This window comes from Girardinichthys multiradiatus, chromosome 24 (genome assembly GCF_021462225.1).
Source record: "Girardinichthys multiradiatus isolate DD_20200921_A chromosome 24, DD_fGirMul_XY1, whole genome shotgun sequence".
NCBI lineage: Eukaryota > Metazoa > Chordata > Actinopteri > Cyprinodontiformes > Goodeidae > Girardinichthys > Girardinichthys multiradiatus.
Window position 1 is genome coordinate 17,617,977 of NC_061816.1, and position 237,581 is coordinate 17,855,557.

A 237,581-nucleotide genomic window follows, 5' to 3' on the forward strand; every position below is an offset into this window, starting at 1 on the left:
GAATCAGAAAAGCTTTATTGCCAAGTACGTTTTTGGACATACAAGGAATTTGTTTTGGCGTAGTCGGTGCAATACAGTACAAATTAAACAGTATAAACATATCTACAATATAATATAAATATATGTGCACAGTTTTAAGTGAGTGAGAGTAAATATAGAGCACATATAGACACAAAGGAGGACTCCTTCATCCAGGTAAGGTTTGGTTAACAGTAAACAAATCTACCTTTACTGTAATTCAGGCATTCAAGCAAACGAGCCCACAGCTCCAGAAAGAAAACCTCCCCTGGAGCAAACACATTGTGTTTTTTTATTACTTAAATAATGTTGGACAGCCTGCTTTGCAAGGTAGGGGGTGAAATGAATTCATTGCACGATTTATTAGCTTTATGTTTCTAATTTCAATCTGTAAATACATTTTTAACTGCAACATTAGGCAAGAATGGGTGTCCAAGAAGCTGTGTTACAGTTACAGTTTGGACTGAGTGCTCTTAAGTGACGTGGAGGAGAACGATTCAGATCCTAGGCCTGCTGCTCTGCATTCTGGGCTGGGTCTTCGTGGGCTGCACTCTTGCTATGGACCACTGGAGGTAGGCAAGTGCTAAAGAAAATAAATCCTGGAACTAAGTGAGGATAGTATCTACTGGCAATAAATGGTAGTTGAATAAATATTACTAATAATGTCTTAGCTTAAAGCTTTCATTTTTACATTACATCCTCAAATTTTTATATTTTTATTTAATGTGACAGAACCACACTAAGCAGTGCTTAACTGGGAAGAACATTATGCAGGGCTTGCATTAGTAGTCAATTGCGTTTAATCCATCATCTAAAAACAGAAAGAGTAAGTCACAACTGTCCACTAAGACATGGCTGTCCATCTAAACTGACAGAGCATTAATTAGAAAGGAGGAGGAGCTGCAGAAATCCACTGCTCAGGTAGGAGAATCTCTGGACAGGAGAATCATTAGTCGACCACACTTTAAATCTGGCCTTTGTTGTGTAATTAGGATTCTTTAATTGTTTAATATTTCATTAAATAACCTTCAGCCTGACAAGTATTGTCCTGGGAATACCAGCCCAATATGGCAGTGCTATTGGAACAACTGATGAAAGAGTGACTTGAGCACTGGCATTCTTAAACATCTAACTCATACAAATGGAATAAATTCACAACAGCTTCTCTTCAACATTATAAGAAGTTATTAAGAGAAACCATTCAACCCCAAGTCAAACATTTTCCAGTCAATAAGCAAACCTGAAAGAATAAAGAAACTAAATGAACTATATACAACAAAGGAAATGTAGAAAACCATAACCAATAAAATGATGCGATTATATGACCATTCAGTGTTATTTATATTTAAGAACCAAGGCTTATTTTGAGGAATTTGGATGTGAGGTCAAATTAGTTTTAGAATGAATTAAGATCCATTGTTATGTGTTCAAACAACCAATCAGAATGCAAATCGGAGAAGTAGATAAAATATTTTAATAAAATAATATTTTAAAGGATGATTTGCTGAATTAGAAATCAACTTTTTTGTATAGTTAATGTTATACAAATGTTGCTTAACTAGGCATCCTTATTTTAGTAAAATAATATTTAGGGAAATATTATTTTCTAGATTAGAAACTGAATAATCTTTAGGACAATTAATCTTAATGTTTTAACTAGCCATCACATGGAGTAATGGACTACTGAAAAGCGAGAGAGGACATCTATGGACTCTAACAAGATGGCGGCGAGCCGGATGGAAATATTTGACCTGCTTGGCAGTAGCATTAGCGGTTTTAGCTAACAAAGGAAAGCTTTAAGCTTATTCACCACGCCTTTAAAGTCAAACATGTACCTTTAACTACCATTAATATACATATTAATGTGTATGAGCGCTGCCGGCGTGTTATGACCAATCTGTGTTTAAAATCACCCGTTAAAATAAAGTCATAACTTTTAACTCAACAGTTGAGCAGATAGCCTGCTAGAACTCAAACAGTTCCACATTTACAACCATGCACAAATTGGTGTGTGTTTCATCCTCAACTAATTTACTTTGCCCAGACACCACCTCTTACGTGAACAGGAGGAAGAACAGGAGGACAGGAAGTCCAAAGGGTGCTGGGTTGTGTAGCGAAGATGGCCCGGTCTGGCCACATGGTGGACAAAGAACAAAGAAGTTGTGGCAGCTGCTCTCACCAGCAACTAGGAGAGGGATAAGTGGAAGGCCCAGAAAGGCATACGATGCTGCAGTTCCTATGTTGTCTCCTCTGAGGCAGGGAGGAAGCCGCTTCACTCGATGTGATTAGAGACATCGTCTTTTCTGAGGCACATTTGGCTCAAATTCCTTTTCTGCAGAAACTCAGAAAGAAAGGTTTAAGACAGCCCGTCTTAATTACCCTTTTACCATGAATGCTGGCTTACTTGAAGAGCAGATCAGTACGGAAATTTGGTTGTCCTTCGATCGACGGATACGCCAACTTCAGATCGTCAGCAACTGTCATTTGCTGCAACTTTTCGAAGTTAAGAATCTTTATCGCCAGGAAGTTTCAGACTCTTGTGCGCTTTCTTCCCATTGTGACCAGCATTTGCTAGCACGGGCAATGAGAACCAGGTGGGGCTGGAAGAAGTTTTTGTCAGAGGCTGCATGAGATTCCAGCTGTGACTGCTCATTCCTAAACTGGCCTAACAGAATAGTTTAAAGCTGTGTAGTATGGATTGAAAGTTTTTACCAGTCTCTTTGTGTACGTTTTCATGTTTCATCCCATGGAGGAGGACAAAGATCAGTATGGAGTCATTATCTGCTTTGGTGTGACCCAGTTGAAGTTAATACAGTACTTAACGCCACAAAGGCATTGTTCAGAGTTCAACTGGGAGTGAACAATTATTCATAAAAAGCACTGTAAAAACACAGGATGCAATAACTACAATGGGCACATGGTTAGGGAATTTAGTAAACATGCTACTGATAAAAACTTTATTGTGGTTAGGAATTGTAACAATTTAGTTAGGTCAGAATGAAGTGCCTTGCAAAAATAGTCATACGACTTGAACTTTTTCAAGTTTGGCTGGGGCACAACACCTTTATACTGTATACTCACGGCCACTTTATTAGGTACACCTGTCCAACTGCTTGTTAACGCAAATTTCTAATCAGCCAATCACATGGCAGCAACTCAATGCATTTAGGCATGTAGACATGGTCAAGACGATCTGCTGCAGTTCAAACCGAGCATCAGGAGAATGGCCAGAGTGGATCGAGCTGATAGAAAGGCAACAGTAACTTAAATAACCACTCATTACAACCAAGGCATGCAGAAGAGCATCTCTGAATGCACAACAGAATGCAGATGGGCTACAGCTGCAGGAGACCACACCAGGTGCCACTCCTGTCAGCTAAGAACAGGAAACTGAGGCTACAATTCGCACAGGGTCACCAAAATTGGACAACAGAAGATTGGAAAAATTTTGCCTGGTCTGATGAGTCTCGACTTCTGCTGCTACATTTGGATGGTAGGGTCAGAATTTGGCGTCAACAACATGAAAGCATGGATCCATCCTGCCTTGTATCAACGGTTCAGGCTGGTGGTGGTGGTGTAATGGTGTGGAGGATATTTTCTTGGCACATTTTGGGCCCCTTAGAACCAATTGAGCATTGTGTCAACGCCACAGCCTACCTGAGTATTGTTGCTGACCATGTCCATCCCTTTATGACCACAGTGTACCCATCTTCTGATGGTTACTTCCAGTAGGATAACGCGCCATGTCATAAAGCACGAATCATCTCAGACTGGTTTCTTGAACATGACAATGAGTTCACTGGACTCAAATGACCTCCACAGTCACCAGATCTCAATCCAATAGAGCACCTTTGGGATGTGGTGGAACGGGAGATTCTCATCATGGATGTTCAGCCGACAAATCTGCAGCATCTGTGTGATGCTATCATGTCAATATGGACCAAACTCTCTGAGGAATTTTCCAGTACCTTCTTGAATCTATGCCACAAACGATTAAGGCAGTTCTGAAGGCAAAAGGGGGTCCAACCCGATACTAGAGGGTGCTCTGGTCCAAAGAGACCAAAATCAAAGTTTCTGGTCCTCATGCACTGAACATCACCTTCTCCACCATGAAATTTTAATGGATGCTGTTCTTTAGCAGATACAGGGAAGCTGGTCAGAGTTAACGGGAGGATGGATGAAGCTAAATACAGGAGAATCCTGAACTGCTAGAGGCTGCAACAGAAGGTTATAGAGACAATATCCTATTTGTTTGAGCTTGACTTACAGAGCAAAAACAAATGTCAGTCTCTAAGCAGGTAAAAATATACTTTAAGAGACTTGCTATCATAAACCAGATGTAACCGTTTGTTTCAGTGTTCCCTCTTTTATGTTCACACTGTGCAGTAGCTTAACCATGGACAGGTAAAAAAGACTGGACAAAAAAAAGAATCTGTAGATGTGCAAAGCTGTCTCAAAAACCTAGCAGTTATAATTCCAGTGAATGGTGGTTCAACTAGGTTTTGACTGAGGGGGGAATAAATATAATTACATGCACATTAAACGTCTGGTCTTTCTTTAAATATACAAAATGTTTTCTATCAAGCTATTTTAATCTGATGATTAGTTGAAGGAGTATTCCACCTACAGTACATGGTTCTAGGTCTTCTATCTCAAGTGTCTAGGGACCGGGAAATGACTAAAACTAAATCTCTGCATTAATTTCCTCACTTGAGAGTGGCCAGCTAGGCGATCAAGGTGGTGGTGACAGCATGATATTGGCCAGACCTGTGGAAACACTGCTATGAGGACTCCACCACTGTAGTAAACTGCGTAGGCTTTGGTTTGCTGTGGACAGTCAAACGTGGTTACATGACACATAAAAGCGATAACCGGCTTTATTCAGTTAAGAGTATTAATACTGTTGTTCTTCGCAATCTGCCAGCGTACATCCAGGCGGTCAGGAGTCTGCTGCTGAAAGGCTGTACCTCGTTTTTGTTAGGACCCTACAAGCTTTTTTTTGGGATGCAGTGCACATGGTTCGGTGGAGACCAAAGCAACATCTGCTTTCCAGCTGCTGGCTGTAAGCAGGATCTGTTCTAAAAAGCTTGAGCTTTTGTGAAAGCAGTTTCTCGGAACACCTACTCACTCGTTTGTCTGGTTTTTCCTTTCTGTGTCATCAGCCTCTCTTCGAGCAGGTTTCTCAGATGTGGCCAGTTAATGTTTATACATAAAGTGACTTCAGCTTTTTTACACAGCAAATCAGATCAATCAAAACTAAGGCAAGGCAACATGAGAATATGAAGAATATAAATAAAAATACTCTTTTCAATCACATCCTCTCAGCTATGAGATTGGACCACCCATATATCCATCCTTTCACCTGGCTGTACAGGCCATTGTGCAACTGCATGCAGTTATCCATCCAGAAAGGTTTGTTTACTTACCTTTAAAATAGATTTTATAAATGTCACATTTTCAGTATTTTGCCTAGATACTCTCTGTTGCAGACCTGCTATAGTTCCTTCCATCAGACAGAATAAAGAAAGCGAGGCGTTTCCATGAAAAATGCACATACACAACGCATACAATTTTATTTAGTGAAAGAAAAAAGTGATTCAAACCAAACGGCACAAGATGAAAAAGGCATGGCCCCCTTGTTACATCAAGAAATAGCCACATTGATCCATTCAATTGTACTAACAATGCCCCCCAAGCCTGATTACTGCAAAATCTCTAGTCAACAAATCTAAATAGAACCTGTCTGACAACATGAAGTAGGTTTTAGCTAAAGAAATCCAAGAGCTTATTAGAAAGAGCCATCAGCATCTATTAGACAGGATAGTTACAAAACCACTTCTTATGTTTTCTGACTCTGAAGAACCACAGTGAGAGGCATTATCCACTAATGGGCAAAACACAGAACAGTGGTGGACCTTGCCAGTAGTGGCCGTCCCACCAAAATTACTCCAACAGCGAACTGACAACCTGTTCAAGAGGTCACAAACGAGCCCAGAACAGCCTCTAAAGCACTGCAAACTGATTCAACAAAAATACATAGACTGGACAAAATGGCATCCATAGAAGAGATCAACTGTCAAAACCACTGCTGACCAAAAATCTTTGGGAAAATAGTCCACGGCCTGACTAGTGTGTGAACAAGAATACTTGTATTCTTTTACATCTGGCATAAAACTCTCAGTATTTCAGAAAAACAACAGTATAATGTCAGTCAAATATGGGGGTTGTAGTGTGATGGTTTTTGGGTTGGACCTGAAAGACCTGCTTTAACTGTAGGGATGCACTGATGTGAACATTTGGGCAGATATCACTATTAATATTGATATTTATCAATATTAGTTTCTCACTACCTTTTCGACACTGTGAAAAAACAACCTGACCACTGACATTGCTACTCTGCGCCCCACAATCCTGTGCTGCATCACTGTCACATGCCCGAACAAACGACACATACTAAACAACAACATGGAAATAAACCGATAATATTGGCCAGGTTTTACTTACAAGAATGATAATGATATGGTAGAAAATACAGATGTTGCCGCTAATATGTCATGCATTCCTATTTAATTGATAGAACCATTATTACTGGGTTATAGAGCATGAAAATTACCTGAAACACTCCAGCAACTTAAAAAAAGCAAAGTAATTGGAGTGGCCGAGTCAAATCGCTTTAAGATGCTGTGGTATGACCTTAAATATTGCAGCTTATGGTCCACAACCCTCCAATATGGAGGCAAACGAAAATACTCAGGCCATCTTCTTCTGATATTAAAATTTGTTTGTTGTCTGAAACGTTTGGCAAAAACAGCAGCTGTACTTGATTGGTTTTTATTTATCAGTTTTGCCAAATTATTTCTCTGCAACCTTTTGGTGTAACTTTTGTTTATAGGAAAAAGCCATATAAATAAAAATGACTGATACTGACAACTTACATTGGATTCCAATGAACACACTTAATTGCAGGTGGCATTTAAGGATATTTACTGTAAACAAGGTCAAATTTCACAGACGCAATATTCCAAACCGCAAAATGTGTTTTTATGATAACATCAAATCATGTTATTGTTTTTATGCTGCAACTTTACACTATTTCTTTTACAAGTACTATTGTACAAAACAATATGACCATATCAGCTATAATAAAACTATTGTTTTTATCTGAACACAAGCATGCAGGTTCCTCACTGGTGTTTGTAAAGGGGATTCTGAACAGATGAAGATTTTACCTCCCGGAATAATAAGAATGAAATCTAAAAATGTGAAGTCCAAAGCATTGATCATATAGATTAAAAAAAAAAAAAAAATCGACGTGTAAGGACTCATCTAGAGAGTAGTGTGTAATATAATCCCTTCACCCAGCTGGGAACATGAAGGATGCTTACTTGGCAAAACCATCTCAAAGATAAGATGAGATACAGCCCAAACCATTACGGGTCTATTACCCCACCACAGCGCAGTAAGGAACCTTCAGTCCCAGTTCCCACAGTAAGATGTTATTAATTCATTTCGGTTGTTAGTTGAGGACCCGCACCGAACATGGAGTATCGGATGGTGATTATGTATGTGGAGATTGGCTGCTTTGTAACCTGCCTGTGTGGCTGGATCCTGGTTTGCTCCACTCTTCCCACAGAGTACTGGACGTTCTCTGAGGTGGGCACCGTCGTCATGACCACCGGCAACTACTACTCCAACCTGTGGAGAGACTGTGTCTCGGACACCACGGGGGTGTCTGACTGCAAGGAGTACCCATCCATGCTGGCCCTGCCTGGTAAACGCTCTAAAACCTCCAGTTAAAGTTTAATTTTCCATTATCGCCACAACCTCACTCAGTATGAGGGATTGCTGACTGAATGCAATCAGCTGGGCTTCCTTCAACCGATAACTTTTACAAATTGGTATTAAAGCTAAATTTGACTGCACTGTATAAGAACTGGGATCAAATTAGAATACATGAAGCTAAATTTGAATCTGCATATGATTGGATTGTTTTTAATGTATATTTTTGTATGTAAACTGGATTTATTTGTCTTGTAAAGGGACTAGACATATCAGTTGTTGAGAATTGTAGCTAAATAATTACAAAAATGTATTAAATAATATTTCTGTGAGATAAAAGATGTTTCAGAGCCAGAACCTAGTGGCCAACTCTAAGCCACTTCTGTGTTGGCTTCACTTTTTATTATGAATGGCTTCTGCCTTGCGAAAATATTTGTACACCTTTATCATTTTGACCTTTTGTCACATTACAACCAGTAATGTATTGGAATTTTATGCGATAGACCAACACAAAACAGGGCATCCATCTTCCTATCAACCCTGACCAGCTGATGAAAAGCATCCCCAAGCATAATGCTGCCACTTTCAGATCATGATTTCTAAACATGATTTGACCACTTTTTGTCCATCTTTTGTTACTTTAGATTTATTACATCTCACTCAAGCTTTACATTTAGTCTACATCTAATCAGAGATTTTTTTTTTTTTTTTAGAAACAAATATAAATTTGTTTCTGTTCCTGCCATTTTTATTTTATTTCCTTTTAGTGTACCTGCATGCCCTCAGAGCACTTGCGATCTGCGCAGTGATCACAGGCTTCTTCGGAGGGGTCCTCACGCTTATTGGGATGAAATGCACTAAAATTGGTGGATCAGAGATCATAAACTCAAGGGTGGCGTTTTCTGGTGGTATAACCTACTTAGTTTCAGGTAAAAATAAGATGTTTTAGATTGTTTTCTATATCAAACATGAAGACCCGAGTTAATCAAATGAATGATTTTTCGGTAGGATTTTGTGGCATGATCACATACTCGTGGTGGGCAAACAGAGTCGTAACACAATTTGTGGATCCGAACTACATGGACCAGAAGTGAGTAATACTGCAGTACAAAGAGCCTCATTAGACTCAAATAAATATTTGAAGTTTGAACTAAATAAAAGGTGCATAAATATGAGTTGTTGCACTGTTCAGATTTGAACTGGGTGCTGCTGTTTTCATTGGCTGGGGAGGCTCCATCCTTCTCCTTAGTGGGGGAATGGTGCTCACTTACTTCTCTGGGAAGGAAGGTCTACCATCACGGTAAGGCTACCAACCATGACTGGGAGACTGTAGGACTTTGGGATAAGATTGTCATGTTTGTGTCTCTGTTTTCTATTACAGTTTATCTAAAGGGCCACGAAGGCCGGCTTCTTATGTGACTGCCCGTACCAGGCGGACATACATGCACCCGCCGCCCTCATCCAGAGTGACACTAGTGCCGCCACTGTATTATTCAGACGGGAGGAGTCAAACAACCAGAGGGACAACAAAGACTGCTCCCATTCAGAGTTGGGATACCTTCGTATGAGCTAAAAGCGTAAAACCCAGAGAGTGACTGAGCGGTTTCCACCTCAGGAAGTCATAGCTCCCCCAGCAGCCTTGAGTTTAGTATCCAGTATGGCTGCCACTTTAGAAACTCTACTTTCAGCAGCTCAGAAGGCATGTTTCTGTTCTATTTACGTGCATAAAATGAAGATAAACATGTTGTTCCTGTTTGTATTGCTAAGAGCAGTAAGTCCCACAACAATAAGCATCTCCAACTGGTTTTCTTCAGAGATATATCCAATGCCTTATATGGCCAACAGTTTCCCGCAGGAAAAAAACTCAGAGGCTTTATTTTACTTTGATGATTCTCTGTCAAAGATTTAATAATGCTAAATTCATCAAATGTGGCAAATTTTGAGTGGCTGAATGTTCTTCTCGTACTGTGATAAGACAGTACTTTCTTATCACACTTTATTTTCTTCCCCAGATATTTTCTAAAGGGAACGTTTGATATTTTGGGAAGTACTCAACAACATTTCATCAAACTGTTTCCCACTGAGAATACATGGTTCAGGATTTTAGACCAGCATTAAATTTTTATGGCACAATCTAATAAATACCACAATTATCTTTACTTCTTATTTATTAGCATATCATAAATGTATTTAATCTGTTTCATTTAGTAACAAATTAAATATGAAATAAAATAAGTTGAACAAACTTGTTTAATGCTATTTTTTAATCAAGTTTTTTATATGGAAAAATAAAACCTTAACATTCATCCCCTGTTGTCTTATTTTTATATATTGGTTGTGATGTGTGAACCAAATGCCTCCAGCTGTATTATTTTTAAAGAGAAGAAAACTTTATTTGGTTTACAATAATAAATCAAAGTTGAAACCAGGTTAAAATCAATCAATAAACAAAGACCGTTTTATTGCCCTTATTTCACCTGCCGGACATCAAACTACAATCTATGGAAATCTCTGTGCTTCTTAAAAACAATCCGTTTTGAAAATATGTGTAGTGCAGCGATCTGCCCTCTTAAAATAATTAAACTGAACATTTCTGGGAAGTACTTACAGCAAAGTAAAGTCGTAAACCTTGATGCCAGCTGAGCAAACTGGCTCGTTTGAACACATAACTGGTAAATGTGCTGATTTAGTACCTACTGAAATAATTAATAGCTCAAATTATTTAACAAACAATTTACCTCATTAAAAGTATGAATACATTTTAGCATTTAATAAATAATTACTTTGATTTAAAAACTTTAACAAAGGAAGTATGACATAAACAATACATTTCATGGTTCCTGTGCTGCAGAACATTGTCAAATAATTGTTTGCAGAGTTTTTAAACAATTTTTACTGATTTAATTTTTAATAATGTAGTTATTTCCCCCCCAATTGTATTACATTAAAGAAAGAATAATATTAAATAATAATCTGAAAATGGTAAAATAACTGCACTTATTTACTAATATTCAAATATTTTATTGCATAAACAATATAAGCCTCTGGACAAACTAAACAACAAATGATTCCAGCTGGACTGGCCAAGGTTAAATAAACTCATTTTAACTTGCTGATGTCCTGACTGTGTGCATCTTTATTGCTTGAATGAATATCACATGTAAATCCATACAAAATGTGATGTACAAAACCTGATAGAAATGTACAAAAAACAACATACTGTGGCTAAATGGGAGATTTGAAACATACAAAACAGAATGTATGAAAGTCTAAGAAAATCTAAGGCAAACACAAAATTGGCACAAGGCATTAATGAGTACCTTCTAGGCTCCCTATAAAATATTAATATAATCTTATTTTCTAATCAAAATCAGATTCTGGTCCTGAACAGACTCCTTGTAAGGTATTGTTTCTCTTCTTTTATTATAAAACCCATAGTAGAAATAGGTAGAATAACTGCTCTTTGGCATTAGAGATGTGAGAGGAGCTGGCTGAGGTCCTTGTGTCTGTTCCAAGTTACCTGATCTGCTGCAGTGCTAATGTTACTTATTGCTTATATCATCGGAGTCACTGATGTCACTGAGAGAGTACAGGCTGCTCTTCAGCGTGCTTCCTGTTCCAGTTTCAGTCAGACCTGCCAGGTACGAGAGCAAAACGCATGTACTTGAGAAGTGGAAGGGGAAAAAATGGCCTAAAAACATCCACACATCCCACTGACCTGATTTGGGTCCCTTTGCTGTAGAAGTGTCCCACACGCTGGTGCTGGATGAGTCCAGGCTCTTCCTCAGAGGTCCAGAACCACGGAGAGATGTTGGCTTAGATGCTTCCTGTTTATCCTCTAAGGAGGAGACCACCCAATCACTACTCTCCTCTAGATCTGTGAACTGTCACCACAAACATTATTCCTTTGGTCTGCTGGTGATCGTTATTGAGAGGAACTTGTAATGAACCCATAACAGTAGCTTGAAATCTCGTTTTCTTACCAAGAGCTCCTGAACCTCGTTCTTTCTTTCTGGTAGGATGCTTACGCCCCCTGCTGGTTTCTTCACTGCTCTCTCCGCTAACTGCATTTCAACTTTTCTGGCCAAATTGATGACCTTATCTGAGAAAGAAAAACAAAGCAGTAACAACAGGTGCTGCTAAAATGCTGCTAACAGAAAGGACAGAGTTAATTTACTTGATACATTGATGTATAACTACCTTTATTGTGGTTTCCTTTGTCAATATTGCCATTCTGGTCTTTGAAACCATGCAGCTGTCTGGGGTCAATTTCCACCATTTCACTGACATCTGACTCATCCTCGTCTTCATCGCTCTCCAGCTTTGAGACAGTGTGCCGGCTCATGCCGCCCACTGACGCCCAGGACTGCTGTGGTTTGAAGGAGGTGGGCTGGCTGACCGCAGTCTGCCTGACCAGGACCGGAGTCGGTTTGCCCGCTTTCATTTCAACTGCCATTGCCTGGTGTGATCTGAGATTTGATGACTTGACTCTCTGGTCCTGTACTGGCTCCTCCTCCGTGTCGGACTCTTTGTCTTCTGAGTCTTCGTCTGAGCTAAATGGTGGGGTCCTTATAATAGAAGAATTAGGAATAGAAACTGTAAACAATGAGGCTTGGAAAAATATTTATAACTTTTTTCAATTTTGTTCCTTTAAAACTACAACTTTTAATGTATTTCACTGGGATTTATGATATAGAGCAACACAAGGTAAAGTATAGTTGTGATATGGGAGAAAACTGAGCATAACAATTCAACCGTTTTTTTTCATCAAATAATAATGTTAAAAAACGCTGAAAATGAATATTTTCCTACTTGCTTGCACTAATCCTCACAGCACTCTTCATGTTAGGGGTAGATGTCTTGGGATGAATGAGGGCTTTGGCCCTTGGTGCTGGCTGCGGAGTCTTGGACTGTTTGACAGCTGCTGCAGATATCGCCTGACTGGTTCTGGAGGGGAGGCTGCTGGAGCGGGGACGCACCTGCAGCACTAAAACAAGACAGAAATCTGTTAAACATGAGCAACAGCAGAGAGGAGAGTTAGAAACAGTGTCAGAATAATCTCATGCATTAAGAGGCTTTTAAGATGACTCAACCCTGGAAAACACCTTGAACAGGCTGTTTGGATCTGGCCTGTGACTCTGAGGCAGCTTCGTTGCCTCTCTTCTGTCCTCCCAACTTCTGCTCCACAAAGCTTGCTATCTCCTCCCGACAGCGCCAGTATTCGGGCATCGCCTCTGCAGCGTCCTCCTGATTTGAATGCACCTTTGCCAGGAGAGAAGTGAGCTCCTGGTTCGTCAAACCTCTCTGGTCCTAAGAAGCATGAGACATAAAAATCTGTGCAAAAAACAGCTTCATTCACAGAAATATCCCCTTTTCGTACCGGCTTGACCCCCAGGCTCTCCAGCTTCTTGATAACAGAGCGTTCCAGCTCTGATCGCATCTCCTTCTTGATGCTGGGGTTCTTTTTCACAGCACTGGCGGTCACTTTCTGCCTCTTAGCCGGTTCCGTCACATGCTTACTCACCAGCGGTCTCTTTTCAGAGATGCTGGAATCTGGAAGGAAGAAATCTTATACAGTCAGAAACAAAAAAAGTTAAAAACTAAGCATGCATCAAACGAGATCCAGAGAAAGCCATGCCATGGGGTGAGTTAGATGGATGTGGCTAAAGGAGGACAAGCAGAGGACAGGAATGACTACATGTTTTTTTTTTTGTGTTCAGCCACCAAACAGGCCACAAACTAATAGACAGAACAATCTAAGAATTTATTCCAAATTAAATATCTTGATTTGAATTATTTTGGAACAAGATTATTTCACAGTCGAGCAACGTGCCGCTCAGAGGAGACTGATGCACTCATGCAGCATCATGCAGCCGACCGGCTCCATCGGTTTGACCCACTTTTACCTTTCTCCTCCTCTGACAACTCCTCTATAGGATCCAGCGTTAGAGCAGAGCCTGGCTCTTCTAAGCACATGAAGGTAATCAGGCATTGGAGGTCAGAACAAATGGGTGTTACAGAAGGGAACAGTAGAGTTGGAGAATGTGCTGCTTCAAAAGCATCAGGTAAATCATTCGTGGACAGATAAACATGCTCAGGTTCCAGTTCTTTTTACGACTAACTCACCCAGTACGACCCTCTTTTGTTTTGGCTCTGGCGCTGGTGGGCTGACAGCAACTAGAAAACAATATGCATTAGAAGATTCACTGTAAGGCTCTTGTTAAAAAAAAAACAGCTTACATTTGCATATGCTGTACAGGAAACAGGGATGACAACAGGCCCCACATATATGAGTTACAATATTGCTCCATGTTAACTGTGGAAACAAATTTCAATGCAGAACACTCTTAGGTACAAAGTGGGATCCATATGAGTTATAGTCATGTTGGGCAATTTGAACGAACTTTCTTAAATTTAATTTAAATAAGGTAGAATCCACACATTTTGTAGCTATCTAAAAGCTTCTGTCATTACTGGATATTTGACCAGTCTTGTTATGAGAAGAGACAGAGCTCATTTTCACTGGTTGGTTTCCTGGCACAGAGGTGACCTTTGAGCATGGTTCATACATTTCCTATGTGGGTGAGAACGGACCACTGTAGAAGGCTAATTTTAGCATACAACATCCACTATAAGAACAGTTTAGACACCGTATCACTGACCACAAAACAGACCCTCAGCATGATGTTGCCACCACCATGCTTGGCAGTTACACTGTTCATATGCTTGAAAGCCTGACCTTGACACAAACATTTTCTCTCAACGTCTCATATTATCATAAATATTTTATTCAGAAGGGATTTTTTTTTAATGAGCAAAACCGCTCATAATAGTCATACTAGAGGTGTCTATTTTCTTTAGTCCCCTCAGGTTGATGTTAATCTGGCTTCACTGTGGACAGTGAACTCCACATTTTCCAGTTCATAGCAGACTTGACCCTTGGTGGTTCATGGTATGTCCTGAACATCCTAACCATTTTCCTTTCACCTGAGGGTAAGACAGTTGGAACTTGGAGACAACTGAGTGTTCCAACAGGACAATGATCCCAAACACATATCACAATAGGTACTGAACTGGATAAAGGAGGCTAACATCAAGCATCTGGAATGACCTAGAACTTAACTATAATGGAAAAAAAAGCAGGGTTCGTTGCAGTAAAACAATCATTTAATAAAGTATCTTCCACAAAGAGGTTAAATATCCAGCCAGAATCTGGTCAAAGGCTTCTTGAGGACTACAAAATGTATGTATTTCTGTGCAACTTGCTAAGAAAAATCTCACAGTGGTGTATGTACATATTTCATGCTACAAAAATGTCAATTTCTGAACAAACATCAGATCAGTCAGAAGAAGAGGAATTCTTACCTGGTATTTCCACCACTTTGGCAGGTGGATTGGAGGAAATGGTCTTTATCTGTGGAATGATACATCACATAACCATGCTTAAAGAGAAGCTTTTTGGGAAGATTTTACTTTTTAAACTTTTGCTCTTGTAAAACCTTAATGCAAATAAATAAAAAAAATAACAATCCTGATTGAATCTCATTTACAGCAACTCCCCATTTTGTCACATAACAACAATAGAAATCAATCTATGTTGAAGGCTTTTATGTGACAGACTAACACAAATTAGAGTATAATATTAATTTGAGGAGGGACTGTGTGTGATTTTGTCTCAGTACAAATCCAGATGTTCTGTTAAGCCTAAGAAGCTGTGAACAAACAGCATCATGAAGGTCCTAGAGAGACTCCTGTTGGCCCACCTGAGTAAGCAAACAGTAAACCATCAGGACCCCCTTCAGTTTGCTTATTGCTGTGGAGTTGGAGTTGAAGATGCCATCAAACACCTGCTTCAACAAACCCACTGTCATCAGGACAAAGCCAGCAGCCCTGTGAGGATCATGTTCTTTGATTTCTCCAGTGCATTTAATACAATCCAACCTGATTTGCTTTGTCAGAAACTCCAGAAGACTCAGGTGGAGGCCTCAACAATCTCCTGGATCAAAGACTACCTGACAAACAGACCACAGTTTGTGAGACTGAAGGGTTGTGAGTCTAACCAGGTAGTCAGCAGCACAGGAGCACCACAGGGGACTGTACTCTCACCATTCCTTTTCACTCTGTACACCTCAGACTTCCAGTACAAGACAGACTCCTGTCATCTGCAGAAATACTCGGATGATTCTGCAGTCGTGGGGTGGATCAGAGATGGACAAGAAGCTGAGTACAGGAAGGTGGTGGACCGCTTTGTGGCATGGTGTGGAAACAATCATCTCATTTTGAACGTGACTAAAACAAAGGAGATGATTGTAGATTTTAAGAGAAACAGGAATAAGTCAAAAACTATTTCTATCATGGGAGAAGAGGTGGAGGTGGTGGAGGAGTATAAATACCTCGGTGTTCATCTGGACAACAGACTAGAGTGGAGATGCAACTGTGAAGCCATCTACAAGAAGGGACAGAGCAGACTGTACTTCTTGAGGAAGCTTAGGTCCTTTGGTGTTTGCAGCAAGATGCTGCATATCTTCTATAGGTCTGTTGTGGAGAGTGTGATCTCTTCTACCATCATCTGTTTGTTTAGCAGCATCAGAGCCAGGGACTTTAGAAAGCTCAACAAGCTGATAAAGAAGGCTGGCTCTGTTCTGGGGACTCCTCTGGAACCTCTGGAGATCATTGTGGAAACACAGATTCTTCATAAAATGAAGAACATTATGGAGAACCCTGAGCATCCTCTTCATGAGACTGTCCTACAGCAACAGAGTGTCTTCAGTCAGAGGCTTCTTCAGATCTGCTGTAAGACGGAGCGCTACAGGAGATCCTTCCTGCCCACAGCCATCAGCATCTACAACGGCTCTTTGAGGAAACCTTCATAATATGAGCTATAACAACATTTAATTTCCCTTTGGGATTAATAAAGTATTTTTGAATTGAATTTGTAATTAAAAAGAGTGTGATACAACTGCAAACCTACAAGAGATGGTGGTTCACCTGAGGTGACAGGCTGGATAATGAGATTATTAAACAGAGAAGCAGCCAAGTACATCCCTCCAAACAAACAATCCCTATGGTAAAACATAGCAGTGGAAGCATCATGCTGTGGGGATTCTTTTCTTCATCAAGGCCAGGAAAGCTGGTCAAAGAATACAGGAAAATCGTGGAGGAAAACCTGTTCCGAGGCTGCAAAACACATGAGATTGGGCCAGCAGCAATGTTGACCAGTAGAAATAAACTAGTCAGCTCTTCTAAGAGTGTTTTTAATAGGCTCACGGCAGTTGTAAACAACATACAGAAGCAGAGTCCTTTCCCAGGTACTTAGCTCGCATTTGGAGCTCTTCCAAGCAAGCACCACTTACTTCCCGTGTAATGTATTATGTGTCATCAACACCAGCCCGTGTAGCAAATACAGGATATCCTGAACAAGGGCCACTACTCCTCCCTGCTTCCCCTCTTTAGATAATCACAGTGTGCTGATTACAGTGAGTGTAAAACAGAACTGACCTGCTCCCTCTGAGCCTTGATGGTCTGCTCCTTCTCCTGCAGCCTCATGCCCATCTCCTGCTGCAGCTGCTGGCTGAGCTCCCGGTGCTCTGTCACGGAAGACTGCATTCTGCCCAGCTCGTTCAGCAACTAGACGACCATGGGATGGGGTTGGTGGGGATACAATCAAGCTGTTTCCATAAAGATTCCAGCTTTTGTCACATGAAGATGCTTTGAGTGATGGTGTACCTGATTCTTTTCAGACTCGTGTTGAGTTTTAATTCTTTGCAGCTTGTATTCCCACTTTTTATCCTAGGAGAAAGTGTTTTTAACACCATTAGCTTGCTTTCAAAAATTATTTTCCCAGCAGTGTCTCTCTCTGGTTGCTGACCTGTTTCTTCATCTGCTGCTCCAGCTTGTGGATGGCTTGTAGTTGCATCTCTTTGTACATGTCCAGATCTCTCTCTGGCTGAGAGCTGACAGGGCTCCCTGGTTTTTCCTGCTTTGCAGTTTGATTCTGATTTACTTCCTGGGAGAGAAAAACCAAAACACATTATTTTAAGAACATTTTAACTAATAGAATGTAGGAAAAAGAAGCACAGGTGAGAAGAGGGTTTCCTTCTCGTACAGTGAGAGCTTGAATGTTTCGGTTGTAAAGGAACTCCATCTCCCTGCGTATGCCGTCCCGGCTGTCCTCGATCTTCCTGTCCATGCGCGCCATCTCCTCCGCCTTAAAACGTTCCAGTTCTCTCAGCAGCTCTTTGTGCATCGACTGCTGTTCCTTTTCCTATATGAAACACACTTGTTAACGAAAAGATTGAGTCTACCAGTCGACCGATCTTCAACTCTGAGCGTTCGGGGTAACACAAACAAGGTGTACAAAGATCCTACCTGAGCAATTTTGACTTGAAGAGCCTGTTGCTGTTGAGTTATTTGCTCCTTCAGACTGTTGATCTCCATTTTGAGACTATCAATCTGAGATTTCTTCTCACTGTCGGACTGGAGCTCTGGAATGATGACCACAGTGTTCACATCACCCGTGAATAAAGTGGCAGAAGACTAATTTAGGATCTTTGCCTTGAAAAAGTATTAATACCCCAACACGCCATCCCCAGGTTGAAATAAAATGGCGGTAGGGATGCTCAGCAGGAGGGAAGATGGGTGAAACTAAACACAGGGCAACCCTGGAAGCAAACTTGTCAAAAAGCTACTATATCAACATATTTATTTGTTTAAGTGGCCCAGTCAGCCAAGTCAAAAATGTTTGAAATTGTTAAAAACTATGTAACCTTTTCATACCGCTTTACAATACTGGGCTACTTTGTGTTGGTCTACTGCAAAAACATTAAAAAATACATTGATGTTTGTGGTTGTATTGTGACAAACTGCTGACAAACCAAAGCGGTATAAATACTTTAGCAAGGCACTGCAAATTTCTGATCCGACCCGTGGGACTGGTGGACTTACGGATCTGGTACTCATCAGGATGCCGGCGCTGCATGTGGTTTTGGAGAAAGGAGGAGTTGAGGAAGGATTTATCGCAATGTAGACACTAAAAGAGAACAGAAACAGAACGTTTTGTTTACAACCCCCTTCACAGTGAGACTGACGACATTGTTTGCCATTTTCCAGTTGAACCAACTATTCAAATCAGGAATGAGTAGAAAAAAAAAAAAAAAAGTTATTTGAAACAGTCGGAAAATTTAAAAAAGGGGCCTTAAAATAAAATCCCAACAATCATAAAAATGATAGAAATCAAGATGTACTAAACGTAAGGATGAAGGAACAAAGTCTGGAACAGAAGATCTCGCATTTTGTTGTGTGGATTCAGTCAATTACTGGGGCTGCAGCTCCCCTTGTGGTGGCTAGAAGATGTAGCAACTAGCTCCAGACCAGAAGAAAAAAAAAAACTGTTAACTTTTTCACCTGAGATATGATAACAATATTATGATCTAAAGTCATACAGAACTGAAAGTAAAAACAAATAAAGCATCAAAAATTGATACTTTACATTAGTTTGATGTACAAGCTAATGTTAGCACTGCAGCACAGCCAGCTACTGGAGGAACATGGAAAAGTAGCTGTTTTAATCTACTGGGAGCATTTGCTTCAAGGGTTGTGGGAATTTTTAAGAGTTTTTTTTCTAAAAATTTGGCCACAAGGAAACTATTCAGCAAAAAAATAAAATTGGGATATTTTAGTTTTCAAAATGAATTTATTTATTGATAGTTAATATGTTCCCCACTATGGGAATTTCCTCAGCAATGAATGGTCATTACATGGCAAAACAAACTAATTGTGCAATCTGACAGATGTATAAAGAGTAGATGACGCTTGTATATACTGTATGCTAAAAGACGATGGGTATAACGAAACTAGAAAACTAAGCCAAGATCTGGCATTATAATATATTAAGTAATGAATGAATTACTTAATATAACCCTCTAAATTAGTGATAACATATTTGGCAGTAACTTTTTATTGAATCCCTCAAAATTTATAATACTATGCATGTTCTTATATATGCGATCAACTTTATCTTCCTTGAGCTTTCCAAAAGAAAAGTGTGCAGAATCAGTTTAAACCAAGCGTATTTTTCTTTAATACAAAACGGTGTGTTCTCTGGCATGTTTCATATTTTCCCTGATATTCTCTTAGTAAGAATAGTTTCCTCCTCAGATAACTTAAAAGGAGGTATGCATGAAGGAATGTTGGAGCCTTCTCTAATCCCCCAGCAGCCTGCATTTGAACCGACCTTGAGAGGACAGGCTGTTCAGCCAACCCAGAAGCCGTTTAAAACTGATTTTCACTTGTAGGTTTTATCCCAGCACTATGAAGAGCTGACTGTCAACCCGAAAAGACAAGACCAAACTAAAGTTTAAACGGTTAGTGGATGTTTAAACATTTAGTGGCCAAAAAATGATGCTTTTCAAAATCTTGTAAATTAAAAACTGATAGTAGACATGGACTGATTACTAGAACCAAGGTTTGAAGGTTTTAGAACTGCAGAAATTCTCCATCATACTTTTCAAGCCCTTCTAATGAGATACCAGAAGACATTTATTGCCTTTTCTGTCTCTCCCCCAACTGTTGTAGTGCACTGATGGTCAGCTGGCTGAAAGAAGGCTCCTAAGCTTACAAAAAAAAAACACGTTGGCTGTCTGGAAACACTTTCAGTAGCAGAAGACAGACACTAATGGGATGGAAACTAAATTAGTAGCAGCAATCATGCAAAACTTAAAACTATTGTTGGCGAGTGAAAAGAAGCCTGTCTTTTAGGCAGCCGACCGCAGACGGACTACCTGAGCAGATATCAGCTTGTTGTGCTTATAACATTTTCCACAATAAACATATTTACTAATAAAATTTCAACTTTTTTTTATAGAAATAATTTTTATTGATGAGAATAATGTGATATGATATTTTAGCTATGGGCCACTTTGTACTTCCCTTTTGTAGCGATGCAATTCCATTTTGACCCTGGCTGGTTCAGTTTTCCCCCCGAATCATTTCTTAGCTATTTCTAGAATTATTGCACATCGGTTTCTTCATCTTGGTACTGTTGATAAATTATGGAGATAATTTGTCCTAAAAATGCTTAAATTCTTCTGCATTTAGTTTATTATGTAAACTTAATGTATAAAATTAACTTATGTTTTTACTTTCATTGTGTTTTGAGAATTTATTATTACATCAGCCTTCCATTTATTTTGGATCTGATGCCTGTTTGGACCAACTCAGTATTATGGCCCATGATCTCACTAAAATGAGTGTGAGCAATCACCAGCTGCTAGCTATTAGTTATTGGAGACATAAAAGCACATTTGCTTACACAGACAATAAGTAGGTAAGTAAAAAAAAAAATCCCTTTAAATCATCGGTATAGACATTTTGTACCTTAGATGCTGAACGACCAAATCTACAAATGACCTGCGAACCTTATATTGTTTAAATATCGGAAAAAGTTCCAGATTATTTTCCCTTTTAAATGAAAACAATTAGATTATGCTACAGATTTTTGTTTAAAACGTTGTGTTAAAAACCGTGAAACTGTGTCGTTCTTTACCTAAAGGTGATCAGACTGTAAGAATCTCATACCAACACATGCCAAGTTGTCAATTCCACAGAGTGATGCAAATGAACCCACAACCATAATGAACAGGAGCATCCGCTGAGCTAGGATGTACATTTCCAAACAGCCAGGAAGAGCAAGTGATGCTGATATGGTCCCTGCTGCAGGCATCTCTCCTCTCTGAAACACAGAACAGCACCGATACTGCCTGTGTGTCCACACGCTGCATTTAACAAAGAAAAATTCCACGAAGGGCGCAAACACGTGGCTCCTCTATCAATTATTGAACCGGCTCTGTTAGCTGAGCTTTTAGCTTTCACCTAGCAACCACACGCTTCCATGAAATGCTATAGCTGTCGTCACGGCAACCTCCTGGTCAGGTCAAAGGCAACCATTCAGTCAAGGATCACAGAGATTTCTGATTACTGCCTCAAATGATCTGATAAGCTTTGCTCCAATTTCACAGTACCCACAACCAGATATGGTGCCTTGCAAAAGTATGCAAGAACTTTTCCATAGGTTAAAACTTTAAACTTTAATGTGTTTTATTTGAATTTCATTTTCAAAGTGGTGCATAAATGTAAAGTTGACATACAAATAATACAGTTTTCGTCTAAACCTTTGTAGTGTACCAAGCGTTCGTATTTAGTGTCCTTTACTTTGATACCCTTAAATAAATGGTCAGATGAGCCCAAAAATAGAGTTTACCAGAACTCCCTGCAGACCTCCAATGTGCATCCCAGATTTTTGTGGCCTTGCTGACTGTGCTCTAACAGTGACATTTTTCAAATTTTATTTGCAACACTTTATAAAATCAAGCATCATTTCTCTTCAACTTCACAATTATGTACCATTTTGTGTTTGTATATTGCATAAAATCCCCCCCAAAATAAAGTGACGTTTGAGGCTGTAATGTGACTAGTTCTAGTGGTATGAATAATTTTACAAGGAACTGTAGATCTGAGGAATTGAATCTCTTTGACATGGCAATCAAGAGATAAAACTTACACACAGGAGGTGGCTGGGGGAGGTGGGAGTGAGACAGTCACTCTGATTATTGTTTTTTTGTAAGTGGATTTCCCAAAACTACTTGGCACAAAAACACACCATCTGCTTGGCAGCTCTAAATCCTTTTTCAGGTCTGAAAGCGTTGTTCTAATCTTATCAAGACAACTCCAATAGATTTTATGGAAAAAAAAAAAACAAGCATCAGGGCTCCTATTTCTCAGCTGCAGCTGTGAATATATTTCAACAACAAAGACAGACAGGGGCCCAAAAGGATGAAATAAGGAGGTGGGGGTAGAGTTTAACCTGTCTGCAGTACCTTGTGACTGCTGATGATTCGTGGAGCAAGCAGTGATTGTTGGGTGCGTATGACCTTCTTCCGCTGCTTGAGCTCGGCCATCAGCGCCTTCGTCTTCTCCTCCTGTTTCTTGTGCTGAGCCACCAGCTGCTCACGCTCCTGGCCAGCCGCCACCAGCCGCTCCTCGGCCGCGCGTAGGTTAAGGCTGAGGAACTCCTGGCAGTGGAGGAGCCACTCCACCGTGAGCTGGGCCAGCCGCAGCAGCTTGATCAGGGCTGGGTCCACGGGGCTCTGGCACCGCTGGCAGCGCTCCCCATCCAAGCTGCAGAAGGTCACGGTGCTGATGTGCTCCTGCAGGGCGTCCACATCCAGCTGGCTCACCACCTGGTCCACGTCCACGGCGTTGATGCGCCGCCAGTCCACGCTTTCCCTGCGCGGACGGAACTTGAAGGGCAGGAAAGCGGCTGGAGTCATGCCTGGTTGAGCGGTCGGGGAGTGCAGGCTGAGCGGGGAGTTCAGGAGGGAGGGGATCCCTGCTGGCGAGTAGGTCCCCTGGGTGTCACTGCTGTAGGGGTAGTAGACTCCATCGTGAAATGGCTGAAACAAAGACCAAGGAGCTCATCTGAAGACACTCACTTATCAGTTCACGTTAGCATCAAAGACTCTACACACACCACACAGCTAGAAGAAGAGAAGGTGGAAACGATGTTTAGAGGTAAAACAGCAGCCGATTCAGCCTCTGTCCTGCCCTGCTTACCATCCTTCTCTCGGTGAGGTCTCCTCTCCGGTTCCTCCCACCCCCTTTCAGGCAGCTCAAAGCGTTAACGGCGCGTCACCATGGAGACAGAGACAAGCGTCCCTGGGGAGAGTAATGTTATCAAAACACCGCAGGCAGTCGGCAAATGCTCGTCCCTGTAGAGCATGTATGTGTCTGAACGTACCCAGCAGTTAAAACAGCTTGGCTACACTTTAAATAAATGTTTAAAAGTAAAAAGAATTTAGAAAATGAAAAAAGGCATTTAACTTACCTTCAAGTGTGTTAGGGAAAATGGTTTCTGTGCTAGCAGCAGCTAATCTGTCGGCATCATGTTTCTGAAATTCAAGTCTGAGCAGGCTTTTTTTCCATTTTAGCGTGGACCGCTACCCAAACAACCCACAACAAGCCCGAACCAGTCTTATCCGCAGTTCTAAACACTTTATCTACACTCATAACATAAATTATCCCACAAAACTTGCAGCTGTTTTTCTTTTCCCCCCCCCCACCCCCCCAAACAACCAGCTGTATCCCAAAGCCGTTACCTAGCTAACGGACAGTTTAGAGACATCGCTTAAAAACATTTAAAACAAACGCACCCATCATATACAACCGTAGACGTTAAATATCAAGATTTAAATTAGCCTTTCTATCAAATAAACTCGCGATAATAGCCGTATTATTGATCTAAAGCCTTTAGAAAAGTTTTTCATCGACGACACCCCAGGCGGTTTGTGGGTGACGTAGCTGCTGGTCTCCACATTCCTAAATCCCTGCTCTGCAAGACAAAAAAAAGGGGCCGCCATAAAGTTAACGCTAAAAAATATGTAACATCCGGTCAATACCTTCAAAGTAAAGTTCTGCGGAGAAATCTAAGCACGCCCAGCACATTTTGTACGAAAAAATTCTGGTCCGTAAAGAGTCAACCTCGCAATTAATATTTGCAGCCATATGAATTAAATTCGGCCTTTAAAGAACATTCCCTGAGGTTTCTCTGAAGTTGCTACCGGGTACTCTGGCTTCCTCCCACAGTCCAAAGACATGCCTGTTAGGTTAATTGGTCAATCTAAATTGCCCTTAGGTGTATGAATGAGTGTGTGCATGGTTGTTTGTGTGTTGCCCTGTGATGGACTGGCGACCTGTCCAGGGTGAACCCTCTCACCCATAGACTGCTGGAGATAGGCAGCAGCTTCCCCACAACCCACTATGGAATAAGTGGTAGAAAGTGACTGACTGACTATATAATATGTCATCTTCTTTTTGAAGGTTGTTTAAACCGTATTAGAAATACAGCTTTCAAAACTGGACATTCTTGAAAGTTTGTAAGATGAAAAACTTCTATAGTTATTCAGGGAACCTTCAGGTAATGTTCTCTTAAAGGTCCCTGAAGGTTCTCTGAGGGTTCCCTGAAGGTCACAATTGGAGGCTATAATTACCATTCATGGGATCTTGGAAAATGTTCCCTGAACGTTTTGTTAAGTTCTTAAGTAAAAATGTAGCCCTTAGAGAATGTCCAAGAAAATATTGTCAAAGGGTAAATGATGTAGATTTCTTAGGTAATGTAATGTTCTTCGAATATCAAACTTTTCATGGTACTTTCTTTAATGGTTAAACAAATGTTTCACCCTAGGTCACTAAAAAAGTTATCACTAAAAATTGCTTTAAAGTCACAACAGGAACACAGCAACTAATATTCTGGAACTCTACAGAAAGTCCATTGGAATTTCTAGCTTACAGAATGCTTCGTGAACTTTCTCTAAAAGGTTTCAAAATGTGTAATCTTTATGGAATTCTCTTTGAAGGTTCTCTGAAGGTCACACTTGAAAATTCTCCACCACCATTCAAAGAAACTTCAGATAATGTTCCCTTCATGTTTTTAATGTTTATTGAAATGGGAACGGACTGAGAATGTTCAGGCACCTTTCTCTAATGATACACATAATGTAACGTTTCGGAGACGTTCTGAACAGGCTCCTTAATGGTCACTCTGGAAAACGTACACAATAGTTTTTTCATGCAGCTTTTTACTGCTAAACCCTGGTTTACTCGACACAGGACCCAACTTTTACTTTGAAAGTAGAGCTTCTCATTTCCGGTATTGGTCTGTCTTTTATGTTGCAACTTCCAATGAGATGGGGGGAAGGGAGAAGGAGCTTCTTTGGAACCCTTTTTAAAGAGTTGGGAGAATGCAGACATTGATCACAATGATGGACGACTTTTTTTCTTTCTTTACTTTTTTTGTTTTTGTTTATGACGTTTCAGTGGCTAAACTCTAAGTTTGAATTTTAATTAAATAGCTGTACTTCTTGAACTACGGTATAATTAATATTAGTAATATTATTAAAAGTTTCATATCCATCCATCCTAGATCAGGTAGCTAAGGTAACAAGTCTGAGAGGAGAACCCAGTCATCTTTTCCCTGGCTCTTAATACAGAATACCCTGATTCATCTAATTCTTGTTCCATCAACCACCAGGGTACTTGAATTCCTCTAGTTCAGGCAGACACTCACCCACGATCCAGTAAAGAGCTATAGCCCAAGACTAAAGGAAATTTATGATGATTTCCTATATCAAGTCATGAATAACTCATATTATCACACTGAGCAAAACTGTTAAATAGACTACAGGTATATCTCAAAAAACAGAATATTATAAATGTTTTTTTCATGATATTCAATTTTAGAAAGTGAAACTCATATTATATAGATTGATTACAAATAGAGTGAAATATTGTCTTGTAATTTTGAATATTATGTTTTACAGATGATGAAAACCCAAAATGTAGTGTCTCAGAAAATCTGAAAATTACATAAAATGAATAAAAAAGGATATTTCAAACAGATATGTTGGGCTTCTGAAAAGTACAGTGTGTCCATTACTATGCACTCAATAATTGGTTGGGGCTCCTTTTGTATGAATTACTGCAGCAATGTAGTGTGGCATAGAGGCGATCAGTCTGTGGTTCTGCTGAGGTTTAACACCATGGTCATTGAACCAGCCCACACTGCCAAAGGTACTTTGGCAGTGTGGGGTGGTACCAAGTTCTGCTGGAAAATCAAATCAGCATCTCCATAAAACTTGTCAGCAGAGGGAAGTATGAAGTGCTCCAAAATTTGCTGGTAGATGGGTGTGTTGACTATGGACTTTGAAAACCCAGTGGACCAACACCAGCAGATGACATGGTACCCCAAATCATCACTGACTGTGGAAACGTCATATTGGACTTCAAGCAATGTGGATTCTTTTCCACTCCACTTTTTCTCTAGACTCTGGGTTCTTGATTTCCAAATGAAATGCAAAGTTTAGTTTGGAAAGGGAACTTTGGATCAGTGAGCAACAGTCCAGCTGCTTTTCTCCGTAGCCCAGGTAAGATGCTTCTAAAGTTGTCTCTGGTTCAGGGGTGGATTGACTTGAGGAATGTAACATTTGTAGCCCATGTTTAGGATTTTTCTGTGAGTAGCGGCTCATGATGTGCTGACTCCAGCCTGAATACACACATTGTGAAGCTACCCAAATTCTTAAATGAATTTTGCTTGACAATCCTCTTAAGGCTACAGCCATCCCTTTTTCTTTCCATTAAACTTTCTATGACGTTTTGTGTCTTCCCCTCCTTGTGTAGGGTGTCAAGGACTATCTTCTGGACATCTGTCCAGTCCGCAGTCTTCCCTATGATTGTGTAGCATACTGACCCAGAACGATAACCCATCTAGAGACTCAGGAAACTTCGCAGGTATTATGTGTTAATTATTTGATTAGACTGTGACACCATGAGTTTCCAATATTTCACAACATTCTACTTTCTGAAATTCAGTCTTTCTATCTGTAAGACTTAATCATCAAAATTACAAGAAATAAAGGCTTGAAATGTTTCACTCTATGTGTAATTAATCTATATAATCTGTGTTTCACTTTCTGAAATGAGTGAATCAAAAATATTGAACCTTTTCATGAAACAGTAATTTTCACCTGTATATATGCAAACGTTTTGAGACACAATTTATTATTCTATTTAAGAGGGCTCATTTCCATGGCAACAGGTGTATAAAACCAAGCAGTATAAACTATGAGAGTGATTCATTTTGACTGAGACTGATTAGTTTTTTTTACAATAACATAGCTTATCATTACTACCTAGTGCATCTCTCAGATAAATGCAGAGATCATAAGCTCAAACATGCAACATAAATAGAGAATCTGTTGTTAATTAACATGTTTTCTAAAGGATAGTAGCAAAAATGCATTTGTTTAGGAACAAACAGATCAACATCTGGGCCTCCTATACCCAGGACATGGTTTGAATTGATTCCCTAGACTGTCGCGGCCACACTAACATGCACAGTACATCAAATCACCAAAAGAGGCCAGTAGAGGTCTAGTCTGAATTCTCTCATGAGTTGGCATCTCATGGTTGAGGAGTGATGGTAGGAGGAGACTGAGCCTTTACAATATGAAGGAGAAGAACCGAAAAACACATGTTAGACATTTAGGGCGGGGCTGTGATCTCAAACTACTTGCACAGGCATGTTGGATTGTGTTAAATGCTTCATCAGAGTTCCAGTGCTGAGAGAGGCTGCGCCATCTCTGCGATCAGTCCTCAGAGATCTTCAGTCCGCTTCTGATGAATGGAGACCTTAATTTCTCTGGACAGGGCCTGTGACTGTCAGCATAACCTCAGGCTAGTAGAGAACATCTCCTCTCAGGCTGGGTGAGGGCGGGCCCCTCTCTCCACTGGCATCACAACAGAGAGGCGAAGTTCAGCTCTAGGACAAGATACGGATGCTGTGCTTGCTTCAGTTTCCTATCAAACTCAAATTTCTGTTAAGTTTTTATCTTCTAAACCTTCTTTACTCACTGTAGCTCTCAGGTCAGAGTTATGATGCAAAGTTGGAAATAAAATCCACACTTTTTGATAAGTTTTCCAAAGCGAGACACTCACACAGCAGAGGAGCTGCGCTGTTGCATTAGTCACACAGTAAAAAGGAGCAAAGCCAGAGCAGAGGTAAAGGAGCAGACCTCTTGAGATGAGTAAGCACAGCCCTACATTCAATTTACTGCTTGATTTATGAGTTCATTTCCTGTACGAAAGTTCTCAGCGGGGGTGAGGTGGTATATCTTCCTACTATAGCTAGCTGTGGCTCCACTTCCCAATCCCCAGGAGAGCCACTCTCACCACTGCGGGCTTTAGCAGGACTATAAATAATGGCTTCTGTAACAAGTGCACGTTGAACACAGAATGTAGAGGACGGCCCAACATCTTTATTCATGAAGGAGCTTTTTATCTTCCGATGCGGTGGAGCACTCTGCATACTGGGTACACCAGGTACAGTGAGGTTGTACAGTATCTCAACTCTCTTATAATAATAATAATAATAATCCAGACAGTTTTAATACTTTGATAGTAAGAAAATGCTTTTGAGGCAAGGGACTGTTTTAAATAGGTAAAGGAAATCCAGCTTAACATAAGGACTACAGAGGAGCCTCACCTAAATATCTGAGTGCTTTTGTCAAAAGAGTATTTGGAGGATTTAACATGTAAGAATTAAACTTTCGAAGAAAGGGATTAAAATACGCTTTCTCCTCTTGTATAATAGTAAAACTGTATAATAGAAAAAAGAGATAGAGCTTGGCCTGAAAGGCAAAAAAGATGAACAAAGTAGAAGAACATGTGGAAATGAATGGTGTCACCTTATTTTGTGAAATTACAAAGAACGAGTATGTGCTTTAATTAGTGAGGTGAAACTTTTTACACACAATTCTGAACAGTGTGGCTTGTGTTTATATTCCACCTCCTTTACTCTTACACCCCAAAATAAAATCCTGTGCAACTTATGTCCTTAGAAGGAAACCAAAGCAGTAAACACACCTGTAAAACCTAGTCCCTTAATAAACCCAAATGTTCTGTGAAGGCCTCAAGGTTTGTTAGAGAACAAACAGCATCACGAAGACCAAGGAACACAGCAGGAAGACGAGGCATAAATCTGTGCAAAAGTATAAAACAGGGTTGGGTTATAAAACAATATCACATGAAAATGGAAAGATCTTTGAAGATCTCGTACAACTGCCGACCTACCAAGGCATGATCATTCATTTGTACACAAATCAGAGAAGCAGCCAAAAGGCCCATTGTAGCTCAGGATGTTTGTAGTTACCACAAGCAACTGCAAACATCCCGAAGAATGTGCTCTGGTATTTTCTAGCCTACAAGCAAAACACCATGTGCCAGAGAGCTCTTACTGCACATCAACCTAGGCGCACCTTTCTGGCCGAAAACAACATGGAGGTGGCAGCGTCATGCTGGAGAAGTCCAGAACGTAATCCAATTTCAAATCTATGGCAAGTTTACAGACTTTCTCGATCCAATCTGACAGAGCCTGGGCTATTTTGCAAAGAATCTTCAACAATTTCAATCTCCAGCAGTACAAAAATTGGTAGAATTAGCAGGAAAATACGTTAAACATCAAGGCACATCTAATGTTTCAGATCTATAGATTTCACTCCACCGGGTGGCAGCACTCACTTTCTTATATGGCATTGTGGAAAAGCTTTAATTAACCCAAACTCTACCCCTATAAATTATTTAAAAAACAACCAATGCCTGAAGACACACCTCGGAAAACCTGGAAACCTATTAGCTGATTTAAAAATCTAAAGACAGGCTGAATCATTAGCGACAAAATATAAAGAAAATAGGCATGCCTCAAAACATTTGGATAAATCTGTGCAGTTCGCATCACTTAATGATCCGACCGGTGTTGTTTAAAAGACAAATGTTAATATATTTAATAGGAAGTGCAAAATACCAGTAGCAAGAGTCTAAGAGAAATACTATTTTACTCTAATTTCTTAAGGTGGCACAGATTCCCGGTATTATGCTCTTAACATGCCATCAATTCAATCAATTTCTATCTTGTGGTACTACCCACACATGTACCTTTTTTAGTACCAGTTCGGCCTGTTTTACTAGACCACCATCCGGACAGATGCAAGTGTCAGCATAGCTCTGCAAGAGATTTCACCACTGCAGGCAACTTGAAGCCGAGTGGCGATGCAGCCTGCCACTGCCCACCGGTTTACCACTCAGCTACTTTGTTGTCTATTTTCTACGAAGCAGCAGCAGCAGGGGTCACCAGTGGTGAATCAGCTTTGTGGGAAGTAGAGATGAAAGAGTTCTGCAGTGAGGAGGGGAGAATGGGAAAAGCATCCCACTGTTTGCTTTCTTGGTCCCCTGTGAATGTTGCTCAGGTCATAAAAGACCCCAGCACTATAGAATTATATATATATATATACTGTATATAAAACATATAAATGACGAAGTTTGCACTTTTTTTCTCTCACCATCCCACTAAGCGAGGAGGTTTTGCTCTATAGGGAAAATCAGCCACAGCAGCGGGTGATCTTTTCAAGAGAACACAGATAACAGGGCTGGAATATATGTGAAGAATAATGCATGATGAGTGTGCTCATGGGCATAACTCTAAACTCAGACACTATATCTACATTCCCTGCACTTCATCAAATTAATACACATTTGTAAATGCTAAATATCAGAGTTTTAATCAAAGAGTTCCCATTCTGGGTGTGTCAAAGCACAAAAGAGTGATAAAAACTCAAACAGCATGTGCAAAATGAGGCACACCTGGGTGTTGCATCTCTTTCATCGAACTCTATTAGGACTCACTGCAGCTGTCCTAAAAATGTCAGCTTAACGTATTAGCATAACCAGCTACATTGTTAGTGTAGATAGTTGTTGAGGTTAACCTAAAAAGACACTTTCACATTGCAAGGTGGCCAATTTGACCTATAAAAAGTATGTTTTGTGCTACTTAAAACTTTTATTTACCTCAGGGGAGAATTATTGCTCTTTCTTTCACCAAACGTTGATGCCATTTGTCTGTTCAGTCAAAACCTTACCCTTAGCATGAAGCTAGGTCAATGGGAAAAGTATCTTATAGAAACAAGTGGAAAGAGATGGCCTGGTTTCATGCCAAGGGAGATAAAATCCAACTATTTCTACCCTACAGGTCAATGACGCCTTATATATAATATAAGGTTTATTTGTACCAACAGTGTGTTCTATTTTAGCTAAAAACCACAATTTAGCCCAACCTTTGAACGTCTCTCAGAACACTGTTCAATCCATCATCATGGCCGTCCACCTAGACTGCTAAATAAGCAGCCAAGAAGCCCATGGCAACTCTGGAGGAGCTACAGAGACCCACAAGTCATCTGGAAGAATCTGTTGAGAAGAGAACTTAGTCGGGTACTCCACAAATCTTGTGGTTAAGGAAATGTGGCAAGAAGAGAGTCATATAAAGTCTCATTTACAGTCACATAGGGGACACATTTGGAAGAAGGTGTTCTGATCAGATGAGACCAAAATTAAAATTTTTGACTAAGATGTAAAATGCTATATCTGGAAAATAACTAACACTGAACATCACCCTAATCACACCATTACCTGGGTGAAACATGGTAGAGGCTGCTTCATGCTCTGGGAATGCTTATCTTCTGCGAGTTTGTGGAGGCTGGTCAGAGCTGATAAGAAGATGGATCCTCTTAGGGCCGGTAGGAAGTCTTGAGACTGGACCAGAGGTTCAGCTTCAAGTAGGACAACGGCCCTAAACATATAGCCAGAGCTACATTGTGGTAACACTTGAAAATTGATGTTCACATATGCTTTCCTTCCAATCTGATTAAGCTTGAGGTATTTTGCAAAGAAGAAATGATAAACATTTCAGTCAGTAGACATGCAAAACTATCATTGATGTACCAACAGACCAGTTATATGAATATAAATGCATGCTACACTTTGATTTCTAAAAACGACAATTCCCTTCTGTTCCACTTCAATATTTTGTCTATGTTTTGGTCTAGCAAATAAAATATCAACAAAATACATTTAAGTCTGTGGTTGTAACATTATAAAATCAGAAAAAGTTTCAGACACTGTAACTGTAGTAAGTTGTTACTACCAGGATATGCATAAAACTTTGCACAGTTTCTTCTCTTTATATCAGTCAAATGCCATAAAGCTAGTTTATATTTTGCTGTGCAGATTGAAAAAGGCAGCACAGAGCTCCTAAAAGTTCATGCTGGATGTCACCCAATTTATAATTAGAAATCAATGTTGGAATCCCAGTTGGCGCTCACTCGACCTATGTTGCTATAGGCCAATACTGCTGAGAGACTTCCTATGATGTACCGAGCACCACCTCTTTTCTCTGTCTTAATCTTGGCATTTATATGCCACCTCTGAATGTCATTAACTTTGTTTCGCCTCTCTCTCTGATTGTGCTGCATCTCTCCTTGTACCTTCCTGCAGGATACTGTGGCACAGAGAAAAAATTTATCTTCCCAACCTTTCCCTGTTGCTGCTCCTTCAGGGGACAACAACGAGGTATGCATAATTGTTTGCTTGGAAAACGTGTTGAATACCTGAACAATGAATTGTTGATGGCAGTTACAGGTATTTGTGTGTGTCCTCCATGAATCAAGGCAAACTGATATGACAGAATATTTTCACTATGCCACCCTGAGTCAGTATTTGATTCATTGGTCAGTTTCAGACTGTAAGGTGACACTGGCTTGTCAACTATCTGTTTGAAAGAAAAAACTATGAGTGGCTTTCAGTGTGGTCTAGAGACCACCATTCCTCTTTGTACAATGTCTCTAGAACATCCCAGGTCCTCTCCTCTGCTCTCTCCTTGTTCACCCCACAGGATTTTTAAAGAATTGAGGTCTGAGGACCGAGATGACCATAGAGTAAGGTTGATTTTTGTTTTGTCTGGTGAACCATTTTGATATTTATATTGTCATATGTTTTGGATTATAATCCTGTCAAAAGACCATGTGGAGACCAATTTTCAATCCTCTGGCAGAAGCTGCCCGGTGTTATTTAGGAGGTTCTACAGCGTTCAGACACTAAACAAGAACCCCCAAGAATGGGACTCTAATCCTATGAAGCCAAGGACAATTTTTCTAAATTGTCTGTTTCACAGGCTGCACAGCTGCTTGTTCTCCCTGTACATGCTTGGGTTCTCTCCGGGAACTCTGGCTTCCTCCCACTGTCCAAAAACATGACTGTTAGGTTTATTGGTCTCTCTAAATTGCCCTTAGGTATGAATGTGTGTCTGCATAGTTGTTTGTCCTGTGTGCCTTTGTCCTACGATGGACTGGTGATTTGTCCAGGGTGTACAGTTTAAGATCAACTCTTGTACAGTGTGGCCCACTCTTCATTGCAGAATTGTTTTAATTCAACCATATTGGATTTTTGTCCGAACTTTGACTAGGCCCTTCCAAAATCCTTTTTTGTTTTTTTCTCCCTATAGTTGCAGGTTGATTTGAATAGCTTTTTTTCCCTTAATAAATGAAATCATCTGACATAAAAATTTGTTTGATGATCGAAAACATTCAATTGTGGCATAAAAGCAAAACTAAATAAATAAATCCTTTTCCACAGCAGTGTGTAACCAATGATGTTGGTCGGATGTTCGGCGCTGCCATGTTCATTATGCAAGCACATAATGCAGCAGGCTCAGGTGGTGCAAGCCATGGCAGCTTGAAGAGGCGTTACTGTTTTAGAACTGCATTTCGAAAAGGCCAGTTGTTTCACTTGCCTTTCTCTCTTGAGTCTAATGCTATTTTCCAATCGGTGTTGAGTTACTGAGCAATTACGGGACAGTTTTGTGCAACTCCTGCAGTTTGATTACCAGCCTTTGCAGGGTGGAGGGCTTCAATTTCAGTCTTATTGATTAGATTGGTAAACGGACCTTTCCATCCAGCCATGGGTTTTGTTTGATGAAAGTATTTTAGCTCTGAATGTTAGATACAGCCAACACTGGAAGTCTTTTGTCTTGTTTCTACTTTCAGGCAGTCCTATTAGGGACTAAATGTTACGTTTGACAGCTTCAACAAATGAGAGCAAGCAGAAAAGAGTACTGTCGTTCTGTTTGAGCTGTGGCAGCACACCAGTATAAAACGCCTTTGTATTCAGGGAGCGTCTCGTTTTCGTGCTAGCGCAGGACAAGAGAAGCACTTAATGTGACATTTAGAGATACTCAGGGATTCTCCCCCGAGGCCATAGGGAAGGTGAAAAGAACCAATGATGTTATCGGAGGCATGTGTTTTAAATGCCAGGAGGGGTTCTTTGCCAAAGAGCTTTGGCCACACAGATAAGAGAACAACCCAGCCTCTGGCCATGCACCTCTTGAACCAGGAGCCTCGTGTTAAGCTTTTTCTGAAATGGCTTCATCTCTTTTCTATCACTTATGATCTTTTAAGGCTTATAGACAATCTTCTTATATTGTACATTAGTGCTGGTGTTATCCTTACAAGAAATCCACACATACAAAGAATATTTTAAATTGTGAGCCTTAGAACAGAACAGATTGAAAATCTTAACCAGTTGGCAGTAATACACATCTTAACTGTGGATCACTATCATTTTTTAAGACTCTGCGTCCTTAGCATAATGGAGAAGTCTTCTTTTTGCTTATATTACACTAAATACCTCTCACTAATGTAGGTTATTCCCAAAGGGACGTCCACATAAAGATAGCATGAATATTTAACAGGTAATGAAAGGTCAGTCCTCTGGCATTGCTACAAAGACTGAACTAATCAATCAACATTTCTGTGTGAAGCCTCTTTCAATTTATAGGAAATGTGGCCAGTCATAACGCACGCCTTCCTTCTGAGATGGTATATTTTGAAAAATAAACATCTCAAAAGTGTGGCATGTATTTGTTTTCAGCTCTTTTTACTCTGACTCCTCTTAATAAAGTCTGGCACAACCATTTGCCTTCAGAGGACACCTCATTACTAAACAGAGTTTACCTATGAAGACATGGCTGCCCCCCTAAACTTACAGGTTGGACAAGGAGAGCATTAATTAGAGAAGCAGCAAGCAGGCCCATGGTAACTGTTATGGATGTATGATTCTGTGGCTTTTTCTAGTCATCTCTTTGCTGCCCTAGTTGAATATATCTGCCCTTGTTGCTTATCTGCTGCACCGCTCACTGCTACACGCTTACACACCATAACCTCTTATCACATAAAATGAAACACATAGTCAAGGATAAACTGATACAAGAGGAGGGTTAACAACAGGCATAGATAAAAGAAAGGAAAGAGATAAAATTCCCATTTTACAACATAACTCTGGAGGAGCTACAAAAACCCCAAACTCCAGTGGGAGAATCTTCAGACATTTCAGCTGATAGTCGTTGAAAGAGTTAGATTTAGAAAGCTAGGTGTGCCAATGGACAGTGGGCCCTGAGGACCAGAGTAGGAGACCTCTGATAGAAGGGAACAGCAAACACATGGAAGGTGTTGTGATTAAATGAGGCCAAAATTTTATGTTTTGGTCTCATTTACATGCAAAATGTGGAAGAAAGCCAACATTGAACATCATCCTGAACACATTGTTTCTATAATCACCGATGATAGTGGCAGCATCTGTCATTTTGTTCGAGAAAGATCTGACCCACATACAGAAGAATACTCAGAAGCACAACTGAATTAGTGAAAGGTGTTTTATTTACAAAGTGATACTGGAACGTGAATGGTAGAATCGTCAACTGCAAGGAAAGAGGGGAAGGAGAACTGGTGAAAACAAGAACTATAATCTTGAGGAATAAACGAGAAGTAATTATGTTAATAGTAGAACGGCCCAGGTGTGTGAAGCGGAGAAAATCCAGATGGTTTACTTGAGCTGTAGAGCAAGTTCTGGTGAGTTCAGGAGTTAATTCAATGTTCAGGTACTTGCATTGGAGGGTGGACAGGGTACGCTTCTGCATTGGTTCAGGAGACGGAGGATAACAGGAAGCTGCCAGCTTGGTATTTGGAAACAAAATCCAAACGAAATCCACCAAACATAGGTAATCTTGATCGTCCAGAAACTTCTGGAACCGAAGTCAAAGTTCAAAGAAGAATGATCAGAAGGTTCAGGTTTCTGCCTGCGAAGGAAAATAAACAACATCAGCTTAGTGACAAAGAACAAAGCATAGCTTAGAAGTGGCTGAGCTTGTTACCACTGAAGGCAAACACTCTGACATCGAAGTGCTGGCAGCCTCCTGCTTAAATACTCCTCAAAGCAATCAGCAGATCACTTGCACCTGTCACCCAGCACACCTGAGAAACTCCAGCACCATCTGGAAACTGAAAACAAAAGTGCAGACAAAAACACAAACACAACCCCGACAGCATCATGCTGTGGGGTTGCATTTCTTCAGCATGGAACAAAAAGTTGATGAAAGTAGATGGGGAGATGGGTGGAGCTACATGTGGAGCAATCCTGGAAGAAAACCTGTTAGAGGCTACAAAAGACTTAAGACTGGGGTAACGACCCTAAAGATACAGCTAGATCTATAATGGAATGGTTTAGATGAAAGCCTATCTATGTCTTACAGTGGCACTCTGCATATTTTCAAAAACACAGATTTGCACAATTCATCTGTCTTACTAAGTCTGCGCTCTCGTGATATTTGCAAACATTTGAACTTTTGTGCAAAGTGTCTGAGTGTTTGATGCAAGGTCTGGAGACTGTGCCTTGCCCTCCAATAAATCAGGTTGGGAGTTAGATATATGAAGATAGAGCTGCATAGTGATGAAGCTGCTGCACCGCAGCAGAGTCGAGGAGACAAGGTTAGCTATTCATCACAAGACATTGTACCCCATAGATCCGCAGAACTTCCACAGACTCATTTCAGCCTATTCATCTCTGATATTTTGACTCATTCCTGAAGGCGCTGGGTTCTCTCTTTCACAGTTTCAGTCACCCCGTTGAACGGGTTGCTTGGAGATGGCAACTAATACAGTGGTAGCGGCACAATATAACACCGTCAGCGGCGACAACAGGATATTGTGGGAACCCGAATTGATTTATTGGTGAAAACTGCAGAGGAAAGTGTCTGATTTATATGTATCTGCTGTGATGACTTGGAGACAGGTTCTTTTTTATTGCTCTCATCATTTTCTGTCATCTCGAAATCATTGGAGTTTTCCAAATGCTCCCCCTGAAAACAACTTTTTCCTCCTCATTTTAGCAGGTGCTTCGCCTTGGACAGTGTTTACTCAAGGAGAAATAATCCATTTGTTTATTTTGTGCCATCTCAGGGCTCCTTGAATATTTAAGGCTTTGATGTCTGGATGTCTAATACTGTTACCTAAGCAGGCTGCCATGACTGGCCTCCCAGAGATTCTCTTTATATGTCTCTCTCCTAAATATGTCTGGATTGTAACAAAGTGTTCTTTAAAGCATCTCCTCCTGCCTCTCAGAAAGGTGTTTTCTGTAGATAATGACTTGTTTCAAATTGTACCTCACCCTAAGACAGCACCATGAATCCTTTTTTCTACTTTAATTTCTCCTTAAGGTTTGAGAACCTGCAAATGTGGTGACCTGAATTTAATCATGACACCACTGGTACAAACACACATGGCAGATTTTGTTCAGACATCCATTTTTCCTTCTCTGTGGCTCATATTACAAAGAGGCCCAGCTGTCAGATGGCTGGCATAAATGTGATGTGGATAAACACCTAAAAGCATTTGGACGCATTCCAACAAATGTGGGACTGAGACATGAGCTGTGAGGCTCCATGCAGACTGTGCACGGAAGAAATGCTGCTATAAAATAGTGAACTGTGATTGGGCATGTGGTCCAGACAGTCCCCTGACACAGCTCAAAGCCATGGACGGACCACTGACTTCCATAATCAGCTTGGATAATATGACTGCAAGCAAATACACAGTCCGAAGTTTCCATAATATATTCGAATCCTTCCTTTTCCAAGGTTATACAAGAACATTCAAGACGACTAACGTAAGCCAACCAACAGTGGTGGTTCTAGCCTGAATGAGGCCCTGGCCGAGCTGCTCCCTCTACTCATCACATGTGGATGCAAACTCCCCAGCGATTTCACATCCATAAAAGCAACAGAAAATCTGTTCAGAGCACAACTGACAGGTAAATTAAGTTTTGTTATCTAGTTCTTGTGTGCCACCTTTTCTGGTGCTGTCCTGGACAGCTATCCATTTAGCCCATATGTTTGCTTGGGATCATTTTTGTTGGAAAAAAAAAGGATCTCCTTGAGATCAGGATGTCTTTTAAGACTACAAATGAGAGGGAGCAACACCAGTGAACTGCACATACCTGTATAATGAAGCCCATGGGTACTCCTCTGCGCAGCCTTTTAAATGTATTTTTTTTTATCAATTTACAACTTGACAACACACTTTTTGTGGCCGGGAAGAAGCTTTTGTTGTCATTTCACTGAATATTTAACTGCTCTTCTTATTAGAAGTGGTAGAGATAATTTAAATTGTGTGTATCCTGGGACACAAATTTCAGACACAGTTTACATTAAGGTAGAGATCAGGGATTTGAAGAGGCCATTCAAGAAGCCTAACGTAGGCCTTCTAAGACCAGTTTGGATCATGTTTGTCGGAAAAAAGAAAATATCTGGGGGATATCAGGATGCTACACTCTTGCAAAGTGGAGGAAACAACCTCAATCAACTGCACATACAATGAATCTCTCTTTCACATTGGTAACTTTCCAATATTCCTGAAGCTTCCACACCATGTCCGTTTTCAACGATACTATGATAAGATACTATGATTAGATGAAACACAACAAATAACAAATTATCCTGTTGGAACACAAATCTGGACACATCTGAGCCCAACTATGTCCCTCAGTCGAATATAAACAGCGTTACTGTCCACAGTACCCTTAAGCATAAATGAAATTGCTGCTGATCACAAGGACAAGCAAAATGCTTCCTGGGAAAACGTTTTCTGGTCAGGTGAGACAAATGTCGAGCTAGTGTGCCAAAATCATGAAAAGTATATTTGGAGGTGTCGAAGCACTAATATTGTTAAACTAATAAGCATTAGCATTTTTTTAGCTGTATTATCTTTATGCAGGAAGGATGGCTTCTGCTTCTCAAACAGGCCTCAAATGTTTGAACACAGCTACAAAAATGAACTCAAAAAATCCAGTCATTTGGGCTGTGACTCAATTATAAGTCATACAATATCAATAATTATATTTCATAAAGTACTGGAAAGTCTAGTCTCTATGTTTTGAGATGCTGTTTCCTATTTTCTGCTATTATTTCTTGTATTGCTTTGGATTGTGTTGCAATATGATCTGAAGAAGAGTAGCAGCAGGATGAGGACAAGCACTACATCTTTCAAATGTAAAAATAATTTCATGTCATAGACATGGTGTGCCCGACACGGAAATTGCATGGTTGGATGTGAAAGAATAAATGGTACTAGTAAAAGGGTGACCTCAGTGTTTGGGTGGAAAAAATCCTGATGTGTGAAATTACAGCAATTTCCCCTCTGACATTCACTCAGTAACTTGAATCAACTCCTGTGTTTAAAGTGACACGGCTTCTGCTGGAGGAAGCGATAAGCATCCATCAGTGCATATGTTAAGGACAGAAGGGCCGATTAGCTCGCAGCAGGACATGTTACTATCTGCTGCTTCGCCAAAGCTTCAATCACCTGCGAGAAAATGCTGATTGTTTCATGGCTCTCCACTCTAATATCCTTAGTGTGCAGTGGATAGATGCCCAGTACTGGCAATTCCTTGTCAAGCACCCAAAGTGCACATCATGGGCCAGCAGCTCCCTTTTCATTTGGTACCAAGCAGAGAGAGTGTCCGTTTTGATTAAATGTTTTGGATGCGCGTACACTGGAAATGGTTGGCGTGGTGCCGTCGCTGCACTGCGGGTTTGTGGGCCCGCTGGTGGGCATCTTCAGCTCACTGATCCATATGCAGCTGAAGCAAATAGCCCCATTTGTTGAAACAATAAAACCGTTAAAAAGATCATTTATGATAAAAATGTAAAGTTGAATTAACAATTAATACACACTGCAGTTTGTGGTTGTAATGTGACAAGGCAAAGTATGCTAAAATGTTACTCATGAACATTAGTTAATATTAAACTAAGCACCCAGATGAAGGGGTGTAGTAAAATTAAACTGTTGAGAGGATGTGTGACAGCCTTGCAATGAGAACATCTGATCGAATGGGTAACAGAGCTGGCAGTACTGTTGGCTCCATGTCACTGATGACGTGTACTTAGGATGTCACTGATGTGCTGTCAGGGTCCCATTGATCACTCCCGCTGGTGACCTGAAGTCATACCCCATGACTCCTCGCATCATAGAAAGTACTCCTGGATCAGTGCTTCTTTGTTCTCTTTGTGTCTCTGCTCTGTTCTTTCAAAACCCCCAGTCGGTCGTGGCAGATGGCCGCTCACACTGAGCCTGGTTTTGCTGGAGGTTTCTTCCTGTTAAAAGGGAGTTTTTCCTCTCCGCTGTCGCTACATGCATGCTCAGTATGAGGGATTGCTGCAAAGTCAACGCCAATGACTGTCCACTGTCTCTAGATGCTCATCCGGGAGGAGAGAATGCTGCAAGTCACTGACTGGATGCAATCTGCTGGGTTTCCTTAGATAGAAAAACTTTTTATCCAATTTGAATAAATAACTGAATCTGACTGCACTGTTCAATGGTTAGGATTAATTGGAATGTATGTACCTGACTGTTGTGAAGTGCCTTGAGACAACATGTCTTGTGAATTGGCGCTATACAAATAAACTGAATTGAATTGAATCATGATGGAGTAATGTCACAACATTTATCGTCTCTCCCTTGCATGCACATTTCTGAACACAGTATGACATCACTTGCCTTTAGTTTACTGCTCAAAGTTACGACACCACTCCAATACTGCTATCTGTTATCTGGTATTAATGCCAATTCACGCTGCCAAGAGAAGAGAAAATATAAATATATAAGTCCAAAACCTATGTCAAAATATGGCGATACTCCCTTGGTACGGTCTGTCTTTGATGGCCTGATACTTCACGTGGATGGGTACCATGACATACCCATTAGTTTCAGCGTTGGGCCACTGTGGAAACTGTTTGCCCCATATGCTGGGTACCTGACCCCTATCACACTCTGTCAAGTGCTACTGATGATGGATAATACGACTATGAAGCATCTATTGACCTAGTGACCTTCACTTACAACTCACTGTTGGCCGCCATGGAAACTGCCTGAAATAATGTTACTCATAATGCCATTATCTGGTGACCATTCTAGATGAGCCGGCCTCTTGTAAATGATCTCAATTATTTACATACCCATCACCAGTCTCATCATGTGTATCAAACACTTCCAAATTGATACATCCAGCTACATCAGGATGTAAAATTGTGCGGGAAGATTTCTTCTATCCAACTTATGCTTTCTGCTTCTTTGAGATTGTGTCCCGGCAGTTCAAGAAAGAACCCTAGGTATCCCTCTCCTAAGCCAAACCCCATACAGATGTGTCTGGTAAACCTCCATAGGAAGGTGTCTTGAGGCATTAGTGGTTCTTCTCCAAACTCCATAATCTGTACAGCAGAGTCTAAATCCTACAAATAAAAGGTAATTTCAGCTGCTTGTATGTAAAATCTCATTCCTGTGCTCATCATTATTTATGAGCATAGAAGCAGAATACTGGAATGTTAATCCACTTGTAAATCAAGAATTTTACCTTGTTATGCCTCTATTTTTGTACTGAAAGATTCCTGCTGGAGTCATCCATTTCAGCCCTGTGTTTCTGAGCCTCAGCTTGCTAGTACGCATTAGCCAGAAAGGGCCTCGGCCAACCTGGATGCCCTAAACACAGGACTGGGATCCAAATGTAAGAGGATTCATCAGCAAGAGGGGTGAATCTCTCACCTTTTTGCTAAAATGAGACCAATTTCGGAGAGGCAGGAACATCAGATGAATGCCATGTTTTCTGACATAAAAGCTAAAGTTCAAAACAAGTCCTGATAAAGGTGGCAGTCTCAACCCTCTACTCCCCGCTGCAGTTTCAATGAGTTTATTCTCAGTTGCTGCTAACTTTTTAGCCCTACCTTTACATCTACAGAAAAACTCTGCGGCATGTCGCACCTTTAATTGTCCTTATATAGAAGGATTTTTGAGGACCTATAATTTTCCTGTGTACATAACAACCCAAGAATTATACCCTTGAATCCAAATAATAACATCCAGTGTATAAAAAGACATAACATTTATTTTCACTATCTTACATTAAATTAGACTGTGTAAAGACAATCATTTTAATTTAAATAAAGTACTAATACATTTTCCCGATATTCTGGCACCTAGCTAATAGAAATATTTTTGATAATTCTAATTGACCTAAAATAGAAATAGGTTTGATTTAATGTCAGACAGTGAAAAAAATGGCATAGGTCTTCTTATTCACCATATATAAATATCTGGTGTTAACTATAGGTACATAAGGATTTGTTAAAGGGTAGGAAATAAAGGCAGGCTGGGAAGAAATAGGGGTACAGGTTGATGTGTTTGTTGCTGCTACACAGATGCTTAAATTATTGTGCATGTATGAGCAGTGATGCATAAACATCAGTAAAAGAAGAGGGGCAATAATGCGCTATTTCCACAAGCCAGCTGCTACATTGAAGACCTACATTACTGAAAATCTTCATGCCTGCAATGATGGAAAGGCGCCTGAACACATGGTGCATCACAGCTTGTAGCATATGGATCTGTGGAGCTGCAGATGGGCTTGTGGAGGCAGTGTGATGTTCTCCTTTGAGATGTACCACCGACCTAAACATTGCCGCCTTGCAGCTTCCAGTACCACTGACTGATACCATCAGACACCCTGAGAGATCTAGTCAGAGCCCATTTGCAGAAAAAATGAGTACCTGCATGTTTTTTCTTAGAATTTCATGTTATGGCTAGGGTTAATCATACAAGCTATTTTAAGTAAAGCATTATAAACTAGAACATTATTTCTTTTAAATTGTGATTAAATATAAATAGTAATATTATCATTATGACTTTTACCATCTTGGGGGTATCTCCAGCTTAAATAGTACAAATATTCAGGTTAACTTAATTATTTTCGCAAAGCCCTAATGATTTTATTAATGGAAATATCAAATTAACGGCTTTTTAAAAAAGCTGCTCAAGCCTAACCCAACTATTCAGTTTCATTCTAACAGACATTTTCTCCTTTTTCTATCTTTATGGTTTAACCCTTCATCAAGATTTGTAGGGATTTAATAATTTAATAATTTATTATCTTCCTGTGCGGGGCTGCCGGTTAGGACTGCTGGTCAGGGCCGGTACAGATTACTGCTAGGAGGTGAGCCAGTTTATCACAGGGTCAACACAGAGACACATATGACGAAGTTAGCACACATGTTTCTAAGGTCAATTTAAGATCAAATTCACAGGACCTGAAGTTAAACGTTGGTTCAAATATTGCACGTTGTGTCATGCTTTGCCATTTTGGAGTTGTGTTTTCATTTTTTGTTCTCTTTTGATTTGTGTTCTCCGGGTTTTTGTCATTTAGTATTGTTTCCTCATGTTTGTTTTCACCATCTGCAATCAAGCTTCGTTTAGTGTAATCAGTCACCTTCCCTCAGTTCCCCTGCAACCCGGTTCCACACCTGTTTCATGTTCCATCTGATTACCTGTCAACCATTTTCATTGGTTCACACTCCTCTTCCCTCAGTATATATGATTGGTTATTTTCATTGTTCCTGGCTCGGTCCTCCTGTTTACTTCCATGCCTATTCCTGTTCCATGTCATTGTTTGGAGACTTGTGTAAGTTTATCATTTTGTTATTCAAACCTTAAGATTCTCAAATCCACTATGCTGCTGCCAAGTGTTTTTCTGCACTATGGTTCGGTTCAACCTCACATTATGACACGTTGTTGTTGTGATTATTATTATGATTATATTATTTAATATTTAATTAAATAATAATTTGGTCTGTTAAGTGTGGCGCTGTGAATACCAGCCAAATATGGCGGTAATATTAGGACAATGAAGGAAAGGGTGAATCGACCTCTGACATTACTGAACAGCAAAACTCTGCACACACATGGAAACAATTCACACAATTTCTTAAAATACAAGAATTTATTAACAAAAATAGTTCAACTCAAAGTCAAACATATTTCAATTAACAAACTCTTTACTATACTAGAACAATTTAACAAAAACTACAAAGCAAAATGAAAGAATAACAAATACCAATAAACTATATACAAATGAGGAACAATGGAATCAAAGATAGTTAAAAACCATCACTAATAAAGTGATGCAATATTATCATGCAATGTTATTTTACGTTTGAGAACCAAGGTTTATCTTAAAGAATCTGGAAATGAGGTTAAGTTAGTCTTCGAACTAACTTAGAACAATATTTGGCATACCTTCCACAATGCAAGATCAGAAGAGCAGATAAGGTGTAAACGTCGGCCCTGCCTAGTTTTAACTGTTAGTGGTTTTAGCTAACAATGGAGGGCATATAGCTTCCTTAAAGTCGAACATGAACCTTTAAAATACCATCAACAGAAGGGTTAAAATGCATGAGTGTTGACGACGTGTTAAGGCCGATCTGTGTTTAAATAAAGTTGGTCTTAACTTCAAAACACAACACAGAACATATAATTAGTCTCAGGCTGAAATGTCTGTTCACATTAGCTGAACGAATAGCCTGCCAGCCCTTGAATGCTGAGTTTTCTCAACACTAACAAAAGAAAACATCATGAAATGGCGTGTGATGCTGGTGGCGCCTGCGCTGTCCTCTTTCAGGCAGGGGAAAAACCACTTCACACGAAGAATTACCCAACGATGAAGTACCAAAACATGACCATCTATCTAAACTGGCATGCTGGATAGGAAGAACTATAATCAGGGAAGCAGCCAAGAATCCCAAAGTAACACTGGAAGAGCTGCAGAGACACAGAACTCAGGTGGAACAATCTGTTGAAAAGAGCACTACTAGTTGTGCATTACAGAAATCTGGTTAGACCCGAACATGGTAATGAACAAGCGATGGGTAGAAAGAAGCATGCCCAAAGCACTGATAACGGATATGGAAACAGATCGGCGTTGCAAACTGGACCGGAGACGTAACCAGCATGGCAACGAGACAAGAGACACAGCACCTATGACACCTGACAGGAAGGAAGTCTGACAATCGTAGAGTATCAGAGCTTGTGACATGAAAGGAATGATGTTTGAGCGAAGAACAAGTGGGTGGATCTTCCTTTTAGAGCCAATCCTTGTGGTCAACTAACCACTACCTGACACATGTTAAAGATGTTGCGGTCAGAAGGTACCAAAATAAACACAGGATCCCCATATTAAAATATGGTAGTGGAGGCATCATGCTGTGGGAATACTTGCGAATACTATACAGCAATAGTAAAACATTGTTGTGTAACAGTCAGGGACTGCATTATTGCTTAAGTACCTGGAAAACTTTGACGGAACAATTAATTCTGGTCTCTAACAGAAAATTAAGAAAAGATGGTTTTAGAGTGGTCTAGTCAAAGTCTTAAATCTCATTGTGATCCTGTGGCATAATAAGTCAGTTAATTTTTAAAAACCTTCCGTCTTCTTGATAGGAATTGTTGCCACTAAAGGTGGCACCAGGTGGCACTTACTTTTCTACATAAGACCAGGTTGGTTCGGATAGTTTTCCCCCATAATAATTTAAATAAATATTTGGAAATAACTTTTGTATTTATGTGGGTTTTCTTTGTCTAACACTCGTGCTCGAACGAGCTCGGCCTCACGGTACCTGTCAGCCGCACAAGCCAACCACAGCCAATAGGACTCCTTCTTCAGCTTGACAGCATCCCTCAATGCCGGTGTCCACCACCGGGTTTGGGGATTGCTGCCGCAACAGGCACCGCAGACCTTACGGCCACAGCTACGGGGAGCAGCATCGACAATGGATACGGAGAACTTGGTCCACTCGGACTCTATGTCTCCAACTTCCCCCGAAATCGGGTCAAAGCTCTCCTGGAAGTAAACGTTGAATACATCTCTGGCTGAGGGTTCCACCAGACATTCCCAGCAGACCCTCACTATGTGCTTGGGCCTGCCAAGTGGTGATCAGTTGACAGCTCAGCCCCTCTCTTCACCCAAGTGTCCAAAACCTGAGGCTGAAGGTCTCCTGCCTAGGGTGTCCTGGTGCCAAGTGCAGTGATGAACACCCTTATGCTTGAACAGGGTGTTCATTATGGACGATCCGTGACTAGCACAGACGTCCAATAATGAAACACCACTCGGATTCAGCTCATGGAAGCCATTCCTCCCGATCACACCTCTCCAGGTGTCACTGTCGTTTCCCACGTGGGCTTTGAAGTCACCCAGCAAAATAATGGAGTCCCCGGGAGGGACACTATGCAGCACCCCTCGACAGGGATGCCAAGAAGGCTGGGTACTCCGCACTACCGTTCGGCCCGTAGGCCGAAACGACAGTCAGAGACCTGTCCCATACCCGAGAAGCAGGAATGCGATCATCTCATCCACTGGGGTAAACCCCAACACGAGATGGCTGAGCTTGGGGGCAACAAGCAAACCCACCCCAACCTGCCGGCTCTCCCCGCGGGCCACTCCAGAGTAGAAGAGAGTCCAGCCCCTCTCGAGGAGATGGGTTCCAGAGCACACGCTGTGCGTGGAGGCGAGCCCGACTATTTCTAGTCGATATCTCTCGACCGCCCACACAAGCTCAGGCTCCTTCCCCCCCAGCGAGGTGACATTCCACGTCCCTAGAGCCAACTTAAGTATCTGAAGATCGGGCCGCCGAGGTCTCCACCTTTGTTCGCTGTCCGATCCTCTTTGCACTGGTCCCTCATGGTTCCCCTTGCAGGTGGTGGGCCCTTTTGGGGGATGGCCCCGGTTCTCTCGTTCGGGCTTGGCCCGGCTGGGTCCCGTGAGGAGCAACCCAGCCATCAGGCGCTTTCTGACGAGTCCCGACCCCAGGCCTGGCTCGAGGGTGGGACCCCGGCTCCGCCGTACCGGGCGACGTCACGGGCTTCAATTGTGTGGTGTCTTGAGGGGTTCTTTTTCTAATATTAAAATTTATTTGATGAGCTGAAATATTTAGGTCAAAATCAAAAATGGAAGTGGCAAACGTTTTCACAGCACTGTAAATTTACAGGCATTTAAACAAACGTATTCTGAATCCAACACCTCAAATCATTAATAAATCTTATTTTTCACATTGATGTTTTGAAGATAAATATAAAGCCAGTTGGATGAAAGGTTATTTTGGCTAAATCTAAAGGTCCAGCAAGGTCATTTTGAAGGGACCAAAGCAGTTAAATGAGGCCAGAAGTCAAATTTGGGTTGTTCATTCACTACATTATCTTGAGTATTGTATTTGTTTTGTCCAATAGTGATCACTGCATTTACTTTTACCTTCCTGAGTTTTACACATAGTTAATCAAACAGCCTATCAGAGCTTACACTGCCAAAAACTTGTTTAACGCTTGTAGACACTGTTTTCAGATCAATACCAATTCCAGTTAATTTATAATACATACATATCTGTTGGTGCATCTGCCTTGCTCTGCTGCTGAAATTGGAAAAGGACTAAAACGCATTAACAGAAACCTCAAACCAATCCAATCATCATTTCTATGAAATTTTCAGTCTCATTTCTTGGAGCACTGCTGCAGCCAGCACAGTCAGCAGTTCCCAAGGGTTATTTCTCATAAAGGCACGCGTATGCAGCAAGCACCAGGGACCTTGTAAATACCCTCATTGCACACCCAGAACAACACAAGTCTCGCCTCGCTGCTCGAAACATTAATGGAGGCTCTTTCACATCAAGGCTCTGACTTTAATAGGCATAACATTTGCAAAAAAAGGGTGTTTCTTTTTTTTGCAAAGTGTGCTCTGCATCACTCTTGAATGAGGTCTTACAGGTAAAGGGCATAGTGACGCGGGATGTTATCATCACCTCAGCAAAGTCCAATGGTTTGTTTCAACTTGACCTTTAGAAAATGTCTCTAATTGTAACACTTTTCATAACAGATTCCTCTCATGCCAACCCCAGCTACTCCCAGTATGTGAGAGGATGGCACAAACAAATTAAGGCACAGACTAAACTCCCATACAGATTAAGTCAATGTCAGCAAGAGGGGGCAAAGTGCACTCAGTGATGAAAGAGGATTGAATACAATGCACACCAGAGTGCCGCCTGGTTAAATCCCTTGATGGAGGGCATCTTAGGAAAAATAACAAAAGCTTTTGATCAGCGCAGGCTTAAAGAAAATCCATTACAGATGACTAAAATGCCTTTAGTTCTAGCATGTACTGTCCACACAATGCTGTAGATTTTCCTCGATCTCCATTAAAGGCTTGAGTCAATCTGTATCAGCGGTAAAGGAAAACCTATGTGGTTTGGTGACTGAGAGCGCTCTTACACTTTTCCCTCACACACTGTGCCGATTATTGATTTGACATGTTGGAATCTGTCCATGGTGGTGAAATGAATTGACTGGCGCTCACCCTGAGGCTTTGGAGTAGGACTGCAAGGGAAACTAAATGATGGAGAGATGTTATTCCTGATCTCTGTGGAGACCTACTTATAATATCCCCACTTGTCCTCTCTTCGATCCAAAACATAATCTTCTGCTGATGTGCAACAAACAGCATTAAAGCGTTGTGAAAACCCAACACCTTTAAAAAACAATATACCACTGAAAGGTATTTACTTAATACTGAATTTACAGTGATTTGTACTTGCAAAAATGACGTAAAGGAAGAAAAATTCGAGTGAAGAGCATATCATTTACAAAATCCTGCATTTGCTTCCCAAACAATTTCTGGATTAAAGAAAGCCTCACAGCTCTTTCCAGCATGTTTTCCCAGGCAATTGTGTGTGTGAATGTGTGTGTGTGTGTGTGAGAGATCAGAGGAACCGTTGCGTCATGGACTCGGTAGCCGGGACAGATAACTGGCGCAGATGTTGGGGCAAGCCAGCCAAATCCAAACAGGAAATGCTACCAGTGGCTCTTCAAAATAACATGAGCAAAAAAATCTGATATATAGGCTATGGTGATTGCACAAGCCTAAATATTTATCATGTTTTCACTTATACTTTACTTTGACCTTTATTTATTTATAAAGCACTACAAAACAACCACAGCTGCAACAAAATGCTGCACATGTAAAATGAAGAACCATTTCAAACATAAAACAAGGAAACAACAAGAACAAAAAGTTTAAAAAAAATCAATAAACCAATAAGACAAAGTAAGAAAACAAAAAGCCAAGACCTACAGCATGCGCTGGGGTGGTTCGCAGCCGAGTGTGAAGCGGCTTGGATGAAGATCTTCCTCGGGAGGTGTTCCAGGCATGTCCCACCAGGAGTAGGCCCAGGGGACGGCCCAGAACACGCTGGAGGGACTATGTTTCTCGGCTGGCCTGGGAACGCCTTGGGGTCCCCCTGGAGGAGCCGGAGGAGCTGGAGGAGGTGTCTGGGGAGAGGGACGTCTGGGCGTCTCTGCTGAGTCTGCTGCCCCGGCGACCCGGTCAAGATAAAGCGGAAGACGACGAGTACGAGTACAAGAAAACAAAAAAGTCTCAGGTTGTGCCAAAAGTCAAAAAGTGGACAGTGAAAGGGGCACATCTGATATTGAAAAGGGAGATCATTCCATAACGTGGGAGCAACACTGAAGGGTCTGTCCCTTCTGAGCTTCCTTTGAGTCCTTGGCATCTCCAGGAGCAGCTGATCAGCTGACCTGAGGCACTAAGCAGGAGAATATGGTGAAGCAGCTCAGTGAGGTAAGACGGGGCAAGAGCATGTAAGCTTTTACAAATAAAAAAGAGAATCTAAAAATGAACAATAAAATGTAAAGGCGGTCAGAAACAGATGCACAGTTTCATATGAAGAACAGTCTTCAGCATTCTTAGAACCTGTAACACTATTTACCTAATATACAAATGTTGCATCATTCTTTTTCAATTCTTTCGTCTACAAAAATGTATCTGTTTGTAAAGACATTTCTGGTAAAAAACAAAACAATTCATAGGTAGAAAATGTGACCGACTGAACAAAACGGAGCTCTAAAAGTTTTATTTTGAAAGTCTGAACCGGAACGTCCTTTGTTGCTTTTCCTAGTCTTGCCGATGGACCCACCAGCTCAGATGCCGATCGGCAATTGGCAGGTCAGCCGAGCCCGGACGCTCTCAACGCGGGGATGAATCATTCCTCTCCGGGCCGTATTGCGCAGGACGTCTGCCAACAGTTTGTCACTTTTTAAAGAGAAACATGCCTCATTAGCTTAAGCTGGTTTAGTGACAGCCTGAAGTTTGTGGAGTGAGGTGTTCTGGTGCGGGACGAGGCCAGTCCAGTGCTGGACGTGTTCATGTCTGGACCTCAGCTTCAGTTTTAGCTGGCGGCAGCATCGCGAGTCAAGGCTGAACGTACAGGATGAAACCGGGGAGAGAGGAGCGCGGATCGGGCATCACGTTCAGGTTTGTGCCGGCGGCGTGATTCAGAAATCTCCAACATGGAGGAGAAGTTCAGCAGACTCATTTTCATCCCCATTGCTGCGGTCATTTTCCTAATGATCGGGTACCAGTATGTGTGCCCGGCTGACAGCAACACCTGCAACTTCGGAGGCCACGAGAAGGGGCTCGTCCAGCAGCGTTTGCCGGCGTTTGACTCGCTTTACTCGGAGCCGGAGCCAGACGAGGACTTCCCGGCCAAAATCACATCCAAGTTTAACTTCACGGAGCGGGACCTGGACAGGCACGTCGACTTCAACATCCGAGGCGATGATGTGATGGTGTTTCTGCATATCCAGAAGACCGGCGGGACGACTTTCGGTAGGCACCTGGTGAAAAACATCCAGCTGGAGCAGCCGTGCGACTGCATGTCCGGCCAGAGGAAGTGCACCTGCCACCGGCCGGGCAAAGCCGAGTCGTGGCTCTTCTCCCGGTTCTCCACGGGCTGGAGCTGCGGCTTGCACGCCGACTGGACGGAACTGACGAGCTGTGTGCCGGTGGTGATGAATAAGAAGGACAAGAAGAATGCCCAAAAGAGCAAAAAGTGAGTGCAAGACGCTCCATTTTCTCCTTAACCAGGCGCACCAACGAGAAGCGCAGTGTAGGCAGCCAAATATGCAGGCATTGATCTGTCACTCTATCAGTTTTATTTCATATTTATTTACACAAAAAATATTTGTCTAACTTTAATTTTAATGTAAACTCTTGTTGCATCCATTGTGTCTCAGTGAAGTTAGAAGTTAAACTTTTTAAAAATTCTTTTAAATGGTTATTTCTGCCTACAATCCTCCTTTAGCACTTTGTCTTCCTATTATTTTAATTCTCAAATTCTGAAGTCAAACAACGTAGATTTTTTTTCAGGTCATTAGATGCTTCAATGAAGGGAGAAGCAAGGAAAAAAAAGAAACAAAGAGATTTGTAAAAAAATATTGACATAAATTTAACAACTCCTAACATTATCAACATAAAATGTAGAGAACATATGTAATTATTTTGTGCCAGAGAAGTTGTTTCTGTACATTTTACTTTCAGCTTTCGCCAGTAAGGAACCCTTACTTTACTATGTTGAAGGTACAACTTCAGACTTTCCCAATGACATTGAACACATCAACACAAACTGCAAAAAAGAAGTTGAGACAAGGTAACAAGGAAGCTGTTTGTGCCTATTTCAGTTCTTATTCTTTACCTCAACCATTTTCCTACATTAAAAGGGCAAATTCAGGTTTTCTAAATGTCTTGGGTGCAGTTATAGTTGTTTTTTAGGGAAGGGGGTGGTGGGGGGTGGGTCTTAACTGTGATGCAGTTGGTAGGACTGTTGCCTTGCAGCGAGAAGGTCAAATCCTGGCCTGGGGTCTTGCTGCGTGGAGTTTGCATGTTCTCCCTGAGCGTTCGTGGGTTACTCCGGCTTCCTCCAACAGTCGACAAGGCAGAGAGATTAATTGGTCTCTCTGCCCATAGGTATGGCTGTGTGTGTGCATGGTTGTTTGCTCTATGTGTCTCTGTGTTGCCCTGGGATGGACTGGCGACCTGTCCAGGGTGTACATGCCCATGGACCGCTGAACATACACACCAGCCCCCTTGGAAGGATAAGACAGTAGATGAATGATTATATAAATTCTTAATGTAAAATTTAAGCAAAATCCCATCTGATATTTGACAGAGACTTTTATTTCTACCATAAGAAAATCTCACTTTCCTATGTTGAGTTTGAAAATTTCCAGTTTTTGATAACATTGAATGCACCGACATCGGGAGCTGAGACAGCAAAAAAGAGCTAAATGAAAAAAGTAAAAAAGATTTAAAAATACGAATCATATCTTCAAACAAATAAAATGTAAAGATAACATCGAACTGATGTCCGATGTGGTTGTTTTTGGATATTTTTCTTCAATAAGAAGTGAACTAGACCATCTTCCTATTAGTACTATACAGTATACTGTTTTATGTAACAAAGAAAATCTCTCTTTCCTGCACTGAATTTGAAAGTCTGAAAGAACTTGGAGATGAATCAGTAAAAAAAAAAACACTAAATAACAATGGGAAAAACACAAGACGAAATAAAAACGTAAGCCATAAAAATTGGAAAGAAAACACGAAGCCGATATGTGATGGAGAATTTATTTTGGCCTATTCCATTTCAGGAAGAAGGGTTCTGATTATCTGATTATTCATTATGTCACTGAATGCACAAGTATTGGAAGCTGGCAGAGCAAAACATAATTTAAAAACCTTTTACGGCTCTACAATCTCAGATTATTAATGTCAATTGTATAAATTGTAAAAAAACAACGTAGTGCTGATATGTGATGGAGAAGTTCTTTATACCTGTTGAATTTAAAGTGAGCTAATAATATTAGGTAATGTGTAATAGTCAAGTTAATAGTGTTTAATTAGGAAAATCTTACTTAATTGATCCTGTCATTATTGTTTAGTCTGTTGAAAATACACTTTGTGTCGTTTAATGCACCAGCATTCCAGTAGAAAATACGTATTTACTTTACTGATAAAAATTTGCAAAGAAAATAAACCATTTTGACCATTAGAAATTTAAAATACAAATCATTTATCCCTAAATCGTTTATTGCCACCTTTATTTCAATAATCTAAAATTTGGGTATCAAGAACTAACTCCCCCTTTTATCAATGGGCAGCTAATATCCACTCCTTCAACTTGGGGTTCCTATCCAGCAAGGATGCAACTTGGCTGAAAATTACTGAATCTGAATTACTGAATTACGTTTTTTTTTCTTTTTCAAATCTCCTTTGGGACGGGTTGTTTCTATATGCATAAAACACATGGAGCCCAAAGGAGCCGATATGTGATGCAGCAACATCAGCGTTCCAATATGTGGAATGAGTAACGATTTAGTTGTGTTATTGGTTCTTAATTATGCCAACAAAACATTGTAGGCCTTCTAATACAGTAATACGTTTTATCAACCTCCCAAAGAACACAAAAGCAGGAGCTGCATTTGGCAGATATAAATATGATGTTTTGTGTATGTGTTGGTTAATCTATCCTACTGACTATTAGTTACACAATAATTGTCATTTTACTTACATTTATCAGTCACAAAAAGCATCAAACAACTTCACATCAAGGCATATAACAGGAAACTGTGTGCCTATGCGGTCTGATGCCTTACTGGCATGTACAGCTGGGTAAAGAGGTGACAAAGATGCAGCGTTAACAAGCGCTGCACACGTCAGCACCACAGAGTTGCCTCCATCATTTTCAGGGACGGCCAAGAAGAGAAGGGCTCCTACTGATCCGAAAGGTCTGTTTCAGTTTCCTGTAATTACAGCAGCAACATGGTTAATCTTAAGAGAATAAATCACTTAAGCCGACAGGGTCCTCTGAGGTGTGCAGCTTATGTGTTCGAAGCCAATTTGGCTTGCAGCTGGTTCAGAGAGCAAATCTCCATATGTTACCGAGAGCACGAGTGTGTGTTGGTGAGACCAAGGAGTGCCTTTAAGAATCCTCAGAAATCCATTTGCTGCCCTACGTGGCCGCCATCAGACTTAATTTAACACTTTGAAATAGTTGTGAAGGTGTCTTAGAGCCGGTGAGTCAGCAACTCTCCAGCCAACACAGGTCCATTCAGTATAATGTTGGGGAGGAGAAATTCAGTGGCACTGCTGGCTGCCATGAGTTCACATTTAACATGGCATCAAATCTGGGTTGTGCAGCATTTTATGTAATGGGTATTTAATGCAATATCATCACAAAGTAGTGAACAATTGTGAAGGGGAAGGAAACAAGAGGCTTTGACTAGGCCATTCTAACACATGGATATGATTTGATCTAAACCATTTGATTGTAGCTCTGGCTGTATGTTTAGCGTCTCGAGTCTTTTGCCGCCTCAGACATGTTTTCTCACAGGATTTCCTTCTATTTAACTCCAGCCGTTTTCCATCAGCTTTGACCAGCTTCCTTGTCTCTACTAAACAAATCATCTTGTTTTTTCTTCGGTAAACATGCTCTTATTGGTCTATTACTCAAAATACCAGTAGCATACACTGAAGTCCATGTATCTGATATAGAAGATCGCTTTCAGGCTTCCTGAAGAACGCTTTCAGATAATGTGATACTGGACTGAAACATCCTTTATTGCTGTGCCATAAGGAGTTCACAGGGTCAGCTCCTCAGAGAGATTCAGTAGTTTCCGGAAGGACAGATCTCAATCTGTTTAGCAGCACTTATAGTGATTCCTCCATCTACAGTATGTCTGTTTTTTAGAGGAGGGTGTAGAATATGAGCCAAATGCACAGGTCATCATAACTCGGTCTTTTCTAAGGAAAAGACCGAGTTATGATGACCTGTGAGTCACAAATCTGCCACTCTGAGTTTAAATTTCCCAGTGGATAATACCCACTTGGTTTTCTGAATGCACAGCTTCAAAGGCAGAAATGTCAAATAAGCATGATATATTAGCCATATGGAAAATAACAATTCAGTCTATTAAGGTTAAGATTCCTTAGTTGGGGCCATGTAAGGATGATCCTTGTTCTCACAGGGCTCAGTCAGTCCTGAAAGCCTCTTTTCCTGTCACTTCAAGATCCATCGTGGATTGTGTCACAGACATAGATGGCAGCACAGGGAATTGAGCACAGTTTGCATGTTTGCAGTCATGTTTTTTTGTCTCAGCTTCTGTAATATACACTCCATAATGCTGTTTTTGTTCATGGAAATTTGTTACCATTTCAACCTTGATCTTGCATTCTGCGATATTCAAAGATAACCCTGAACTCAAACATTTTCCTCTCATCTGACTGCAACAGAAATCGCAATCCAGCCAAAGTATGCTGATGTCAAAGGATAGCTCATCCTATACACGTCATTCCCGGCTTGGGGTCTTTCTGCATGGAGTTTGCATGTTCTCCCCGTGCATGCGTGAGTTCTCAGAATCAGAATCAGAAAAGCTTTATTGCCAAGTACGTTTTTGGACATACAAGGAATTTGTTTTGGCGTAGTTGGTGCAATACAATACAAATTAAACAGTATAAACATATCTACAATATAATATAAATATATGTGCACAGTTTTAAGTGAGTGAGAGTAAATATAGAGCAGTATAAGATGCAAGAGCAATACAACAGTGCAGGTGATCATTGTGCAAGTAAAGCAGGAGTCCATGCTGAGCGTTAATGTAACGCATAGAGTTACAATTTACAAGTGTCCTGTCAGCAAAAAAAAAGGGGGGGGTGGGTGAAAGGGAGAGTGTCAGGGTGGTTTCTGGGCTTTGTTAACCAGGCTGGTGGCAGATGGGAAAAAACTGTTCTTGTGGCGTGAGGTTTTGGTCCGGATGGACCGCAGCCTCCTGCCAGAGGGGAGAGTCTCAAAGAGTCTGTGACCGGGGTGGGAGGGATCAGCCAGAATCTTCCCTGCCCGCTTCAGGGTCCTGGAGGTGTACAGTTCCTGGAGCGACAGTAGACTGCAGCCAATCACCTTCTCAGCAGACCGAATGACACGCTGCAGCCTGCCCTTATCCTTGGCTGTAGCAGCGGCGTACCAGATGGTGATGGAGGAGGTGAGGATGGACTCAATGATGGCTGTGTAGAAGTGCACCATCATAGTCTTTGGCAGGTTGAATTTCTTCAGCTGCTGCAGGAAGAACATCCTCTGCTGGGCTTTCTTGATGAGGGAGCTGATGTTTGACTCCCACTTGAGATCCTGGGAGATGATGGTTCCCAGGAAGCGGAAAGATTCCACAGTGTCAATTGTGGAGTCACAGAGGGTGATGGGGGCAGGTGGGACTGGGTTCTGCCTGAAGTCCACAACCATCTCTACTGTCTTTAGAGCGTTGAGCTCAAGGTTGTTCTGGCTGCACCAGTCCAACAGATGGTCCACCTCCCATCTGTACGCGGACTCGTCACCATCAGAGATGAGTCCGATCAGGGTGGTGTCGTCCGCAAACTCACCGGGTACTCCTGCACAATGGCAGCCCATGGCTCCCTATAAGGGATGGGTTAAATGCAGAGGACAAATTTCATTGTAATGTACATGTGCAATGACCAATAAAGATGATTATTATGAATGAGTGTGTGCATGGTTGTTTGTGTGTTGCCCTGCGATGGACTGGCGACCTGTCCAGGGTGAACCCCGCCTTCCGCCCATAGACTGCTGGAGATAGGCACCAGCTCCCCGTGACCCACTATGGAAGAAGTGGTAGAAAATGACTGACTATATATATATATATATATATATATATATATATATATATATATATATATATATATGTATATGTATGTATGTAAAATTATCTCCACAGATATAAAGGGAAGAGGCCCAGTAAAAGCTCAGATGTCAAAAAATTTAACGAGATGAGAGGGTAACAAGGGCGTAATTTCCGGGAGGGTTATAACCCCCCCCAAAATCTGATCAAGTCAATATGACCCCCCCAATATAATAACATCACTCCATATTACAAATAAATAATGCATAAATAACTTGAGCATTTGATTTTCTTTTATTTTCATTTGCCATCAAAATAATATCATCATCTGGTAATGTAACCCTCCCTCCTCCTCCTCCCAAAAACTTGGTATCACCCAACCCGCTTTCCCCACCAAGCATTCACTGTTTCCTGTACTTTTGATTTAGTCTCTGATGAGAGTGGTTGTACTCTGAAAAAGCGGCCAGACAACAATTTTTTCCTGTTGGTCGACAATAACTCTTTGTAAAAAGAGTGAAAATCAAAATGGGGTAAATACGTATGTATTGTTAAGTTAGTTTTTTCTATGGCGCACACGCCTGTACACCCAGACACACTGAATGGTGGTGGATGTAGACTAGCTCCAAAATACAGTGGTACCTAGGTGCTTTGTTAGATGTGTCACCTGGATCTCTGGGGCTGAAGCTCCAGATATTTTCAGAACAGCCTCGAATCTCACGAAAAAAGACCTTTAGGAGTTCATGTCTATTCAAAAGATGAATTAAGCCACCAAATGATAAACTTCACAGTTTTATTAAAAACAATCAGATTTGTTTCTATTGTGTTCCATATAACAACTGCCCGCTCTACCCAACCTGACAACAAGTCTAAAGGAAAAGAAGGCTAAAAGTGGTTATTTGCGCACACGCTGCACCGCGACTGCGCAACTACGCGCACAGGCTCAGGCAGACCAGCAATTTGTCCATTCTGGAGAAATCCAGAATGGCTGTTCGGTCCAGGAGCATCGGCCTGCTTCATTAATCACCCGAAAAGTTACACTGAGCGCATCAAACAGGGCTACAATAGTGGAGACATCTCATTACAGAGCAGCCATGGAGCCAACCAGAGAGTGGGAGCCTGGTGGGAGTCTCCGCCCAGGAACAGGTGGAGGCAGAGCGGCTTAACCCAGACTGAAGTTAGCATTAAACCTGAGAGCTGGCTCAGAATGGGCTAATTGTAAGTTAGCGCTAGACAGAAGGTGGAGGTTCACTCTAATAAGCATCATCAGGGTCATGATGTGGGACTTTCACCTGAGCTACAGGTGAAGTTAAATGGCCTGGCCAGGATAGAAAACAGTAGGAACCCTTTCTGTGAGCTTCTAGCTGGATCTGCATCATGATGTGAAAAATATCTGATCTTTAGTCAAAAGGTTCAAGAAAGGAGAAACTTTTTTTAAAGAAATTCTGGGATAGCTCACAGCATATTTAAAATAAATAAATGTGTTTTTAGGGGATTACCAATACATTAAAATTAAGAAAACAAGAAAATCAAATCAGTTTTTTTTTTAGAAATGTAAGAAATTTTGACAATGGAGCCTCAGGGTGGGAGAGAGTGACACAGTAAAATTTAAAAAAGTCATTAACGTACACGAGAAAATAAGCACATTTATTTGAGCCACAGTAAACATAGTTTCTCTGAGTTTAAGAACAACTTAAGTACGACGGACTGAGCCGAAGGTTTTTTCTAAATATCACAAAATGTGTCATTATCTGCTTCAGTTAGAAACTGTTAATCTTCATCCTTCACCTAAACTACTAACAAAATATTAAAACCAAGTCAAATTACTGTGAAGCTTTTGAAACACCACAATGCAGCATTTATGAATATGAAGGTGGTCTAAAAATGTTATTTGGTTCTGTATTAGAAAAAAGATGAAGTAAAAGTAAGCTTTTTATTAATTGCTGAACGGATGTGGAACAGAAAAACTGCAGAGTAAATTCAAAGCCTGACTCCTTTCACTAAAGTAAATGATTCAATAAATAAATAACAGAGCTTAACCCACCAATGCTAGACCCAAAGTTACGCCCTTGGAGGGTAATATGGATTTTCCGTCAAATTGAGGTTGTTTGCTCTCATATTAACTTTTTAAATTTATAATATTTATCAGTTGTAATGATCTGTTATGTTTATATGTGGATTTGAGAGGGCTAATAAGCTTCCACACAGCCCTGAAATCCATTTTGACCTATTTATGTTCTCTGGAGTACCTGGCATCTGCCTGTTCTCCATTCCCTATCTCATCAATCCAGCTTTTTTCAACCTTTATCAATGTTGGACAAGTTATTAGGCTTGCTAAAGAAGTGTAGAAACTCGATATTTTGCATTGAATTTAATGTGATGATTAAAATGTGGTTGGGCAGACAGAAATCAGCCTGACATCAGACTGAATCTGTATTTGTGTAATTTGAAACTAAATGCACTGGTTTAAAAATAAATTTAACTAAATTCAAACTGAAGTTAATGGTTTGAAACTTACGACGGCGTATTAGGGCCAGGCTAAGAATTTTCTTTTGTGGAAATTATGAGACTAAAGTCGTAATATTACTTGATTAAAGTGGTAATATTACAAGAATAAAGTGGTAATTTATATGACAACTCTTACAAAAAGCGCAGTCTGTCATGCGCTAAAATGAGGAATGTTGAGCATCTTTTGAAGTTATACTTTAGTATTGGTTTCACAAATGAAGGCATTCCTAATCTCTTACCACATCAGCATCAAATTATTACCAGTATCAGGACTTTGAAAGGATTGTGCATATGACTGTGTCTGTTTTGAAGAACGAATCACACAGACTTGGAAGAAATTGCTTGTTTTGTGGAAGATGAGCTGTCGTTATTTTTTTCTCGTAATATTACCACTTTATTATCGTAATACTATCACTTTATTCTCACAATATTAGCTTAACGACTTCTTATAATGTTACGACTTCATTCTTGTGATAGTATGAATTTATTCTCGTAAATAAAAATAAAAAAAAATCTCTCAGCCTTGCCCTAATACTCATGTAAAAATGTATTTCGTTGGATTGAAATATCAGTTTGATTACTTTTACTTTCAGTTCTATAATTCAATTTCAGTTACAAAATTCAGTTTTTTGTGTCACACATCCGGGTCCTTGAAGCCAGAGATTAATCAAACACAGATTTACTGATTCATGGATGTCATTCACTGTTGCTGTGTCCAAATTCAGGGGCTGCATCCTTTGAAGGACGCATTTGTAGGCCGATTACGTCATGGTGACGTGGGGCGACGAAGGCTATCCAACTTCGAAGGTCTTTTCCCCAGATTTGAAGGATTGGTCAGGTGGCCCACCCTATCCCATGATTCATTTCGGGTCGAAGTAGATTGTTCAAACGGAAGTAGCAAAGGCCGGAGAAGAGAGAAAATCTGTGAATGAAATTAGATATATTGAACAGTCGGTGAAACAAAATGAACTTTTACAATGTTTTTAGGCGAGAATGTAGTTGTGTAAACCTAAAATATGTGATCAGTTTATCAAGGTATCACTTAATTACACAAATGCGGCGATATGTTCGTCCGCTGCCCCAGCCGCCGCTCGCCTCGCCAGCTGTCAGCTGACCGGGTGGTTGAGGTGCGCTAAACCCCAAGAGAACAGCTGACTCCCGGCACGTTGTTTTCATAATCCCGCTGGGTTTCCCCAATGGGTGGAAGTTAAACAGATATAATTTAGTCAGATGATATCTTACATTAAGGTTTGGTTTGTTTATTATAATTATAACAATGAAAATTCTTATTAGTTTGCTCTACAATAAACCGATTTAAACGTTGTTCCTAAAGTTTATGTGTTAGTGTTTAAGTTGTTTAAAGGTTTACAAATAAATTAAACAAATGGTATTTGTTATCAAAGTGATTTATCTACAGTGTTAGATTTATATCTATGAACACAGAAATTATTTTGAACATTTTAAATGGCTGAATAATGAACAAGATCATAAAACAATAACATTTTAAAACAAAACAGCATTATAAGCCATCAGCAATAAGTAAAAGGGTAAATAAAAACCGTGTAGTTATTTACAGTAGAAACAGCGGTATTAACCTTCAGCCTCCATTTGTTCAACTTCACAGCTCTGCGCTTCATGCTAACACGGTTGCTAAGCAACAGAAGTTATGCTGAGGTAAGGGCAAGAGAAACGCAGACCGATGTAACACCGGCGGCAAACTAAGCTAATCTGGCATGTTTAGCTAATAGCTACAGGTAGCATAAGTGTTGCTGTTTGACCATCATTTATTTACATGATGCTTCTTATAGATGTTCATTTGACTTGGTGATTGACATCCGCCAAGCTCATGTATGCTGCACTGCTCCAGCTCAACATTTAACCCCAGGTGAAACGTAAATACATGAATCTGTGTTTGATTAATCTGTGGCTATCCTCAAGGACCCGGATGTGTGACAAAAAACTGAATTTTGGAACTGAAATTGAATTACAGACCTGAAAGTGAAAGTAGTCAAAATGAATTTTTAATACAACAAAATACATTTTAAAAGCAAATGAATTCATTTTCAAACCATTCAATTCAGTTTCACTCAGTCAGTCATTTTCTACCGCTTATTCCATAGTGGGTCGCGGGGGAGCTGGTGCCTATCTCCAGCAGTCTGTGGGCGAGAGGTAGGGTACACCCTGGACACAATTCAGTTTCAGTTTGGTGAAATTAATTTTCAAGCTAATGCATTTAATTTCAATTTACACTAATACAGATTGAGTCTGAGCAATTCAAATTCGGTTTCTGATGGCACACGTTTCTGTCCATACCTGCCACTATGACCCCATGAGCCAAGTTGGCTTGGAACGGGTGATAAGGATCTAAAATTTGAATCACCATTATTTTTGGGGAAATAACTAAGAGAACAATAAAAGTGCAGATGGTGTTTGGCTATAAATCCAGCACTGTGTGCTCAAATCATGCTTGAAAAATAAAACTTATGCTTTCAGTCATATTTCCAACTATATTGAAATTCAGTGATGATCTCATTTAATCAACAGAGGAAATAAATATTAACAATCCCAACGTTACTGTCAACTTCATTAACATTTTATCTTTGTAACAATAAATTACAATGCACAATATTAGGTACAAGAGAAGAGGAGATTTTAGCAGCATGTTCTGAAAAAACAGATATACTGACACTGTGTGATTCTCACAGGCCCTATCTGTTAAACTGCTGCATTTTGACTGCTGCTTTTCTGGAAAACCATCACAGCCATCAACAAAATCGCACTGGAACAGTGCAACTTAATGAGCCTTTCTGCTGTAAAAAGGTCAATTATTTTTAATCAGAGCTGACAATATATGTAAATGGAATAGATAAAGAGAAGATATAACAAACATGTTTAGTTTTACTGAGAAATTAACATTTTTATTTGCAGTTTTAGCCATTACCCCTGTTATCATTGCTAACTATAACAACGGTATCTCTACTTCGTTTCTAGATTGGAAATATTTCTACCTTGAGTCTACCTTGAGTCTTCCAACAAGATGCCAACATTTCGAAATCCCATATGTTTCATTGCATTTAGTGTGAAAGTCCAAAAGGATCAAACAAACTTACTTACTAACATTCACTTTGCTTCATGTTGCTGCTGTAGCTTATCGTTGCTCCTCTGTAAAACCCCAAAGATTTCTCCTGGGTTGTTATTCCTCAAATGATCCAACAAGATTTCCACTGATCTAAATGTTTGCGCAACAGAAACAACATCTATACTGTATTTTCTCCTGTCTCTCAATGGGAAGGTGTGATTCATGCTTCAGATAAAAGTAATTTATTAATAAGACGTGAGACTTATTCATGCATTTACCAGCATTTGGAGTTTGCACCTGTTTGCCTACGTCTTGAAAGAGCACTAGTAAAATGTTGCAGCTGTTTGTGGCAATAATCAGGAGTAGGGCTAAGCATTATGAGGAAGGGATAAAGGAAAATGGCATTTTGTTGCAGTGCATTCTTGTACTAAACTGTCAAAATGATGGAAAGTATTAAGGTACTAGGGCCTCTGGGATCTTAGAAACATACTAATTAATAAAAATAAAGTTTTGTCTCCTGATTATGGCATAAAGTGGTAAAATTAGACAAAAAGGCCAAACAGTAAGTAAAAATGTCTTAGGTAGTAGAATTTTAAGCTGGTTTTAAACTGCCAGATGTTTTAGTCAAAATAATAATGTTTCTGCAGGGTAAATATTTAATAGACAGGAATATGCATGACTGTGTAAATTTGCTCGTGGCTTAATTCTTCACCATCTATCACCTTATGAAATATCTGAGTCTCAGAGGGGTTCTAATGGGAGGATGACCTACAAATTCTTCATTGAACTCTTATTATTGCATACAGATTCTTAAGAGTACAAAATGTAGGAAGCTGTTGTCAGTGAAAATGTTATTTTTTTATTTATATTTTGGACACCAGACAAAGGTGTCTGTGGCTCAGTAGGAAGACTAGTTGTCTTGCAATCAGGAGGTTGTGGGTTTGATTCCAGCTTCCTCCTGCCATATGTTGATGTGCCCCTGGGCAAGGCACTTAACCTGAAGTTGCCTACCGATCTGTGTATTGGTGTATGAATGTGAGTTCGATTGGGTGAATGTGGCTCTAGTGTAAAGCGATTTGAGTGGTCTGTATTACTGGAAAGGTGCTATATAAGTTCAGTCCATTTACCATTTACAAAGATAATGTGAGTAAATACAGAATCCAATTTTCCATTTATCAGTTCACAAACAATTTTTCCAAAAGTCTTGGGGTTCAATGAGATATTTTTTGGAAAATGTGAAGAGAGCCTTGTTTTGTTTGGCCAGGTGTGGTTTTTCTCTATTCTCATGGATATATTATATATATTACCCATTGTCTTTCTTATAGTTGAATCATGAACCTTAACTGAGGCAAGTGAGACTTGCAATGTTTTAGATTTTGTTCTGGGTTTTTTTGGTACCTCCTAGATGAGCCACTGTTGCGCTGTTGGAGTAAATTTCGCAGGCCGACCACTTTTGGGAAGGTTCAGCACTGTTCCATGCTTTTTCCATTTGGGGATAATGGCAATCACTGCGATTCATGGGCTTCCCAAAGCCTTAGAAATGACTCGGTGAGCATTTTCCAAATTGATTGGTATTAATTTCTCATCTGTTCTTAGATTTGATGTGTTACTTTTTGCATTCTTTTAACCTACCTCCTGTTGTAAGACAAATTCTTTGTTAGATCTGGCAGGAATCATCTGGGTGTGGCAAGTAAAACTGAAACGAAAAAATGGGGTTAATCACAGTTCTGTCATGACTAAACTGAGGATTGGGAAGGGGGTTTGTATTTTACATAGAGACAGTTTTTAATTTATATTTTTCTTTAATATAAAATAATGCTTGAAAATCTAAAACATTTCAGTGTGACAAGAAAACATAAACAGACAAAATCTGTGAAGGGGCAAATACTTTTTCACAGCATTGAAACTAATCTTATCACTGTCTCAGGAAAAGATGAATATTTAGTACACTTGGTGCATGTTCCCGTTCCTGCTGCTCCGTTATACTGACGCTCCATCTGTCTGCTATAGAGCTGCACTTTACAGTCACCTTCAAATCACCTCTCTCCTACACATCCTTGCACCACTAATAAAACCGTGAAAAACGCAGACAACTGCTCAAAATTACATAAGCGCTTCTAAGCCTGCATTGGGAATGCTTTATGTTATTATGTCTTTGACAGATGAGAAGTATGTTCTGATACGCAGAAATAATGACCAAGAAGTGGAAAGGAACAAACGCTGGTAAGCGCCCTTGTTAACAAGAGCTTGTACAGAGCTTGATACATTAATGCTTTATGTGAATCTTGTTTACAGCGCACATTAACAAGCTAGTAAAGAGATGTGATTAAGAGATTTGTACCTAAGTCTTCTTTAGATGGCGTCTTCCTTTAGTCTTTCCTCCCTTCGTCCATCTACTAATGACTAAACATGTATATCTACCCCTCTGTATAGGTTTTTTCATTTCTTTCCTAGCTTGTGAAAAATCACTCAAAACAACCAGGTGAAGTAGCTTTCGAATGTTCACCAATTGCTTTTGCAGGGCTTTGCTCTCAGCATGGGATTCAGCACTCACTTCACAGCAGGTAATGTAATTGTTGTAAGGCCAGACGTCAAACCTTCTTCAGTCGCTGTGCTGCCCTGCTAAAATTCGGCTGCAGGTCTTTTACAGGGCACTCTGCCAGTGTAACCTCATTATTTCAGATTACAGCACAGATACAGGCCAGCTTTTTTTACTTTAACTTTTAAAAATAGGTAATCTAGTAACATTAATAACTAGGGTATCAATTGCCCTAAAAGGTTTGAGATTTAGTCACAAGGTTATCCGTCAGAGTGCAATAATGAGAATCAAGACAGGAAGATAGTAAAATAAAAGATCCATCCATAGTCCTCTAATCCAAGATCGGGTCAGAGGGGTAACGGGTCTAGGAGGGAATCCCAGACATACCGCTCCCAACCTAAAGTCTCCAACTCATTCCCAAGGCATTCCTCCGCCAGAAGGGATATACTGTCCCTGTTCGTCTCTACCTCAGGGTGTCCCCTAAAACATGCCCTACAAATCTTCATAGGGAGAAGCCCAGGAGGTCTCCTAATCAGATGCCCGTCTTACCTTAGCTGACTAGGCTGTACTCATTCTAGCCACCTGGTACATGTCTGCTGTTTTAGGAGTCCCAAGTGCTAACTAAGACCTAAAGTCCTCCTTTTTCAGCTTGTCAGCTTCTATCACCGCTGCTGTCCACCGACAGGTCTTCTGGTTGCCAACACAACTGGAACCAATGACCTTCAGACCACAAGTTCTGTAAGACGTATTGACCCAGTCCAATTTCCTATTGCCAGCACCATAGAAGAGTAACCTAGTAACATAAGTATGACTATCCTGAAGGTCTAAGTTGTAGATCTCCTAATGGGGGCTTCTAGCTGGTGTTCTAGGCTCATCGTCACATTTGAGTTCATCAGGTCTCTAGGTCAGCCTCTCCTGCCAGTGGATTAAACTCTCTAGCAGGTGGTGATCAGTTGACTGCTCTACTCTCTCTTCAACCACGTTTTAAGACTCAACACAGTAAGTCTGATAATACAATTACAAAACTGATCATAACTCTTTGGGCCAAGGTGGTCTAGTACCATGTACCACAGTCGCTCAAACATTTTGTTAATTAGACATCCCATAGCTATCAAAGAAGTGCAACCACAAAACACTTCTCGGATTTAGATCAGGGAGGCTTGTCCTCCCAAACACACCACTCCAGCTCCACTCTATCATTGTCTATCGAGGTATTGGAGTCCCAACAGGTGCACAACAGAATCCCTACATAGACACCCTTCTAGGACACCGTCCAGAAACCCCAACAAGGCTTGGTAATCTGAACAGTCAAAACCTTCCCTCACACACAACGAGATGGCCCTCTGGCCTCCTCAAGGAATAAGATAGAGGCCTGTGAGTATCCTCACACCCATCAGACACGTCTTTCTGGGCAACCGCGGATTAGAGGAGTCAGTCTACCCATATCTACCCGTATGGCTCAACCAAAGGTGACATTCTAAGAGCCAGATGATTGTGTCAGGAATCGGCATGGCCCAATCCCCACTATTACAATCCACCCAGTTTGCATATCACCCAACCTCCACCTCAACCTCCATCCCTGCTGGTGAGATATAATAAATTACAAAGATGACAACAATCAAACTGAATAAAAACATCAATAATTGCCAACTAGAAATCTAACTGGCAAACTGCCTATAAATGAAACTGTAGATATCTCACCTAAAATGTTTGTGTCATTCTTTTTAGGCAACAGCTGCCACTTCTATGAAATTGTTTGCTAAGATTTTGTAAAAGTAACAATTGTTGGACATTATGTGCATTCAGTCAGTCATTATCCTTATTTGGCACAGAAATAATTTGACTTTTTTATGCCTCGTTCATATTCAGCCTAAGGAAAGACATTAGTCCCAATTGAACCCTATTTAAATCCAGGTTTAGACATCAGCAGAAGATTTTACTCCCTGTAGTGGAACCCAAAGTTAGAACCCCTTTTTAGGTCATAATTCACCAACTGAGAAGCCTTAACACGAACATAAGAAATAAGTGAAATAAAAAAATAAAACACAAATTTTGTTCACCATAGCTGTTCCAAAAATAAAATTGGTAGTAAGGCTCTAGTTCTGTTTATTTTGGTTTTGATCCTCATTTTTGACCGTTGACTCTTGTTGACTCTTATGAAAGAATGACAGCTTATGACCCATGATCAAAGCAAATTAACTATAAGCGATCTTCTGTTGGTAGATATTACTTATTTGAGTCACAAATGCATATTTCCTTGTAGTAGACCAAGAGTAGATGACAGGAAATTATTTTGTCAGTTGTCAAAGTTAGTGAAAAATGTTCCCTGGTGGGAATTAATTGACAGTTTCTTTTTGTGGGTTAGAAGTTAAATAGTCTGTAAAACCCTGGTTTAGACTGTAGGCAAAATTGTCTTTTAAAAAACCTTTTGTCCAGAGGGTAAAAAGACAGCACTGACTTCTAGTATTAATCCTTTTGTTGGACATCTCTGAAAACAACCATTGGTATGTGGTACAGAGAGATTGTTTAATTGTTCCTAACTATTCTAAAATGACATTTTACCCATCAGTGATTGAAATAAAAAAAACAATAAATTGTATTCTGGATTCTTACAAGTTTTATCGTCACCTCTCAGTCTGAGATTTTAATTTTCACGTAAAGGTGAATGCGTGGATCTTTTGGAAATGTAGGCTAACAAAGATTAAAAAGACTCAGTGTTTAGCACTCGTTTCCTCGCACAACCCTGGCTTACGGGTGGATTCGGGGCAAATGTCCTCAGCTTTTTGCTGATAAGATGTCGACATTTGGTGTTCCTGTTTAGGCGATTTGTTAGAGCACCAGCTTGAGTGCCGTCTGTTGCAGTATAAAAGAACGTGTTATAGAACTTGCTATAGGTTATATTACACTCCGTGTTTTTTTACTTTAAATATGTGTTTTATGTTTTAGGAAATTATTAACCCACAAGAATTTGATGTACTTAGAGATTATTTATTGGTTAGAATTTAGCTTTATTCTACCTAATAAAATAAATTTGTGTTTTCCTTTTTTCGGCTATGTGTTAAAGTATGCTAAAGACAGGGTTGGCTTTATCTAAAGTAAAAAAAAAAAACAAGCAAACAAAAAAAGCTTTTGTAAAGTCAAGAAGTGCCATTTAGCTGGTGGTTATAAGTTGACCCATTTGGTAGGGATCTAACTTCTACACTAACAAACAACAACAAGCTTATTATTTGGTTTGCATTTGTAAGGAATATCTGGCCATCATTTGATGACCTGAAGCCCAAGCAAACTTGCATCCAAAGCCCAGCATCAGGTCCAGCTCAGAATGGTTACAAAACACACTGAAAACAAAATGCTAATTTTGGTGTGGCCCAGTCAGAATACAGCCATGCATCAAAATGCATCAAGATGCTGTGGCATGACCTGAAACAGGTCGTCCACGCCATGAGAACCACTAGTGTGGCTGAAATTAAACAATTTTGCAACAAGTGGGCAGAAAATCCCCCACAGCGATGTGAAAGACTCGTTGCCAGTAAACGGAAACACTTGATGTCAGTTTTTGACACCAACAAGTTAGCTTTAAAGGGGGAAACTTATTTTCACACATGGCCAGTGTTGGTTTGGATAGCTAGTTTGGATAGTTTGTCTTAACAATTTTAGACCAGGTAAGCTGCAGTGGAAAAAAAATCTTCTTTATCCCATCGCTAACTCACTGCCAGGAGGTAATGTAACACATTTACAGCTAGCAGTGTGTATGAACAATCCCTATTTGTGACCAAAAAAGATCTGAAAAGACATTTCATTAAAACATCAAATACTAAAATACCCACTTGCCAAATCTAATTTTAGTCACTAGGGAACAAAGGAACAAACAAAGGAAAGAAAAAAAAAATTCAATATGCCTACAAATAAAAGGAAATTTAATTGGAGTGTGTATTATATGCATATGAAAACAATGTGGCAGAAATATTTTTAACATGGCAAAAATATATATTTTTGGAAGATTACAAATATCAGCTTTATTGACCTTTTTTCTTGATTGTTTTAAGTGATTGAATAATCTATTAGCAGATGTTAAGTGCACCCTGCAAAGTAAGGAATGGGGGGGCTTATAATGACAGAAACAAGGAAAAAAAGGCACAGACTGTCGGTAACAAGAGGCATTTTTATGTAAATTAGGATTTTAGAATCTGGTTTAAAGATGTAATCTTATGGTGAAATATAGAACAAAATTAAAGGCATTTATCAAATAAACACACAAGAGAGACAGCACACAGCTATGTCGGACTGATATTTCAGATGGTCTTGGTAATCTCCACAGTTCTTGCCTGGATTATGGATACCCTAAGAAAGGTTTTTTTATGCTTCGAAGGAAGGACGGAGGAGGATGGAAGAGAACTAATCCAGACGTCCGGATTTGCGTTTAAAGCCATGGACTGAGATTGAAGAACAGCTTATAAATACACATCGCTGGCATCAGTGTCTGTGATAGAGATGTCTTTTAGAAGATGTGTGAAGGAAATTAAGAAATTACCTTTAAAGTATACAGTTTGTTTTACATCGTTACATTACAACTGCAAGTGTTTTGTGGCATTTGTGGAAAAACAAGAACTGCCTTTGAAAACCCACGCAGTATTAAGCCAGGTTTAATGGATGGGTGTGCCCAAGTCTGTTTTTGAGTAAAAATATGTTTTTTTACTATGGCATTAAGATGAAAGGAAAAAAACATGGCTAATAAATATACATATATTATGTGCTGTACCTAATGTTTTTCATTTAAGAAGGTATACATTTGTATAGATTTATGGTACATTCCCACAACTGAGCTGCGGATCTTTGCAGCTCCTCCAGAGTTACCATGGGCCTCTTGGTTGCTTTTCCGTATAATGCTCACCTTACCCTGCCTTTCAATTTAGTGGATTATATTTTTATAACCTAACACTGTATTCATACATCTAGGTTGCCCCACCATCTGCTCTAGAAATCTGCAGATTTTATGACCGAACACACAGTAGATCAAGAAAGCTAAAAGTCACAAATCACGAGTAGACGAAGAAAAACAACACTTGGTTTTAAGATCATCTGTTTCTCAGGATACAACAACTGTAATGATATCTTGATGAGCAATTACTTTGTTCTGTCATTTTGGTTCTTCTATTTTCTGAGTGTGTAAACCAGCACATTATCACCCAAAGGTTCAGCTGAGCTAAAACCATATGATTGGGTGAGAGTACTTGCCCGCAAGGTTTAAGCTGTATTTATTTAGGGGTATTAAAGTACATATTTACGCCGCACGTTTGATTTCTCCATAAAAAATGGCTCTGTCACAAAAACATCCCGGTAAAATACTTTAAGGTTTATGGATGTAATACTGAAGAACATGAAAAGATAAAGAGGGAAAGTGGAAAATACACATATAGAAGAAGTTAAAGGTGAATAATCCAAGATCACTTTTAAAGCAGCACAGTGATTGAAGCAGAATTCACAATTTCAAATAAACTGCCTTTCTCCAAGCCCTACAAAGGACCCAGCCAGAGTACCGGGCATGCAGTATTATATGTTTTACTAAGACATGGCTGCAGGATCATATCCCTGACTCCAGCGTCTCTCTGCCGGGCTTTTTAACCATACGAGCAGACAGAGATTTAAAGAGGAGCGGCAAATGTGAAGGAGGTGGACTGGCAGTACTTGTGAACAACAGATGGTGTAATCCAGGACATGTAACTGTGAAGTGTCATCTCTGCAGTCCAGATATTGAACTGTTTATTATTATTATTATTATTTACCCAGAGAGTTCACCCGTGTTATTTTGGCAACAGTTTACGTTCCCCCTTCCGCTGTTGCCGACACTGCATGTGATGCCATCAGCTCAGTTGTTGCTAAGCTACAGACACAAAACCCCAATGCTTTTGTGGCAATTTCTGGTGATTTTAACCATGCTTCACTCTCTGCTACAGTTCCAACATTTCAACAGTTTGTCAGCTGCTCTACCAGAGAAAACAAAACATTGGATTTGTTTTATGCAAATGTCAAGGATTCATACATCTCTACAGCAAGACCTCCTCTAGGCAAATCAGATCACAATCTTGTTTTTCTCTGCTCGAAATATAAGCCCCTTGTTCAGAGGCAACCTGTAATAAAGAGGACTGTGAGAAAATGGTCACAGGAAGCTGAAGAAGCTCTGCAAGGTTGCTTTGAGGCTACAGATTGGGACGCACTGTGCCAGCCACATGGAGAGGACATAAATGCCATGACTGAGTGTGTAACCGACTATATAAACTTCTGTGTGGATAACATCATCCCCACCAGAACCGTGAGATGCTTCCCCAATAACAAACCTTGGATCACCAGTGACCTGAAGGACCTGCTTAACAAGAAAAAAAGAGCCTTCAGAGAGGGAGAAAGAGAATTATTGAGGAGTTTACAGAAGCAACTTAAAGTCAAATTAAGAGACAGCAAGGAGGTGTACAAGAAGAAGCTGGAGAGCAAGCTCCAGCAAAACAATATCAGAGATGTGTGGACAGGGATGAAGAAGATTACAGGCTTCAAGCAGAAGGATGATCAGACCAATGGAGGTCTGGACAGAGCCAATGAACTGAACACATTCTTCAATAGGTTCAGTTCAGAAACAAGCTTCGCATCCTCCTCTCCTGCTCACAGCCAAACAGACATTCCACCCTCCTTTGACCCACAGGACCCACAGCTGTCCAGTAACACCTCACATTTTTTATCTTCCACCTCAGCCCTAGACCCTTCTGCTTCTACATGTTTGCCTTCAACCATATCAGAAGATGCTGATGCTTCCTTTGCTTCCACCTTCCACCTGTGTGTCTCAAGAAGTCAAGTGAAGATGCAACTGGAGAGACGGAATCGGAATAAGGCTGCAAGTCCAGATCATGTCAGCCCTAGAGTCTTGAAGGCCTGTGCAGAGCAGCTCTGTGGGATTCTGCAGCACCTCTTCAACCTTAGCCTGGCCCAGAAGAAGATTCCGGTGTTGTGGAAGACCTCCTGTCTTGTTCCGGTACCAAAGAAAACTCACCCATCAGTCCTCAATGACTATAGACCTGTTGCCCTAACATCTCACATCATGAAGGTCCTAGAGAGACTCCTGTTGGCCCACCTGAGTAAGCAAACAGTAAACCATCAGGACCCCCTTCAGTTTGCTTAGCGCTGTGGAGTTGGAGTTGAAGATGCCATCATACACCTGCTTCAACAAACCCACTGTCATCTGGACAAAGCCAGCAGCACTGTGAGGATCATGTTCTTTGATTACTCAAGTGCATTTAATACAATCCAACCTGATTTGCTTTGTCAGAAACTCCAGAAGACTCAGGTGGAGGCCTCAACAATCTCCTGGATCAAAGACTACCTGACAAACAGACCACAGTTTGTGAGACTGAAGGGTTGTGAGTCTAACCAGGTAGTCAGCAGCACAGGAGCACCACAGGGGACTGTACTCTCACCATTCCTTTTCACTCTGTACACCTCAAACTTCCAGTACAAGACAGACTCCTGTCATCTGCAGAAATACTCGGATGATTCTGCAGTCGTGGGGTGGATCAGAGATGGACAAGAAGCTGAGTACAGGAAGGTGGTGGACCGCTTTGTGGCATGGTGTGGAAACAATCATCTCATGTTGAACGTGACTAAAACAAAGGAGATGATTGTAGATTTTAAGAGAAACAGGAATAAGTCCAAAACTATTTATATCATGGGAGAAGAAGTGGAGGTGGTGGAGGAGTATAAATACCTCGGTGTTCACCTGGACAACAGACTAGAGTGGAGATGCAACTGTGAAGCCATCTACAAGAAGGGACAGAGCAGACTGTACTTCTTGAGGAAGCTTAGGTCCTTTGGTGTTTGCAGCAAGATGCTGCATATCTTCTATAAGTCTGTTGTGGAGAGTGTGATCTCTTCTGCCATCATCTGCTGGGGAAGCAGCATCAGAGCCAGGGACTTAAAAAAGCTCAACAAGCTGATAAAGAAGGCTGGCTCTGTTCTGGGGATTCCTCTGGAACCTCTGGAGATCATTGTGGAAAGACGGATTCTTCATAAAATAAAGAACATTATGGAGAACCCTGAGCGTCCTCTTCATGAGACAGTCCTACAACAACAGAGTGTCTTCAGTCAGAGGCTTCTTCAGATGTGCTGTAAGACGGAGCGCTACAGGAGATCCTTCCTGCCCACAGCCATCAGCATCTACAATGGCTCTTTGAGGAAACCCTCATAATGAGTTACAACAACATTTAATTTCCCTTTGGGATTAATAAAGTATTTTTGAATTGAATTGAATTGAATTTCTGCAGTTTGTGTGTGGGTAGATATGACCTTTGCAGGGTGCAGTCTCCCATTTATTCTTCCCTTATCTACATGAACCTCAAGGACTGGCTGACATCCCACCAAAGATTAAGATATCAAGCAAAGGCTAAAGCTAAGGTCGCTAAGGTGAATAAAGCTTCATGCGACCGATTGTTTTTAGCAGGGTTGTCGTCGATACCGTGGGCATGCTTTTGGGCATGCTTTTGGATAACCAAAAGAAAGCTAAAAGAATAAAGCCACTGGAGAATTTCTCGGTTTTATTGATGAAGACCATCCACTTTTTTAAAGATTGTTTTATGGTTGCCTGGTTTACAGCAATCTTTACACCCTCAATTGCCCATACACCGCGTCTTTCTGGAGATGTTCCTTTCTTGGGTTTCTTCACTTTGTACGCCAGCATCCCCAGGGCTTTTTCTTTATGGCCTGAAATAGCATCTCATTTGTGGGACCAGCGAGGATCACCGTGCAGCTTCAGCCCCCTTTCTCATCAGCATTCTCACAATAAATCTGCATTTCTCTATCGTTACCATGCAGTGTTTCCTCCTGATTTTCCATACAGCTGGGTGATGTTTTAGAAAAGGAAGTGTGCTATTGATGAGGGATAAAAAGACATGCTGCTAAGCTGTTTTTTCATGTGTGTGCACACTGCATTTGTTAGTTTGTCAGTAAGCCTGCTGTGCACAGATGGGGACGGAGATCTTTTTGACTGTACTTGTCACAGGAAAATTAAATTACTCCATTAGAGAAATTGGACAAGTGACAATGGTTCCCGCTTGACCTGTTGGTCTCAAGACTGATGTCATGAGACTTATTGTAATCTGTCTTTTTGTAGTTCAGTGGCCTCATTCAGTCATTTTCATATAATCTGTTTTTACATAAAGTGTCCTACTGTTGAATATCCACGTTCTAATTTCATTAATACACTTGAAACTAGATATTTACACTACAAAAAAACATAACTTTTGTCTTCCAACTCTGTGACATTAAATCAAAAAACGTTGCTGTTTTAGGTCAGTTATTTTGCTAAATGCGACTACTTTTTCAGATTTAGTTTGCATCCCAAAAGGTTACTGTCTTTAAATGCTTTGAGCGCCTCATTGCTGAAAAGCGCTATATAAATAAACTTGACTTAACTTTACTTGGGAAAGCCCTGATGATGATGATGATGATTATTATGACGTGGCTTTGTAAGCTTCCTTTAATTTACGAAATTTGAGTTAAAAGGAAGTCCATTTGTGGATGTGTTGAAGCAGCTTCTCAAGACATCAGCCAGGAAGTTGAAGCTTGGGCAATAAGCAAGCTCCTCTGGCTCCTCCCAGTGGTCCTACTGCCATTTGCAGAAATACTCCGCTCCCAGTCATAACCAACTAATCAGAGCCAGGAGGAATGTCTTAGCAGTGTCAATCACGATCATGTACGCGTTGCTCACACTCCTCCTCCACACAGAGCACACCGTCTTTCAGGCTAAAGATTGCCAGTGTAAGGAATTCATGCAAAGATACCCAACATGTCTTACCAAAGTCATACAGTTTACAGTTTATACAAGGAAATGTATGTATACCTCGGAATTAGAAGAAAGCTAAACTGTAACAGCTTTAGAATCAGACAAAATACCTCATAGTACACAATGAATGAGAGAGAAATAAGCTGCATCAAAAAGTGTTCATTTTCAATTGTTTCTCAGCTGTGAGGTAATAAAATCTAACTAAAATCAGTCAATATTTTCAAACTTACTTGTTTCAAGGTTCCTTGTGTAGCCATTGGGAGCTATGACCATCTGCCATTGTGGGGTTAGGTTGTCCCATCAAAGAGATGTTTCAGTTTTTAATGGACCTAATTCATTTAATTTACCCACTTTCTTCAGGGCCCCAGCAGACTGTGAGTTAAAGCATCTTGTACTTGAAGAATGACCCAGAAAATTATCAATAGGCAAACATTATCTAAGCTTTGTAATATTTAAAGGTCTGGCTGTCTCACTCTGGGCCTTGGGGTGTGCAAACATGGCAGATTACTGATTGAAAGAGCTTGAAAAGTGGATACTTGATGCACAGAGCTCATTGAATAAGGATGAGTCACAGAAATTATTATTTTTTTTTTTTTCAGAAAACCCTCTACCTAGAAGAAACATCATGTATTTCAAAGGCCAAACAGAATGTTGTCTATCCACATAGTTTTTGTGCGGAACGCTTCTTCGGCAGTATAAATAGTTTCCATCAAGGCTTTTATCATGAGCCTGATGGTGTCCTTGATGGCAGTGAGTGAATTAACAAGGCAGATATCGATCTGCTGCTGTGAGTTTCCTCTGTAGCTTTTTGTGATGGTGATTTAGAGGGAGAGAGGGAGAAATGGAGAGAAGGCGATCAATAGTGCTTGCAGCTTGGCTGTGTAGAGAAAGGTGACAGGCTGCAAGAGATGGGGGCTCTGACGAGGCGTTAGATGGATCGCTAGCAAAATGCAACCAGTTGATTTAACCTTTCATTTGGGAATGCTTGGGCATGATCTCACTGACACAGTGATGTACACCGTGCCAGTAGCTCCACTATCTCTTATGTTCGAGCAAGTCTGGTTTAGAAGGTCGATTTCTTTTGGATTCTGAAAATGTTTCTGCTTCTTTCCTGGTTTCAGTTGAAAGACATTGAAGCACACTATGAAGGTACCAGAATGGGAAAAAAAAAACCTTTCAAAGCCAGAGGGCAGTAACAGGTAAACAGGTAAAAGGAGTTGAAAAGGGCTGAATTATACAGGCCAAGGCAAAATTAGTACTGATCAACATTTGAGAGTTTTTTGAGTTTCTAATAGTCTGGTCATGGTTCAGGATTGGCAGATTAATTGGTGCATCTCCAGAATAAATATCAACTGCACAGTTTGAACATTTAGCACAATTTCCTGGGGCATTTTTTGGTTAAAAGCCCAGCTAAAGCGTTTCTGCATGCTATCCTAGTTTCTACACTGATATACTTCATATGCTCTGGTATCTGCCAAGCTATTTGATGGACTGTCAATAAGTTCTTGCTTTCGTCCTTTTCACTGATGCAATAAAAAAGGGTCTTCATCTATTGTCGGTTAAAATTAAGTTTATGGCGGGATTCTGACACAGTTTGAATAATTAAATAAATCTAATATAACAAGGATTTTGTTTAATTTTATCACCAAGTCCTATTATCAATGACTATCTCGAAATTAACACCCTGAATATAATTATTAGTAAGAGCTCACATTTGTGAATCAGGTTTGGTCTCAGGCACCAGATGCAACAAATTAAGGGTTTTGTTAGTTGCATCAGGTGTGTTTGAGATCAAACAATTCAACTGAATTGAATTCAAAATACTTAATTAATCCCCAAGGGAAATTAGATGTTGTTGTAACTCATTTTATACAGGTTTCTTCAAAGAGCCATTGTAGATGCTGATGGCTGTGGGCAGGAAGGATCTCCTGTAGCGCTCCGTCTTACAGCAGATCTGAAGAAGCCTCTGACTGAAGACACTCTGTTGTTGTACGACAGTTTCATTAAGACGATGCTCAGGGTTCTCCATAATGTTCGCATTTTATGAAGAATCTTTCTTTGTACAATGATCTCCAGAGGATCTAGAGGAGTCCCCAGAACAGAGCCAGCCTTCATTATTAGATTGTTGAGCTTTTTAAGTCCCTGGCTCTGATGCTGCTACCCCAGCGGATGTCCAGGTGAACGCTAAGACATTTATACTTGTGGTTTATACTCCTCCACCACCTCCACTTCTTCTCCCATGATGGAAATAGTGTTTGACCTATTCCTGTTTCTCTTGAAATCTACAATCATCTCCTTTGTTTTATTCATGTTCAAGACGAGATGATTGTTTCCACACCAGCAATCCACCAGCTCCCTGTACTCAGCTTCTTGTCCATCTCTGATCCATCCCACGACTGCAGAATCATCCGAGTATTTCTGCAGATGACAGGAGTCTGTCTTGCACTGGATGTCTGAGGTGCACAGAGTGAAAAGGAATGGTGAGAGTACAGTCCCCTGTGGTGCTCCTGTGCTGCTGACTACCTGGTTAGACTCACAACCCTTCAGTCTCACAAACTGTGGTCTGTTTGTCAGGCAGTCTTCGATCCAGGAGATTGAGGCCTCCACCTGAGTCTTCTGGAGTTTCTGACAAAGCAAATCAGGCTGAATTATGTTAAATGCCAGATGACAGTGGGTTTGTTTAAGAAGGTGTATGATGGCATCTTCAACTCAAACTCCACAGTAATAAGCAAACTGCAGGGGACCCTGAAAGTTGCCCTTTTGCTTACTCAGTTGGGCCAAAAGGAGTCTCTCCAGGACCTTCATGATGTGGGATGTCAGGGCAACAGGTCTATAGTCATTGAGGACTGTAGCTTAGCAACAACTGAGCTGTTGAGATCACATGGAGTGTCGGCAACCACTGATTGTGGAACGTAAGCCACTAACAATATAACTCTCTAGGTGAATATGAACAAATAAAACATACTGCTAACCGTTCCATATCTGAGCTGCTGAGACAGCCCTTCATGTCGTGGATCACCATCCACCTCCTTCGCATTTGCCACTCTTTAAATCTCTGTCTGCTTGTATGATCAGAAAGCCTGGCAGAGAGACACTGGTGTCTGGGATATGATGCTGCAGCCATGTCTCAGTGAAACACACAATACCACATTCCCAATACTCTGGATGGGTCCTCTGTAGGGCTTGGTGTTCATCCAACTTGTTTCCCAACAATCTCACATTGCCCATCAAAATCAAAGGAAGAGATGGTTTGAACTTCCCCCTTCTCTCTCTTCTCTTTGCTTCTGCTCTGCATTCACGGCGCCTTGTTTTCAACTCATCAGGGTTTTTGGGTTGTAGTTGAAGTATTATTTTAGCTTTTGAGATGCTTATCAGCTGCACCTGGTTGTGAAAAAAAACACCTTGTTGCTGTGGTTACACAACAAAACAAATGTCCAAAAGTAAAAATGTATTAGAAAAAACACAGTATCCACAGTATCCAACACTAGAGCAAACAATCGTTCAAAAAAACAATCTTCATCCACAAAAGAAGGAATTTGACTTTTTAAAAACAAATATAGAAATATAGAATGAAAACAACCGAGCGACTCTAACATTTGTTAGTTGCATCAGGTGTGTTTTGCCCATATTTCAATCTAAATTGAAATATGGCTAAATCAAAGGTCAGAGAAGAGACCGTTGTGTTGACCAATCAAGGAAATAGACACAAAAAAGGCAAAGGCTCTGAATGTTCCTGCAGAAACAGGTGGAAGGAAAGTTCAAAAAGGACCTGTGCCTATGCCACCTAGTGGCAGTCAAAGGAAGCTATCAGCTGCCACCAGATTCCTGAAAAAGACGGTGGTCAAAAACACTTGACTGACTGAAAAAGATCAGCAGCAAGACTTGGTGACAGCAGTTGCTGAGGTTTCAGTTTCCACAGTAAGGTTCATACTAAACACTGAAGGGCTTCACACCTTAATTCAAAAACATACAGCAGTACTACTGACCCAAAAGCACAAAAAAGTTTCTATGATACATTGTATAAAATTTTGATCAATGGGGCATCTCGGGTTTCCTACATGAGACAATCCCAGCCTTACATTGAAGAGGAATTACTCTTGACCTTCCTAATATGACCCTGCCTCTGTCCCTGACACGAGTAACCAGAGAGCTTTGACATTTTATGCACTTTGTCAATAGGTCACAATGAAAGTGTAGAAGCAAAAAGGCAGGTTTGCATGAACATTTATTGATCGGCCTGTCTTGCGGTTTAGCTGTTACAGATAACTGATAGGCAGAGGGGAGAGGAAAAAAGTGAACTGTTTTCATGGAAGCACAACAAAGGCCTCTTCGGTAAGGTGCTGATGTTGGTCTGTCTATCAGTCTACCCCACAGAGAGGACAGAGTAATTCACTTAGTTCCCACTGTAGATTGCTATAATCTGTGGGTGATGTGCCTGTCTGCGGGTGCGTGTTGTACTGTGCTATCATCACAGCACTCACTTAAGTATATATCACTGCTGATTGATATCTTCTGTCTGGCTCTAATTGCTGAATTGTCAACCTTTGAAGGCTGCTTGGCTTTGTCCTATATTCAGTATCATGGCTGCTTTCTCAATCAAATTTCTCAGTTAAGTCATGAAGTGAAATCATTAAACGTGCACAACTAGTGATCTCTTCAAATTTAACACACAGCAGATTTATAATGAAGGCATTTACCTCTATTGAAAAAAACAACTTGGACAAGCTGCTACTACAGAACTACAGGCCTATTTCAAACCTCCCCTTCATCAGTAAGATTATTAAAAAAGCTGTGTTTCAGCAGTTAAACAACTTCCTAACGCTTCGATTTCTTTCAGTCAGGCTTCCGTGCTCACCACAGTACAGAGACTGCCTTTGTCAAGGTGTTCAATGACATCCGTATAAATGCAGACTGTGGAAGAACCACAGTGCTGGTATTATTGGACCTTAGTGCAGCATTCGACACTGTTGATCACTCTATTTTATTAGAGCGCCTGGAAAACTGGGTCGGCCTTTCTGGTACAACACTCAATTGGTTTAAATCCTACTTGAAGCACAGGGACTTTTTTGTGTCAGTAGGTAAACTTGACATCAGAGACAACAAAAATCACGTGGTGTTCCCCAAGGGTCCATCTTAGGGCCCCTCCTATTCAATATCTATATGCTCCCCCTAACGCAGATTATAATAAACAACAACATAAATTATCATAACTATGCAGACGACACACAGCTATACGTGACGATGTCCCCAGGTGACTATAAACCCATTCAAGCGCTGGGTAAATGCTTAGAAGAAATCAATGCATGGATGTGCAACACAGCTTCAGTTAATACAACTAGAAACCACCAGCTCAAAACCTGGGTGTAGTGATGGACTCAGACCTGAACCTTCAGAGGCACATAAAGATAGTAACAAGGTCAGCCTTCTATCACCTAAAGAACATCTCCAGGATTAAAGGACTAATGTCTCAGCAGGACCTTGAAAAACTAATTCATGCGTTCATCTTTAGTAGAATTGATTACTGCAACGGTGTCTTCACAGGTCTGCCTAAAAAGTCGATCAGACAGCTGCAGTTGACCCAGAACGCTGCTGCCCGCGTCCTCACTAGAACTAAGAAAGTGGAGCACATCAGCCCGGTTCTAAAGTCCTTACACTGGCTCCCTGTAGCTCAGAGAATAGAGTTTAAAATACTTCTGATAGTCTATAAATCACTGAATGGCTTAGCACCAAAATACATTACAGACTTGTTGTTAGTGTATCAACCAACCAGACCTCTCAGGTCTTCTGGCTCAAATCTACTCTGCATACCCAGAACCAGAACCAAACATAGAGAAGCTGCTTTTAGTTATTATGTTCCACTAATCTGGAATAAACTCCCAGAAAACTGTAAAATGCTGAAACCCTAAGTTGCTTTAAATCAAGATTAAAAACTTATTTGTTTAGAGTGGCCTTTGAATGTCTTATCTAAACATTATTAGTTACGTTTTTAGTCCAATTATCTTTTCGTTTTCTTATCCATCATTCTATTCTCTTTATTTTTTTTACCTCTGTTGTTTGATTTTCTGTATCATTGTAATGTTTTTCCTTATGTACAGCGCCTTGAGTGCCTTGTTGCTGAAAATCACTATATAAATAAACTTGACTTGACTTGACTAATAATACTTGTTGCATATTAATGCAATGCATCATATTAGAGTCAAAGATTACTGTACCTTCTTAACTGTAGGTCAGTGTGTATTACCCAAACAAATTATTTATTTATAGGATTGTTTTTCTTTTGCAAGTATATTCATCATACTGGTTTTACTGTGTTACATTGCTGATACAAACTTCAGTGTATTCCATTGGGTTTTTATGTAATAGACCACACAAAGCAGCAAAGAACTTTGAAGTTGAAGGAAAATGATAAATACACACAGGGGAACTATTTACTAATTAGGTGACTGCTGAAACTAAGAGGTTGCCCTGCATTTTGTTTAGTGCAGGGGTGTCCAAAGTGTGTGCTGGGGGCCTTTTGCGGCCCCCGGACTGATTTTTTTGTTGTCCCTGACTGAAAATTTAAAAGCAGTACAGGTGGTTGCAGATAGAGATTTTATTTTTTTATTAAGATCCAAAAATTCTACTGAAAAACTGAAATCTGCCTAAGAATGAAAAATGTTAGGTACAAAACAAACTTTTAATAACCATGCGTTTTGCATTCTTTATAATTTCATAGTAAATAGGACCACAAATGCCCAGCAGTGTTTTAATGAAAAGGAGACCTGGGTGCATTTACCTTATTTATTAAACTTGGCTAAATACAGGAAACATGTTGAAAGAAAGACTGACCCAAATCCTGTGCTTATTGCTCTAGGCCAAGAAAATGAAAATCCCCCTTCCCCTGACATTTGGAAACTGTATGGCTTTCTCTTAATAAGGCAAACCAACAAAGTCCTTTTTATTTTTTGGATTTACAATGATTTACAGATCCCTTTCCCACAAACACAAGATTACTTTATTTTGTTTCACTGAAATATAACATTGTCAGCTTACTGTTGAGCAGAAAAAAACAATTTGTTTTAGCGTTTTTAATTAAACAAATCATATTTTTCTGGTCCACAAGTACATTTTATATAATTTAAAAAAAGAAGAAAAGGCCACATATTCATTACATTGGACATTTGCTATTTGTCAGTGGTCTATTACATAAAAAACACCAAAATAGACAGTGGGGGAAATCTGCATCTTATGGAACAACAAAAACAGGGTTTGGAAACTGGTAGGCAAAGAGTCAGTCAAGGAATTATTAACTAAGAAAGGATGAACAAGATAGCACTATGGAGAAAGGGCAGCTGAATACACTAGAGACCTGATAGGGAAATTGGGGCAGATGTTCTGATGAAAGTGGAAATTAGGTGATGTGGAAAGGTGGCAACATATTTGGGACTGCTGGTGCAAAAGAAAAGGAAGAAGTCCTAAAAAAGAAAAGACATTAGGGACATTGTAAAACGTTAGTGTGGGATCAGAAGGATTCTTATTAATAAAACAGCTTACATATACAATAGTGTTGAAACAGTTCACAAAATCCAGTTAGGGTTGGTGATGGCTTTGGTTATATTTCTCTTTTTTAGTCCTTCTTTCTGGTTTTAAAATAATAGTTTTGAGTTCAGTTCAGTGTAGTCCAGCAGTCTTGTGGAAGAAGCAAAACATTACAACCAGGTACCATTTAAACTATGCAGTGGTTTGGAGTAAAATTTTAAATGGTTCCCTTATTGGACTCCTGATATTTCAGGAGAGTTGTACTTTTTTTTGTCTTTCATGCTGACCAAAGGATATCTTTGCATTTAAAAGACAGATCTTACCCATTTATAATATATCTAGACATGTAACAGGATGGTCCACTGTAATTATAGGGACGATGTTAGTTTTCATTATTTAAAACTTATCATAAAAAATACAGTTCAGTTCAATGCACAGCTTCAGGACATTCATGACAAACTATGGTTATAAGGCTGTGCAATGAGAGATCTTTGTCCTACTTTGTGGGATTTTTCTAGCTTTGTTGACAAAAACTGTAACTCAAACACTTCCCAAGGTGAAATGTACCAGTATTTGTCTTGGCTCTGCTTTGCTCAACATCAGCAGTCCAAACTAAGCCTTTACTAATCAGGGACACACGCGTCCTTGTAGGCACTGTAAATTCAGTCCACTGGGTTTTCCCCGCAAAGAAAGCAGGTCTACTCAAAACAGTGTGTACACAGGCAGTGTAACAAGTCATAAGACACACAGTGCCCCACATACTTCTTGAACTGTTTTAAACTTTCTTTTCACTTTACAAACACAGAAATAAATGTATTTCATTGGAATTTCCTGGGATGGACAAACACTTTTGTTGTTGGAACATGAATGGCGCCGTGACCAAGCCCCTGTTCTGCAAAAGGCAAAACCTTTTGTGGTGTAGCTTCCTAAATTAATAAAAAAATAAAAAATAAAAAATAAAGATCTGTCTGAAATTTTCAGTAGATGGACAGATTTGTGCGTCTTTTTAACTTGGCTCCATCTAAAGCTTTGAAAATGTTCTTTTTTTGTTTTTACAAATAGAATAAAGGTTTGCTAAATCTCAAATTGTTTTAAAAAAAAAAATCTCAGTTCAGTGCAGATCTGTCAAATTTGGTCTAACCATTTATAGACATTCTAGATAAGGCACTTGCTATTAACGATTGCAGAAAAAAAGTGAAATAGCCCTTTCAGCCATGCAGTGTCAAAAAGGTAATTTAGGGTGCAACTGACAAATGCTTGTGTGCCGCCTTGGGTGGAGGGCTAACTACTTAAAGGTTTTCGTCCAGGACTGCCCAGCATTGCTCTCCTTCCATCTTCCCATCAACTCAGCTTGTCTGTCCATGTTGAAGAGAAGAATCCACACAGAACGAGGCTCCAACCACCATCTTTCACTGTTGGGATGTGTGTTCAGGGTGAAGCCAAATAATTCAGTTCTGGTCTCATCTGACTACAACATTTTCATGGCAAACCTGATGCGGCTTTTTAAAATATAATAATGTATCTTAATGATCTATTAGCTCATTCTATGTAATGTGTAATGTGGTACTGATCTTTGTAAGCCATGTATATGTAATGTGAATGAACCTATTATATCACCTAAATTGTAAAAGTATTTTCACGACAAGGTTTCACAGATTTTTCAGATAAGTTCTTTGTGTTGCGGTTAACTGAAGGTTTCAAGGTATTAAACTGTGGAATAAAAAAAAATGGAATGTCCAGCTTTTGCTTTTGGGGTTTATATTTTATTTCTGCGTGATGTCAGGTCACAGTGATCTGTGCACACTGGATGACCATATTCAATTTGGCTTTTTATCTATGTTGCTTTCCCTCTGCTAAAAAAAAGTTTTTTTAAATTATTGAATTTCTCCCTACCTACTCATTCATGGACCTTACTTGTATGGTGGTTATCACTGAATCAATAGATAAGAGAAAAAGCAGTGTTTGTCAGTTGAAAGGTTCACATGCAGCTAGGTTACAGTAATTTTTAAAGTGCTGTTTGTTGCAGATCGGAGTTATTCAGAAGCAGGGAAGGAAAAGAAAACTCATTACTAGTCGTAGGAAGGAGCAAATTGGTGTGACAAACACAATAATAATTCCACATTTGCAGGATATTAAATTGTATGCATGCTTGGCTTGCGTTTGTTTCTGTGTCATTCCTCTCTAACATCCTCAGACGCACTCCGTAATGTTTTTCATTTAAACCCTAATCAGAATTTCTTTGCACTCTGTGTGAGGTATATCTTCCCACTCATGTTTCTTTTTTAAACTGCAGCAGGATATGGGAAATGTAATGTATAGTTTCATCCTCCTTCGCTCTGCTGAAAAGTGTCTGGCAGTGTTTTTCTAGACATTTTTCATCAACCTTAGGATTGCACTGCACACACAGAAATGGTCTCCTTTTAATACTGTGTGCTGCTGTAATTTTACCACAGAAGTGAAAAATGCAGTTTTGCAAAGGTTGAAAAATGTAAGTAAAATCCAATGCAACCAAAAGCCTTCAGAATCCAGCTAATCATTGTATTAAGAGCAAAGCCAAAATGTTAAAATAAAGCTCCTCCCTTATAGCTTTAATAGAAATCAAAAGGGTACATTGTGACCAAATAGGGTCAATCTGGGTCTAAGTTGTCTTGAGTGTGTAAACACAATGCCAAGGCAGAAAGATATCAACAATGGTCAAAAACGTTGTTACTGCCCATCCATCTGGCAGCAGTTAAAGGGGAATTTCCAAACAGTTTATAGTCTGTCATTCAAAAGAGAAAAACCTAAACTTTCACCTGAGTCTCTTTATTCAGAGTTAAGAAACTACTGTTTAAATATGACACCAAGGCCTATTTCGTCCTGCCAGTCTGCACTTGGCTGGACAATAACCCATGTTCATATTACGCAGTCAGCAGTAATGGAGGTACAGAAAACTTTCAAAGCTTACTGTTAAAAGTGCAAAAAGAAGTCTATTGGTGTCATCAAGTCTACATGACAACATTTAGATACTATTTACTTTAACTGGAACAGTGCTTAAGTCATAGGAGACTTAAGCTGCTTTCACATAGTTTCTCATCCTGCTAAGTGTGTTTGCTTGTTGAAAAATTATTGTTACTTGGTTTAAACACAAGTTAATGTAAAAATCATAATTTTATCTACAATGCACAACATTTCATTGACCTTTTCAAGGAAAAATGCACGGTGCCAGGTTGTAGCAAAAATGCTAACCTCCACCTGTAGTCCCTGGACAGGCTGATGTTAACTGAATATAATCTAACAGAGATTGCAAATGAATGATAAACCAGAGTGTAAAACTAATTACATTTCTTTACATACTGTACATACCCAGAAAGTAATGATCCATATCTCACTGTGCCATTGCTAAAACTATTCCAACTTTAACCCTACACAAACATAGTAAAGCCCTTGTTTCACCCACATACATTCATCACAATGTGGAATATAAAGTCCTGTCTTGATACGCTAATGTTTTCAAAAGTGCACGTGCCTTGGGATCAAGGCGGTGGAATTCACAGTATTCTGCTGTGTGTTGGCAAGGTTAATTAATTTCACTGTATTGTCAGTGTTTCATTTTATTATTTTTCATGTTTAAAGATCAACTACTTGAGTCTATGTGAAAAATGTACAGCTAACTAAATGACAAACCAAAGGTGTTCTTTAGCATGTACAGAGTAAATGCAAGTCTGCTGATCTTGTCTATCTCTTTCTCTACAGGAACTTCTACTACATCACTATGCTACGTGACCCTGTGTCACGCTACCTCAGTGAGTGGAAGCATGTGCAGCGTGGGGCTACATGGAAAACTGCCCTCCACGTGTGTGACGGCCGCCCCCCTACTCAGGACGAGCTTCCGGCCTGCTACAGCGGGGAAGACTGGACAGATGTGCCGCTCACGGACTTCATGAACTGTCCCTCGAACCTGGCCAATAACCGTCAGGTGCGCATGCTGGCCGACCTAAGCTTGGTGGGCTGCTACAACATGTCCTCCATGAGTGAGCTGGAGCGAGGCCGCGTGCTGCTCGCCAGTGCTAAGGCCAACCTGCGCAACATGGCCTTCTTCGGCCTGACGGAGTTCCAGCGTAAGACCCAGTACCTGTTCGAGAGGACTTTTGAGCTGCACTTCATCCGGGCCTTCACCCAGATCAACAGCACGCGTGCCGCCAGTGTGGGGATCAGTGAAAAGGTGCGGTGGCGCATCGAGGGGCTCAACGCCTTGGATATGGAGCTGTATGAGTACGCCAAAGAGCTGTTCCTACGCCGTTACCAGTATAACCGGCAGAGACAGCACCAGGAGGAGCGGCTGAGGCGGCGTCAGGAAAGGCAGAAAAGGCAGCGGCTGCACAGGAACTATCTGGCTGAGCTGCTGAGACTGGGAGGCGGAGAAAAGGAGGAAGAGGAAGAAGAGGAGGAGGTGAAAGTGATAGAAGAGGTAGTCACCACCGAGGATTACAGTAGCCAGGTGGTGCGATGGTGAGGAGGCAGAACATGACAGTACGGACTGACTGCAGGTGAATTTATTCATTTCCTGTGACTCAGCCGGGACCTCTCACGCTCGCAGGCTCTTAGCGCAATGTCAGACTCCCGAAAGATGTCTTAATATTTACAATCGATGTATTTGCTATGGCAACATGAACATTTTGTATTCATACTTTTTTTTCTTATGGCTATAATTTGGCACTGCGATTGTGGAAAATGTGTCTATTTATTCATTTGCAAGTGCTTTGAATGTTCTCAAGGCGGTGAAAATGTTCTTTAAGTTCCACAAAATAGAAGAAAAATACAGGATATGATAAAATATGTATATTATAAAAAAGCCTATTTATTTCCTAAATGATGACTGGGTCCTTGATGTCCTGTTTATTATCTAGCTCTATGTTGAAATCTTGTGACTCTGTGGTGTTTGGCTTTATAAGAGTATCAAAGCACAACTTTGGCAAACTCCAGTGTGTTATTCTTCTGACTGCACTGACAAAACAAAATGTTACAATTTAACCAATAAAATTGGTGTAACAATTTGAATACATTTTATTTGACAAGATTTTCATCAATATTTCTGAAAGGAAATAATGAAAATTCAACAGCTAAAAACTAAAACATGTAGAAAACATGTAGAATAGGATTATGGGAAAATGCTTGAAATCTTAGGCTTCATATCCATTCCTCATTGTCTAAAGGTTGTACTGACATCTGTACTTTTTTCCATCTATTTCTTGCACCCTTATGTCCTTCCTTTAAACTTCGTGTCCTACCTCTACTCCTTTATTGCATCCTTTATTCCTTCTTCATTTGTGTCCTTCCTTTCTTCTAGTCTTCTTTTTCTTAGGACATTCCTTTCTTTCCTTGAGTTGTTCCTATCCTACTGTCTTTCCTTCCTTGTGCTATTCTTTTTTTCCTGCCTCAAGTCTTTCTTTCCTTCCTTGCATCCTTCTGTCCTTATGTCCTCTCTTCCTTCTTTCCCTCATTGTGTCCTTCCTTCCTTTTAAGCAACCTTCCTTCCTCGGGTCTTTTCTTTCTTTCTGTGTCTTTTGTTCCATCCTTCCTTTGAAATGTCCTTCCTTTTTCCCTGACCCTTTCCATCCTTCCTACTTCCCTTTCTTTCCATCCTTGCATCCTACCTCTCTTTTGTTTTGCCTTCTTTGCATGCTGTGTTTCTTCCTGTTCATGTCTGTTCCAGGTTCCATATTAAAAGCTAGCCCACCTTAGAAATATTTGCCATAATGTCTCCTTTTAAAATGAATGCAAATGACTAAAGAGAATCTGGAAAATGTTTAAGATCATAAAACATTTTTAAATTCAGACAAACCCAATCTGAGTAAATACAAAATGAAGTTTTCAAAAGAAAAAGCTGTCCAATCTGGCCCTGTGTAAAAAAGCAATTGCCCCCTAAACCTAAAACTGGTTGTGCCGTCAAGCATTTGCAATAAAAGCCAGTGGTTCTTTTATTTCACTATGGAGTCATTTTGGCTCACTTTCTTTACACAGTTGTTTTAATTTAGCTACACTGGAAGGTTTCTAGGCATGAAGGGCCTGTTTGAGGTAACATCACAGCAACTCAACTGGATTTATGTCCAGACTTTGACCAGGCCACTTCAAAACCATTTTTAGTCATTCAGAGGTGGGCTAGCTGGTGTGGTTCAGATCCTTGACCTATTGAAAGATTTTGTGATTTTGAGACATAGACCTGGAGCAAAAATACAGTGCAAACGGGTGCTAAGTTTAACAGTAGTGCTGAATATTATTTCATACGTTTTTGCTGTTCTGGTCCAAAACAAGTACAAGCTGATATTAGCTGGTTAAATAGTTGGGATATCTGCTAATGTAGCTAGCCTTCTGTCGGCTGTTGTCAGTAGCCTCTTTCAACAGTGTGCCGCTTACAAACAGTAAATCTAAAGTAACATTACTTTAAGAATGATGGGCGGTGCTCCTGTACTTTTGACACCATGAAAACATCTCAATAGGTGGAGGAGGAGCCCCACAACTTACTCTATGGTTCATTGAACTGGAGAAAACTCCAGCCACTCCTGCATTTGCTTTGGTACGTACAAAATCACGGAAAACTTTTTATTAAGGTATAAATTTTAGCTGCAATGCTAATAAACTTTGGCTTTCCAATAAAGTAGCATGTAAATCATTTCTCTGACAGCCACCGCTAAGATATGACTGACTCGGGCTAAAGTTTGACTTTAGCATTAGCGTTAGCTCTGTAGCTAAACAAGCTAAAGCTGCTTACAGACTCAACCCCAGATTTTATTTCTTAGCTTTTACCAAGTTGATCCTCATTCACAATGCCACCCATACAAACATATCAGCTTATTGTTCTCTGTAGGACACCTCGTATGACCAATGACAACAGCTAATGGCTCACTGAACCAACTGATTCAGTCAAATTCTAATATGAATGTTTAAGTGGGATTTGTTATAGGAAAACAGTTATTGTTGGTATTTGTTTTTCACTACAATATTAGAGAACACAACATTTAGAAACTAATATGCTCCATTAAAATTTAAATAATGTTGATGGCTAGTATTTAATATGCTCAAAAGATATTTTGTGTAGTGTAGGAGGGAGCGCAATTTCTCACTGGAAATATGTTCAATAAAAACACAATAAAACACATAGCATTCCATTGATAGTAATTTGTACCTGATGGACTTTCCTGTACACACGTGAATGCGCATGTGTCTTTTCCACGCTATAAAAATCTTCACACTTCTTACCCATACACGCACAGATGATGAGGTTTTCCTTTTTTCACTCGTGAAGAAGAGGAAAGCAGCGGGCCTGAAAGACAAGCTGTCAGAGCCAGTTCGAGCACTCTTACATCACGCTGACAGAATATTGGTATTTGTACCATTAGGACATTGATCACTGGGCTCTTTGCTTCCAAATTGATCATTTAAACTTCAATTGGCCGTGACTCTGCCACAGCACAAAATAGAGGAACCTGAAGGCTTTTTTTCCCCCTCCCCAATCTGAGATGCAGCTCGACGGATGTTCCATTTTTCGCTCCAGTAGAAAAACAATCATGTTTTGCAAATTTCCACAGACAGCAGACCTTTAAAAGTTAGGTACTGGGGTGATTGTCTAAAATTAATATCCTTGTGCTGGCGCCTGTGATACACACTTCCTGACGGCTCCGTGATACACCCTAGAGGACGAAAAAAGTGTAACGTCGAGATCAATTTGGAGGCAAAAACAGAATATTCAGACTAAAATAGCTTTTCCACTCCCAGCTGTCAGCTACACTTGCACAGCATGTAGAAGAGACTCATTTTATAAATCCATAATAACAAGTCTCACTTCTGCTGTGTGCACCTGCTCACTGAAGACAGGCATTCTAAAAACACGAATTCATACTAAGGAAGCCTCATCTGGAGAAATTCTCTCCAGATGAGATGATGAAAATACAACAACTACTGACACACTTTCCAGTGTTGTGAGAATAGGATTCATGTTATCTTAAAACTTTGAATCTAGCAAGCTGTTTTTTATCTGAGGAACTGGTAATAAGCTCTTTCTCAGAGTGGCATGATTAAACATTAAAGAGGACATATCATGCTTTTAAATTCTTTCTTTTTACACTTAAATCATTCAGTTGTGGTGTATATAAAGTGGAACTACAATGCTTTAGTCTGAACTCCTTGTTATTGTAGCTCCACAGGCTCCTGTTTTACCCCTGTTCTGAAGAGCATCTGAGAGCAACACGTTTTGGTGCCGTCTCTTTAAATGCTACTGAGGCACTTCACACCCAACCCCCTCCAGGTTAAAGAGCATTCCATTCCACCCTGTTCGGCCATTTTTGTAGTTTGATAGCAGAGATACAATTATCTAGCGGTGCAGAAAAAAGACAAAAAGAGCAAAAACAATGCAAAACTGTTTATGTAATAATACTATTCAAAACACGCAGTACGGTTATATCTTCAGGAGCTAAAAGCAGCACACAGTGCTAACATAACCAGAAGGCACGATGCTACTGCTATCAAAACAATGGCCCGGACGTCATATCAACACAATATAGATTCATGGAACGAACCCCTTAATCAGATGAAATCTTTTGGAAAATCATTCTTGATGCTGGAGGAGGTTGCTGAAGGCACTTGTCCTTGAAGTGCAAACAAAGATACATTTCCCATCTGATGTGGGAACATTTCCATGAAAAATAAAATGTAATCAGGCACCTAGTAGACGTTCTGATGCTGGGGGACAGTGTTGGGAATTGTGAGGGTTAATACACCCTACTACCGAACATTTAAACTCATCCTCTTGCAGGGTAGCCATACTTGAGCTTGGTCGCCAAAATCATAGCGAGAAATAAAAATGTTGGATATGCAAAATTGGGAGCTGAAGTTCATGACCTTATTTATTCGTTGTGCAGCAAATACACTGACAAAACAGTTCAAAAAACGTTATAGATGTTAGAGAAAACAGAAAAGATTGAAAAATACAACCCAAACGATAGATTAAAAAAAAAGATAGCTACGGAGCACCTGGAGAGACTAAATTCAACGTTTCTGCACTCTGACAGACTCCAAGTACACAACAAAATGTCTTTAAAGGCTAAAAAAGTGGATATGTCCCCGGTTGCTTTAAATTGAGGCCTATAAGACAAACAAAAGCGCATTTTATTGGGATTTTATGTTTTACATCAGCACCAAGTAACACATAATTGTAAAGAGAAAGGAACATGACAAATGGTTTTAAGGTTTTTAAAAACTAAAAATATGAAGTGTGTTCAACCCCTACGTTTAAGAGACTGAGGTCTTTGCTGAAGCCTCTTTGCAATGTAGCTCAAGCTCAGTCAGACTGGATAGAGAGGGAGGCAATGACAGAACATTTAAAATTGTCCGGATCCTACATCTGGAAAATAGTTAAAGTAAAAAAAAAAAAAAACATATGTAAAGAGCCGCTGCTCCTCTACATTGAAAGAAGTCAGCTGAGGTGCTTTGACATTTTTTAGGATTCCTCAGCTGGGTGCCTCCCTTTGGAGGTTTTCTGTGTGGAGACCTGGGACAGACCCTGAACTCACTGGAGGAACTTCCTATGGATCCCACAAAATGAGCTGAAAAATGTCACCGGGGAGGTGGATGTCCTGGTTATCCCCACAGCCCATTAGATAAGCAGAAGACAGTGGATGAATGGATGTGTCATACCTTCATGAGAATGTCTGATGTCCTACTGAGGGACTTTAATTATCAGGCAGATAAACACACTGTGGTTATAATAGCATTTTGATGCTACCAGCTTGAGATCAGAATGAAACAAATCAGAGTCTGCAGTATTTAGTACTTCATATCTACATTGTGGTAAACATGCAAGCTCCCAGAATAAAACTTTTAACTACTAAAAAAGAAGCTCCATCAGGGTGCTATACACTGACAGTGTTGAAATTAATGTCACTCAGTGGTCTCTGTGCAGTGTAAACTAAAACTGAATATCCAAAATCATCAAAAAGCTGCTAATGGCAGAACCTGAGGCTCATACCTAGGGTCAGTTCAAACAACATTGATGTGAGACTGAGAAAGCAACTTGTAGAGCTGAAAAATAGGGCTTACAGGAACTCTTACGGTTCCTCAGAAAGAACAAAATGCTGCAAACACCTGTTCATTTTGAAAATTTTGAACAGATCTCACACATCTTTTCTCTCGACAAGGTTCTGAAAGAATAAACTCTAGGATGCAATGTTTAAAATTCTTTAATGTTGCCTAAACATTGTGGACAAGTCGGTGCAAAGGCTGCTTGTTTTAGAAATGTTCATATCCCACAAAGAATAAGAATCTTACCTTTGACAGAAAAGATAGCACTCTGCAGTTTATTTCTCATTTTGTTAACCAAGCAAGATGAGCTCTGGGCGAATAGCTAAAAATCTTGTTAAATCGTATCAAATTTTATGAATTATAATTCAGGTTACAGTTTACCGTCCAAAAAATATGTACGATCAATTGATTTCTTTAGTCTAAGTTTAATCTGACTGAGTTTTCCCTAAAATGTTGTCAAATTTTATCAAAGGCAATTGAATAGCCACTTTGCTAAATGTCTATATTGGTAAGATATTGAAGCTCCAGCACTTGTGACACTGTTTGTAGCTGCGATTCAATACATGAATTGAATGACTGCAAGGTGTGCATATCCTGTGGCTGTGAAACATGCTCAAATCATCAGCCTCCAACTGCCATGCTAAACAGTTATAAGGCGTGTCTGCTGTGTTTGGGTTTGCCTCAACAGCCAAACATCTGTTCATGGATCAAGTAGTTTTGTGAAATTATTGCTGATATCTCTCCTTTTTGGTATTGTGTTAACCCACACCTGCAAACTGTCAAAAGTCCTTTTACCATTAAAGGGAATAAAACCAATACAGGTCTGAACTAGACTGGTTGCCCATGCTCTACTGGATGATTTTTACTCTTTTCCAGGCTTAAGGTGATTTATGTTTATACAACCATTTTATCCTAAACATTATGAGTGCTGCAGTTAGCCTTTAACAATTTAGTTGCACAAATGAGGCTGTTTGAGAACGCTACTGACAAAAACCTTTAGGTCTTGGGAAATAATATCAGCTTGTAAAAAAAAGAGACATAATATGTCTTTTATAATTTATAATATGGGGAGAATGAGGGTCAAAATAAAAACATGAATCTAAGTCATGGCCACTAATTAACCTTGGAAACTGGCTCAGTGGTGGCTCAAAATGAGGGAAAAATGTAAGTCATATTGGTTGCACACAAGAACCAATATATCATGAATCATTCAGGCTTTATGTCTGAATGATTCATGGGTCAGTTTTAATGGGCTTATCCAATATAAAACTCCTCAGAAAAGTTTGAAAGACTAAATTATGTTTTACTGGGAAAGGCGGTAAGTTAACCCAGTGAGCAGAATGGGCCAACCCATTTCTTAAACAAGCATTACATGTATTTGGTTGCACTTGATTTTTATGTATGGGAATAAATCAGAGTAAAGGGTGTTCAATACAAATGTTCTCCACTCGTTTCAGACTTTTATTTATTAACACATTTGAAAACAATTTACAGTTTCAATGGATATTAGTAATTTGGCAAGGTACTGTAAAATGTGACACAGAAGTACCATTTGTCTTGGCTACTGTTTTAAATATGAAAAAGACATACCACTCAAGTAAGACAGAAAATACTTGAACTTGCCTATATATACAGTCAGAGCTAATTGTCCAGTTATGCTAGTGCTAGTGTCCATTCGGCTGTTTGCTTACAAAAAGAAGTCTGTGGTTCTAAGTTATGCAGCAGCCATGTCATTCTCTGCTCGGTTAAAAATATTCAGGTGGAGCCGAGATCTCGCTTTGTTCACCCATTCTTCCCAACAAAATATGTCCAGAAAGGCCTTCTTGAAACTATCGCCTGAGAGAGTGTACAAAGCCAGGTTAAAGAATGTGTTAAGTCCAGCCAAAGGCCGTGAGATAATATAAGCTGCATTCACTATGTACTTTGTGCATTGTGTTGAAGAACTGATTTGAATTTCAACCCACAGTACTCGCAAGGTGTGGTATGGCAGGTAGCACATGACAAACACCACTAGGATGAAGACGGTCACACGCCGTGCTCGCATCCTGTAGGAACTGGTAGTGCTGGATCCACCAGTGAGCTGTTTCACAATCCCAATGTAACAGATGAACACCAGCACTAAGGGTAGAGCAAACCCGAACGCAGTGAGCAACCAGTTATACTCCCGAATGCTGACAACTGGTTCTGTGTTAGCAAAGTCAACACAAAATGTCATGTTGTCCTTATGGGTTAGGAATATGATGGTAAGCATTGGTGTAACTTCAGCAGCAGCGACAGTCCAGACAACTAAGCAAGCAACTATACCCCAAATCTTCTGTTGCACTTGTATCACCCATAGCGGCTGGATCACCACCACGAAACGAAAAACAGCAACACAAGACAGGGACAGGATGCTCCCATATAGGTGAAAATGAAAGGCAAACCGCACAAAGCGGCACATGAAGTCGCCAAGCATCCATGATTCCATGTTGCTGTAGTAGTAGACCAAAAAGGGCATGGTGAGGACATAGAGTAGATCCATTAGTGCCAGGTTGACCATAATGATGCTGCTGCTCTTCCAAGGACGCAGTTTCGCCAGATAAATGCTGATAGACAATATGTTTCCCACCAGGCCCACGATAAAGATTATGCCATAAGAGACAGATAGGTAGTAATGTTTCAGGAGCGATTCCAAATCAGTGCAGCTGTTATTGAGCCCAGCCATGAAAAAGCCCTGCTGGAAAAAAGAAACATCAGATTTCTACCAGTAAAATAAACAGTGGAGAAACACATTTATCTTGCTTTTGAATAAATCACCTGAGAAAGTGATACTCTATAGGCTACTGACCTGCAGACTGCCTTTTTCTTGACACATGATATTTACTTATGACAGCACTAATGCTAAAGTCAAATTGAAACTAAAGTCAAACTTGCTACCAAACGTCAGGCTAATGCTAGGGTAAAATTAATACTAAAGTCAAGCCGATGCTTGTGGTTGAGTAAGGAAGGTTTGGTTTAGCTTTAGCTAGTTTAGTGCTAATGCTAAAGTCAAACTTGTTAGCTTGCTGAGCTTTGTAACACTGAGGGCATCAATGCTAGTGAGTGGCACATAATAAGTGTCAGGGAAACCAATTCAGTTACATTTTATACCTTAGTCAAAAAACAGACATCTTTTGTTTCTTTTTAAAAATGGAAAACAATAAGCTAAATGTACGTTTAGCAAATTTATTTAAATAAATTTTAACAATTGTTTGAATTTCAAAAGAATTATTTAAAGGTAATTAGCTTTTAAACTCACATAATTTCTCTTCAAAAATCAACCTAAATAAAAACTGATGCAGTCAGTGACAATAAACATCTAAACCATTTTAGTGAGATTGTTGAAATTTAAACACTTCCTTATGCACAAACAAGTTTGATTTTCTTTTCTTTAAACATGGAAGAATAAACCATATTGTATTTTTTTCTACAGACTGAGATTGTGCTACAGCAAAAAAGATGAATTCTGTCTGTTTTCTTATACATGTATAATAGAAGGAAAATTTACTTAAATTTTAGAACAATATTTTTTTATTGTTGAATAGAAAAGCTTTACAGTTCTTACAGGTCTTATATGCCAATATCAATCATTCTAAAAGTAATGTCTATAAAACTACAGTGAACATGCTCACTAATAGACAGACAAGGGTTATTTTAGGGTCACCAATCATCCAGGTGAAGGTCAGCTGGTGTAGCTCTTGTCAACAGCTGACCTAACAATGTTGTGTGAGTACAAATTGACAATGAAAAACCGACTAGCAGTGAAACTCTGCTTCCATATCTGTTGTTACACAGTCAGCAGCAATTACTGCAGGAGGAAGAAAGGGGAAAGCTGGACTGAAAAGCACGAGGTGAGCAGAGCGGGGAAGAAAGGAAGCAATCAAGCCACCTCAGTGGGAAAGAAGCAAACAATATCCGGTTTCCTTGTCAACAGCTTGGTCTGTGAAAGCCTCTAAGGATATCACAACCGTAGCTCTGCCAGTGAAACGTCTCTTATTATGGATGAGAGAATTGCAATTTTCTGCTTATATGCCACACATTGACACTGATCTAACATTGTTGGAACATTCATTTGGTATTACAATTGAAACATCATTTCAGAATCACAGTCATAGAAGTAAATAAATATTGAAAAAAAAAATACTGTATATACAAATACATCTATTTTTTATATATTGTTTTACTTACTTTTAATTATTGTGTCCTCATCAGGTTGCAGTCCAAGTCCCTTGTGTGTCGTCTTTGTTTTCACTTCCATTCCTTGATCTCACCACCTCCCACTCCCTATATTTCCAGTCTTCCACACCCAGGGGGGAACTCCAGCATATTTCAGTTTGAAGGTGCACTGTTGTGTTATTCACCTTTAGCCACTTGTGGCCAGCATTCCTGTGTCATTCTTAAAACTGATGAAGGTCAGGTTTCAAGTGAATTAGCAGGAAATGAGCGAGGGGCGGAGAGAATGAAATATTTATTTTGTCTTGTTAAATCAAACTCCTGAGAGTAGCTTTGTTCAGAAAAGACAAGTGTTACAATTGAGGTCTTTGTTAATTTTTCACCCGCTAACACGTGGTTGGAAGAGTTTGGCAACTGCTATCGTAAATCTGGCATAGACTACTCTCGGTTTGTCATTAAAAAAAACAAGGAAGTCTGGGAAATGTGCAGAAAGCAAAAGCCCACTGTGTTAATGCAACACTTAAAAAATGTCTTAAGTCATTAGCTTCTCTAAAAAGAGTTTCTAATGACCCAGACTTTGGTCTTCTCACTGCTCTTCAAAGAGTCTAGTTTTTCTTTACGCGTTTTATTTTCTTTTAGTATTCACAGTGACCCTAAACATACATTAAAATGGAATGGTTTTGATCAAAACATGTTTATGTTAGAATGGTCCAGTTAAAGTCCATGTCATGATTTTTACAGCCGACTTAACCCTCATGCAGAGACTCTCAGAGAACGTTGTAAAAGGAATACGTTTTTATTGAAAGATTGATCAGGAACAACAGGAGCGACGAGTCTAATCTTCCTTACTGTGAAAACACAAAGAGAAAAGATAAATAGCTGAACCTCAGAAACATGAACCAACATAAACGTATCTTACTGGAGATTACGGAATAACCCGCCAGGGAGAGAATAAATGTCAGGAAAGGAGTTCAGCTTGCCATACACAGACTAGATCAGGAAGTAGCCTTAGCCACTATGGACGACTGGAACAGATCAGGTAGGATTCACACCTGGAACAGGTAACAAAGCAAGTTAGAGTTCGCAACAACAGATCCTTCAAAAGATATCCATGGTAAAAATCATGCAAAGATTTCAGAGCTGGCCAGAAATTACCACGGAGGCAAAAACACTCAGGCGCTGAGGTGTTGGCAACCTTCCTCTATATGCTTCCCAGCTGATGAGTAGATGCACAACACCTGTCGCCTCAGGTACACTCCTACTGGTGGCACCTAGTGTCGAAAAGGTGTAAGCAGCAGGCAGCAGAACTCCAAATCTTGACACCACCTCCCCCTCAACGGCCGCCTCCTGGCGGTGCAGAAGACGTTGCTTGGTGGGCCCGGAAATCCCGGATCAAAGAGGGATCAACAATGAAGGAACCCGGAACCCAGGAGCGATCCTCCGGACCATACCCCTCCCAGTCAACGAGGTATTGATGTCCACGTCCCCGTCGTCGAGAGGCCACAATGCGGCGAACAGGGTACACAGGGTGGCCCTGAAAATCCCGGGCGGGCGGAGTGGGCAAGGCCGGAGGGCAGAGCGTGCTGGTCTGAACAGGTTTCAACTGATAAACCTGAAAAACAGGGTGAACATGGAGACTAGGAAGCAGACGAAGGCGAATAGATGCAGGACCCACGAGAGAATCAATTACATAGGGTCCGATGAACCTGGGAGAGAGCTTTCTGGACAGGGACTTGAGTGGAATGTCCCTTGCGGTGAGCCAAACCTTCTGACCAGGGAGGTAACTAGGAGCAGGCAGTCTTCGACGGTCTGCATAGCGCTTGTTTCGGGCAGCTGTCTGGTGAAGCGCCCGGCTGGCGGCGTTCCAAACCCGTTTACATCTCCGTATGTGGTGTTGTACAGTAGGAACCATGATGTCCTTCTCCTCCGACGGGAAAAACGGAGGTTGGTATCCCAACGAAACCTCAAAAGGTAAATAACCGGTGGCTGAGGAGACATGAGAGTTGTGGGCGTATTCGATCCACCCCATGTGGTCACTACATTCAGCGGGGCAGGTGGACGTCACACACCGCAGGGCCACCTCCAAGTTTGGGGATGATGACCGGAAGTTAGCGCCACCTTTGCCCCTAGGGCTTCACAGAAATGTCACCAGACACGGGAAGTAAACTGAGGGCCCCTGTCGGACAACTGGCAACAGGGGATGCCATGTAGGCGAAAAACATGTTTGACCATCAATTTAGCAGTTTGGAGGGCCGATTGCAGCTTTCGGAGAGGAACCAGGTGGCAGGCCTTGGAGAATTGGTCAATAATGGTCATAATAACAGTCATTCCGTGAGAACATGGTAGACCCGTGACGAAGTCCAAGGCCACATGGGACCAGGGTCGACCAGGGATGCTGAGAGGTTGAAGTAAGCCTCTAGAGGGTCGATTAGAAGACTTAGTTCTAGCGCATGTGGTACAGGCCGTCACGTACTCCTTGACGTCTTTGTGAAGGGACGGCCACCAATAGCGTCTGGTGATTGCTGCAATAGTCCTACTGACACCAGGGTGAGCGAAGAACTTGGATGAATGAAACCAGCCAATCACTCTGGATCGCACTGATGCTGGAACATAGGTCCTTCCAGGAGGTCCAGTTCCTGGCCCAGGATCATCAGGGAGAGCTCGCCGCACAAAGTCCTCTATCTCCCAGGTTAAAGAGCCCACGGTACAGCTAGGCGGCAGGATAGACTCGGTATGTTTCTCTGTATCTTCAGGTTCAAATTGGCGGGATAGAGTGTCTGGTTTGATGTTCTTGGAACCTGGTCTAAAAGAAATAGACTGTTTAAATCGAGAAAAGAAAAGAGACCAACGTGATGGACGTGCATTGAGACACTTAGCTGACTGAATGTATGACAGATTTTTATGGTCTGTCCAGACCAACACAGGATGTTCAGCGCCCCCCAGCCAATACCTCCACTCCTCTACGGCCAACTTAATGGCCAGCAACACTCTGTCTCCAACCTGGAAGTTTCGTTCAGCAGGGGTCAATCGATGGGAGAAAAAGGCGCATGAATGAAGCCTTCCATCCTGATCAGAAAGCTGGGAGAGCACCGCTCCCACCTCAGTATCTGAGGCGTCTACTTCCAGGGTAAACTTTTTCGTAGAATCTGGATGGATCAGAATAGGCGCTTGGGAGAACAGTCTTTTCAGCCGGGTGAAGGCAGTCTCAGCTTCCAAACCCCAGCTGAAGGTCGTCTTTGTGGAAATTAGCGCATTCAATGGGGCCGCCACCTGGCTGTAATTCCTAATAAATCTTCAGTAGAAGTTGGCAAACCCCAAGAACTGCTGCAACTTCTTCCTCGAGTCAGATACTGGCCAGTCCATTACTGCTCGGACCTTTCCTGGGTCGGCACGAACCTGTCCCTCCTCCAGAACAAAACCCAGGAAACTGATTGTTGACTGATGGAAGTCGCACTTTTCCATCTTAAGAAACAGTCTGTTTTCAAGGAGACGCTGTAGAACCTGTCTCACATGGTGGCGGTGTTCCTCTAGACTCCTGGAAAAAATTTAAATATTGTCCAGGTACACAAATACAAAAATATTCAAAAAATCTCTCAACACGTCATTGACGAGAGCTTGAAAAACTGCTGGGGCATTACTTAGGCCAAAAGGCATCACCAAGTACTCGAAATGCCCCAGAGGAGTCTTAAATGCTGTCTTCCACTCGTCTCCCTTGCGGATTCTGACTAAGTGGTAGGCATTTCTGAGGTCCAGCTTAGAGAAAACAACAGCGCCATGTACAGGCTCAAACGCAGAAGCTAGCAGAGGAAGAGGATATTTGTTTTTAACAGTAATTGTGTTCAAACCCCTGTAATCTATACAAGGGCGTAAACCTCCATCTGTTTTCCCCACAAAGAAGAAACCTGCCCCTAAAGGAGACGAAGAGGGACAAATAACCCCAGCAGCTAAAGACTCAGCAATATGTTTTTCCATTACTTTTCTTTCCGGCCCGGAGATGCTGTAGAGTCGGCTGGAGGGGCACCAGGAAGAAGATTAATGGCACAGTCGTATGGTCGATGAGGCGGTAGAGACAGGGCCCGAGACTTGCTAAAGACCATCTTAAGATCATGATACTCGGGGGGAACTCTGGTTAAGTCTGAGAGTTCCTCCTCCATACCTTCCTCACCAGGGGTTGTAGGACAGATGGCTGACTGTAAACATGAATTGAGACATCCCTCAGACGGGGATGGAGGAAACGGAGAGGTTCGCTCCAACGCTCTCTCGGAGCGATTCCTCCTCCTTTCCCGTAGGCGAGAATCAATGCGGATAGCTAAATCAATGTACTTATCTAATTCTTCTGGTTCATCTACAAGGACTAATTCGTCCTTTATGGGCTCGTTCAAAGACTGGAAAAACGCCGCCTTTAACGCGCTTTCGTTCCAGCCTGAGGATACAGCTAATGTACGAAAATCGATAGAAAAGTCAGCTAAAGGACGATTCTGTTGTTTCAACGCCCACAATTTGCGGGCAATACAGAACTGATCTGAAGCTACGTCAAACGTCCGTTTAAACTCGTTAATGAAATCCTCATATGACAACCTGAAACCAGTGCAGTTGGAAAACCTTGCCTCCACCCATCGGAGCACCCTTCCAGTTAACAAACTCAAAGCATAAGAAATCTTACCCTCATCATGCGAAAAAGCTCGAGGTGACCGGTTAAACACCAACCTACACTGAAGTAAAAAACCACGACATCCACCCATCTCTCCGGAAAACCTCTCAAGATGAGGAGAAGAAACATCTCGAAAAGGTGGTGGATGTTGGGCCTCCAGTGGCTCAGCAGCACCCCCAAAGGGTGCGGCAGACTCAGAACTACAAGCACCTTGAAACAGTGATGCCAAATGCTCCAGCTGCTGGTTTGTTTGCAGCTGTCTATCTAGGAGGGTTTGGAGAGTAGAACTGTGCGTATGAATTTGCTGACTATGTTCAGCTAAAGTTCTCTGAAGGTTCTCCGCTGGGTTAGGCTGGCCTGAGTGTTCTGTCATGATTTTTACAGCCGACTTAACCCTCATGCAGAGACTCTCAGAGAACTTTGTAAAAGGAATACGTTTTTATTGAAAGATTGATCAGGAACAACAGGAGCGACGAGTCTAATCTTCCTTACTGTGAAAACTCAAAGAGAAAAGATAAATAGCTGAACCTCAGAAACATGAACCAACATAAATGTATCTTACTGGAGATTACGGAATAACCCGCCAGGGAGAAAATAAATGTCAGGAAAGGAGTTCACCTTGCCATGCACCGACTAGATCAGGAAGTAGCCTTAGCCACTACGGACGACTGGAACAGATCAGGTAGGATTCACACCTGGAACAGGTAACAAAGCAAGTTAGAGTTCGCAACAACAGATCCTTCAAAAGATATCCATGGTAAAAATCATGCAAAGATTTCAGAGCTGGCCAGAAATTGCCACGGAGGCAAAAACACTCAGGCGCCAAGGTGTTGGCAACCTTCCTCTATATGCTTCCCAGCTGATGAGTAGATGCACAACACCTGTCGGCTCAGGTACACTCCTACTGGTGGCACCTAGTGTCGAAAAGATGTAAGCAGTAGGCAGCAGAACTCCAAATCCTGACAGTCCAGACTTAAACCCAAGAACAATCTGTGGGAAGATTTAAAAACTGATTTTCAGATATGCTCTCCTACCATTCTGAACTTGAGCTACTTTGCAATGAAGAATGGGCAGATATTTCAACAGTAGATGAACAAATCTGGTAGAGACATACCCCAACAGACTTGCAGCTGTAAATACAGTGAAATCTGGTTCTATCAAAACCATGTATGATTTTCCTTCCACTGCACAATTTCATTTTACTTTGTGTTGATTCAACAGGCCTTCACTCCTGAATAAAGAACTGTTAAATGCCACAGTAAGAAGTGTTGATTAAATTGTTTTAGGAATATGTTATGGGTTGTTGTTTATATATTTATATATTGACTTTAAAAAATGTTTTTCTTAAACTTCTCAATGTATAACTTCTCAAACTTTTTGGGTGGAATGATGATACTTCCAATAACCAATGATTTTTCAAAACAAGAGCTCAAGTTTGAATTTGTTGTGATTTTCTCCAATTCACACAGAGTGAAAATGACACCTACAAAATAAAAATAAGTGGTTGAACAAACAAGTACAGGTCCTTCTCAAAATATTAGCATATTGTGATAAAGTTCATTATTTTCCATAATGTCATGATGAAAATTTAACATTCATATATTTTAGATTCATTGCACACTAACTGAAATATTTCAGGTTTTTTATTGTCTTAATACGGATGATTTTGGCATACAGCTCATGAAAACCCAAAATTCCTATCTCACAAAATTAGCATATTTCATCCGACCAATAAAAGAAAAGTGTTTTTAATACAAAAAACGTCAACCTTCAAATAATCATGTACAGTTATGCACTCAATACTTGGTCGGGAATCCTTTTGCAGAAATGACTGCTTCAATGCGGCGTGGCATGGAGGCAATCAGCCTGTGGCACTGCTGAGGTCTTATGGAGGCCCAGGATGCTTCGATAGCGGCCTTTAGCTCATCCAGAGTGTTGGGTTTTGAGTCTCTCAACGTTCTCTTCACAATATCCCACAGATTCTCTATGGGGTTCAGGTCAGGAGAGTTGGCAGGCCAATTGAGCACAGTGATACCATGGTCAGTAAACCATTTACCAGTGGTTTTGGCACTGTGAGCAGGTGCCAGGTCGTGCTGAAAAATGAAATCTTCATCTCCATAAAGCTTTTCAGCAGATGGAAGCATGAAGTGCTCCAAAATCTCCTGATAGCTAGCTGCATTGACCCTGCCCTTGATAAAACACAGTCAACCAACACCAGCAGCTGACACGGCATCCCAGACCATCACTGACTGTGGGTACTTAACACTGGACTTCTGGCATTTTGGCATTTCCTTCTCCCCAGTCTTCCTCCAGACTCTGGCACCTTGATTTCCGAATGACATGCAGAATTTGCTTTCATCCGAAAAAAGTACTTTGGACCACTGAGCAACAGTCCAGTGCTGCTTCTCTGTAGTCCAGGTCAGGCGCTTCTGCCGCTGTTTCTGGTTCAAAAGTGGCTTGACCTGGGGAATGCGGCACCTGTAGCCCATTTCCTGCACACGCCTGTGCACGGTGGCTCTGGATGTTTCTACTCCAGACTCAGTCCACTGCTTCTGCAGGTCCCCCAAGGTCTGGAATCGGCCCTTCTCCACAATCTTCCTCACGGTCCGGTCACCTCTTCTCGTTGTGCAGCGTTTTCTGCCACACTTTTTCCTTCCCACAGACTTCCCACTGAGGTGCCTTGATACAGCACTCTGGGAACAGCCTATTCGTTCAGAAATTTCTTTCTGTGTCTTACCCTCTTGCTTGAGGGTGTCAATAGTGGCCTTCTGGATAGCAGTCAGGTCGGCAGTCTTACCCATGATTGGGGTTTTGAGTGATGAACCAGGCTGGGAGTTTTAAAGGCCTCAGGAATCTTTTGCAGGTGTTTAGAGTTAACTCGTTGATTCAGATGATTAGGTTCATAGCTCGTTTAGAGACCCTTTTAATGATATGCTAATTTTGTGAGATAGGAATTTTGGGTTTTCATGAGCTGTATGCCACAATCATCCGTATTAAGACAATAAAAGACCTGAAATATTTCAGTTAGTGTGCAATGAATCTAAAATATATGAATGTTAAATTTTCATCATGACATTATGGAAAATAATGAACTTTATCACAATATGCTAATATTTTGAGAAGGACCTGTACAGATGAGTACCTCAAGCAGTTACTTAGCAGATGCTCAAACACAATATGTGAACATAGTATGTGAAATTCTGAGCAGCACTTTAGCTCTAGTGCACGTGCAAATTTATGTAAATGTTGTGTAATTTCCCCTATTCTGATTTCCATTGTTAGAATAATTTGAATCAAAGCAAACTTAAACCTTTTATTTATTTAGTGTGAACAAATTTTCTTCACAGCCAGGGTTAAAAATGCAGAGATCCATCCCAACTCTGCACATTATCACTGAATGTTTTTTCAACCCTGTGTTTTGTCCCAGCAGTCATGTTGACACAGATGTAAGTCTTGTATTTAACAATCATTACTCAGTTATTTAGTGTCAATGTGACAGTCGCTGTTAGTTTTCACTTCCTTCTTTACCTGTCAGTTTCTACAACTATGCATTCCCTGCTACCCTTGGCTGCCCTCAGAAAGCACAAAAAGCAAAGGAGGAGGCAGGAAGTAGAAGTTATTTTTTTTTATTTTTTACAAAAGATGAGCTAAAATTGTGTAAACAGAGATTTAGAGATCAGATTGAATTGTGACACCTTTTTATGCTGAGGGGATGAGGCATCTTTGAAGCAGCAGATGAAGGAAGCTTTTATTGTACAGATAAAAATCCTCTGAATTCAGAGAAAAAATTAATGTCAAAGATCAACCCAATGCCTTAGAAGCAGTTTGCAGGAGGAGGAGGAGGAGAGGTGGGGGGGGGGGGGGGGGGGGGGGGGTGTCTTTGGAAGCCTTTAAATAGATGGGGTTGAGTAGAAAAATGGTTCTGTCTACAATTTGGGCATCCTGGCAGCGTTGAGGCGCATAGGCACACAAGAGGAGCCTGCTGCATAGCGCATCTCCCTCAGCATGCCGCTCCACTGCTTCTTGTCATCCTCATACCTAATAGGAACAAGAGGAGATTTGTAACTAACAACAAGCACAGAGTATTAAAAGGAATTTGAGGGTATTACATATTTCCAATCCACATTATTACATTTAATTTAAGCGTGTCAGATTACAAATTTGATGGTTAAAAATGGTTCATTTCTAAGAACATTAACTATGCATGCTTTGTTTCAGTGATCAGTGATCAGTGATCCATCATTCATCAACAATATAAGGCTGATATGTTCATATAGGTGGCTTAATGAGTAACTATATCTACTTAGTAAAAGTTAAGATCTTGCAGTTGAGAAAGTTTCTTTGTTGGGGAAGAATTTAAGCTTGTGTCCAGCTTTAGCTAGTACAGCGAGAGCGCAAATGCTAAAACTAATGATAAAACTACCGCTAATGCTGAAACGTGTTAGCAATGGCAGCATCTTCAAATGCAAATATATTTAAAAGCAATGAAAATCTTGAAAGTATGAAACATAAATACACAATTGGCCTTTTTACTGGTTTTCAAAAAGGATAAGTCATTTTGAAAAATGGAGGGCTCCCTGGAAGTAAACACAGGTAAGGTATGTTAATTTTTCAACCCCCACAAAAAAAAAGATTATTCTTTAAAATTCATTCATGCCAAAGGATTCTAAATAAAAAGTTGAATCTTGAATTTTGAGATAAAGGAACAACTCAAAGCTGATGGATAAAGATACAAGCAGGAAGTCAACAGACAGACCACTAAGGAGACCGCAGCTGTTGTTTGTGAGCATTAAGTTTATAAGGTAAGAAAGTACATTCTTAAACTAATAACAAGCATCAGAAGTATATTTTTACTAGCAATATTTTGTTAGTATAGCACAGTGTTTAAACATCTCTTCTGTCATGATTCCAGCCCTTCAGCTCACCTTGACTGTGCTGATTACTCATTGCCTTCACCTGCACTGGGCTGCTCCTATTTAATCAGCTGCTCGTCACCAGCTCAGTGCGAGATTGTCTGTTGCCTCTGTCACAGCTTTCAAGCCTTGATTCATGTTTCAAGAGTTTTTTCTGGTTATCTGATCCTGCCTGTTTTTTGACCACAGATTTGTGCCTTGTCCTTCTGCTGTTCGGAAAAGTCCTGACCTCACGTTGCTGAAACCTGCCTGTCTCTGACTTTGTCTCTGGATTACTGGACTATCCCTGCCTGAAACCCTCCAGTGCTTTACCTTGGATTGTCTCCCGCTTCTGCATCTGGTTGGTGGAAATATTCTATGTCTCCTGTTTGTTCCTGGAACCCCTAAGACCTCCTGTTGTCCACTTCCCCTTCCTCCCCGGCTGGATTTCAATTCCCTGATAAACCTCAATTCCTGTCCTTCCTGTCTGACCACTTCTGTGGAACCTCTTCTACCCAATTATTATTATTATTTTTTTATATTAAAACTTTTGGTTAACCATTCTCTTGTCTGGCTGCGTTTTGGGTTCTGGTTGAGTTGCATCATCGTTACACTCTTCCATTGAAGTGTCTTTTTAGTCTCAAACATTTTATCAGTAAGCTAACTGCAGACAAACTTAGAGTTTGAATTGTGTATCTTTGGAATTAGGATTTGACAACCACAATACTGTAGCAGAAGTAGTATTAATAATGTAGTATTGTAGGGAAGTACAATAGTAACCATCTTGGGTAAAACACATACTTCATCTATTCATTTTGTGCTGGTTTGATAGGTCTCCAAGCTACTGCTTTCAGACAGCAAGTCTTTGGCTTCCTCCTTCTGCTCCTCGCCAGATTAAAAAAAACCTTTCATTTTATGAAGTAAAAACTTTTATATCACTCTCTTTATTTGGGGTACCCAACAGTATCCAAGTTACAGTGTTAGCAGTCTTCAGTAACGTGTGGCTCCCTTGTACTCGAGTTTTTATCCCATGTTTTTCAGCATATCTATGGTTGTCATTAATGGAAAAATTAAAACATAAAGTGAACTACAAACCTAAAAACTATTAGAAAGTAAAAGTTACAAAAATGATCATATATTCTGTCTTTAACCCACTGAGTAATAGATCAAGCATTCTGTGACTGTCAGGGGAAAGGTTGACATTCTTCCTTATGAGAGTGGATTTTAAAAGTTTATTACTTTTTCACTAAGGTTTTATTGCTAATCACCAACTAATTCTTATTTTATGTTTCCTTTCAACACAAAGGACAAACTATTAACTTGAAATGAGTTAGAATGAGTTAGAATACGTTTAATATTTGGTTTAAAGTTTGCGAATGTATTTAGGCATATTTTAGCTGTTAAACTTGAATAAGTTCAACTAGGCATATTTATTGAAATGTGCCTAGATAAAATGTATTTAAATCATTCACATTCAGACAGTTTGTTTAATCAGTAAAATGGCAAAGTACAACGGTCTCGTGTCCAAAGCCTGGGAAGACTTACTGCCAGACATCATTGACCTCTGTGGGAGCCACCTCCTTGTTCTCCATCTGAACCATTGCAAAGCCACCCACGGCATAAAGGAGGCCGCCTGTGCTCAGCAGGTTGATGGAGCTTCTCTCCTGGGGGAACTCTGTGAAGGGCTCCCATCTGCAGAGACACAGCAAACCAGGGTTAGGACTATCCTACAGTTGGTACAGACGTGTTTCTGGAGTGAATAAACTCTTTCACCCTCATCTCACATGGATAAAACATTGAATGCCATCTGGTACCTGGATCAGTTACAATTATAAAGCGACTGATAAGGTCTGAGACAGTTAAAACATCTTTGCACTGCACTTTAAAGAGATAATATGTTTTCAAGCAAGTTTCTGTAAAGATTTTATCAGTAATAGTTCTGATGTCTTTTTGAAGTGTGTTTTTAGAAAAGTTGATATATCCTCAAAGAGCTGGAAGGCTAACAGTTAGTCACATTAGTGATTTCAACAAATCCAACTGAAAATATTGCTATCCGCAATATACAACTCCATTTCAGCTGTCATTGGTCTCTTCTACAACAGACCAATGTTAGATTTGTTGTTTTCTCAGCAGAACAGCTTCTCTATTAGTTTGTGAAGCTACACTGATCAAAGCTGACGGCTGTATTAGTCTGCCCCATCACCAGACTGTGCACCCGCCGGGATAAAAATACCAACATAACCTGGCACCACAGTAACCTACTGCTGCACAAATAACAAAATCCCAGTTTACTCCAGTCTCGGTGTACTTGGAGCATATTTTGAAGAGGCAGCGGATCAGGTGAACTGAACAAGCCAGCAGCCTCACCGAACTACTTTAGCACTGTTGAATGAATGAGGTTTGACTCAGAAAACAGTGAGAAACAGTGAGAATAACAACTTGTTTTTCATAACCAAATATGCAAGCACAAAAATATGTAGTACTGTTGTGGAGAAGGACAATTAAAAAAACAACTAAAACAAAATCCACACTTTTTATGTACAAACTAGCATTAGCACTGTAGCAAAGCTAGCCACAATGGGAAGTTAGAAAAGAAGCAGTTTAACACTGGCATAAACCATTTCTTTAAAAGGTATGACACAGTCATACATTGTGTTTTACTGAAGATTTGATTTGTAAATGCTACACCAAAAGCATTTTTAACTACTTAAACTGCACATTTCTACTTAATAATGTGGCAGAGTATAATGCTGTTAGTAACATAAAAATAAAGAATTTATTGACATTGTATGAATTGTACATACTTGTTTGTTGCAAAGTCATAGGCTTCACACGAAGCAGTGAGGCCCTCCTCATTCACTCCGCCAGCCACCACGATCTTGCCCTTGTGGATGACAGCTCCAAACATGGCTCTGGGTGTCTTCATGGCCGCCATCTCCCTCCACTCTGATTGCTTGTGATTGTATGCAAACACTTTGTTGAGGGCTTTGCTGTGGGGTCACAAGCAGGAATGAATGTGGGCAATGATGGTCAAAAGATCAACCAGATGATGTTCTGGGATCAACTGGATTTCTAAATTTTATGTTGTTATTTCGCATCATACATTAAAAACTTTTTTAACGAAACACAGACACAACACTCTTTCCAAGAAAATAAAAATAAAACATAGACACCTCACAATGAGATAATGGAGTAATCAGTGTCATCCCAGGCTGTGGCAACTTTAAATTTCAATAATGATTAATATTTATTGTTTATTTAAATGTAAATGGAAAACAATATGAACTGTTAACATTTTACCACATTACACCTATCAATTTGTATTTTGAGATTTTATTTGATAGAGTGACACAAAATAAACAAATGAAACACATAAAAATCTGTAAATTGTGCCGTGCATTTGTATTCAGACCCTATTTACCTTGATACCCCTAAATTAAATCCACTGCAGGCAAATTTGACATTTTGCCAAACGTGGTGGTGGCAGAATCATGTTGTGGGAATTAATGCGTTTACAAGGTACTGTAAATGTACAATCTATTAGTGTAGTGTGTAACATAAAGGATTTTAGATCAGGCAAAATAATCTAACATTTCAATTTTATTAAAGAGCTGTAACACATAACAGTAATTTTTTTTTATATATGGTTGATTCTTCTGTTGAATTTACTCTGTTGAACCGATAACTCAGTTTTGTTCTTCACCATCTGAAATTCAAGGCAGGAGAAGCAGAGCTATTTTCTCTTGATGACTGTATAACTGACAGCTGAAATAGCTGGGCTATTTGAGTAGTCCATTATTAGTTACAGTATTGAATCTAAGTACGTTTATTAGCCACAACATGAAATTAAATTTCAAGATATCAATGTTCCTGGAAAGCATGGTGATTGCACCAGTACTGTATGCCCAGGCAGTGAAAATAAACTGTAGCTGTGTTATAGCTGCAAAAGGAGATGCAGGGGATCACAATTTTCCAGTATTGTTGTGTATTAGAAAATCCTGGATTGTGGCACTGTAATTGTTGTCTGTGATGGGTATCCTGCAGTTTTCCTGGCTAGCAGGATAATAAATCAGGAACAGCAGCAGTTCACAGCGTTGGCTCGGATACACAGACACATCCACACACACTTACTTGTCATCTGTTTTTCCTCCAATGCAGTAGACCAGACCTTTGTATGAAACAACAGCGTGACCATGGATCTTCAGAGGAAGCTTTTTTGTTTCAGTCCATCTCATCTTCCTAAAGAATGTCACAGTTTTAAAATATAAAGATATGCTATATTTGGGTATATTTCTGTCCATGTTTAACAAACACTTGAGATGAAACATTGATTTTTGTTAACACAATGATTGACATATTATACATTTGCATGTAGAAATTGTGGCACAACTCATTAGGGAATGTGAGATGAAATAAAAACAACATATTGATAAATATGGATTTATATACACTATTTTTGGTTGTAAAGAGAGTTGTTTATTATCTGAAGTTAATTATCACCTGAAAATATGTGGTGAGAAAAAGGCATTGCATGAAAAAAAGTAATACCACTAACTCAACATCGTAGCACATTACAGTGTCCAGCGACTCGTTGGTGTGGAGGTCCTTTCCAGCCACAGCGAACAGCAGGTTCTGGCTCTCACCAATGTTGAAAAGGCATCTCGGAGAAGGCATGGGTGGCATGGCGACCCACTCAGATGTGAAAGGATCAAACTGCAGTTGCAACAAATGGTACAATTGAAGACAAAAATCCTCATATGTACTAGTTAATATGAAAATATGTATGAAAGTCCCCTGTCATGTATTGTCTTTATGACTATCTGTATAGAGTAGGTACATTTCGCTTGCAGAATGTGTTTTGTGATTTTATCCTTGTGCTTAAATGCTGAATATATTTTTACAATAATTGTTTTGTTGGTTTATTGGTTTCCTGAGTTCTTTAGGTGCCCTAAAATAAGTTCATAAATGTTCCAATTCTTATGCCACATTTAAACCAAGGTATACTTATTTCTAATATTTATTCAAATTAAAAGGATATTCATTCAATGTTAAAGAGTTTTATATGCTTTCAGTAGTTCTTGAAGCTATGCTTAGCCAAATGTGTAGAGATTCCAGCAATTAACAGAAATAAAACTGGTCTAAATCTTTTTAAAACATCTTACCTAGGAAGCTTTAAGAAAGTTTCTACTTCATGTCCAACAAGTCATTCGAGTAATTCTAGAGATACTAACCAAGTAGAAGTAGCATTGTAAAGGCATGTCCTTGTTATCTTCGTCCACAAACAGTCCTCCAATGATGTACAGCTGGTTCTGTTGCGTCACCAAGCTAACGTGGTTACGGGGGACCTGCTCTGACATAGCAGCAAGGAAGCACTCGTTCTCGTTGACATCGTACGCTACCGCTGCTGTGTCATTGATCATCAGAATGAAGTCACGGACGAACATGCCATGTCTGCGGTTGTCATTAAGGAAACCGGGGAATGGGCTGTCCTCCTCCTCTCCTTCCTGGCTGGCCCCCTCCTCACCTTCTTTCTTCAAGTGTTTGTCAGGAAGTTTCCCCTTGAAGGCATCCTTGATGACTTGGATCATCTTTTGGAGTTCCGGGTCAGCTTTAATGACCTCGTCATTCTCTACTTTTTCTTTGAAGTACTTCTCCGGCATCAGTCGGAAACGGATGCAGTTGAAGGCATCCTTTAGGACCTTAATGCGTTTCTCTCTATCATGGCGGGCCCAGGCCATGACTGCCTCAAATACCAGCTCCTCTTTCTCAACATTCAGCGAGTCCCCACCTATGACAGCAAACAGTTCATGGGCTGCGAGCTTGAGGAATTCCTCATCCTTATGAAGAAGCTCAAAGCGATCTGCGATGTAATTCCGTGCTGCCACAGCAAGTCTGGGACAGCTGAGCACCAGGCCCATCCTGAAGATCGCCATGCAGTTTACCAACGACAGCTTCTTCTGAAGATAATTGACGCAGACAGTGAAGACAGAAGGGATTTGAAATCTGTTTGCCACAGCAATTATATCCTGAACATTGTCATCAGTTAGGTCAATCTCAGCTGAGTAGAGGTACTGGATAATCATGTCCAGGACAGAGGGGTTAACATCCTCTAGGACCACCTCCTTGGTGTTTTCCACCTCCTTTCCATCCTCTGTGAAGAAGATATCCCTGAAGTAAGGGCTGCATGCGGCCATGATTAGCCGATGGCAGGGGAAGCTGCGGTCGCCCACTTTCAGAGTGCAGTCCACAAACTTGTTCTCATTCAGAAGCTCCTTTAGGCCGTCTTGGAGCAGGGTGCTCTGAAAAAGACGCAGCTCCTCCTTGATAGCGTTGGGGTCCATAGCTAGTACAGAAAGGCAACAGCAGCTAAAACAAAAGCCTCAATGGACAATGAAAGAAGATGGTCGCCAAAGGTCTGTCTGGCAGTCAGTCCTGGCTGGAAAAGGCTGAGGAAAGAAAGGGTTCCCAGTGTGAAGACAGAGCAATTTAATCCTCCCCTTCTAAATATAGGTCCCACTAACCCCAGCATGCTTCAACTTCAGTGGAATCTCAATGGGCCAAATCAGAGAACAGCCCCAGCCTAGGCTCCACCACCTGCCACCGCTGACTGAAAGTAGCAACTGCTGGGATATTCGGCTGGAGACACGCCACCATGATTCAGCTCCCAGAGTGTCATGTGGTCCATTAACAGCAAAGACATGGCTGTCAAGGCCTATAGTTTGATTTCTAACCTTCTTTTTAACTGTAGTACGGCGATACATTTTTTTTTACATAATCTAATTTGCCCCAGTCCTATTATAAAATAAGCAGCATTATATCTTATCCAGATCCAAGATATATATAAAAATACTTTGCTGATAAAAGTTTTGTTTAACATGTGACTCTACAGTTGATTTAGTAATTAATTGCATCTTACATAGCCTTTGTTTTCTTTTAACACATCTTAGCGTTAACTAGCATATACTGGAGAGACCCGCTGAGCTATAATTGGACCTAAGAAGTTTCGAGCATGGCAGCTGTGAGAAAAACAGATGAGAGCGACACAAGCAAGCAGCTATTTCCACAAATCAGCAAGGTGTGTGTGTGTGTGTGCGTGTGTGTGTGTGTGTGTGTGTGTGTGTGTGTGTGTGTGTGTGTGTGTGTGTGTGAAGCTCTCCATTTAAACCCCTCAAAACATGCCATATACAGATATTAATTTTAGAATTAGAAATATTAATTTCCTTTCTTTGCTAACATAATTGATGTCTGGCTGCTTGCATCCACGTTTTCCCTCATAAATGGTAGGCTATCATAAATAATGTGTCTGAATCAATAGCTGCTTGTTAGACTCTGTCTTATTTCTGCGGCCTGATAAAGTTTGAAGAGACCGTAGAGTTAGGTAACATTTCTCTTGCTGCACTAAAGATAGATGAGACTACGTTACATGTCGAGGAGTCTCTAAAATGTAATTTAAGCAGAAGGGGAGAGCTGATCTGCATAAGAGAGCTCTGCTACTTTTTAAAAGCTACAGCAATATTTAGGAAAACTGAGATAGAATGTACTTTCATGCGTTTTTCAGAGATTTTATGTAACAAAAAAACACAAAGTTATGCATTATAACTGTAAGGTGGAAGGGAAAGGATACATGGTTTACAATTTACTAGGTCAAGCTCAGTCAGATTTACCTCCGATTTTTAATTGAATTTAAATCTGGACTTTGAATAGGCCATTGTAACACATGAGCTACATCATCCTGTTGTAGCTCTGGCCGTATGTTTAGCCTCTTGGCTGCCTCTGTGATTCTCCTTGCCCAGCCTGTCAGTTTACATAAACAGTTACGTCTTTTTAGATTTGCAGCTGTGTCATACTCTTTCCATTTTCAGATGATAGGTTGAACAGAGCTCTGTGATTTGTTCAAAGCTTGGGACATGGCTAACCCTGCTTTAAACCTCCAGATCTTTCTCCCTGAATTATGTGCTGTGGTCCTTGTTCTCCATTATGCTGTTTGTCCACTAATGTTCTCTTACAAACCTCTGAGTGCCTCTGGACTCTATTTACTAATTAGGTAAGTTGAGAAGGCAACTGGTTGCCCTGAATTTTTTTTGGGATGGATGGATGGATGGATTGTAGACTTTAATTACAAATTCATGATGTATCTTCATTCTGATGCCCTAAATTATAATCATTAATGAGCCTTTTGCATATTTTAATAACGATCAGATTTATTTAAATGGTTGACACTTTCAACCAAGTATTACACAGTACAGTAAGAATGTCAGTCAGTACATCTGGGTAACAGAATAATACACAGCCTACTACTGAACTTGAAGCGTCAAATTCAAAAACAAGAGCATATGTTGCCCAGAAGAGGGTGATAAGTGCGTCAGTTTTAAAAGTTTACTCCCAGTGAAAGAAAATGATAAAAAAAGAAAAATCACTCTTTATACTGATGAATACTAACAAATGTACTTATTTATTTCACAAAGAGAAAGTTATTTATAATGTGCGGACAGTAGCACGTAAGTCTTCAATCATCTCTCATGTTCTTTTATTTTGGTTTTTTCCATAAGTTCTCTACTGTTGTGCAAAGAACTTTTCAAATATTTTGTTTTAGACTTTTTCTATTTTTTTTAGCTCTACTCTTGGAAGTCAGGATGTCAGGATATTGCTCATGGTGTCATGGTTTACTTGATATTGGACCCCAGAATGCAGACGAGCAGGCAGCATGATGGTAAGTGAAGAAAAGGTTTAATTACAAAAACTAACACTCAGAAGGAGGCAGGAACAAAACAAACGGGCAGGCAAGACAGGAATGGCATGATCAAAAAAACAAGACTTGGTTAGAGAACTAGACATGAGAATGAGAGATAGACATGAGCATGAGAGATGCTTCCGCGACGACTAACAGAACAGGTGTGAATATATGGCGTGAAAACCAGGTGGAGCAAGGAGACTTGAAACTTGAAGCAGGTGAACCGAATAAACTTAATTAACAGAACAAAACGTGACTAGAGCAATACAGAGACTCATGAACACAAACTAGAAAAACATGAAGCAAAAGCCTAACCAGATCCGAAAATCAAACTTGACAAAACATGAACAAGACGACAAAACAAAAGCATGACCGGGAAAATAAACAGAAACATGATTCAAAACTTGAACAGTGAAAAACATAAGGAAAATCACCGAAACCAAAAACCAAATAACCCCAAATCATGACACATGGCTACAAAAAGAACATTTCGACTGCGTAATAAAAATCTAATATTAATACAATATTCATATACCAGATGTGGAAATTCAGGTGTCCATTCTAGAATGATACATAGATCAATGTAGCTTAAAAAAAAACTATCTCCTCTGAAAATGAACAGGTAGTGCACTGAAAACACTCCTGGTCCAGAGAAAGACCTTCAGAAAATCTGACCAACTATTGATCAAGATCACTTAAAAGATCACATGATCACATGACAAGTTTGACTGCTTGAAAGCAAAAATCTTGAGAAATTAGGGAAGATTCAAGACATTTAAAATGCTACTGACATAAGTTATGAAACTGAACCTCTTAATGGCTCTGAACTTTAGAACCTAAATATGAAGAACTTATAGCTACAGTTTGGTTTACACCACATCAGTTCACTGATGCTGTTTGGTTAGTTGCAGAGTTATGATTGTCCATATGGTGCAAACCATCTGTCTTTTCACTATTTTCACAGCACTCAATGAGTATGAGGGAAGCAGACAGGAGTGCTCATCTGTATACCTGAGTAGAAATAATCATGGATCTCCATCACATTTTTTGTACAGAATCATTTTGCTGTAAAATACCAGAAGCTGAAATGTTCATGTATTTGCCTGAGAAATTGTAACCCAGCTTTCTGTAATCTGGTGGAAAATGGCAGCAGTTTATGGCTCCTCCTTGAAGTTTCTACCACAGGTGTAGGATGGATGTCTTCACTCAGCCTCCTGAAGAAACAAAACATGCAGGAAGGTCAATACCTTAATAGATAAGTCAAAGGTTGTAATATAACAAGGCACTGTCTGTAAAAAACAAACAAAGAAAAAAACAATATAATGGGAAGGTCTACCTGTGACTCTGGAAACCACACATGTCCTCTTACACTCCTCCTCTGTGTCAAAGCGGTTGCTGTTGCCACCGCAGCTTCCATACCAGAACTGGGCGCAAGCGTTGGCCTGCTTGTCGTAGTACCACCGGATGTTATACTCTCGACATGTTCCCTGGTCCAGAACCAGCCCACAGCGAGGGTCCAAGGGTACGGTCTCTGCAAGAAAATGTCATGTCATAAGGGGTAGGAACACACACACATTTACTTACACACACACACACACACACGCACACACACACACACACACACACACACACACACACACACACACACACACACACACACACACACAAATAGATAGCTGCAGCAAAAATCCACCCCCAGAGTGACCATTTCTGCTCCGTTTCTTCAGGAAGGAGCCGGGTTCCACAATAATAGCCACACTACTTCAAAAATAATTGGCTTCACTGTTCCTCGCTTCGTTGCACACAGCATGAAGGATACATCAAGTAAAATCTGTGCCCTCTCTGCAACCGGCTCACTAAACACACCAGACTGCTACTTCACTGGAGATTCGAATCATGTCACGTCACTGCAGGGGATCCTGCATCCCCCTGTAATGATTCTGGCTAACTGTCAGACGTTGAGGGCTTTAGGATTGTGTCGTTAGTGGTTGTTGGTGCTTTACTTTGCATGTCATTATCCCAGCTGTGGCTGGTTGGAGGGAACTCCCAATTTACTTCAGGCCTACCCAAAAAAGACTAAAGTACTGGTGGATTAAAAGTATTTCAAGGAAGTTTCTTCGTCCAAGAAGCATTCCGAGGCTCTGTCATTTTTATTTCTGCATGAAAATAAAGCACCAGGAAGAACAAATTAACGAAACTATTTTTGGAAATCTAGAGTAAAATATTCCAGCATACTCCATGATGTTAAAAAGCAAAGAAACACAAAAAAGAAACTATAATGACCAACTAACAGTTCTGCCTGACTAGCAGTGACAACTGGCAGCTGGGGATTTGCCAGAAGGTTTAGTCTTACCAAGCAAGGAGGGCTTATTATTGACCACTTTGTTCCAAACTAACAAATGCTCCAGATAGATTTTTCTTTAACAATTAAAAATCTGAATTGTTTTGTGCATTTCTGCTCAGTCAATACTTTGTAGAACCACATTTTGCCACAATTACACCTGCAGGTCTTTCGGGGTACATCTCTATGTCTATGAAAAATAATGTTCAAGTCTTACCACAGATTCTCAATTGAATTTAGGCCTGGACTTTGACTGGGCCATTAAAACACAAATGTTTTTGATTTGTCTTTGACCATTGCTTTATAGCTATAGCTGTATGTTTAGTGTAATCCTGAAGGGAGGTGAACCTCCACCCTATTCATAAGTCTTTTACATGTTTTCTTACAGTATTCCCCTGTTTTTTGCTGCTTACATCTACCCATCACCTCTAACTAATTTCCTTGTACCTGTCCAAGAAAAGCATGACCACTGCATGACAGAGTGGTGATGTTGTGTCCAGAGTGATGCAAGGTGTTCGTTTTCTACCACAATAATGTTTGGCAGTACAGTTATGGTCTCACCAGATCAAGGCACCTTTTGTGGAAATTATAGCTGGGACTTCTTATTTCTTACTCTAAACAATACATTTCTTTTTTTTTTGACTACTCTTGCATAAAGGCCATATTTGTGGAGAGGTCAACAAGTGGTTTTGCTTTTAACAGAATCTCCCACCTGAGCTCTGGGTCTATGCAGCTCCTCCAGAGTTATCATGGGACATAGTCTTTGCATTTTCAAATGATGTACTGAACACTGCTGCAAAACTCCAATGAATATCGCACATTTTTATTTGTACAGTGGAAACACATATTGCAGCTAGACAGTTTCTTGTTTCTGTTGCAGTCTCATGAGAAAAAAAACAATATTCTAAACTGCAGCTTTGATTTCCGTCAAAAGTTAGAATTAAAGATAATTTTCTCATAAGAGAAATTATAAGATGTAAAAACAGAGGAGTGTGAGGGGTTTTGTGTACCTTTAGGAAGAGCTGGCCTTGGTGGAGGCACATACTGTGCAGAAACACCTGAAGATGATGTGCTTATATTTGTAGAGGATGAAGATGAGAAAGACCCTCCACTAGCAGATGAGCCCTCTCTGGCAGGAGGTGGAGTTCTGTAGTCTGAGGTGCCACGGTTAAATGTGTCCCCACGTTCACTTCCTGGGTTGGTTATTACTGTGGTCACACGCTGCCCCCCTGCATCCTTAGGAAGAAAAAATAAACTGTGGGTTTATTGAGCTTTAGTAATGATTCATGTATATTTGTTGTACTGTGTTCCATACGTGGACATTGCTGGATCCTTTGCTGCCCTGCTGGGTCATTTCTACCTGACCGCCTTGGCTGTGAGTGCCGGCACCAGAGTTAAGGTCAGTCCGTCGACTGTTGAGTATGTCCTGCTGAGTTATGGGCCTGTACCCATAACCACCAGTCGCGTAGCTCCCAGTACCAATTCTGTTGCCATTGTAGCCGTTGTTTCCTTGGCCGTTGTAGCCATTTGTTATTCTGTTGTAAATCAAGGCTCCATTTTCATCCTCACAGAACTGACTGACTAACTTGGACTCGAGAGCTGAGAAAACACACAGAAGAAGAATGATAAAGAAGATAATGGAGTGTTAAGAGTCTAGGGAATGTTTTCTGTGGAACGCTCCAAATCTATCAGATGAGACTCAAATTGATGTAGGACCCACACATGTCCTGGGGTGAACATAAAATGTGCCAAATAACATTTCCATCAGGTTTATACTTAAACATTAGTTGGTTAGCAGTATCTAGTATCAACAAGTTATCATTTGAAAACCACAAAAAATGTCATCATGTCACTAAACCCCTTTAAAGACATGCCAGAGAAAGTGTCAGAGTGACTAGAATTATTTGCTGCTGTACAGAGAATCAAGTAACACAGCCCTGCCCCTCCCCCACGTTGCTACAAAGCACCGGCCAGATGGCTGAGATAAACCTGAGCATATTATTCTGTTATCGAAGAATAATACAGTAAACCTAACACAGCCTAAAGCTTTTGACAGGTGACCAACTGAGAGGAGGATGGTTTGGGTTTGTGCTAGCCTTAGCATAAAAACACTGCTCTCTGGCTGCATTCGTGCTTCCTCAAATACAGCTTCCATCTTTTACCTCTGCCAACAGAGGACAGCAGTGCCAACTGCAGGCCTGATCCCTTCAGTGAGCCACAACAGTCCAGTTTATCCATGACGTCATGCAGGCTGAAGTTTACAGCTACTGCTTCAACACTCAAGTATGAAAGCAGTCAGCACAAAATAAAGTAAAGCAGGCAACAAACCTTTCTGTAAAACAATTAAATAAGCAAGATTTTTGGGAAACTGTTGAGGACTGACAGAAGAAGACATTTTTTACCCACTTGGCTTTAGGATTTACTAGATTATTAAATACTGCCCTTTATCAAATTCCTATAAAATAACACAAATTTACACTCAAACTAATGAACTAAACCTCACTGAACTGACGTTTTTGTTTAATGCTACTTTAAATACTCTCCTACAGTTCATCACTGTGTCCATTTTTGCAGCAAACATGTTTAAATCAGTGACTGGAGTAAAACAGATGATTTTCTGTTTATTAGGATTAAAAATGTAAAAAAGTGGTATGGAATTTCTCAAACATCTGCAAAAGACTATCCTCTGGTTTTAAGTCAGCTGTTAGAATTTCACGATTCTTCAGTTCAATATGGCTGCCACCCATAGGAGACAGATAGCTATAACCAGTACATAATAGTTCATAGTATTTGCATATCAATTCAGAGAAATCCATTGTTTTCGGCTTACATTGCTTCCAGCAGTTAGCTTGGTCACTGAGCACAACAGTTAACACTGTTGGGTTAGGTTTGACTTCATTCCCAATCTAACTTCTTATTAACAGCTATTAAGAGTCGTGTTACAAACAATTTTTTTATTTATTTTGGGGGATTTTAACTTAATAAACTGTCATGATTTGGGGTTGTTTGGTTTTTGGTTTCGGCTTTTTTCCTTATGTTTTTCACTGTTCAAGTTTTGAATCATGTTTCTGTTTATTTTCCTGGTCATGCTTTTGTTTTGTCGTCTTGTTCATGTTTTGTCAAGTTTGGTTTTTGGATCTGGTTATGCTTTTGCTTCATGTTTTTCTAGTTTGTGTTCTAGAGTCTTTGTTTTGCTCCAGTCACGTTTTGTTCTGTTAATTAAGTTTATTCGGTTCACCTGCTTCAAGTTAATCTGTCTCCTTGCTCCGCCTGGTTTTCACTCCATTTATACACACCTGTTCTGTTAGTCGTTGTGGAAACATTTCTTATGCTCATGTCTTGTTCTCTAACAAAGTCTTGTTTTTTTTGATCATGCCATGCCTGTCTTGCCTGCCCATTTGTTTTGTTCCTGCCTCCTGCTGAGTGTGAGTTTTTGTTATTAAACCTTTTTTTTCACTTACCATCATGCTGCCTGCTCGTCTGCATTCTGGGGTCCTATATCTTGCAAACCTTAACAGAATGTTTCCGCCAACAATGGACCTCGCAGATAAGCATCAGGCTAGCTCCATGGACCTCTTTACTTTCCTGTCTCGGGAGGCGGAGAAGTCACTGCGCCGTTCTGCAGGGCTGTCAGTGCCGCAGTCGGTTTATGATGGATCCAGGTTGGCGATTCCATGTCCGGGGACAGGTCCCCTTCGTCGCCGTTCTCCGCCTGCTCCCCTGGCTGCGCATTTTGGCCCGGCAGTGAAGCCCTCGCCCTCCTCCCGCCGCAAGAAACGCCGGCGTGGAGCACCTTCCTGTGGTTCGGCTGGTGAGGAGGTGGTTTCCCAGCCAGCCTAGGTCTCCAGAGCGCTGCTGCAGAGCAGCCCACGTCACTGAGGGTCTCGGCGACGCCTCAGCCTCTGCTCACATCACTGAGGGTCTTGGCGACGCCTCAGCCTCTGCTCACGCCACTGAGGGTCTCGTCGACGCCTCAGCCTCTGCTCATGCCACTGAGGGTCTCGGCGACGCCTCAGCCTCTGCTCACGCCACTGAGGGTCTTGGCGATGCCTCAGCCTCTGCTCACCCCACTGAGGGTCTCGGCGACGCCTCCGCTTCAGCCTCTGAGGGTTCGGCGACACCTTCGCTTCAGCCTCTGAGGGTTCGGCGACGCCTCCGCTTCAGCCTCTGAGGGTTCGCCAGGCTCCGCCCTTCCGGAGTTCCACAGAGTTTCTGGGAGGTCCTCTACTCTGCTCAGTCGGCCTCCTGATCTACCTGCAGTTTCCCGTCGCAGGTCGGGTCGCCCGCCTGAACTCTGTGCCTGCTGGGGACGACCTCCTGGTCGCCCGCCTGAACTCTGTGCCTGCTGGGGACAACCTCCTAGTCGCCCGCCTGAACTCTGTGCCTGCTGTGGACGACCTCCTGGTCGCCCGCCTGAACTCTGTTTTTGGCCCTCCTTCCAAGGCCCCCACCGCCCGCCCTGGTCGGATTGTTTTTTTTTGGTTGGACTGTTGTGGGCGTCTGGTATCCGCCCTTAAGGGGGGGGGGTTCTGTCATGATTTGGGGTTGTTTGGTTTTTGGTTTCGGCTTTTTTCCTTATGTTTTTCACTGTTCAAGTTTTGAATCATGTTTCTGTTTATTTTCCTGGTCATGCTTTTGTTTTGTCGTCTTGTTCATGTTTTGTCAAGTTTGGTTTTTGGATCTTGTTATGCTTTTGCTTCATGTTTTTCTAGTTTGTGTTCTAGAGTCTCTGTTTTGCTCCAGTCACGTTTTGTTCTGTTAATTAAGTTTATTCGGTTCACCTGCTTCAAGTTAATCTGTCTCCCTGATCCGCCTGGTTTTCACGCCATATATTCACACCTGTTCTGTTAGTCGTCACAGAAACATCTCTCATGCTCATGTCTTGTTCTCTAACCAAGTCTTGTCTTTTTGATCATGTCATGCCTGTCTTGCCTGCCCATTTGTTTTGTTCCTGTCTCCTGCTGAGTGTGAGGTTTGTTATTAAACCTTTTTTTTTTTTCACTTACCATCACGCTGCCTGCTCGTCTGCATTCCAATATCAAGTAAACCATAACATTAACATCAAAGACAATGAACAAAGGAAAGCATTATGAAGTGAAAGAAAAAGGATACATAGCGTTCAGTTTATTACTACCAAATTTTACCAAAATTCTGAAAGTGTGTCAGAATTGGTATTTCGGCCCTTCTTTATTCTAATACCCCCCCAAAAAAAAGTGCACTTCAAAAACTTGGCCTTTATAGAAGCATACTAAGTAAAAAGCCAGTTTTGAAAGAAACCTGTAAGAAGTCCTGTTTGTAGTTTTCTATAACCCATGTAGGGAACACAACATACAAGTGGAAGAAAGTGAACACACCATCCCCACGGTGAAACATGGTGGTGGCAGCCTCATGCTGTGGGTCTGTTTTTCTTCAAAAGAAAAGCTGGCCAGTGTTGATGGGAAGATGGATGAAGCTAAATGCAGGATCCTAGAAGAGTTACAAACTACAAAGACTTGAAACAATGTCCTTAAATATGCTGCCAGAGAACTGTTAGAATGGCCTTGTCAAAGTCTTTATCAAACTAATTTTAATTGAGCCACTTTGCACAAAAGAATGGTCAAATTTATCTTGTCTCTGCAACGCTGGTAGAGTAATTCTTGTAGCTGTAAGTGAAGCAAAAGGTGCTTTTACGAAGTACTGACTCAGGGGGGCTGAATACAAATGCTCATTATACTTTTTAAAATTTTCTTTGTAAACAAATGGAAAATTATGCATCCTTTTTCTTTCACACAACATGAGAAAATGTGAAAAAGCTCAAGAGGCATGAATAATTTGCAAGGCAATGTCTATGGCATAATTTTCTATTGATGGCATATCAAATCCTTTGGTTTGCCCTGTTAATCAATTCATACCTGGCAAAGTGTTGAAGTCATCGATCAGGAACATGTGCTCACTGTCTGGGTCAGAGGCGATCAGGTTGAGCTCTCTCAGGAAGTCGGCCTGTGTTGGGTCCGTAGTGTTTACAATTCCCAGGGCAAACATCTCAATGTTGGCAGCATGGGCTTCTCGCACGGCTATATCCAGCTTGACGGACTCCCGTTTGTCCGTTTGCCCATCGGTAATCACGATGACCACTTTGCTGACGCCCATGCGTGAGCTGTAGAAGGCCTCCTGTGTGGCTTTACGGATGGCTGTACCAGTATGTGTGCCCTCGCCCATGTATGGGATGTTCCTGATGGCCTCCTTTATGTCCTCTTTGGTGTTGTAGCGGGCCAAGTTGAACACCAGCTTTACCTCCAAGCTGTACAATATCAGACCAATCCTGGTGGCGTTGCGGCCTACTGTGACCCGGTCCACCAGAGTGGTCACAAAATGCTTGATGATCTCAAAGTTCTCTGGGCCCACACTCTCTGAGCTGTCAATGACAAACACCAGCTCCATGGGCTTCTCCTTGCACTTGATCCCGCATCCTAGAATGAGATCATGGCTGAAATGTCACTTTCAGCTGGTGAAATCTGATGCAACCATCTACAGATAAGACCAGACAGAAACTAAACCTTCTCCTGTTACATTTGTGCAGCTAATGTTATACAGACAAGTGAAAGATCAGAAGTTACTTTACCACAGATCTCTTTGATCATTCGAATGATGTCCTCTCTCTGAAATTAATACATCACCAGAACATGAGCTCATAAATGGCCATGTTAAATAACTGATGAGAAAGAACATGAAGTGGGACTCACAGTGAGGCCTGCTTCCCCTTTTACACCCGGCAGACCCTAAGATGAGGATGGAATGAGCTCAATTAGGAACAAAACTGTCAAAGAGTTGAGATCTCTAATTTAATCTACCAGATAAATACTAGTTTAAACAAGAGGAAGCCATGCTTCTATCACTATACATCACAAAGCAGAACACAATCAAAAGACATTCAAAAACAGTGTTCCTAATCTTTTTTCCTATATTTTAAGTTTTTCCATATTTATCCTGACCTGGAAAATACTTAAATCAAATTCCATTTGTTCCAAACGTGTCCATACCCTGCAGATACCCTGTAAAAATCACTCACAGATTGTCCCGGCGTTCCCGGATCTCCCATTTCTCCCTTGTATCCTTTAACCCCTCTCTCTCCTGACGAACCTCGATCACCCTAATGCAGAAAACAAAATAAAACATCAGCAATCAACCAATTACTTGTGACCCCAAATTGTTTAACAACACATTAACTGACTTTGGGTCCTGGAAAGCCCTCTCCAGGTAAACCTCTGGGCCCTGTCACACCCTGGGCCCCCTGTTCACCCTGAAGGACACACAAAGTTAAAATAGTCACAAAAACATAAAGACATTACATTATTATTTTTGAATATTTAACACCTAAATGAAAAACACTTATTGATTACATTTAACCAAAGCCTACCTTGGGACCTTGAAGTCCTAGTCCCTGTGGCCCCATTGGGCCTGGTGGACCTGATCGCCCGGGGTTACCCTGCAAAAAAATCCCACACTGGTAAGAGCATCACCCTGTACTGCTAGTGTCAAATCCATCCACCAGCCATTACTGCTGTATTTGTTCACTAAAATATGCACATACAGTTTTTAGTTGGTGGATAAAGAATGATTATTTAGGTACCGACACACACAAAGATTAAATTATGTGGGTCTAAGTGCACACAGCAATTTGCAAATGGCTCATTATGTTGCATATTTCCATCAAGCTGATGTAGTAAGAGTCGTATAATTTAATTATTTAGATAATTTAGTTCCGATGGGAACAAGGTCATGTTGAATGTGAAGTTATTCCCAGATTTAATGTTCAAGGCAAATGGAACACATAGGGTCTGATCTAGTATGGACCCAGATAAGGAGCACTAACCTGTGTGTGCTAAAAAAAATTGCACATGCTGTTTGTGGGTGTGTTGCGGGTGATCTCCTAAGACTGCTTGCGCAACTGATACCAGGTGCAAAAGTGGTGCAGACAGCTCTATTTCAATTACGATTGTGTTATTGGCTGTTAACGTTCAGTTTTCTTTGTTTCAAAACAGGCCATAATATTTAAATTCAGTCATGGTGTTTGTTGTTTTGGTTTAATTGCATAAAGAATTTAAATAAAAAGCATACCTCGAATGGCTCATGAAAAATGGCTTTAAATCAGATTGGTCCATGTCTGCAGTCCCGCGACATTAATCTGTCCGACTAAAGAAATCTTTTTCTGCCACATTTATGGCAACATAAATATGTTGTGAACATGCAGCAGACAACTATCGTCTTCTTCACCTTTTCTGGGCTGTATACAAGCGCTCTCCAGTACAATCAAGACAACAGTGATGTGCCATCAAGTGATGGAGTGCCAGAATTATCCAGACGTATCCATAGGAGATATTGTATGGCTTCTATTTGTAACTTGCTCCAAATTAGCCTTAAAAGTGCCATTGCTGGACACATGATATCTCTCTACTACTTTTATTTCTGCAAGGTTCTCTCCCTCGGTCGCCTGTTATTGTACCTGTGCCTCCGTCTCACCACAATGACCGCAGACGTGTTCGTTACACGTTGCCAGTTTGCACCTGGCTTTCAATATAGTATTTTGCATGTTCTGATGATCAGCATTCATTCTGCATAATCATGATGGCAAAATGGATCTAAATGGATTGCGGCTGCTGTTCTGCTCATTTGACAGACGCAATCCTCGGTGCATCTGGTTAGTAGATCAGCTTTGGGTGCGCTATCAACTTTGTATGTGCTTTTATACATGCAAACCTTTAGTAGATCAGGCCTATAAAGTGCTGTTGAAGTATTTACCCCCTTTACAGATTTCTTCTGTTTTGTCCTTTTTTATCATGCTTAAACAATTCAGATCATCCAACATTTTTTGTATCAGAGAAAGACAATCTGAGAAAAAAAAAAAAAAAAAAGAGTTGTCAACTGATTATTTAATTAATCAAGGGGGAAAAAACCATCCAAACCAGCCTGGCCCTACATGAAAAAGTATAGTAAATGGCCCCTAAACCTGATAACTGGTTGTGCCACCCTTAGTGACAACAGCTGCTATCAAGAAACTGTCAGTAACTGTCCATGAGACTTTTACATCAATGTAGAGGGATTTTGGCTCACTTGTCTTTGCAGAATTGTTATAATTAAGCCACACTGAAGGGTTATCCAACATTAACGTCCTGTTTAAGGCCATGCCTCAGTATCTCAGTTGGATTTGACTAGACCACTTCTTTTCTATTTAGATGTGGACTTGTTGGTGTGCTTTGGATCGTTGACCTCCTGCATCACCCAAGTGTACTTGAGCTTAAGGTAACAAGGTGATTACACCTTGGAAGGACATTCTCCTTCAGGACTTTCTGCTGGAGAGCAGAATTAACAGGTTCATCCATTACAGCAAGTTGTCCAGGTCCTGAAGCAGCAAAGCAGCAGCAGACCATCACACTACTACCACCATGTTTGACTGTTGGCTTGACGTTCTCTTTCTGAAATGCATTGTCAGTGTTATGCTACGGGACACACACCTTTAAAAAAGTCACGCTTTTGTCTTGCAAATCGACAGCTAACTTTAGTGGCACTTAAAAGTAATTTTAGTATGAAGTATTATGTTAAATGCCTAGCTAATTAACTGTTGTAATCTGATCTTGATGTAAAGCTAAATGTGAGAGATAGCTATTAAAATTATTTAAAAATAAAAACCATCTGTCCTGACATGACTCAGTCAGCATGAACAAGGCCTGACATCTGTCAGGGTGATGCGCTTCCTCACTTTGTTCCGCCTTTGGTGACTTTATCTGAGTTCTTAATTAAATCTTGCCCCCTGCAAATGGCTGTGGAAGTGCTCTGACCTGCAGAGACACTGGTCTGATCCCACAGGGAACAAGGATGTGATCTGTGAGGACCTAAGGGATGCTGGGTGTTGTTCAATCAATGCCTGTTAGGACAAATTTTCCTCATCACACACGCGTCTGCAGAGATTCACACTCTGCACTCGTGAGTGCTGTGGGGGTGATTATATAAAATACGTTCATAGTGATAGCTCCACCTTTTTCCATTTTCAAGGTTTCACAACCAACACAAAGCAGAGGATTATTGTGGAATTAGAGGAAAAGGATAGGAGCTTTTCAAAATGTTTGACTGCTGCAACAAGGTGCTGCACATGTAAAATTGCCAAAACTTTAAAAAGATAAAACAAAAAACAAACAATAAGAACAGGAAAATGAAAACAATATGATCAAAAAACAGAAGTAAAAACAAAAGTCTCAGGTTGTGCCAAAAGCACGAGGACTGGTCGGATGCGGCCATGAAAACAAAGATTTAAAATGGTTATAAATTTACCGGAGGTCCTTGGATGCCTTCACCCGGAGGTCCAGGTAGACCGGGCAATCCTCGGAATCCAACATCCCCCTGAAATGTTGAGAAACACACAAGATACTCAGTAAGAACACTGAAACATAGATATTTATCAAGAAAACCAATTTCATATTTTAATCAACTGTAAATTACAAAGAGAAACAAAATTTTTTGCCCTGAGCATTGCAGCATTAGAGGTATCATAATTCTATTTAGGGAGATTTTTACCAAATGACTTGCATGAACCAAGTGCCACAGGGAAGATGTTTAACCTGCTCATAAAACACATCTTTAAAAAAGACACAAAACACAAAAACAGAGGAAGACTATGTTTGTATTTTTCAATGTTTAATCTAAAGTTACTTAAATTAAATCAGGATTTCTCTTTCTCCGTTTACTCTAAAATCAGTGTTTAATTTTCAATTAAAATCCCTCTGAAACGAGAGCAGGCATTTTATTAATCTCCAGAAAAAAGCTGAGATAGGCTGTGAAATTAGCTGGTCACTGATGACTGACTGGTCAAAAACTCAAAAATCCATTGCCTTCCTGATCAAGTCTAGCTTCACAAAAACCTGAGATTGAGAATTGGCCACAAACTTCTGAATAATCTATTCCTACAAAAAAAAGGAAAAATTGCTAACAAGGTAAAAATACTCTCAACTTTGGAAAAGTTATTTGATCTAATAAATGACAAATACCACTACTATTTGCCCAATTTTTTTATTTAAGCTAATAATTTGCTGGAAAATTTGCTGCTGACAGAAGAGTTTTCTGAACTATCATGAACGTCAAGGTAAGCAGTTAAGCTGCAACGAAAGATCTTCAGCAAGCACCAGGGCCATCTCATCCAAAGAAGTGTGCAATCATGTTGCCACCAGTTCCGAGCTTGTTCAATAGTGGCAGCAAGTGGGTGTGAGTGTGTTTGAATGCACACCTTGGATAAAGACCATTTGACAACAAGCGCATCAAGGACAGGGTAAAAATCTGCAGCAACTACAAGGATGGACAACAGAAGACTGGTTCCAACTGGTCCTTGACGCATATTTTGGGCAGATCTTTTTTCTTGTGTGGTGTCCGAAAACATTTAACTTGGGTGTGCTGCATTATGAAGAAACCTACTGTATTCTCGGGATGTTATGCACTTGAGTTTTTGTGAAGCATGAAATGTCCTGGTAAGAAATAACTTTATCCTTGTTCCTGGTGCCTTGACAAGGACAACAAATTGTTCTGTTTTTGTGGGGTATGTATTGGACTTTAGATCCCCAGTTCTTCATCCCAACTGTAGTAAGCATTCAAGAAGGTTAGATAAACAGATCCCAACAAACTGTGATCAACTCCAAATACTAATAAGACAAGAATAGGTCGCCATTTTTCATGATTTGTCCCAGACTTACATTTCTACTGCATCAGAGTCACATGTCATACTTTCATTGTTTTCCGCCAGGAAAAGAGGTTCAAAAGGGAAGCACAGACATCTCCTTCTCCAGCGACCCTCAATATAAATGGATCCAAATGTGTACCAAAAGGTACTGGCTCTACTGGTTCTTTCATTTTCACTCAAATGTATTTTTCTTTTGGGTTTCGGGGTCAAAAATAAAATTAGAATCATGGAAGAATTTGGGTTTATCTCTAATTTAATTTGTCACCATAGTGCACACAAGCCTAATTCAGAAGTGTTCTCACCTTTGGTCCCGGGATGCCCACACCCTCTGACCCAGGTTCTCCAGGAAGCCCCGGCAGACCAGGAGGACCCTAAACAACAGAAATCATCACTCACCGGATCTAATTGCCTACTAGACACTAACTAAAACATCTGATCTCAATTATTATTATTATTTTTTTCCAAATGAGAATTTGATCCCGTAAGTCTGAATGTCAGTCTGGTCTTTTTGTCTCGGTTCTGAGTTGTAGCTGCAGGAGTGTACAGGACATCTTCTGCAACTTTTGGATAATAAATGTCTAAATGATGGATGGACAGCAGGAACTGCTGAACATACAGTGGAAAACATGAAAGAAATGATGAAGAACTGGGTGTAATGGGTGATGAATGGTGCTGATGTAAAGAATTATAGGTTGATGGATAGGCAAGATTCTGTTGGACTTTGTTTTTTTTACCATGGGGCCGAGATAGCCATCTCCTTTTGGACCAATTGGACCGGTAGGGCCTGGATCACCTCGATCCCCCTGTAACAAAACAATAAATCCAAAGGCAGATAACTTTTGATACAAAATACTATTAAGAAATGCAAAAATTTAGTACAAGGGTAACAAAACAAGAATGTAAAAGTTTTCTTTAAGTTCCATTTTTGATATCCTCTCAGTTCTTAGTAGATGCCTTTAAAAGTCTCTGTGGCGCAAACGTGCAGCCCAGTCTGCCTCCTATCAATGTTAAATGATAACTGTTCTCCTAAACAAAAACTATTTAGCCATGACATGAGAACTTGTTTATTTAAGATCCATCACTACAAGAAGGAATTTCATTGTGCCTGAAATAATTTCATGATTATTTCCATTTTAGACGTATTTTAGCACCAAAAATTACTTTCTGTTACCTTTGGGCCAGGAAGTCCATAGCCAGTCTCCCCAATTGGACCAGGAGGACCACTTGGGCCAGGATCACCCTACAACAGGATTTCATAGCAAGAATATTTCAGACACCGGTGAGATATATACACACACATACGACTTTAGCTGTTTTAACTAGAGATCCAAGCCCAAGTACCAGATCAGAGTCCAGATCATGGCATTTTTAAATGATTGGTATCAGAGGCCCTAACAAAACTCAACCAATAAAACATGTTGTTGTTTTAGTGTGTGTGAGTTTATTTCTGCCCTTCAGAATCACCATCTACTGGGAAAATACATGCAGTTTTTACACTTAAAAATCAGTGCTTCTAACAGCACACCATTCCCAATCAAGCCACATGTTTAATACATGTTTTTTGTGACCTTCTCCAAATGCATGAGAAAGAAAGTGAACCAATAGTCATGATGGAAGTGGAAGAGTAAATAGTTTACTTTGATGCATAGGCATACTTAGATAAATACAGTTTTATAATACAGGTTTTTAAAACAAACATCTATTATAATGAGTAATAATGTCAGCTAAAGGCTTATTTCCATATAGGAGAAGCTGATTTATTAAGCTCCGAATAGCTCAACTTAAACTGAGAATGTCACAGTGGGATTTTAAGGTTAAAGGTTTATATTTTACTAAACATTTACTTGGTCTCCGTCTGAAGCTTAAAGGAAGTACTCATGGCCTAATATTTGAGTTATAACATCTGAGAGCACCTGATTAACCACAATGGATCGGAATAAGAGAATGCCGACTTTCTGGGTCTAGAATCAGGATGTTACAAAAGAGACTGGACTACTCCAGATGTTTGGCTCCCAGAATCCCGTCTTTTAGTTTAGCTGACAGGATAATCTCAGAAGAAATCTGATGTTCTGATCAGAGAGGTGGTTTAAAGTGTATAGTCCCGGGTTTTGTTTCAGTACATTGTATGTATTAGTGGTTTCCCACTGTTGATCACCTCGGAACGAAATTTAATACAAGATTACTACTGAGTTATGCTGAGAACATCGAGGGATTGAGGAAAAAACAAAACAAACTTGCGAGAAATTCAAACAAAAAATCTGTAAACTCCATGAGAAAGAAGAACAGATTGTAAACAAGCATAGATATAAACGTCCTGGCAGTTAGACAATACTTCTTCCATCCATTATCAAGTCAGGGTCATGAAAACATTCATTCGGAACATTGAGAGACACCATGAGAGATTGTTGTGGCTAATATCCTCAAGAATATTCTCAAGGTACTTGAAGAAGCAGTTAAATGTGTGTATAGGGTCTGACCTAAGGTTTTTATGTTCATTACACTGTATAAAAGGCAGTATTGTAAATGTCATGGAACAACTTCCTCCTGCAATGGCCACCCATTTCTAGCATTTAAGTCATGTCTTTTTACAATATCTCTGTAATGTTTTTCTTAACCATGACCTCATCCTCGGTGTCTTGCTTTTGTAAATTATTGCACATAGTTTTTGCCCTACATGCATGCAATATAAACATGAATATTTCCTCAGGGAATAAAGCATATTTATCTCAGTTGAACAATAATGACATCTTTGTCACACAAGTGATAATTGCTTTCACAGAAAATGAACTGGGTAATTATCACCTAAATACAACTTGAGAATAAGCAGGAGTGGTGAAAACTACGAGAACTGAAAGCGCATACCTTGGGTCCAGTAATGAAACGTCCTGGTGGACCAGCGGAACCCGGCCTTCCCTGTGCCCCTGGTTCTCCCTGATTAAAAATTAATTGGCCCGAATCAATAAAATACAATCTTTCATTAACTGATAGCGTTCATCCTGTCATAGACTGTCTATAGTTTTAGCTAATATTAGCTCAAAGGTTCCTTACTTTTGGTCCCGAGGGTCCAGCAATGCCAGGTGGACCTGTCAGACCTCTTATTCCCCTTTGGCCTTGGTCACCCTGAGCACCCGTGTAGGAAATATTGTTGTTTATGTGATAACTGTGAGACTCTCACTCATCGTTTATAAATGTACATAGAGGTCAACAAATGCCTTTCACAAGATATGCCAAATGTAATAAGGAAATACTACTTGTGTACTTAGGCACAAGTAAAGAGGTCCCAGTAGGACAAAAAGAAAAGCAGGAAGTGGGCATAAAATGCTCAGAGGCACACAATAGATAAACTGAAAAGAATAAAAATTGATTTATTTTCCATTGCAATAAAAAGCCACAAAATAAGTATGCTACCAAGCTTGGTCTCCATTAGGGTCATAGTCTGTTGTGGTATGCACAATTTGTTTGAATAAGAAGTCCTTCACCAATGAGTAAAGTTAACCCCTCCTGAAACATGAAATTACATGAAATGGTCAAATTGAAGAAATTACAACACAACTGTGTACCTTTTCACCCTGAGTACCAATCCCACGTGCGCCTTCTGGACCTCTAAGACCAACGGCTCCTGGTTCACCCTAAAGCCACAAACTCTGACATTTAATAAACTGGTTTTTCGTTCCGTAGGAAAGTCTCGAGTTATACAGAAAATGCTCCAAACTACCTTTTGTCCTGGAGCGCCATCCTCTCCAGGAAGCCCAGGCAAACCTGACAGTCCTGGTGATCCTGGCTCACCCTGCACAAAGATTTGTGGGTCTTTCAAAGTGTATAGACAGCAGACTTAAACACCATATTAAACTTAGTCTCTGTTCACACCAGGCAATAAAAAAACTACGACATAAAAAAAATCAGTCAGAATGTGGGTGGTCTTTGAAGAGGTCTTCTGGATTACATCAAGGACAAAATGTTCATCATGGTGAATCAAATCTGATTCCTGGATGCGGTGTATCCAGAAAACATGGCAAGTGCACACCTGTATGGATGGGTTATCAGAGGATTTGAAGCAAGACTGACTAGACTGCAACTTGATGACACCCACACAAGTCATTTATTGTGACATTTCTCTTTGCAGAGCTGCTATTTGCATCTCACACTTCTGCTGTTCTGGCTGCAACCAAAAGGATTGCACCAAGTAGCTTAAACACACAATCCACAATCTCACAGACAGAGATAGCTTTAGCTGCTTTCCACCTGGAATAGGGCTCTTAGTTAGAGGAAAGTGCACACACTCCCATGTGGCGCATATAAGGCTGAGAGAAGTGTGAGAAAGCTGAACAATCTGCTTTTTATGTATCAAAAATAAGTAAACAATGAGGCTAAACAAGGATGAGGAAAATCATAAGAAGCAGCTTGTAGAGTTTATAATATAATTTTGCATTAGTCTGATAAAACAACTTTAGGTTTCAGGGCCTTGGTATGATAAGCTTTCACAGTGATCAGTGAAACCTTACACATCTTGGATTTTGTGTGTCTTATTCCCTCTGACTGTACTACCAATGATATGTGCTCAGAGATTGCAGTGAGATCAAAAACAAGGCACAGGTTGCCGCACACAGCATCCCCCCCCCCCACCCTCATTTTGTAATGCTAAAATAGTTGTTTCCAACTCCACAGTAAGGCCATAACATATGGTTGGGGTGCATAAACCTTCCATGTAGAAAACCAGTCAGCAGACTGGTAGGAACCATCCAGCACTGTGGTAAGATGGCCAGGAAAGCAGCAGAAAAAACCTATTTGGTGTACGGAGAGTACAGTTGTGTCTTAATCTCCTTCTCATAAAATGTTTAAAATTTGCTGCGCACCAGCAATGTTTCAACAGTAGTGCAGATACTAAAGAACATTGAGCAGTATTGATCCAGTGTGAAAGGGACCTTAAATGATTGTTGTTAACATAGGTTTATAAATCATTAGAACTATGACACACCTTTGCACCGGGCTCACCAGCTCCTCTTTCCCCTGGAGCCCCAACTTCACCTGGCAGCCCTTGGTCTCCCTGTGTGAGACAATGTTACCTTCATTAACCATAAATAAGATGGTGTAAAGAAAAGATTTAAAGGTCCACTGCCTATTGTGTCTCTCTTACAGGCTGTGCAAAGAGTGAACGTCTGGACTAGCACATATTTTGTGATGTGACAAGTGAATACAATGTTGATATTCTTAATGTTTAGGCTTATTGTCAGGACTAACCTTAGGTCCAGGAAAACCCTCTCCTGGTAGGCCTCGTATTCCTGGTGGCCCCCTTGGACCTTCTGTTCCCTGCCAAGAAAGTCACATAGAAATTAAAGGTGAGGGTAATGTGAATTTGTTTTTAACCTCTTAGGCCCCAAGGTGTTTTTGTGAAGTTTCTGGTTGAAATAACGTCCAAATCTAATTGACTTTTTCTCAGGAACTCTAAACTAGAATAATAAAGAATAAAGAGAATGACTTAAGAGAATTACTTACCATTACTATTACATAACTATTTTGGTTTTTGCTAATTGCTAACACAAGAATTAGCTTACTAACACAATAACAATAAAAGCAAGAACTGTTAGCATGCTAACAGATGCTTAACATTAAACATTTGATAAACCAAATAGAACTACACTGACTTTTTTTTTAATTTAAACATTTCTTCAAAAGGTAATCACTAATGTGATTAAAATCGACCCAGTAGATTACTTTCAGTTTTTTTTTTTTTGTTTGTTTTAGATATTTAATGGATGAATATTTCAAGCTAACCACAAAGGTAGGTTTTTGCCACTACAAGAGCGATGTCATTTTAAAAAGGTCACATATATAAAGGTGCTATTAGGTTAGTGTTTTATACACTTGCCATTGTCGTTATGTGGATGCCCACTTTGCACTTTTCTATGTACACTTGTTGAATTGCTTGTTGGCACATATGGGGAAACAGCCAATCATGTGGCAGGGAGGCAATTAAACATTTAGATGTGGTGAAGACAAATGGTAAAGTTAAAACCAAGCTTCAGAATGGGAAAGAAAGAGGATTTAAGTGACTGTAAATGTGGCATGGTTCCTGGTGCTAGATGTGCTGACCTGAGTATTTACTTTTGATTTCATGCCAAGGGTTAGGGTAATCAGAAATGGTAAGTCTAAGTAGGAAAAAGTTGCAAAAACATATAGCGATGTAGAAAATAATCAAACCCAGTTAAATTAAGGCCTAATGAAGAACATCAGAAAAAAGCAGCAAATATAGCCCTTAGTTTAACAACCACCCACATACCTTTTCTCCTTGGATGCCTACACCTGGGAGGCCCAGGGGCCCTGGAAACCCTGGAGGACCAAAATCCCCCTATAAGAGCGAGGTTTAAAAAAATTATAACACTGGAGACATGCTCATAGTTAGACCGTGTATCACACTTAGGTTTCAGCTGTAACTTTTAATGATTTGTTAGTTGTGGAAATCACCCAGCATTGTTTGTTCTCTACACATTTCAGTTAGGCTCAGCACATTAGTTGCATTGCATCAGTTTTAGTATAAACTTATCGATGTTCGGCTACAACATTTTCAGGTCAAATAAATGCTAAAAAAGAATTTATGTGATTTTAGAACCTTTTTTGCAAATCCTTTCAGTATGTCCAACTCATATCTACATCTGAGTCAAAAGATATCCAGATGGCTGGATGGATCTACAACATATTCTGACAAATAAAAACCTTAACTTTACATTGATGTCTGAATACAGCAGTAGTGTTAATGTTCCCACATTCAGTGTTCCAAGCCATAAAACTGCAGTCCTCCTACAGCATTCAAGGTTTAACCTCGATTCATGGCCTGTAGACTGTGACCTCCTATATAACATCATGCTCAATGCATTTTTCGCCAGCTCTGGTAACTTTTGGCTTCTTTCACAACAGTGCTCTAGCTTTCTAGCTTTCTTTGCCTTTGTAAAGTCTTTTCAGCGAGGCGCCTCATTTATGGCCTCTCTGTACTCTACCTTGTCTCCTTTGATTCCAAGGCCCGGCTGTCCTCTGGGTCCCCGTGGCCCCTCCATGCCTCGCTCGCCCTGTGAAGGTGGACAGAGACGTTATTGCATTTTGACTTTTGAAATATTAGCTGTGCTCACAGGAATGGCAAAGCAAGACCATATGCCACATATCAGCAAAAGCAAAAAGTCTTTCATAGTTGCTTTGATAAAAGCTGCACTCAGACACATAAAAGCTTACCTTCAGTACCTTCTGTAACGTAATATTCACATAAAGCATAGAACGATATTTTATATGGGCTCAAATGCCGAGTAAAGGCTTTCAAATATATTTCTAGTTAAAAGCTTTAGATTACGTTTTCTTTTTCCTGAAACAAAGCATGGATTATATCAAGAAGAAACATAAGCATTCACAATTTCAATTATCAGTCACGACAAAGCACTAAACAACACAGCTAAAAAAGTTATAATTCAAACCCAAAGAATGGTGTTGACCTGGAGTTCAAGGGAGTTCAAGGAAAGTCCAATATGGAGAAGTCCAGTTCAGTCAAGATTTAATCTAGATGAAGTCAACACCATTCGGTTCTGGGTATTAGTGGTTTTAATGTAGAAAACAAGGGTAGTCCTTCTCAATTTACAAAGAACCATTAGAATTCCAGAAATTAACATCAGTGTTTTTTATTTGGCTCTTTTAAGTGACTCTATTTCAACATGATACCACTTGAGCAAGGGGATCTTGGTTTGATTAAGCTTTGTCCATCCTGTCTACAGTAATGTGACAAAGTATTTTCCCCCCTTTCAGATTTCTACTTTTCACACTTAAATGTTTCAGATTATTAGACCAATTTTATTACCAGACAGCAATAAACTGAGTAAATATAAAATGCAGTTTTCAAATGATGAGTCCCTTCATTAAAGGAAAACAATCTGTCCATACCAACTTGTGAAAAAGGAATTGCCCACCTTTTAAAATCATAAATTAACTGTGAAACATCATATGTTTTAAAAAGCTGAGTTCAATTTTAATAGCCATATTCAGGCCTGATTAATATAGTGTATAAACCTACTTAAACTGAACCTATCGGACAACATGAAGTAGGCTATAAGAGAGAGCCGGTATCCATAAATGGACAAAACATGGAACAAAGGTAAATGTTTACAGAAGTATCTGATCCACCAAAATTACTGCTTTGAAGACTAATCTAGGAGGTCACAAAAGAACCAATAACAACATTGAAAGCACTGCAGGCCTCATCTGCCATAGTTAAGATCAGAGTTAGTGATTCAAAAATTAGAAGGAGAGTGGATGAGAATCAGCTTCTATGGGAGAGTTACCTATGAAGGGCTAAAAATGGTTTTGGAGTGGCCAGTCAAAGGCAGGTATGGTATATGTTGCTGCCAAGGGTGGGACAACCATTTATTAGGTTTAGTTTTCACACAGGGCTAAATGTAACAGCTTCTCTGAGAGGGGCCAAGATCAAAGCGGATGTCTACCATCTTACAACAAGCACAATATCTCCACAGTAGATTATGCTAATGATACTTTAAAAATATTTTACAAAACTGTTGCCTGCATGCATTGGGTGGTTATTTACAGTAAGGCTTATTATTATTTACAAGGAAACTAATGTAGCAGGCAATGTGCCCATAATGGTCTCCTTTTATGAAACATGTTTTGAGAACAGAAAGGAAAATCAATAAACCAAAATTCACTTACTGTAATAATTTTAATACCGCTGTACTCTCATATCCAACAGTTACTCTAACAGAAATGCCTGACATCTTCTGTTCTCAGTATGTGTTTCACACAGGAAGATTATCTGTGCTGCACCACCTCCAACCTCTTCCTGTGTAAATAATCGTAAGTTTTGCTTAACTAACCGCCGATTACAAACATGGTGGTTCAAAGACTCATACAATAATGTTGCATAAAGATGTAATATTTTTGAAACTGGAGTACTTTTGTCCGCTTTGCTCTTTTCTCGTTGTTAGTTTCAGCCTCTGGGAGCAACTAATCTGGATTTATACTAAAAAAAGACACCAAAACATTATAATCTGTTTAACAGAACCTCATTAAAAAAATTCTGAACTACCCCTTTATTTCTATTTGAGGTTGGATGATGTTTGAATAGAAGAAGACAGTTGAGCATCTACAAACTGAGAAAGGAGGAAAAGTATATTTTTATGAACAGTGAAGCTCAGCTTGCACTTGGCCAGTCATGTTGTATCAACACATTTTTAAATTTTGGTAAACTAGTTGCTGGCTCTACACAGGCCCTTTTGGGTTGAGTAGCTCTAAGGATGAATACGAACATGAATATGGTTACTATCCCCTTCCTCCCTGCTGATGATTCATGCATTTCATATTACTTTTCAATAAGGAAGTGTAGTACTACAAAAAAAATCCTGTTGGCAATTATTACACGACCCCTCAGATAAAATAGTAACCCATGAATTGATTGCAGTTAGTTGGATTTTCTCATACAGGCTTAGCTGGAGTGATTAAATGTTGTTTTATTGAAAGCAATTTAGTGCTTTTCCACTAGATGGCACTAAATTCACAACATTTGTCCTTTAATTGAACAGCAGAAACAAACTGAGGCAGATGCCTCTCACCGAAGCAGACTTACTGAACAATTATTAAGATAAACTGATATCACACAGGTCAACCTCACTGTTTTTTTTCCATCAATCACAGGGTGGTGGTTTAATAGCCACCTTCCCCCCAGGGTGAGTGTACCTTGGACAAAAATCATGTTTGCAGAATGAACCTCAAGGAAAGGCTGATCAAATGTTTTAAAACCTGTTTGTTAAATCACTCCCCTGTCTAAGATGTTGCAAATGCTTAGGTGACAAATGCTGCACAGGAAACACAGAGTGGCACAATAATGGCCTCCATCAAACAGTACTATCCATTTAAAAGAGAACAGAATCTACTTGATAAAGGAGCATCTGCAGAGGAGCCACATTTTTTACCTTGAGGAAATTTTACCCATTTTCCAAGGTCATCCAAGGAAAGGAAACAGAATGACAAAGCTACAAAACATGTACATTAATTAGCATAACAAAGCTGCATTTGCATGTAGGCTTCCAGATGTTTGGATTTAGTGTCATAAATCTGCGATCTGAGCTCAAAGCAGAAGCGCTAATGATGTGTAAAAAGTGGTTACACTGCTGCACCGCTGCTGTGAATCTAGAGCTTGTCTGGGCACGTCATGTGAAGAACGCTGCTTTAGATAGAGAACGGCATCTGTGAAAATACAGCAAAGCGCGCTGAAATAATAGAGAAAAAGAAAAAATTAAAGGGGGCCCTTGAGGGTTATCTAACAGTGGGGGGAACCACCTTCTCCAGTTTTATGGTGGAAACTGTTGCTTTTCAGAGCAACGGCGCCAGGTGATGAATTAGATGACAGTCCGGTGTGAGTGTAGAATAAGAGTTTCACCTGGAGCCTACCTTCTGTTTCAAAGTTGCTTGGTAAATATTGTAGGAGAACAAAAAAGCAATTATGTACGTAATGGCCTGAAGACAGTTTACTTATGTTTCGTTTAATGCATCTCTTCTGTCACAACAAAGAAGCTTGGTAGGATTAAATACTTGAGGTTTACCTTTATGTTAAACTTAGAAGTTATTATTTTGTGTAAATATGCTATTTTAATGATGAGCCTGGCACTGAGTTGGTTACTGTGAGCAACTTTGGGATGGATGATCAATAGAATGAAACTTCAAAATAGAACCAGCAGTAAGTATTTCATGCAGTGGAAACACAAAATGCCCAATGCTTCTGGGCTTAGTTAAGAAAACAGAAACCTCACGAAGGAAGGTGTGTGTGCACACGTGGGAGATGTTCTGGTTGTGTTCCTGCATGTGTTAGACTCAGAAAACACAGACACTGTAAAGAGACTATTAGTTTTTTCTCACTGAGTCACTGTCTGAACTGTGGGGGTGTTCTGGCCCTTTTATTCCTCCTTTCTGTCCCGTCTCTGAATCTTCTCCTCTGCGCAGAGATGTTCTCATCTGCTCCTGCCGGGTCGATCAATAGACTGCACCACAGCATGAGGTAATGGAAGTAATACTGCAGTGCCGTATGGGAATTTACGGCGCTTCTGTCATGTGTTATTATGTCTCGTATCCATACACGCTGTCAATTTTCTGTCATAATGCTGCAGAATCTGGAGCCCAGACAGGACTTTTCTTTGCACTGGTCAGAGGGCTGATGGGTGAACTGAACATAGATGCATAGAAACAAGTCAAATGGCTGACGCTTTTAGCTGACTTGAGTGCAAGAGTCTTTCAGGATATGCTGTCTGTCCCAGGAGCTTTAGACATGAAAGACATGAACACCCACTCACCTTTGGTCCAGGGAGACCTTCTCCTGTCATTCCTCTCTCTCCTTGGACTCCCTGTGGCCCTTGAGGTCCCTGAATAAAATCAAAGATATAAATGACCTTTAAAGAACCTTAATCTTGGTTGACCAAATGCTTGTTGAGCCAATGCCAGTGACTGAAGCCTCCTTCAGGCTAAGATGAAGCCCATCCTTAATGTGTAGGCAATTATGATGCTGTCATGCTCTCAAGGCACTCTAGGGTTGTAACAATACATCCAGTGTTGGGTTCTCAAGAATTAGATTAAACTTTAGGAACATCTTGGAAAAGTCTAGAGTAAAGGTTTCATAAATCACAAACTAGATCATAAATAATCTCTAATCATTATACAGTAATCAGGTCTAGATTTGACCAGTTCATACAGGGATATATACTTTTCTAAATCTAAGGTGGTCCTGATGCCAAAAATATACTGGATTTGGAAATGTTGGCATCCTCTTGGGAAGGTAGAGGTCTGTACTCTACAGTGAATACACACGGAGACTGATGTTTACAGTCAATAATGCAAACTGTGCTAATTGCTAATATTAATGCTAAAGACAGTTTAAAATGTCAACTCTAAATCCTCTTGTTTTACAGCAACTGCCCTCTAACACACACAGTGTGACGTCACCTCTGCCTCTAATATAAATAATTATTAAACCACTTGCAGAAGGGTAAGTAGACTGAATTTCAATGCTTTTAATTTTAGTTCTGTCAGAGAAATCTAAATAGGCTAAAATTGGCTCAAATCTCTGATCTATTAAATGTATAAACAAGCACAATTTTTTAATTTGTTTTATGTCCGTTTCAGGGGGATGACAAAAGTCACCATAGAAGAAATTCCTGTTTTCATGTAATAACAAGCCAGATAGATGAGGCGGGTTGGAACAGTAAAAAAGGCTGAGCATAATAACAGATCCATTTACGTTGTTATACCGCCACTTATAAAACACAAGTGACATGTTTTGTCCTCGTTTCTGACTTACAGGCAGTCCAGGCTCGCCAATTCCTGGAGGACCGGGAGGCCCTGGTTGCCCCTGGAAACCGGCATCCCCCTGCAGAGTGCGAGATACCAAGGGGAGTGCTCAGACAGCGTGAGACACAAAGATTGATCGTTATGTTCTCATTAAACGATTCTCCAGAACATTATTGCAGGAAATTTTACCTTTGGTCCCGGAAGGCCGATCCCTGTTTCACCTTGGATTCCAGGTGGTCCAGGAAGCCCCCGTTCCCCCTATAAAAAGACAACCATAGGTAAATTTTGTGCATGTGTTACTGATGAAGTGCCGCTGCCAATGTTTACTGCTGTATGAGCAAGAAAATCAACGTAACTCTACTATAAGCATACATAACCTGCTTTGTCCTGCCTTAATACTCCATTGAAAAACAACTCTTGATTTAAGACTTTATTGTTTTTTTTCAAGCGGTTGCTTCTTCACATAGTGGCTGTAACTCATAGCTGTGGTCTTCACAAAGAGGACACAAGGAAGGTGGGAAAAGAGGTGTGGAGATTGTACATACCGGCACATTTTTTCCTTTCCTTTGACCTTTGCAAGCAAGTTAGGACAATGCTTTGAGCCAGACATTACTCTGCTGCTTCTGTGTTGTAGGATCACAGCCAGACTGTTAGCATGAACATTCTTCTAAAATAATTAGGAGGCGACCACTTGGTGGGGAGCAAGTGCTTATGGCAGAAATGGCAGGTATAACACGGTAGAGGAGGGCTAAAAGCAGAAGCAGTCGACAAATAACCTGACAAGTTAATAACAGATGAGCTTCTTCAGAGGAGTTGCAAATGTCACAGCGGCGGTGGATTGTAACTCACCAATAAACGTTGCAATGTGTCCTCATCCGTTTTATGAGCTTTTGGAGATACTTGACATTTCTGATGTTATTTATGCCAGTGTGAGGTGATTTTAATGTGAAGCGCTATAAATGTCAGCTTCGTGAAAGCGAGTGTTATTTACTGCATGTTATTCTGAGTAAAAACTCTCTGGATCAAACACTTTTTTTAAAATCACATGCCTCCAACGCAGGAGCATATCCCCCCCGCCCCACACACACTCTGCCGGTGTCACGGTCAGTATCTTTGTGTAATAGAAACAGTGACATGGGTCGCCGTTTATTCTCCAGGATTCATACCAAAACGTGATGCAGTTAATGCATCTGAAAATAAAACAGATCAGTGTTCCTTATGTCCCCATCTGGTTTAATAACTGCGACTGACTTCATTGATGTGTTTGGGTTATAGGTAGAGACAGGCCATAAAAGCTTAAATTTACTTTCAAAGCTACTGAGAGGTTGCCCAGGATTTTTAAAATGATCAAATAGAGAGTTTGAATAAAGTCATAGTTACGTTTACTGTATGGATATAATTAAAGGGTGGCTCTAGTTTTTATTCAGTGCCATTTCTTAGCCCATAAAAGTTTTCATTTTACCGTTCTGTTATTTTCTTGGTTTAGGAATGATATCATGGCAAACTTTATGATTTTTCAGGCTCCAAGTCAGAACACCAGTGACATTTAAAAGGATAATGAAGCATTGCATGTGGTAAACTCAAAGCTAGTAATGGCTTCACACCCAGCCAAACCATGTTCAAGTTGGACCCATACGAATTGCTAATTGATGCTAACTGAAGCACTCTGTGACTACGGTAACAGGTAGTAGCAATATAATTTTATAGTAATGTATTCCTCAACATTTTCTCAATGAATTGTATTGACATTTTATGCAATAGACCAAACAAACACATAATTGCGAACTGGAAGGAAAAAGATGCATGGTCAAAATATTTTACAAACAGAAAATCCTAAAAAAGATGTGATGTCCATTAGTTAACACTTCCCCTTACACCGATACTCAGAAATATAATCTAATGCAACCAACTGCCTTTAGATCAGCATCAATAAAGGCCAAGGACCACAGAAGCGATAAAGTTGTGTAGAGAAAGCAGGAAATAGCAGCTGAAGTTGATTGCAGCAACTTAGTGAGGGTTAGGGTGCATTTTTTATGCTTTTTAACTGGGAACATGAAAAGTCTGACTTCCAATTACAAATTGAAGGAATAAGTGACCATATCTGTATTTAATGCATACAAACCTGGACGTTAGATAGTTAGATAGTGATTTAATATTTTAGATAGATAGTGATTTAATAATACAAAATGAGAGAAGACTTAATAGAACATGTTTTCCTGATGCTCCCATAACCGTTTCTGCTGGAGGCAGACATATTGGACCTCCAACTTGAATGTGCAGCTTGAATGGCATTCCAGATAACAGTTTAAGACTTGTACCTTAAAAATATTGACCTTCCAACAGATATTGAATACCTAATCCTAAATCCTTAATTAATGGGCAGAAGGGAGGGCACATCCAGGACTGGTCAGTAATCCATTACAGGACCAAGACATGGACCCACGAAACAACCATTTACACCCTCTCATATTCATACCTGAAGGTAATTTAATATCTGCACTTACCCCATTATGCATATTTTTTGGCTTTGGGAGGAAAATGGAGTACCTGGGACATGCACATGGAGAACATGCATAGTCAGATATGATCTTTTTCCCAGATGTGCAGCAGTAAGGTATCAGATTTAATGTACTGGCAAATCTAAATATTTTATTTATTTGCACCCAGCTGCTTAATTATTAATAAAGGCTATAACTCAATTCCTTCAATGGCTTGGCTAATACCATGCTATGTTTTCTTACATGTTGCTGCAGCTGATAAAAAGTTGATTGAAGGTTTGAATCACCACACATCCTGTACCATGATGTCTGATTGATCCACATATCTTCCTCTCGTCACTCTCAGGGCTGGCGCTGATGTCTTTGAGTATTGTTTTGGAAAATTTTAATGGCTTCAAGGACATTTTAATCATCAGGCGATGGCTCACAAACAGTTTGTTTCCTTTTCTGAGGCTACATGTTTTAATGACAAGTCTTGTTTTTCTGTCTGTGATGTTAAAATGTTAAAGAAAGTACAAGGAAAACAAATGTCTTAAATAGTCAAAGTTCCTGCAGATTTGATTTGATTGTATATTCCTTGTATATTTCAGCTATATATTATTGGCAAAAAGATTATTTTTTACATGTTTTGGAGCAGTACTAGACATTAATTCTTCTAAAATGTAGAGATGGAGATGTTTAGTTTTGTTGAACTTTGACTGGAGACATACAGCCAGTGATGAGTGGAGTTAATCACTGTCACCAGGGGCATGAATTCAAAATATGGATGACTATATAATTACCCTAATTAAGTCTGTATAGGTGCACCTCAACAAACAGGCCTCAGCTACAGACGGGATGAAAAATAACTAACTCTGCTTCATCCTCACTGAGAGGAAACTTCTAGTGGGAACTTTACCAATAAACAGCTTCTTGCAAAAGTATTTATATCTCTTAAACCTCTCCACTTTTGTCCAGTGGCAACCACAAGCTTCAATGTATTTTATTGGGATTTTATTTAATAGATCAACACAAAATACTCCATGTTTGTGAAACGGAGGAAGGACTTTATAATATTTTTATTTACATATGAAATCTGAGAGTGTGTCCTGCATTGGTATTCAGTTTACTTTAATAGCCTTAAATAAAATCTAATGCAATGAATTTACCTTCACCAAATTGGTGGATTCTAACTCTCTGTAATTTAAATATGACTGAACTTGAGGAAGTATTGATTAGAGGGGCTGAATACAAAGCTTGGTCACACTTCAGTTTTGAAACCTCTACTCATCCCCAAATACTCACAGTGTTACTTTCAATCCACATAGTAAGCTTATGGCATTACCTTAGCAACACACTGCCATACCAGCATGGAAAATCTGCTGTCACAGCATTTCTTACAGTGCCACAAATGCTGCTGTATCTAAAAGGCATTAGGAGCTATAAACATGAAGAAATTAAGAGTTTGTTTGATTGAGAAACATCAAATTCTGTCACATATATATATCATGTGTCTCCCTTATGGTGCGGCCCCGTTTTATATATTGTGTGTTTATTGGGATGAGGGGTTTCAAACCTACAGCTTTGCTGCAGCTTTGCTGCATTTACCTTCTTGGGCTGAAGGGTCAATGTTCTGTACACTGTCTATGAGCGCCACCTAATGGTCAAATAATTATAAGCTGAATAAAACAGGAAATAGGCCAGACTCTCATGCTGTTGCATCTCTAAGTGTTCGGCATGCTTCACCAATGTAGACAGGGCATCTGCATAATATAATGACAAGTGCTGTAAATATTGTATATTTATGTTGCGGTGCACAGCCAAGGAATTTTTCTACATGTCTAAAAAAGTCCATGCTAACTGTTTTATCTGTTGATCTAATGATGTAGGTTACAGTATATGACACATTGAAAGGTGATGCTGGAGTGTTGCCATGTAACTTTATATGCCACTGAATGCAAATTGAATGTGGATTTTGTCACAGCATTTATTCCAATAGTCTGGCAAAGATTTGAAACCTTGACAACATTTCTCCAACATTTTGTCTGCCTAAGAGTCACATTTACTGGTTAGGAGGAAGAAAATGTCTTGTATCCACATCAGGTCTTTAGCCACGGTGGCTTCATTTAAAGCACCACTATTGGGAAATCAATCTTTGTGAGACCTTAACAGATAAAAAATTATCACAAAACTAAAATAAAGAAAGTAAATCAAAAAACAATCAATGTATTTCTAAAACTGGAGGATAAACATGGTAAATACTTACTTTTCTGCCCATGATTCCTTCTGGTCCCATATCACCTGGTTGACCAGGCAAACCCTACAACACAAATAAAGGTGTTACACATGATAAATCATAATCTTGTTTTAAATATGTTTCCATCCCTATACCTAAGCTGTATCCACCTTTTCTTTGGTTTTTTGTTTTCAAATTTCTCCTGTTGGCAACCAGACTTAACTCCAATAACAAATAACTCCATAGTGTCTATAATTAGAACAGATCTCTGTTTCTTTTCATCTGCCGTGCCTCCATTACTTCTGCACTTTTATGTTACCTGTAAAGTTTCAGATCATAAAATTAGTTGTGATGTCCTACAAAAACAACCTGAGTGGACCAAAAAGCTGTTTGAGGATTTCATTTATTAAGTCAGTAAGGTCATTGACATCTGTCAGTCTGGAATGGTTTACAAGCTTTGGCACTGCAGCAAACCACTGTAAGAGCCATGGAACAGCGGTGAACCTTCCCAAACAAATAAAACAAATACAGCATTTTAAAAGAGAAACATCAGTAAGAGACGGTGGTGGCAGTGTGAAGGAAATCTGGTCATGACTTTAAGCTCAAGGACACTTGGGCTATAAAGCAGGGCAACAATCCAAAGCACACCACCATGTCCATCTCAGAATGGCTAAATAAAAGCTAACAAAAATACAACATTTGGAGTGGATTAGTCAAAGTCTGGACTTAAATCCGTTTAAGGTGCTGTGGCATGACCTTAAACAACCCTTTCATGCTGAAAACCCCTGATGTGACTGAATTAAAAGTCAAATCATTTGAAAACTGCTTTTTGTATTCATTCAGGTTCTGTTTGTCTGGTATTAACATTTGTTTGGTCTTAAACATGAAAGTAGGACAAAAAATGTAAAAAGAAATTACGCTTTGTTACTGTATAGTGGATAATTATAAATTTGTTAGTCTAAAACTGACAATTCTATATTTTTTTGGGGTTTTGTAGAAACAGTGGCTGGATTGAACTACTTTTATTGAGTGCACATGTAAAAGTTAAACGAACCTGAAGTCCACGTTTTCCACTTGGACCGATAGTACCTTCAGGACCCTAAAAAAAATTTGTTTTTATCAGAAATGACAGCAATGGATTGTGAAAAGACAGAATAGTACCTAACATTAGGTAGATTTATTCATCTCAAATTAATGAATCAGGCATTGCAAAAGAACTGCAGGTAATATTTCATATTTGTTGCCATGTTAAAATAATAAATAAGTAAAAACATACTCTGTCTCCTTTAATGCCTGGTGTACCACATTCTCCTCTCTCTCCCTGTGAGAGAATAAACAGAGATTTTAGGTTCCTTCAGTAAGTCCATCTCAAATAGCAAGCATCTGATAAACACTGCAACCTCAAGCACTATCTAGCTTTAAGAAATACAGTTGTTTCTGGGTTTAGGTTGGAGCTGCTTTGCAACAAGTAATGCCATGGGAATATACAGAATCTGAAAGCTTTGCAGCTGCAGAAGATGAAAAGAATGTACAGAAACTTGTAGACAGGTCAGAGATTAAACACGGTTGAACAAAAGGCAACAAAATGCCACAATATTTAAGTCGCAGCATCTCATCATATCTGAAGCTTTAAATCATTAAGTTTCTTTCACTTATAGGGATTTTAAATCAGTGTGGGAACCCTGTGTTTTGGAAACTAAAGAGGCATAAGAGGGGTTTAAAATAAAATCCATACAATACCTTCTCTCCTTTGTATCCTGGTTTACCCTGTGTGTGAGACAGTTTTGTTAACTCAAGAAGACACAAGCAAAGACAGTAGGTGAAAAAAAACTATGTCGATGTTGGTAGTTTTGTGTAGAGAACAAACACAGCGTGTCGACGAGTTGACTTGGTTTTAACTTGATCAAACAAATTGAAGGCCCTCAACTCACCTCTGGCCCTTCCCGACCTGGAAGTCCGCTGAAACCACTTTCACCCTAAAGAAGGATTTTGGTTTAATTGGGAAAAGTAACCTTACTAAAGTAGTTTGATTTTTAAAACCATATATTTAGAGTTGAGGGTTGGCAGCACCTTCTGTCCCTTGGGGCCGGGGCTTCCATCTTCTCCAGGACGTCCTTTTTTCCCCTGTGGAAGAAGTCAAGACAACAGTTTTAAGATGAAAACAATCTCAACCACTGAATACTATTCAAGAGAGCATCCTTGTAGTCAGACATTTGTTCGATTGCTTGATAACTGTTTAAATCCAAGGAAGCGACAACAGCCGATGATGCAGGGTAATATTTTTCTGCTCTTCTTTGAGGTGTGGCTGAAGTTATTTGGAGATGGTTTGATGGTAGGTCCTATTGTGGAGTCAGAGCTAAACTTTAACAAACAAATAAAGCCTACCAAGAAATCAGCCTACTGCTATCTGAAAAGTGGTGCACGCTTTTATTTTCAGTAAGTTAGAGTGTCTATACCAGTCTCTGTAAAAAATCAACCAGGCAATTTTAGCTCATCCAAAATGCTGCTGCCAGAGTCCTGACCAACACCAGGAAAATGAATTATATCACACCGGTCCTTAAATCACTGCACTGCACTGTTTGTTAAAAAATTTAATTTGAAGTATTGTTAATGGTATATAAGCACTGAATGTTCAGTCATTTTCTATACCGCTTCTTCCATAGTGGATCGCAGGTGCCTATCTCCAGCAGTGGGAGGAAGCCAGAGTACCTGAAGAAAACCCACGCATGCACAGGGAGAACATGCAAACTCAATGCAGAAAGACCATGGGCAGGAGTCGAACCCAGGACCTTCTTGCTGCAAGTCAACAGTGCTACCAACTGCACCACCGCAGTGAATGGTCAAGACCAAAATTCATTTTAGAGACTGGTCAGTCTCTAAAGTCACCACAGGGGTGACTTGTTTATGCAATGTTCCTAGGACCAGAAGTAAACACATGGAGGCAGCATTTAGCTTCTATGCTCCTCAGCTCTGGAATAAACTCCCTGAAAACCTGAGATGTACAGAAACTGTTGGTTCCCTTGTAATCATGACTGAAAACAGCACTGTTTACTGCAGCTTACCTCTAAAGGTCAAATTTGCCACTTTATATTTTTTTCAATTATATGATTATGCTAAATGTCTATTCATGCTTTATATTTGTTCCTTTGTTCTTCCTTTAAATTACCCCATGTATGATTGGTGCCATACACAAAAAAAACTTTCTTTCTTTGAGTTATTGGCTAAAGAGAACAGGCTCTGTCAGTCTACTGTGAAAAAGTAATTGCAAAAAAATGTAAAGAAGCCATCATAGAATCGATAAAGAGGAGATCTTAAAATACACATCTTGACCACAGTACCATTTACAGTTTTTAGAAATTTTGCCCATTTAATAAAACAACCTTATGTGTTTTTAGTTCTTTATAGCAAATAAAGAAGCTTGGTTGTTTGGTGAAAACATGGTTTAGGTCACTTAGTATGGGAAGCGTATGAGTCTAACATAACTGAAGCTACTTAGTCTACCTAGACGACTTCTTGGCTCTTCTTTGTTTTAAAGTATGGACTCCCTGCTACCTCTGGTCGCACACATTACTTTCATCATTGTGTCCCCTGTTCCCCTCTGATGCATCACAGCACTTGTTCTGAGCTTCAGTACTAAAGAGGGAATTACTTTGTCCCAATCCAGAAAAAATACTTCAAAGCAATAATCACTTTGTCTGACTGGGACCAACCTTTCCTGTGGAGTAAAAGATATCACGAAATGTTTGGCAAGCAAAGAAAGTCCTGCATGTAATGTTAAATATGCCAAGCATAAGTTTTCAGACAGTGCAGAGTCTGGATTCCTTCAACAGACATGACTCTGCTGATTTCCCATGTAAATATATGTTTAGACCTGTTCTCAATAAACTGTTAGAGGAATGTAAGGCATTCTCTTTACTCTCACTCCTTCGGGAGACAAGACTTCTGAAAGCCCGCACAAGACCCTAAACTGTTTTGAACCCTGCAATTATGTAGCCTGTAGAGGCCTTTGTCTGCAGATCTATCCTCTGCACTGATTGTGAATTAGGCAGTTTTGATGTCTGGGAGCAGCAGAAGAGCAGAATACAACAAAAGTGTTTAATATGGATGTGTTCAGTGACATGTGCCACATATACTGACCTCCCCCTTTGCATAATTTCTTTAGATCATCCAGAGCACTGGGACTCTCTAACAAGTTTCTTAGGGCCTTTGAAAGACAAACAGGCTCAGATTGTTTTATATATATCCTCTACTGTACTTAAAAGAGATTGCAAAGTACTTTTTCACACATTTATTCTTTGTTTCACACCAACCTGACCTGGAATTTGTGTTGCACTAAGATTTCCTTGTAGTTAGGCTTAGTCTGACCCCTCCTCTAAGGTCAGTTTGCAATGGGAAACCTATTCAGGGGCTGAAGCTCTGGACAACACAGCACCCAGAATCATTGGGGTATTCAACCAAACCAGTGAAGGTGGCAGGTCTTAGTAAGGGCCAGTCATTAGGTCAGGAGAAGTTCAAGTATTTTGGTCTCGTGTTCACAAGTGATGGTAGGAAAGAGCTGGAGATGGATAGAAAGCCTCATCTGCCATAATGCAGGCATCTGGTCTGTTGCTGTGAGCCAAAAAATGAATCTCTTAATTTACTTACATTGTACCTACATCATACCTCTCATCTATGGTCATGACAGATGGATTATGACCAAAAGAGCAAGATCTCGGACACAAGCAGCTGAAATTAGTTTTCTCTACAAAGAATGGTTGGCCCGGTCTTAGAGACGGGGTGAGGAGCTCCATCATGCAGGAAGAATTCTGACTAATTAAATATCTCTAAACACTTTGGTCAACTTCAAAAGCAATGTATGAAAAAAAAAATGTTTTATTTACCCCTATTTTATAAAGATTGTGACAGGTACAATAATTGTGTTGGTATAAATGCACTAAAATTACCAGCTAGATTTTAAAGAAATGTCTCAATAAGATCACAGTTTCCTGGAGGGGTTTTCTTACCAGGGGTGCCAGAAGATGTGGAGGGTACTGTGAGCAAACTTACTGTAGTGAACCCCCCACTTCTATATAGGCAAAATTAAGGTTAATTCCTTTTAGACAATTTTGTTGCTCAGTTTACCACATTTCCAGATTTGATACGTTGACCTCCTAGTTTCATGACATAGTGCAAATAATCAAACCAAATATTTTAAGGGTGGAAGTAAGTCAAGAGGTTGGTCTGCCTTGTAGTCATGTTTTGCAAACAGACTGCTGTAGGACATATGAATCATTGCACATGTACTTACTACAGTACAGTTACCCATTGTTTTAAACAGCCAAATACTGCCATAACGTTTCTACTTTATACTATACAAAAAAAAAATCTAAATTATAATTCCCAAATGTGTACTTTGTTAGCTGACTAAAGACTGGGGTTTTCCTACTAGAATGAATGGAAATCTGTCTGAACTGCATGTTCCTGCATACAAGCCATTATGACTGATTGGACAGATATAAATTATGACTTACCAGAGGGCCACTGGGTCCTCTCTCACCCTTCTCACATAGACATGGGCTCTTGGCCAATGGACACTGCACAAATATTAAAAATGAGAGTGAAAAAGTGCATACTGATCTAAATAAAACTTGGAATAATTCTGCTTTTGATACTTACACCTTCATCTGCCAGCGCTGTCTGTGGGGCAAGAAATATAACAGCATTAATCCATACATCTAATCCATTAGATTGGATTAAATTACTTTATTCTGAAATTAGGCATACAGTACATTTTATTACACTGCAATGAACAGTATATTGCCGTAGTCTAACCTACCTATTTAAAAAAAGAATTTTAGTAGATTTATGCCCCAATATAACAGGAACCAAGGTCATCAAGTATCACATCACATCCATATCACCTTTAAAATAAAGCAATCTTGTTGAATGAGGAACAAGGTGTGCAGACAACCTCCTCACAAAAACAAGGAGGAAGAGAGGGAGTGGGGGTCCGTCGGTCTGACGGCAGAGACTGAAGAGAGTGAAAGAATGTCAAGAAGGGAAGCCACTTGTAATAACATTTATCAGCGATACATTTCACTGCATATCTGATCTTCTGAGCTTTAGTTGATTTCCAGTAAAGACGTAAATGCCAGTGGGGAAGCAAATGCAAAAGCATGTAATTGGTTAGAAATTAACTGGTTATGGTCCTCTGGGAGGCCAAATATGGGGACCTGGGGGGAGACTTTTATAATAACCTGTCTAAATTTCACATCAATGTAAAGGGTTTCCTTGCAGCAGTTGAGAAGCTTTTGGTGCAGACTGACTCAGCTGGTTGGGTTTGATTGATCTTTTTGATTGAAGCTTGCTTGTAACATGCAATCATAGGTGCTTCAACCATTTGTTGATGAAGCATCGTTCTGGAAGTGGCGACTCTTCTTTTGTTGAAACTGTTTTCCACAAAGGACTTCCCAGATGGTTCCGTGCAACAAACCATCTGGTGCACCAGATTACATCCTGTACTTCCTCTTGTAAGGCCCATCTTGCCAGAACTCTGATTTCTTTTGAAATCAGAGTTCTCAAATAGGTAATGCTACTTACATTTAAAGAAAAACGTAATGATCAATAACGTGTTTCTACTGAAGGTTCATGGAGGGGTTCTGCACTGAGAATTAAAGACATGCACACAGTCTTTTCACTCATAAAAAACTGCATTTTGCAGTTTAATGCGGGGACTAAAGATAAAAGACAACCCCTCGGCTGCTACAGAGGCACATGCTTATGACATACAGATGCTGCCTTTACAAGGAAATGAGTTGAACGTCTGAGTCGTAGCTGCTGCTGCTGGGTCCTAGCATGCCAACAGAAGGTGGTCTATCAGATGCTTTGGATGTTTCCCCATAAAGTTTTTCATTCATCATATTTAGATGTGTGCCACCTGTGTCAACACTTAAGCTGGAGTCTGAAGCAGTGTTTGAAGTGCTTGTTGCATGCGTTGCATGTTCTTACTAAATTCTGGGGCTTACCTCACCCGATTTTCCTACAAAGCGTTTTAATACGAAGCATATGTGCAGACCAAAAGTCAAGATGTTGACTCTGGGATGTTGATGTGCAGCACATGTTCTAATTGATGTCTTTTATAAGCAGTGGCTTATTAAAGTCAACCATTAAAGCTAACGCAAACAATCAAGGAAAAATGCTTTTGCATTGCTAAATTTGCAATATGAATGTTTACAGACAAATCTCTATGTTTTTGAAGTCTGCTGCTGATTCGAGCAGGAGTGTAGGAAGCAATCTAAGTTAACAGCGTTCACAGCAGACCTGTTAGTCTAGCAGCAGGTGTACATTAGGGATGCAATAAGCAGGAAATCATAGCATCGTCTACCATCAACAACAGAAGCAGGGGAAGTTGTTATTGGGTGCATGGTGAAACTACAGGCGCTAACATTTGGAAAGCGTCTTTTCACATAATGGTTTTTTGAAGCTTCCATCTCGAATCAATTTCTGCCCTTTGGAAAAAAAGAAATTATCAAACACACAAGCAATTTCACAAGTGATATAAGTTCCAGTGAAATGTTGTGGGCTTTGGGTGTTTATGTAAGTCTGAGCATGAACACCAAAAACATGCTACTTCTGTTCTGTCTCCTTAATGAAATTGTTTGGAGGAATTCGAAACCTTGCCAAGTTGCCTTTTTTTGTGTAAATGAGCTACGTGTTACTTTTTGTGGTTCGAAGGGCCTTAATATGCATATCATGGATAATATGAAAAAAGTCACCTTAAATTTCTGCACTGAACTGTGCAAAAGTCTTGACCAAGACCATGTTTCTCCATATTCTTTAAAAAAACAATTTGGACTGACTTGAATCTTGTGGTCTTAAACAATAGTTCTTCAGACTTGTTGAAAGTCTTTTAAAGCCCTAAAATCTGTGTGAAGTTGCATCACAATACCAATTTGCTATTGACCACACAGCATAAACCAAATAAAAATTGCAGTTTCAAGCATTTGAAGGCAAGCTGTTACAAACACAATGCCAAAGATGATCATTTGAGTATTTTGGTAAAACTTTTGACTCAATCAACTTCAACAGATTACAATAAGGAGGTAAAATATGATCTCCTTTTTTTCAATTTACTGATTTTCTGCATGCAATCTGGAAAAATAACAAGTAAACATGCAATACTCACAATGTCCTTGATGATCTTATCCACAATGCCAACATCTTGCAAGTTGTGAAGGTAGCGGGTACCTGGGGAACTGGCAATCAGACGTAGCTGTGCAATATTGGTGGCCTCATTGGCTTCAGGTGTGATTCCTATGGTGAAGAACCGAACACCTTGGTTCTTTGCATCAGCCAAAGCTGCAAATATGTCTGGGTTCCTTGGGTGCGAGATGCCATCAAAGAGTAGGATGGCCACCTTGATGCTGCTGCTTCCTGACTCCTCCAAGTAAATGCGCGTTAGGTTGGTGATGGCGTAGGTGGTGTAGGTGCCATGGCCTATGTATGGAATGGGAGCAATTCTAGCTTTGAAGTTTTCAATGCCCTTCCACTCTTTGAAGGTCTGCTCTATCTTAACTTGGCTGCTGTACTGAAGGAGAGCAGCACGGGAGCTAAGTCCACGGCCGGTCTGCAGCCGGAGGCCCTGCAGTCGGTCCATCACATTGGAGACAAAACGCTTCTCCTGTTCATGGTTGTCCTTGGCGCTCTCTGAGCTGTCGACCAGAAAGGCTAACTCCAAACTGCAGTCTTCATCGATAAGAGCTGAGAAGAATTAAGTTATCATTTCATAAACATTTGCTAGTAAAAAATAAAAGCTTGAACTTTGAGCAGGTTTACTGACTTTTTTCATACTAAAACTGCTCCAACATATACCACCAAGAACTGGTCTGCTAAACAAAATCTCTTTCCTACAGTTCCAAATGATTGAAGGGGGGTTATTATATATGAAGTCTGTTAGCCGCAGAAGTAGAGCTGTTAGATATTCAGAAAAATATGTGAGACAACGTGTACCGTTCCTACTTTTTTGTTTGGCTAAGGTATACCAACGATTTCTGTGGCTTTCTGGAGGGCAAACACATGAAATTAATTTTATTATTCCTGTTTAACAGCAACAAAGCAATTGTTTAGCAAGAGGTCTAGAGATTGGACAAAAAGGGTTTTAGTTATGAGTTGCGACTCAAATTAGTTTTATTTTGTTTGTTTGCTAGTCAGTGGCGAGTGTCTTGCTACAGAGTAAGCATAGTAAAAATCTCAAACTGCTATCTGCTTCAAGACATTCCTTCAAGTGCTATTCTAGTGTTTCTTGTGAATTTGAAATACATTTGATCAGCTCTAATTCAAAATCTAAAACTGGTCAAACTTGAACTGGATAATCAACATTAACTGAGACAAGTGAGCTCTACAGTGGTTTAGATGTTGTTCTGGGATCTTTTGTGACCTTTAGGATGAGTTGGCGATTCGCTTGTGGAATAATTTTGGTGGGCTGACCGCTACTGGGAAGCGTCACCACTGTTCCATGTTTTCTTTATTGATGGATAATGGCTTTTAGTGGGGTTTGCTAGAATCAGAAAACCTTAAAAATGGTGCTGTAACCCTTTCCTGACTAATAGATGTCAATGAGTGTTCTTGAACTTCCTTAGATAGTGGCATGGTATGTTGCATTTTGAGATCTTTTAACCATCGTCCTCATTATTTGAATCTACAGGTCAGGGAGTACACAGGTAGCACCTAATTGGGTAAAAAGACTATGTCCTGTTTTGGCTTTTCATCAGAATACGTTGGCCTCATTGGCTTCATAATGAACATGTGCTGAGGCAGTACATTTATTTGTTCGGTTTGCTGGTGCCAAATTAATTCATTAATAACTCATGCATTACTTTCATTTTCTGCCAAGTGTGAAGAACCAACTGATCAAAATCAACATGGCTTCATGAGTGCAAAGGTTTATCTGTATAAACATCTGCAGCAGAATAGTTGACTTACTGGCCGTTTGGGTTCTGCAGCATTTTCCAGAACATTACAAGTTTATGAATGTGGTTCTTCATTTTAAAGACAAACTGAAAGTAATTGAAGTTTCAGCATCAACCTTCTGCTGCAGAAGGAGGTTGCAGATCTAATAGAGGCAGAGGAAAAACCACATTAATCTTCACATGAATATGTCACAGAGAGAGAATGTGCCTGAGGAAACGGGATTCTGAGTGAATAAAACATTTGGATAACCGCGCACTAAGCAGTCACACTGGAGACGGATTGCTTAGAGAGCAGAGATATGATCAATCCATGTGCATTGCATCCTCCAGCAATGTTCAGTTTTTTTCTGGAAGCACTTTTTTTTTTTTTACCAACCTCCCCATCCCTTTTTTCTGCAAATATGAGCATTAATTCAAAGACATGAAAGAAGCAGCCTCTGAGGTAAACTTACATTTGCCATTCTGTTGTTTGGAATTTGGTGTATGAAGTTTGTTTTTCCTCCTCGTTGTTACCACCTCATCTTCATATTCTTCTTCATAGTCCTGAGCCCAAAGAACCTGAAGTCTCCACAGCAGAAGCAGCCAATGCAGAGAGGGGACCATGACGTTCCTCACAGGGCTTTAAGCACAAACATGGAGATTTAAAATGACAAATAAAAGATTTTAACTTCTATTTCTCTACAAGTAAGAACATTTTTAAATGGCTGGGAGATTAAGGATGCATACCTTCCAATGCTACAGACTCAGGGCTCCACTTTTTAAACTGTTGCCCTCCTTTCAGTGATGCAAAATATCCAGGAAGACAAAGGAGAACTTCTTCATTCAGATTCCCATGTGCAAATTATTAGGTTGAACGTCTTCTTCCAGTTGTTGGACCTTAGCTGAGAGTCTGCAGCTTAGTTACGCACCACAGAGTCATGCAGGCAGAATTAGCAGCAGCATTGCCGTGTAAAAAAGTTGGAAGCTCACTCTGTCTCTCATGGGACTCCCTCAAATTCAAGTCATTGTGATCCTGAAGAAAATGAAGAGCAGGTCCAGCCCTTTTTTAAACTCTCCCACTCCCTCACAAGCTTTTCAGCCGAGTGTGGGTGTGGAGGGAGAATACAAATCCCTCGTTATTCACCGTCTTTTCCTATGTTTCAGATAAGTATTTTCACATTTTTAACCTCTGTTCTGTATGAAAATAGCAGGAACAAAATCCCCTTAGGTAGAACTTCTGTTGGTTTTAAACTGCACCAGCCGGATGGGACAAACAGGACTTTGTCAGGTTTTGTTTGGGAACAATAGAGCAATGTTTTTGGTATTAATTCCAGAAAATTGGGAGGATAAAAACAGTTTTCACTAACAACACAAAAGACAAGTAGAAGAATAAACTGTAAACCAAATTGAAATCATTGTGCCTTATTCAATTTTATTTACTACAACTTTACACAGTCCAAGCCTTTTACCTGGAAATATGCTCCAGGATATGTCTTCTCCTAATTCCCAATTAGTTTTTCAACAAAATGTTGCAACTTCTATACTCTTTAAAAGAATACAATAAAATCAGAATGCTGGGAAGGAAAATATGAAGGAAAGGCAACAGAATTATGCACAACCGCCTGCTGTTTTTGCAAATGCATAATGATGCCAGATTGTGTATGCACTACACGTTTAAAATACTTGAGAAATGTTGCATTTACATGTTGAAACCTGTAAGTCATAAACTAGCCACAATGTCAGTTTCAACTCTATGCAATATGGTTTTTAAAAGGACCATGTTGTACTGAAATACACTTGAAGACTGTGATTTTAGAGCGATACATATATATCAGTTATAACCAAATTATACATATAAACTGACACTGCACACCTTGCTTATACCCACAGTGGCAGCATAATGTTGTGTGGGTCTTTAACTGGTTAGAGGTGTATATATAAACATACTGCTCACAAAAATGTAGGGATATTTGGCTTTTGGCTGATATTCCAGGATGAACCTAAAAGGCGCCATAACCTTTACAGGTGAACTTAATTTGACCTTCTCTACATCTCTGAATGCACATGTGCAAATGTTCAATGTTACAGTACTTTTTGCCCAACTTGCTGTTCTCCAAAAAGGAGCTAAACGGCAAAATTCACAACAGGTGTTTGATCCATGAATCATCGAATAAATGTCCTGCTTCAGTCGGAATTGGTATTTAAACAGTCCTCCTCATCATGCCGTTCATATATTAACATTATGAGACCGAGGCGACACCTAACAACTGATCAACAGAACCTCGCCATCAGGAGGCTTCAAACAGGATGTTCGCCGATGGAAGTGACCAATGAGCTTAGAGTCTCATCAGCAGGCTGCAACAGAGGTACAGAGCCTAAATGTTTTACGTTTTCCATTCATTTCCACAGAAAGCCAAATATCCCTAACTTTTTGTAAATAGTGAATATGCAGCTACGGTAGTGTGGGGTTCACATGTTACCCCATTTTAGATGCTTGAATGTAAATCCATTTTTTATGAAAACTAGTGCAAGTAAATGCAGTGCGGAAATGATCTACAAGCTACCAGCAATACCCTATGGCTAAACTCTGAAGCTAAAACGGTGACATGAAACATCCCGATAAGGTCAGAGGTGAAATAGCTGATCACACCCTGTCAGTGTCACTTTGCCAGCATGCTTTCAATCCAGAACATTTGTGTGTTTTACTGTATTTCTGCCCTTTGGTTATTTATGCAGCATTCTGAGTTGGGGTGGGCTGTGTTAGGAAAAACAAATTGGATGCAAAGGATGTAAAGTCAAATTTCCATTAAGATTTAGTGACTGTAATGACTGTGCTACATAAAATTGTATGCAGAGCTTTCCAAAAAATCCAAACATGAAAAGATCTTGAGAAGATTAAATATTGTTTTCTTGATGTGAAAATTTAATTGGGAACCAGAACCAGGTATTGTCAGATAGAGGAAGACAGAGTAGCAGCAGTGCTGTTCAAAAAGAGTTCTGCAGTGCAAGGTGTGTGTTAGCATTTAAAAGTGACACCTAGAGGGTTGGAACACAACAACATGGAACATAGAACAACAAATATAGAAATCTTGAGGTTTTCTTCCAAATATAATTGCAGGATTTTGAGGAGTATGACGTGTAAATGACGTGTAATACAGATTGTATATATTTATTTATTGACTCAGTCATCAACCAAGATGTAGTTTAACTGAAAAACTTATATTGTCAGATATGTCTATTTGATAAAAATGTGACCAACAGCATTTAATTAGAAAGCCTTTAGTTTTTTTAGATTTAGATACTAAATCTTCAGGAGACAGAACCCCCGGAAAGCTGCTGGTCCGGATTCTGTCTCACCAGCCAGCCTGAAGCACTGCGCTGATCAGCTGTCTCCAGTCTTCACAGACATTTTTAACACCTCACTGGAGACATGTCATGTGCCAGCCTGCTTCAAGTCCTCCACCATCGTCCCTGTTCCCAAGAAGCCAAGGACCACAGGGCTTAATGACTTCAGACCCGTCGCCCTGACCTCTGTGGTGATGAAGTCCTTTGAGCGCCTTGTGCTCTCACACCTAAAAGACATCACCGACCCCCTCCTGGACCCCCTGCAGTTTGCCTACAGAGCCAACAGGTCTGTAGATGATGGAGTCAACCTAGCCCTTCACTTCATCCTCCGGCACCTGGACTCCACAGGAACCTATGCCAGGATCCTGTTTGTGGATTTCAGCTCTGCCTTCAACACCATCGTCCCAGTTCTGCTACAGGAGAAGCTCTCCCAGCTGAGTGTGCCCGACTCCACCTGCAGGTGGATCACTGACTTCCTGTCTGACAGGAAGCAGCGCGTGAGGCTGGGGAAGCACGTCTCTGACTCCCTGACCATCAGCACCGGTTCCCCCCAAGGCTGTGTTCTCTCTCCTCTGCTCTTCTCCCTGTACACCAACAGCTGCACCTCCAGTCACCAGTCTGTCAAGCTTCTGAAGTTTGCGGACGACACCACCCTGATCGGACTCATCTCTGATGGTGACGAGTCCGCATACAGATGGGAGGTGGACCATCTGTTGGACTGGTGCAGCCAGAACAACCTTGAGCTCAACGCTCTAAAGACAGTGGAGATGGTTGTGGACTTCAGGCAGAACCCAGCCCCACCTGCCCCCATCACCCTCTGTGACTCCACAATTGACACTGTGGAATCTTTCCGCTTCCTGGGAACCATCATCTCCCAGGATCTCAAGTGGGAGCCAAACATCAGCTCCCTCATCAAGAAAGCCCAGCAGAGGATGTTCTTCCTGCGGCAGCTGAAGAAATTCAACCTGCCAAAGACTATGATGGTGCACTTCTACACAGCCATCATTGAGTCCATCCTCACCTCCTCCATCACCATCTGGTACGCCGCTGCTACAGCCAAGGATAAGGGCAGGCTGCAGCGTGTCATTCGGTCTGCTGAGAAGGTGATTGGCTGCAGTCTACTGTCGCTCCAGGAACTGTACACCTCCAGGACCCTGAAGCGGGCAGGGAAGATTCTGGCTGATCCCTCCCACCCCGGTCACAGACTCTTTGAGACTCTCCCCTCTGGCAGGAGGCTGCGGTCCATCCGGACCAAAACCTCACGCCACAAGAACAGTTTTTTCCCATCTGCCACCAGCCTGGTTAACAAAGCCCGGAAACCACACTGACATTCTCCCTTTCCCCCACACCCCCCCTTTTTTTGCTGACAGGACACCTGTAACCTGTAACTCTATGCGTTACATTAACGCTCAGCTTGGACTCCTGCTTACTTGCACTGCTTTACTTGCACAATGATCACCTGCACTGTTGTATTGCTCTTGCATCTTATACTGCTCTATATTTACTCTCACTCACTTAAAACTGTGCACTTATATTTATATTATATTGTAGATATGTTTATACTGTTTAATTTGTATTGTATTGCACCGACTACGCCAAAACAAATTCCTTGTATGTCCAAAAACGTACTTGGCAATAAAGCTTTTCTGATTTCTGATTTCTGATTTCTGATTTCTGAAGAGTGAGAATTATCCAATTGTTTGGGCAGGATCAATTTTGGGGTAGATTTTAAAGATGGTGTGAAAACCCCTGCGACTCAGGCTGCTATTAACATGAATAATCTTTAAATACTAATCTTCTACACATGCCCAAACTTGACTGAAATATTTTGGATTCACATATGTACAGTGGCAATAAATAAATTTAGCAATCATTATTTTTAATTGCTGTTCAGAAACTCTGTTTATGAATGTAACACCATCTAATCACTCAAATTAAGGTCTAATTTTGGTCACCACAAAAACCTGAGGGAAGCATCAGAGGTTAATATTCACCAGCCAACTTAAATGTCTGTATGCTGATTGGTGCTGAGCAAGCAGGTTATACTGTAACATAACTATTGATGTAAATGTATTTAATGCAGCTGCTTTAAGGTATGTTTATATTTGTTTGCTACAACTATGCTTTGAGAGCCTCACCCCGATGATAATCCAGAAGCTGGAAAAAGTCTGGAGAGCTTTGCCCTCAGGCTAAACACTTTGCAAAAGCAGCCAACCATGATTCTCCTGTGCAAACATCTATTCATCCATTTGTCATCACTATTGGCATTATGAACTGCATAATTCCACTAGTCACAGTCATTGATATGAAGGGTGCTGGAATGGTTCCATTTACAGATACAGGGGCTTGCAAAAGCATTAATAACCCTCTCACAATCTCAAGTTGCATACAAACGTTGCATGCTTGCTGAGATGATAATTCAGAGGTTTTATTCAGGTGCCTTGGACGAAGGAAACATAAAATCCCTTCCCCCAGTTGTCCCAAGTTTGGGACAACTGCTCCAACAAATATTCTTACAGGATTGTATGTAGGTTCATCCATCTTGCCATAAACTTTGACCAGTTTACCTGTCCCTCTTAAAGAAAAGCATTCCCACAGCATGATGCTGCCACCACCATGTCTCACCACAGAGAGAGTGTATTCTGCTTTAAACTTCTCTATAACTTTACCTCTGACCTGTCTGGTGTGTTTTTTGTCTTCATGATGTTTGTTCACTAATGACTTAATAGAAGAGCTGTATTTATGCTGCAAATAAATCCTTCTTCTGAAGGCAAATAGTTGCACTGAATTTTGTTTAGTTGAACTTAAATGCACACCACATCTGAGTTTTTAATTTATTAAAGAATTAAAACAAATAATTTTCCTTCCACTTTTTATTTATGTGGTCCTTGTGTTGGCCTATTATATAAAAATCGCTATAAAATGCGTTAAAGTTTGTGGCTGAAACATGAATGTGGAAAAGAACAAGGGGTCATTCAGTTTATTTGAGTATTTTATGAATATGTTACATATGCAAATACAGACTACTAATAACATAATAATGTTACTATGCACAAAATGTTTTTCAAACTTGCCCAAGAATCAATACTGAGTACAATGATGTGTAACAATACTCAATAAAGTCCTCTAGTTTTTACTAATACCAAATAAGACTGTTTCCGCATAACAGATAAAATATAATTTTATATTTAGTCCCTAATCAGACCTGTTAGGCTGCTTGCAGCCTGCAATCTGCAACTGAAGTCATATATCCCAGCAACAAGGGTAGCAGTAAACATTTTATTGCCCTCTTTTCATAAAGAAGTAAAAGGTCAGCTGTCACTCAAGAATCCTCTTCTTAATAGTCCCAAAATCCTTCTTAGCTCTCTTTCTGTCCTGTGGCACAGTGTTTAAGCAAAGCCTGGATTCTTGATTTGGAGCTACATTGTTGACAGAAATTGGAGGAGGCTTATGCTCTTTTTGGCGTAATACAAAATGGATACTGAATGCTATGAACTTTAATACATGCATTAAAGGAGGAAAATCACAAAATGTGTTTGGATTTGGATTCTTGTATTCCCATCACATTTTACTGCAGCTACGTTGGAATGTGCTTACACATAAAATATGTGCTACTTTGTCAAATGGTACCATAAACAGACCATCATACCTCTCAGACACCCTGCGATTATATAACATTCAGAGTATGCAAATAAGTGAATGTGGTGGTCCTACCTAAAAGTGTGGGGATGCGAACACCAAGAAAGAGCCTCAGTGAAGAGCAGGATATGGCATTTTTTCTGCTTTGCCTTTGTTTTTTGGAAACAGGTGTGGGCCATAAAGAAAATAAGAGCAAGCCTTTCTTCTATAAAACTGAGGAAGAAAACACTTATCTCTTTGATATTCCATAATCCCTCCGGGTATCTTTGTCTCTTGGCCTAACTACTGTTTTTACAACATAACGTACGTTCTTTAAACCTATAGCTATCAGTTCATGCATTTTCTAAGATTACGTTTTCTTACAAATTGGGAAAACAAATTAACCCTGATAATGCCAGTTTAATTAAAAAATGAAAATGAAATGAAAACTTGGTGCTGATTTTGTCATTTTGCTATGTGCTTTCCTAAATGGGAAGAAAGAAATTTATGCTAATGTTGCCACTTTTCTTGAAAATTGGAAGTAAAAAAATATACAAATGTCACCAGTTTTCTTAAAGATTGGGAAAACAAATGTATCCTAATGGCACCACTTTCCTTGAAAATTGGAAGAAAGAATTGATGAAAAAATTGCCAGTTTCTTTGAAAACTAAAAGTCAAGAAATTGATGCTGTTGTCTCCCGTTTCCTTGTAAATTGGAAGAACTGATGGTGATGTGGCAAGGTTCCTTAAAAAGTAAAAAAAAAAGGAACTGACACAAATGTTGACAGAATGATTATTCGCTTTTCTCACAAATCTCGTAACAGAGCATTATAATTTAGGTCCACAGTTTGGTATGCCTGTTTGAGAAACAGGAAAAGTTGTTTTTGTCATTACAAAAAGTGCTTTACAACCAAGAAATATTTCGATATGGCTCTATCACTGTGATTACACTCAAACATTACTAAAATCACTTCTGGGGAAATGAGAAACATGAACATATTATTGATTTAAAAAAGCCACTGTGAAATGTCCCAAACAAGCGGAAAAAGCCTTGGTTCTTTCACTCTTTTTAAATCTGTTAATGAAACACGTTCTTTGTGGTTATTTTTATTTTGCCTTGGAACATAAACGCTGTAAAAGGTTCACAGTTTAAACCCCTAAATTACCGTTTTAATGAGAAGCTTTACTCTGTCTGATGCCATAGAGGCAGAAAGGTGTCCTTTTGCAAGTAATTTGTACTGGCCCAGCTGGGGTTGCTCTGTTTTGTTCAGCTGATACAAAGGAAAAAAGAAAAAATGACCAAGAAAAATGCAAGAGGTTCCTACTGTCAAAAAAGACCAAATACAATGCCACCAGCTCTTGACCAAGATAATTGTCTACTTTAACTGTATGCGAAAAAGGCAATCATTACACACTACTTAAAACAAGAAAATGGGACAAATGTGCAAAACTTTACTAAATCTGTTTACTACATCTAGTCCCTGTGGTTTTTGACTGCTTTTATTGCAGTCTCAATGTATTTAAAGCTAATTACAGAACTAAAGGGACGGAGCACACCTCAATGTGATATCATAATGAGTCCGACATGAATAAAATAATTTTGGGTTGACTTGAACACGCTTGTACATTGTAATTAGGCCAGTTTATTAACACAATATAATCACTGTGCTTCAATGACCTCCACAACTACACCTGAATACAACAGAGCACCTTTGGGATGTGGTGGAACAGCAGATTCTCATCATGAATGTGCAGTCGACGGATCTTCAGCAACTGTGTGATGCTTTCATGTCAATATGGACCAAAATCTTAGAGAAATGTTCCAGACACTTTGTTGAATCTATGCCATGAAGAATCGAGACGGTTCTGAAAGCAAAAGGAAATTTAAGCCGCCACTAGTGAGGTGTACCTAATAAAACTGCTGGTAAGTGTACTATTTGTGATCATTTCAGAGCAATTTCCATCAGAACTGTTCATGCATTTTAGCCTTTGGACCCTGTAGTATAGCTACACAGCCTAAAGGCATGCTTCAGGCAATGAGGGATAGATCAGAAAGAACAAAAACTAATTATCATTTGCAGACATCGCTTCAGCATTCCATAGATGTCCTTACCGAATGATGTCTTGAATAAAATAACAGCTCATAGACACAAAAGGGTAATATGTCTGTTGATAGTCAAAGATGGTCGACTCTAATACTGTGGCATGCATAAACAACAATGCTTCACAAATCAAAAGCAACACATTAAGGTTGCAAGAAGGTTATGATCATGGAATTAAATCCATAAATGGGTATCTGGGTTTTCTAATGAATGATGTAGCAGATCAGTAACCCAACTGCCTGACTTCTATAGGAAACATGTCCATTCTTGTATCACCAAGGCTCCTGAAGCTTACATCCAGCCCAATACAGCTGCAGTCACAGAAACCTAACACTCTCTTTCTTTCCATGCAGGAAACCAACTCATTGACCTTAGCTTCATTCTCTTGTCAGGCAACTTTTTCATTTCAATATTTAGGAGTCTACGCAGGTGTTGGCAGCTGCTGACCACCCCAGCGTGTGTCTGCAATAATCAAGAAACACAAAACATAATAGCATGGCAACGCAGTAATCTCAGTCATCAGTCATCAGGCTTCACTTTGAGGCATGCCTAATTCAAATGCGGCATGTGCCGTGTTTTTGCAAATGAAGTCAGATGGGTGTGGGGCTGTGTCTAAGCGAGCAGATGGTTGGATAGTCATCTGCCAGGTTGGGGAGTGGTGCCAAGTATGGTTAAATAAAATCGCAGTAATTTCAGAAACACTAGGTCTGTTTATTCAGCTCAGCAAAAGGAATACTCTGAGTGTCAGAGATATGTTGCAATTACTCCACAGAAAGAGATCTTGACTGTGAGAAGTTCATAGCTGTTTATAAATAAGCAAACTAATTATAGCTTTTTAAAAATACGTATTTTGGTAGATTATGCTCTCAGTCTAGAAGAGATGTATGATTTAGGCTTTCTAAAGAGAAAATACATGTTGTTTTTAAACATACCAACTGGACAACCTGTTCAGGGATGGAGTCCTTTGGTAAAGCAGCGCCCTCTAGTGTAAATTCAATGATCTTTAAAGCACATCTGAGCACAATTACAGACCCATCCATTTTCTATGCCCGCTTCTTCCATACTGGATCGTGGGTCTCCAGCAGTCTACAGGCGAGAGGCGGGGTACACCCTGGACAAGTCGCCATTCCATTGCAGGGCAACAATTACAGATCTGTCTTATGAATTTTGTTCATACTCCAACTTTAATTATGTGCAGTGCAGAAGTACAGGGGTTGGACAATGAAACTGAAACACCTGTCATTTTAGTGTGGGAGGTTTCATGGCTAAATTGGACCATCCTGGTAACCAGTCTTCATTGATTGCACATTGCACCAGTAAGAGCAGAGTGTGAAGGTTCAATTAGCAGGGTAAGAACTTTAAACAAACTTTAATTTACTCATAGAGGTTTTATGTGATAGAACAACACAAAGTAGTGCAGAAGAGGAAGTAAAATGATGCATAGATTTCAAAATATTCTGAGAACATACATTTTCAAGTCTGATTTTTAATTAGATTAGGTCTGGACTTTAACTGGGCCATTCTAGCTCATAATACCTTGCCATACCATACCATACCATAGTACCTTGCTCTAAACCATTCCATTGTACAGGGGTTGGACAATGAAACTGAAACACCTGTCATTTTAGTGTGGGAGATTTCATGGCTAAATTGGACCAGCCTGGTAGCCAGTCTTCATTGATTGCACATTGCACCAGTAAGAGCAGAGTGTGAAGGTTCAATTAGCAGGGTAAGAGCACAGTTTTGCTCAAAATATTGAAATGCACACAACATTATGGGTGACATACCAGAGTTCAAAAGAGGACAAATTGTTGGTGCACGTCTTGCTGGCGCATCTGTGACCAAGACAGCAAGTCTTTGTGATGTATCAAGAGCCACGGTATCCAGGGTAATGTCAGCATACCACCAAGAAGGATGAACCACATCCAACAGGATTAACTGTGCACGCAAGAGGAAGCTGTCTGAAAGGGATGTTCGGGTGCTAACCCGGATTGTATCCAAAAAACATAAAACCACGGCTGCCCAAATCATGGCAGAATTAAATGTGCACCTCAACTCTCCTGTTTCCACCAGAACTGTCCGTCTGGAGCTCCACAGGGTCAATATACACGGCCGGGCTGCTATAGCCAAACCTTTGGTCACTCGTGCCAACGCTAAACGTTGGTTTCAATGGTGCAAGGAGTGCAAATCTTGGGCTGTGGACAATGTGAAACATGTATTGTTCTCTGATGAGTCCACCTTTACTGTTTTCCCCACATCCGGGAGAGTTACGGTGTGGAGAAGCCCCAAAGAAGCGTACCACCCAGACTGTTGCATGCCCAGAGTGAAGCATGGGGGTGGATCAGTGATGGTTTGGGCTGCCATATCATGGCATTCCCTTGGCCCAATACTTGTGCTAGATGGGCGCGTCACTGCCAAGGACTACCGAACCATTCTTGAGGACCATGTGCATCCAATGGTTCAAACATTGTATCCTGAAGGTGGTGCCGTGTATCAGGATGACAATGCACCAATACACACAGCAAGACTGGTGAAAGATTGGTTTGATGAACATGAAAGTGAAGTTGAACATCTCCCATGGCCTGCACAGTCACCAGATCTAAATATTATTGAGCCACTTTGGGGTGTTTTGGAGGAGCGAGTCAGGAAACGTTTTCCTCCACCAGTATCACGTAGTGACCTGGCCACTATCCTGCAAGAAGAATGGCTTTAAATCCCTCTGACCACGGTGCAGGACTTGTATATGTCATTCCCAAGACGAGTTGACGCTGTATTGGCCGCAAAAGGAGGCCCTACACCATACTAATAAATTATTGTGGTCTAAAACCAGGTGTTTCAGTTTCATTGTCCAAACCCTGTATGTATCCCCATGTTACACAATTACAACTGCAAACTTCAGTGAATTTTATTGAGACTTTATGCGATACACCGTGACAAGATAGTGCAGGAATGTGACGTACATATGTAATATTTAGCCCCAGAGTAAATGCTTTTTACTGCAATTACAGCTGAAAGTCTTTTGGAGTATGGTTCTACCAGCTGTGTACATCTAGAGCCTCAATTTCTGGCAAAACAGGTCAAGCTCGGTCAAAGAGCATTTGTGGACATCCGTTTTGAAGTGTTTTCACAGATTTTCAATTAAGTTTAGGTCGGAACTTTGACTAGGTTTTCTTCTAGGACAGTTTTAGCTCTATCCATCATCTCTAACCAGTTTCCATGTCCTTGCTTAAAAAAAAGGTTCCCCACAGCAGATGTTGGACAGACATGTCTTGGTAGGTTTGCAGTTGTGCTACACTTTTAAAGCTTGGCATCTGGTTTTATAACCTAACCCTGCTGTGAACTTTTCCTTAGCTTTGTCCCTGACCTGTCTGTGGTGTTCCTTGGTCTTCATGATATTGTTTGATCACCACTGGCGGTTCTCACATAATTGATGTCCTGGGCAAGCCCCTTCTTCTAACACCTCCAAACCAATCAAAATGCAGGAAAAAATCTAAACTCTTTAGGTGGGATGAAATACAGTGCGGTTCTGGACAAAGCATTAAATAGTCCCTAGCCTGCTCAACACTATGCATTGACTGCACATCCATTAAAGCAATAGAAAACTTGTTGAAAGCAGTCAGTCAGTCATTTTCTACCACTTATTCCATAGTGGGTCACGGGGGAGCTGGTGCCTATCTCCAGCAGTCTATGGGCAAGAGGCGGGGTACACCCTGGACAGGTCGCCAGTCCATCGCAGGGCACCACACATACAACCATACACACACTCATTCATACACCTATGGGCAATTTAGAGTTACCAATTAACCTAACAGGCATGTTTTTGGACTGTGGGAGGAAGCCGGAGTACCCGGTGAGAACCCACGCATGCACGGGGAGAACATGCAAACTCCATGCATAAAGACCCAAGGCCGGGAATTGAACCCAGGACCTTCTTGCTGCAAGGGAACAGTGCTACCAACTGCGCCACCGTGAAAGCATGTAAGTAATATTTTCTTATCTTATGTTTGTGCATCGTTCTTTCCGATGCCGCCCTGGGCAACTGCCCAGATGACCAGCTTCTATGGTTGATTACTAATATTCTCTAACAAACCTCTGAATCCTCGACCTCTATCCATGACAGATGTCAGCTGAAGACAGTTGTTTGCACTGGATTTTATGTATGGATATCAGTGTAGAACTCGCTGAATACAAACGCAGATTTTTGCCATGTATCATCCTCCTTCCACTTTTAAATTATGAGAACTGCACATGACAAGAAGGTAAAAGGTACAGGGTGACTGGAAAAGGCGCTTTTTATAATTAGTAATCTGTTGTAATGTGTTGAGAGAGCTTGGTTTTTAAGGTGTACCACTGGCTCCCTCTAGTGTCACTGAGCAGAGATTCTTGTCTCACTTACAAACGACATTGTTGCAGTGAATGGTAGGCATGCAGATTATGTTAATAACACTTATAGACCCCTAAAATAAAACCTCTTTTCTTCTTTTTGCCAGACATTATACTGAATTTGGTAAATGTAATGTACAGGATTATAAGGACACAACAATAATAGGAACAAGAGCTGAACACAGCTTCAAGCTTTTAAACCTGTATGTGAAATAACCAAAAACAATGTGTGCTGGAAGTCATTATAGTGTATTAGAACTTTGAGAGACATTGAGGTGTACTAAGAGTAATGTAGACTCTTATTACTGTGGCACTGGTTGTCTACAATCAAACAAGTATATTTTGTCGTGAGAAATGATTGAGTCTCATGTTTAAACAGTGCCACTGTACTTGTCAATTTCAAAACCACATAAAATTTAGATGAGTAGTTTTATTTGATTACTACTACAAGCTTAGTATAGCTATAGTATACTTTGTACTAACATCTAGAAGGAAATTGAACTCCATGCGGTGTAGCAGTGGATGCAGGAGAAATCATTACTATAACATTTTGACAAAGGTGTCCAAAATTACTTGAACGACAAATGTAAGGGAACATAATAAATGTGTTTAACCTTTTGTTGTGGCAGTCCCGTTTACTGCCACAAAGTCTAGCTCTGTGGAGGGCAGAATAATGTCAGCTGGCTGAGCCTTGCATCTACGCATGCCCACTTTAACGACTTCGAGCGTCCGCGCAAGCGCAGTCCGCTGTGGGAGCTCATAGATTTATAAAGCCCCGAGTCGCTCTGTCTCCTTCCACCTTCAGCCATTTTAACCATGTTAGGAGCTGTGGGACGCTGCTGCACCGGGGCTTTGCAGGCTCTCAAGCCTGGGGTCCAGCCCCTGAAGGCCCTCGTTGGATCCCCAGCTGTCCTTTCGCGTGAGTCCTCTGCATGCTGGGCGTTTGTTTTTTGCGAGAAAACGGAGCGAAAAATTGTTGCTGATCATTTGAGACCGCAGCGCTAACGTTAGCTGGAGCTAGCAACACGCTGGCTAGCCTGCCGGTGACGTAGTAGGCCTCTGTGATTAAAAAGCCAAATTTCACTTTAGTTGGACCTACTCGAAAACATAAAATGCATATACAGGGATCTATATGCTTTTATTGATGCCTGTGTTGTATTGGAAAGTAAGTCGACTGTGCAGATTGTAAAGTTACCAGAAATGACCTTTGTGAAATGACATGAGGCGCTGCTAGGTTAGCAGATTAGCAAGGTTACACGGTCCTCTGCAAGAAAAGACGCGGCTTGTTTAACGTAAACTATTAAAGAGGGTAATTGTGAGCGGTATACTTGTAGAATATGTCTCGGTTAGGGTTTAGGAGCTTCAGTAACTTTAGGCTAAAGTTCACGTCATTCATTTGTCATTCAAAACACTTCTTCAGATTCTGCGGTGTCGTATTTTGCTAAATCCTAATGTCATCACTGGTCAGGGATTAATTAGATCGTTTCAGCAGAACGTGTTTTTAAAAGTATTAAATCTTATAATGCTGGTGTTGGCCTGTTTGTGATCAAATAACAGAGTTTCTGTTCTAACTACGCACCCTGGATCTGTCCATCGGCAGGCAGAGATTATGTTGCTCCTGCGGCCGCCGCCAGTGCCGCCTCCGGCCGCATCGTGGCTGTCATCGGTGCCGTCGTCGACGTCCAGTTCGACGAGGGCCTCCCTCCCATCCTCAACGCCCTGGAGGTCGCCGGGCGCGACTCCAGGCTAGTCCTGGAGGTGGCTCAGCATCTTGGTGAGCGATCAGGGTTATAACCTTCAACGAACGAACTACTTCATTGTTAGAATTATTTGCTGAAACAACTTGCTGTTTACAGGGGAGAGCACAGTGCGTACCATTGCTATGGATGGTACTGAGGGTCTGGTTCGTGGACAGAAGGTTCTGGACACTGGTGCCCCCATCAGAATCCCAGTTGGCCCTGAGACCCTGGGCAGGATTATGAATGTGATCGGCGAGCCCATTGATGAAAGGGGTCCCATCAGTACCAAACAGTGCGTCTAAGTAACAACACGTATAATCCTGTGATATACAAACGTCATGCTTTTTAGAATTAAATGTTCACATCTTTTCCTCTTAGGACTGCGCCTATCCATGCTGAGGCCCCTGAATTCACTGACATGAGTGTGGAGCAGGAGATTCTGGTGACTGGCATTAAGGTGGTGGACCTGCTGGCTCCTTATGCCAAGGGAGGGAAAATTGGTGTGTATTAGCATTAAAGGGTTGGCTGTTTCTGAACTCAGATTTTGTGACAAATGCCTTTTTTTTTTTTTAAAGGCTATTTTCTGGATCAATTGAACTTCTGTCAAAATATTTCATACTGAAATAAATGATTTCTCTAAAATAGCCAAGTCTTCCTTTAAGGGACAAAGTAAACTCAAAATCTATCTGCTTAAAATCCTGTTAAAATCAAATTCTGTTCTATTGTATTCGTATGAGAGAGCAGTCATTGTTACAGAGCTCTGCACTGAAACACATTTTCTTTAATATTTCAAAGTATCCAAATTTACATCAAGCATCTTGTATTAGTAATCCACACAAATTGTGTTTCACATCAGTCTGTGTATTCCCTGCGGATTTACCTTCGCTAAGATTTCTGATATAACGTGTTTAATGATGGAATTGTCATACCATTTGCGTTAACTTTTGCTGCCGTTTTTCCAATCGGATATTTTCTTTTTAAATGTCTACTTCTGTGTTCTCACAGCAAGTTTTTATCAATAGGAAATATATTTGCCGTTCATAATCTCTGAACGGATCCAATTTATAAAAACTAACAACTGTCCTGTTGATGCCAAGCTCATGTTCCTCTCCTGCATTGTATTGCTGTGGAGGAATCTTTAGAAGCAACACGGTAATAGTTTGTTGTTGTCTCAGGGCTGTTTGGTGGTGCCGGCGTAGGAAAGACTGTGTTGATCATGGAGCTGATCAATAACGTGGCCAAGGCCCATGGTGGTTACTCTGTGTTCGCTGGTGTCGGGGAGCGTACCCGTGAGGGAAATGACTTGTACCATGAGATGATTGAGTCTGGTGTCATCAACCTGAAGGACACCACCTCCAAGGTGGGGCTTGGAATGATCTAAAAAAATGGCACATCTAGCTTGGGAGTACTATAAGGATGGTCAGCTTATTTCAACTGTTTTCCTGGTAGGTGGCGCTGGTGTACGGACAGATGAACGAGCCCCCCGGTGCCCGTGCCAGAGTGGCTTTGACTGGGCTGACCGTGGCCGAGTACTTCCGTGACCAGGAGGGTCAGGACGTGCTGCTCTTTATTGACAACATCTTCCGTTTCACACAGGCTGGGTCTGAGGTCTGCAACGTTGCATGAAATACCTGTAGCATTGCTAACACACGTCACAAAAAGGAAGGTTTTTACAAATAAAAATCCTCTCCTGCCCTCTCAGGTGTCTGCCCTGCTGGGTCGTATCCCCTCTGCTGTGGGTTACCAGCCCACTCTGGCCACTGACATGGGTACCATGCAGGAGAGAATCACCACCACCAAGAAGGGTTCAATCACATCTGTGCAGGTAACATGTTAACACCACACTATCTCAACCCTATATATTTGTCAATTGTGTTGCACAGAATTCTGCAACAATTGTTTGGCAAAGTTGACACTTCTCCCTAAAACTTGCTGAATATAATTCTGTACTTGTCCTCTGCCTTCTAGTGGTGGACAAAAGTAATACAAGTGGCCTGGTTTATGCTGAAGTTGGATAGCTGCTATGAGTTTTCATAGTGTAGAAAGTCTTTGTTTGTGAGAGTTTTAAAAGGTGGGTTACGTTTCTCTTTAGGAACTGAGAAAAGATGGTGTTATCTTTTACCAACATGAGATGCAAGCACTTGCATCTCTTCCCATACACAGATGGAGTTGTCTCTTACAAAAGGAAACCCCATCTACAAAAGAAAAATGTTTTGGGATGCCTCTGTGCAAAGGACAACTATGTATCTAAATGGCAATGGTTGCAATATGTGTAATATAAAACATGCATGAAGGTTTTTTTTTGTTTGTTTTTTTTACCTATGTAATTCATACTTTTTGCCTGGGAAAAATACAATAACATAAAACTCAAAATATAAAATTGACTACAAACAATTTTAAATCCAAGTGATTTTTAAGGCTTTCAACACAGTTCAGTTTTTAGGTCCTTCTTAAAAGCAGGGATCTTAATCTGCAGGGGGCGCTGTCTTGCAACCTTTGAGACGTCTTTGCTTTCACACCTGAGTCAAACAGTCCTTGGCAGGCCATGGCTCTGCAGAACCTGACATGCTCAGGAGATAAGTCACCTGTTTTATTCAGGTGTGTTGGACTAGGAATATGAGGACTGGATTTTGAGACCCTCAGAATTAATTCCTGATTGTGGTGTTAAACAAAAATAAAGGCAACTATTTTATACCTTGAACTTGAGGATGAACTAGATCTTTTAACATTGTAAGGCATCCATTTTTCTCTCTAGGCCATCTACGTGCCTGCTGACGACCTGACTGACCCTGCTCCAGCTACCACCTTCGCTCACTTGGATGCCACCACTGTACTGTCTCGTGCCATCGCCGAGTTGGGCATCTACCCCGCTGTCGACCCCCTGGACTCCACCTCCCGTATCATGGACCCCAACATCGTAGGAGCTGAGCATTATGACGTTGCCCGTGGTGTGCAGAAGATCCTTCAGGTTGGGGACTGTACTTTGTCATAATTTGAGACTTGTTGGGTATTTCCCCATAATAACCAGTTAGTCTTCTTACAGGACTACAAGTCCCTTCAGGACATCATTGCCATCCTGGGTATGGATGAGTTATCTGAGGAAGACAGACTGACTGTGGCCCGCGCTCGCAAAATCCAGCGTTTCCTGTCTCAGCCCTTCCAGGTGGCTGAGGTCTTCACAGGCCACTTGGGCAAACTGGTGCCCCTTAAAGAAACCATCAAGGGATTCAAGAGCATCCTTGGAGGCAAGTGTTAAAATGATCTGAACCATCTACTTTTAAGCTTAAATGGACACCATATAATGTTATATGTCAAATTTGTTATTCCAGGTGAATATGATAATCTGCCTGAGCAGGCCTTCTACATGGTTGGTCCCATCGAGGAAGTGGTCCAGAAAGCAGAGAGGCTGGCCGAGGAGCACTCATAAATATCTGATCATTCTGAGCAAAGAGGGGGAGAGGGTCCTGTGGTTAGGAGCACTTGGTTTGTAAAACATGTCAAAATACAAATGTCTTGTCAGCCTGAAGAAAGTTCTATTTAATGTTTCCAATGTAAGATGGAATAAATCACTGTCTTTACACAAACATTTGTCAACTGCATATTTCATAAGCTTTAGTTGTGATGGCATCCTGTTCCTAGTGAGGAATCCTTTTACTCTGACCACAAGATGGCGTACTTGAGCTGTGTTAAGCGTTGAGTTGTATTGCAGATTGTTACGTTTGGAAATAAAATGGACAAATAATTGGAAACTTGTTTGTCTCCCACTTTGAAGAGTTGTTGCTTCACATGGTGGATAGTAATGCATTTTATTGTGATGCTTTAAAACGAGTTATTTGTAGAACTGAAAAATCCTGGATGACTAAATTTCAGTATAAGTTGGTATTTTAAAACACTAAGAGCAGAGTTTGCAATCTGAAAAGCAATGATTAATACTGATTCAGTAGGAGTTCTGAAGACTAAAGAGCTTTGGATGCAATGAGGATCCCTTTTAGTATCCTGCAGAAGTATTAAATTCTTAAACTTTCACATTATGACCACAAACATCAGGGAAGTTCATTGGAATTTAATGTGATAAACCAGCAGAGTGGACAAAATAAAAATTTTAAAGACTTCTTGCAAATAGAAATGGGGTCAGGCAACCTTAGTCTAATAGCCCTAAATAAAATCCAGGCTTAAGCCAACAAATTGGTAAATGAACTTCACCAGTATTTGGAAATGAGCAGCTTCATGGAGAACAAGGAGCACAGTAAAAAGGTAAGGGAGAAGTTTAAAGCAGTGTTGGGTTATAAAACAAAATGTCATTGATACTAATCAATCCATCTGAGAATTCAGAGAGAAAAGATGTCCATCCAAACTGACAGGCTGGGAAGCTAAAAATATTTAAAGAGGCGTCTTGTAAAAACTGTCAGGAAAAACCCCTCAGTAGCTGAAGATTTCAGCACAAAAATGCTAATTTTCCTCAAAACGCATCTTGGATGTGTGGCTTTAGAGAAGCTTTAGCAACCAAGTTGAACTGCTTGCAGTTAAGAATTTGGTGCACTACAAAAATACATTTTAAAAGCCAGAGGCCCAGAAGGAACATGTTCCTGTGTTAAAATTGCAACATAGTGGTAAACGTGCTCCTCTCTCTACATATTTTAAAACACTGCTTTCATTAAATTTAAGGGCAAAAACTCACTTTGTTTCTTTGACTTTGATATTCTTTAAATTGTTTTTTATGTCAAGGTCAGTTTAAAAAAAAAAAAGTACACCCTATTTATTTAGTTCGAGCTTTCACATATCAGGACGTAACAAAATGGATCTGATCTCTGCAAGTTGCTAAAATCAAACACTTGTAAGCACAAAAGCAAAGTCCACTGGGAATAGAAAATCTAAGCTGACGTCCCAGCACATTTACCCAACTGTCAGATGTTAGAACTCAGAAACTACACACCACAGCTAGCGTGTTAAATGTTAAAGTTTATGACCTTACAATTACAGAAAAGCCTAACAGCTATTTCTGTTTGAAATAGTTGCAAGAAAAAAAGAATATGGCTGCACAACTTAGGTTTCCAAAGTTGTATTTGTCCTTTGGTCACACAGCACCGTGTTTTTTGTGAAAAACCAAAAAGCACATCAGCTCAAAAAACCAACTGTCGAACAAGGCGGTGATGATCTGGGCTTATTTTGCAGCCTTCAGTCGACCTTGAACTCCTCTGAGTCAAACACAGGATGATCTATCAGACAGCGGACAGGTTATTGCTGCTCTACAGGTGGTTTTACAGACATTAAATAAGGGGGAAATTAAGCTGTTCTGGGCGCATTTTTTTTTCATTTTGGTTCATCTTTGTAAATAAAGGCCAGGTTGGATTTTATTGTGTGCATATGTACACTTTTTTTATTGTACTTTTTTAATAATGTGCCTTCAGTTTCTGTTCTTTTGCTTCTTGTCTCATAAGGAACAACAAACAAAGTGTTTTTATTTCTGCAGCATACAGAATCTTCCACAACAAGACAGACTAGTCCTGCTGCAGCCTGATTTAGTAATCCAATTTAAAGTAGGTTGGACTTTTTATTGCTCTTTCTTAACCTTTAACACCCGACTATCATCAATGCTGAGAGTTTGTTTTAAACAGCAGATAAGATGGCCTTGAGAATGTCCTTGTGAGTTTAGCCTTGACATTATAGTAAACAATTCAAGAATTCAAAGAGACTGCCAATTGTATTCAAATGTGTGTAAATTGTCAGCCGAGCTCTACAGAGTGGCAATGCATGAAGCGGATGCATAGCTGGAGGGCTACTGTAACTTCTTGGCAATAGGAATGGCATTCTTCAGGAAGAAGTAATCAACGACACACGTTGGCATGTATGACAGCGGCAGCCAGAAGAACTTGGCGTCCCAGCCGGGGGAGTAGCGCTTGCGTGGCCAGGCGGCGGACACGGCGTGTTCCATGCAGCTGACCACCTTCATCAGATCGCCGTCGCTCATCTGGGAAACTTTTTCTTTTGTCATTTCCTTTGCTAGAACAGAAACAAGGGTCAGTTGAAGCAAATAAAAGTGGAAAATTGGATGACAGAAATGAGAAATGGAGGATTTATACTCACATTTATGGACGTACTCAACCCCATAGTCCTCTTTGACGTCCTGCGGGAGTCTGTCCCACAGCGTTTGGACGTTTTTGATGTGGATCTCGCTGTCTGTGACGTTGGTTTTGAAGAAGCCCGGCTCAATGCACAGGACCTTGACACCAAATGGAGCCAGGGTGAACCTGAGGAAAGAATGTCACTATTGTCAACAATAAGAAACCTGTTTTGGTATATCAACAACATATTAATGGCCCAGGTTAATATTTCACCGGAGGCTATCGTTGAATGCCTCAACGCCAAACTTTGAGACAGGGTATGGGCCCCCGGTGACACAGATCCGCCCAAACACGCTTGCGACATTCACCACTCGGCCCCTGGCCTTCTTTATCAGAGGCAAGACGCTCAGAGTGACTCCGATCACCCCGTTCAGGTTCACATCCAGCATGAATTTGTAATCATCAAGAGTATGCCAGTCGCATGGGCCAGAAGGAACAGCCACACCTGCATTGTTCACTACAGCCCAGAGACCTGCAAAGAACCCAACTTGAATTACAACTTCTCTAAAGTTTGGCATTGCCTGCAGAGATTGTTCAGGATGCACTTGTAGCAGTTGTGAAAACAGCATCATGGGAACAAACAACCAACTCACCGCGCTCTCCGACTTTGTCCTTAATCATGGCTGCAACTTTGGCCAAGCTCTCCTTCGAGGTAACGTCCAGGTGTGTTGTGATCAGGTTGGCGGAGCAGGCCTTCTTCAGCCCCTCCTCTCCCTTCTCAGTGAGACACCCGGCGATCACTCGGAAGCCTATCTTGTCCAGATGGCGAGCCAGGAGGTTCCCGAAGCCGCTGTCACAGCCCGTGATGTACACATACTTACTGGCCTTGTCACCAACCCTGGGCAGCTCTCTGGCCCAGCGAAACAGGTAGAAGAGGACAACCAGGCCCAGAAGATACAGGAACATCTCTATAATTTAAGGGAATGTTCTTATTTGTTACTGTACATCAAGCTCAGATTTTAAAAGACTTCAGACAAAAATATTCTGAGTAAATACAAAAAGCTTGGATGTTTTCTAAGGCCAAAAACACACAATCACGAAGGCCCCATGACTACTGGGAAAGCAGCCCGGTCTAAAATCTAATTCTGGTGCTGTGGCAGGAGCTTAAACAATACCTTCATGCTCAAGAACCCTCCAATGTGGCTAAATTCAAGCAATTCTCCAAAAAAGAGCGGGCCAAAATTCCTCCAGAGCGTGGTAAAGTGGCCAGGCTAGTTTGGAAAGTAAATATAATCATTTACCACCTGCGTTTTGTGTTGACTCAGGTTATCTTTGATACTAAAATATTTCTGATAATCGGAAAGTTTTAAATGTGACAAAAAAGCTTAAACAACAACAAAAAAAAACTTTAGGGGCGAAGTACTAAAGTCAGAAACAAGTAAATATAGATCCTGAAACACAAGATGAATATCTGTTCGGACAGGGTTTCAGAGGTATACCAGGTTAGTTTTCCTTCAGTCATTCAGTAGGAGTGCCATTAAAGAATGACATTACTTCAGTGTTAAAGCTCATGTTTTATTGTTCTGTCCTAAAGTGAGCAGATTAGGCAGACTGGACTTCATTCACTTCGTCACCTTTTCTTCTCCTTGCCCTGAAAATTGGATGTATTTTTGTGAAATTGATTTACAGGGCGGAAGCTGCTGTTTGGGCTGTGGAAACAGAGCAAATTGGACTACATTACCCTGTCTGAACCAGCAACAGAACCAACTTGGTTGCCCAAAGAACCCCTTAGAAACTGTTTGGTCTGGATGGGTTTTAAGGAGAGCAGTCTTCCTGAAGCAGTTTGTTGTGATCCTATGGCATTTGTAGACCCTAATATGACCCCTGGAAAAGATATAAGAAAACCTTATGATGAATTAATCTTTTATTGCAATAGAATAATCCCACATAAAATATTTTAGAAAAACTCCAACCTCTCTGCTATAACATTTCACATGGACTATGCACAGAGATGGATATTTAACCAGTCCTCTCTGCTCTGTGGATCAGCCTTCGTCCTGAGAGCTTTCTTCAGGCTCAACCCCAGGTTTTAGGTCTGGTTCTGAGTCAGAGGAAGCGTTTTGCCATATGATTTGGTTTATTATTCCAATAAAAGATCCATATTCAAATTTCTAGCATAGTCCAAAATCCTGGAATTTTCTCAGTGACCCTAATAAAAACAAGCCCACAGCATTACAGCTCCTCCACTGTGGTGACCTTAATTTTAACAGCTTATTAAAAGGTAGAATATATGTGTGACTTAACAGAGCTCAGTATCAGCGCAAAGACACTGAAGAGTTTAACATTAGGAATTCTATCCCCTCCAAACACCTGAGGACTCAGTGTCAGCTGCAACTTTATGATGCACACAGCGCTGTGTCGCTGAGTGGCTGCATATATGGCTGTAGAGTTTACGTTTTAGAGTATGGTGACACAGTTGGTACTATCAGCTCCTAAAAAAAAAATCTAACTCACAAACCACCTCATGTAATTCTCTTGGAGGCTTGATTCATGTCTGCTCTACTGGCTGCTCCACCATAAAGGGTTAGGGTTAGTGTACCTGATCACTGGGGTCTGCTAGAATTCTCTGCAGATTTTTATGTTTTTCTTTTAATGCAGATGTATTTTTCTGCATTTTGCTGTCTGATCTTTACATTATTTAAACAATACCTAAATACAAAGGCTTTTAACCAACTTTTAAATGTGCTATTTGTCCCAGTCTCTGCTAGGTCCAGGGTTGCTTGGTGCTTCTTGACTCCACGACCTATAAGCTTTGCAGAACTCACCCAACATCATCCACCTTCAGGAACCTTCGGACCACACCTTTTATTTAGTTATATTAACAAAACCAGCGACCAACAAGTTATGGCCCCAAATATCCAATACATTATTCATTATATATTTCATTTATTTATCTCGTACTGATTCACCTCCACCCACATATTCTTCTCTGTCCTCTTAGCTGACCCCTTTAGCGCCAATAACGGGGTTTTAAACACACTAACGGAAAAAAAAAAAAAAGTTACATTCAGGTTGTCGTTACTTTTCTTTAAGTCCAGTAATTTGAGGTCAGAAGGTAAAATATGACGTCACGTTCGCTCCTTTCTCCCATACGACGAAAAAAAGTTGTGGCTGAAAGTTAAAAAGCCTCACAAGAAAGTAGCAAAATTCCCTCCGCTTTTAAAATGAGCTCCACCATATGTGTGTTTTTTTTGTTTTTTTTTAAAAGAAAGAAACACATGTCGCCATATTTCGTAACATGAACGAGAACATTCAGGAAACGATAGAGCACACTGCAGTGCATGCGGGGGTATCTATTCTGATAAACGGATTAAAAACAAGTAGAAATGCAAAGTCTATCGCGTGTCTCCTCTAATGTCCTCATCACCTTCTTTCTCTATAAAAAAAACCAAAAAAAAGAAAACACTGACTCATGCTGAAAAAGATGAGAAAATAACTCTGGTCTTACTTGCAGCACAGCAACGTCCTGTTCCTGGACTTTCTCCTGTTCGAGTGGACCTGAGGCAAAGCCAGGAATCTAATCCGCAGATGTCGTAGTAGGCGCCACTAGTGGCCAGAAAATAAAATGTTTCTCTAGACTTTATAAACCAATAACATTGCTGTCATCACCTCCTTTTTAAATGCATTTGTATATACCAGTGGTTGTCAATCCTGGTGCTCTTTCATGTTTTAGATAAGATGGACACAGCTGGATGAGATATATGGAAGCAAATCGTTACCATATTTCAAATGAAAAAGCATTTTCAGAAATGCTTTTTCATTTTAAGAATGTGGCTGCATTGTTTGACTCATAAATGAAATTAGTAATCAATCATCCTATTTGCATTTTCTTCTTCAAGACTGCTCATTCTTTCACTTAATTAAAATGAAAAAGACATTTGAGATTTATTTTTCAAAATATGCCCCAGCAAATAGATACCAAAATTCAATTTGAAATGTAAAATTTGAAAATGAAAAAGCATTTCCAGAAATGCTTTTTCATTTTAAGAATGCGGCTGCGTTATTTGACTCATAAATAAAATTAGTAATCAATCATCCTATTTGCATTTGCATTTTCTTCTTCATGACTGCACATTTTATGCCATAATCAAAAAGAAAACAAAGCAGACATTGCTTTTTCGTTTTCGTGGTCTGTCCGCAAAATACTGCCCAGAACTCGAAAACGAAAAAGCATTCCGAGCTGCGGGCGCAGAAGAGTGACGTCAGCAGCCGCTCTCCCTCACCTCCCTGCTGACCGAGCTACCCAGCTTGTTCGGTAGGGCGCGCTGTGCACGTCTGCATTGCATTACATTGCAAACATGCCGAGAAATTGATTGAATTGCAGCAGGGTCGAGCTCAATTTGTGGCAGTGGCAGGCAGAACTGGTAGTTCCGGTGGCAGCCTCATGTCCTGGGACATCCAGCGTGTTTTTAAGCATTTATTTATAATTTTCTGTGAATGACGATTCAGAATAGCCGCTCGTGCTCTATAATAAACCGGCTGTTTGTGCAATAAATCGTCATCCTTTCAACACGTCACACAAACACATAGTGCTATTTATTTTCCATGTCAAGTAAATACAATCACCTTATGTCATGGTTCTAAAGCTGTTTATTAAATAATAATCAATAATGAAATCATTATGTAAAGGTAACAGGCTATAACAATAATGACAACCCATTTGCTGATAATCAGCATCAGCTTCCACAAAAACAGCGGCAATCGCATTGGCAAGCTTTTACGGCCGGTCTGGCACCTTCTGGCATCCTCGCGGAATCCCGTGCCACCCTGCGGCAGGCTGTGGCAGTTCCGGTGGCAGCTTCGGTGGCAGGCTGTGGCAGTTCCGCCACAGCCCGCCACCGGAACTACCAGTTCTGCCTGCCACTGCCACAAATTGAGCTCGACCCTGCTGCAATTCAATCAATTTCTCGGCACGTTTGCAATGTAATGCAATGCAGACGTGCACAGCGCCCCCTACCGAACAAGATGGGTAGCTCGGTCAGCAGGGAGCTGAGGAAGAGCGGCTGCTGACGTCACTCTTCTGCGCCCGCAGCTCGGAATGCTTTTTCGTTTTCGAGTTCTGGGCAGTACTTTGCGGACAGACCACGAAAACGAAAAAGCAATGTCTGCTTTGTTTTCTTTTTGATTATGGCATAAAATGTGCAGTCGTGAAGAAGAAAATGCAAATGCAAATAGGATTATTGATTACTAATTTTATTTATGGGTCAAATAACGCAGCCGCATTCTTAAAATGAAAAAGCATTTCTGGAAATGCTTTTTCATTTTCGAATTTTACATTTCAAATTGAATTTTGGTATCTATTTGCTGGGGCATATTTTGAAAAATAAATCTCAAAAGTATTTTTCTTTTTCATTTTAATTAAGTGAAAGAATGAGCAGTCTTGAAGAAGAAAATTAAAATGCAAATAGGATTATTGATTACTAATTTCATTTATGAGTCAAACAATGCAGCCACATTCTTAAAATGAAAAAGCATTTCTGAAAATGCTTTTTCATTTGAAATATGGTAACGATTTGCTTCCATAGAGATAACCTTGAGGAAATAATTATAGTCCTTGATTTAGATGTGATAAACAAGTGGGGATAGTTGGTCTGGCTCGTTTCAGAGATTCTCCTCTGTTGGCTCAGTTCCCCAAAAAGAACTGTTCCCTATACCTCCCAACTGATTCTTCGTTCAGTACCACTCAGAGTCTTTTACTTCAGGCTAAATTAGGATAAAGAAAAGTGGCATACACAATGCCTTGGCAAAGTATTCACTCCCTTTGGCTTTTATCTATTCTGTTACATCCCAACCTGCTTTTAAATGTTTTTAATATCACCTCATGATGTGATGGATTGGCACAAAGTAGTCTAAGTTGGGAAAGTGAGATGAGAAAATAAAATATAAAAAATACATTTAAAAAAGGCTGCACGGTGACACAGTTGGTAGCACTGTTGCCTTGCAGCAAGAAGGTCCTGGGTTCAATTCCCGACCAGGGGTCTTTCTGCATGTTCTCCCCGTGCATGCGTGGGTTCTCTCCGGGTACTCCGGCTTCCTCCCACAGTCCAAAGACATGCCTATTAGGTTAATTGGTCAATCTAAATTGCCCTTATGTGTGTGAATGAGTGTGTGCATGGTTGTTTGTGTGTTGCCCTGCGATGGACTGGCGACCTGTCCAGGTTGTACCCCGCCTCTCGCCCATAGACTGCTGGAGATAGGCACCAGCTCCCCCGCAACCCACTATGGAATAAGCGGTAGAAAATGACTGACTGACAGTTAAAAAAAAGAAAAGAATTGTACTCTTTGCTATGAAGCCCCTAAAAAGTTCTGCCGCAACCAATTACCTTCACATTATTAGTGAAATGTAGTCCACGTGTGCAATCTAACACGTCAGGGTGGGGTTATAGGAAAACATCCAAATATTCGATGTTCTCCAGGAAATCATCAAATCCAATATCTTCAAATGGAAAGCACATGGTACCACAGCAAACCTGCCAAGAGAGGGCAGCCCACCAAAACTCACAGACGTTTAGGAGGACATTTATCAGAGAGGCAGCACAAAGACTAAATTTAACCCTAGAGGAGTTGCAGAGTTCCACTGCAGAGCCTGGAGTATCTGTCCGTAGGACCACAATAAGCTGTACATTCCATAGAGCTGGGCTTTATGGAAGAATGGCAAGAAAAAGGCACGTGGACAACTCCCCAAATGTATGAAGGAAGCTGCTCTGGCCAGACGAGACTGAAAATAAAGGTAAACGCTATGTTTGTCAAAAAGCCAAAACATCCCATAACCCCAAGAACACCATCCCCACAGTTATATATTGGAAGCGGCAGCATCATGTTTTCAGAAGCAGGGACTGGGAAACTAGTCTGAGTCAGAGGAAATATGGATGGTGCTGAATACAGAGATGTTCTTGACCAAAAACCTGTCAGTCTGCATGGGATTTGAGACTGAGGCGGAGGTTCCCCTTCCAGCAGGACAATGACCCAAAGCATACTGCTAAAGCGCTACCTTTTAAAATACTCAAGTGGTTTTAAAGGTAAACATTTAAATGTGTTGGCATGGCCTAGTCAAAGTCCAGACCTCTATCCAATTGAGAATCTATGGTTATACTTGAAGAATGCTGTTCACAAGCGAAAACCATCCAACATGAATGATCTTGAGCAGTTCTGACTTAAGGAATGGGCAAAAATCCCAGAGTCAATATGTGGCAGAGACTTCTCCAAAAGCCACTTGCAGCTGTACAAAGTGCTGACTTTAGGGGGAGTGAACAGTTATGCATTCTAACATTTTCTGTTATTTTGTCCTATCTGTTGTTTGCTTCACAATAAAAAATACATCTTCAAAGTTGTAGACATGTTCTGTACACGAAATGGTGCAAAATCTCAAACAATCTATTTTAGAGGCAACAAAACATGGACCGGTGCTTTACTGCAACCTTTTAATGAATGATGTCCTCGTAAGATTTATTCTGTGCCCAAACTGTAGTCAGCCTGAAAACAGAATCAAAATAGTCACAGCGAATAGGAAACTGATGAAACCTGCTGAAATCTACAGTAGGAACTCCCAATCATCATTTGTTGGTCTCCATCCATTAAAGACATCTTTTAGCCTCCCACCTGTTTATAGTCTGCGACTGAATGTCTGTCTGCAGGTGTGCTTTTTTAAGGCTTCAAACTGCAGCAGGGACAGACTGGTGCTAAAGTTTCATAAATCTCAGTGTGGCTGATGAAACCAAACTAATTTAATAGATGCAGAGCGGGTGGAAAGAAAGAGCAAGAGGCTTTTAATTTAGTTTTTGTTTTCTGTTGATAAGCTTTAGAGGACTGCCTGAGCTCCCACACCAAACAGTGAGAGATGAGGAGTAGAAACCTTCATTTAGTTTTTCATTTTGACTTCTTGAGCCTTTATTATAATACACGGCCAGAAAAGGTCCTTAAATGTTATGGTTGTTTATTACTTTGCATCAGTGTGCCACTCATGACAGTGAAGCGTGTTGGTGGGGGATTCAGTGTCCTATAAAGGTTTTCATACCCCTTAAACCTTTTTGAAGTTTGTCACGTTTCAACCACAAACTTCGGTGCATTTTTGTTTGCCTTTGGGGTTTGATGTGCTACAGCAACCGAAAGCAGCATACACTTTAGTCTGAAGTTTTTTTTTGAAGTCTCTAACAGGCTTTCTTCCATGATGCACTTTATCGAGCTCCATACACACTCCCATCTACTCTAACAGCCTCCCTGTTCCTGGTGAGAAAAAATACTCCCACATCATGATGCCGCCACTCAATGGGATGGTGCATTCAGGGTGATGTGTAATGTTGCATGATGGCCAAAATGTTCAGCTTTGGTCTCATCTAACCAGGGTACTTTCTTCCATGTTTGCTGTGTCCCCAACATGACTTCTTATTAATTTTCTTCAACGGTGGTTTTCATCATGCAGCCGTTCCATAAGGGCCAGATTTGTGGAGCTTTCAACCAATATCTGTCCTGCATCCCCACAGTATGAAGTTGCCATCACCATGTTTCTGCGTGGCAAGGGTGTTTTTAGTGCATAATGCCAAAAGGGACTGCCTTTTTAATGTGGGTTTAAAGTATTCTCACAGTATAATGCTTACACCACCATGTTTCACAGTGGGATTGTGTGGTCAAGGTGATGTGCAGTGTATGCTTTCTGCCACACATCGATATTTGCATCAGTTTTGATCTTATCTGACTTTTAATTGCTTTCTTCTTTGCCCCTTTTCTTTTGAAGCTGCGACTAATGTTTGTCTTGAATACAACAAACTTTTGAGGCCTTCACAGAACAATCAATTAGAAGAAAAATAAGAAACTTTTCTAAAAAAAAATAGGAAAAGTGTGCTGGGAATTTGTGCTCACCATTATTTCCACTAATGCCCCTAATTCTACCCTTATTGGTAGAACTATATTTTACTTAGGGGTATCAGAGGAAAGGGGGAGGAGTACAAACGCACAACACATTTTTCTGATTGTTACTCATATACTTTTCTTATTTTTCTTCTAGTTCCCAACTATGCACTAGCTTTCCTTGGTCCAACATAATCGTTCAACCAAATACATTGAAGTTTGTTGTAAAAGGTAAAAAAGTTCAAGTAGTATGAATATTTTTTCAAGGGATTGTATGAACGATGAACATCTAAAGCTGTTTCCCATGTTTTGGGAAGAAGAACAAGTGCTCAAAAACTTTCACAGCCTTTGTGTTATGGGTTCTATTGTTAAGTTAGTTTGTTCTTATATACAGTACAGACCACAAGTTTGGACATGCCTTCTCATTCAAGGTCCGGTGACTGTGGAGGCCAGGTCATCTGGCACAGCACCCCATCGCTCTCCTTCTTGGTCAAATAGCCCTTACACAGCCTGGAGGTGTGTTTGGGGTCATTGTCCTGTTGAAAAATAAATGATGGTCCAACTAAACACAAACCGGATGGAATAGCATGCCGCTGCAAGATGGTGTGGTAGCCATGCTGGTTCAGTATGCCTTCAATTTTGAATAAATCCCCAACAGTGTCACCAGCAAAGCACCCCCACACCATCACACCTCCTCCTCCATGCTTCATGGTGGGAACCAGGCATGTAGAGTCCATCCGTTCACCTCTTCTGCGCCGCACAAAGACACGGTGGTTGGAACCAAAGATCTCAAACTTGGACTCATCAGACCAAAGCACAGATTTCCACTGGTCTAATGTCCATTCCTTGTGTTCTTTAGCCCAAACAAGTCTCTTCTGCTAGTTGCCTGCCCTCAGCAGTGGTTTCCTAGCAGCTATTTTACCATGAAGGCCTGATTCACACAATCTCCTCTTAACAGTTGTTCTAGAGATGTATCTGCTGCTAGAACTCTGTGTGACATTGACCTGTTCTCTAATCTGAGCTGCTGTTAACCTGCGATTTCTGAGGCTGGTGACTCGGATGAACTTATCGTCCACAGCAGAGGTGACTCTTGGTCTTCCTTTCCTGAGGCGGTCCTCATGTGAGCCAGTTTCTTCGTAGCGCTTGATGGTTTTTGCGACTGCACTTGGGGACACTTTCAAAGTTTTCCCAATTGTTCGGACTGACTGACCTTCATTTCTTAAAGTAATGATGGCCACTCGTTTTTCTTTACTTAGCTGCTTTTTTCTTGCCATAACACAAATTCTAACAGTCTATTCAGTAGGACTATCAGCTGTGTACTGTATCCACCTCCTGCACAACACAACTGATGGTACCAACCCCATTTAAAAGGCTTGAAATCCCACTTATTAAACCTGACAGGGCACACCTGTGAAGTGAAAACCATTTCAGGTGACTACCTCTTGAAGCTCATCAACAGAATGCCAAGAGTGTGGGGAGCAGTAATCAAAGCAAAAGGTTTGAAGAACCTAGAAAATAAGACATATTTTCAGTTGTTTCAAACTTTTTTGTTCAGTATATAATTCCACATGTGTTAATTTATAGTTTTGATGCCTTCAGTGTGAAGCTACAATATTCATAGTCATGAAAATAAAGAAAACTCTTTGAATGAGAAGGTGTGTCCAAACGTTTGGTCTGTACTATATATATATATATATATATATATATATAAGGGCTGCAGACAATGATTCTTGTTTTTAAACACTGTCAATCGGCCAAGAATTATAAAGATGTTTTTTTGAGTGGGAGGCTCCTCACGTTTCTGCCACCAGGTGGCAGCAGTGTAGTTTCCAGATTAATTTCCTGTTGTGCAAATGCTGCTTTCAGTCACTTCTCGGAAAATAACAATTACAAAACAAAACAGAAATTATTAATTGCTATACTTTCAAACACCTTCAGGCGTGTACTTGATGAAGAATGCAGAGCGTGTTAAAGAACTGACCCACAGAAAATGAAATGCTGTTTTTAAAGTTGTTTTTTTTTTACTTTCAGTTATCTCATCAGCTAAAATTATATTATTTCTCCATTTAGCAACACCACATTTAAAATATCAGACACATAGTGGTCCTTGTTGTTCAGACAACATTTAAAGGCTGAGGTCAACGGCCAGCTGTTCATTACCACTCACTTGTTTTCATATAGAAAAGCAGGTAGATTGCTGTTATATTAAACTGCAAAATGACTCTCAAGTAAATGAAAAATAACAATTATGTGTTTGATAAGTGGTTTTAAATATGCACCTGTGAGAGGTTTTAATTTTAGATTTTCTTTTTTTTTTTTTTGTAAAACCAATTTCAGCAAAGCATTACCTTTAGACTTTTGAACGTGCCCACACTTTGGTTTACTTTTGCATGAGAATTTGTTCCACTTGCAAAGAAAACTTTCCATGGCACAGGTCAACTAAATTCTTCATTTGTATTGCGCTATTTCAGGCCCTCTTGGTTAACTTTGAGTGTTCATTTGAAACTTTCTGCGTTTTGTGCCTTAGAATGAATGTGGCTTTTGTCCAACATGAATGACCAGGATGCTATAAGAGGGCAAGAACCGCAAGTGCACTGGCAACCCATTCTGGAGACAGTTCTGGAGGGGGAATGAACTCTCCTGGGTCCCGTAACATTTTTTGTGTTTTTTAAAAGGAATTTTGGATTTGCATAACTTTGGCTGTGTCCATGCAAATGGCTTAAAATTTAGCCATCTTATGTATTTTAGGGTGAATTTTCAGTTTTTATCATTTTATTTTCTTTAGGTTTATAAAATGCTTTTAAAGCAAAACAGAGCATTTTATCTGAACATGTTACCAATGCAATTATAATTCTATTTTTTTTTATTCGTGATTCTTTTAAAGCAACCTTGATTCACACAAGGTTAAGGTATTGTTTTGAATGACCAGTAATTGTACCAACTTTCGTAAATGGAATGGAAAAAATTATTTGGTTTTTTTCTTCCAAAAAAACAGAATCATTCTAAAGCTTGCATTTCAGGGTTTAAACATTTAGAAAATTCCTGAATAATTTTTAAATATGATGAAGTTTAAAGTTGATTATAGCAATCACAAAGAAATCAGAAAACATATATTCATACATATTTCCATGGCAACCTTTAAAAAGAGCATTTTTTGTGTCTGGGAAACAGGTGGAGCATAAATTAGAGCAGTGGTTGTCCAAACGTTTTGCCAAGGGGGCCAAAATCGGCAAATTGAAAGCACTCATGTACCACAGTTGATTTTCCCCCCCGAATAATAATAACAATAATTATTTTTATTTGTTATTCTTATCTGCTCAACAATTAACAAAATATGCAATATTTTAATGAAACAGAATAATAATTTTTTTGTTAAAAACAAATTGTAAATTATTGTAGATCTGAAAAAGCGTCTCATATGTTCACCCCATGCAAACAATTTCCTAAGTTTGTTTGTGAGCTGTTTTGTTGGTCTATGAACTATTTTTAGTCATTTCCAGTCAATAAAATTTGGATATATGTCACGTTTTCTTTGAAAAAGCTTGTATCTTGTCAAGTTTAATGAATAGGTGAGCCCAAGTTTGTAAAGCAGTGAAAGTCACTCAGTGTAACCAAAACTAAAAGCAGAAAATATGTGGCTAATAAAGGACAAAAACGCTGTGTTGAAAGCAACATTTTCCATTTCAAGAAAATTTTAATGTTTACAGAAATATTTACAGAAACTGTTCATCTGCATCAACTGCTTGTGCTGGCCAGCCAAATTTGTACCATTGTTCAATTGTGGGGCAACACAAAATCACTCCAAGGGCCACAAATGGCCTCCGCGCCACACTTTGGCGACCCTGAAGTAGAGGAACCCAACTGCGTTGTAGTTGTATTTATGAAATTACTGTCTCGATAAAAGTAAAATACATAGGGGAACATACACAGTCAAAATTAAACATACTGCATCTTGCTAACTTTAGCTATTAGCTAAAACTAGCTAATTTAACTCAAGTAGAGGTCGCCAAGAGCCTCAAGCAAATGGTAGCATCGTGTCGCCATCTTGTTTCAGTGTTAATGAAGCCGTCAAAGTGTAAAGACATCTGACTGTTGTGCTTGTAAGAATATATTTCTGCTATCTTCTACAACTTTATTGTTGAATTTTACCCGGTTGCTATAATTAGACTAAGCTAACTTGAACAAAAGATAACAGATGAACATGTTTATGACATTAATCTAACTATATGATTCAGTATTATTTGTCACCTTTTGGTTGAATCATTATTTTCAAGTAAATCAAATAGTCATGAATTAATTTTCCCATGTTCTGAAGAAGGCTATCAGTGTGCAATGCTCTACTAAAAATGCATGATGTAAAGGTGTTTTTAAAAAAAATTCTTTGCTTGAGTAAAAACCAACATTAGACCAGAAATATTACGTATTTTTACAAAAGTTTATCTTAATACTGGCGTTAGTTTATTTAAATAAACCCTTAATAGGATGATCGCCTTACCATGGTTGGCTGTGCTGCATTTAGATGCACCAATTGGTCCAAGAAAGGGATCAGTATGTATGGCTTTCCTAAAGACACTGAAAGAATAAGAAATGGTTGGCTCAAACCAACAGGAGCAACCTCACCATCTCCACAGATCATAACAGAAAAGTGTGTGCTGTAACTTGGTCTGAACATTGTCCGGTCCATCTAACATGGAGCCCTCCAATGCCATGGATAGACTAAACAAGTTTAACAGAAAGCATGCTCCCTTCATGTCATGGTGTGCAAAGAAATCTAACCAGCAGATTCATCAGGCTGAAACTAAGAATGGCAGCCGAACATATCCAAGTACTGTCCAATGCTGGTCATCTTGGAAGTAAAAGCCAGGCAAAAAACTCAAAGAAAAAAGCAACAATGCCAAACATCTTGTACAACAGGCAAGCCCCCACCAAACACCTTGATCATTGCCATGGAGGAGCCTGGTCTCCCACCCCACCAGGGCTGCTTCAACACCAATATGGTATGTTTGGGGGAGTTGTAGGTCCCTCACATTTCATTTTAATTTCACTGATTCCACATAAGTTATTATATCCATACATAGTCTTAGCATCTTCAGAAAATTTCAGAAAAATGTGTTGCAATGCTTGCATTAGGTCTGGTACGTGATCAATTAATTTCTGATGACTTTGATTTGATTTTTATTTTGGCAGCCTCCCCGTCATCCAGCTAGCTCCAGCACTCAACCATTCCACTCACCAGCTTATGCTTCACTCCGTCACTGGCAGGGCTGGCAAGTTTCACCAACCTGGTCATTTCTCAGCTCACGACTCATCAATCCCTCTGAAAACATGCAGATGGACATGAATGCAGTGGCAGCAGTGTTACCTGTAATTTATTGATGCGGATATAATATTGTTAACAATTCTTAATTTCTTGTTCTTTCTTGAAATAGAGATTCTAATCTCACCTTGAGCGCATGATTAAAAATGCTAAATAATGGATATATAATAAATGCAAATTAACAGTCCTGCAACAAATACCTACTTTGTGAAGGTTATTTTGCAGGACTCAGAAATGAGACTCCACTCCACAGACATTCGGTCTCATTGGGATACATTTTAAGCTCAGAAATCACCAAAAATGTAGAAAATTAGACCTGTTTAAACTCGTCAAGAACATTGTGCTCACAGTTAGCTAGATTGCAGTTAAACTACAGCTGGTTAACACGATTAACTCAAACTGGCTACATAAAATATCACTGTTGACTTGTTTTGGTACGGAGCAGTTAGCTAAGGCCTCACAATGACGAAGAAATGTTGCAATTTCATCAACTTACTTGCGAAAATGATTCAGAAACACTGAGAATGAACTGCATCAATGCTGGAACAGCTGGTGTTTGGAACTATCTGCAGCTTCATGACCTACATGACCTTTGCATTTATTCTTTCTATAGAAGGGAGTGTCACCACTCTCTCTACTGTAACACTCTGTAGTGACTGACTGGAGGCCGAGAGGACAGAAGGAAGCATTGGTCCAAAATAATCTTTTTTTAATGGAGGCAACAGCTCCATCTTTGTTTTTTTTCAGGAGAGGAATGCAGTTACAGTAAAGTATTAGGCCTATGAATGGGAATAAGAAAGATAAAGGCAGAGAACATACTTAATAGCAGCTGTTGTGTCTTAATTATACATTGTTTTACTTGTTAATTTTAATATATGTACACAAATGTCAGTCCGGGTTATAAATCTGATCATTTTTACTGTTTTAACCATTAGACAAATTTGGCTACTTCTTGCTGACAGTAGCAGCACTAAACTGAGCCCTGATACAGGCTACAATTTTTACAGGTTCGTCTTTTCTTTCTTTAAACACAGGTGTGGTTTCTGCAATTTTACTAATGTTTCTTTTAATTAATTTAGTTAATTATGGCTTACAGCTACTGAAAACGTAGAATTTAACTTAAAAATAGGGATGCACCGATATCAAAATTCAGGCCAAAATCAATATCCAATGTTAATATTGGTGTTATGTCCAATAACCGATATTTACCGATATTATATATCATATGTATCTCACTACTCTTCAACACCGTGAAAAAACGACACCACTGACATTGCTTGTCTGATTCAATTAAACACCCTACAGTCCTGTATCACATGTCTAAACAAATGCCACATGGTCAACCCCCTCCCCCTCCGGAAACACGTACACAAAAAGCAAAAAGATGGTAATAAATATCGGTTATTAATATCGGCCCAGTTTTACTTATTGGACCAATACCGATATGTTAGAAAATTACTACCAATACCAATGTCGATGTATCGTGCATCCCTACTTAAAAACATAAGATCAATGGAAAAAATAGTTTTCATTACCCGCTAGCAAAACTGTTCCCGCCTTCACAACCATCTGCATTCCCATTCAGCATCACTTTTATATTTTTCTGTCCACCTTTATTGAATCTGGTACAAGAAGAACAAGTTATTATTCATCTTGCAGGCTTCAACCTTCTTTCTGAAGAACAGCTCTTAAACTGTTGCATGCATTCACTGAAACTTTTGCTTTTCTCTTCAATGCCTTTCCGGCCTAATTAGGTTCTAATTAAGTCTTGACGTACATCAGTTTCTCTGTAAAAGTCATTTAGAACTTTAATAGTTCTTTCATCCAAATGATTGTTGAAATATTGGAGCTTATAATGCCGTTCAGTTCATTGCAAGATTGCCTTCTTCTTGACGAATTACATAATGATCATTTAATTACATAATAATAATTTTCCTGAACACATTTGCCGCATTTAGCAGATACACAGAATGAGTGCAGAGCTTCTGCTGTGGAAGAGTGCAGCAGTTCTCTCTCCTCCCAGTCTCCACAGGGGAACTTTTTTGCTCACAGTGCACCAAAATTTCTTCATTAAAATTTCCAAAAATTCCTTACCTTCAGCTTCGGCATATTTATTGAAATTCATAACATTGGTGTGTATGTAAAACTCTTGACCAATCCGATGTACCAATATAATAATTCTTTCCAGCTTGACTGTTTCTATTCAGCCTACATGCTCGCTTCTGCAATAACAAGTTCATTAGTCTTTCCTCATGCCAAAAACCTTTCCTTATCTAAACCTGTTCCTTGACAGGCCTTGGACGCTGCTTAGAATGACTGTTTCCTCATGCCCAGAACAATTTATACAGAATTAAACTTTCACATGTGGTAAAAATGACAGTAACTCTTTTAATCTACCAAACAAAGTTATAATCTACCACACTGCAAGGTAAATGTTTGCTTTGCAAGGTCACTGGCCCTTTCAGTACAGGAACCGGTAGGACACTTACCTTCAAACAAAGCAATCTGACCCCAAGTTCCAACCAAGCCCAAATAATGCACGTGACTCTGCTGCCAACGTGCAAAGGGTGTCTACCTGTACCCACCTGGCAAACTGCCACAACTACAACCAGCTTCCATGAGCTGTGCATCAACCCACTGGACTGTGTAGATTATACTGACCTGGACTCATCAGTTTTAATCGTGGACAAGAAAGACATCAGATCAGAAAATTCCTGGTTCGCATCTGTCATTTAATCCTAGTTGAAGTTTAAGCTTCTGACGTCTGAAACTGATTTTGTCACCATGCCAACGGGATCTGTACGACTGCAAAGCATAAAAAAACTGGGACACGATAACCGCAGCTATGAAGTTTCAGGTGAAGGTAATGTACTATATCATATATAAACCAGATGGTTTAACACTAAAGAATACTGATCAAGTTATGATGAACGATGGAAAGGTGTCTTAAAAAGAAGATGAATAGTATATTACAGATAGCAGTTTGAACCACTGATTATAATACCTGTCCTGTGTTTGTGTTGCAGAACCAGCTGGTTCCTATATGTAAGTATAGCAATATAAATACTGACCCAATATTATCTACACAATAAAAACAATAAACCGCTGAACACATTCTTAACAATATAAAAAAAATGTTTTATTCATGAAATTCCTGTAAATAACTAAAATTCAATTACACTTACAGAGATTAATGGATTTTATTATGATTATATGTGACAGACTAACACAAAGTAGTGCCTAACTGTAAAGTGGAAGGAAAAAGACAAATGGTTAAAAAAATCAAATCTGAAAAGTGTGGAGTGTATATATATTTAGTCCCTTTCAGGCTGATATCCCTAGTAGAATGCAGAGGGACCAAAGACCTTTAAAAGTGACCCAAAAGTCCACCTACACTCACAGGTTGAGCAAGGAGAGCATTAATATGAGAAGCAGCCAAGTGACTTATAGTAGCTTTGGAGGAGCTGCAGAGAGCCACAGCTTTGATTGGAGTATACATTGATAGGACAACTATTAGTCATGCCCTTAACAAATCTAATCTCTATGGAAGAGTGGCAAGATCTGTGACTAAAATCAATAAGTACCCTCTGCATTTTTCCACAAGTCATGTAGGGTGACACAGCATCGTGTGGAGGAAGGTGCTCTGGTCAGATGATATCAGAATTTAACTTTTCGGTCTACATACAAAATGCTGTGTGACCCTGCAAACACCATCCTCACCCTTGAACATGGTGGTGATAGCATCATACCGTGGGGTTGCTTTTCTTTAGCAGAGCCAGGGAAGCGGATGTTAATTCACGGAAATTTTATTTGAGCTAAATACAGGAAAATCTAGGATGAAGTCATTTTAGAAGCTGCAAAAGAGTGTAGGCTGGGGCAGAGGTTACCCTTCTACATCTACAATCTACAATGGAATGGTTTAGATCAAAGAACATCCATGACTTTGAATGGCCTAGACCTAAATATGTTGAGAATCTTTCCAATCGACACAAATGCTCTCCACCTAATCTGACTGAGATTGGACTCTTCTGCAAAAAAGACTGAATGAAAAATGAATTTTGTCTCCAGATGGGCAAAGATTGTAGAAACATACCCCAAAAGACTTGCAGCTGTAATTGCAACAAAAGGCGGTTATGCAGAGTATTGACTCAGTGCGGCTATACAAGCTACACTTTTCAAACTTTCATTTATAAAAAATGTATAGTCATGTTTTATTTCCACTTCATAATTATGCACAGCTATGCGGGGGTCTATCATGTAAAATCCACATGAAATACATGGATATTTGTGTTTGATATTTGACAAATTGGGAAAGGTTAAGGGGGTTTCACAATTTTTGCAAGACTAAATAAACACACATAAATTAAAGTGGCTAAATCAAGTTTTAGCCACTTTAACTAAGTAATTATTTAAGTAATTTATTTCAACATTATTTTTGGAGTGAATTCAAAACGTATTTTCTATACAATAAATACTACCATAAAATATTTTAGTAATTGAAATGTATGAATTTCACTGCCTTGTTAGCCAATTAATACAGGCAGCTAGTCTGAAACTGAAAATCTGCTGAACACACACACCACAATAATTTCCTGTCCCACTAGTTGCCACATTTGCAAAAAAAATAATGAACAGCCCATGAAAAATATCGTTTATAGAAATCGCTAATGTGAGTTTTAAACCACTACTTACTGTAAGGGATAGCTGTGCTACTGTGCTAACAGTAACTTGTACATGAAATAGTAAAAACAAATGGAGATTTGGTTTCAGCTGTCTTTTTATTTCTGTCCTCCTCTATATCAGTGCTAAAGCTAGCTAAATTGTTCTTAGCATCTCTATTTTTATGCTGCTCCTTTAGAAACCAAGAGAAAGCCAGGCTAAGTGATGCAAGAAACAAAATAACTTTTTTATTGCTTTTTTTAACATTCGATTACTCATAGCTAATTAAAATGTTATTTTTTGTCAGTCAGTCAGTCATTTTCTACCACTTATTCCATAGTGGGTCGCGGGGGAGCTGGTGCCTATCTCCAGCAGTCTATGGGCGAGAGGCAGGGTACACCCTGGACAGGTCGCCAGTCCATCGCAGGGCAATGTTATTTTTTGTAATCCAGTATAATCTATTTAATATCTTTAGCTCAGGCAAAAGATAACAGAATATAATTTTTAACTACAGCTATCAACAGTTTCTCATCAATAGTCTTTATTCATTGGGTTGGGACCCTTTTACCTTCAGAACTGCCTTAACTCTTTGTAGTACAGATTCAATAAGGTGTTGGAAACATTTTTCAGAGATGTTGGTCCTTATTGCCTAAATCGCATCACACAGTTATTTCAGATTTGTTGGCAAATGGTTTCACTCTGGTCAGAAAGGGGTGGACAACTAGTAACAATACTTGGGTACGGGGGGGCCTGTGGTGTTTAAATGAGACCTTTGGGAGCACCACATCACGACACCGCCACCAGCCTGAACTGTTGCTACAAGGTAGGGCGAATCCATGCTTTCATGTTGTTTACACCAAATTCTGACCCATTATCTAAATATTGCAGCTGGAATTAGGTATTGAGGCTGTGTGAACTGCAGCCACAGTTTCCTGTTCTTCGCCGACAGTCCTCTGCTACTGTTGCCCACCCGCTTCAAGGTTCAATGTGTTGGACCACTTGTTTGCTGAATATTGGACTACTTGCATGGTGCGGGACGTCACTATGCCTTTCCAACGGCATCGGCCATTTGATTGACCGCTTTTCCTGAAGAAGTGGACGCACAGTTAACTTCCAACTCCCCGTTTTCTTGCTCGACCCCGCTCAGAAGAAAGCCGACAACAAGTAATACCCATCCTTTATTTTATTTCTTTCTTAGAAAGTCTGGGCAGAGTAGGAGGTCTTAGTGCGATGAGATTTGCTAGTTAGAATCTAATGTGTTCTGAACGATATGTGCATGTAACCTTGTTATTGAAACTTTGATGTGCTGTGTTGATGTCTGGAAGCAGTTGCGCTCCCAGTTCTGTGCGTGTTTTGTGGGGTATTTACCACCTGAGAGTCAGCGCAGGTGCGCGGTGAGACTGGACTGTTAAGATAACCTCATGGTGAAATTCCCCATTTTTCTTTGTCTTCAACCTCACTGCTTACTAGCTTGCCGCCAAAAGTTTTATAACTCTTTGTCTGCTCAGGAGTTGGGGGAGTTTTTATGACTGAGTATAACTGAGTTACAGTTGGAGCTGCGCCCCACCCTCCACTCACCCCCACACCCCTTCGTCATGTTCTCATGTTTGCCATAACTGCTGGTTGATTCAATACACACCCACTGCTGTTTTGCTTTATTTTTGCTTAGTTAGATATTTTACCCCTTTTATATAGAACTTTGCATGTTGAGTAGGCGATTTAATAAATATTCACATAGATAAACAGAAGGCGTTCTGTGTTTATTTTGTACAAGAGTGATTCGTCAGTCAAGATAAGGTTAAAGTTCCACACGTTTCGGCTGAAACGGTCGATTAAACAGTGACATCACCGGTAATAGTTATTAATTATTACGGAGTATTGAACGGTTGTAATTGTCAAAGGTGTTGAGCCACAATTACAACACCAGAAACATCTCTGGTCTCAATTCATAAATGAGGATTTTGGTTAAGAAATTGATTTAGTCAAATTATGATTTTTAATTATAATTATTGATCAAGATTAATCAATCAATAATCATAACACCCAACAAATGTGTTGTAAATTCTAAGAGGGTGTTTAGCATTTCTTGGTTGTAACAACTGGTTGTTTGAGCTATTGCCTTTAACATTTCTTAACCATGGTTAAGATGCAGTCTCTCTGTATTCCTCTGGCATCACACAAAACTGCCACTCACTGGATACTTTTTCTGGCCATTTTCTGGCCATTCTCTGTAAACCGCAGAGATGGTTGTTTGAATATACCAGTAGGTCAGCAGTTTTTGACATACTCAGACAAGACTATATGGCCACGACATGCAACCACCAGATTCACTGAAATCCCCTTTCCTTTCCCATGCTCAGTTTGAACATTTGCAGTAGTCTTTACCATATTTAATACTTCGAAGCATTGAGTTGCTTCCAGTCGATTGGCTGTTTTGATATTTGTGTTAACAAGGAATTGTGTAGGAGTCCCTAATAAGGTGGAATGTGTGTAGCTCATGCTAACTTGCCCCTAATAGATTGTTAGCTTGTTATTGCTTTGGACATGCAACTGCATTATTCATCTTTTTCAGAGAACTGGTTCCTCCAGTCTTTTTTATAAAACATTTTTGTTTTTTTCAGTTTGTTGATGCTAGACTAAAACATATCACTTGCACCACAAACAAGTTTTTCATTATGGAAGCAAATCGTTACCATATTTAAAATGAAAAAGCATTTTCAGAAATGCTTTTTCATTTTAAGAATGTGGCTGTATTGTTTGACTCATAAATGAAATTAGTTATCAATAATCCTATTTGCATTTTAATTTTCTTCTTCAAGACTGCTCATACCTTCACTAAATTAAAATGAAAAAGACATTTGAGATTTATTTTTCCAAATATGCCCCAGCAAATAGATACCAAAAATCAATTTGAAATGTAAAATTTGATAATGAAAAATAATTTCCAGAAATGCTTTTTCATTTTAAGAATGTGGCTGCATTATTTGACCCATAAATAAAATTAGTAATCAGTCATCCTATTTGCATTTCCTTCTTCATGATTGCACATTTTATGCCATAATCAAAAAGAAAACAAAGCAGACATTGCTTTTTCGTTTTCGTGGTCTGCCCGCAAAGTACTGCCCAGAACTCGAAAACGAAAAAGCATTCCGAGCTGCGGGCGCAGAAGAGTGACGTCAGCAGCCGCTCTTCCTCAGCTCCCTGCTGACCGAGCTACCCAGCTTGTTCGGTAGTGGGCGCTGTGCACGTCTGCATTGGCTGTGGCAGAGCTGCCACCGGAACTGCCACAGCCTGCCGCAGGGTGGCAGGGCATTCCGCGAGGATGCCAGAAGGTGCCAGACCGGCCGTAAAAGCTTGCCAATGCGGTTGCTGCTGTTTTTGTGGAAGCTGATGCTGATTACCGGCAAATGGGTTGTCATTATTGTTAATAGTGTCTGTGGAGAAAAAGCAATGTCTGCTTTGTTTTCTTTTTGATTATGGCATAAAATGTGCAGTCGTGAAGAAGAAAATGCAAATAGGATGATTGATTACTAATTTTATTTATGGGTCAAATAATGCAGTCACATTCTTAAAATGAAAAAGCATTTCTGGAAATGCGTTGTCATTTTCAAATTTTACACATCAAATTGAATTTTGGTATCCATTTGCTGGGGCACATTTTGAAAAATAAATCTCAAATGTCTTTTTCTTTTTCATTTTAAGCAAAAGAATGAGCAGTCTTGAAGAAGAAAATTAAAATGCAAATAGGATTATTGATTACTAATTTCATTTATGAGTCAAACAATACAGCCACATTCTTAAAATGAAAAAGCATTTCTGAAAATGCTTTTTCATTTGAAATATGGTAACGATTTGCTTCCATATTCCATTGCTTTAATGCATGTGCACTCAGTGGGAGTTGGCACCCCTGTTTGTGGCTGAGAGTAGCGAGACTGTTTCACATGCTTTGTGTGGAACTGGGCTGTGATTTCCTACATTTTGATTGGTTGTGGGGTTGGTAGAAGAAGGAGGTCGCCCAGGGCCCCATTCGTACAAGTATAGTATTGTTAAAAACCTTGCTCAAAACAAAATCTTGCATTTCTTTTCAGAATGCTAAAATGTTGAAGAAAATCTTTCTAATTTCAGAGACTTTAACTGTTTGCATAAAGTTACAGAGAACAGAATTGATTCTGTATACATTTTGTCCTCATTGTGCCATAACTATAAAAGGATTACCTGGGGGCAGCAACTCACTGTTCTGCTTTGTTCCATGCAGGTCGATGACTAATTCAAAGGACAAGGAAAAGTCAGTACCAAATGGCAGTAGATGTTCTGAATACCTAATTGCATTCACCTAGTACAGACAATGACTGACTTCCCCCTTTTAAACAGGGTTCAAGGAAATCAAGAGCAAGCTGCAATTAGAGTCGGCTTCTTCCAGCTGGTAAAAATCCCTTTGTTTTGTTTTTTAAATCTCTCCTTGTGAGGTTTTCCCCTCTAATAAAAGCATGTTATTAATATTTACTGCCCAGTTCCGCTTTTCCACCTGCAAGGATGTTCTGATGATGGTTTTGGGCAGCGTATGTGCAGTGCTGCATGGCTCGGCCCAGCCCCTCATGTTGTTGGTGTTTGGCCTGCTCACCGACACCTTCATTGAGTATGATATGGAGCTCAGCGAACTAACTGATGACCGGAAGGAGTGTGTGAACAACACCATCCAGTGGAAGAGGAACTACACTGTAGTTCAAGACCTGACTCAGCCCCTGAACCAGTCGGACCTGGGTCTTATCATCAACTCCACGTTAGAGATGCTCAATCCACTGGAAAACAGGTCATGTGGGTAAGTGCTTAAATCTATGATGAAGATGTTATTTTAAAAAACCTACATATGCATTTAGGTTTCATATGTATGTTTAATTAACTGCCTGTGTGCTGATTTTTAGGATTCTTGACATCGAGCATGAAATGACCATGTTTGCCTACTATTATGTTGGGATTGGACTATCCGTATTCTTGCTTGGATACTTGCAGGTTAGTCTTAAAATGTCACAACATCTTATTTGTTTTTGTCACTTAGTCCTTAAATTAAAATCAAAGAATACATGTTGAAATTATTTGATCCAATCAATTATAAAACCTTAAAAAGAAATTGGGTGTGCAACATCAACATTCTTGACCCGCTGTCTTAATTTTCTACCAACAGTTGCAGAAAGGAACCTAGTTCAAGGCAGATTCTAATGTGGCCAAAGTAAAGCATTTAGCACCACCCACAATTTAACTTTTGACCCTCTCTTTGACTCAAACAGAAATGTGACACCTAATGGCAGCAGATGTGTAGCACGTCCTATTACCTTAAAGGTTTTTAATGTATGAAGCAACACTGAAATGTTTTTCTAAATATTTGAAATCTGCCAAAAAAGAACCAAAGACGTGATGAAAGAGTTTAAAAGAATAGAATAGAATAGAAGGAAGCTATTTGAATGTGTCATAGAAAAAGTCCCTGTGATCGCAAACTGTGAAAAGATGATAGTGTGTGTTAAACTGAAGTATGTTGAGGGAGAAAGCTGTAGATAAATGGAGACGCATTCCCTCAGTTAGTTCAGAATGAGACAACTGAGACACTGTACAGGTTGTATTTTGTTGAACTACTTGCAAGTCAAATTTGGTTGTATCTTTGTAAGAGTTTGAGTGTCGGTTGTTTCTCTTGAGGTGTATCACAGAAACTTTTTCTTGACAGTTTTCTAACTGTTTTGCAAATAGAAAATATAAAATGTGGGACCTGGCCTGACTTTTACCTTGCAGAACCAGGTTTTGGCGCCATTGCATGTACATCTTGGCAAAATAGATTATTTTTTTTAATTTGCCACAACAGGCAAATGTCTGGACGGATTGAGCCATTTTTATGCATAAATAACTTTGACTTAAACCATTCCATTGTGGCTCTGACTGTACATTTGGGGTAGTTCTCCTGCTTGAAGGTTAACAGCTCTAACAAGTTTTCTTCCAGGATTGACCTATATTTGGCTACATTATCTTCCCAGCAACTTTAATCAGCGTCGCTATCCATGCACCCTACAGCATGACACTGTCACCTCCATGTTTTACCATGGGGGTGGTGTGTTTAGAGCGGTGCAGTGTCAGTTTTCTATCACAAATGGCATTTTTATGAACAGAAAGTTTAGTTTTGGTCTTAACTGCCCTGAGCCCTTCTTATGGCTTTATTTTAGCTTTCCTAGCTTAGCTTTTTAGCTTGCTTTAGCTTATTTTAACTTTCTTACAACTCTTCCCTAAAGTCCAGATCTGTGGAATTGTTCTGCTAAGACATGTACCCACTTAAGCTGTGAATCTCTGCAGCTCTCATGTGCCTCTTGTCAGTCTTTCTGATTTACTGGTTGCAATGGATTTTATTTAGGGGTATCAGAGTAAAAAGGTCTAAATTTATATGCATGCCACACTTTTCAGATTTGTTTTTGGGAGAAAAAAAATCATTAAACCATGTATAGTTTTCTGATACTTTCTATCATACACTACTTTGTGTAGCTGATCCTGGACTCATAGAAGAAGGCCTCTCTAAACATATTCGTGTAAAATTTGTGTCATTTTTCTGTAATAATATGAAATCACACCTGATAATAACTTGCAGCACTGCTTGCTTTTTATCTAAACATGACCAAAAATAAGTGTACCTTTCTTCTTCCCCACTGACAGATCTCTCTGTGGGTGACAGCCGCTGCCAGGCAGATTCAGCTCATCAGGAAAATGTACTTCAGCAAAGTGATGAGGATGGAGATTGGCTGGTTTGACTGCACCTCTGTAGGGGAGCTCAACACTCGCATGTCAGAGTGAGTTAGGAAGGAGGGGATGACATTGTTTCAGGCTTAAGGATTGTCCTGCAGCGTAAGAGTCTGACTTTTAACCCTCATGTATGTCTTACAGTGACATAAACAAGATCAACGATGCCATTGCAGACCAGGTTGCAATATTTGTTCAACGCTTCATCACGTTTGTGTGTGGTTTCTGTATCGGGTTTGTGAAAGGATGGAAGTTAACACTTGTCATTGTCGCTGTCAGTCCACTGATTGGGGTTGGAGCAGGTCTCATGGCTCTGGTGAGAATAAACCTCTCCTCACTGTGTGAGTCAGCTTGACTTGATAAATTATGGCAAATCTTTAACTTGACCTTTAACTTGTTACCGTGAGTCTCTTAACTTATTTTATTGATCAAATTTTTCTTGCAAATCTATTTTGTCTAATATTCAGCTAGGTTATTTCCATTTTAGGATAAGGTTGGACTAAGAACACCCAAACTGGCATGTGGTGTGTTGCAATAGTTAGTGGTGCTGCTAGTAACCCTAACATGTTCAAGAACTACAGTCTACCTGGAGTGTCTGAAAATAAAGTTGTCGATGGTTTATAGTCTTGGACATTTGGAACGAAGCAAAAATAAACTTAATTTATGATAAGATTTTCTGATGTACCTAAACAGGGACATACATTATGTTGTAAATCTGTAGATTGCAAGCACTTGCTTTAATTCAGAAATACTTTGTGGTTGTTGTTTCATATTCATATCTATCCCAAACAATAACACTACCACCACCATGTCTCACAGAATAACCACCATTATGTTTTTGTCCAGTAAGCATTGTGATTTCCAATTCCCATCAAGACTGGATCAAGAAACATACCCAAAGACTGAGAAATGCATGTAACAGATGAATGTACCTTGGGTAATGGTATAGACTACAGTTTTTCGGAAGCCCTTTCTCAAGTTGAAAATAGATCAATAATCCACTTCTAAAACAGCTGCTATACTTTATTCAAGGATTACAATTTAAGATGAGGTTTGCCGGATCCAAAATGGCCATGATCTTTGAGCAGGACGATTCAGGTTTTCATTTTCCAGAGGTTTGAGAACATTAGTGAACATCGAGAAGGCCAAGGAACACAGCAGACAGGTCAGGAAGAAAGTATTGGACCAGTTTAAAGCAGGGTTAGGTTCTAAAACAGTATCCCAACGTTTGACGATCTCACAGAGCTCTGTTTAGTCCATCATCTGAAAATGGAAAGAGTATGACAAAACTAAACTAACAGGCTTGGCAAGTAGAGCGGTAATTATTGAAACAGCTAAGAGACCCATGGTAGCTCTGTAAGAACTGCTGAGATCCACTGTTCAGGGGGGAGAAACTGGTAACAAGATCACTATTTGTCAGGCACTCCATAAATCTGGACTTGGTTTAGGAAACATGGTGATGGCAGCTTGCTGTGGGGATGCATTTCTTCAGCGTGGTTGAAGGCTAAACATACAGCCAGGGCTTTAATGGAGTTATTGTAGATAAAAGCATTTTCATATGTTTGAATGGCTGAGTAAAAGACCCAATGAAATTAAATCAATTAAAATCAGAATCTGTGGCAAGACCTAAAATCAATATTCACATATTGTCTCTGTCCGATTGGACTGAGCTGGACAATAATCCACTTCCCTAGACGCGTAAAGACAAACCCAAAGAGATTTGCAGCAGCAATTGCAGCTCAGTATTGGCCAAGTGGAGGCTGAAAACAAACGCACATCACATGCTTTCGATTTTTATTTGTATTTATAACTTTATAACAACCAAGAAATATGATGCAGAGAAACTAATTAGAGCTTTTGGCTTAATTTTATTACAGTACTTATGTTGTACCAATTAGCATGTTCATACAACTACATGGTAAGGTTCTATAACTTGGTGTGGAGATGAACCGATATCGCTCACGTATTTAGTTTACCTAATGTCACAAATTTGGCCCACTTCAGTCAACTTTGCATCTGTTTCTGATGTGCAGTTTGTGGCCAAGCTGACGGGGATGGAGCTGCAGGCCTACGCTAAAGCTGGTGCCGTGGCTGATGAGGTCCTTTCTTCCATCAGGACTGTAGCTGCTTTTGGAGGAGAGAAAAAGGAAGTAGACAGGTATGGGTTATGCCAGGGTGCAAATCTAAGCTGGACATTTTGATTCTTTTCTATGTAAGGTACATTGAGCTTTGGTAATTTTCTGAAGGTATGACAGGAACTTGATCTCGGCCCAGCGATGGGGCATCAGGAAGGGTATGATAATGGGTTTTTTTACCGGATACATGTGGCTGATCATCTTCCTGTGCTATGCACTGGCCTTCTGGTACGGCTCTACTCTTGTGATAGACACTGAGGAGTACACACCAGGAACCCTGATTCAGGTATTGCTTATGACTGAACATGCAATGCCACTGTGTCATTTTATTCTCTTACAAGTCAAGGCTTTTGATAATCTCTTTTGGACATTCAGAAAAAGAACCCAGAAATCGTACTGTGTTATTTCAGGTCTTTTTCGGGGTGCTGATTGCAGCCATGAATTTGGGACAGGCTTCCCCATGTTTGGAGGCGTTTGCAGCCGGCCGTGGAGCTGCTACTACAATATTTGAGACTATTGACAGGGTAGGAATGCTTCATGCTTCAGATCTTCCCGTTAAAATTTAGCTTGTTTTGGTTTAAAAAGTTGTCTTATTGTAAATTTTCCCTGAACGTGTCACACCAGGAGCCGGAGATTGACTGTTTATCAGAGGCTGGATACAAGCTTGACCGAGTCAAAGGGGATATTGAATTCCATAATGTGACCTTCTACTATCCATCCAGACCAGACGTTAAAGTAAAGTACTGCCTAAAATATTAAAAGGCTTTATGATTGATTTAGATTTTAAGCCCTGAAAGCTCACAAGGACACTTTAACTGATCAAATAAAGCGATATATACATATTTATTTCTGAAGACACAAATCTGGTCTCATTGTTTTGAAATTCTGATTTGTCCTGAACTTTTAAATTCTTGATTCCTGATTTATTAAGGGCATTTATTAAGAAATTCATTTCACCATTTAAAGATGTAATTTTCAAAGAGATACAGTAAGGGTTAATTACCATCCACTGGTATTTTAGAAATAGCTGTTTGTTTGTTCGTCCACACTCAGCAAATCCTTCACAAACCAAGTTATATCCACCATGTCTGAAAGATATCATCACGCTCCTGTGTTTACTTTTTAAATTGAAGTTTTCTCCAACACCTGCAGGGCTGTGTAACAATTCACACCTTAGTGCGTTTCCACATTTTTTCATGTTACAACCACAAACTTTAATGTTTGTGTGCTCTGTTTATTTATTCGGTGAATTCTCATGGAAAGTATTAGCACAGAATTTATTTTGGTATTACTAGGATGAATAGAAATGCTTCACATCATGGCAGGTAAAGGTATTTCTGTCAATAGAGAGCTTTTTTAGGTTTCTGCATTCAGAATTCAGCCAGAAATATTTCTCACTATGGAGCAATGACCTGTCTGTAATCAGATCCTGGACCAGCTCAGCGTTGCAGTGAAGTCAGGTGAAACCACCGCCTTTGTGGGCCCCAGCGGAGCGGGGAAGAGCACTGCCATTCAGCTCATTCAGCGCTTCTACGACCCTAAAGAAGGCATGGTAGGAGCAGGGCTCAGAATATCACACTCATAATGAGGTGGTTCCTCTATCATTGCTCCTATCGCTTCTCCTGAGGCTGAAGTCTTCCTCAACACACTCCTCCCTCCTTTTCAGCTCTCAAAAATAACCATCCCCTGAGGTTGATGGAGGTAGATGATAATTTGTTTCATTATTCAGCTAATGGTTCCTAACAGCCTCATTTTTCACTTTTACAGGAATTACAGAACCTCACACATCCTCCTCTCCTTTTTTCAGCCTTTCAGAAAATATATCTTGCTTTCGAAAAATTGTACAAAAGACTGACAACCTTTTCATTTTAAAGTGCCTGTGACAGTTTTCCCACATATGCAGAAATTCAAAGAAAACATCTTAATATTGAAGAAACTAGGCAGTAATTGACACTATATTAGAATTAAAAACATGATAAAAGACAATGTGACACATGTAGATCCTCATTAAACGAAACCTGAGCCTGACGCTCCCATTACCTCCCGCATGTCTCTCATCCCAACAAAAAATACACGCTCATACGATATGTTTAAATCAATGTTTCTCTAAAGATTCTAATATAAAGTTAAATAAAATGACACCAGGTAGTGTCTTCAGACCTTAAATCATCTCTTGTGTCTGCTGCTGCTGCTCCATGCTGCTCAGCTTTGCCTTTGGTTGTTTCACTCAGTGCCGTATTTACTGTAACCCTGGATTTACACTGTGTCTGCTCCGGTCCAGTCCAGTCTGCTGCGAAGCCCGGAGGAGCTCCAAGAACTATACGCAGATCGCCCAATTAAAGCCAGTGATAAATGCGTTAGCAAGTCCAAAACAACTCATTCTGTGGAAGTTAAACCGGTTAAACTGCTTAATTTTTCGTTTTATGCATCCAGATATTTTCATGTGTTTTGTTCTACAATGGGTGAGTTCACTGAGTGTAATTGCTCGGTTTATAATACCTTAGTTAATGTATATAATCCAGTAACTCAACTAATAAATCTAATGTAAACAAATGCTAATATATACACGTGTGTATATGCAAATATTTGTGTGTATTTATTAACATAGCGAGATCTAGTCTGTCTTTAGTGAATTATTTTGAATTATTTTGAAAATCATCATCTCTCTCTGATAGTGACTGGGGAAACATCGGATTCTCTGCTGCTGTCTGTGTTGCTGGTCATTGAAGCAGCAGTCAGTTTACATGTCAGGGTTCCCCTTTTACGTCATAAAAGAGCACGAGGTAGTAGTCTGGAAATGTCTTTCTAGTGAAATTTATGACCAACTGTTCATTTCAGTGGCATAAATTTACTTTTTTGAAACATTTCATTAATGTTTCCCTTCCATAACTGTAATTGGATTTTTCATAAAAATTCCATGTCACAGGCACTTTAAACTACTATTGTTGCAAGAAAGAAAGGAACATTAATGTAGCACACTGCTGTAATAGCACCATCCATCAAGTTTAGCATCAGCTCCCGCTCACTGTGCCATGTGTCCCAGGTGACGCTGGATGGTCATGACATCAGAGGCCTAAACATCCAATGGCTGCGCTCCCTTATTGGCATTGTGGAACAGGAACCTGTACTGTTTGCCACCACCATTGCAGAGAACATACGCTATGGTCGACCTGGGGTATCTATGGAGGACATCATCACCGCTGCAAAGGAGGCTAACGCATACAGTTTCATTATGGACCTCCCACAGGTGGGGATGAAGTTTAAATCAAATACAGTGCTGTAAAACGTTTTAGCAGCCTTACAGATTTCTTCTGTTTTTGGAGCTGTAATGTTTCAGATCATCAAACACAACGTGAAAAAGTACGAGTTAATAACTGGTTGTTCCACCCTGGGTAGCAACAACTGCAATATAGTGTTTGTGATAACTAGCAATGAGCCTTTGACCTCATGGTGGAGAAATTTTGGCCCGCTCTACTTTCCAGAATTGTTGAATTTAGCCACACTGGAGGGCTTTTCACTATAAAGGCCCCCTTGAAGGTCGTATCCAGGCATCTCGGCTGGATTTAAGTTTGACCTTTGATTAGGTCACTCCAAAACCTTAATTTGTTTTTGCTTTTTTCTATTAAGATGTGAACTTGCTGGTGTGTTTTGGATCATTGTTCAAAGGGAAACATACTGAATGTTTCATGAAAACAGGAAAATGAAAACAATTCAAAAACTGCATTTTCTTTAACCAAATTTGTCTGATTTAAATTAGTTTGATGATCTGAAAAATTTAAATGTCAAAAAAGCAAAAACAAATTAATATGCAAGGAGGAAAATACTTTTTCACAGCACTGTGTGTTTAAAAAGTATAATTTTTCTCTTTTTTGAAATCTTGCAGAAATTTGACACATTGGTAGGGGAAGGTGGGGGCCAGATGAGCGGTGGGCAGAAACAGAGGATAGCCATTGCTCGTGCTTTGGTCAGGAACCCTCGAATCTTACTGCTGGACATGGCGACCTCTGCTCTGGACAATGAGAGTGAAGCTATTGTTCAGGAAGCTTTGGATAAAGTATGTAAGACTTGTGTTAAAATGTGTCTTCACCAAAAGGTTCTTTCCAGAAAACCCAGTTACAGTCATGGAATATGAAATATTTCGGGCTTTCTTACAGGTTCGTATGGGACGCACCACCATCTCTATCGCTCACCGACTATCCACCATAAAGAATGCAGATGTAATTGTTGGCTTTGAGCACGGCCGGGCAGTGGAGAGGGGCAAACACAATGAACTGTTGGAGAGGAAGGGGGTGTACTTCACTCTTGTCACCTTGCAAAGCCAGGGAGACAAGGCTTTGAATGAGAAGACCAGGGAAAGTAAGTTTATCATTTAAGTAATTCCATGACATTTCCTATAAGCCGTGCCATTAAAAACAGCTGCCAAATACTTAGGTTTCTCTTTCAAGGCCAAAACCTTCCAGGCCCATTGAGACATAAACTTCACCAGAAATCTGAAAGTGTTTGGTGCCAAAATGCCAGGATCACATTTTTTAATTCTTGGTAACTGTGAGGTAGGACCTTTATAGATCGGGCAGCCCAGGAAATCTCATAGCTTATTTGTATTAAAATCTGCAATGTTCTCCTTAGTGGTTTTGTTCCAGGTGCATTTTCCTGCAATGAAAGGGCGACTGCCATCAGAAACACTGCTATCAGACCACCGAACAGTGGAAAATTCCTAAAAGCTGCAGTTAAAAAGATGTAAATGACTCATTATAGGCGTTGAATGATGTTTGGGCTCTCAGATCAGCCTCTCTGTGTTTGGCTGGACTTGATGAAAACCAGCAATTACAATAACTTTGATGTCAGGATCAAAACTTTACTGTGATTAGAGACACATGCAGTCAGTTTCCATCCTTGTTATTATCTAAGTATTTAAATAAAAAGCAACACGACGTGTTCTCTTGTTTTTTAGATGTTTCAGGTCTTATTAAGACGTGAGCATAAAAGCTCGCATGTTGCCGTTGTTAGGGACATCAAGTGATAACGACCCAAACACTGAACTGAATAGAGGGTAGGGCCAGTTTTTTCTTACTTTAACTATAAATTTGGACAGGAAATGTCTTGTGATTGCTTTAGTGCATTTTCCCCCGAAGACTCGAGATTTTCCAAAGTTAGCTGTAAGTTACAATACAATGCAGTTTGAAATGAAGAAAGAAAGACAAGTAGAATTTGATTTTAGATATTCAGGTAAAATAAAACATTGCAGATGAAAATGAAGAACAGATCTTTTGGTGAGGGCATCTTCCTGGGTGGTGGGGACAGCAACTCCTTCCTATCTGTACACCCCCTCAAGATCAAAATCCCTGCTGGCTCAGGTGATGAAAGAGGAAGGGACTAGTGTAAAGTTGTCTGTATAGATAATATACCCAGAGCCCAGGTGGTCTTTGTTGTCCAATCTGGTTACAACACAGAAAGAGAACCCCTTGCCTGAACCCATCTTGGGTCTACTGGTGTAGCTCAGTCAATTGCTATTTCTAAGAGAGAGAAAGAGTTAAATACTGAAAGACAGGGCCAAGTGGATCATCGGTTGAAGGTGAGCATGAAGTTGTTGCCAGCAGAAACTTGGACGATGCCCCTCTCCAGAAAGGTGTCACAGGTAGACACAGAGCCAGGCCAGGTGTAGCTTCTAGGAAGAGAAAAGAGAGAAAACATAAAGTTAAAAGCTGAGTTAACAGCAAATAATGCAAAATTGGAGAGTAGTGTGAGAATGTAGCGAAGAGAGTGAAAGTGGTCATTATGTACTACAACAGCCTAAGCCTATAGCAGCATAACTATAGAGATAGCTCAGGAAAACCTAAGCCACTCTAACCATAAGCTTTATCAAAAAGGAAAGTTTTAAACCTAACCTCAAAAGTAGACAGGATGTCTGCCTCACGAACTAAAACTGGGAGCTGGTTCCACAGGAGAGGAGCCTGATAACTAAAGGATCTGCCTCCCATTCTACTTCTAGAGACTCTAGGAACCACCAGTAAACCTGCAGTCTGAGAACGAAGTGCCCTGTTAGGAATATATGGAACAATCAGATCTCTGATATTTGATGGAGCTAGATCATTAAGGGCTTTATATGTGAGGAGGAGAGTTTTAAATTCTATTCTGGATTTAACAGGGAGCCAATGAAGGGAAGCTAAAATAGGAGAAATATGATCTCTCTTTTTAATTTTCATCAGAACTCTTGCTGCAGCATTCTGAATCAGCTGAAGGCTTTTAACTGCATTTTGTGGACATCCTGATAGTAAAGAATTACAATAGTCCAGCCTTGAAGTAACAAATGCATGGAGTAGTTTTTCAGCGTCCCTCCTGGATAGGATATTTCTAATTTTGGCAATGTTCCGGAGGTGAAAGAAGGATATCCTAGAAACCTGTTTAATAAGGGATTTAAATGACATGTTTTGGTCAAAAATAACACCAAGGTTTTTTACTTTATTACCGGAGGTCAATTTAATGCCATCCAGGTTAAGTGATTGACTAAGCAGTTTCTTTTTTAAAGACTCTGGTCCAAAGACAACAACTTCTGTCTTGTCTGAATTTAGAAGCAGAAAATTTAAAGTGATCCAAGTTTTTATATCTTCAAGACATGCTTGTAGTCTGTCTAACTGGTTGGGCTCATCAGGATTTATGGATAAGTAAAGCTGAGTATCATCAGCGTAACAGTGAAAATTTATCCTATGCTTCCTGATAATTTGACCTATTGGAAGCATATATATAGTAAAGAGAATTGGCCCAAGTACTGAGCCCTGTGGTATTCCACAATTAACCCTGGAGTTTAAAGATGATTTATCATTTACATGAACAAACTGGAATCTGTCAGACAGATAAGATTTGAATCAGCCTAGCGCTGTTCCCCTGATCCCTACAACATATTCTAGCCTTTCTAAGAGAATATTATGGTCGACTGTATCAAATGCAGCACTGAGATCTAACAGAACCAGAACAGATAAGTCCATTATATGAGGCCATAAGAATATCATTAGTGACTTTCAGCAGAGCTGTTTCAGTGCTATGATGAGCTCTGAAGCCTGACTGAAACTCTTCAAACAGGTCATTGCTGTGTAAATGCTCACACATTTGATTAGCAACCATTTTCTCAAGAATTTTAGCTAAGAACGGAAGATTGGATATTGGTCTGTAATTTATTAAGTCATCTCGATCAAGCGAAGGTTTCTTAAGTAAAGGTTTAATTACAGCTAACTTAAAAGCTTGTGGTACATATCCATTTACTAAAGATATATTAATCATATCTAAAATTGGGCTGGTAATCAGAGGGAACACTTCCTTAAATAATTTGGTTGGGATTGGGTCTAACATACAAGTTGAAGGTTTAGATGAAGCTAATATTTCTGATAGTTCCACAGGATCAAAACAGTCCAAACACAAATCAGGTTCTGCAGTTATTTCCAATGTTGTCTCACTTGTTGAGGATGAAGTAATCATCTTTGGGAGTATGTCAAAGATTTTATTTTTAATAGAATCAATTTTATTTAAGAAGAATCCCATAAAGTCATGACTGCTGAGAGCTAAGGGAATGGATGGCTCAACAGAGCTATGACTCTAAGTTTAGCAACTATACTAAAGAGAAACCTAGGATTATTCTTATTCTCTTCTATTAATGATTCTGGCTTGGCGAAGTGTCTTTTTATACAACAGTAGGCTATTTTTCCAGATTATTAGGTGCTAGTAGCCCAACAATCACAATTTCATAGTATATTTTGAATATGCAAACATTGTGGATGATTTTAGTTAGAAATCATAAATGATTAATTGTGATTGTTAAATTATTATTTTTTAATAAATATTCATAATCAAACCACACCTTTTATTTAAACAATTAGGTTTATCATGTCCTGGGTGAATGTGAATCTACACCAACATATTGGTGTTATATTAACCTATAAAAACGTCCCGGTTCAAGCTGATTCTTTGACTTGGTCTTTGTCTTCTGGACTCACACCTTTATATGTTTCTCATTTTCCTTTCAATGTTTATAATGGTATGGCTGATCAGAGGACTATATTACATAAATCCATTAAATCACTTTCCTTTTTTTTTGTCATATGTTAGCGGCTGAGGGCGAAGAGCAGCAGCCAGAGAGGTTAAATCTATCCAGAGCAGGCAGCTATCGTGCCAGTTTAAGGTATTGTCCGAACACATTTCTTTATTACTTGCTCTTTCACCCACTTTAGGTACACATTCATTTACTCAGCTCTAAATGTGCATCTAAATAGGATTGCTACAGCTGTCTTTTTATAGCTGAAATTGACTGTGTTACAGCAATCACTGGTACCACCATTTTAGTTAATTACCTTTTACATTTTCTTCAGCATTTAAAGCGTTTAGCCAACACTATCATCCAGAGCCACTTAAATAATGTGGTGAGAGGAGAGAGGCTTAAAGGTTCCCCTTAAAAAGTTCTATTACACCAACAATGCTTTGTTGTTACATTATATAAAAAGATGTGAATATTTGAGTAAACAACAAGCAAAGGAATTCAGAAATCAATTGTTTTGAGCAGAGCCTCGATCCGCCAGAGGTCCCGATCCCAACTTTCCAACCTGATCCCAGAATCCTCGGTTCCCATCGCTGGAGACCTCGGCCCCATAGCCTACTCTGTGTCTCGAGAAGATAAATATAAGGTGTGTTGCAACATGTTTGCACCATTTTTAGTCTTCTGTTTAACAGTTTTCTCCATCCATCCTTAAAGAGCTGGCACAGTTAACAGTAAATCTGTTCTTGCGTATCCTCAGTATCCTTTCTGTATTCTCAGAAAGCCACACCAGAGGAGGAAGAGGATGAACTTGTGGAACCTGCTCCAGTTGCCAGGATTTTGAAATACAACGCACCTGAGTGGCCCTATATGTTCTTTGGATCTCTTGGGGCTGCGGTCAATGGAGGAGTTAACCCAGTTTACTCCCTGCTGTTCAGTCAAATCTTGGCGGTATGACCTTATGGAAAACCAACAAAGTCTAGACAGTTCTTTTTCTTTATGTAACACAGCGATCACATATTTATTGAACATCTTTACAGTTTGTCTTGTTATAGACACTTATTTCAGAGTGTTTTTGGAGGCATTTTGAAGTGATAGTTGTAAATCTAAAAAGTGATGTGCATTTATATTTAGCCCCTTTTACTCTGATACTGTTATATAAAATCAAGGGCAACAAATTGCCTTCAGATCAAACACAGGGCAATCCTGGAGGGAAACCTGTTTGAGGATGCAGAAGATCTGAGATTGGAGGAGATACAACTTCCAGCAGGACAAAGACGCAGAACCTTAAGTTAGAGCTACAGTGGAAGCGTTTGGCTCAAAGCATATTCATGGACCAGTCAAAGTCACAGAGCTTGAGCGGTTTTGCAAAGGACAATGGGAAAGAAAAATCTTGATGAGCAACGTCGAAAGAGATGAACCTCGTAAGATATGAGTAGATCTACAAGGTATTTTATTCAGGGGGCTGAATAAAACTGAATACCACACCTTTTAGATTTTATGCAAAAAAAAAGGCAAACCATGAATCATTTTCTATCCACTGCACTAGTATGCACTACTTTGTGTCAGGCTATCAAAAAAAAAAACCACACAAAACAGACTGAAGTTTGTGGCTATAATATCACAAAATGTCAAAAGTTTTAAATTATAGAAATAATTTTTTTAGGCTGTTCATGTATAGGCATGAAGGTCCATATTTAATACTGTTTTTTCTGCATCTTTTTTTCTGGATGTTTGCAGACGTTTGCTGTGACAGATCCCGAGGCTCAGAGGAGAGAGATTAATGGAATCTGTGTGTTCTTTGTTATTGTTGGAGTCATCTCTTTCTTCACCCAGATGCTGCAGGTAGAGCAGCAGTTAGCTTTGACAAGACTGATTGCTTTAGTGCTTTTCTACTGCTTAAATCCTGTCATCAAGGTAGCAAGAAAGTCACAAGAGAACACTCCATGTTGATGAATGAATGCCTTTTTAGAATAAAATAGCTTTACTCCATCTCCTTCAGGGGGCCTATTTAGTCCTGGGTTAAAGCACAAAGTTGGCATATTACAGTATATTCATGTGAAGGTCTTTTAGATTTAATTTAAAAAAATGTCCGCTTGTGTGTACAGGGTTATGCCTTTTCCAAGTCTGGCGAGCTGCTGACCCGCAGGTTACGGCGGATTGGTTTTCAAGCCATGCTTGGGCAAGAGATTGGTTGGTTTGATGATCACAGGAACAGCCCCGGGGCTCTGACCACACGTCTGGCAACCGATGCCTCACAAGTTCAAGGGGTGAGTTAGAGCCTCATAAATGATAAATAACTTTTAAAATACATTTAACAACACATTCAGATTTGAGGTGTGTGATTGATAGGAGGAATTTCATATTTGGCGTACTTTGTTAAATATAATTTAATTTAAAATCAATATAACTACATCATTTTACATTTATGTTTCAACTACCTGTGGTATGTTCTACCTTTGTGCTCAGTGAGCATGCAAACCACAGATAATCCAATCAAAGCTGATAACAATTTTTTCACACTGTAGCAACATATTTACTGAGACAGATTGAACAGTACTATGTGTATGACTGATTTAAACCAATGCAAATTGTCAGAGGTTAATATCAGCTCACTACTGCAGCAATCACTACCTTTAATTCACTTGGCAGACATATTGGCAGATGTAAGGAAGAAAACAGTGATCCCCATTGTGAAACACAGTGGTGGCAGCATAGTGCTGTGGGGATGCTTCAACATTGAAGCTGGTCAGGGTGGCAGGGAATATGGATAATACGAAATACCAGGCAATCCTGGAAGATACCCATTAAAGGCTATAAAAGAACATCCCCACCATGAAACATGACAGTGGCTGCATCATGCTGTGGGAAGATTTTTTCAATATGGACAGAGAGGCTGGTCAGCATTGATAAGGAGATAGATGGAGCTAAATAGAGGTTAGTAGTGTTAAAAGCTGCTAAAGAACAAACATCTTGATGGTGAAACATGGTGGTGAAAGGATCAAGCTGAGGGGATGTTTTTCTTGAGAAGGGACAGGGAAGCTGGTCAGAGCTGATGGGTACATGGATCAGCTAAGTACGGAACATCCGTGAGGAAAACCTGTTGCATCAAGATGCATTGTCCCCACTCCAGGAAAAATAAAAACTGTTAAGAGGCTGGAAAAGAGCTCATTATTCTAAACGTGAAACATAACAGGGGCTGCATCATGCTGTGGGAGGATTTTCTTCAACAGGGACAAGCAGGCCTGTCAGGGTCATGGGAAAATGAATGAGTTAATTTACCAGACAGTTTGACTTTGTAATAATGTTCCTTTTGCCTTCCTCTCCAGGCTACAGGCTCCCAGATTGGTATGATTGTCAACTCTCTGACCAACATTGGTGTGGCCGTCATCATGTCCTTCTACTTCAGCTGGAAGCTCACACTGCTCATCCTCTGCTTCCTGCCGTTTATCGCACTCTCCGGTGGCTTCCAGGCCAAGATGCTCACAGGTTTCGCCAAGCAGGACAAGCAGGCCATGGAATCAGCTGGGCAGGTCAAAAACCACACAAAATATGTTCCCACATGTAAATGGAACATATTTGTGAGAACAGACTGAAATTCATTCATGTATTAAAAGACAAGTCAAGAGCATCATCACAGTTATCCTGGTAACCTTAAAGATGTCGGGTGACGTTCGCTGTCTAACCTACTCACCGCTGACAAGGAAAGACTTGACCGCAGCGTCTATTTTCGGCTCCACGTTTGAGCGTCTTCTTAACAATAAAATTATGTCTCTTACTTGTGCTGAGAAGAGTCTTTTCTCTGCTGCTTCTGTAATTTGGTTAACACTTTCAGGCTTCATCCTTGCTTGAGCCACCCAGGCTTAAAAAGTAATGTACTTGAAGGGCACAGTGGGGGAATAAAACCTGAGGACAATACAGCAAGAGCCAGGAAGTTCAAAATGAAAGGAAAAGTCTTACTGTGAACTTTCCTTGTGCCATGTTAATTATACCAATGCAGTGAACCCCACCCATCTAAGTAAAGTGGATTAGATGAAAATTTAATGATCCCTGTGGGGGAAAATTGGCCTGTTGCAGCAGCAATAAAAGAGGATACAGATAAGAACAGAGCGACTGCCTTATCTAGATCTTATTCTCCCTCACGTTTTAAAAGAGACTGAACTAGAAAGGGCTTCTGTGCTCAGTCTGTCATTTAATCTCCACTCTCGACTCTCCTCTTTTGTTTGCAGATTTCAGGCGAGGCCCTGAACAACATTCGCACCATTGCTGGCCTAGGGAAGGAGAGGAGCTTTGTGGAAACATATGAGGCTCAATTGAACGCTCCGTATCAAGCAGCCTTGAAGAAGGCGAATGTGTATGGGGCTTGTTATGGTTTCGCCCAGTGTGTGATCTTCTTGACAAATGGTGCGTCCTTCAGGTTTGGAGGTTACCTGGTGGAACAAGAAGGGCTCCATTTCAGCTTTGTATTCAGGTGGGAATATTATACATGATATATTTCAAGTTGCTTGGAAGTAAATCACAACCAAAGCCAGGTAGGGTAGTACACAATAGCCAAACTGTTGCACTTCTTCAAAATTAAATTATATTATATTGTAAAACTACACTTAGAAATGCATATTTTCAAACAGTTACTTGAGTAATGCATGTAAACACTCATCTCTGAGCACACATGCAACCTAACAAGGCATGGCTTCCCAAGGAGAGCAGTAATCAGAGAAACTCTGGAGAAGCTGCAGAGATCCTTGGCTCAGTCGTGCACTCCTTATATCTGGCCTATATGGAAGAGCAGTGCTCTGGTCGGATGAGATCAAAACTGAACTTCTTGGCCTACATGCACTTGCTGGAAGAGAAATAACAACACATCACTGTTTCAGGGTGATCTCTGCAATCGTCACCAGCGGCACAGCTTTAGGCAGAGCCTCCTCTTACACTCCGGATTATGCCAAGGCCAAGATATCAGCGGCGCGTTTCTTCCAGCTGCTGGACCGTGTGCCTTCAATCAGTGTCTACAGCAACATGGGAGAAAAATGGGTATGAGGGCATGTTTGTATGTTAAAATGCACCCCACTACATTTCCCACTGAGACAAATAAAGTTGGCAGACAAGATGCAAGTCTGATATCTTATCATGTCCAGCTTTGTGTGCTTTCAGTTTTAGATTAAACTAAAAGAGAAGCTTGGGTTTGTTGGGAAAAAAGAAACAAAGTTTAACCTTTGTGCTGCTGTTAATCTAACTCCCTCCTCCCCTCTGTCACCTTTTTTCAGGATAACTTTCAAGGGAACCTAGAGTTCATTGACTGCAAGTTTACTTATCCCACTAGGCCCGACATCCAGGTACTGAATGGCTTAAATGCTTCGGTGAAGCCTGGACAAACATTGGCCTTTGTAGGCAGCAGCGGCTGCGGGAAGAGCACCAGCGTGCAGCTGCTGGAGAGGTTCTACGATCCTGATCACGGCAAAGTGGTGAGGAAAACCTGCAGCATCCTACAAGTGACTACAAGTCAATCAGCTTTATTCTGGACACAGTCCCTGCAAAGGTTTTAATTTCCTGGGAATTTTTACACATTTTCTCACGTTTTACCCACAAACGTCAATGTATTTGATTGAGACTTCATGTTCTTGACTAAAACAAGATAGTGCATTAAGTAGAGGGAAAATGAAACAATTAGGATTTTTACCCAATCTGTGGTATGCATTTGGATTTAGTCCACCATCATTTGTAGAAACAACCTTTATGGCAAATACAGCTGCAAGTCTTATAAATATGTCTCTACCAGCTTTGGACATCTTCTTAGCAAAATGACTCGGTCACTTCCCATCAATTCCTAATTGGGTTAAGGTCTGGACTTTGATTAGGCCATTGCTAACACATAGCTTTTGCTTTGATGTATGCCAGTGATGTCCAAACATTTTGGGAGACGGGTCAAAATAATCAAGTTTCAAGTCCTTTTTTTTAAATTTTAGTTTATTTCTTATTAAAAACAGAAAATGTAATTTGTTGAGATTTGTTTTGGTACTTCATGTTGGTCTAGCAGATGAAATCCCATTAAGGGACATTTATTTATTTTTATTTTTTGTAATGAAACAAACTGTATGAAAGTTAATTGGAGCACAGATACTGCAAGGCAGTGTAGTGAGAATAAATATGACGCCCACACATTCTGAAAAGCTACAGCTACAGCTGAAGTTAGGGTTGTTCTCCTCTGCTACTTATTGAATAAATGCTGTAGCAACATCTGCTGTTTAAACGGAGAGCTGCAGTTAGTGTTGTGCATCTAACGAGTATTAATGGGAACTCAGTTCATGTTGATGTAAAATGTTGCTCACAAACGGACTCAAGAAAACCACAGCTTTAGCTCCGAACTAGCAACATGACAACCAAGACCTGAGGAAGTGGAAGTACTGGCTTTAATCCTGCCACCATTATACCATCACAGCTTCATGTTGACCTTTGTTAAATGCCAGACATTGAACTTTCAGATGACTCAGCGTTATGTACGACCACTCTAATGAGGCTAATCATAACTGGAAAGAAAACTCTTGATATTTTATTTCAAGGAATAATTGCTAGAGTTTCAGTGTATCTGCTGACGGATCCATTTAGTGAGAAATGCTGAGTGCCTCCTCTTTAAAAGGGGTAGTCCTTGTACCAGAGGGTTGTCTTTGTGCCAGTTAGGGATCTCTGCCAGGAATCAAATGGTCATAGTTGTGATGGAAATTATTTCTGAGCATGTTGCCTTAATTGTCTGTCTGATATTCAAAAAGGACAGAATCACCTCTGCATAGTTAGGAGCAAAATTACAGTAGAGATAGTGCTATGATAGCTCATTATGTAGATTGTATTTCCAGTCTGTGACTATTAGATCACTCTCTACTAATGGCAAAATCAATTTCTTCCTGCAGCTGATTGATGGCCATGAATCATCTCGCATCAACGTGCCTTTCCTGCGTTCCAAGATTGGCATTGTTTCCCAAGAGCCCATTCTGTTTGACTGCAGCATTGCAGAGAACATCAAGTATGGTGACAACTCGCGGGAAATCAGCATGAACGAAGTCATCTTGGCAGCCAAGAAGGCCCAGCTTCACGACTTTGTTATGTCTCTCCCGGAGGTACTGTAGATTTTCAGTGGCTGATGTACTGAATAGCAAATGGGGATCTGCTTCTGTTAAAATGGGGTTGAGTTAATGGGTGTTAAGGAATGTGGTTAGCATTGAATGATAGTATGAACCCACGCCAACCATGCAGGGTCATAGGGCAAGAGGCGAAGAGGTTTACTCAAAGGGAAGGGATTGTTTATTCATGGAGGTCTCTGAACGTCACGCTCTTTCAACCTAAATCAAATGGCAATATTACAATTTTTTTAAATGTGAACGCTGAGTCCCTTGGGTTAGCTCTAAGATTCATCACTTCCACGCCACTTCAGGCTTCAAAAACTAGGATTGCATAGAATACATGAAGGAAAGCTTTGGAGTGATAATGCTCTGATAATTCACATCAGTAACTGTTGGTTGCATTTTCAATTAACTGAAAGGTTGAAGCTTTTCTTGGACATTTTTAAAGATTTTCTGCAATATTCTTTGCTTCTATTCTTTAAGCCACTGGATGAATGCAGGTGGCTTCTTCCACAAAACCAAACCATTTCTTGCACACTTCAACTGTAGCATAAAAACTAAATCATATAATCTCTGCACTAACATTCACCAGCCACTTTATTAGGTATGACGGTTTGATTGCTTAATAAACATAGGCCAAGCACATGATAGAATGGTAAAAAAGGGGTTTTAATTGACGTTAAAGTATTGTGGTGGTTAGCAACAAACTGGTTTAAGTATTGAATTAACTGCCGATTTACTGGTATTTTACCATACAACTGTTTTCTGATGGTGGTGCCGTGCCATGAGGTGTTTTTTTTTTTTTTCTTGGCACACTTTGGGCCCCTTGGTACCAGTATTGAATTGTTTAAATGCTACAAGCTAGCTGACCATGTTCATCCATGTATAATCATTGTTTACTCATCTTCTGAAGGCCAGTTTCAGCAGGATAATGTACCATGCCTCATTGCTAAGATAATCTTAATGTGATCTCCTGAACATAATGTGTTCACTTTACTCCAGCGGCCTCCACCGTCACCAGATCTCATCCAATTGGGCATCTTTGGACTCTTAAGGTGGAATGGGGAATTTGCAGCTATGCAATGCAATCATGTCAATATGCACCAAAAACTAAGAGGAATATTTTTCACACCTTGCTAAATCTTACATTTTACATTGATATTTTACATTCTACATTTTATGTGTATTTACATTAAGTCAGAAGTATCTAATGCTACAGTTAATTTTTGCCAAGGCCAACAGCCAAAGACGTTTGCATGACAGCCTTTCATGTTCCCTCGTCATTCCTCAGAGCTATGACACCAACGTGGGCTCTCAGGGTTCTCAGCTGTCTCGTGGTCAGAAACAGCGCATCGCCATCGCCAGGGCAATCATACGTGACCCCAAGATCCTTCTCCTGGATGAGGCCACATCTGCCTTGGACACGGAGAGCGAGAAGGTACGCTTCAGTAAACCGAGGGGCTTTGTTCCCCCCAGCACAGTGCAGCTGCTCAGTGTTCTCCGGGCAGCACAAGCAAAGAGGGCAGGCAGTTAATTATTATCATCGTTAACATTATTATCATTCATCATGTCTATTATTATCACAAGCTGCTTACAGTTCATCCCAACCCTCTGGCAGAGCCTCTCTAAGATGAATATTATCTGTGGGCCTTTGCAGTAGCTTTTCCATCTCAAAGGGTTGAACCATGCTGCGCAGCAAAGAGACCTCTGCAGCGCAGTGATCCACTGGAACATTCTAATGATAGTAATCAACACATGATTTTAAAATTGCTATAATTGTGCTGGTTTTGTCTGCTTTGTGGGAGATCAGATGATGGCTCCCGCCTGCAGTGTGTGTGTGTGTGTGTGTGTGTGTGTGTGTGCACTATTTCACCCACATCAATGTATTTATATTTATGCATGTGTGTTTTGATGACAATTACAGACTGTGCAAGAGGCCCTGGACAAAGCCAGAGCAGGGCGGACGTGCATCGTTATTGCTCATCGCCTCTCCACCATTCAGAACTCTGAAATCATCGCCGTCATGTCCAGGGGTTTCGTGATCGAGAAGGGGACGCATGACCAGCTCATGGCCCAGAAGGGAGCCTACTACAAGCTGGTTACGACGGGAGCACCGATTAGCTAACTGGTCACAGACACGGCCAGAGGTGCTCTTTTGGGGATTAGGACTGTAAGCGTGCGTAATTTGAGGGGAATAAACCAATTAACTGTTGTGGTATTTATTTTTGATGATGGTATCCTGAGAAGAAGCTGGGGATTTCATGAAAGGAAAATCAAGAGATGTGATGCTTTAAAATAGCTGCTCAGGTTTCTGTGTCTTAGCTCTAAAAACTGCAATAATTCGCCGAAATCTACTGTGCTAAATTAGTTGATAGCAGTACTGGAGCAAATTAAGTTTTTTACACAAGAACTTGTATTTAATTAAAATTTTGATTTACTTCATGCTTTGTAAACTCAATGATTCATTAGTAATGGAAGAAGATATCGCTTCTTTTACATGTTAGTATGCGTCAGTGTACCCTTCAGAGCCTGATTTATGTTTTTGTTTCATAAACAGCAGGTTTTTGTTCTTCTCTATAATTTACCTTCACAGATTTATTGAGCTTCTAATGTGAGAAAGCTCTGTCAGCAGGTACCAAAAAGTGTGAACTGATCATCAGCTCTAAGTTTAGCAGGAAAATTAGCATCCACATTTGAGGAAGCTGTCTGTTAACCAGAATGGTTCAATTTAATGACATGAAACTAGATATTTTTTTCATTTATGTATTTGTTTGACTTACTTCAATAAAGCTGCTGTTGTCTTTCATTAACCTTGTTTTCACTTTTCAGACTTCAATTATGAGCTAATTTCCATAATGTTGGAGCAGCTGAAACATTTGTTAGCAAGCTTTTTAGCTAGTTGCTAGCACTCTTCATTGAAATGGTTTGAGCAGTTAGTAAAGATATTTTATCACTACAGACACTGAGTGGTGTAGTTTTATGACTCATGTTCTCATTTACTATTCAGCTAACTGCCAAACCAAGCTAGTGTCAAATATTTTATCTTGTGATGCATTTTTCAGTTTTTAAATTAAAAGATGTAAACCAGCCCTGTAAACTTGAGGGCTACAGTAGCTGTAGTTTATAATTTGCAGGGGATATTTGTCCAGTTACAGAGTGAAAACCGATTTGTTGTAATAAGCCCAAAGCTAATCCTTTATACAGTTTTGTTAGCATCTTTATGTATCTAACATATAAATTTATATCACATATTGGCCTATTTAGCCACTTGATTAATAATTTTACAAGGTATGTTACTGTTTTGGTTTCAACAGCGTGATTGCTAACTATGAGCAACTCCCCCCCAAAAAATTGCTTTATTTTTGCTAATTCAGTGTTTTGGGGATGTCATCTATTTTTATTGCTGTTCATAACATAGTCAGGGCTCTAATCTAGATCTAATGACATACGGACCATAAGAAGTGCAAGTAAACTGCTCATTAGTGCAGATATCTTTAGACAGGCTGGGCAGCCATATAATTTCTACTTCAAGTTGTGCTCCAGTAGATGTTACCTACAAATTGAAGGGATTGATTATGAGTCTGTTTTACACAAGATTTAATTATCAGAACCATAGCAGTCACTTTTATGTGGCTCAAGATTTGTGTCACCTTAACCCACACACTGTCTTCCAGGTGGTTATTCAGTAATGCACCATTAACTCCTAATCCAGCTGTGTTATGCAGAAAAACATAAACACATATTTATTGCTGGATGCAGTTTAGCTTCACTTATAGTACAGAAAGCTATTTTAACCAAAATACAGTCCACTATTTTTCTGTTGTATTTTTTTCAGTGTATGACTATAAAGAAACCCACATATCACAATTGTCATACTGTAGAGGTTGTGTGCAGGTTGGTGTGCATTGTGCTGTTTTCTCTGCCCCTACAGGGTGTGACCGCCAGAAGCAGCTCCACAGGAGCTGTTTATTGAGTCTAATCAGAAGGTGTTCTTCTGACCTTAGCTTGCCCAGCGTTGTAACCTGACCGGAATCCACTAATTCGTTGTGATCCAGCTCCTGCCAGAGTTTATGCTCTTTTCCTACAGAGTAAACTCTTCTGGTGTTCATGCCCAGGACTTTCTGTTTTGTGCCTTTCCCTGTGAACTCCTTAGAACTCCTCCTGGCAAACCTTGTCATGAGTCTACTTACTTCTCCTGCTACCTGCCTTCTGGACTCCGGGATCAACCTCAAGAGAAACAGAACATTTGCTCACCTAACTATCCACCCTCCAACGCCTATCGCTCCTCTGAGGCACTGCCATCTGAAAGATCAAACAAGAAAGATTTAGTTCCGAAAACCTCCGGTTTATTCCACCTGCCAAGCTCAGCCTCAATGGAAGACTTTTCTACTCCTGACAAGTTTCCAACGTACTCCAACAGTAAGATCTCCTCATATCCATTCAGTGCAACTTGCGTAACCATTACTCAACCAGCCAGTAACAAGTCACCTCTCTTCCTCAGAACCTGACGGTGTACCATTCTCACTCTGTTGTCCTTCAATAAACTCGGACTCGGTGCGCACTGTCTTCATAGTCATCGTACCAATTTCCTATATTTCCCACACTTTCTGCTGTGGTGTCATCGGATGGGCAGGCAGAACTAATTTGCTGTGTAGCTTTGGAAAAACAAAAAGAAAAAGTGACGTTAAAGGCCATTAAACCAGACTAGGGACGAAGAAGAGGAACAGACCGGTCAGTACGAGGTCATAATATGAGGCAGAGCGTGGCCCTTATGCTGCGCGTACTCACGACCGGCTGCTCGGAGCAGTGTGTCACACATAAAACAGTTGATGTGAAGACTTTTTCCCGCCGAGTAGTTTATTGTGTAGCACCGTGTACGCATTCATAAAAATTTAGCTTTGCGTGGACATCCACGCAGAGTCAAGTACGCGCCAATGTTTTGCCCTTCGAGATGGAAAACTGTAGATGCTTTAAAAAACACATCTTAACCATTGACTTAAGCACATTAAAGTATAACAAATGAAATACTGGGATATCATTCTCAACAATGGTGCCTACTGAGGGACCACAGACAAGATGGTTTGTTACACCAACTAAAGCCAAGTGGAATGCATCAAACTGTCCTGAGGGGGGTGGTAAACCCCTATAGCTACCAGAGGGGGTAATTTAGACTCCTTGGCCCCATTTTAGAAAGCAGGGTTAGTGAGAACTCAGAGTAGGTTTTAGGGTAAGAATGCATAGCCTTTTTTTTCTGTTTTAGAGAGCCAGGTAGCCTGTACCCTGAGTCAAGATACCCCTGTAACTTACTCTGTGAACCAACCTCGACACCCTTATCTTAGAAAACCGGAACACGAGGCAGGTCCACCTGGACACCCTCGTTGAACCCCTTAGGAGCAGGAGCGTGTGACGCTTTATCCTTGAACCCCTCGTGGAACTCAGAAACAGGAATGTGAGGCAATGATGGCGGAACCAGAAGTGTGGATGGCGATAATGATGATGGAGCAGAAGATGCAGATAGCAATGAAGATGACGGAGCAGGAGATGCAGACGGCGATGGAGATGATGGAGCAGGAGATGCAGACGGTGATGAAGATGGTGATGGAGCAGGAGATGCTCTCCTTTAGTTTTGTTGTTATGTAGATGTAAATTTTCTCACTTTTTTGTCTACTTGATTTTCTTATCTTCCTGCTCCTAACTGGGGACACATTGTCGTAGTCATGCTAGAGTATCATCATATAATCAGGCACACATTTCTTAATTTATGTCCAAATAGTAGATGATTGTATGTGCCTTTCTGCTCGGGTCACATTGTGTACTCACTTTAACCAGTGAATCAGAAGGTGGAGTACGTCCTCTGCTCTATTTCCACAGTACAAAGCTCACAGAAGCTCAGTCATTATGACAGAAATCAATGAAAAAACAAACAAACCAACATGGTTAATGAGGAGTAAATTAAATCATGAACAAAAAGTCAGAAACTGTCTTTGAAGCTGACTCCAACATCACATATCTAAAATATCTAGTGTGAAAAGGTTTTCTTACTTTTTTTATTGACTTGATTTTCTTATCTTCCTCCTCCTGACTGGTGGTGTTGAAGGTGGAGGTTAATAAACTGATGAGATTCAACCTGGGATGATCAGAGACATTAGAGAGCAGAGTCTGGTCCTGGAATCAGAAACCAGTTCTGGGTTTTCTTTAATAATTACAAAATATTTTCCTATACAGTGTTTGACCTATTGCAATTTATTTTTTAAGCACAGTTTTGTATCATAACAGCTTAGTTTATTAATAAAGGACTTACTCCACATGCTTTCCTTATTTATCTGTCCGATCCACATGTGACCCCCTGTCCTACCTGGAAACTGGTCATCATTCAACCACTGGAGCTTTAACAGGATTTCTTATGTTTGCTCTGTGTCTCTTCTATCTTCATTGTCCCAGTGCAATTGACTTGTCTTAGTCATGTTAGAGAATTTACATATGATCAGTAACATATTCCTTTATGTCTAAATAAAAATGATTGAAGGTGCCTTTCTACTCTAGGCAAAATTATGGACTCACCTTTTTTTCCACAGTGTATTATAACCAGTAGATCAGGGGTGGAGCAGGTCTTCTGCTACAGTTGTTGGTCAACTTAGGTCATATGACATGAGTTGAAAGGGAAAAAACAACAATAGAGAGGAGAATAGACACGGGCAGCAGAAAGTTTCAAACTTTCAGCTCATCTTTATGTAGCTATACTTAAAATGTCTAGTTATGTTGTGTAGATATACGTTTTTTTTTTTACTTTTTTGTTGTCATGATTTTCTTCTCTTCCTCCTCCTGACTGGTGGTGTTGAAGGTGGAGGTTTATAAACTGATGAAATTCAACTTGAGATGATCAAAGACATCAGAGATCTGCAGACTCTGGTCCTAGAATCAGAAACTAGTTCTGGATTTTCTCTAATGTTTCTAAAATGTTTTTATATTCCATATCTGATCCATAAACAGATCATTTTTCATCATAACTTTTTATCGTTAAGCTTGGTTTGTTATTGAAGGACTTACTCCACATGTTCTCCTTATCTGTGTTATCTGTTCGGTCCTCAGGTGACCCCCTGTCCCAGGTACCTGAACCAGAATAACACACTGAATCAATACATCATGAATAACCAGTACAGTAATTAGAATACAAACCAAAGAGTACAGTGGGCTATAAAACATAAACTCTACATGACAAAACAAAGATTGTGCTTCACTGATGAACCATCATTTTCGATGCCTAAATCATCATTGTCTTCATTGTCTTTCTTCTTTTTACTGGTGGTGATGGAGGCAGAGCTATATGTCAGAGTTCTGCAGGGTCCTGATGAGAAATAAAAAGATAGAAACTTGATTTGGTATCTAAATCTAAGAACTTTGTTTGTTATCTTTGTAAAGGACTACTACCACATGCTCTTTATCTGGCGTATCCTTCCTGTCTTCAGGTGTCTCTAGGAAGTTCTTCACCATCACGAAACCTGGGATCACCAACTGGAGATATCTTCATTTAATAAATAAGTGAGTCAGCCTACAATAATTGCTTTATACATTGCCTGGCCAAAAAAAAGTTGCCACCAAAAAAACAAAAAAAGTCACACTCTAATATTTTATTGGATCGCCTTTAGCTTTGATCACGGCTCGCATTCGCTGAGGTATTGTTTCGATAAGCTTCTGTAATGTCACAAGATTTATTGCCACCCAATGTTGCATTAATTTTTCACCAATATCTTGCATTGATGATGGTAGAGTCTGACTGCTGCGCAAAGCCTTCTCCAGCACATCCCAACGATTCTCAATGGGGTTAAGGTCTGGACTCTGTGGTGGCCAATCCATGTGTGAGAATGATGTCTCATGTTCCCTGAACCACTCTTTCACAATTCGAGCCCGATGAATCCTGACATTGTCCTCTTGGAATATGCCCGAGCCATCAGAGAAGAAAAAATCCATTGATGGAATAACCTGGTCATTCAGTATATTCAGCTGACCTCATTCTTTGAACACATACTGTTGCTGAACCCTGACCTGACCAACTGCAGCAACGCCAGATCATAGTACTGCCCCCACATACTTGTACAGTAGGCACTAGACATGATGGGTGCATCACTTCACCTGCCTCTCTTCTTACCCTGATGCGCCCATCACTCTGGAACAGGGTAAATCTGGACTCAGACCGTATGACCTTCTTCCATTGCTCCAGAGTCCAATCTTTATGCTCCCCAGCAAATTGAAGCCTTTTTTCTCTGGTTAGCCTCACTGATTAGTTGTTTTCTTAAGGCTACACAGCTGTTCAGTCCAAATCCCTTGAGTTCCCTTCACATTGTGCGTGTGGAAATGCTCTTACTTTCACTATTAAACATAGCCCAGAGTTTTTACTGTCTACACCAAACGTTTAAGTGGTCACCAATCACAATCATTCAGGATTTTCTTCCGGCCTCATTTCTTCCTCGAAGGCGATGGGTCCCCACTATCCTTCCAGCTTTCAATAATGCGTTGGACAGTTCTTAACCCAATTTTGGTAATTTCTGGAATTTCCTTAGAGGTTTTCTTTACTTGATGCATGCCAATGTTTTGACCCTTCTGAAACAAACTGACATCTTTTCCACGACCACGGGATGTCTTTCCACATGGCTGTTTAAGAAATGAGAAGCAACTCATTGCACCAGTTGGGATTAAATAACTTGTTGCCAGCTGAAACATAATCGCCCTTGCAGTAATTATCCAATGGGAGGCTCGTACCTATTTGCTTAGTTTAATCCAGGTGGTGACTTCTTTTTTGGCCAGGCAGTGTATTTAAATTAGGGATTATTGTCTGTACTTTTTGAACATTTCCTCACCTTTTCTTCATATTGTGTAAAAGTCAGCAGTTAGTTGATGATCCTGTTCATGTCACTGTAGATCTCATCGGCATCTTCCATCAGCCCAAAACTCAGAGACCCAGTTCAGCATAACATTCATTGACACATACAAGGACAACAGAGGTTATATCGGGTTTGTAAATAAAGGAGTACCGCTGCAGATGGTTCTTCTCCATAAACTAGGCTTAAATAAAAAGGTAGCTAAGCAATATTTTTAACTATGTTGGTGACATAGCCCAGGTAAAAACAGTCATAAAACCCATATGTACACACCCGAAGACCCATCTTCTGCCTCAAAGTGGTCAAAAATCAGTTAAGCTTATCCCTCCTTGGAGATTTTAATTTGTACCAAATTGTGTGTTCTCACTCCTTATAGGTGTTGACTAGACCAGACAGTGATGTCTCAGTTCCTTTACATTTAATGTTTTCCCCAGCAACATTGCCTCAATCTTTAGAGATTTTAATTTACACCTAGTAGCATTGTTTCACTTCTTATAATAATAATACGTTTTATTTAAGGCACCTTCAGGGCACTTAAGGTCACCTTACAACGTAAAAACCAATAAAACCAAAACAAATAAATAAAATACACACACACATATATATATATATCCACACACAACAATTTGTACCCTACTGCATTGTTGCACACCATAGAGAAAATTTGTCCCCAGTAGCAGTGTCCCCAGTGTCTCATTCCTTAGAGTCTTTAACTTTTGCCCAGATGTTTTCTCTCACACTTTACATGCTGAAATTTGTTTCCTGCAGCACTGTGTCATCCTTTATTGATTTTAATCTATACTCAGCAGCAATGTTTAAGTCTGCAATCATTAGCTCAGTTAAGTGTCTTAGAGTTTCAGTGTCTTGCCCAAGGACACTGTGACATGTTCAATCATGCCACCAACTGATCCATGGATGAACAACTTCACCTCAGGGGATCACAGCTGCCCTATTTTTCACTGTATCTTGGAGCCATCCTTAAAGATTTTAAATTTATACCCAGCAGCGTTGTCTCACATTTAACTTGTCAGAAGAACTGTCTCACTCCTTAGACATTTTAGTTTGTCTCCAGCAATGTTGATGTATACCTTATTGATTAGATTTTATACCCAGCAGTATTGTCTAAATCCGCAGCCATTACCACCCAAGCCTCTGGTGTCCAAGGACACTTTGACATGTGGACAGGAAGTCTTTGGGATCAAGCCACGAATCTTTAAATCCTGGGACAAACACCATTTCTAAAGGGAACCAAAGTTGCCCCATTTTTTACTGTCTCGTGCTGTCATCCTTAAATATTTTAATTTGCACCCAGCAGTGTTATCTTACTTCTTCATACGTTTTAGTTTTTTACTAGCAGCGTGGTCTCACTCCTTAGAAATTTACCTTTTTTTTTTTACCAGCAGCATTGTCTCACTCCTTAGAAATTGACCTTTTCTTTTTTACTAGCAGCATTGTCTTACTCCTTCAAAATATTTGAGCTTTTTACCAGCAGCATTGTCTCACTCCTTAGAAATTGACCTTTTATTTTTTTTACCAGAAGCGTTGTCTCATTCCTTAGAAATTTGTATTCATCCCCAGCAGCGTTGTTGCATTCCTTAGAAACTTTTATTTGTATCCAGCAGTGTTGTCTCCTTCCTTAGAAATTTGAATTTGTCCCCAACCCTAAACCAATTCTTTAGTTTTATCTAAAGTTGCCCAGACAGTTCAACTGCTTCTCCGCACATTTGGTATATGTGATGTTTGGCGATTTCTGAAACCCTCTTTTAGATCATATTCTTTCTTTTTTTCCCTGTCCACAAAACTTATTCACAGATTGATTATTTTTTATAGATAAAACTCTCATTCCTCTTGTTACTAAATGTGATTATAATAAAATTATTTCAGACCATGCTCCATTGTCCTTAATGTTACAGATACCAGTTTCCCAAGCTTCGTATCATCTTTGGCGCTTGAATAGCCAATGGCTTACTGATGATTAATTTGTAGAATTTATTTCAGCGGAAATAACATAATTTTTGGAACATATTGCAACGGCAGGTATGTCAACTTTAACAATATGGGAAGCCCTAAAAGAATATATTCGTGAATAAATTATATCATACTGTGCCCAAAGAAATAAGATGCAACATGAAAATCTAAAGAGAATAACAGGATATACTGAAAATAGAATCATTGATTGTTAGTACCCCTTCACAGGATTTGTTAAAGCAGCGAACGATTCTATAAATTGAGTTTAACCTATTGTTGACAAAACATACAGTAAATCTAATAAACAAAACCCATCATAAAAGCTATGAGCATTGTGAAAAGATAGGCCGTATCCTCCCTCAGCAGCCACGTCAGAAGACAGCAGCTCAACGTATGCCCGAAATAAAAGATGAGCTAGGACGAGTTAGGCTCAAAGTACACAAATCATTCTCAAATTAATCAAATATTAAATATATATGTAATATTATATACATACAATGTATATAATATATATATATATATATATATCATATTAAATATAAAAGTTTCATTCTACGTTGTACACGTCCAAGTCTTTAATAGACTCAGTTTTATTTTAGGCTTTTTTTGATAAATTAAATATGCCAACTGTCCAGGAGCCAGCTGCATTTCTCTCATTTTAAAAAAACACAAAAATCCATTGGAGTGTGGCTCCTATTGTCCCATCTAGCTGATTGTGGACAGTAAAATCCTTGCAAAAATGCTTGCTCAGCAATTAGAAACCGTAATGCCCATGCTGATTTCAGACGATCAGGCTGTATTTATAAAAAACCATCAGTTATATTCAAACATACGTAGGCTTTTAAATATTCTTTATGATCCCATTCCACCCAAGACTACAGAGGTAATAATAACGTTCGATGCTAAAAAGGCCTTTGACTGGGTGAAGTAGGATTATCTTTTTTATAGTTTGCATTGTTTTAACTTTGGACAGAGGTTTATTTGTTGGATTTAAATTCTCTATTTGTTACCCATAGTTGCTGTGTGCACTAATAATAATATTTCTAATTTTTTCCATCTCCAGTGTGGCACTAGACAGGGTTGTCCACTGTCTCCACTTCTTTTCGCATTAGCGATGGAGCCCCTGGCTGTAGCCCTCGTAATAATGCTGATATGAAAGAAATGGTAAGACGTGGCAATGAAAATAAAGTGTCAATGTATGCTGATGGCATGCTTTTGTATCTGACTAAGCCATGTGCAAGCTTGCCAAAATACTGGATTTGTTTAATTTCTATGCAAGGATTTCTGGATATAAAATGAATATCCAAAAAAAGCAAACTTATGACAGTTGATCTTAATTGCCCTTAACCTCACTTCATTCTCTGTCGCTTCCTATTAAAATAAGTTTGCATAAAATTAAATACTTAGGTATTTGGGTGACCCAGAGGTATAAAGATCTTTATGAGGCACATTTTCCTACACTTTTCAATAGTTTAAGAAAAGACCTAGACCATTGGAATCTCTTACCATTTTCTCTGGGAGGTAGAATAAATATCATAAAAATAAATATTATGCCATGTTTTTTGTTTCTTTTCCAATGAATTCCCATCTTTTTGATTCAGGTACCGCTGGGTGGTTGCGGTCCAAAGTGGTTGCAGCTTGAGCAGGCGTCATGTTCATCTATTTCTCTACATGCTTTGGCCTGTTCTAAGTTGCCTCTTTCAGAACTTTTATTCTCATATTGGAACAACCCAGTGCTGAAGCATTTTTTTAAAATATGGACCAACGTGCTTCCTCTCTGACTGATATGTTGAAAGATGTTCCAATAGTCAGGAATAATATGTTTTGGCCCTCCATAACAGATAGTGCTTTTAAAGGTTGGTCCAATTGTGGGGTGAGGATGGCAAAAGATTTGTACTTGAATGGGATTTTTGACTAGATAAAGTGCCTCTTACATTTAGTTCAACAATAAGGTATACATTTATAGGAACATTTTTAGTGTTGCATTGATAGAAATGGACATGGTCTAAAACACAAAATGGAAATGGTCTCAAAAAACAAAGTGAAATTGAAAACAAGTAATGTGATTGGCTGTCAGTTAATTCACTGACAGATTTGTACAAAGATGAAACTAGAAACAGTTTTGCTACTGAATAAAACATGTTGCTGCAAGCTTAAGAAGTCAGTCTAAAGTTCACACTGAGACTGACCTATTGATGTTTTGACGTATATTTTTTTAACGTATATTTTTTTTTGACGTATATTTTTTTCAAGGTGGTTATTATTCATTTATTTTGAAAAAAAATAAAATAGAACAGGTAGTGCCCAATAAAAACGTTGCAAAATTTCGAAATTATAAACTGTATTTCACTCAGAGGAACTACATTTTACAGATCTCAGTGAAGGCATGAATTAAGTCCCAAATGGCAAAAAATCGATGTTTTTCTTTGCTAAAAAAATATTATGGCCAATATGTCTTGACCAATGAAATGTAAATTCTGCCTTAAATGACTCTATTTTACTGATGGGCTGAATTTCACAGACCTCTGAAAATGCCAAAATAGCCAATTACTACCTAATGTTTCAAAAGGACATGTACAGGGTCATAAATTGTAGCATTGGCACTATGGATCTATCCGATCATGTCCCCGTCTACCTAAATGTAATATTGGAATTTGAAAAAAGGAGGACTAATTGGAGGCTAAATACGAGGATTTTAGGACAAATGAGTGAACAAATAAGAACAGATATAAAGCAATATTTTGAAGAAAATGATAATGGAAAAGTGTGTCCTCAGACACTCTGGGATGCCTGCAAAGTGGTTTTGAGGGGGAAAATAATAGGTTATTGCTCCAATTTAAAAAAACAGTCAGAATTAGAAAAAATAGAGTACACACAAAAAGACACTGAATCAGGGAACAAAAATGGAAATTAATAGAATAAAGAATGAATTGAATGAAATTTACTCTAACGATATACAGAAAAAACTGACCTTTCTAAAACAAAGGTATTATGAAACGGGGAAAATCATCCAAATTACTAGCCTACAAATACCAAAAGCAGCAGGCAGAGAATACAATCAATAGAATTAGGAATCCCATAACTAATTCAATACATTACAAAGTAAAGGAGATCCAAAAAATCTTCAAGAATTTTTATACAGATCTATACAGTCAACCTAAAATAGACAGAGATGAGATTAGACATTTTCTGGACCAAATAACTTTTCCCGATGTGGACATAGATCAAAATAATTCCTTAACTGGGGACATAACAGATGAAGAAATTAAAGGAGGAATCGTGCATTCAAAAGTCAATAAAACACCAGGTCCTGATGATTTCCCAGTTGAATGGTACAGGGAGTTGCAGGATTTACTTATCCCTAGAATAAAAAGGAGGATAAAGATGAGCTAGATTGTGGACGTTATAGACCCATAAGTGTCATGAATCAAGATTACAAGATCGTTACTCGCATTCTAGCAAAAATACTTAAAAATATTCTCCTCCAGATAATTAGCCTTGATCAAACAGGTTTCGTTCAGCAAAGACAAGCACAAGATAACATTCGCAGAACACTGCACATAATTGATCATGTAAACCAAAAAGAACTAAAGGGAGTGTTGCTAAGCCTCGATGCTGAGAAGGCATTTGATCGAGTGAATTAGGAGTTTTTATATCAGGTATTAAACAAATTTGGATTTCATCCAGTATTTATTAAATCAGTTAAGGAATTATATAATAAACCAATAGCCAAAATAAAAATTAAGCGGAGCTGAATCAAACGCAGTAGTACTACAGAGGGGGACCAGTCAGGGCTGTCCAATAAGCCCCCTGTTATTTGTGCTGTTTATTGAGTCCATAAGCTAGGGGATAACGCAGAGTAACCATAGTTCCGGTATAAAAATGGTAGAACAAGAGCTCAAGATTTCTTTCTTTGCAGATGATGTGCTGATAACCCTATTGAACCCTGAAAATTCACTTCTGGAACTGCTATCATTTTTAGACTCCTTTGGGACAGTATCAGGATATAAATTAAACATCCAAAAAACTCAAACACTAAGCTTTAATTACAAACCAGACCAGGACATAATCTCCAGAACTCAACTAAATTGGAAACGAGAACATATTAAATACCTGGGAGTGTATATCCCGAAAGACTTATCAAAACTATACAGTTAAAATTTTGATTTATTAAACCAGAAATTAAAGGAAGAGATAAGGAGATGAAATCTGATTATATTAAATTTTGAGTATCGGATTGAAACAATAATGATGAACATCCTGCCAAGGATTCTAAATTTATTTCAAACCCTCCCAGTTGAGATTAATGACAAACAATTTAATGAATGCGATAAACTGATATCTCGATTTATCTGGCAAGGGAAAAAAACCAAGGATAAGATTTCAAACTCTTCAATTGGCAAAGATAAGGGGGGACAGAAAGTCCCATCTGAAAGATTATTACGTGGCAGCCCAGTTGAGGATTCTATTTTGTTGGTGTGACCCAGAGTACAGAGCGAGACGGAAGGAAATTGAAGAAAATATTTCTGGTAAGGTGCCATTTCAAACTAGAATAGGAGACAAAAGTCTAATCAAAAAACTTATGGAATCAGGAAATAAATGGATTAACTTAACCTTAAAAATAAGGGGGAATGTTTCAACTAAAAACGATTTGACAGAAGAAGCGAAGATCTTGAGCTGGTGCAGTTATGATCCAGATTTTGTCCCAAATAGCATGGATTCTAATTATAGGAGATTGATTGATCTGGGTCTCTCCTCATACCGTACCTTTTACAACCAGGCTGCGCTAAAGAGTTTCCAGACGTTAAAAAAGACTACATGGTCTCAATAACAGTGACTTCTTTAGATTTCTTCAAGTACGAAATCATTAAGCAGCTCTTTGTCAAAAAATCAAAAAGCGTTGGAAAACAGTCTATTAAAAATCTTCATTAGTGCTTACAAAACAGACTCTAGATGTAAGGTAATCTCCAGGATCTACAAAGGTCTTCAGGAGATTAAAGCACTAAATACCACATACATAAAACTGAAATGGGACAGAGAAACCAACACCCATCTCCCAGCAGACATCTGGAGAAATACTGTGGATTTCAGTGGAAGATCACATGTTCGAATTCATGGAGAACATTTGGGTGGAAATGCCTGATCAGATATTTTGTAATACCGTTTCAGCAAAGTCACCATTCGGGCTCTTCCCATTGTTGGAGGCTGTGTCAATCCCAGGAACCTAACCATTCAAACCTATTTTTGACCTGCCCAAGGATAGTTATTTTCTGGCAGAAGATTTCTATAAAACTGGTGACTATATTTACAAATGACATTGCATTCAACAGGGAACAGCTTCTTTCTGGGATTATACAACCACCCGCTGTGGATGTGAAAACAAAATATTTAGAGGGAATTTTAAGTCTAACTGCAATTACGAGGAAATGGCTTAAACCTGTCAGTCAATCATTTTCTACCGCTTATTCCATAGTGGGTCACGGGGGAGCTGGTGCCTATCTCCAGCAGTCTATGGGCGAAAGGCAGAGTACACCCTGGACAGGTCGCCAGTCCATCACAGGGCAACACACATACAACCATACACACACTCATTCATACACCTAAGGGCAATTTAGAGTGACCAATTAACCTAACAGGCATGTTTTTGGACTGTGGGAGGAAGCCAGAGTACCTGGTGAGAACCCACGCATGCATGGGGAGAACATGCAAACTCCATGCAGAAAGACCCCAGGCTGGGAATTGAACCCAGGACCTTCTTGCTGCAAGGCAACAGTGGTACCAACTGCACCACCATGCAGCCCTGGCTTAAACCTGATATCCCAAATATAGATGACTGGTATGATATAATTTATGATATATTTGTAATGGAAAGAATCACGTTTTAATAAGGTTTCAACAGTCCAAATTCGAGGACATCTGGGAGAGATGGAAAACATGTATTTCCCTGAGACGCCCCTCCTTTGTATAGATTCTATTCTCTGTCATCTCCTTTTTAAGAGGTTTAAAAATAAAAAATAAAAAGAAATATTGACTCTGCACAGAGGGTGTCACGATGTGGGTTTTGTCTGTGTGTCTGTCTGAGTCTGCCTTCCCTGAGGAGAGCCACTGATGGGCGTGTCACACGGCTTAATGCTGCACAGCTGAGAATAATCCTGGCTGGAGCGTTTATAAGGAGCTGCAGAACAAGCATTCTTCGCCTGATTGTCCCACATGGTGGTCCAGTAAGCTGCTCCATTTCCAGAACCCATCTTGCCTTCCTCTGAAGACAATAACCGAACCGGACAAACGATTCCTGCCCGCCTGCTCTCCAACGCTCCCTTGGACGAACTGACTCAGACACCCGGATTCTAACCATCCTCCAGCGCTATTCCTCTGAGCATCCTTCCCAGGCTAGCACAGTAAGCAAACCCCTTCATTATTCATCTAACATCTGACAAGTGACACAGCAATTTTCCCCACTAACCTCATCTGTCCTCCACAGTACTCCTGACTCTTGCTCCTGTTACTGTCTAAAGCCTATTACAAACGCTACTGGTTTCTGCTCGTGGTTCTGCATGTGGGTTAGAAAATTACAAACCAATATGTCAGAACCATCAGGCCAGCCTGACCCAGCAGTGCCACCCGCTGGT

At 40.1% G+C, this 237,581-nt stretch overlaps 9 protein-coding genes across 12 annotated transcripts; 4 read left to right on the forward strand and 5 right to left on the reverse strand.

Annotated features, from left to right (window-relative positions):
- The first annotated feature begins 7,354 nt into the window (after window positions 1-7,354).
- Window positions 7,355-10,660, forward strand: cldn10d (claudin 10d). The gene is made up of 5 exons (XM_047355771.1): window positions 7,355-7,789; window positions 8,565-8,726; window positions 8,806-8,887; window positions 8,990-9,097; window positions 9,179-10,660. The coding sequence occupies exons 1-5, from the start codon at window positions 7,558-7,560 to the stop codon at window positions 9,363-9,365; spliced, it is 771 nt and encodes a 256-aa protein (XP_047211727.1). The 5' UTR covers window positions 7,355-7,557; the 3' UTR covers window positions 9,366-10,660.
- A 142-nt stretch (window positions 10,661-10,802) lies between these two features.
- Window positions 10,803-24,186, reverse strand: dzip1 (DAZ interacting zinc finger protein 1). Of its 3 annotated transcripts, none has more exons than XM_047355768.1 (19): window positions 23,678-24,186; window positions 23,407-23,508; window positions 22,671-23,246; window positions 18,742-18,826; window positions 18,166-18,281; window positions 17,903-18,061; window positions 17,666-17,803; window positions 17,524-17,586; window positions 17,296-17,424; window positions 15,163-15,211; window positions 13,924-13,974; window positions 13,704-13,763; window positions 13,178-13,350; window positions 12,891-13,107; window positions 12,610-12,784; window positions 11,998-12,365; window positions 11,781-11,899; window positions 11,516-11,681; window positions 10,803-11,431 (listed from the first exon to the last, which is right to left on the reverse strand). In XM_047355768.1, exons 2-19 carry the CDS (start codon window positions 23,407-23,409, stop codon window positions 11,340-11,342), a joined length of 2,739 nt encoding a protein of 912 aa, XP_047211724.1. In that variant the 5' UTR covers window positions 23,410-23,508; window positions 23,678-24,186; the 3' UTR covers window positions 10,803-11,339. The 3 variants fall into 3 exon arrangements, with proteins under 3 accessions (XP_047211724.1, XP_047211725.1, XP_047211726.1); XM_047355769.1 differs by having other exon boundaries at window positions 12,903-13,107; window positions 23,678-23,906; XM_047355770.1 differs by lacking the exon at window positions 13,704-13,763 and having other exon boundaries at window positions 23,678-24,185.
- Window positions 24,187-44,022: 19,836 nt separating this feature from the next.
- Window positions 44,023-87,462, forward strand: LOC124861231 (heparan-sulfate 6-O-sulfotransferase 3-B-like). Of its 2 annotated transcripts, XM_047354768.1 has the most exons (3): window positions 44,023-44,064; window positions 50,393-51,325; window positions 86,154-87,462. In XM_047354768.1, the coding sequence occupies exons 2-3, from the start codon at window positions 50,784-50,786 to the stop codon at window positions 86,911-86,913; spliced, it is 1,302 nt and encodes a 433-aa protein (XP_047210724.1). In that variant the 5' UTR covers window positions 44,023-44,064; window positions 50,393-50,783; the 3' UTR covers window positions 86,914-87,462. The 2 variants fall into 2 exon arrangements, with proteins under 2 accessions (XP_047210724.1, XP_047210723.1); XM_047354767.1 differs by lacking the exon at window positions 44,023-44,064 and having other exon boundaries at window positions 49,781-51,325.
- A 6,538-nt stretch (window positions 87,463-94,000) lies between these two features.
- LOC124861193 (2-oxoglutarate receptor 1-like) lies at window positions 94,001-95,178 on the reverse strand. Its single transcript, XM_047354715.1, has one exon. The coding sequence runs from the start codon at window positions 95,176-95,178 to the stop codon at window positions 94,189-94,191; it is 990 nt and encodes a 329-aa protein (XP_047210671.1). The 3' UTR covers window positions 94,001-94,188.
- Window positions 95,179-104,926: 9,748 nt separating this feature from the next.
- Window positions 104,927-112,671, reverse strand: LOC124861277 (kelch-like protein 41b). Its single transcript, XM_047354852.1, has 6 exons — window positions 111,440-112,671; window positions 110,764-110,921; window positions 110,340-110,447; window positions 109,013-109,198; window positions 107,754-107,900; window positions 104,927-105,354 (listed from the first exon to the last, which is right to left on the reverse strand). The coding sequence occupies exons 1-6, from the start codon at window positions 112,547-112,549 to the stop codon at window positions 105,243-105,245; spliced, it is 1,821 nt and encodes a 606-aa protein (XP_047210808.1). The 5' UTR covers window positions 112,550-112,671; the 3' UTR covers window positions 104,927-105,242.
- A 2,611-nt stretch (window positions 112,672-115,282) lies between these two features.
- Window positions 115,283-157,079, reverse strand: LOC124861838 (collagen alpha-1(XXVIII) chain-like). The gene is made up of 36 exons (XM_047355788.1): window positions 156,689-157,079; window positions 156,415-156,581; window positions 154,180-154,754; window positions 151,671-151,691; window positions 151,526-151,588; window positions 148,086-148,139; window positions 147,947-147,991; window positions 147,756-147,782; window positions 147,292-147,336; window positions 147,070-147,114; window positions 146,046-146,099; window positions 141,492-141,560; window positions 141,313-141,381; window positions 140,312-140,380; window positions 135,974-136,042; window positions 135,259-135,327; window positions 134,220-134,288; window positions 133,957-134,025; window positions 132,697-132,768; window positions 132,542-132,610; window positions 132,030-132,101; window positions 131,844-131,912; window positions 130,153-130,221; window positions 129,716-129,784; window positions 129,284-129,352; window positions 127,586-127,654; window positions 124,677-124,745; window positions 124,491-124,559; window positions 124,329-124,409; window positions 124,003-124,038; window positions 123,882-123,918; window positions 123,172-123,729; window positions 118,596-118,879; window positions 118,291-118,516; window positions 116,276-116,470; window positions 115,283-116,153 (listed from the first exon to the last, which is right to left on the reverse strand). The coding sequence occupies exons 2-36, from the start codon at window positions 156,563-156,565 to the stop codon at window positions 116,146-116,148; spliced, it is 3,684 nt and encodes a 1,227-aa protein (XP_047211744.1). The 5' UTR covers window positions 156,566-156,581; window positions 156,689-157,079; the 3' UTR covers window positions 115,283-116,145.
- Window positions 157,080-170,148: 13,069 nt separating this feature from the next.
- atp5f1b (ATP synthase F1 subunit beta) lies at window positions 170,149-174,877 on the forward strand. The gene is made up of 10 exons (XM_047354967.1): window positions 170,149-170,308; window positions 170,990-171,163; window positions 171,246-171,420; window positions 171,507-171,628; window positions 172,304-172,488; window positions 172,578-172,736; window positions 172,831-172,953; window positions 173,884-174,096; window positions 174,172-174,373; window positions 174,458-174,877. Exons 1-10 carry the CDS (start codon window positions 170,206-170,208, stop codon window positions 174,553-174,555), a joined length of 1,554 nt encoding a protein of 517 aa, XP_047210923.1. The 5' UTR covers window positions 170,149-170,205; the 3' UTR covers window positions 174,556-174,877.
- Window positions 174,878-175,171: 294 nt separating this feature from the next.
- LOC124861341 (retinol dehydrogenase 7-like) lies at window positions 175,172-180,808 on the reverse strand. Its single transcript, XM_047354968.1, has 5 exons — window positions 180,699-180,808; window positions 177,844-178,158; window positions 177,464-177,722; window positions 177,213-177,376; window positions 175,172-177,128 (listed from the first exon to the last, which is right to left on the reverse strand). The coding sequence occupies exons 2-5, from the start codon at window positions 178,154-178,156 to the stop codon at window positions 176,905-176,907; spliced, it is 960 nt and encodes a 319-aa protein (XP_047210924.1). The 5' UTR covers window positions 178,157-178,158; window positions 180,699-180,808; the 3' UTR covers window positions 175,172-176,904.
- A 13,204-nt stretch (window positions 180,809-194,012) lies between these two features.
- Window positions 194,013-222,914, forward strand: LOC124861339 (bile salt export pump-like). The gene is made up of 28 exons (XM_047354966.1): window positions 194,013-194,274; window positions 194,438-194,456; window positions 200,326-200,355; window positions 200,442-200,493; window positions 200,582-200,889; window positions 200,993-201,080; window positions 202,758-202,891; window positions 202,986-203,157; window positions 204,875-204,999; window positions 205,088-205,262; window positions 205,387-205,500; window positions 205,601-205,711; window positions 206,403-206,528; window positions 208,020-208,223; window positions 208,860-209,030; window positions 209,131-209,332; window positions 213,074-213,146; window positions 213,525-213,645; window positions 213,777-213,947; window positions 214,737-214,841; window positions 215,105-215,266; window positions 216,326-216,529; window positions 217,226-217,467; window positions 217,871-218,027; window positions 218,261-218,458; window positions 219,899-220,105; window positions 221,400-221,546; window positions 222,033-222,914. The coding sequence occupies exons 1-28, from the start codon at window positions 194,196-194,198 to the stop codon at window positions 222,231-222,233; spliced, it is 4,098 nt and encodes a 1,365-aa protein (XP_047210922.1). The 5' UTR covers window positions 194,013-194,195; the 3' UTR covers window positions 222,234-222,914.
- The last annotated feature ends 14,667 nt before the right edge of the window (window positions 222,915-237,581 follow it).

Coding starts and splice junctions, on each gene's coding strand:
- cldn10d (XM_047355771.1), top strand. CDS start 7,558: ATGGAGTATCGGATGGTGATTATGTATGTGGAGATTGGCTGCTTTGTA. Junction 8,727..8,805: donor TATAACCTACTTAGTTTCAG/GTAAAAATAAGA, acceptor ATTTTTCGGTAG/GATTTTGTGGCATGATCACA. Junction 9,098..9,178: donor AAGGAAGGTCTACCATCACG/GTAAGGCTACCA, acceptor TTTCTATTACAG/TTTATCTAAAGGGCCACGAA.
- dzip1 (XM_047355768.1), bottom strand. Junction 12,366..12,609: donor GTGAGGATTAGTGCAAGCAA/GTAGGAAAATAT, acceptor TTCTATTATAAG/GACCCCACCATTTAGCTCAG. Junction 11,900..11,997: donor CAAAGGAAACCACAATAAAG/GTAGTTATACAT, acceptor TTTCTTTCTCAG/ATAAGGTCATCAATTTGGCC.
- LOC124861231 (XM_047354768.1), top strand. CDS start 50,784: ATGGAGGAGAAGTTCAGCAGACTCATTTTCATCCCCATTGCTGCGGTC. Junction 51,326..86,153: donor AATGCCCAAAAGAGCAAAAA/GTGAGTGCAAGA, acceptor CTTTCTCTACAG/GAACTTCTACTACATCACTA.
- LOC124861193 (XM_047354715.1), bottom strand. CDS start 95,178: ATGGCTGGGCTCAATAACAGCTGCACTGATTTGGAATCGCTCCTGAAA.
- LOC124861277 (XM_047354852.1), bottom strand. CDS start 112,549: ATGGACCCCAACGCTATCAAGGAGGAGCTGCGTCTTTTTCAGAGCACC. Junction 110,922..111,439: donor TACAATGCTACTTCTACTTG/GTTAGTATCTCT, acceptor TTGCAACTGCAG/TTTGATCCTTTCACATCTGA. Junction 105,355..107,753: donor GAGGTCAATGATGTCTGGCA/GTAAGTCTTCCC, acceptor TGTTCCTATTAG/GTATGAGGATGACAAGAAGC.
- LOC124861838 (XM_047355788.1), bottom strand. CDS start 156,565: ATGGTCCCCTCTCTGCATTGGCTGCTTCTGCTGTGGAGACTTCAGGTT. Junction 147,992..148,085: donor CCGGCCCCAAGGGACAGAAG/GTGCTGCCAACC, acceptor ATCCTTCTTTAG/GGTGAAAGTGGTTTCAGCGG. Junction 134,026..134,219: donor AGGGTTTTCCTGGACCTAAG/GTTAGTCCTGAC, acceptor TGTCTCACACAG/GGAGACCAAGGGCTGCCAGG.
- atp5f1b (XM_047354967.1), top strand. CDS start 170,206: ATGTTAGGAGCTGTGGGACGCTGCTGCACCGGGGCTTTGCAGGCTCTC. Junction 172,489..172,577: donor TGAAGGACACCACCTCCAAG/GTGGGGCTTGGA, acceptor TTTTCCTGGTAG/GTGGCGCTGGTGTACGGACA. Junction 172,737..172,830: donor TCACACAGGCTGGGTCTGAG/GTCTGCAACGTT, acceptor CTGCCCTCTCAG/GTGTCTGCCCTGCTGGGTCG.
- LOC124861341 (XM_047354968.1), bottom strand. CDS start 178,156: ATGTTCCTGTATCTTCTGGGCCTGGTTGTCCTCTTCTACCTGTTTCGC. Junction 177,723..177,843: donor GGACAAAGTCGGAGAGCGCG/GTGAGTTGGTTG, acceptor GGTTCTTTGCAG/GTCTCTGGGCTGTAGTGAAC. Junction 177,129..177,212: donor GGTTGAGTACGTCCATAAAT/GTGAGTATAAAT, acceptor TTTCTGTTCTAG/CAAAGGAAATGACAAAAGAA.
- LOC124861339 (XM_047354966.1), top strand. CDS start 194,196: ATGCCAACGGGATCTGTACGACTGCAAAGCATAAAAAAACTGGGACAC. Junction 209,333..213,073: donor GAATGAGAAGACCAGGGAAA/GTAAGTTTATCA, acceptor GTCATATGTTAG/CGGCTGAGGGCGAAGAGCAG. Junction 217,468..217,870: donor CATTTCAGCTTTGTATTCAG/GTGGGAATATTA, acceptor TCACTGTTTCAG/GGTGATCTCTGCAATCGTCA.